This window comes from Lithobates pipiens, unplaced genomic scaffold (assembly GCF_037356315.1).
Source record: "Lithobates pipiens isolate NorthernLeopardFrog02 unplaced genomic scaffold, aLitPip1_a1.2 Scaffold_22, whole genome shotgun sequence".
Lineage (NCBI taxonomy): Eukaryota > Metazoa > Chordata > Amphibia > Anura > Ranidae > Lithobates > Lithobates pipiens.
The window spans coordinates 100,105,970-100,394,327 of record NW_027507784.1 but is presented as its reverse complement, the minus strand read 5'-3'; the positions used below and the strand labels follow the sequence as shown (position 1 = coordinate 100,394,327).

Sequence of the window (288,358 nt, the reverse complement as noted above, 5' to 3'; positions counted from 1 at the left end):
CGTGTACAACATTGCATCGTGCACCCCAAACACCCTCCGTGCACAACACTGCACCGTGCATCCCATATACCCTCCGTGTACAACCATGCACCCTCCGTGTACAACAATGCATCGTGCACCCCATGCACCCTCTATGTACAACACTGCACCGTGCATCCCATATACCCTCCATGTACAACCCTGCATCCCATACACCCTCTGCAGGGATAAGCTCAGGCGTTTTCGCATGGAACACGTGCAGAGCCCGCCAGGAAGTCGGCGCAGCACTGCGCTAATCACAGGCAGTGAGACATTGCCCAGATGTGCGTCTGCAGAGATCGGGCAATGCCTCACTGCCTGTGATTAGCGCAGCGCTGCGCCGACTTCCTGGCAGGCTCTGCACGTGTTTCATGCGAACACGCCTGAGCTCATCCTTAACCCTCTGTGTACAACACTACACCGTGCGTCCCATACACCCTCTGTTTAGAACATTGTACCATGCCTCCCATAGACCCTCTGTATAGAACATTGTACCATGCCTCCCATACACCCTCTGTATAGAACATTGTACCATGCCTCCCATACACCCTCTGTATACAACACTGTACCGTGCATCCCATAACCCTCCGTGTAAAAAACGGTACCGTGCGTCCCATACACCCTCTGTGTACAACACTGTACATCCCATACACCCTCTGTATACAACACTGTACTGTGTATCCCATACACCCTCTGTGTACAACACTGCACCGTGCATCCCATACGCCTTCTGTGTACAACTCTGGCTGAACTGACAACACAACACTGATTGGCAGTGTGACCCTATACATGTACTGACACAGTGAAGGGCACTTACTAAGACTGCAGCAACTGTTCATGGCAACCAATCAGCGTACTTCTTTTATTTTCAAAGCTTGACTAAACAAGCTGGTTAGAAGCTGATTGATTATTATACACAGCTGCCCCAGATTTTGTCTGCTCCAGTTTTAGTAAAGCCCCCCAGTATATGTGATGGGGGATCAGACTGGGGTGTTCAGAGTATTTTCACCCCCGGCTCCTCCATACTACACCACAATGTCCTCCTTGCTGTTGGTTTCCACACATACCTACATGGCTGAGTGTCTAGAACACTTCCTTGACAGCACTGCATTGTTTTCCCTTCTGGGGGACATGAGCAGCATGGAGTTTGTCTGTGTCCCCTGTGTTTGTGTGACCTGCCTGGTGCTCCCAATAAGCTTGGCTCAACCATCTAAGGCCTTAGAGCTTGTTCACACGAGTGGGCTGAGTAGGGTTGCCACCTCATTCCTTTTAACCCGAACACGTATTAACCACAAAATGACATTGGCAAAGTGGTTGTGATATCCCGACCAGATGTCATATGATGTCTTTCAGGATAGGAAGCCGGTGGGCGCCACCAGGGGCGTGCACCGCGGCGATCGATGTTGCGGCGTGTCAGTCTGACACACTGCAACTCCGATCTAGGTAAAGAGTCTCTGACAGAGACTCTTTACCACATGATCAGCCATGTCCAATCAGGACTGATCACAATGTAAAAAGGAAGAGCCCTTGATCGGCTTTTCCTCACTCACGACTGACAGACATGAGTAGAGGAGAGCCAATCGGCTGCTCTCCTGATGGGGGGGGGGGCATGTGCTGATTGTTTCAGCGCTGAAAGCTGAAAATTGGCCTGGGCAGGAAGGTGTGAAAGTGCGCTGTATTGAAGTGGTTAATTACACAGGTTCTGTGGCTGATTAAGGTGGTAATTAAACTTACTTGGTGCATTATCTGCATTAAATTAGCCTCAAAACCTGTGTAATTAATATGTGTTTGAGCTTAACGGGATGAGGTGGCAACCATTGAGTAGAAAGTTAAGCAGTGGTGTTACCACCCACCTGAACAAGGAGATGCAGCTAGAGGTGACATATTTGGAGCTCCACACAGCCCTGCTGATTTTAAAATGTAAAAAGCGACTTCAGGGGAGAGGCCTCTGTCCGCTGTTATGGGGGAGGGTGCGTTATATACCCTAAATACAGGTGTGTAGGCAGGTGCCGTCAATTTGCTGCACTGTAGGCGGCACTTGACTGCAGCAGCATTGCAGTTGGAGACTGAAGGTCTCAGCAAACCAGTCTATGGTCACATCAAGTCAAGCAGTGGCTACTCTTGTGAATGGACAAAAGATCCCTTGCCTGATTGACACAGGTTCCGAGGTCACGGTAATGGAGTATGACTTCCACACCCAGCAGATTGGGACACAAGACCTGCTGGATCCCTCCTGTCTATCCCTCAAGGTGGAGAACAACTTGACCATCCTGGTAGAAGGTGTCACCAGGGTGAGAATCCAGATTGATGATCAAGGGGTGGTGGTGACTTTCAGCCCAGTAATCTCAGCTCTTCTATTGTTCAAAGGCATGAACATGTTAAAAGATCTGGGCTAGCCCCACTTTCTGGCCAAGTTCAAACATTGCAGCCAGCACATACGGGGCTGCGGTCTGTGTGGCTCAACATTAAACAGGCCTATGAAGCTTAACAGAGAGCAGCAAGGAAACAGTCCGGTCAGGTGGTAGTCCTCAATATGCCCTCCAAACAAAAACTACTCCAGTCCTGGCATCTCTCCAAGACATAGTCTAGTCTCTTTCCACTAGCGGCCCACAAAAAGCTTCAAGGGATCACAGTAATGGTGGAAGTGGCTAATCGCACGCATCTTGTCCAAGAGGAAAGGTTCTGGTGCAGCTCATCAACCTGAAGACATGCTCGGTTTCACTCCCCAACCATGCCACCTTAGCAGACCTGTACATAGTGCCCCATCACTCTGTCCGGCAGGCTCAACCTGGGGTAGGGGCCATTTGTGCTCCACTACACCATCCATGTTCTTGTTGTATGACACACAATAGACGTTACTGTTGGAACAACTGGAATTCCCCTTCCAGGACCAAAGGTTGTTTCACCAAGTTCTTGAAAAGCACCTACAGTTTTTTGGTGCCAGAAGACTACAGGTACACATTGGTCATCGACCACCCCCATCCACACGGGGGATGATCCACCCATTCTGGAACAACACCTTTATATTCTACAGCCTTGTGCCAGGAGATCAAGGACTTGTTCCGCAACATGCTATAGAGCGGGGTTATTTGAGAAAGTCGTTGTCTATGTGCTGCTCTCATGGTTTTGGTGCAAAAGAAAGACGGGAGTCTGCAGTTTTGTGTAGACTACTACAAGCTAAATGTCTACACCTACCAGGATGCCTACCCTTTACCCCAGGTAGAGGAATCACTTATGGCATTGGGTCAAGCCACATACTTTTCCACTATTGATTTGGCAAGCATAAGGAGCAGGGGTCGTGGGGGGTAGTCACATCCTCTATACTTCCCTCCTTCCGTCCAAGCAAGGATCACACGAGAGGCCTGCTCCGGGGTGGGTTCTTCTGGGCTACACTCGGCACCTGTTGCAGGATCACTTTACTACACATGGGATACCTTTACTTCTGTGCTACTCTCATCAATTCCCTGAACCTTAAGGCAGGACTCTGCTTTTAAAGATGAATGTACACCATGCTCACTTATACCATAACTGTTCCCCAGTTAACTTTTGGGTGCCTGTGATAATGTACACCTTCTCTGAACTTGGATTAAGGAGGGACACACTGAGCCTTGTCCACATCTACCTGTCTAGCATATCATTGTTACCTAACTCCCAGGTTAAGAGGGTATGGAGGATCTGGTTGCTCTCAACCCACCTGTGGCCCCGGAATCACAACCAGAAGATGATTACTTGCAACATGACTCCCCAGAGGACACTGTTACTCATCGCCCCTTTGCAGTCTAACCATGTATAACTTCCTGCAGTCTATTTGCTCTACTGTAGGTAGTGCTTGACCACAGCGGCATTACAGTTGGAGGGGAAGTCAAGAGGAAACATGGTTCCTCTATGCTTTCCTGGGTCACTGGAGAAATTATCCAATTGGATTTTGCCACCCCATGTTACTCTGGCAGCCATCTTGGATCAGGCAGAACCTTTTAAGGTGCTGGCTTCCAGGCTTGGCTCGCTTTTTCCTTGTGGGTAGTGTAGGAACAGGTCACCAATCTGTCATGGACAGTGATTAGCAGCAGGGAGAGGTAGGGAAAGTATGGGGAAGCACAATCCTTTCCTAGACACCTCCTTATTTGAGCACGGAGTGGCCAGAGCACATTCTGCCCCTTAACCACTTGCCGACCGCCGCACGCCGATGTACGTCGGCAGAATGGCACGGGCAGGCATAAGGGATTACATGTACGTCCTTGCCTGCCCGCCGGTCGGGGGCCCGATCGGGCCCCCGCCCGGTGCCTGCGGCGGTCGGTATTCGTTCGGGAGCGATCCCGGACGAGGGGACGGCCATTCATTCATGGCCACCCCCTCGCGATCGCTCCCGGCGAATGGAAATGTCCGGTGACATCACTTCCTCTCCTGTAATGTAAACACAGGAGAGGCAGTGATGTATTCTCTCCTCCGTGTCGGTAGTTTTCGTTCCGGCACCGAGGAGAGAGCATCGGTGAGTTGCACAAGCACTACACTACACAGTAGAACATGCCAGGCACACTCACACCCCCCCTTTACCCCCCGATCACCCCCCAATTACCCCTGCCCCCCCAGTCACAGTGACACCAATTGCTTTTTTTTTTTTTTTTTTGCATTGGTTTCATTTGTGACTGTAATAACTGTTAGGGCAGTTAGGGTTAGCCCCCTTTAGTTCTAATGTGCCCCCCTAACCCCCCCAATAAAGGTTTAACCCCGTGATCACCCCCTGTCGCCAGTGTCACTAAGGCTGGGTTCACATTGCAGCGGTTTATGAGAACGAATGTGATTCGCACCGCACTGCAGTGCAAATCACATCCGATCTCTGTGCGATTCGAGTTCAGCCATTCGCCGCACCCGCCGCAAATTCGCACGGGACCCTTTTTTTGGCCCGCAGCAGAATCGCACTGCGATATGCGAACTGATCTGGGGGTGTCAGTAACATTTCACTGACACTCCCAGCAGTTCGCATAGGGCAGTGTGAACTGCCGCCGGGAGGCATGCGATGCGGGAACCCGCCGCGGATTCGTGGCGTTTCCGCATCGCTCCAGTGTGAACCCAGCCTAATAAGCGATCATTTTTCTGATCGCCGTATTAGTGTCACAGGTGACGCTAGTTAGGCAGGTAGGTATTTAGGTTCGCCGCAGCTTTTTATAGCGCCAGGGACCCCCATATACTACCGCATAAAGCCCCCTGATTGCCCCCTAGTTAACCCTTTCACCAGTGATCACCATATAACTGTTACAGGTGACGCTGGTTGGTTAGTTATTTTTTTATAGTTTCAGGGCACCCGCCATTTATTACCTAATAAAGGTTTAACCCCCTGATCACCCGGCGGGTGTCATTTGTGACTGTAATAACTGTTAGGGCAGTTAGGGTTAGCCCCCTTTAGTTCTAAGGTACCCCCCTAACCCCCCCAATAAAGGTTTAACCCCGTGATCACCCCCCGTCGCCAGTGTCACTAAGGCTGGGTTCACATTGCAGCGGTTTATGAGAACGGATGTGATTCGCACCGCACTGCAGTGCAAATCACATCCGATCTCTGTGCGATTCGAGTTCAGCCATACAGATAGTATGGCTGAATTCGTGTCGCACCCGCCGCACCCGCCGCAAACTCGCACGGGACCCTTTTTTTGTTCCGCAGCAGAATCGGATCGCATGGGTGTTCACACCATGCGATCCGAGTTTGCAGATCGCACTGCGATATGCGAACTGATCTGGGGGTGTCATTAACATTTCACTGACACTCCCAGCAGTTCGCATAGGGCAGTGTGAACTGCCGCCGGGAGGCATGCGATGCGGGAACCCGCCGCGGATTCGTGGCGTTCCCGCATCGCTCCAGTGTGAACCCAGCCTAATAAGCAATCGTTTTTCTGATCGCTGTATTAGTGTCACAGGTGACGCTAGTTAGGCAGGTAGGTATTTAGGTTCGCCGCAGCTTTTTATAGCGCCAGGGACCCCCATATACTACCGCATAAAGCCCCCTGATTGCCCCCTAGTTAACCCTTTCACCAGTGATCACCATATAACTGTTACAGGTGACGCTGATTGGTTAGTTATTTTTTTTATAGTTTCAGGGCACCCGCCATTTATTACCTAGTCTCACTAGTGTACCCCTAAATTTAGGGGTGTCTACTTTCCAAAATGGGGTCATTTGGGGGGGGGTTTGTGCCATCTTGGCATTTTATGGCCTTCAAAACTGTAACGCCCTTAGAAAGCCTGAAGGCGGTGCTTGGTTTTCGGGGCCCCGTACGCGGCTAGGCTCCCAAAAAGTCCCACATATGTGGTATCCCCGTACTCAGGAGAAGCAGCAGAATTTATTTTGGGGTGTCATTTCACATATGCCCATGGCATGCGTGAGCAATATATCATTTAGTGACAACTTTGTGAAAAAAAAAAAAAAAAGTTTGTAATTTTCCCGCAACTTGTGGCAAAATATAAAATATTCCATGGACTCAACATGCCTCTCAGCAAATAGCTTGGGGTGTCTACTTTCTAAAATGGGCTAATTTGTGGGGGTTTTGTGCCATCTTGGCATTTTATGGCCTTCAAAACTGTAATAGGTAGTGAGGAGTGAAGTCAAATATTTACGCCCTTAGAAAACCTGAAGGCGGTTCTTGGCTTTCGGGGCCCCGTACGCGGCTAGGCTCCCAAAAAGTCCCACATATGTGGTATCCCCGTACTCAGGAGAAGCAGCAGAATTTATTTTGGGGTGTCATTTCACATATGCCCATAGCATGTGTGAGCAATATATCATTTAGTGACAACTTTGTGAAAAAAAAATAAAAAAAAATTAAAGTTTGTAATTTTCCCGCAACTTGTGGCAAAATATAAAATATTCCATGGACTCAAAATGCCTCTCAGCAAATAGCTTGGGGTGTCTACTTTCTAAAATGGGGTCATTTGTGGGGGTTTTGTGCCATCTTGGCATTTTATGGCCTTCAAAACTGTAATAGGTAGTGAGGCGTGAAATCAAAAATTTACGCCCTTAGAAAGCCTGAAGGCGGTGCTTGGTTTTCGGGGCCCCGTACGCGGCTAGGCTCCCAAAAAGTCCCACATATGTGGTATCCCCATACTCAGGAGAAGCAGCAGAATTTATTTTGGGGTGTCATTTCACATATGCCCATAGCATGTGTGAGCAATATATCATTTAGTGACAACTTTGTGTAAAAAAAAAAAAAAAAAATTTTTTTGTCATTATTCAATCGCTTGAGGCAAAAAAATAAAATATTCAATGGGCTCAACATGCCACTTAACAATTTCCTTAGGGGGTCTACTTTCCAAAATGGGGTCATTTGGGGGGGTTTTGTACTGCCCTGCCATTTTAGCACCTCAAGAAATGAGATAGGCAGTCGTAAACTAAAAGCTGCGTAAATTCCAGAAAACGTACCTTAGTTTGTAGATGTGACAACTTTTGCGCAAACCAATAAATATACAATTATTGACTTTTTTTTTACCAAAGACATGTGGCTGAATACATTTTGGCCTAAATGTATGACTAAAATTGAGTTTATTGGATTTTTCTAATAACAAAAAGTAGAAAATATCATTTTTTTTCAAAATTTGCGGTCTTTTTATGTTTATATCGCAAAAAATAAAAATCGCAGAGGCAATCAAATACCATCAAAAGAAAGCTCTATTTGTGGGAAGAAAAGGACGCAAATTTTGTTTGGGTACAACATTGCATGACCGCGCAATTACCAGTTAAAGCAGCGCAGTGCCAAATTGTAAAAAGACCTCTGGTCATTTACCAGCAAAATGGTCCGGTCTGAAAGTGGTTAAGACTGACGCTTGCATTCTGTGAGCCTTCCCGCCGGGCTTGTTGTGTATCTCTGAACTTAACAGTAATACAAGTTCTGTTCTCTGCAGCTGGACTCTGACTGTTTACTGCTGCCACACTATGCTGCACCTCTCCACAGGTGTAATGTTACTAAAGCTGAACCTTTGGGGAGTACCTCACCAAAACTAACATTCCTATTACAGAGGATGCCTAAAATCTACAATTGTATCAATTCTGGGAAAAAAAATGAGCCAATCACACAGGCAGGAAGTGACATTTTTGGGGGCATTCTATTTACCAACAATGGAGAGAACACCTCCCGGTTTCCATACAGAAAATTACAGTGACTGCAGATTAAAGTGGAAAGGTAATTTTTAATAACATTCAATTACAATGCGCACAGAAGTACTGCCATGTAGTACAGTATGTGCCTAGGGCAACTGCCAGGAGTGCAAGCAGTCTGTGTTCAGGGCTTTCTTCCCTGGGTGTATAAAGCTCTAAAAGTAAGTACCATTTGTTATAGATGCTGCCAGGCTGCGGAGCTGGACGGTGCACTTGTAACATTCATCTGCATCTACACACCATAGCCTCGTTCATCAGGGCTATATGCCTGGTATGCATGAGGTCTCATGATTATAAATTGGTTTTGATGGTTTGTTTTTCTATATAACAATTTATATGTTCCAATATACTGCAGGAATGCAGCCTTTCTATATAACTAGCTGTATAGGAAATGATCAATTGTCATAGCATGTATATCACATATTAGGGATATGGTGGATAATATTTTACATTTCTTTTAAGGTTTTTACCTTAGCTTAACCCTTTCATGACTAAGCCTATTTTTGGAATTTGGTGTTTACAAGTTAAAATCCATATTTTCTACTAGAAAATTACTTGGAACCCCCAAACATTATATATATTTTTTTAACAGAGACTCTAGAGAATAAAACGGCGATTGTTGCAATATTTTATGTCACACAGTATTTGCGCAGCGGTGTTTTAAATGCAACTTTTTGGGAAAAGGGACACTTTCATGAATAAAAAAAAAACAAAACAGTAAAATTATCCCATTTTTTTTGCATAATGTGAAAGATAATGTTACGCCGAGTAAATAGATACCAAACATGTCACACTTTATAATTGCACGCACTTGTGGATTGACGACAAAGTACGGTACCTAAAAATCTCAATAGGCGACGCTTTAAACATTTTTTACGGTTACCAGGTTAGCGTTACAGAGGAGGTCTAGTGCTAGAATTATTGCTCTCGCTCTGACGATCGCGGCGATACCTCACATGTGTGATTTGAACACCGTTTACATACGCGGGCGCGACTTCCGTATGCGTTTTCTTTGCTTTGCGAGCTCGCGGGGACGGCGGGCGCTTTAAAAAAAAAATTTTTATTTATTTTAAAATGACTAAATTGTTTAAAATAAAAAAAAAAAATTTGATCACTTTTATTGCTGTCACAAGGAATGTAAACATCCCTTGTGACAGTAATAGGCGGTGACAGGTACTCTTTATGGAGGGATCGGGGGTCTAAAAGACCCCCCACCCCTCCTTTACACTTCAGTGTATTCAGATCGCCGAAAATGGCGATTCTGAATACCGGATATTCTTTTAAAAACGGCGCCATTGGCAGCCGAGTAAACGGGAAGTGACGTCATGACGTCGCTTCCGTGTTTACTATGAGGAGACTGGATCGAAGCCGATTACGGCTTCGTTACAGTTCCTCCCCAGCGGCCGGAGGCATCGCAACAGGAATCGGTGCTCCCGATCGAGCGGGAGCACCGGTAACAGCGGCGGGAGGGGGGACGTCCCCCCCTCCCGCTCCTCCGGCATAACAGCCGAGCGGCTTTTAGCCACATCGGTTGTTATGGCTGGATAGCCAATCGCCCGCTGAACAAAACGGTACCGGGATGATGCCTGCAGGTGCGGGCATCATCCCGGTATACCCCCCGGAAGCCGAGTACGCAGATCTGCATACGCTCGGCGGGAAAGGGTTAAAGAGGAAGTAAACCCTGATGGGTTTAGTTCCTCTTTCATTCCCTGCAAAGGTAAAGCATAATGGACTACTATGCATTGCATAGTAGCCCATTATGTGTCACTTACCTGACACAGGAGCCAGCGAAGTCACCGCTGTCCCCTGTAGTCCGGAGCATCGATCTTCTCGGTGGGTCCTGCCGCTCCGCCGCTGTCATTCGGCGAAGACGCAATAACGTCATTCCTGCGCATGCGCACAGAAGCCACCACGTGCGGCATATTCGCCGCTGACGGTGCCGCGCTCAGTGCGCCGGCGCATACGCTGTAGACAGCGGTGCTTGTCTTTTGGCAAATATCTCCTAAACTGTGTAGGTTTAGGAGATATTTCTTGGACCTACAGGTATGCCTTAATCTAGGCTTACCTGTAGGTCAAAGTGTGTTGTAAGGGTTTACAACCACTTTAAGGTATAGGGGTATAGCTATTTCAATACATTTTTGTTGCTATTTTAGTAAAAATTTATGATATATAGTTTTATATATATATATATATATATATATATATATATATATATATATATGTGCGTGTGTGTGTATATATATATATATATATATATATATATATATGTGTGTGTGTGTGTGTTTTGCTTTTGTGCTTAAAGTGGGGTACCCCCTAAAAAAAAAAAATTAAAAGTCAGCAGCTACAAATACTGCAGCTGCTGGCTTTTAATAATCGGACACTTACCTGCCCCAGGGTCCAGCGATGCGGGGGAACGAAGCCCCCCCTCGCTCCCCGCTCCGCTCGTGGCGCCGTCATGCATACTGTGGGCACTCGGCTGTGGCTTCACAGCCGGGCACCCACTGCGCATGCGCGAGCGGGCAGGGCGCCGTGATACGCCGTACAGTCACCTGGGACACATGACAGGTCCCAGGTGAATGTGCGGCGCGAGGGGAAGTGATGTCACCAGCCCGGGCAATGAAGAAGGCAGACTACGAGGGACCCCCTAGCAACCGGTATTTAGAGGTGAGTAAAAATTTTTTTTTTTGCCAATTATTTTTTTTTGATTTTTTTAACGAATTTTAAGTAGTTTTATTTTTTTGGTGGCAACACCACTTTAATACTGCTTTAACCGATTGCTGACCGCTGCGCGCTGATTTACGTCGGCAGAATGGTACGGGCAGGCAAATGGGAGTACCTGTACATCCCTATGAATTTGCCGCCTAGCGGGCGTACGCCATGGGAGAGTGCTTGCTGGTCCCGCAAACTCGATGTTCGTCGGTGGCCCACGATTGAGGCGAGAAGAGGCAGGACGGGGAGACAAGGCATTTCCCTGTTCTGCCTATTGACATGACAGGGATCTACTGCTCCCAGTGATCGGGAGCAGTGATCTCTATCATGTTGTAGTGAGCCCACCCCCTCTACAGTTAGAATACATCCAGGGAACACACTTAATTCCTTGATTGCCCTCTAGTGTTTAACCCCTTTTCTGCCAGTGTCATTTATACAGTAATCAGTGGCCATTTGTAGCTCTGATCGCTGTATAAATATCAATAGTCCCAAAATAGTGTCCAAAGTGTCCGCCATAATGTCGCAGTCCCAATAAAAATCGCAAATCACTGCCAATACTAGTAAAAAAAATAATAGTAATAATAATAAAAATGCCATAAATCTATTTTGTAGATGCTATAATGTTTGCGCTAACCAATCAATATACACTTATTGCAATTTTGTTTTTTTAACCAAAAATATCTAGAATACATATCGGCCTAAACTGTGGAAGAAATTATTTTTTATATATATTTTTTGGAGATATGTATTATAGCAAAAAGTAAAAAATATTACTTTTTTAAAAAAGATTGTCGGTCTTTTTTGTTTATAGCACAAAAATAAAAATAAAATACCACCAAAAGAAATCTCTATTTGTGGGGGAAAAGGATGTAAATTTTGTTTGGGTACAACGTTGCACAACCGCGTAATTGTCAGCTAAAGTGACGCAGTGCCGATTCACAAAAAATGGTCTGGTCAGGAAGTGGGTAAATCATTCCGGGGTGAAGTGGTCAATTTGTTGAGAATTAAAGTGATATTGAACATTTTTTTTTTAAATAACAAACATGTTCTACTTAGCTGCTGTGTGCAGTGTATTTGCACAGAGCAGCCCCAATCCTCCTCTTCTCAAGTCCCCCGCTGGTGCTCCTGGCCCCTCCCTCCTGCCTAGTGCCCCCATAACAAGCAGATTGCAATGGGAGCACCCAGGCAGGCTTGCTCCTGAGCCATGGCTCTGTGTGTCTATTCACACGGGGCCCCGTACCCTTTCCCCTCATTGGCTCACTGGCTGTGATTGACAGCAGTGGGAGCCAATGAGGAGGGAGAGTCCCCGGTGAGCCGAGGCTCTTGTGCACATCGCTGGAGGAAGATTGGGCTCAAATAAGTATTGGGGGGGCTGCTACACTGAGAAGGTTTTTTTTACCTTCATGCATAGAAGGTAAAAAAAACCTTCAGCCTTTACAAACACTTTAACCACCTCAATACAGGGCACTTTCACCCCCTTCCTGCCCAGGCCAATTTTCAGCTTTCGGCGCTGTAAAGCTTTGAATGACAATTGCACATTCATGCAACACTGTATCCAAATAATTTTTTTTTTCATTTTTTTCCCTACAAATAGAGCTTTCTTTTAGTGGCATTTAACCACTGCTGGGCTTTTTATTTTTTGCTATAAAAAAAAAACTAAAAAAAATGTAAATGTTGAAAAAACTTTTTTTCTTTGTTTCTGTCATAAATTTTTTTTAAATAAGTAATTTTTCTCCTTCACGGATGTGCACTGATGGGCCATCTGTGTCCCATTGAGATTTCCCTTCACTTCCTATTCCATAGCCAAAGCAGGAAGTGAATGGAAATCCCTCCAAAGTGAGCAAATACTGGTATGTCACCAGGGTCCTCATTGGAAGATTTCCCCTCTATTACTTTTCTGATGTCAACCCAAAATTTGGTATTTTCATTTACTTTCACTTTTATTGATAATGTAAACAGAACATTAGAGAGGGTGAATCTCTCTAAAAGGGCAGAGTCAGCCATACAAATTGACAGGTGTTTTATTTTAATCTATCTCCACTCTATCCAAAACGACCTGAATTTTTCAATGGCCAGATCCTGGAGGTAGTATTATGCTGCGTACACACGACCAGACTTTTTGAGGAACTAGGTCCGACAGTCTTTCCTACAGACTTTCGGCGGAGTTCCGACTGACTTTTCGAATGAACGGACTTGGCCACACACAATCACATCAAAGTCTGACGGATTCTAACGTGATGACGTACGACCGGACTAGAATAAGGAAGTTCATAGCCAGTAGCCAATAGCTGCCCTAGCATCGTTTTTTGTCCGTCGGACTAGCATACACACAAACGGATTTCTTGGTCCGGCGGAGTTCGTGGTGGAAAAATTTTAAACATGTTCTATTTCTAAAGTCCGCCGGATTTTTGGCAAGCAAAAGTCCGATGGAGCCCACATACGATTGAATTGTCCGACTGACTCGTTCTGTCGGACCTTTGCTGTCAAAAAGTCCGGTCGTGTGTACGTGGCATTAGTTGCATGGCGGGCACTTAGCTGTACACAGTAGTGCAAAGATCTGCTCAGTTTCAGAACTTGCCATTGTTAATTTTGAAGTCAAATTTAAAGTTAGTTTTAGTCTTATGCCCTGTACACACGGTCAGACTTTCCGACGGAAAATGTGCGATCGGATCTTGTTGTCAGAAAATGCAATTGTGTGTCGGCTCCATCTGACTATTTCCGTCGGAATTTCCGACACACAAAGTTTGAGAGCCGGATCTAAAATTTTCCGACAACAAAATCCAATCATTTCAATTCCAATCGTATGTAGACAATTCCGACAGACAAAGTGACACGCATGCTCAGAATAAATTACAAGATGAAAGCTATTGGCTACTGCCCACTTTATAGTCCCATCTTACGTGTTGTACGTCACCGCGTTCTGAACGATTGGATTTTCCGACAACTTTGTGCGGCCGTATGCAAGAGAAGTTTCGGGCGAAAATCCGTCTGAAAAAATCTGACGGATTTTGTCATCGGAATGTCCGACCGTTTATACAGGGTAGTCTTTTGACTAAAATGGCATTTTCGTTTTAGTCCCATTTTAGTCTTTTGACTAAAGTGCCATTTTAGTTTTAGTCGTATTTTAGTCATCTCAATTGTTTTAGTTTTAGTCGTATATTAGTTCACTAAAATAGTATTCATTTAGTCAAATAAAATGTTTTAGGCAACAAAATTAACACTGCTGTGAACAAGGCTGTATGCTAAAACACGTCAGCTGTTTTTAATCTTGACCTTCATGTAGCTAATAAAGATTTTCATGGGATTCTGGAGTTGTCGGATGCATCTTTCTTGGAGATGCAGGAAGGAAGGTGCACTTATCTGAGAAAACCACAAAGTCTCTTTGGATGTATGACATAATTTGCCTAGGCCTGGAAGGCAGGAAGTAACTGAAGAAATGTAGACATAAAAGATTAAAACGGGTAAATATGATATATTTTTTCTATCTATTTTAGCAGGATAAGGATTACAAATAGTTATTGTTGATTACGGCACAACTGAGAAAATAGGTGGACATTGGCTAATTTCCAATATGATCACAGAAACCATAAACTGTTGGTTTGGTCGTTCAACAGTTGCAAAGATTAATGTTAACATTTCTACGTGCAAATTGCACATGATTTGATACACAACTGCGTAAAAACTGCCCCCGTGTATTTCAGAAATTCAGCTATATGTACAATGTATACTTTTAAGTCATAAAGATAGTTAATATAAAACAGATTTTTATTTTTCTAAAATATTGTGTTTTCTTTATAATCTCCCATTGAAAAAGACAGTAATAGACGATGGGCCCGTGTGTGAATTGGTATTATGAAGTGTTTCATATTTTATTCTCAATGTGGATGAAAGGTCCTATAGCGTCTTGAAGGTGAAACCTACAGAAACCTCAAGAGTTGATTCTGCTCGGAGCAGGGGTTCTTCATACTCCATGAGTTGAACACAATCCACTTGTTCAGTGAGGTTCCTATGATTAATGTAACTAACCTGATTGAAATAATATAGATTTGCGAGATTGGCTAAGACACATGTGGGCATCAGCACAAATTACTGAGATAGCTGTGAGTGACTAGTCCCTTTCAAGGACATGCTTTTCAAGCCTGCCAAGTAGATTGCATCTGCTGTAGTCATTAAGAGGAGCATACAATCAGTACTGCAGTGCCGTATGCCTTTATTTTGGAAAGAAAATATTTCAGCAGAATTTGAAGTGATATAAAAAAAAATGAAAAAAGAATATATTTTTTTAAATTTAGTTATCCTTTGCAAAAATAAATAAATATAGCACTTTAAAAAGCGCGTGTGTGTGTGTGTGTATATATGTGTGTGTGTGTATATATATATATATATATATATATATATATATATATATATATATATATATATATACAGTTGTGGCTCAAGGTTTGCATACCCTGGCAGAATTTATGATTTCTTGGCCATTTTTCTGAGAACATGAATGATAACACAAAAACTTTTCTTTCACTCATGGTTAGTGTTTGGCTGAAGCCATTTATTATCATTCAGCTGTGTTTACTTGTTTTAAATCATAATGAGAACCGAAACAAAACAAATAACCCTGATCAAAATTTTACCCCAGTTCTTAATACTGTGTATTGCCCCCTTAACATCAATGACAGTTTGAAGTCTTTTGTGGTATTTGTAGATGAGGCTCTTTATCTTCTCAGATGGTAAAGCTTCCCAATCCACTTGGCAAATAGCTTCCGGTTCCTGCAAATTCTTGGACTGTGTTGCATAAACTGCACATTTGAGATCTCCCCAGAGTGGCTCAATGATATTGAGGTCAGGAGACTGAGATGGCCACTCCAGAACCTTCACTTTATTCTGCTGTAGCCAATGACAGGTCGACTTGGCCTCTTGTTTTAGATCATTGTCATGTTGGACTGTCCAAATACGTCCCATGCACAGCTTCCTGGTTGATGAATGCAAATGTTCCTTCAGTATTTTTTGATAACATACTGCATTCATCTTGCCATCAATTTTGACCAAATTTCCTGTGCCTTTATAGCTCACACATCACCAAAACATCAGAGATCCACCTCCGTGTTTCACAGTAGGAATGGTGTACCTTTCATCATAGGCCTTGTTGACTCCTCTCCAAATGTAGCGTTTATGGGTGTGGCCAAAAAGCTAACTTTGTGACAGAAGGTTTGAGGCTTATCTCTGTGCTGTTTGGCGTATTGTAAGTGGGATACTTTGTGGCATTTGCGTAGTAATGTCTTTCTTCTGGGGACTCGACCATGCAACCCATCTTTCTTCAAGTGCCTCCTTATTTTGCATCTTGAAACAGCCACACCACATGTTTTCAGAGAGTCCTGTATTTCACCTGAAGTTATTTGTAGGTTTTTCTTTGCATCCTGAACAATTTTCCTGGCAGTTGTGGCTGAAATTTTAGATGGTCTACCTTACCGTGGTTTGGTTTCAACAGAACCCGTAATTTTCCACTTGTTGGTTAGAGTTTATACACTGCTGATTGACATTCTAAATTCCTTGGATATCTTTTTATATCCCTTTTCTGTTTTATACAGTTCAACTACCTTTTCCCACAGATCCTTTGACAATTATTTTGCTTTCCCCATGACTCAAAATCCAGAAATGTCAGTGCAGCACTGAATGAAAGATGCAAGGGTCTGTCAGGAGTCCAGAAACCATTATACCTTTTATACACACACTAATTACAACAGATCACAGGTGAGGATGGGTAACTTTAATAACCATTCAAACCCCTTTGTGTCAACTTGTGTGCATGTTATCAGGTCAAAATCACCTGGGTGTGTAAACTTTTGATCAGGGTCATTTGGGTAGTTTTTGTTGTCATTATGATTTAGAAAGTGTAAATACAGTTGATTGATAATAAATGGCCTCAGCCGGACACTAACCATGAGTGTAAGAAAAATGTTTATGTTATCATTCATATTCTCTGAAAAATGGCCACGCAAACATAAATTCTGCCAGGGTATGTAAACCTATGAGCACAACTGTGTATGTATAAATGTATGTGTGTGCGTGTGTATGTGTGTGTGTGTGTGTGTATATATATATATATATATATATATATATATATAATTCAGAGTTCTTTTTTTTTTACAGAATAGCCAGAAAAAAAGAAAAATTGGTTTAAATTAAACTGAAATTTTAACTTTTTTTTTTTTAACATTTAAGCATTTGGTGCCTGGGCGCAATTCATATTCTCTTTTTCTGTCGGCATTGGTTTTCTCTCGTTCTTGGGCTTCCTCCCACAATTCCAAGCATACAGTATGTAAATCCAAAACATTGTTTTCTGTTTAGCCCCTTTCTGTTGACAGATTTGGAAGTGGGGGAAATCAGACAGTTTCACTGTCCTCACTCAGGTCGCATGCACAGAATAAATTGTTGTTCTGGCCGAATTTACAAGTGTCAAGCCATTTTTCTGCCATAACTCAGCTGCCAGGAGTAAAGGAGTCTAGATAAGTTAGCTTGAGGTCTTAAAGATTTTGACTCCATTCCTGTTCTAGTTACAATTTTACATTTTGTATTGTTTCTTAATATACAGTAATTATCCCTTAAAGGGATAATAAAGGCTGATTTTATTTTTTAAATAACAAACATGTTATACTTACCTGCCGTAAGCAGTGGTTTAGCACAGAACAGCCCCAATCCACCTCTTCTCAGGAACCCGCCGGCACTCCTGGCCCCTCCTTTTCTGCCGAGTGCCCCCATAGTAAGCAGTTTGCTATGGGGCACCTGAACAGGCTCACTCCTGAGCTGCTGCTCTGTCTGTTCATTCAGACACAGTGTCAGTGAACTGCCAGGAATGGGGGTACGTGCATGCCAGCATGCACACGCGCCTTCCTGGTCAGCTTGGACAGCAGCGCCTGCATGCTCGTGTGCGCCGGCATGCACCTCAGGTGCATGTGCGTGCGCAGCGGGTGCGCGCTAAATGCTGCTTGGCACCAACAGGCTTTCAAAAGAACAGAAGCAGCATTAGTGCAGTGCTGTTTGATCTGCAGCTCTGTGGCTTGTACCCTGTATCCTGCCAGCTGATCATCTGTACCGACCCGGCTCTGTTGACCCTATCTCCAATTCTGACCTCGGCTTGTCTGACCCTGCTCATACCTCCTGCTTGTTTACCTGCTGCTGATCTCTGCCTGTTTATCTGACCCTACTTCAGCCTGCCGCATTAACCTGCCTGATTGCCTATTCTGACCTGGCCTGTCTGACCCTGCTACTGCCTGCTGCCTTGCTCTGTGTATTTTCTGTGTTCATCAGGCTTGTCTCACCCAGCTCCAGCTTGCTGCTGATACTGCACTTATCAGCTCATCAGGTAGCTGACCTGCTCCTGCCTCTGCTGTTGTCTGCAGTTCCAGCCATTCCTGGGGGGTCATCATCCTACTACTGTGCCAGCTGCTACAACCTCCACAGGCACTCCTACCTCCCTGCGCTCACCAGACCGCTGTCCCACTCCAGTGGCTCCTGAACCAGGGCTGTAAGGGAGGTCTCCTCCTACAAATCAGTCTCTACTATGAGGTACGTAACACACAGAGCGTGGCTGGGCCCTGCCACTGCTCTCTCCTCGTTGGCTTAGTGACTGTAAACAGTAGCGGGAGCCAATGAGGAGGCAGGAACCCCAGAGAGCCACTGCCCTCATTGCACATTGCTGGATCAAGATGGAACTCAGGTAAGTATTGAAGGGGCTGCTGTGCACAGAAGTTTTTTTTACCTTCATGAACAGAATGTATGCAGCGAAAAAATCTTGAGAATTTACAGCCACTTTTAAAAAATATGTGCTACAGCACCTGCTTATATCTGCATCTGCCCTTACAGTTTTCTCTTCGCCCCCCCTGCAGTCCCACAAATACCCGTGGATCCTGCCAGTAAAGTCAACCTAAAGCTAGCCATAGATGGGTAGTTCTTTTTTGTTCAGGAGAACAACAAAAAGGACAGATTTCTCCATCCATATAAACAGGGTGGATGGAGGTTGCCCCCCGTCCAGACATTGTATTTTGACAGCACGACAGCGCTGTCTAAATACTCTGATCAGTGGCTGCAACCTTTGAGAACTTTTTCCAACTTTCTGATCCATTGTACAGAAGTTGACCTAACAATCATATTTTGTCAAACGAGGACAGCTACACTGATTGAAATTTGTTTGGTCCCTGATGAACCACTCAAATTTTAATAAATCCATGGCCAGCTTAATGCAGCTTCCTGTGATGGTGTGGCAACAGTTCTGCACTGCTCCTGAATTCAGAGCAGAGTTGTCACTCTCACGTAGGCTGTGCCTGCTTGCACTACAGTAGGATGAGAAGGTATTGCAGGGGGCATGGTTATAAGCATTGTCATTGTCATTGCTGATTCACAAACCAGTTGCTTGTCAATGAGCACCTGGCCTAGTCCTGTGCACTGTTTTATGGATTGACAGCTGTGCCTCAGTTGCTAAACTGCTCCCACTGCAACATTCAGTGTCTGGGAGGGGGAGAGAGTGAGGAGCCTTTAGTTATACTTCATGCTGCTGACAATGGCACAAATAGAAAGCAATAAAAAAAATAAACAAACAGCATACAGAGGTTCTAACCCCTCATAACTCTATTCAAAAAAAGTTAACATTACATACAGTAGACTTGTGCTTACATGGCTGCAGGGCCGTCTTTAAGGCAGGCCAAAAGGGGCAGCTGTCCTGGGCCCTGTCATTGATGTGGGGCCCAAAGTAGCTGCCTCATACTTGGCAACTAACCCAGTTTAAATTCCCTTGTCCTTTGACGTTTTAGTCCTGTGCTGTGTCCCGATATCTCAGTATGAAATGCTGGTACTAATGCTGCCCAGCTCTGCCCTATTGTTGTGTACAGATGACTCACCTGCAGACCCCGTGTTTACATGTAAATATCGGCATTCTTATGTAAATAGCAGCAGTATTCATAATTAAATAGTTGTGGCCAGCGGCATTAATATGTGAAAAAGGCGGCATTCATATGTATATCATACCTCCCTGCAATGAGGCGATGATGTGCTGTAACCTCTAGCAACCAATCAGTGAACAGTATTACTGTACAGTAATCTCTAGCAACCAATTAACAGGCGGAAATCATTTGCTGTAACCACTAGCAACTAAACAGTGAGCCATAATGTGTGCTGTAACCTCCATCAACCATTCAGTAAGCTGAATTTTATGCTGTAACCTCTGGCAACCAATCGAAATTGCTGCCTGATCTGTCTAGCTGCTATTTACTGTATGTCTCAGAGCAGAAATTGCACTAAGGGGGCCTGAGAAATTTTTTGCCCGGTCCAATCACTATTAAAGACGGCCCTGCATGGCTGATAAGAACATCAGGCTGTAAACCCCAGTACATGAGTGTGTTATGTGAAGGTCTTTATATACTTGATAAAGCACTGCACATTGTTGCAAATATAAAAATAACATAAATATATAAACTGTAGGGGCATGCAAATACATATCAAGCTATGGATAATTTGAAATAAATTAATCTCTTCAACAGATATTTTTATGGACCCATTCACATGGGGCGATTAGCTGCGTGCCCTGTGCAGGGCCATCTTTTATTGACATGGGGATACACGGGTGTTGCCCGCATCCCTTTGTGGGGTACAATTGTTGTCATTTGGGACACATGGCTGCCCAGGCACAGCCACTGTGTCCCAATATAAAATGAAGGTGCATGTGGGTGTGGGTCCCTGACCTCACCCTGTGTGCTATTGGAGACCTGCATGCACCCGCATGTTATATAGTGACACAGCGGCTGTGCCCATGCAGCTGTGTGTCCCAATAGACAACAATGGTACACCCGCACAAGGATGCATGCAACACCTGTGCATCCCCATTCTTGTAAAAAAACAGCCCTGCATGGGGGATGCAGCTAATCTCCCCATGTGAACGGGGCCTATATTATCACATGTACATGATACCAAAATACGTGCAGTAATTACACTTTTCTAAAATGTAAAGTAAGAGAATTTTTACTATAATTTATTTATAAGGCTTCTTTAAAATGGCAATGCTTTGTGAAGCACAGCAACATATAGGCTCTAATCAGGTTTCATCTTATATCAGTTTTGAAGAGTCAAAAACTTCTTTATTTATTTAAATAAAAATTTACTTGCAAATGGATACCTTTTTGAAGCCAGGAAAAAAAAAAAAAAAAAAAAAAACTTTCGTTATTTATAAATCGCAGGCATCTTGAGGTGCAGTGGCCTTCCAACATTATGTCCAGATTTAAGCCTGTTTTGACAGCCAAATCTCCAAGACTTCCGTGTAGTATCAAATCTTGTCCAATGCCTCCTGGAGCTTCCTATTTACCCATCAAAATTACTTCTTGCCTCACCGGGCCATTGGAATATGTGGAAGGTGGGGGGGAATGCTTTGACATCAACTGGAAGTGCCATAGCTTTGCCCATCAGAATAGCTCAGTGATCCGGCACTTGGAGGGTGCAGCAGGTATTTATACCTGACAACATTTTTATATTACTGACATAGTTTCTTTAAAGAGTCCCCATAAAAGTAGCCCATCTATACTTAACAATTCAGTGGCTTGCCTTCCAGGTTGGTTAAATACCTGTTCACCCAGCCACAAACAGTGGTTCCCCCTGCCAGCTCTTATATCCTGTAGCTGGCAGGAAGAACCACTGCGTGCCTCAGGAGAAGCGGTTATCTACACACCCAGAACTGTGGAATACCTGCAGAGGCCATCAAGGTGGTGTTTCCTTTTGGAAAGGCAAGTATAGAAAGACTTTTTATTTTATTTTACAGGTCTTGTGTTTTTTATAAGTTACCCTGTGGTGGCAGGGTCACTTTAACCACTTCAGCTCCGGACCAATAAATACCTTAAGGACCAGAGGTCTTTTTGCAATTTCGCACTGCGCTGCTTTAACTGGTAATTGCGCGGTCATGCAATATTGCACCCAAACGAAATTTGCGTCCTTTTCTTCCCACAAATAGAGCTTTCTTTTGATGGTATTTGATTGCCTCTGCGATTTTTTTTTTTTGCGATATAAATGGAAAAAGAGCGAAAATTTTGAAAAAAAAAGATATTTTCTTCTTTTTGTTATAAGAAAAATCGAATAAACTAAATTTTAGTCATACATTGAGGGCAAAATTTATTCAGCCACATGTCTTTAGTAAAAAAAATGTCAATAAGCGTATATTTTTTGGTTTGCGCAAAAGTTATAGCGTCTACAAACTAGAGTACATTTTCTGGAATTTACACAGCTTTTAATTTATGACTGCCGATCTCATTTCTTGAGGTGCTAAAATGGCAGGGCAGTACAAATCCCCCCCCAAATGACCCCATTTTGGAAAGTAGACACCCCAAGGAAATTGCTGATGGGTATGTTGAGCCCATTGAATATTTATTTTTTTTGTCCTAAGGGATTGAATAATGACAAAAAAAAAAAAAAAAATTTTTTTTTACAAAAAGTTGTCACTAAATGATATATTGCTCACACATGCCATGGTTATATGTGGAATTGCACCCCAAAATATATTCCGCTACTTCTCCCGAGTATGGGGATACCACATGTGTGGGACTTTTTGGGAGTCTAGTCGCGCACGGCACCCCGAAAACCAATCACCACCTTCAAGATTTCTAAGGGTGCAAATTTTTGATTTAACTCCTCACTACCTATCACAGTTTCGAAGGCCATAAAATGCCAAAATAGCACAAAACCCCCCAAAATGACCCCATTTTGGAAAGTAGACACCCCAAGCTATTTACTGAGAGGCATGTTGAGTCCATGGAATATTTTATATTTTGCCACAAGTTGCGGGAATATTACAAACTTTTTTTTTTTTGCACCAAGTTGTCACTAAATGATATATTGCTCACACATGCTATGGGCATATGTGAAATGACACCCCAAAATACATTCTGCTGCTTCTCCTGAGTACGGGGATACCACATGTGTGGGACTTTTTGGGAGTCTAGTCGCGCACGGCACCCCGAAAACCAATCACCACCTTCAAGATTTCTAAGGGTGCAAATTTTTGATTTAACTCCTCACTACCTATCACAGTTTCGAAGGCCATAAAATGCCAAAATAGCACAAAACCCCCCAAAATGACCCCATTTTGGAAAGTAGACACCCCAAGCTATTTACTGAGAGGCATGTTGAGTCCATGGAATATTTTATATTTTGCCAAAAGTTGCGGGAATATTACAAACTTTTTTTTTTTTTGCACAAAGTTGTCACTAAATGATATATTGCTCACACATGCTATGGGCAGAAGTCAAATTACACCCCAAAATAAATTCTGCTGCTTCTCCCGAGTACGGGGATACCACATGTGGGGGACTTTTTGGGAGCCTAGCCACGTACGGGACCCCGAAAACCAAGCACTGCCTTCCGGATTTGAATATAAAATGCTACCAAAAAACCTGTTAGCGATGGCAGGGATCAGGCCTGACTCTGCGATCGCTGCAGTTATGTGTTTAGTGTTTTGTAAGTGACAGTGATCGATCGATACTGCACTTGGGTGGGCTGGGCAGAGGGGCAAAACGCAGGTGCCAGCAGGTATTTGGGCTGATCCCGCTAACAATGCGTTTTTTTGGAACCCTAAACTGCTGGGGACGCTAGTATAGATCTGATCAGATCAGATATTGATCTGTTCAGATTCTATACCACTACGGGAGGTGTATGCTTTGCGTGTGGGTGTTAGCGGTACTGGCACTAACCTAGCGCTGCCTGGGGCGACGCAGACCCTGACCCTAAAACCTAATTGATATCACCCGCCGGGTGATCAGGGGGTTAAACCTTTATTGGGTAATAAATGGTGGGTGCCCTGATGCTATAAAAAACAAACTAACCAGAGTCACCCGTAACACTTATACGGTGATCAGTGGTGAAAGGGTTAACTAGGAGCAATCAGGGGGTTCAAATTTTTATTAGGTAGTATATGGGGGTCCCTGGCGCTATATAAAAACCTGACGGGGAACCTAAATAACTAACTGGCTAACCAGCGTCACCAGTGACACTTATACTGTGATCGCTGGTGAAAGGGGGTGAAAGGGTTAACTAGCAGCAATCAGGGGGTTAAAACCATTATTGGGTAGTATATCGGGGTACCTAGCGCTATAAAAACCTGGCGGTGAACCTAAAAAAATAACTAGCTACCTAGCGACACTAGCGACACTGATGCAGCGTTCAGAAAAATTATCGCTTAGTGACACTGGCAAAAGGGGGTGAAAGGGTTAACTAGCGGAAATCAGGGGGTTAAAACCATTATTGGGTAGTATATCGGGGTACCTAGCGCTATAAAAACCTGGCGGTGAACCTAAAAAAATAACTAGCTACCTAGCGACTGTAGCGACACTAATGCAGCGATCAGAAAAACGATCGCTTAGTGACACTGGCAAAAGGGGGTGAAAGGGTTAACTAGCGGCAATCAGGGGGTTAAACCCATTATTGGGTAGTATATCGGGGTACCTAGCGATATAAAAACCTGGCGGTGAACCTAAAAAAATAACTAGCTACCTAGCGACACATGCAGCGATCAGAAAAATGATCGCTTAGTGACACTGGCAAAAGGGGGTGAAAGGGTTAACTCTAGGGGCAATCAGGGGGTTAAATCTTTATTGGGGGGTGATAGGGGGCTACCCTGGACCTAACACTAACTGTCCTGACAGTTTTTACTGTCACAACTGACACTGAATGCATTGATCAGTAAAGAAATGATCAATGCAATCAGTGACACTGTGACTGGGGGGGGAGGGGGGGCGGGGGGGGATCGGGGGGCGATCGGGGGGGGGATCGGGGGGGGGTTTGTGTGCCTGTGTGTACCTACATGTCAGTGTAGTGTTGGTGCACACTTACTTTTACTCTTCTCCTCGTAGTCCGGTCAAAAAGACCGCCCCGAGGAGAATGACATCACTTCCTCCTTCCTGTGTAAACAATACACAGGGGAGGAAGCTTCTCATTGGCCAGGAGCGATCCAGAGGGGGTGGCCGAAAACCAACGGCCATCCCCTCATCACGGAGCGCTCCTGGACCGAATCGGACCGCCGTAACCAGCGGGAGGGGGTCCGATCGGACCCCCCACCCGCTGGAAGGCAATCACGTAGATGTACGTGATTGTGCCTGCCTGTGCCATTGTGCTGACGTACATTGGCAATACGGCGGTCCTGAAGTGGATAAACATCTACATACCCGATTGGTTGTCTTTGGTGGAAATTTCCCTTCAGTTTCTGTCCTGGTCACCATATAGGAAATGGTGCCTAACACTATGTGCCTGAATTTAGCCAAATGGTGATTGCACATTGCAGCATCAGGCTGTACCAGGGGTTATAAATGGCATTCACCCCAAAATTGAAACATTCGTTATGTATGATTGCTGTCAAGGTCTATCAGAGTTTGGAGCATTTTGTTTTCGAGAACTCCTGTGGTAAAATACTCCCACCAGATTTTGCAGCTCTAATTGCCTAACACTGAAACACTAAATGATGTCAATCTGTCCCTATGGATTCTTCATAATGAATAATAATTAATTAAATATGTAATCCAGCTATGAGAAGATGGCATCTAAAATATGGCCTTGTGGAAAGGGGCAGAGCTGTAAACCTCTAGGGAAAAATCTATAGTAGAAGATAGATGTTGAATGATGATTTCTCCCGCTGGCAAAAATTGAAATGCTACATTTGGAGAAGAACCTAAGGCTATGTCTGTAGAGATGCATCCTTTCACTTGTTTCAATGACAATTACACTGCATAATTGCAGTTGATGATATATTTTAAATAAGGCTCTAATGTGCATATACAAAATGCATAAGTAACGTTCAAGGGCTGTACCGAAAGTAATGCAAATTTGGGCATAACCTTTTTTATTAACTTACATAGGTTGTTCAAATTTGACATGTTGGTAGAGTAAAGCCCCATACACACTATCAGATTTTCTGCTGATTTTTTTCCTTCAGATTTACCAAAACCATATAAAATTAGGTCAAACCTTAAGAGTTTCAATTTGTATGCAATCAGGCAGGCCATTGCACTACATAGTCTTGGTAAGTCTGAAGGAGAAAATCTGATAGTGTGTATGGGGCTTAACTCTTCCTCTAATGCTTCTTTTTACTGCAGGTAAATAATGCATTCCCAGCAGAAGCAATGTGCAATCACTTAGCTCTTACCGAAGGAGAGGTGCCGGCTAACCAATGTCCAGAAAAGGCTACAGAATGTTTACAAAGATGACACAATAACAAGAGCTATGTGCAAAGATGGGTAAAGAAGGGGAAACCAGTCATGAAGACAAACCACATAGTGAGAGACCATCAATGTCTACCTGCACCCATCCTTTATTAATAACTCAATAACGGGATGTTGCTTCTTCTTGGAATCCATGAAAATGCAATGAAAAAGAAGAAGAGTTACTAGAGGAAGGGCTACTCTACCACCTATGAAATGTATCCAATTCAATAATGAGTATTTTTACTCCTTTCCTGCCCAGGCCAATTTTCAGCTTTTAGTGCTGTCACACTTTGAATGACAAAGATGGTGGTATTTACTTAGTTTTTTATTTTTTGCAAAATAAACTAAAAAATACTGAAAATTTTTGTGGAAAAAAAAAAGTTTTGTTTAGTTTCTGTTTGCAAATCAATAATCATCTTCATAAATTTAGGTCAAAATGCATTCTGCTACATTTCCTTGCTGAAAATAACCCAAATCATTGTTTATTATTTAGTATGTAGGAAAGTTATAGAGTCCACAAACTATGTCATATACGGTATATCTGAAAATTGATCTATCCTGATTCACTGACACCCTATCTCACGTCTTGAGGTCCGAAAATGTCAGGACAGTACAAATTTCCCCCCAAACTTTTGGAAAGTAGACAGTCCATGGTATTTAGTAAAAAGCATGGTAAGTTTTTTAAAGTTGTAATTTTTTTGTCACAATTTTTTTTGAGATATAGCATAGTAACACTGTACTACTCTGGGGAAGTGATTGGGAATTTTTATTTTTTTTACACATTATGATTGGCCAATGCTAATCACATGGTATAGATGGGCTGTGATTGGCCCTGTCTATACCATGTAATCACTGTGACCAATCACAACTAGCAGCACAAGCGTACACAATGGATGGCATGAAAGGAAGACATCTATTGTTTACAATTGTCATTTGATCTGATGTGATTGGTTATAAAGGTCACATGGTACTGGCAGTGGGCTGGTATATAAACAAACGATTTGTCGCGCTTAATAGAAAGAAACATACATAGCAAGCTGTTCACACAGTATTGCTGGATACAATATACATGATATGGGTTGAAAATGATGTGCTCAAAAATAAATGATATAAAACGATAAAATAAGTATTCTAAAACAATTCATCCAAGTGGGTGAAAATGGATAAAAATAAAGCTGAATTGTGAACAGTCCAAGAGAGAAAAATTCCACCCAACAGGAACAAATCACCATCCACCATGTCATACAGGAAAGATGTAAGAGGATCCTGTCACCTTCACCCAATAAGACTGACCCTTACCGTCAGTGCATGGGTTATGCACATGTGATAACAATAGATAATGGCTCGAGAAGTGGTTCCTCCAAAACAGCACAATGGTGAAAACTTCTTCTCAGCATGGGGCAGAACCAAACACTTCTAAGCATGGCTCGGTAATCATAAAAATATAAGATAGAGAAACACCGCTCATTGCGCAAGTATCTTAAATGATTTCTGTGTTTATTAGAAGTAATAAAAAACACACTCATATTCTGTAGGATTAGGTATGCAAGATAGGAAGCAACCAGTGATTCTAACCAACGAGGTAGCCACTATACTGTTGTCCGTTTGCGTCCCGCGTCAGTGGGCTGGTATAGTGATTAGTCATCGGCTGTGTCTGGTGGACACAAGTGGTGACAGATCGCACCGCTGCGTGGTCCCGCAAGAGGCGCATTCTGGGAGGATGTCATATGATGTCTACTCAGAAAGATAAAAGGCCTGCCCAGCCATCAATCTGCTTTAGGCTGGTGGGGAAGGTGTTAATAATCGAAGTTAATAAAAAAATTATGGCCATTTTTGCATTACTTTCAGTACAGCCCTCGTAGGTTCCTTTAGTGCAAATAAAATAGCAAAGCCCAAAGAAAGTGTTGAAACATATTTCTTTATAATCCAGAATCATTTATCAGAGCATTAAAAAATTTATTGGGCACTAGGGATTTCAGAATGCTGAATTCTATTGCTTTTTATAGAGTATTGTGCGATAGAAGAAGGGTGTGTAAATGAGGAAAAAAGTTCGTAGTAAATCATGGCTCGATCGTTGGGATTACCCAGGGAAGTATATGGATACCTGGGACAAGATAGAGGGAGAGGCAACAAGACTAAATGATGTATGTGTGACAGCAAGGATCTGAAGTTTGATTTGAGAGGAAATGAGAAGCAGAAAAGGATTTGCATAGTGAAGTAGCAGATGAAATATTGAGAGATAAGTGAAGGAGTTTGGCAGCCGTGTTTGGTAAAGGATGAAGTGGGTAATAACTGTCAGGGAAAAACCACCCGGAGTTTGCACAATTCATAGTATTCACCATGGGAGACATTCAGAAAACTTTAAAGAATCCTTTAACAGACCATTTCCTGAACATACAAAAAATGTGGGAAGTCATTTTCTCCGCACCTGGCCACTGTACAATCTGCCCCTTCCACGTATCATTCTGTATTTCTAGGTTTCCAAATCAATAAACTGGAAAGTGTAAACTTTAGGTTTCTTAGAACACTGAACTCAGATTTAAACTTCCAATTTCCAACTGTCATTTACCTGTACAGCTCTGAATCTAGTTGGTGCTTATGGGACAAGATAACTGTTTCTAAACCTCAGACAAAAGTCAGTTTAAAAATATATACAGTACATGCCAATAGTTTTCTTTCTTTTCAAATGTTTTTATTGAGATTTTTAGCAGAGTTAGTTACAACAAGGGTTACAAAACAAAAAAAAATAATATATAGTAATAAAAGTAACATAACACAGTATAATGTAGTGACAGGGTTTTCTCAGCACAATATAGCATATAAACAAATAATCCACAATAAAGAATAAAGTAGTATTCCCAAGTATCTAATATTCATAGTCATAAAGGGACTCGAACAAGAGTAAGTCTCTTAGAATTTGTATAATAAAGTCCGTAATATAATTATTGTATGATTTATAAATAGCGATATGGATAATGGCCACTTCTGGACCCCAAGACACCCCTCACAGGGATCTATCTGTGTCTTGGAGTACCTAGTCCAACATCCTAAAGGAAATTCAAACACAGTAGTTATCTTTTATGAAGGAAAATAAAGATCTATTCTTACTCCGCAGCACAATTCAGATAAACAGACATGTGATATATTTGTCACTTTGTTATGAAATTATTTTTAAAGCCATCCAAAAAAAAATATTAAAACGCACAGGAGTTATTTCTTCTATATGATTAAAGAATCAGCATTATCTAAATTGTGGAAGTATAATTTTTGTACCATGTACTCCAAGGTTCCCATAGTTGTTGTTCCTTAATATATAGGGATTTGTCATTAGGAAATAACAATTCGTAGGAGTGGTGGAGTTGGGTTAATTCTATAACTTCTGTCATAGTAGGAAGAGAGTCAGTTTTCCATTTTCTAGTTATGGATAGTCTCGCAGCTAAAAGTATATGTGTTACTACTTTACGATATTGTTTGGGAATCGTATGTAAATTCATATTCAGAATGGCTAGTTCTGGTGAAAGTTGAAGGACAATACCTGTTACGGAAGTGAGTAAATGGGAGATTGCCTGCCAGTAGTTATGTAAGCTTGGGCAGTCCCACATAATATGAAATAGGGTCCCCAATTGGGTACAATTTCTCCAGCAATTAGGTGACGAGTTCCCCTTGAATTTTGCTAGGATATGTGGAGTCAGGTATTGTCTTTGAACAATTTTTTGTGCCAGTTCCCATAGTGTAACACATGCAGTGGCCCTATATATGCTTCGTAGGGAAGCCATCCATTGTTTAATTGAAAAGTCTTGCCCCAAATCTTGTTCCCATTTAAGGAAGGAAGGTAGTTTGCTGGGTATGTTTTTTTCCCCTAGAATTGGTTATATTGTAGCTACTCCTTTCTGTGAGGTGGCATGGTTATTGAGGAAAGACCATATTTTAACCGGGATTGAAGCTCTGAGTTGTGGATTGTGTAGCAGACACTTTTCTATTTGAATATATGTAGATCGCTCAGAATTCGGAAGCTGTAATTCATTACTTAACTGAGAAAAAGACTTTAATGAGCCCTGTTGGAAGAAGGAACCAAGTTTGATATCCCGACCCAAATTCCAGTCGTGTATTTGTACGCCAGGAATTAATGTTGGTATAATTGTTAGAGGAGGGTTTAACACCGTGATTGGAGTTTTATCCCATTTGTATGTGATGATTCTCTGCCAAGAGTGTAGCGTCGCTTTCACCGTTGGTGGGTATTGAGCTGTAATTGTGGACTTAATTTTCCTACTAAGTAACCAGAATTGCATATTAGGCTGTCGTGTGATGTCTTTCTCAATTTGTCCCCATAAAGTTTTAGGAGTAGGCAAGAACCATTCTTGCAATTGGGTCAAAAGAGTTGCGTCATAATAATCCTGTAGATCAGGTACGGTCGCACCACCTATATTTCTATGTTTAATTAGTATATGGTATGCGCAACGGGATTTTTTGCCATTCCATAGATATTTTCCCAAACTGCTTTGTAAGGATTTAAAGTAGTATTTAGGGATACATATTGGAAGGGACCTGAGTTGATATAATAATTTTGGTAAGGTCATCATTTTGAAAGCTGTCAGGCGACCAGCCCATGTAAATTCGAATTTAATAAGTGTTGTCAGATCTGTTTCAAAATGTTTCTTAAATGGTAAAAAGTTTGTTTTAAATAACTGTTTTGTTTTGTTAGTGAGAGTGATTCCTAAGTAAGAAATCCCCTCGTCTTTCCAGTGGTAGGGGTATTTATTAGACAATAACTGCCTGGTTGTGTTATCTAATCCTAGGTCTAAAATATTGGACTTAGTTTCATTGATTTTATAATATGATGCTGCTCCAAATGTCGTTAGTATATTTTGGAGATTCGGGAGAGATGAAATAGGATCAGACACTATAAGCACTATGTCATCTGTGAACAGACTTATTTTTTTATCTATTTGCCCAATTTTTATACCAGATAGTTTTGTGTCAGATCGTATACGTTCTGCTAGAGGTTCGATGGCTAAATTAAATATTACAGGAGATAAGGGGCAACCTTGTCGTGTTCCATTCGAGATGCCAAAGGGCCTAGACATCATATCATTTGTGTATACTCTCGCTGAGGGGCCCTTATACAGTGCAAAAATTGCCGATAAAATATTTCCATGAAAGCCGAATTTTAAAAGCACTGACTGTAAATAGTCCCAATGGACCCTATCAAACGCCTTCTCTGCATCCAAAGAAAGGAGCAGAGAAGGCGTTTGATGTCTCTCAGTGAAGTGTATAATATCAATCAGACGTCTTGTTGCATCTGAAGATTGTCGACCTTTAGTAAAGCCAGATTGATCTTTGTGAATGAGGTCTGGTATGTAGTTCATCAGTCGATTCGCTATTGCTTTGGCGTATATTTTGATGTCAATGTTCAATAATGAAATCGGTCTGAAATTTTGGGGAGCGTTGGGATCTTTGCCTGGTTTCGGCAGTGTTATGATCAAGGCCTGAAGCATCTCAGCCGGAAATTCTGATTTGGATGCCGCTTCGTTAAAAAGTGAGCATAAGTGGGGAGCCAGTATATCTCTAAGTAATTTATAGTATTCTCCTATCATTCCGTCTGGGCCCGGAGATTTATTGTTGGGCAGGGAGTCTATAGTTCTAGCAATTTCCACTTCCACTGAAAATGGGACGTTAAGATCAGAGATTTGATCAGTAGTTAATGATGGGAGACTAATAGTATCTAAGAAATCACTTATTATCTTTGGGGTAGGTGTGGGAGTTTGAGAATCATCTTTAAGATTGTAAAGGGAGCTATAATAACAGCTAAATGCATTCGTTATGTCTTGGGGGTCTTGCAATTTTTCTCTAGTAATAGGGTGGTATAGATATGGAATCTTTGATTTGGAATATCTGCCTTTGATCCGAAGTGCCATGTTTTTTCCTGCTTTGTTGCTAGTATGGTAATATTTAGCTTTAAGTTTTCTAGTATGTTTTTCAAATGTATCCAATAAAGTCGTTCTGAGTTCCTGTCGTAATATTTGTAGTTTAGTTTTCAGTTGTTGTGATGGGTGAGATTGGTTTTGGGAATCTAATGTTTTAATGTCAGCAGTAAGTTTCTCAATGAGTTTCGTTTTATTTTTCCTGAATTGAGCATTCAGTTGCATTAGGATTCCCCTACTAAATGCTTTATGAGCACCCCATAGGGTGGCGGAGTCTGATACCGATCCCACATTATATTTAAAGAATTCAGTTATCTGGTTTTGTATAGCTGTAGCATAGGTAGGCATTTTGATAAGATATGCATTTGTTCTCCATAGAAAATGGGTAGTTTGAGAGTGTTTAGGTAGAATAGTCATACTAATTGGGGCATGATCAGTCCAAGTGATGGGTGCAATGTCAGACTCCCTCACCCGCTGCAATAACCACTTATCCGTAAAAATATAATCGATACGAGTATAGGTATTATGTACCAGGGAATGATATGTGTATTCACGATCATGCCAATAGTTTACTATCTGCTGAGGATGGTGCCGTCTAAAGCCTCGTACACGGGAAACTATCAAACTTCAAAATCAACCAAACAAAATCTGAAATCCTCAATATAAATGTAGGTGAGATGGAAGTACAACTAATCCAAGAACAAAGTAAATTTAAATGGAAAAAAGATTTGAAATACCTGGGAGTAAAACTAGCAAATACGGGCGGCACAGTGGTGTAGTGGTTAGCACTCTTGCCTAGCAGTAAGAAGGGTCACTGGTTCAAATCCAAACCATGACTCTACCTGCCTGGAGTTTGCATGTTCTCCCTGTGCCTGCGTGGGTTTCCTCCGGGTACTCCGGTTTCCTCCCACAAACCAAAGACATGCAGGTAGGTTAATTGGCTTCTGTCCAAAAATTGGCCCTAGTATATGAATGGGGACCTTGGATTGTTGGCTCCTTGAGGGTAGGGACCGATGTGGGTGTGTAATGTACAGGGATAGGGACAATTGTAGACACTCAGGTTGAGCTGGATGGACTGGTGTCTTTATTCAACCTTACTAACTATGAAACTATGAAACTATGAAACTCTGGATAAGATATACCGCTTAAATTTTATCCCTTTATTAAATGAAATAAAAACTGAACTCAGAAGAGCAAGTAATAGACCGATCTCGTGGATAGGCAGAATAAATGTGTTTAAAATGTTTATTCTTCCAAAAATTGTATATAAATTCCAGATGTTACCGGTTGAAATTCCACCCAGCTATTTCAAAAAATTAAATTCAATAATGAGTAAATATATATGGAACAATAAAAAACCTAGGATCTCCCAGGGAGTATTAAAACAAGAAAAAGGGAGGGGAGGATTAGCGGTCCCCGATTTACAGTATTACTATCAGGCGGTAGCCTTATCAAGAATTGTCGAATGGGTAAAAGGGAAAAAAAAGAGGAAAAAAGATGGGTTAATTTAGAATATATATATAGTAAAGCATAATTAAATAAGATAATATGGAATCCCCCAAAATACAGGGCACTAGATATAGACACAAATAAAATAACACAGATTGCACTGAAGATATGGGATAAGGAGTATAAAAAATTAAATGGACACTATAATTCACCACTGATAACTTTAAAAGACAATGAATACTTCCCACCGGGTAGAGGGGTGATAGGAGGGAACTGGATAAGACTAGAGGGGTCACAAATAAAAGATATAATTAAAAAAGGGAAACTCCTTTCACATGAAGAGTTAGTGCACATGGGATTTATGAGAAGGGATAGGTGGCGATATCTCCAGCTGACCCGTTTCATAGAAAAACTACCCCAGCCGATTAGATCTGAAGAGGATTTGACAGGAGTGGAACAACTTTGTACGGCTGACAGAGCAAAGGGTATAATATCAAAGCTATATGGGCTATTGATGCGGACCAGCTGGAAAGATACGCCGCCATATATAAACAAATGGGAAAGGGAATTGGGGTCACAAAAAGGTAAAGAAACAATAAATAAAATATTTAAAATGACACACTGCTCGGCAAGGGATAATAAAACAGCTGAGATGAACTACAAACTTATCTCCCGTTGGTATAACACCCCGGATAAGGTATCTAAATACCAGCAAGGCGGGACCGCCGAGTGCTGGCGGGGCTGTGGAAAAACAGGTACCATGACACACATTTGGTGGGAGTGTGCAAAAATTAAGCTATATTGGGAAATGATCCTCCAAATGACCAAGGAAATAACTCAAACAGCATTGAAACCAGACCCCTGGATAGTACTCTTTCATGGCACGGAGGGTGGGGTTAAACAATATCAGGACACAATCATCCCGCATCTATTAAACGCTGCGAAAAAACTGATCCCTAAAAAATGGCGAGAGGTAGAGTGCCCAACAACATGGGAGTGGGTAGATGCGGTAGAAGAAATATATAATATGGAAAGCCTGAGTCTGAGAGAAGAAGAGGAAAGGGCAATATTTCTAAAAAAATGGAGAGGTTGGAAACAATTTAAGCGAGATTGGAGTTTCTCCGAACAATTAAGACCATAAAGACCAGGATATTAGGAGCAGGGACACTACTGACAAGGGGATAGGGGAGGGGGGGGGGTAATATAACTTTAATATAATTTTAGTGAAATAATGGGAGTAAGATACAAAAATAGTTTTAAGAACATGAAATAAAAGCTGTATAAACATTTTACATTTAATTATATAAGTAAGTAACAAGAAAATAGCCACAATGATGTGAAGATTAATCCCAAGAGACAACAATGAACGTCAAGTTGATTTATAGTCTCAGGTAAAGTTTCGCTGATGTGGAAAAAAAAAATAAAAATAAAATAAAGCCTCGTACACAGGATACAATTGTTGGCCAACCGATTGTCTGATTTTTGTCAAAAGGGCATGTGCCAAGATCTTGTCTTGCATACTAACGGTACACAATTGTTGTGCCACAAACACAAACGTGGTGACGTACTATGAGGAATTTCAGCTCTTGAGCGCCACCCTTTGGGCCCCTTCTGCTAATTTTGTGTTTGGTGTGCGTTGATTCCAAGAATGCGTCTTTGTACTTTTGACTTTTGTGTGGCGGATTTGTGTACTGACCTTATGAAAATCGGATGTCATACCTTTGTCCGTTGAAAATTTACTAGCCGGTCATCCAACATTTATTGGCCGAAAATTGGACAGCAATTGTCAAAAGGAGCGTACTAACGGTAAGATTTTAGGACAACAGTCTGTCAACAGACAATCTCCTGCCAACAATCAAACCGTCTGTATGAGGCTTTAGCCTCTGTTTAGATGTGTAGTTGCCCTGGTTGAGAGCTGGCATATTGGAAATAGTGACAGTTATCACCAGAACTGAATGTAGCATTCACTGCACATGAGCTCATTGACAAAAATGTAAATTAAAACCAGCAGAAAATAACATTGGTATGTTGGATTAAAACCCAAATCTGAAAAGCTTAAAATCCTCCCTTGCAGTGGGGCTGTGCTTGCACTGTATGGGTTGACTGCTTATTTAGTCTGGGGAGAGTTTTTGTACTTTAACCCCTTCACACCTAGGGGTAAAACTAATCTAAATGCCTAAGCACAATTTTGCAACTTTCACATGTGTTAGTAAAACCATAAATATCCTCACAAATCCAGGGTGATTATACCTTGTTTTATTGAGGACTCATTAGGCTTTCATTTTGTAGTAAATGGTTATGGATGTCTCCTGATTTATTTTTTTTACTATCAAAGGAAAACTGGCCAAAAATTGTAAAAGAAATTATTTTTTTTTAAATGTAGCTGTATATTTCTTGTTACTACTATAACCTACCAACAAAGAACAACCCAAAATAAATTCTCCTGCTCCTGACGAACGCATCGATACCACATATGCTTTTGTTATTGGTTGTTTGTACCAATAGTAGAGCCCAGAGCAATAGTGCGCATTTTGCTTTTCTTTTCTTTGTTCTACTTAAAACACACTTAGGCTGGGTTCACATATAAGCACGCAGCGGCTCACAGCAAGAGTCCGGTGCGTTCCCGTTCACCATTTTAGCCCGAATTTTGGCTGAATACAGACCAAAAGAAGCACAGGAAATCGCACCGGAGCCGCTGCCGAGATATGTGAACCAATTTGCACTAGTGGGAACCCAGCCTGACAATGATGCTAATTTTAAAAGATTGAAAACTTACCCTGACCTTTGACCCTAACATTGACCATTGACCCTTGCTTGACCCAAACAGTAACCCTGTCACTAACCTAGATCAAACCTTGATCTAGGTACTTTTTTCTTTTATATTTTATTATTATTATTTTCACACACACACACACACACTTTTTTCCCCTCCCTGCAAGGAAAGAGAAAGATACATTGTATCTTTCCTCTCCATTCACAGAGAGAGAAACACAGGGGCACGCTTCACAGTGACTGACCACTGTGGTAGCCAATTAGAGGCTTTCACAGTGATCAGGTGACCCGAAATTGGGCGTTCCGGGTCCCAATTGTTAGTACAGGGCCTGGGGCTCTCTGTGAGATCCTGATCTCTGTGCTGGGAGCGATCTGTGAGTTGCGCTTCTAGCACAAAGGGAGATACACATCTATGCCACCCACGGAAAAAAAGACCACTTCTGTTAGGCCGCATATATGTGTTACATCAACGGGAAGGGATCTGATCCTGATCCTCCTCTCCCCTGGGGAGTGTACTGTCCCTTGGTGTGTGTCATAATATCTAATGCAGGGCTATGTACCCTGCATTGATCTTGATGATATTAGGACCCCTGGAGCATGAGGGTAATGATGCTGCAGCAACTGTTCTAGCACAGGGGATCGGGTAAGTAGATCTTTTTTTCTATGTCTCCTAGACCTAAACGAGCAATTAACCCTTGCAATGCAGGCACAGCCGCACTGCAAGGGATCATTTTGAAAGTAGAACAGAAGGCAAAACTTTTCTTTTTCATTTTGGATAGAGTTAGGGAGGGTTATAAGGGCCGTCATTTTTTTTACTGCATCTGGAGAGATTTACCTTCAATTCCTGTCCAATAGCCAAATCAGGAAGTGAGAGGAAATCCCTGAAAATTAAGGGAATTCCTCGAGACTTCCCATATCACCAGAACTAGTGTCACCAAAAAAAGTTTTGACTTTAGTTATAATTTAAGTTTCCTGGAGTTGGGCTGTAAAGCTGAACTCTGGACACAAATACTTTAAATTTTTTCCTCATCAGCCACAAAGAATTTAAATCCAATTTGCATGCACCAAATGCCATTGCAAACTGATATATAACTTTTGCAACAGTAGCAGTAACGGTGCCATTACTTCTTTTTCTCAAGCAGTAACTTCAACACTGTGCAGAGACCAGCGCAGTAGGAAGGACCAGCAGCTCCAGACAAAACCTTAATTAACCTGAATTAAAATGGGCTGCCTTATGGTGATTAGCCTCTTGGTGCGATGCCTCCCAGGCCTTTAAGAGGTTTATGATGCTGAGAGGTGGGGTGCTGCTTAAGATCATGTGACCTCCGTAATTGGCTGAACAGCAGTCACGTGGCCCGAAAACTACCGGTCGCAAGGAACGATTGTTAGCTTTTGGTTAGGCGATGGTAACTGTGCAGGGAGCTCGCTATCTGCACAAGTGTATTGAGGACTATTCACGCAAATATGTGGCCCCTCGGTGCTAAGGACCAGACACCGAGAGGCTGCATATTTGCACATGGCCGGTGTCAAGGGGTTAAAGGCAAAAGATTAAAAAAATAAATAACAACTGTCATACTTACAGTGCATTGCGAAAGTATTCGGCCCCATTGAACTTTTCAACCTTTTGCCACATTTCAGGCTTCAAACATAAAGATATAAAATTTTTATTTTTTGTGAAGAATCACCAACAAGTGGGACCCAATTGTGAAGTGGAACGAAATCTATTGGATTTTTTAAACTTTTTTAACTAATAAAAAAATGAAAAGTGGGGCGTGCAAAATTATTCGGCCCCCTTGCGTTAATACTTTGTAGAGCCGCAAGTCGCTTGGGGTATGTCTCTATCAGTTTTGCACATCGAGAGACTGAAATTCTTGCCCATTCTTCCTTGCAAAAAAGCTTGGGCTCAGTGAGGTTGGATGGAGAGCGTTTGTGAACAGCAGTTTTCAGCTCTTTCCACAGATTCTCGATTGGATTCAGGTCTGGACTTTGACTTGGCCATTCTAACACCTGGATACATTTATTTGTGAACCATTCCTTTGTAGATTTTGCTGTATGTTTGGGATCATTGTCTTGTTGGAAGATAAATCTCCGTCCCAGTTTCAGGTCTTTTGCAGACTCCAACAGGTTTTAATCCAGAATGGTCCTGTATTTGGCTGCATCCATCTTCCCCTCAATTTTAACCATCTTCCCTGTCCCTGCTGAAGAAAAGCAGGCCCAAACCAGGATGCTGCCACCACCATGTTTGACAGTGGGGATGGTGTGTTGAGGGTGATGAGCTGTGTTGCGTTTATAAGCCAAACATATAGTTTTGCATTGTGTGCAAAAAGTTCGATTTTGGTTTCATCTGACCAGAGCACCTAATTCCACATGTTTGGTGTGTCTCCCAGGTAGCTTGTGGCAAACTTTAGACGAGACTTTTTATGGATATCTTTGAGAAATGGCTTTCTTCTTGCCACTCTTCCATAAAGGCCAGATTTGTGCAGTGTACGACTGATTGTTGTCCTATGGACAGACTCTCCCACCTCAGCTGTAGTTCTCTGCAGTTCATCCAGAGTGATCATGGGACTCTTGGCTGCATCTCTGATCAGTCTTCTCATTGTCTGAGCTGAAATTTTAGAGGGATGGCCAGGTCTTGGTAGATTTGCAGTGGTCTGATACTCCTTCCATTTCAAAATGATCGCTTGCACAGTGCTCCTTGGGATGTTTAAAGCTTGGGAAATCTTTTTGTATCCAAATCCGGCTTTAAACTTCTCCACAACAGTATTACGGACCTGCCTGGTGTGTTCCTTGGTCTTCATGATGCTCTCTGCGCTTTCAACAGAACCCTGAGACTATCACAGAGCAGGTGCATTTATACAGAGACTTGATTACACACAGGTGGATTCTATCATTTCAGTCATTTAGGACAACATTGGATCATTCAGAGATCCTCGCTGAACTTCTGGAGTGAGTTTGCTGCACTGAAAGTAAAGGGGCCGAATAATTTTCCACGCACCACATTTCAGTTTTTTATTTGCTAAAAAAGTTTAAATTATCCAATAGATTTCGTTCCACTTCACAATTGTGTCCCACTTGTTGGTGATTCTTCACAAAAAATTAAAATTTTATATCTTTATGTTTGAAGCCTGAAATGTGGCAAAAGGTTGAAAAGTTCAAGTGGGCCGAATACTTTCGCAAGGCACTGTACCTGCTATGTGCAGTATTTTGCACACAGCAGCCCCAATCCTCCTCTAGTTGGCCCCCCTGCTGGCGCTCCTGGCCCCTACTCCTATCGAGTGCCCCCATAGCGAGCAGCTTGCAATGGGGGCACCCAAGCAGGGGTGCTCCTGAGCTGATGTCTGCATGGCCATTCAGACACAGAGCTGTGGCTTGACCCCACCCCTCTCCCTCCTCATTGGTTGCCTGGCTGTGGCTTCCGCTGCTGTTTCAGCCAATGAGATTAGAGAGTCCCTGGAGAGCCAATGCAGATAAGTATTAGGAGGGCCTGGGGGAACTGCTGCACACGGAAGGTTTTTTACCTTCATGCATAGAATGAACCACTTTAATGCAACCAATGCACCAAAACATCAACTGTGTGAATGGATAAAGGGATTAATGGGTTATTAAAGTCTTGTTTTTTTTTTCTTTGTTCAAAAATAACAAATATTGCATACTTACCTGCTTTGTGTGTCCATTCAGACACAGTCGCGACTCGCCCCCTCTTCTCATTGGTTTATTGTGGGAGCCAATGGCGCTTTCTGCTGTGTCCCAGACAATCAGGGGGGAGAGTCCCAGACAGTCGAGGCTCTCATGCAACATCAATGGATCGAGATGGGGCTCAGGTAAGTATTATAGGTTTTTTATCTTAATAAATAGAATGCATTAAGATTAAAAAAACCTTCTGCTTTTAGAACCATTTTAAACTACCATAAACAGTACAAGAGGTGGGCAGGAGTGGCGCACTGTGGTATCATGTGAGCTGGGGGGGAGGGGTTTGTGTTGACTGGGGGATTTGGGGAGCGGCAGGAGGTAAGTCTTGTTCTAGGAGGGGCAATTTGGGGGGGGTAGTGCTAACAGTGGTGATTTAGGAGGGTTCGTGTTGGGAGGGGGAAGAAGATTTGTGCTAGGAGAGGGATTTGGGGGGAATGTGTGCTGGGAGGGGGAAATTTGAAGTGGGGGATATGTGTACTAGTTGGAGAAATTTTAAGGGTAGAGGATTTGTGCTAGGAAGGGTGAATTTTTTTTTTTTTGCAGGAGGGAGGGGGGATTTAAGGGATGGGGTCAAAGATTTGTGCTGAGAGGGGGAATTTCAGCAGGGGGTGGATTTGTGCTTGGGTAAACGGGCAAGGGGGATTTATGCTTAGGGGATAAGCATACAGATTAGTGCTCAGTGTTTTTCTGGGGGGATTTTTGCTGACACATAATGGCCATACATCTTGGGGGGGGGGGGTTCACCCTGGACTCTAGAGGACCTTGTCCAGGTACTGGCCATAGGGCTCCAAGGGAGAGTCCCAGGAATTATATTGTAGCTAGAAAGCACAGCTGGTCTATAAAGAACACTTGTGAGTACAAAAATGTACTATATTTCCATAAAGGCTATATGACAGTGTCTGCCCGTCTATTAGGGGAGACGGATGCATGGACTCCAGTGTTTTTTTTTGTTTTGTTTTTTAGAAGCACATGATTAGAGTCAGAGGCTGTGTGACATTAGCAAATTAATATTTGCTAATTTCTTCCTGTTTCTCCTCCCAGCCAATCAGGAAGCAGGTCCTGAGTCCCGATTGGCTGGGAGTCCTAAGACCTGATTGGCCATGAATCCTAACTCCTGATTGGCCGGGAGGAAAATCGACCGGGACTGGGGAGGAGAAGCAGGGGGAAGCTACCACCTGGATGGGGTAAGTGCAGGGGACCTGGCAGGTGACTGTAGATCGATCGATCAAGCAGGTGGGGGGTGGGTTATGCGGTTAGGTGGTGTCACACAATGCTTGTGCATTTTCCGTTTTTTCCTATAGCTTTTTATAAAGATTTCCAGTCTGGAGGAAGCAGTGAAGCCATGGATACTGTGTATTAGGAAGTAACAAAGCTGTGGTTGTAGTTTGACACTACTGCGCTATGGAGTCTTACCTGGAAAGGATATATTTCCACAACTTCCCTGCAGCAACACTGCATCCTTTTTCAACTTGAATGCTGCTTTTTGTATCTAATTGAATTTATACTGAGATAAAGTAACAGTAGAGTTTTAAGAGTCTATGCATGCTGGGCTTAAAAAAACATCAGTTCCCTTTGCAGAAAAAAACAAACACTCATATAGAGCGTTTTTGTACACATTTAGGAGCATTTAGTGTTTTTATTTTCTGCCAGAAAATGTGTTTTTTTCTAGGGGTGAGGAGAGCTGAGATATAGTTACCTAATCCGCTAATCCTCCGAGCGCAAGACCGGTCCCCGTTGCTCCTGCATGCTAGCATCTTTCGGCTATAGTGTGGTAAGGAAGTGGTAAACCCCTTTTAGGTTTGTGATCCATTTAGTGATGAGCCAAACTGTCCTGGGTTCGGCTCGGCCAAGGTATAGAGAACTCCTTTTAAACCACTGGAGGCCAAATTTGTCAACAAAAAATGGCAATTGTCTGGACGGTTGTATTACATGCCATCAGCATCCATTGATACCAGGTATGGTGGGACTGCATTGTGTGGCCAATTTCACAATGCACCGCGCTGCAAGACAAGGCAACTGACGTTTCTGGATTCTGAGTCATGGGGAAAGCAAAATAATTGTCAAAGGATCTACGGAAAAAGATAGTTGAACTGTATAAAACAGGAAAGGGATATAAAAAGATATCCAAGGATTTGAGAATGCCAATCAGCAGTGTTCAAACTCTAATCAAGAAGTGGAAAATGAGGGGTTCTGTTGAAACGGGCCAGTAGACCAACTATAATTTCAGCCACAACTGCCAGGAAAATTGTTCTGGATGCAAAGGAAAACCCACAAATAACTTCAGGTGAAATACAGAACTCTCTGAAAACATGTGGTGTGGCTGTTTCAAGATGCACAATAAGGAGGCACTTGAAGAAAGATGGGCTGCGTGGTAAAGTCGCCAGAAGAAAGCCATTACTACACAAATGCCACAAAGTATGCCGCTTGCAATACACCAAACAGCACAGAGACAAGCTTCAAACCTTCTGCCACAAAGTCATTTGGAGTGATGAGCTCAAAATGTAGCTTTTTGACCACAACCATAAATGCTACATTTGTCAAAAAATACTGGAGAAACATTTGCATTCATCAGCCAGGAAGCTGTGCATGGGACGTACTTGGACATTCCAACATGACAATAAACCAAATCACAAGGCCAAGTCGACCTGTCATTGGCTACAGCAGAATAAATTGAAAGTTCTGGAGTGGCCATCTCAGTCTCCTGATCTCAATATCATTGAGCCACTCTGGGAAGATCTTAAACGTGCAGTTCATGCAAGACAGCCCAAGAATTTACAGAAACTGGAAGCTTTTTGCCAAGAGAAATGGGCAGCTTTACCATCTGAGAAGATAAAGAGCCTCATCCACAAATACCACAAAAGACTTCAAGTTGTCATTGATGTTAAAGGGAGCAATACACAGTATTAAGAACTGGGGGAAGGAAACTTTTGATCAGGGTCATTTGGGCAGCTTCTGTTGTCATTATGATTTAAAAAAGAGTAAATACAGTTGATTGATAATAAAGGGTTTCAGCCAAACACTAATCATGAGTGAAAGAAAAGTTTTTGTGTTATCATTCATATCTCTGAAAATAGCCAAGAAAACGGAAAATTCCTATCAAAATACTTACCGTAATTTTCCTTTCCTGATGGACTCCATGGCAGCAACGTGTGGGTTAAGTCCCGCCTCCACTACCCTATAGGACACTACTCCCATAAATCTTTGCTCCCTGCCCATGGCCGTGTTCGATAACTAGCCTACTCCAGCCATTTTGGGAGGGAACTCCTGCTGCCATGGAGTCCATCAGGAAAGGAAAATTACGGTAAGTATTTTGATAGGAATTTTCCGTTTTCCTGACAGACTCCATGGCAGCAACGTGTGGGAAATAACTCGCCAAACACACTCGGGTGGGCAAAAAATGCTGAACAAAAATTTATTTAACACTGTCAACTGACAGCACCTTTAAACCAAAATCAACGGAAGATAAACTGGCAGGTTCGACACAATAGTGAGCCATAAATGTATGAATGGATGACCAAGAGGCAGCTTTGCAGATAACCTCAGGAGCCACATGACGTGAAGCTGCCCAAGAAGTAGAGAGACTTCTCGTGGAATGTGCCGTAACCGACCTCAGGAGGAGCCAAGCCCTTCTCTTTATAAGCCCACTGGATCGCCTGAACCACCCACGTGGAGATGGATCTGACCGAAGCCCTAAGGCCTTTGCTTTTGCCATGAAAAAGAACAAAAAGATAATCCAACTGCCGGAAAGAAGCTGTCGCCTCCAGGTATCGTTTCAGAATAATTCCCATGTCGAGAGGATGAAGATCCTGACTCCCAGCAGAATTAAAGGTAGGAAGAGTAATGTCCTGATTTTCGTGGAAGACTGAGGTAACCTTTGGGTTCGAACCCAGCATTGGCACTAGGACCACTCTGTCAGGGAAGAATGTGAGGAAAAGTTCCTTTGATCCTAAAGACTGGATCTCAGAGACTCTTTTTGCTGAGGATATGGCTACCAAAAAAGATGTCATTAGGGACAATTCTTTGACTGAAAGTGTTCTGTCCAGTTGAGAGAAGAAGTCGAGAACTAAGGGTAAATCCCACTTGGGGAATCTAGGTTTCCTCTGTGGTCTAAGTCTAATTGCTCCTTTAAAAAATTGCTGAACCAAAGGATGTTTAGCCCAAGATACTCCAGAAAAGGCCGAAATTGCCGAGACTTGCACACGAAGAGCGCTGACAGATAGGGGAATGTCTAGTCCGGACTGTAAAAAACTCAAAACATCCTGAACCGTCAAATTACCATTGGAGCAAGACCTGGAAGATAAGTGACTTGTGAATCTAGACCAAATCCTCTCATACACCTGGTTGGTACTTTTCCTTCTTGCACTCATGAGAGTAGGGATGGCCTCCTTTGGACAACCCAGAGCCTCTAACCTTCCCCTCTCAAAAACCAGACCCTCAGACATAGATGGGCCGGGCAGGGATGGAGCTTCGAGCCCTGGGATAGAAGATCGGGTCTGAGAGGTAAGGGAATCGGATCTCTGACACTGAGGAGCATTAGAAGCGGAAACCATGGCCTGTTGGGCCAATAAGGTATTACAGCTATCACCTCTACTGCTTCTGATTTGAGTCTCCGCAGGAACTGTAGAATAATAGGAGTTGGAGGAAAGGCGTAAGCTTTGTTGAACCACCATCGATCCGTCAGAGCATCCACTCCGTAGGCCTGAGGATCCCGAAACCTGGAATAGTACCTTGCCAGTTTCTTGTTGCAAGGGGAGGCAAATAGGTCGACCTCTGGGAAGAACCACAATGTTAGAATCCACCTGAAAACTTCTTCGTGAAGGGACCATTCGTTGTTGTCCAGACTGACTCGAGACAGAAAGTCCGCCTGGACGTTCTGCGTTCCTGGAACATAAGTTGCTGTAATGTTGACCAGGTTCTTCTGAGCCCAAGACATGATTGGCTCTACCTCCTGAAGAAGGGACAGACTCCGAGTACCTCCTTGTCTCCTTATATATGCCACTGCTGTTGTGTTGTCTAGTCTGAGTAGGACCGAGGTTCCTGAGACCAGATGACGAAAGGCCAGGAGCGCCTGGAAGGCTGCCCTCAATTCTAGAATATTCGACACCATCCTCCTGGAAGGGAAGTCCCGGGTGCCTTGTGCTACTTCCGCCAAACAGTGGGCGCCCCAGCCCCTGTTGCTGGCATCCGAAGTTATTGTTACCCATGAGATGGGGAGAATGGAATGACAATTGAATAGGTTCTCCTTCTGAAGCCACCAGGGCAGAGAGATTCTCATTGAAGATGTGATCCGGATAGGTTGAGTCTTGTCGCCTAGCCATTGGTGAAGAAAACCTTTTTGGAACGGTCTCATCTTCCATTGGGCCCACTTCACCATTGGAATCGTGGCCACCATGGTGCCAATAATTCTCAGGCACTGAAGAGCCGGAAGATGGGAGGCTGAGAGGGCCGGACGAATTCTGTCCCGAATTACCACTACTTTCTCTTCGGGTAATGAGATGGTACATTTCACTGTGTTGAAGAGTGCGCCTAGGAATACAAGAGACTGGGAAGGAATTAACTGACTCTTCTCTAGATTCAGGATCCAACCGAATTCTTGAAGAGTGGAGATGACCTGCTCCTTGTGCAATAACAGACGGTCTCTGTCCTGGGCTAGCAGCAGAAGATCGTCCAAATAGTGGTGAAGACGAATTCCCTTGGTTCTCAATAGAGCCACTACGGCCAACAACACTTTGAAAACACTCAGGGGGACGTTGAAAGTCCGAACGGGAGACATACGAACTGGAGATGTAGTTTTCCTACTGAAAATCGCAGAAACTGCTGAAAATCTTCTGCCACAGGGACATGAAAGTACGCGTCCTTTAGGTCTATTGAAATCATCCAGTCGTCTGACTGGACTGACCGTTGTATTGTTGACAAGGTTTCCATCTTGAATCTTTCCTTTCTGATAAAATGATTCAGATGTGTAAGGTCTATGACTGGTCTCCAAGAACCGTTTTTCTTTTGGACCATAAAAAGAGGAGAATAAATTCCTCTCCCTCGTTGAGCGTCTGGCACGGGTACGGCAGCGCCTTGAGCCAATAAAGATTTCACGTAGGCCAACAAGATCTGCCTTTTTTCTACTGAGGCTGGAAGGGAGGTGGGAACAAACTTTAGTCTTGGGGACCTGCTGAAGGTCCAAAAATGGCCTGAAGAGACCGTTCTGACGGTCCAGAAGTCCTTGATTGAGGCCGCCCAGACATGCCGAAAATGTAGAAGACGAGCCCCCTAAGAAAAAATCTCTTCTGGCTTTTTAGACGTCTGTCCTGAGGAAGAAACCCCGATTTACCACCAGTGGCCCGGGTTATGGCGTTATCCAATTTATTCCCAAAAAGGGAAGAACCCTCGAAAGGGATACGGCACCACACCTGTTTAGATGCTGGATCAGCCAGCCAGGGACGGAGCCAGAGGGCCCGTTTTGCGGTTACAGCCGAAAGCATAACCCGGGACACTAGGCGGATGATGTCAATCGAAGCCTCCCCCAGAAAAGGCGAAGCAAGCCGTAACTCCTGGATAGGAGAGTTTTTAGCGACTTCCTCCGAAATGTTTCTGAGGGTATCATCCACACTGTCCGTCCAGACTTCCATGGCTTTGGACATTGCCGCTAAAGCCAATGCTGGCTTGCATGCCATACCGGCAGTGAGGTAGACTCTCTTTAAATCGGAATCAATCCGCCTATCTAAGGCATCCTTGAATGAAACTGTATCCTCCAAAGGAAGAGTCACATGTTTTACCAATCTCATCACCGCTGCATCCACGAGAGGAGCTGATTCCAGATACTTGACCTCATCCTCCTTTAAAGGGATATAACCTTAGGACTTTTGAGAGCATACTATTCTTTTTCTCCACTTTACTCCATTCATCCGTGATGACCTCACCAAGTTCAGACAGGAATGGAAAGTTAAGACGCTCCCTTTTAAGTTGCTTAAAATACTTCCTTTGCTTGGAAGGATTAGCCACCTCATCTTCCCAGTTCAAAGCCTCTCTGATGGCCTTCACCAAGGGGGAAAGTAAGGCAAAATCAAACCCCACACAGGGACTATCTTCCTCAGATTCACTGTCTGAAGCAGCAGCTGAATGATGGCTGGTTAAAGAGGATTCCCAGAGCTCTTGAGCATGCGACTCCCTGACTGGTGACTGAGGTGATTCTGACTGAGGCACAGGGGTCTGACTGGCCCCGATCCCCTTGAGGGACTCCTTCACCACTTTTTCCACAAGGGACCTTAGTTGCTGGTCCGTACCCCCTCTCTCACTAGAGGCTTTGGAAAAGCAGAGGTCACACAGGGATTTTCCAATAGGAACTTGTGATCTGCATCCCGAGCAAGTGTTAATAACTGAGTGGCTGGAATGAGCCCTGGAGGAGCGAGATCGATCCTCGCTACGGCGCCCAGATCTTGAGGGTGAGCCGTGATGCTTAGACTTAGAATATGAGTGCCGGTGGTAAGACTTAGAAGAATCGCTTCCTCTGTGCGTTGAGCTGCGTTGCTGTTCTGATCTAGATGGGCTAAGACAGAGATAGAAGAGACATACAGATAAGGAAAGATAACACCCTGACTAATACCGGACCCCTCCCCCCCCCCTTACTTCCCCCCCAGACAGTACCTATTATGAGAGGGCTGGCCACATACAGGCGGAGGAGAGTCCATATCTCTAGGGGTTTCCATAAATGCTGCAAAGACATATAAGTAAGGCTGAGGATGCCATACACACACACACATGCCCACCCCCTTCTTCCCAGAAGGCCACCTACCTCCACAGCAGAAAACCTGGACAAGGGGAAGTCACGAAATAACCTGCAAGCATTCCCAAAGCTTGCAGGCTATTTCCTATGTTTAAATAAGGCGCCTTAATGACGTCATCACCGCGTCCCGTGCACCGCTACTGCGCATGCGCGAATAGCGTCACTTTGCCGCTATCGCGCATGCGCGAACCAAGCCTCGATCCTGTGTCCTACTCGCGCATGCGCAGAACGAACGTATCAACGAAAACCAGGAAGTGAGCGGCGGCTGGAACGCAGGCTAATCCGACCACAATGTCTATACCCATATACCTAGACACAGAAAAAACGAACGGAAAAAGAAGGGGAAAAGGCAAGGAACAAACACAAACTGCTGCCATGAAAAAGAGGAACAATCTTACCGCTCCCACACGATCGTCTCCAGGCCGAAGGTAAACACAATACATACCGGACTTCTTAGGGCACAATAGGTCACCTGCTATTTAGCTGGGCTATCCGACCGAATGCGCAGCCTGCCTGCCAGTGGCTAGGCTCCTGGCTTTCCTCCAGCGCTTATATCCAAATGCCCACTCCATACCCCGCTAGTAGCTAGGGCTTAACGGAGATATGCGACAATTCCATCCACAGTCGCTTTTCGGCCAAACCAACAACGGAATCATGTGGGAGCAATCTTCAGGTAGAAAGACCGTAATGGGTCCTACGGAGGAGGACAAAAAAAAGAACACGCCATGGGAGCAAAGATTTATGGGAGTAGTGTCCTATAGGGTAGTGGAGGCGGGACTTAACCCACACGTTGCTGCCATGGAGTCTGTCAGGAAATCATAAATTCTGACAGGGTATGTAAACTTATAAGCACAACTGTAAATACAGAATTATGCCTGTATGTGGATGATGTAATTCTATCCTATCCCTGTATGTGGGTGATGTCATTCTATACTATCCCTGTATGTGGATGATATCATTATATGTAATCCCTGATTGTGGATGATGTCATTATGAGGTTGATTTACTAAAATTGGGGAGTGCAAAATCTGTTGCACACTACAGTTTTAGTAAATCAACCCCAATATGTCATCCCTGAATGTGGATGATGTCATTATAGATCATCCCTGTATGTGGATGATGTCATTATACAGTATCCCACAAAAGTGAGTACACCCCTCACATTTTTGTAAATATTTTATTATATCTTTTCATGTGACAACACTGAAGAAATTACACTTTGCTACAATGTAAAGTAGTGAGTGTACAACTTGTATAACAGTGTAAATTTGCTGTCCCCTCAAAATAATTCAACACACAGCCATTAATGTCTAACCCGCTGGCAACAAAAGTGAGCACACCCCTAAGTGAAAATGTCCAAATTGGACATCTAGGTCTCCTTGGACTTCTATAGGTAAAGAGGGCATTTGGGGTGATAGTATGTATTCGTCTATGTCTGTTTGGGGTGGGTCTCTGTTTGGTAAATTGTATAGAGTGATAAAATTCTCTGAATTCCTGTGAAATTTGTTTTGGTAATGTGGCTTTTCGACAGTCTGTACGTATAATTTGGGGGATGTAAGTTGCTGATTTTTGTTCCCTAATTGATTTGGCTAGTAACCGCCCGCATTTATTTCCGGATTCGTAATTCAGCTTTCAGTAGACATGCAGTGCTGCCTTAGCTTTGTAGTGTGGAAGGTCCATGATTTGTTTACATAGGGCTCCTAGTTCCCTTTCTACTTCTGGTGTGGGGTTGTGTTTATGTTGGGATTTTGCTGAGGCGAGAGTGTCAAGTAGTTTGGATAACTGTGCGTTACGCTCTCTAGATGTGCCATGTTTAATGAGTATCCCTCTGAAGACTGTTTTATGAGCATCCCAAAGGGATTCAGGGATTTTCCTGGAAATATAAGGTTAGACCTTTCATCACGTCAGCTAGAGCCTCAGGAGTCTGTAGAAGACTCTCGTTTAGTCGCCAGAATTTGGGTCTAATCGAATCTCCCCCATCTAGTGTATATATCAGGGAAATGGGGCCATGGTCTGACCAAGTGATGTAGCCGAGTCACGGACCGCATGTAATTGGCTATGTGGGATTAAGAAAAGTATATCCTAGTGTATAGTTTGTGTGGTGAGGAGTAAAAGGTATAATTCCGTTCTCCTGAGTGTTGTAGTCTCCATATTGATCAATTGGGCTTTGTGTAGAGCATTAGCTAACTGTTTCCTCTGGGATGGGAGGATTATAGAGTGTCCTGAGGAGGTATTTATTGATGGCAGTGGGGGGACATTGAAATCTCCCCCCAGAATTAGCTGGCCTTCCATGAACTCCGTCAGTTTGTTTAGGGTCTGTGAGTTAAATTTGTCTTGATGGTCATATATCGTCACTAGAGTGAGTTGTGTGCTCACCTATGAGGACATTCAAAAATACGAAACATCCCCCTGGGTCCTTAACTTCTGCCTGAAACTTCCGTGGTAGTTTGCCCGAAAGCAATATGGATGGAAACCCCTTTGGACTTAGTTGTCGGGTTAGTGGAGTAGTATGTCAAGGGGAAAAATCTGCTTTTAAGAATGGGTAGTTTGTCATGTTTGAAGTGGGTTTCCTGGATAAAGGCTACGTCTGCATTTGAGCTCTTTAAATTGTTCAAGAGCATTCGCTTCTTTTCAGGAATGTTTAGGCCTCTTGCATTCCGAGATACTATTTTTATAGATTCCATCACTCTGTCTTGGGAGGAGGATACAGACTAAGGAATAAAAGGTATGTGGGGGCGGGGGTAAAGGAAGGGAAGTGGGGAGGGTGGAGAAAGGGTAGGTAGGCACAAGGGGGAAAGGGTAAATGAAAAGGAAGAGAGAGAGGGTACTCCTTAACTATGGAATATGTCACAGTAATAGAACATTAAGGTAGAGGGTGAGGTGAACTAAACTAAATATTAAGGCACAAAAGTGCTGGTACACTCACCAGAACAGAACTGGTTATCGAGCGCCAGCCTATCTAGGAAGGTGGGAAGGAACAACCAGTGAGGGTTGTCACTGGTCGCTCCTGGCCACCCCGGCTTCTGGTTTGCAACAAAAAAAAAAAACATATATTGATGACCTTTGACAGTAATAAACATGTACACCTTTAGATTAGAGCACATATGTAATACAGTGAACAACTGGGCAAATGCCCAAACTAGTGCATATAAATTTCAACAAGCATAAAACACATTAATTGGGTGAGGTAAAATAAAATAAAGCAACCACCTGCTCCAACTGCTGAACATGGGTAGTCAGAGGTGTTCGTTCTACCCCGTGTCTGGAGTCTAAGTAAGTGATAATGGTTCACCCCTAGGTATGACATGTCTCAGTGTCATCGGAGTCCCCAACTTACTGGGGGGGTCCACCTGTCCCCAAGAGTAGACTTTCACATCTAGTTTATTGCAAGAGTGTGTTACACCTCCAGACCTTTTCAGGCACATTAGTGTTAGGGTATTCCTTATTGATTGCATTCCAGGGGAGGTGCAGTCCCTGGTGGGATATTAATATTAGTTGTTGTTCCAGCGTCTTAATGTCCACCCCAGTGGAGATTAGCATCTATGTGGGAATGTTGCCTAGAACTTGTTATGGAAATAATAAAGTCAGGTCCCATACAGGGTAGAAACCCTGATCACTTTAGGGCATCCCCAATATAAAATGCATCCCAAGAAGATCGCAAAGTTGTTTCCCGCTGATCCCCGTGTTGAACCCACAGTCACGTATGCTTCAGGAAACATTGTGAAGGTAGAGTGGGAGCCCCCCACCAGGCATGTCTACATTGCCCCAAAGAGGAGAGAGAAATCCCTAGAAGAATGTATTGATGAGAGTGCACCGACAGTGATTCCTACACTTTGCTTGAGGTGGGGTGTGCCTGATGCATGGTTACTTCATAGAAACTCTATAGGGGGGATACGAGGGCCGCTCAGACCCCCCCCCCACGCTCCGGCAGGCACCGTGTATATCATGCCCAACCTCATGTTTGTCTTGGTAAGTAGGTATTAGGTGTTGGAACATTGGTGTCTGCTGTCAAGTCTTACTCCCAAACAGGGGGGGGGGGGCAGTATCCTTAAAAAACGTAGGCATAGTGGGGTGGTTCAGTGGTTTCCTCTGGTAGTGGGTAGTGTGTGATCTGTAACCACTGGGGGGGGGTGGAGGTAGGCAGTGTGACTGGGGGAATCCATTGCTATGCAGTGGAGAGGGCTAACGTAACCGCCTTCAATGCGGCCGTTAAAGGCAGCAAGGGCATGGTGCTGGAGGGGGTTAGCAGTAGTCAATGTGAGTCAGTGTAAAAACCTGGTAGCTTAGGACTCACACGACCCATCTGCGGATGGCGCCCTCAATCTCCTGCTGGTTCTCTGCGAGTAGGGAGGTTGGTAGTTTCAGTGGAGCGCAGTCCCTGAACGACCCATCTGGTGCAGAAGGATAGCAAGCCAGTCTGCGACCTGTACTGGATCCAACTCCAGAAAGGTGAAGAGAGCTGGTCAGTATGCTGGGGTACGCAGAATGAAAGAGGCCATTGCTTTGCGGAAGGTCACTGCTAAAGGGTATCCCCAGCGTTATGTGCATCTTTTTCACCTGGTTAAATCCAAGGATCGGTCTCAGGAGGGCTCTTTGCTGTAAGGTGGGCCTGGATAGGTCCGGCAGTATTTTGATTGTAGCTCTGTCAAAGTTAACATCCCCATGCTTTGCGTAGTATTTCATTGTGGGTGTATTGGTGAAGACGGCTTAGTACATCTCGGGGGCGGTCTGGGTCTGATGGCTTGGGGCCTAGGGTTCTGTGGACCCGATCCAACTCCATTGGGGAGGGGGGGGTGCAGAACATCACGGAAGATGGCCAGCACTGTCTCCACTAGGTCCTCTGTGCCTGTGGCATCCAGGAGTCCCCGCAGCCGCAAATTATTGCACTGGCTGCGGCCCTACAAATGGAGTTGGCAGCCTGAGTCTCTTGAGTACACTCCAGGGTCAACACAGCCTGAGTCTCTTGAGTAAGCTCCAGGGTCAACACAGCCTGAGTCTCTTGAGTAAGCTCCAGGGTCAACACAGCCTGAGTCTCTTGAGTAAGCTCCAGGGTCAACACAGCCCGAGTCTCTTGAGTAAGCTCCAGGGTCAACACTTGGTGCTCAAGGGAGGTAACAGAAGTATCCACAGGCGCAGAGAGTGAATGTACCTCTGCCCTAACTTCCTGTATATCACGACCGTGGGCCTCCTCAGTACGGCTCACAAGAGCCTCGATGTCTGCCTTTGTAGGTAAGGCCTGCAGCATGGAGAGGAGGTCCTCTGGTAGGCTCGTCTGCTGGGAAGAGCTTGCCATCTCTAATCAGAAGACAGCTGGGGTACCTTGAGACAAGTCCTGATCAGCGAGCGGTGATAAGGCGGCAGGCAAGGGAGAAGCTGCTTTCCATGTAATGGACACGTGGGGTTCCGTAATGGCACCCAGGGAGGCCCTCTGCATGTCACAAAAGAATCTCTGGATTCCACTTCTGATTTCTGCAGGAAGTTGACCTGATTCTGGGTATTTTGTTGGTTTGCGTGCTGTTTTAGCTATGCTCAGTAGTCATTTAATCGCGGAGGTAAGCCGGGGGAAGCCAGGAGCACACAGAAAAGACGCCCCCCCCCGGCCATTGCTAAGCCACGCCCCCCGACACACTTGTCTTTGTACTCCTCACCTGGTTGCCGCCACACATGCTTGACACCATCTGAACCAAATAAGTTCATCTTTATCTCATCGGACCACATGACATGGATCCAGTAATCCATGTCCTTAGTCTGCTTGTCTTCAGCAAACTGTCTGCGGGCTTTCTTGTGCATCATCTTTATTAGAGGCTTCCTTCTGGGATGACAGCCATGCAGACCAATTTGATGCAGTGTGAGGCGTATGGTCTGACCACAGACAGGCCGACCCCCAACCGCTTCAACCTCTGCAGCAATGCTGGCAGCACTCATACGTCTGTTTCCCAAAGACAACCTCTGGATATGAGGCTGAGCATATGCACTCAACTTCTTTGGTCGACCATGGCGAGGCCTGTTCTGAGTGGAACCTGTCCTGTTAAACCGCTGTATGGTTTTAGCCACCATGCTGCAGATCAGTTTCAGGGTCTGGGCAATCTTCTTATAGCCTAGGCCATCTTTATGTAGAGCAACAATTATTTTTTTCAGATCCTCTAAGAGTTCTTTGCCATGAGGTGCCATGTTGAACTTTCAGTGACCAGATAAGTGCGATAACACCAAATTTAACACACCTGCTCCCCATTCACACCTGAGACCTTGTAACATTAATGGATCACATGACACCGGGGAGGGAAACTGGCTAAATGGGTCCAATTTGGACATTTTTACTTGGGGTGTGCTCACTTTTGTTGCCATCGGTTTAGACATTAAAGCGGAGGTCCACCCTAAAATGGACCTCCGCTCATCGGAATCCCCCCCCCCTCCGGCGCCACAATCGGCACCTTTCAGGGGGAGGGGGGTGCAGTTACCTGGATAATCCAGGTAACTGCACCCACTTCCGGGCTAGCTCTCTGCGGAAAGGGGCATACGTTACGCCCCTTTCCGCAAGCGCCCGCCCCCTTCAGCAAGTGCCCCGCTGCCTGCTGGGAAACACACAGCTCCCAGAGGCAGCGGGGACCGTCCGGATTGCGCCGCGGGGCTCGCGCATGCGCAGTAGGGAACCGGGAAATGAAGCCGAAAGGCTCCATTTCCTGATTCCCATACCCAAGATGGCGGCGGCAGGACCCGCCAGACGAGCGAGCGATCGGCTTCGGGTGCCGACATCGCGGGCGCGCTGGACAGGTAAGTGTCACTATTTAAAAGTCAGCAGCTGCAGTATTTGTAGCTGCTGGCTTTTAAAAAAAAAAAAAAAACGCGGAGTCCCGGTGGACTCCCGCTTTAATGGCTCTGTGTTGAGTTATTTTGAAGGGACGATAAATTTACACAGCTATACAGTCAGTACTTTACATTGTAGCAGTGTCATTTCTTCAGTGTTGTCACATGGAAAGGTGTAATAAAATATTTACAAAAATGTGAGGGGTGTACTCTCTTTTTAGATATATTGTGTGTGGATGATGTCATGTGTGGATGGTGTGATGTCATGCCCAGTGAAGTTGGTCAGATGTGGGTGGTGAGGTCAGGAGCTCCATGCTGTCCATGAGTGGGCGTGTCTGAGTTGTGTGTGTGCTCTGTGATTGGCTCCAGCTGTCTTACAGTACAGCTGACCCGTCTCCATAGAATGTAATGGAGACCCTCTGTAGTGTGGCCCTCTCCTCACACACACCACGTGACCCAGGAACATGACACCCGAGTGCGGGTCACCCTGAGTTGTCATATAGATAAAACTGCCTATTCTGGCTGTGCGGGGAGGGGGAGTCTATGGCAGTCCCACCTTCCCCCGAGCACAGTCCTGGAGCCGCTCCACCGAGGTGACACTGACAGCGCCGGGCGGCAGACAGCCAACATCCCGCCACCACCTCCGCCTCTGAGATTACCCGACCGTGCGCGTCCCCGCCCGGGAGCGCGCCTCTGCCAGCTCTGACATCACACAGCCTCAGCATGGCGGTCAAGGTGACTCTGATCTCTCTGCTGTTCCCGCATAATCCCCGCTCCGTGCTTTGCAGCCGCTTGTCCCTAACCGTCAGAGAGAGACCCCCACCCTCCCCGACCTGAAGTGCAATGCATGCCACGATCAGACTAATCATGTGTCTGTGCGGGGATACAGAGGGCGGGGTGTCACCCCTGGCTGTGCCTTCTATAATGCTTGTGTGTTGTCACCGGTGACGTCATGAGCCATGTGTGGGAATGTCATCCATGCCATTGTTGTGTACACACAGGTGATGGCTGGAGGAGGAGGGGAGGGGGGCACTCCTCTATCAGGGATCCAGCCTGATCAGGAGGGGGGGGGGACACTTCTCTATCAGGGATCTAACCTGATGGGGGGGGGGGCAGTTCTCTATCAGGGATCCAGCCTGGGGGGGGGGGGGCAGTTCTCTATCAGGGATCCAGCCTGGGGGGGGGGGGCAGTTCTCTATCAGGGATCCAGCCTGATCAGGGGGGACGACACTTCTCTATCAGAGATCCAGCCTGATCAGGGGGGGGGGGGGGCACTTCTCTATCAGGAAACCAGCCTGACCAGGAGGGGGGGGGGACACTTCTCTATCAGGGATCCAGCCTGATCAGGAGGGGGAGGGGGCACTGCTCTATAAGGGATACAGCCTGATCAGACAGAGAGGAGGGGGGCACTTCTCTATGAGGGATCCATCCTAAACGGGGGGGGGGGGGGGACACTTCTCTATCAGGGATCCAGCCTGATCGGGGGGGGACACTTCTCTACCAGGGATCCAGCCTGATGGGGGGGGGGGGCACTTCTCTATCAGGGATCCAGCCTGATCAGGAGAGGGGGGACACATTTCTATCAGGGATCCAGCCTTATGAGGGGGGGGGGAAACTTCTCTATCAGGGATCCAGCCTGATTGGGGGGGGGCGACATTTCTCTATCGGGGATCCAGCCTGATTGGGGGGGGGGCGACATTTCTCTATCGGGGATCCAGCCTGATGGGGGGGGACACTTCTCTATCAGGGATCCAGCCTGATCAGGGAGGAGGAGGACACTTCTATCAGGGATCCAGCCTTATGGGGGGGGGGGCACACTCCTCTGTCAGGGATCCAGCCTGATCAGGAGGGGGGGGCACACTTCTCTATCAGGGATCCAGCCTGATGGGGGGGACACTTCCCTATCAGGGATCCAGCCTGATCAGGGAGGGAGGGGGGCAATTCTCTATCAGGGATCCAGCCTGATCGGGGGAGGAGAGGGACACTTCTCTATCAGGGTTCCAGACTGATCGGGGGGGGGGGGGGGGGGGATTGCTGGGCATTCCATTCATTTTGTGTTGGTGAACTTGCTGTCAGTTCACTGTGTGTGTGTGTGCTTCTTGCCTGGCAGTCATATGAAGTGCCACATGTACATGGCAGACCCCCAGTGACCCTTTCATTATTGATTCTGATTACAGTTCACCAAAAGAGCCGATCCCAATGAGCTGAAGAATATATTCCTGCAGGTAAGGGGAAGATGGCCTCCATTTTTGCATTGTATTCTCCGTGTGTGCTGACAGGTTTGTCATTCAAGCCAACAAATAAAATTTCATCTATCGCAGCTCATTGATCCGCAGATGTGGCAGCTGCATTCCTTTTCTTCTTTTTGTTTAGGGATTCTCCACTATAGTTGATATGTAGCAAGAAAGGGTGGAGACCGGGACAAGGGGGTGGGCAGGAGGGACGGCTGCCCTGGACGCAATGGTTTATTGCAGGGATGGGGGTGCCCTGACCCTAACCCTAAGGGACTGGGGGGGGGGGGGGGGCGGCTCAGTTTGGCACCTCTTCCCTGGGCACTGGATGACCTTGCCCTCTCATTACTTTATGTAGGAAAAAAGAAATGGACTATAATGGTGCTCAAGGAACAGGTAAGTCATCATTATAACTTGTAGAATTTTTATTTAACAATCATGAGTAACCAAAAAAAAAAAAAAATAATAATCAATAAGACCATAAAATGCCTCTTGGCCCTCGTTCACATTGGAGAGAACTGTCAAATCGCATGACAAGTTGCACCCTATTGCTTTCAGTTGCACTGTTCAGATCAGTGTGATGCCGACTTTGCAGTGCCACATTGATTTGAAAAAGTAGTTCCTGCACTACTTTTGGTGATTTTTGGGTGCAACTTGTATAAACATCTGTGCATGAAGCCACACAGATGTCTTTCAAGTCACACTGACATGCGGCTTGTAAATCGTGTGACTTCAGACGAAGTCACACAATTTCAAAGCTGCAGTCAATGTAAACAAGGGCTTCTAGGTCTAAGTAGACTCTACATCATGGGTCTTCAAACTATGGCCCTCCAGTTCAGGAACTACAATTCCCATCATGCCTAGTCATGTCTGTGAATGTCAGAGTTTTACAATGCCTCATGAGATGTGTAGTTTTGCAACAGCTGGAGGGCCGTAGTTTGAGGATCCCTGCTCTACATGTTACTCCCTCTAATAGATAATATACGAATATATATACCCTGTAGAGTCTATTTAGACCTATTGGAGGGATTTTATTGTCGTATTGAGTTTTTTTATTTTTCTTTTATTATGATTGTTAAATAACAATTTTACAAGTTTCAATGATGACTTACCTGTTCCTTGAGTACCCTTAAAGTCGTTCACGCTAGGGTTAGTCTTTGAAGAGTGTTCCACTTTTGAGTCACTTTTCAGAAAGCATTTGACAGTTTTTAAGGCTATGTTTCCACTATTGCGTTCCCAAAGTCGTGCGATTTTTGCAGTGATTTTTACTGCAATTTTTTTTATATTGCCGCGACTTGAAGTAATGGCTTTGTATTCTTGAGGTCTATGGACCTCAAGTCGCATCAAAGTGGGACCAAAGTAGTGCAAGGACTACTATGAAGTCATTGCTTCTTGAAGTCCCACAGATATGAATGGTACTCATTGGAAATCATGGGGTATGACTTGTCCTGTGACTTTTCAGTCCCAAATCGCATGACAAGTCGTACTAATGGAAACCTAGCCTAAGGAAGCTTTGTATTGCTTCCTCACCACCTGCTTTAACCCCTTGAACCCCATACTACTTAACTACAACACTGTGGAGCGCTTGCAGAGTGGCCCTATTCACTCTAATGAGGCACCAGCGATGTCACCTCTGTCCCCTGTAGTCCGGAGCGTCCATCTTCTCGGTGGGTCTCGCGGCTCCACCGCTGTCATTCGGTAAAACCGTCACTCCCGCGCATGCGCACGGGAGCCGCCACTCGTGGCATATCGCCGTAACAGCGGCCCGCTCAATGCGCCTGTGCACCACTGTCTATGGCGCATGCGCCGTAGACAGCGGTGCCTGTCTTTCGGCAAATATCTCCTAAACCGTGTAGGTTTAGGAGATATTTCTTGGACCTACAGGTAAGCCTTAATTTAGGCTTACCTGTAGGTCAAAGTTGGTTGTAAGGGTTTACAACCACTTTAAGGAAAGGGCAGTAAAACCGCAGATCAACCGCTTGTTCTTTACTGCCCCCAACCGCAACTGTAGACATAGCCCAAGGCCCTGTTCACATAGGTATTAACAAATAGGCAGTTGGCTTACATTTTCTATTGCTTTCCAATGACCTCTCAATGCTACTTAAAAGATAAATTCACCTTTTAAAAAAAAATAAATGTACTTCTTTTTGTAGGTACAAAAAATGTGCCTTTTTTTTTTTTTTTTTTTTGTAGGAACATGTGAAGCATTGCACCCACAATCAGCAGATCACAGGTGCAATGCAAGGCTCCTGTAGTGTATCTGTCTGCTTGTACCTCGTACAGGCATGCAGATTCACAATGACGGGAAGAATCCATGAACTAACAGAGTGCTCAACGGCTCTCGGTACTTGTAGTTCATTCATCCACAGAACTCTGTGAATGAATAACGCAGCTGTGTGAGCGGAGACCCGCAAGGTCATGCTCTTTTCAAATCGTTACCATAGGAAGAAGATCCCTGACTCACTGTAATTGGTGGGGGGTGTATTGCATGAGCTGCTGCAGGGGTGGGAACATGTTCCACCCTGGAGCAGAGGCACGGGGAGGCAGAACCTGAATGTTGTCTCGTCACCGCAACGACATGTTGCAAGCTTTGTATGCAGCCGATGGAGCAATAGGCGCATGCGCACAGAAGAAACGGCCACCCGGGCCGATTCTTCAGAATCCTGTGCCGCAAATGGCAGCTTCGTGGGAATGACGTCATCACGGCTCTGGCCAGACACACAGCTGGAGTCCACGGACCTCTAAGGAATATGGGTGAAGATGGAAGCGGAATGCTTAGTTTTCAGGCAAGTTTTACGTAATGTACTAGTAGGCGATGCATACTAGCACATTATGTCTTTACCTTGCAGGCTTGAAAAAAAGAAAAAATGCACCCAGCGGTTTACAACCGCTTTAAGCAGCAAAAACAGGAGCTGGGAGTGAGCACATGCCATGACTGCCATGCTCTACTTCACAGAAAACCAATCAATTCAAGTGAATGGAGCTGCACTGCAACCGTGTGCAATGCATTTTAGTTTTGGTAGAGTGAAGAGGAATTAGAACACCTGTCAGGTTTGTTTTGCTGTCTGTGCCCCTGTTGGGGAGAGTCACCCTCTCTATTAGTCCTGTTTACTTTTATCACTGAGAGTGAAATAAAAACCCCAATTCTGAGTAGTCACTTTAACAGGGGAAGAGGGGAAATCTTCCAATGGGAATTAAGTGCTCAAATCTGGTTTATTTAGTTATTTCGGTTTAGTCGTGTTTAACACTGTGCTGTCAGTTAGTTCACGTTTTTAGTGTCTGCTTGAAAAGAAATTAGCTTCTGATTATTTCTTGTTTGTCATGCACACATTCACTCTGTATTAGAACGTTTGCATGTTATAACTTGTTATTAAACTGGTTTCGCTGCTTTGATTTTAAGCTTTGATATTGGCCAGCATATGAAGTCTTATGCAATATGATTCCTTCCCAGAGACTGACCTCTCTTGAATGATGGCAGACCAAGGATCCTGTTATTAAAAGGAAATTGCTTCCCTTACAACCCTTAAGTCCCAGGAGCCATGTACCAATGCACTTTGTAAATACAGGATGGTGTTATATATAATATTATGTTATTATTATTTTAACTTTTTTTTTACTTTTTTAATCTGCTTGTTTGTTACAAGTATGTGACACAAAAAGTATTGAACCCAGAAGGTTCCAAATTACAATTAAGTGACCAATAGTTTGGCAATGACTCCTACAGTTGGGTGCTGGGTGATCTTTTGTATTACAGGGGCAGAATTTCAGAAGAATGTTCTCCCAGCAAGCTATGTAGAATCAATGGCCAGGTATAACCTGAATGTTTCATGCAACGACTTGTCTGACATGAATTGAAGGCACCCATGGTGCATATGGACACGTGTCCTAGGCAGTTTGGCTCACTACAGTGTATGGTACACTTGACAGAAATGGAATTGTGTGCTGAGTGCCAAGTGCTTCTTGTGTTAGTATATGCCCTAAAATGTCCTTGCTCCTAGCTGGACCCACCAGCATGCCCAGCCCTATGCTATTGTGTCCCCCTTGATCATATGTGTCTCTCTTTATTGAATGGTTAATAGTTTCCAGATCAGCTGTAACATGAAAAAAAAATGTTTTCTAGTTGTTTTAAAAATGCCCAAAGTCAGCTCCACTTAAAATTAAAATTCCCCTTTTACATGATGGCTCTAAGGTCTTCAATGAGGTATTTTCAGCAAAATTTCCAGTTCCATCTAGCAATAATGGCAATTATATTATGAATTTGATGATTTGCTTTTGGTCTCTTCAGAATGTACAATAGACAAAAATTTAAAAGTCCACTGGTAAGACTAGTTGAAGGTGTTGGAGATTATGTGCTATAAGAAACCAACAGTGGATAAAACCTACTAGTAAAACCAACAATACTAAGACAGGGATTCAGCTGACCTTGATTTTCCACATGAAGCAACCTTCTGTCTGCCTGTATTGTTCCAGAAATGTATCACCACTTTTTTAGGCTGGATTCACACCTAGGCATTTTTAGTGCTTTTTGCATTTTGCAGATTTGTACTACAGAACGTGTTCTATAGCAAATCATGTTAAATGGACTGCAGTGCAAATCTGCAAAAAGCACTAAAAATGCATAGGTGTGAATCCAGCCTGAGAGCCCTGATTGGAGTGTTTGGGGGGCCGTCCTCCTGTCAGAACACAACAGCTCAGTGTAGGGAGATCAATGTACTAAACAACGGATCATTAGTACAGCGGTTCCAACCGGAGCGGACTTTTTTTTTTCTGTTCCACCCACTGGGGTGTTCCCGCTGAGTGTGTACCAGGCTTTAGTATGAACAGAGACTATGCGATGGAAGGGGGCTAGGAGGGACGGGATACTACATACAATTAGGTTTTCATGGATTACTGGAGTTCTGCTACAATGGCTTATAAAAGTATTCATACCCCCTTGAAGTTTTCCACGTTTTGTCATGTTACAACCAAAAACTTAAATACATTTTATTGGGATTTTATGTGATGGACCCTTGCAAATTAGCACATAATTGTGAAGTAGAAGGAAAAAGATAAATGGTTTTCCAATTTTTTTACAAATAATTATCCGAAAAGTGTCACGTGCATTTGTATTCAGCCCCCTTTACTCTGATACTCCTAACTAAAATCTAGTGGAACCAATTGCCTTCAGAAGTCGCCTAATTAGTAAATAGCGTCCACCTGTGTGTAATTTAATCTCAGTATAAATACAGCTGTTCTGTGAAGCTCTTAGCCCTTGTACACACGGTCGGAGAATCTGTCGGAATGAGTCTTATCGGACCGTGTCGTCAGATAATCCGACTGTGTGTGGTATGCATCGGACTGATTCCATCCGAATCTCCGTCCGACCCAATTTTCCAACATGTTGGAAATATTTCCCGACCAACTGGGCCGGTCGGACCTAATCCGATCATGTGTATAGCATTTTGATCGGACCAAGTGCCACGCATGCTCAGATCAAATTCCTACATCAAAGCTATTGGCTACTAGCCTGAATGTAGTCCCATCGTAACGAAATTACGTCATTACGTTCTGAAAGATCGGATTTTTCGCCAACTTGGCCCGACCGTGTGTATGCAACAGTTTCGGACACAATCCGTCGGACTAAATCCGACGGGCAAAATCTGACGGATTTGGTTGGCAAAATCTCCGACCGTGTGTACGTGGGCTTAGAGGTTTGTAAGAGAACCTTAGTGAATAAACAGCATCATGAAGGCCAATGAACACACCAGACAGGTCTGGAATAATAAAGTTGTGGAGTGGTTTAAAGTAGGGTTATGTTCTAAAAAAATATTCCAAACTTTGAACATCTCACGGAGCACCATTCAGTCATCTGAAAATGGAAAGAGTATGGCACAACTGCAAACCTACCAAGACATGGATATCCACCTAAACTGACAGGCCAGGCAAGGAGAGCATTAATCAGAGAAGCAGCCAAGAGGTCCATGGTGACTCTGGAGGAGCTGCATAGGTCCACAGTTCAGGTGGAAGAATCTGTCCACAGGACAACTATTAGTTGTGCACTCCACAAATCTGGCCTTTATGGAAGTGTGGGAAAAAGAAAGCCATAGGAAGTTTCGTTTGTGAGAAGCCATATGAGGGACACAGCAAACACGTGTTAGAACATTTTGGCCTAAAAGCAAAACGCTATGTGTGGCAGAAAACTAACACTACCCATCACTCTGAACACACCATCCCCACTGTGAAACATGGTGGTGGCATCATGTTCTGGGGATGCTTTCTTCATCAGGGACAGGTAAGCTGGTCAGAGTTAATGGGAGTTAATAGGACAATCAAATTTGATGGAAAGCATCTGTGAAAAGCAATCTGACAGAGCTTGAGCTATATTGCAAAAAAGAATGGGCAAACAATTCATTCTCCTAGATGTGTAAAGCTGGTAGAGACATCCCCAAAAGACTTGCAGCTGTAATTGCAGTGAAAGTTGGTTCTACAAAGTATTGACTTGGGGGGGCTGAATAAAAATTTGTGCCACGCATTTCAGATATTTATTTGTAAAAAATGTTGAAAACCATTTATCATTTTCCTTCCGCTTCACAATTATGTGCTACTTTGTGTTGGTCTATCACATAAAATCCCAATAAAATACATTTTTGGTTGTAACATAACAAAATGTGGAAAATTCCAAGGCATATGAATACTTTTTCACAGTATATGGAGAGGTTTGGGGAACACTGGTATAGACAGACATGAACAGCATATGCAGCCTTTAGTCAAATTAGACATGTTAATGTATTCTGCACCTGTATTTGCAACTGAGATTATTTCTTAAATGATGAGTGCACTTATCGTGCACTTATTCTTAGTAAATCCCCTCTGTGTACTTTTTTTTTAAGTAGGCTATGCTTACCTGTACACTTCCCAAGGAAGATATTTGCTGTGAAGCCTAACTGGTACCATACAGCTTTTCTTCCACAGTCCTCCCAGCTTTCCCTTAAGCCTACTGTTCATGCAGAGCCTGAACTTCATTGGAGTGAATGGACAGATGCACTGGCTGACTGGGAAGAAAAGCTGAGTGGTGTTGGTCAGGCCACTTAGTGAAGACCTCCACAGAGAAGTGCTAAAGGTTCTATCTAGGATTTTTTTTTTTTTTTAGCCCGTGGTGTGGTAAAAACAACCAGACTCCACCCGGTGCAAAAAAAGAAGTGCACACCAAAAAGTGAAACCCAAAACATGTACAGGGTGAACACATAGTCGTCGTCCTCCAAGGAGGAAGGACCCTAGCCCTGATTCCCCCAGGGCGTTGGGCTCCAGACGGGGACTGGGGTACGCCACTGGTCCATCTGGCCGAAATTAAATGGACCCTGTTCTCTGGGAGGTCTGCCAAAACAGACCCACCCAAGTACTAGGTAGGGCTCCCCTAAAGGTAGACCCCATGAGAGAGGGCGAACTAAGCCAGAAGGCCATGCCCCCCCCCGAAACGAACCCTCCAGGTTAACATCACACCAGTGGATTAGCATAGCCACCGCCACTGGTTGCATTTTTGCTCAACTGTTCTGAAATGAGGAATAATCCCCTTGTTTTTTTTTGGGATGAGTGATGCGATGAGATGTGTAAATACCTTCCATTTTTAAAGAGTAATTCTAGGCATCAGAATGTTATACATAGCTACACTGGTCCATATCCTGCATACCATATGTGGACGATGCCTCTGGAACAGTGTTAATTTTGGTGTAAAATTTTCGATTGCATTTCAGTCATAGTCTTTTGACTAAAATTCCGTTTTAGTCATCTGAATTGTTAAAGATTTAGTTGACTAAAATCAAATGGGTTTAGTTAAATTGTAATGCATTATTTAAGCATTTCTCTAGAATTTCCAAACTCCTACCCCTAGAGCAGGGATATGCAATGAGCGGACCTCCAGCTGTTGCAAAACTACAAGTCCTATCATGAGTCTTGCTATGCCTCATGGGACTTGTAGTTCTGCAACAGCTGGAGGTCCACTAATTTCATATCCCTGCCCTAGAGTAAAAAAAATTGAATATGTTAATTATGGTACTAAGGTTTGAACAAACTACACAGATACTCTGGATGGTGGTCTGAGGAGGTAATCTCCTCGAGCGGCTGGCCCAATGCCTTGTGAATACAGGAGGTCAGACACTCAGCATAGACACCATTCAGAGACAGTTTCCTAATTTAATTCAAAGCGTTAGTTTATTGCACAAGGTGGATATTGTGATCTCAATGCTCCACCTCGTTCAATCAGAGAGTGTTTTGCATTCATTGAAGTGCAAAGCATTCTCTGAATGGTGCCAGTGTAAAGTGACTGTCCTCCTGTATTCACAATGCATAAGGCCGGTCGCTCAGCACAGGACCCAAAAACAAGTTCACTGGGATAACACCATCTATAGTGATATCCAGCCTCCAGCGGTATCATCTAGGTATGTCATATACATACAGTGATAATATTGGTCCAAGCTGGACCAATGTACAGTATCTATGTATAACATACTAATGCCTGGGATTATTCTTTAAGAAGTCTTTAGTGTGCTAATTCTTAAAGAGGAAGTAAACCCTGATGGGTTTACTTCCTCTTTGTCTCCCTGCAAAGGTAAAGCATAATGGGCTACTATGCATTACATAGTAGCCCATTATGGGTCACTTACCTGACACAGGAGCCAGCGATGTCACCGATAGCCCCTGTAGCACGAAGAGTCCATCTTCTTTTGGGTAACGCTGCTCCTGCCACTCACAGAGCCGGAGCAGCAATGACATCACTCCCGCGGATGCGCACGGGAGCCGCCACTAACGGCATATTGCCCTTAGCAGCGGCAAGCTTGTTGAGACTGCACGCCGCTGTCTACGGCGCATGCGCCGTAGACATCAGTGCCTGTCTTTTTGCAAATATCTCCTAAACCGTGTAGGTTTAGGGGATATTTCATGGACCTACAGGTAAGCCTTAATCTAGGCTTACCTGTAGGTCAAAGTGGTCTGTAAGGGTTTACAACCAGTTTAAAGTGGTTGTAAACCCTTACAACACACTTTGACCTACAGGTAAGCCTAGATTAAGGCTTACCTGTAGGTCCCAGAAGTATCTCCTAAACCTACACGGTTTAGGAGATATTTGCGGAAAGACAGGCACCGCTGTCTACGGCGCATGCACCGTAGACAGCGGCGCACAGGCGCACTGAGCGTGCCGCCATCAACGGCGATATGCCATGTGCACAAAGTGACATCATCGCGGCTTCGCCGAATGACAGCGGCGGAGCAGCGAGACCCACCGAGAAGATGGATGCGCTGGACTACAGGGGACAGTGGTGTCAGGTAAGTGACACATAATGGACTACTATGTGATGCATAGTAGTCCATTATGCTTTACCTTTGCAGGGAATGAAAGAGGAAGTAAACTCATCAGGGTTTACTTCCCCTTTAAGGCGAGGAGTGAGGATACAAACCACTGTACACATAACCTTAGGACACTAAGTTTCTAATGATGTATGATACAGAAGCTTTATCAAATGTTAAATTTTTCTAGGAAACCCAACAGATATTATCTATTTTCAGTCATCTAGGTCATGGGATATCTAGTGGTTGTAATTCTGATTCAGGCTGATTATTTTTTAACATTTAACTTACCCAATTGGAAAGGGGTCTTTTATTTCAAATTATTATTATACAGGATTTATATAGCGCCAACAGTTTGTGCAGTGCTTTACAATGTTGGGGCATACAGTACAGTTACAGTACAAATCAATACAGGAGGAATCAGAGGGCCCAACAACCCTTACAAGGCCTTCCTAATGCATTTAATTGTGCAATCCACGCCAGTCATGGGAATATAGCTCTCATCCTAAAGGAGTCGCTGAGTATATGCCCAGGTCTTCCTTTCTAGTACAGTGGTTGCCTGCCGCAGACCCCATTCCAAGCACACTGACCATACAGGCTCAGTCTAAAGCATCTAATTCCGAAATAAAAAAAATCATTACTAAGAATTTTCGTTCAAATTTTGCACCATTAGTGGGTCGCAGCAATGGGCGATTTTTATGCGGCCATCAAATTTGGGTGATCGGGCATGTTGGAATTTTTTTTTTTTAAATTAACGATTTTCTAATCAATGATGAGAGAATTGTGCAAGAAATATAAACGAAAAAGAAATGTACATGAGCGCAAAATAAGAAAATTTCCAGAACGAAAAGATTTCTGGCCACAAAAATTATTTTCTGTGGCAACACAAGGTGAAATTGAAGGCATGGTTGGTCGAATTTTGAAATCGATGGTGGCACCATCGGATTGCAAAATGCACAACATTTGTTTTTTAAAAGAAAATTTGTTCAGAATTGACATGCGTATGCCCTGTATAAGGCTTATCTTTTCAGAATCTATTGCTTGAAATAGGAGAGGGGTTCGGGATACACCAAAACAATCAACATGAGTACAAACTTCTAGCACAAATCCTTTTAGCTGCAGAAACACAGTCCTGCAGTAGGTCTTACTCACCATATCCCAGGAGCTGACTGCCACCCCACATCCTCAGATAGTTTCTCAGCGAGGGAGATAAAAAGTTCCTTCTCCAGACCAGGACCTCAGAACAGTGCCCTCCAGCAAAATCCTTTTAGCAATCTTCTGCTGAGGCACAAACGCCAACATTTGTCTCATTAACTGCCTTCCAGGGGCAGCAGCCCCAGGAGAATAGGAACCCTCCCAGAAAAGGAACAAATGCTCTGCCCATGCCTCATAGACATTTATCACCTCCCCAGCCACCTTCTGGGCACCCCTGTCCAGGGATTGGCTGAGGTATGATTAATATTCATAAGTGAGTGTTTGATGCTCCTGCTCTATCTTTTGGAAGCTTCATCCAGAAACTGTCAGGGACAATCACTCACCCAGCTTAGGAAACAACGGTACAGGTAAGAGTGAAGCCAGAACCTAAACAGACCTTGGATTACAGATATCAACTAAGACAGACAGCACCAGCTCAAGGGACACTTCTTTCTTTTTAAAAAAAATGTACTGACAACTTGGGATTTAACTGTCTTCTTTTGCAAGGTGTTGGTTACAAATGAAAAAAATGGCAGTTCCCTGGACATTGCTGAGTAAAGTCGCATCTTCTGTGAGCTCCTGGCCTCCCACTACCTACCCCGGCCTTCTCAGCTTACTATCACCGGTATGCTATCGGTAAAAAGGCAAAAAACCAGAGCAACAACTTGGGCGACTTGCTCCAGCATTTTCGAAAGGCGATATCCAGCACTTCAGAGGCTCTCCCCGGGCGCTACAGTGGCAGCTCCACCTGGCCCTCAGGAGGCCCAGGCACCCCACATGCAACCCCACTCTCCCAGTCCTTCTGCCACCTCGGACTGCTTCACGGGGACCCCGGCAGCCTTTTCGGGCCAGAGATGTCTGCCTCCTTGCTCCTGCTGAGCGACGGTCAGCTAGACCAGGACATTTGTTACTTGCTGCAAGCCCTCCCTACCAAAATGGCCTGGAGGAGACCCACCACCAAGACATTCAGGTGGTGAGGGATGAGGTGCATGTGCTCTCAGACAGGATAACCATGGGAGAGACATCTCACTCCACTCTGGGGAAGTGGATGACAGCCCTGGAACGCTCCCAAGACTTCCACGTAGACATGGCCATTGAGTTGCAGCTACACTTGGAAGACATTGAGGACTGGAGCCGCTGGAACAACCTGAGGCTCCACGGCCTCCCGGAGACCATGGGCTCCGAAAACCTGGGGGCCACTGTTACGTCCATCTTCCACAAGATCTTGGATACCCTTCCAACTTCACTGGAACTAGACAGGGTTCACAGGGCCCTGGGCCCAAGATCAAGATGGGATGTGGTATGCAGACTCCACCGCTACACACAGAAAGAGTAGATTCTGCGCAGAGTCTGATGTTGCCCTAATTAAGATCTCTAATTAAGCAGATCTTTCCAAAGTGACGCTGGGACACAGAGCACTCCTCTGCCTGGTCCTGGAATTGGCAAAACACCATGGCTCCACCTATCGCTGGGGCTATCTGTTGGTGGTCATATTCAGAAATGATTCATCTTCAGTCACTCTTTATGCACTAGCGGACCTACCGGCTCTAGTCTCCTTTCTCGACACAGATCCCATACAGGTTCCCAACTGGCTCCAGTACCTCCCATGACCCCCTGGCAGATCAGGCGTCTCCCGCCCACAGAGAACACAGAGAAGATCCCAGACACCCTCCCTGGAGAATTCACGAGTCCTGATTGTGCTGATATTTTTTGTGCCCCCCCCGCAACCTCTCACCTCTGTCACCAGTATGACCTATGAATGGTCAGCTGCTTGTCTGTTGCAGGAGAACTGTTACGGGATCCCCGCCAGCCCTCATCATTCTAAACTGACTTTCGCAGGACCCCCCCGGATTACATCTGTGTGACCGAACCAAATTGTCCTGCACACCACTCTCTCTCCAAACTACCTGCTGACCCCCGGACATATCTCAATTACTGATACTGACTGATGAACGCTCGGCCGAGGGGCTTTGCTCCCTAATGTTTTACCCCTGTCTCTGCTGAGGTGGTACCTCCCTGCCCACTACAGGGGTCCTGGACTTGTAAGTTATTTCTAGGTCTCATTTTATTGGAAGCCTATGTGATGTGCTCATGCTATGGGATGTGCTCATGCTGCTATCTGAATGTACAATATTATTATTCTTGCTTTGGTAGGTATAGATGTTTCATGCCCTGTACACACGGTCGGACTTTCCGACGGAAAATGTGCGATCGGATCTTGTTGTCAGGAAATCCGATCATGTGTGGGCTCCATCTGACTTTTTCCGTCTGAATTTTCGACAGACAAAGTTTAACAGCAGGTTCTAAATTTTTCTGACTGCAAAATCTGATTGTTTAAATTCCGATCGTGTCTAGACAATTCCAACGGACAAAGTGAATGAATGAATGAATGAAATACTTGTATAGCGCACAATGTGAACTGAATCGCCTCTAGGCGCTGTGGCGAGCTTTGATCATCTGCTAAAAGAGGAAGGTCTTGAGTTTTTTCCTAAAAGCCAGGTGATTTTCTTCCAGGCGGATGTTGATTGGTAGAGCATTCCATAGCCGAGGCCCTTGGACAGCGAATCTCCGATCACCCTTGGATTTATACCGGGCTTTGGGCACGAGGAGGAGGTTTTTGTTGGCTGATCGAAGACTGCGGTTTGGTGTGTAATGATTTATTTTCTCCATTAGGTATTGCGGAGCTTCTCTATGCACGCATTTGTGGGTGAGGCAAAGGGTCTTGAACGTTATCTGATTTTTTACGGTTAGCCAATGTAAGCTCCTCAGTGAAGGAGAAATGGATTCCCTTTTTTTTTTTTCCTGTTATCAGCCTTGCCGCCGTGTTTTGGATCAGTTGTAATCGCGCAAGTTGATATTGTGGTAATCCTATGTAAAGCGAGTTTGCGTAGTCCAGTCGTGAATTAATGATTGTTCCAACTACCACTGCTTTGTCATTCTTTGGGATAAAAGGGATGAGTCTGCGAAGCATGCGCAGCAGATGGTGAGATCGACTGACTACAGATCCTATTTGCGCATCCATTGACATTTGTGCGTCTAAAATAACCCCGAGACTCTTCGCTTTGGTCTTTGGGGAGATAGTCTGCCCAAAGACGGTTGGTGGAGACCAGGAGGTTTTGGTTGCGGGCTTATGATTTGGGTGTAAGATAAGAAGCTCTGTCTTTGATTGGTTCAGCTGGAGGGAGTTGGTGGTCATCCAGTCCTCTATTGATTTGAGGCAGTTTTCAAGTTGTTGTTGGTGATCTTTTTTTCCATTGATCCGGAAATAAAGTTGCGTGTCGTCAGCGTAAGAGTGGAAGCAGAGATCTGAGCATCTGATGATTTGAAGGAGTGGGCGAATGTAAATGTTGAAGAGAACGGGTGACAACGGAGAGCCTTGAGGGACTCCGCAGGTGACTGCCCGAGTTTCGGAGAGGAATTTTCCTAGTTTCACTGTCTGTGACCGATTTCCTAGGAAGGACGCGAACCATTGGAGATCTATGTCTTGGACTCCGGCTACACATGCTCAGAATAAATTACGAGACTAGCTGTTGGCTACTGCCCTCTTTATAGTCCCATCGTACGTGTTGTACATCACCACATTCTGAACGATCAGATTTTCTTTGTGCGACCGTGTGTATGCAAGACAAGTTTGGGCCAAAATCCGTCTGAAAAAATCAGATGGATTTTGTCATCGGAATGTCCGACTGTGTGTACAGGGCATTACTGTTTGACTTATCTGGCAGAGTGAGCAGAATGTCTACCCGGAGGACTCCTGGGTGGGAGGGATCTGCTACCTTAATATATATGTGTATAGAGTTTTTATACCTCTTTCAGGCCTTGCCCAACTCTTTTCCCGCAAGTTATTTTACACTGATGTACTCACTGTTCATTGAATTCATTTGGGCTAACAAACGACCACGTCTAAACAGGAATCACGCAACACACTTAAGTAGACTTGTGGATTGGTGCTGCCATCGTGACACCAAACTATGGCCTGATTGTAACAAGCCCAGAGTGGCATGCCCCTCAGACAGGCACCCTGGTGTTATGCATCGCTCCCTTCCAACCTCAAGAGACACCCCCTTATTGGCCGCACTACGCACATATGCACCCAACTATTCACCAAAGCCTCTTTCATCCCAGAACTCCCCTTTATTCCCCATACTGGGGAACCCACTGTTCACGCCAGGACTCCACGATGTTGTCTTCCAGAATTTGATCAGTTCAGACCACTTGCAAACCTCCCATTTCAGGACTGCACAGAGATGGATGTCCATGCTGGATGTCCATGGGTCCTTTCCGGCTGGATTCTTGGAGAGCATTTCAGCTACGCCATTTCTTATAATCGATATTGTCTCCCGGCAAGCCTGACCAACCTCTCACAACCAGCGTTCTGCCTCACCCACTGTCCCTCACAAATAACCTGCTGATCACACCCCCAGCGGACTATCAACCACCAGGCTTGCTCGGCTGGGAAGGGGGTTTAAAATTCCAATTTAGCCTAACCAACGCCACCAAATTCTTTGGTTCACACACAAATCCTCCATTGTTACGAGACTAGCTTTAAACTAATGTCACGGCGGTATCGTACCTCATCACAATTACACAAATTCTTTCCCTCAATGTCAGATCTATGCTGGAGATGCCAGGAGAACACACCTACATATTTTCTGGTCCTGCCCTAAAATCGTAGACTTTTGGAAAACGGTTTGTCAAATCATACATAAGTTCATGGAACGTCCTATCCCAGATGACCCAGCTTTTTTTTTTTATCCTTCATGCCTCCGCCACTCTGAAGAAAACAAACGAAATCTGTGGTGCGCCACCTCTTTGACACTGCCAAAGCATGCACCCCCCTTCATTGGAAATCCCCCACATTCACCGACCATCGACTTCTGGCTGAGAAAAGTTGAGGACATAAACAAAATGGAAGACCTCATCCTCACAGCTAGACACTGAAAGGACCAATATTCCAAGACCTGGACCTTATGGAACATGTTTGTCTTCTCTGAGGGATAGGCTCTATTGAGAAACAATACTGTTGACTAAAAATGTTCTCTTTTGACTCTCTAATATGTGACAAATTCACTGGACACTATACTCTTTAACCACTCTATGAATCCATGTGCATTGACACCCCCCTCCCTTCTTACCCCCCTCCCTTCTTACCCCCCCCACTTCTTTCTTCTCTTCTATTCTTTCAATTTCTTTTCCTCCACCTTTTTACTTTTACTCTTTTTCTATTTTTCTATCTCTTTCAGTTTCTATTGTTTAAGATAAAAAAAAAAGAGATGGGATCCACGGCCTAATTCAGGCATCCCATATTCCGCTATGTCTGCAAGGGAGATAATATAGTCCATATGTTGCGACTAGTGTAATTATACACCGAACATACACAATGTGATACAGTCGCTAATGATATATGTCTGATTTTTTTCGTCATCCTCTTTACCTCTGTAACACTACAGACTGATGCACTGTGCTATATTATATGCCTGTGTGTAATATGTTTTTTTGTGATTTTTCATTAAGTTGGCCCTCTGGATTTTGTCTTTTGAATAAATAAAAGATTTGAAAAAAAAAAAAAGTTTCTTTAAGCATTTGTAAATTGTATTGGATTCAGTGCACTTTTTGTTATAATGGACCATTGCGTAGGAAAATCCACTGGCTCTCCATTTGTACCCCTAATTTTGCAGGATATATATTGTTAAGTACATCTTCTTCCTTACTACGCATCTCAATTCGATTTATTGTCTGTTAGAAAGTGAGACCTCAATACAGATAACTGTATTAGGGTTTTGCTTTTTTTTTTGAAATGCAGCTAACAAGACTACCTCAACAAGTACCGTATGTTAAAATGCAAAAATTTCTTCCCTGATCCACTTGGCATCAATCCTGCAATACTTTAAGTGCTTTCTCCGTAGATGACGTTATGTTCTATGTGGGCTTAGCGATATTCCGTCTTTGTCCAAGAGTGTGTATGTATTGTTCAATTTTGAAAATGCGCGGCGTGTGGGCTTTGGTAATCTTATTTATGGATGGCCTCTGCTGGGATTTGTTCAGAACTCTATTGCTTTATTGTTTTCTGCCTGTAGTTGCACTCAGACAATTGGATTCAGTAATCAGCAAGTGGTCCCGAACATGCATATAAGAAAGACAACACAAAAGAAAGATGCAGCTGAACCTGTACATTCTATACAATGTGACCGCTGCTGTTCTTTTACAGACGTGGAACAAAAGGAGATGCTTTAAAAATATGAGCATATTGCTTATTGACTGTGTGCCATGTCGTAAAATCTGAGCGTCACGTTCTTCCATTGCCAGGAACAGAATATTCCTTAACTTCACATTGCAGAAGGGTCTTGTTTAACAATATGAGAGATTAATAAATATGAATTCCAGTCATATATGAAATTATCTGCCTTAATGAACTCCAGGCAAGCTGCTAATTACCGTATCATTTATATAGTGCTTTATCTGCTGTGCAGGCAGATGATGAGGCAGCCATTTTGGGCGTGTTCAGTTGAATATACTGTGGTCCATTTCAGATGGGAGCCAATTAACCTACCGGCATATCTTTGAAGTGTGGCTGGAAACCAAAAGGACACTCATGCTAACATAAGGAGAACATGCTACTGTGCTGCCGTAAATTCATATTTTACATCTTTGTGTGCCAAAGGATTTAGAATTTTGTTCAATTACTGTTTTGGCTCAGTCACTCCAGCCTACCAACACAGCCAGGTCCTCTACTTCTATTGCAATAACACAGCTTGCTCGAGAACACACCCCCAACCTGCTGGTGCGCCAGGGAAGGAGCAGCAGAACAGACAAGGATATAATTCTGCTTTATATTGCTTGCCAACATGTTCCCTGCCTGCACATGTTAACCATGGCAGAGCCTGATTTGCTTCTGACATGAGGCCTCCCTTTCCCAGTCTGTTTTCTGTGCAGGGGTTGCAAGATACTAACATTAGGATGCATTCAAAATTTTACAGTAGCAATGTTACTAATATTAAATTATAATAACCATATTTACTTGTGTTTTGGGTGTTTTTTTCTTTGCATTTCTGTTAAGAGTTTAAAGTAGAACTATAGGCAAAAAAAATTGTTTTCATTTTGGATAGATGAAGGCCCTCTTCACACCGGCTGTGCAATCGAGTCCGCCTGTCAGTTTTTCAGGCGGACCTGATCGAACCCTGCATTGTCCTCCTATAGAGTGGTGGATGTCAAAGCACACATGATGTCTGTGGACACATGTCCGCTGACACTTGCCGCTGATCCGATGCTGTCCGCCAAAAACAGACAGATGGTGGTGGTGGGGGGGGGGGGGGGTTTGTTATCCCCATCCATCTGGTCGATCGAATAGAAAGTGATTGGCGCTCCGTTTCCATCTGATTGCCCCATACAGGAGAGCTGGACTGTATCCATGTCTGCTCTGCACAGGGGAGCAGACACGGATCTGTCATCTGCCTGCTCAGCAGGTATCAGCGGAGAGATCCCCCACTGAGCAAGCTGATTCCTCTTAGCAGAGGCACTCGGGTGAAATGGGCCTAAGGGAGGGTTATAACCCCTGTTAGTTTATTTTTTCCCATCTGTGCTGTTGGGGAGATTTACCTGCACATCCTGACCCATTTTCAAAACAGGAAGTGAGAGGAAATCCCTTGGGGACCCCCAGGCCACCAGGAATAGTGTCCCCAGTTTAAGATTTCCCCTCTATTACTTTTCTGGGGACAACCCAAAATTTGGGATTTTCTTACTGTATGCTTTCACTGTCAATGCTAATGGGAAATGGGACAAATAGAGATGGTGAATCTCCCTAATGGGGGAACAGGCAGCAATAAAACCTGTCAGGTGTTCTAATCCCTCTCCGCTCTATCCAAAACAAAAAAGAGTTTTGTCCATAGTTCTACTTTAACTATAAGTCCTCTTGCACACTGGACATTTTCAAAGCTGCTCCTAGGAGTGTCTAGGGTGTTTTTTTTTTCTGCCTCTAAACTCCCCCGCATTAACATGTATGTTCCTATGTATCCGTGCGCACATCGGCTTTTGGCAGCATTTAGTGGCAGGAAAAAAACCCAGTGCTAGTGCATCCAGGAGCAGCAGAGTTTTGACAGAAAAAATGCTAAAAGCTCCTAAATGGTAGGTGTGTTTAGCTCTTCAGCTTTTATTCATTTAAATAGCCAGAAATTCTGGCCAATAAAATAAATGACCAAACGCTGCTAAACAGGTTTGGTAAAAGCGCAGCATAGGTGAGGTTTTTAATGCTGATTTTCTCCTGTCAGAGGAAACTGTGTTTTATAATAAACCAGTGTGCATGAGGCCTAAAGTGGACCTTTGCTCAAACTTTAACAGAATGCTATCCTTTGTTACTACTTCCCATCATGCCTATAGCAGATTGACGCCCGGGCCGTGGTTCTGTTATCCTGACTGGGCGTCACATGACGTCCAGCGGGATAACATGCCGGCGCTCAGCACGATTGTGGTAAGGAGTCTCTGACAGAGGCTTCTTACCATGTGGTCAGCTGTGACCAATCACAGCTGATCATCGTGTGAACCAGGAAGTGCGGATAATTCCTCGGTTCACGCTGATGGGAAGAGCCGATAGGCGGCTCTCCCTGTCGGGGGGGGGGGGGTCTGTGCAGATAATAGATAATCAGCACATTGATTATCAGCACAGCCCCTATCAGGTGTGCCCATCAGCTGCCAGTCAGTGTCCCCTTAATAAAGTCTTTCAGTGCCCACCACAGTGCCAATCAGTGCCCAGTAGCACAGTGTGCAGTAACACTTGGCAGTACCTCATCATTAGTGCTGCCCATCAGTGCCATCTATTAATGTCCATAAATGCCACCTGTCAGTGCCCATCAATGCCGCATATCAGTTCCACCTATCAGTGCCTGTCGGGGAGAAAACAAAATGTTATGACAAACTAAGAAAAATCTTAATTTTTTTTTGAATTTGTCTTTTTTAGTTTGTTTAACAAAAAAGAAAAACCACCAAAAGAAAGCTCTATTTGTGGGTAGAAATTGATAAAAATGTAGTTTGTGTATAGTGTTGCATGACCGCGCAATTTGTCATTCAACGTGCGACAGCACTGAAAATTGTCCTGGGCAGGAAGGGGCGAAAGTGCTTCTTGCCAAAAAAAGTGGTACCCGTATGCTAGCTTTTCCCCCCTGCACAGTGTCTGGGTACACCTAAAACCTGCCCCTTTCTGCTTCTCCTGCATTACTTTTGGCCCATTACTGTGCTGTGCAGCTTTACCTACCTGTAGGAAGGTAGAAGAGGGAGCGGGCCAGTCAGTGCAGTGACCACAATAGCCAGTCACCAGCGGCATGGCTGGGACAAGAGTTGAGCAGCAGAGGCAGCTGCCCTGGTATCATGTGAGGGGGGGGGGGGGGCACAAGGAGGTTAGGGGAGGGAGGTTTGTGTTGGAAGGAGAAATTTGGGGGGCGGCAGGGTGTAAGTATTGTTCTAGAAGGGTAAATTTTAAGGGGGGGTGCTAAGAGTGGTGATTTAGGAGGATTTGGTTTGGGAGGGGAATGTGTGGGGGGGGGGGGGGGGAATTTTAGCTGTAGATTTGTGCTAGGGGGTGATTTTTTTTTTTTTTTGGGGGGGGGGCAAAGATTTGTGCAGAGAGGGGGGCAGATTTGTATTTGGAGCAGGGGAATATATGCTTAGGGGGTAAGCATACAGATCAGTACTCAGTGTTTCTGTGAGGAGATTTTTGTTGACAAATAATGCTCATACATCCTGAGGGGTGGGGGGGGGGGGTGCAGTTTGGCATGTTCACCCCCTAGGCTCTAAATGACCTGGAAACTTACCAGCAGCATTACAGGATGGCTTGTGATTTTGAGGAGCAAATGTGATCTACAATGAAACAAAACTGTTGTGCAAGTAGATGGAGGTGCCCATTCTTTTTTATTTTGTAACTATATGATGTAATTTAACCCAAGTGTTAAAAGCTTACCAGTCTTCAGATGTGGAGGCTGCATTCGTTTTTTTTTCTTCAGACTGTTTTCCCTTTATTTTCACCTTGGAGATCGTGCCAGTATTACCATTAGGTCCAATAGTGACGACACTCGCCCACCATACTGAGGGAGGGAGTAGTGTTGTCACCCTATGCAGTTTTCATGTGTTTATGTGTTCCCATTGCAGTCTAGGGCACCAAACAAGACAACTGTGTTTTTTTCCAAGATGCGTGGAAGAGAAATGCTGGTATAAATGGGCCCCATGAAAAATAATGGTAATACCCTTGTGTTTTGTTGCACGTCGGCCAACACAATTGAATAGGGATTTAAGGAATGACCTCCCGACAGAACAGTTACAAGTAAGCAGGAAAAATAATCAAAGTTTTTTTTTGGATTAGTATAGTCCTGACTAAAGATCCAATTCACCAGCGTATCGCTGATCGTTAAATCACTTTTGTGTAAATAAACTGCTGAGCTCCTTCCCTTATTGATCCTCTCACTCCGGGTGTATTGACAGAGAATGCTACATCCGCCTACAGTGGGCATTGTATTTTAACAAGCCAAATGCCAATTTTTATATCAAAGTCTCGATCTTGTGTATCCCCTCCATCCCAATTTAAAGAGTGTCCTTGTTCAATGACATGGAAATGTCTATAGTGGGAAAGGCCCGGTTGTCCTATTCACAGTGCGGTAGGTCACAAGGCTTCGAGGTCAGCACCTGGCAAAGGTTAATGACTCTGTTCTAAGTTTAGTTGCAGGGCGTTCTGAAGAGAAACACTTAACAATAACTGCATGTGGAAAACCGAGTGTTCTGTTTCATTACAAATGGTTCAAGTCTGACAAAGTGATGTTGACGATTTGTGTAATCTACAGCACAAAGCCGTCTTTGATTTTCAAAGGTTCGGTGTAGGATAATGTGCTTGCAGTAGTTTTCACTCATAACTGTATTATTTTCTTATTTTTTTTATTTTTTCCTTTTTAATTAGATTTTTATTTACAGATAAAATTTTATTAAAACATATGCAGGGATGTACATGTGAGATAGTATAGGAATCATACAAAGTAGTACAAGCTCACGCATTCTGTCAAATTACAGTTTGTAGGCAAACATATAGGAAATAATCCATATTCCCATCGCACACGTTCCTGGGGAAAGATCTAGGATACTGGGTGCTGTAGGGACCACCAGCTGGAGACTGGATTATGAAAGCCACAATGAATATAGCACACACCTTGGATCTTGGGTCCTAACATTTTTTTGTTAAAGCGTGATCACATCACAAGCAAGAGCATGCAAAGTTTCATAGTCACGCAGGACCCCTTCGTCAGGCATGTGCAAGATCTGTGTTGTGCTGGCAAATACAGACATCTCAAGTCTCCCAGAAGGTGTGGGAGACTCTGCTATTTCTGCGGTGGCTCCCGCACACCCTCAAGCGCCTCCTGATCTCCCAGGAATGATTGGTGTGGCGGGGATCAGCTGTGATCACCGATCTCTTTTGTATATATTTTTAGCTGACAGACGCTTCTCCTTCTCCCTCCCCTCGGCTGTCGGCTAAATAGCTATACAGGGAGATCGGTTATCACAGCTGTCCCTCCAGCCGCACTGATCATCCCCAGCTGCTCTGTGTGCTCCTCCCAAGCCACCTCCATGTCCTCCTCTGCCCCCCGTTCTCCTCCGGCCTCCTCCATGTCCTTCTCTGCCCCCCATTCTCCTCCGGCCTCCTCCATGTCCTTCTCTGCCCCCCGTTCTCCTCCGGCCTCCTCCATGTCCTTCTCTGCCCCCTTTCTCCTCCGACCTCCTCCATGTCCTTCTCTGCCCCCGTTCTCCTCCAGCCTCTTCCGTGTCCTTCTCTGCTCCCGTTCTCCTCCGGCCTCCTCCATGTCCTTCTCCGCTCCCATTCTCCTCCGGCCCTCTCTATGTCCTTCTCCGCTCCCGTTCTCCTCCGGCCCTCTCAATGTCCTTCTCCGCTCCCGTTCTCCTCCGGCCCTCTCAATGTACTTCTCCGCTCCCGTTCTCCTCCGGCCCTCTCCATGTCCTTCTCCGCTCCCATTCTCCTCCGGTCCTCTCCATGTCCTTCTCTGCCCCCGTTCTCCTCCGGCCTCCTCCCATGTCCTTCTCCGCTCCTGTTCTCCTCAGGCCCTATCCATGTCCTTCTCCGCTCCTGTTCTCCTCCGGCCCTCTCCATGTCCTTCTCCACTCCCGTTCTCCTCCGTCCCTCTCCATGTCCTTCTCCGCCCCCCCCCGTTCTCCACCCCCACCATTCTCCTCCGGCCTCCCTCATCTTCCACAGCCAGCTCCCCTCCTCCCCTTTCCCGCCGGCTGTGGGGGGAGCTAGTTAATGGACACAGTGAGCGAGATCACTCCTGCGTCCTGTGATAAATGAGCAGAGTAAACTGTGTTTACTCTGTTCAGTTTATGAATGTTCATGTTCATTCATCTTTAGTGCCGAGAAAGTGACTGGGGAATGTGTGTCCTCAGTCCCTTTGTCTCAAAGGGAAGATGTCGAGGGTCTGTTTAGACCCCTGACATCTCACCAAAGCTCCACAAAAAAATCAAAAAAAAAATTGGAAAAAAAACAAAACTACTGACCCCTGCCCTACCAACACTGTCCACTGCTCCAACCCCCTCCCCCAAAAAAGCATTAAAAAAAATTAAAAACAAATTAGGTTGTAAAAAAAAATTATTAAAAAATAAATAAAATTACTTACACCATCCACATACCACCCACCCCCACCCCCTTCCCCAGAAGCACTGCAAAATAATATTGAAAAGGTGATTCAAATAATATTTTGCCGGGGGGGGGGGGTGGCGTTTGCGGACGCGAAGCGCCACCTCCCTGAAATTAGATTGCCACCTCACTGAAATGAGTTTCTGCAGGTTGGGATGTCTGCAAATATATTTGTTGAAACATAGGAAAGTCACAGAGATGGTTATACAAAATAAACAACCAAGGACAGAGGTAGAACCGTGTACAATTTCCTCACCATATTCTACAGCATTGTTTTATTTAGCATTTTTCAAACTCAACTTCTTGACTAAAAATCAAGATAAATAAATGTTATAACCCATCCATCCCCATGAAAAACATTTAAAATGTTTTTTTTAAACCTCAACTGACTGACCTTTAGTTTGCTAAAGCACCACCTGTTTATTTTATTTATTACAGGTACCTCGCATACATACATACACATACTAAGGCCAATTTTGACAGGAGACAATTTACCTACCAGCGTGTTTCTGGAGTGTGGGAGGAAATTTTCAGAGATGCACACCAACGACCGTGGGCAGCACGGCGGCGGATGATGTTACACAACACAGAGAAGTGCACAGGGGATGACAGCAGTGAGGAGGCTGTTAGGAGGGTCTTAAAGAGGGATTCCACCTACAAAAAAAATATTAAAAGCCAGAAGCTATAAATACTACAGCTACTGACTTTTAATAAATGGACACTCACCTGTCCCGGGTTCCAGCGATGCCGGCAGCCGAGGCCGATCGATCGATCGGCTCTCGGCTGCTGCCGCCACCATTCTAGGTGAGGGAATCAGGAAGTGAAGCGAATCGGCTTCACTTCCCGGTTCCCTACTGCGCATGCGCGAGTCGCGCAGCGCAATAGGAATTGTCCGCGCTGTCTCTGAGACCCGTGTGTGTCCCAGCAGACAGCGCGGCAGGACAGGAAATGGCGTATCGATCGGCTCTCGGCTGCTGCCGCCACCATTCTAGGTGAGGGAATCAGGAAGTGAAGCGAATCGGCTTCACTTCCCGGTTCCCTACTGCGCATGCGCGAGTCGCGCAGCGCAATAGGAATTGTCCGCGCTGTCTCTGAGACCCGTGTGTGTCCCAGCAGACAGCGCGGCAGGACAGGAAATGGCGTAGACTCCCACGGGAGTCTATGCCCGGAAGTGGGTATAAATACCTGTCTTTGACAGGTATCTCCACCCCCCTCCCCCCTGAAAGGTGCCAATTGTGACACCGGAGGGGGGGAGGGTTCCGATCAGCGGAAGTTCCACTTTAGGGTGGAACCCAGCTTTAATGTTTTTTTTTTTTTTTTTTTTGTTTTTTTTTTTTAGGTGTGAAGGTGGAGATACCCTTTAAAATCTAAAAACAAAGAAAAAAAAACTTTAGCTCTGCTGCTTACCTTTTTTTTTCTTCTTCACATAACAGCATTCCGGTGGGGATTTGTGTAGAGTAGGGCTGCAGCTAACGATTATTTTCATAATCGATTAGTTGGCAGATTTATTGTTTCGATTAATTGGTTAATAACCTTATAAAAAGTGTGCTGTATAATTTAGTTAATATGTAAAGTTTAAAAAAAAAAGGCAATTTATTCTTAAATATCTCTATATGCAGTGGTAAATATAAATAACCAACTGTATGGTTAGGGAGTAAAATAGGGAGGTTGAATCTAGTAAGTATCATCAGATGCGGAGAGCAATTTATTTTTTTATTTAAGTTAAAGACTGTTTTGCAGATTTTCAAACAGAACTGTAATATATTATATACTGGCCATGCAAAAACAATGTCTTCCTTTGTTCATTTTAAGAACGTTCGTTCCATTTTCTAATTGTTAGTGGGGTCAAATCGACGTTTGTTTTCAACCACAGTGACGGGAAAATTTAGACATGATAGAAAACTTCTTGGTGAAAGGAATTATCAGACAGGGTATGTAGTTTTTGTTCAGAATTACATTCATTTTAAAACAGAATGTTTAAAAGCAAGTGAAAATTTCAAACAACATTCTTTCATTCAGCGAACGTACAAAGATTTTTCATATAAATATACTTGTCTGAAAATTGATCTATGTGGCCAGCATAAGGCTCGGTACAAACCTATGCAGTTTGCTTTTGATCTTTTTCTGCAGTGCATTTTTATTTTTTTTTTTTTTTTTGCCAATTTGTTTTTGGGCAGATTGAAAAAAAAACACAAATTGCTGCAAAAACGTATTACATGCTTTTCTGCAGCTTCTCCGTTGAAGTATATTGAACCAAAAAAGCACAGTTTTTGCGTTTGAAAAAAGTCCCTGACCCTTTCCAAATATGCAGCAGATGAAAAAAGCATAGGATGTGAATATTAAATGAAGTGTAGTGCATTTTTGCAAAAAGCACCAAAAAACACATAGGTGTGAACCAGGCCTAAGAAGTTTAGTAACATAATGGGGTTAAAAAAAAAAAAAAATTAGCCCTTTTAGGGCTCTTTCACACGGGGCGGATCCGCGCTGATCTGCCCCGTGGACATCCGCTTGCTCAGCAGGGATCGCTCCATCGATCCCCGCTGAGCAGGAAGATGACAGGTCCGTCTCTGAAAACTGCGCAGGGACGGACCTGTCAGAGTGCTGCTCTCCACTATGGGAGATCGGATGACAACGGACCGTAGAGTCCATCGTCACCCAATCCGATGATGGATGGAAAAGTAGGTTTGTCAAGCCCTATGGTAAGGCGTGTTAAATATGTTGATTATATCAATTGTGAATTAATATTTGTGAATCACAATGGTATTCAGGTTTAGGTCTTATTTGACTATTTAAATGTAACCCTTGTAACACTCTAGGAATTATGAGGTAGATCTTCCTGAGTAAAGTTTGGAATAGATCCATATTCTTTCGTATTCTAAGGGAGTGGAGATATTAAAGGCCTGAATTATTTTTATGCACATATGGTGTGAAGGAGGCCTAAATGTGAAATATCTCATAGTTCCATAGTACGGATTTAAAGTGGGAATACCCCTTTCATTCAGTGTTGGTCTTGAGATGTATTTGACATGTGGAGCTGTGCCAAATTTGTATTGCTTTGACTTTTGTGATTTCTTCTATAGCCAGTAATCGCCTTTTAGACAGAATTTATTGTTGAAGACGTGTCTGCAGCTGAATTGACAATTCTATCATAACAAAACAGGTCTGAGGAACAGGCATCATGGAAGGTCACACGAGTTAGTGTGTAGAACATTTCGTCTTGAGGCTCATAAAGGCCACACATACCGGCCTAAATTTGGCTCTCCTTCCTGAAGGATTTCTGTATAGTTGCCTTCCTTTAACTGGCACACTTTGTTCTTATACAGCTGCCATTCTGTTTTAAAATACATTTTGGCTTGTCATCATGATAAACCTGCATGTGAAAATACAGATTTAGTAAAACGAGGATTTTCGGAATGACTTGTCTCAAGTTTCTCCTCAGGTTTAATGTCTGCGTGCTTACACTTCTGTCATTATGACGTCTTGTACACACCACATAACAGAGGGCAAATGGTTACATCTTACTGTATATGTGTGGCTTTATTTAAACATTGGATATGAGATACATCGACCCTTGCTGACCTGTCCCTGCTGACCTTCACTGGCAAAGTGTGGGAGAATGTCTAGAGACTTTACACTCAATTTGTAAATCTCAACTGCAAATGTTAAATTACTCAATCATAAGGATATTTATTTTCTACAATGTGACTGTTATTTTTAAATCTTTAAATAATCTTTTAAATATTTTTAAATCTTTTTGAAATCGGATAAAAATTACTTTTTAAAAAATAAGATGTAATAAGCTTTTTAAGGTCTACCACACATGTTACTATCTTGCTGTACAATCTCCTTTAGATTAGTTTACTAACTATGTAGTGCAAGGGTCTGCTTGATTGAATGCAGATTGATTGGAAATAAGAAGGAAATTAGGAACTAGACATGTGCAGAGATGAAAAATGTGTGTTGTTTCAGATAGTATCGTTATGTTGCTAATTTCATTTGGTTCATTAATTTCAGAATTCAAATTTGTTTGGTTTTGTTTCATTTAATCATTTTCTAACCAATTCCAAATTTTCGGAACGACTCAATTCGGATCTGTTGAAAAATGATCGACCAATTTGAATTATGTGTGAAGAATAGCTGGTTGTTAAGGAGCAGGCAGAGAAGCCGGCTGCTACATCCTTAACGACCAGTGACTCCTCTACTGTCAGCGGGCTTCCCCACTGACAGCTAAAATATAAACAAAAGAATGCCGGTGTCTTGTAAAATAGTGTCCTCCATCAGATGGTGTCCCCTGCGTACTGCGCATGCGCAGTACACAGGGACACAGATTCCGAAAATTGCCGAGGATGAACGGCGCCTGCGCCGTGAGTCCAGGTTCTATCCCCACTATCCAAGTGGACATAGAGTTAGAATAAAAAAGAGCCGAGCACAGCGAGGCCGAGCCCGAATCGTGGCGAGCGAAGCTCGCCCGCGAGGGGCACTCTAAAATTCTCAACCCTATGTCCGCAAGGATAGTGGGGCTACCTCCTCCACTCACGGCGCAGGCGCCGTTCAGCTTCGGAGTTTTTCCGAAGCTTCGTCTGCTCCGTACTGCGCATGCGCAGTACGGAGCGGACAGCATTTGATAGGCGGACTCTATTAGGCAGAACACCGGCAAAGAAAAATTCTGAAAAAATAAAACCAAAAAAAAACAGAGTTGAATTGTCAAAACTTTTACCATGTACCCCATACTCATTCATATGGGGGACAGGATCTGGGTCCCCTTGTTAAAGGGGGCTTTTAAATTCCGATAAGCCCCGCACAATCACCGGTGCTTTGGGCGGGCAGAGCCCCTCCTGGCCCAAACCACCCCCCATGTTGAGGGCATGTAGCTTGGTGTGGTTCAGGAGGGGGGTTCTCACCCCCCCCCCATACTTTCCTGAGCTGCATGCTCAGTTCTGGTATAGATTTGGCGTGGAGTTTCCCTTAAAAATTGATTTGGGGGGACCCCACACCATTTGTGCATGGTTTTTATTTTTTTATTTTTTTACACATCTCGGCAATGTGGGCTTCCCCACTGTCATCGGTTGTTAAAGATGCAGCAACCGGCTTCCTGGTCCACTCCTTAACAACCAGCTATTCTTCACACAGAATTCGAATTGGTTGATCATTTTTTGACTGATCTGAATTTGAATTGTTTTGAAAATTTGGAATTCGTTAGAAAACTAATATACAACACGAAATTAAACAAATTTCAACAAACCAAATATTTGTCTAATTTTAGATTCAGACCGAAACGATTTGCGCGTCTATTAGGAACCCTGGATGTCTAGGGATATCTTGGTGCCCTGACCTACAGTATATTAGTTTAGAGATTAGTAATTTCTGCACCTGTGGTTACTATGCCCAGGTAACTCAAATAGGATCAATTTACAAAGCTATATACAAGAATTAGAATCTTTATTTTTAACCATGCAATCATAATATTCAGAATTTTGTTGGACAAGGCTGAAAATAACTGTCACTTTTTGTAAACATAAATCTGCTTATCCTGGTGTGTTAGCTTTTGTGATTTGAGCCTAATGATTTTTTGTATATATTTGTGGATTTGTATATTTTTTGTTAATATGTGTAGCCCTATATCATTTTGCTGCAATGTGTGCATATGTGTGAATCAGTCCTTTACATACTTATGAGTATAAGTGATTTGTAAATGATGGGCCCATTCAGATTGGTATGTTAGGGTAATGCCCTTGGTAAAATGTGCCAGGCACCAGACCACACACTGCTCTGTATTGTAAAAACAAAAAGTTAATGTTTGACTTTCTAGTTTTTCAGGTTAGCTTCAGCCTCGTTTACACCATAAAGAAAACCACTAGGAAGAAATGTCTATTAGTGAAATGCTGTCTAGTTAATAGAAAATGTTGTAAATTATGTTTTTTACCAGTTGCCAGTACTATTTTCACCAGTATCAGCTTGCATGGTTACATGCTTGGATTTGGGGCCAATCTAAAAACAAGGCTGTGAGTTTTATAAGGAGTTGGCTATACAAAACTAATGCCAGGATGAAAATTAGAGGTGGAAGAGAGGGGCCAAACACAAATCCTTGGATGGTACGTAAGAGGTCTTTGAGCCAGTAGCCTAGGTTTAGTAGCACACCACAATGTGGGGGTCCCCCCCAGGAATTGGGGGTCAAGTAGCTTAAGAAGTCTATGTAAAGTTGGGCCAGAAGGACCACCAAGCAAACCAGAGTCCAAAAATGTATTTTATTACTTTCACAAGTGACAGCAGAAAATTTCTTGGATGGCCAAACTAACTCTCTTGATCAAGGCTTTAACAGTATAACAATATTTAATGAATACAAACCTGAATGTATCAATGAGAACCAGGAGGGGGAACATTTAGTGATTGGCAGTATTGAGTGGCAGAACAGCAGCAGATGGATCTATCCATTAGATACCGTTCAAGTCCCTGATCAAGGGGGACTTCTTGGCCACCTAAGTGCATTGTCTACCATATGTTACCCTGTTGTCATCTGTGAAACTAGTAAAATAAAAATTTTGGAAATTTTGAACATTTAGTCATTAGTTGAGCCCCCGCCCCCAAAACCTAGTGCGCTTTGCCCCACTACCTGTTCCTGTAGATTGCATAGATTGGTGGATAGGGATGGCTACCTCTCTGGCACATTGATAAACCAAGGCACAGGAGAGAGATATGAGAGGTTTAAAGAACTACAGCCAAACTTTTTTTAATTTGGATAAAGTAAAGGTGGGTTATAACCCCTGTCCAGGTTATTATGCCATTTGTGTCACTTTGTGTTGATTTTCTTTTCTCTTCCTGTCCCAAAGCCAAAACACAAAGTGAAAGGAAATACCCCCAAAATGGTAGGACCCTTAGTTGTCACCAGAACTAGTGTCCTCTTTGAAAGATTTCCCCTCTATTACTGTTTTGGGGACGACAAAACAGTAATAGGGATTTACTTTTACTTTCATTTTGGGCGATTGCAGTAAACGGGACAAATTAAGATGGTGAATCTCCCTAACGGGTACAGACAACAATGAAAATCTGACAGGTGTTCTAATTACTCTCCACTCTGTTCAAATCTAACTGGTTTACCTTTCATTATACTTTAAGCATTTACTTCTGATAGGTCTACCCTTTTTGCATATTTCTGTACCACAGGGTACCAAGGCACCATTGGGTAGCACTTCACAAGGAGTGCAGTGGGACCTTAACGTGATACTAAACGCACACTGTTTCATTTAGTGTGGCCCCCTCCTCCCTCCCCGCCGCCGGGCCGTTCAGAAAGTGCACCGCACTTCTGTGGGGGGCTGGAGCACCGCTCTAATTAAAATAAATAAATATCTACCTTTTTCCTAATTGATATACAACTGTCGCATGACCCAGATCTTTCCCAGCCTGTCTGCAGGGAGACATAAGCAGAAGGAGATTCTAGTCCTTTGCTGCTGGTCACGTTTTTAAAATAATAATAATAATAATAATAATAATTTTAAAAAAACGGCCTTTGGAATATGGAGTATAAATAAATAATATTAATAAGCTGATTTAAATTGTTGTATAAATATATATTTGAAATCAAATCTTTTATTGTTTTGTGGAAATAACATGGGGGGGGGGGGGGATTTTCAGTCAGTCACAGGCTGTGTCACGCCCCTGAAGCCTATGTCTTAAAATAAAAGGGAGGTGAAGCCTCAATTAATCTACATGTAATATCTGGCCCCTATTGTGTTTAGCTGGTTAGTGGGCATGGAGGAGGAGGGAGGGAGTGGGCTGTCATTTACCACTGTGTATAGGCCCACGTGGGTGACTCTATAGTCACATGGGCTGCTCAGATGTGATGGGCAGGAAATGCTCAGCATAGGAACTGAGCATGTTCAGAGTTGCCACCATAGCTGAAAATCCCTAGCTGAATTGGGGACATGAACAGAAGGTGGAGATCGAGAGCAGCAGGATCAACCAGGTTTTGTGCAGAATACAGAAAACAAATCTCATAATGACTGAGTATGAACAGCATGTAATATTCTATTTATTGATAGTTTTTATTGATGTTGGATTAGTGACACTTTAAGTGCAGTAGCACATATCCAAAATGCGTAAATGGACCCCTTTATTTCTGTCACCTCCTTTCCTGCCTTTTAAATGTTTATTTTGTTTTAATAATCTGTAGGCGTTTCGCATTTCATACAATTCCTGATATTTCTAAAACGTATTCTGTGATAGAATACAAAACCCTTTTGACATTGAATCTGTCACTTTCATGATCGCCTTGTAAAACGAGAGGCAAAATATTTTTGTTTGAAATTAACGTCTAACTTGAGGTTCCCCTGTGCATTGTGAGCGTGCTGAAAACCGCCAGTCTAATGGGGAGGAGTTCATCTCCAACAACTGGCTATGGCAGCAACAGAGCCCCATTGCTAGGATCTCGCAAAGATTCAGTTCTGAGAGGTGGAAGAGTCCCTGCCCCGAGATATGAGTTATGAGTTATTTATGTCGAGGTTTACAGCCGGTGTTACATAAACATCCACCGGATTGTTACTTTTCTGACTGCGTTTGTCAAAATTCAATCTTTAGAATATGATGAAATTAGGAAGATTTTATTGTGAACATTCTTGTCATTCAACGTGACTTGTAAATTCTGTACATTTTCAATGTACGTAAACAGCTTTTATAGCAACAAAAAGCACTTTTCTATAATTACCATTATTTCATGCGTTCTTAAATGGATGTTCTGAGTACATGTTGGGATGTTTGTGCTTTTATAAATCATTTTTTATTCCATTGCAACTCAAAACAAACTTTTTTTGATAATATGATGCAAAAAAAGCTATATAAGACATTTGAAATCATTCTATAGGCCACGTTTTAGACTAGCGGTTGAAGGGCGTTAAAAATGCGCAATTGAGCTGCGTTTTTGGGGCCCCTCCAACTGCCCCCCATTAAGCTGTGACTGAGGTGTTCACATGCCGCTGTCATGATGCTTGATTTCCGCAGCAAGAATAAGGATCCATTCACTCTTGTGCGACTTGTGCAACTTCGGACATCAAAGTTGCAAGATAAGTCATTCCCCATGTTTTCCAATGATACCCATTTATATATGCACAGCTTAAAGTTGCAGCAACTTCAAAGTAGTTTATGCACTACTTTGGTCCGACTTGCATGCAACTAATGCCGCGTACACACGGTCGAACTGTTTGACGTACTTAGTCGGTTGAAACACATTTCAGCGGACAATCCGCTCGTGTGTGGGCTTCAGCTGACTTTTTCAGCGTGCAGTCCGGAGTACTAAGAATTTCGGTTTTTCCAAAAATCTGTCCGTCGTACTTTGATTTCAGCGGACAATACGGTCGTCAGTATGCTAGTTCGACGGACTAAGAATGGCGCATGCCCAGAAAGAATTTACACGGCGGAAGGGTGCTTTGCTGTGTCTTGGACTTCCTATTTCTAGTCCCGTTGTACGTGCTGTACACGTCATCGCGCAAGCTTTCGACGGACTGTTTGTGTATCCGTGTGTGGTCAAGTCCGTACAGTGGAAACTACGACGGATTGTCCGTCGGATTGTATGACGGACTAAGTACGCCATACAATCCGCTCGTGTGTACGCGACATTAGACTTCAATGTTAACCCGCAGACGTTGCATGAAAGTCGTACCTGAATGTTGTACAATGGAACTTGTGTGCAACAGTTGTCCATTATTACTGGTCAAAACTAGGGCTGTTACTGATTAAAATTTTCCTGTTCGATTAATCGTTTTAAAAAAAAAAAAAAATTTAATCTACTAATTTCGATTAATTAACGCACATACAGATCCAACTACTTTTAGCTGATCTCCTTGCATTGCAACTCTGTATTAATCAGTGGTAAATGTGGTTAGAGGTCGACCGATATATCGGCCGGCCGATATATCGGCCGATATTTGCCGTTTTTTAAATAATCGGCATCGGCCGATTGTGCTGATAAAAAGCCGATTTAGAACTACAGCGGGACTTTGAAATGACTTCTGTATAGAAGTCAGTGCAAGTTGACTGAGTCGTCATAGAAACCCTTTCCTCCTCTCTGGGCAGACTGCCAAGAAAAGAACAAAATGATACAATGTTTACACTTCTGAATGAATGAAGTCATCTCTGTGTGTAGAAGTTCTCAGTTTAACCATTTAAAGACTAAATCTTTTCTGACACTTGTTGCTTACAAGTAAAAATCCTGTATTTTCTGCCAGAAAATCACTTAGACCCCCCAAAAATGATATATATATTTTTAGCAGAGATCCTAGGGAATAAAATAGCGGTTGTTGCAATATTTTATGTCACACGGCATTTGCACAGAGGTCTTTCAAATGCATTTTTTTGGGAAAAAAATACACCATTTAAAAAATAAAAATAAAATAAAAACAGTAAAGTTAGCCCATTTTTTTTTTTTTTTTTTTGTCCAAAAGTTTTGACTACCTGTTTTTATTTAATATATAGTTTTTTTTTTTTTTTTTATCTAAATCATACATACAAGTAAACTGATTGGAGGTTTGTTTTGTTTAATAAATGTTTAAGTGTAAGAAATTTTCTGTATCACTTATGAAGGCTGCTTTCACACTGGAGCGTTGATGGTAAAACGCAAGTTTTAGCAGCTCTTTACCATCATTTTAGCGGTGCTATTTGGCTGCTAGTGGGGCACATATAACCCAGCTAGCGGCCAAGGAAGAGGTTAAATGCGCCCATGAAGCACCGCTGCCAAATCGCATTGCATGCACTTCGGCAGTGGTGCTCATTCATATCAATGGGCAGGAGTGGTGGAGGAGCGGTATACACCACTCCAAACGTGCTGCTTGCAGGACTTTTTTAAGATCCTGCCAGCGCATCGCCTCAGTGTGAAAGCACTCTGTCTTTCACGCAGACTGCAGGGGAGCAATTTTGCAGGCACTTTACAGGCGCTATTTTTAGCCCAAAAGCGCCTTAAAAAACGCCCCAATGGGAAAGGTGTGTTAGATCAAGGGGGATTAAAAATAAATAAATAAAATAAAATAAAATCGGCCTAACATATCGGCCCAAAAAAATCGGCATCATATATCGGCTATCGGCCGCCATGATTTCTAAATATCGGCATCGGCATCGGCCAGAGAAAAACCCATATCGGTCGACCTCTAAATGTGGTATACACTATATACAATCACCTGACACTAGTTAGTTACCACAATCCATGACTTAACTTCACAGTTCACACAAATACGTTTTAAATTCAAACTGTAGCACTGACACAAGTAATTTTTTTTTTCCACAGTAGCGTGACAATCCCTTCACCTCTGGTCTAACTAATCACTCTCACCTTATGGCATGGACCCCTGTGCAAACAGGTGGTCATGCACGCGGGTATCAAAAGGTTTAACATGGACCATAAACTTCTCTTACGTTTCCTTAGATCTCAGCAAGGACGCCAGGTCATGGGTAGAAAGAAAGATCTAAGGGCTCATCGCTTGAGTATAAGATTACATTTTTTTGTTCAAACACAAACTACTCACATAAAGATGATAAAAACACAGCTTGTAAAGGCGACAATCATTTTAGTTCCATAGGGCAGCAGCGGGTGACGTCATGCATAGCTACTCCCCCGTATGCATTACGTTCAATCAGAACTTCAACGTCACCGGACTCCTCCCCCCTTCCCTTCATTGGCAGACAGAGGCACTTGGGGAAGGGGGGTGGAGGAGTCAAAATAATTTTTGATTGATCAAAAAAATTAATCGATGAATCGAATAATTAATCTTTAATTTCCACAGCCCTAGTCAAAACCCAAATCGAATCGAAGTTCCAATCATCTAAAGTTGCGTCAAAGTTACACCCCAAAATCTGCGCCACTTTGAAGTCGTACAAGTGTGAATGGAGCCTTAACAAACATGTTGCATGTTACTTTTAAAACTAATCTACCCCACATTTACCCTGAAGAAGGAAATTATCATCTGAAACATGTTGGGATCTGCTTGAGAATTACACCCAAACTGAACAAGCTACATGACTGTTGGCAGTTTTTTGGTGTACTTATTGATCGGCAGGGTATATACAATATTTGTATGTAATGTGGCTGCAGCATGTTTCTTTGGCAATATTGTAAATAGCACCCTAACATGCCTTTTGAATGCTTTTGCGCTGCAGTTCATCAAAGCACAGTCTCCTGTGTGTTGTGTTGTATTGCGAAAAAAGCGCAGTCTGTGTTGCGATACATAGCAGCCCATTGAAGTGGCTGTAAACCCTTACATGTGATCATCCTCAGGTGATGTATAAAGATGAAACAAATCCTCTAACATAAGTTGTACTAGTTTATCTCCAGTGTTATCTTCTCTACAGCCATTGAAAGTCCAGAATTTAGAAAGCTTTTCTGAAATCTTAGAAAAAAGGGGGTGGAGAGCTGAAATTACACTCTGTAGGGCTCGGTGCGGAGAGCTCTGAGAGCTGATTGGAGAGAAGAGACACACCCCCTTCCACACATTAACAGATCTGAGGATATCAATCAGCTGGAGATCCCTCTCATCACCATTTTTATCTTGGTGTCAGGAAAAGTTGTCAGAAGTGATTCATGCTGATAGCAATGGAACGAAACAGCAGACATAAATGAGACAATTAATTGAGACAAGTATACACTATAAAGGGATATGCTTTGTTTGTATTTCATGTCTGAGTTTTACAACCACTTTAAGCTTGAATGGGCTGCCTAAAGTAGTGTGCATAAACGCACAAAAAATATGCACTGTGGCACACTGCATTCTGGTGTGAATAGGCTCTTATCTGCATGCCAGATACTTTTTCTAGACTACACTCTCCTATTTAAAATAGATCTCCACTGAAACTGCTAAGCCTAATAGATGTTGCTAGAAGTCGCATAAAAGCAAGTGGTCCATCAATCCTGCTTGTTTTTTTTTTTCTTCCTGTGGTTAGACCTATGTTTATTCTAGGATTGTTTAAAACTGAACTCTAGCCACAAAAATCTTTATGTAAATATATTCCTCAATAACCACAAAGGATAAAAAATTACCTAAAGCCCAAGTATGGGAAACTTGGGCTGCACCCAAACTGCAAGGGTTAACTATTTGTCTTTAGTCTACGGGAGAGTTTTTTCACTTTAATACCTGATCCTGCCTTCCATCACACTCTGGTGGTGGGCTGCCCCTCTGCAAGATCATGTCCTCTGCAGGGCTATGTACTCTGCATTGGTCTTGATAACCTGAAGACCATAGACCATTGGAGCGTGGGGGAGAAGACGCTGTGGGGACCAGTCTAGCAGCACAGAGGATTGCATAGGAATATCTTCTTTTCTATGTCCCCCTAGACCTATACAAGCAATTAAATGAGTTGTAAAGGCACAAGGTGTGTTTTTTTTTTTTTTTTTTTTATTGTAAATTCGTAATGCATTCTATGCTTTAAAGTGGTTGTAAATCTTTACACACCACTCTTACCTACAGGTAAGCCTATAATAAGGGCTACCTGTAGGTACTGGAAATATTAATTAAGATTAATTACCATATACGCTTGAATAGACTTCATTCTATAGGGCCTGTGCCATGACCACCGGCTCCTGCGCACATGCGTGGGAGTGATGTCATGCAACTCTGACCAGTAACAGAGCTGTAGTCCACGGCTCCGGAAAGGAAGAGGGGTGAAGATGGACGCAGCCACTAGCGGGGACATCACAGGCCACTGGCTCCCTTGGCAGTCAATTTTAAAGTCAGTTAGTCAATCGGGAGAGTGAGGGGGTGGGGCCAAACGGCAGGGAGCTGTGACTCTGCTTGGGTGCCCTCATAGCAAGCTGCTTGCTGTGGGGGCACTCAACAGGAGGGATGAGCAGGGAAGAGGGACATGAGAAGAGGAGGATACGGGCAGTGGATTTGCACAGAGCAGGTAAGTATAACATGTTTGTTATTTAAAAATAAAAAAAAATCTTTACAATCACTTTAATCCATGCAGTGTGGGTGCAGCTCTACTGTAAAGAATTATTTTTGAGTTTCCTGGAGTTGGACTTTAAGATTTTACCTTGTAGACCTACTGGTGACATCATCACTGTACTGCACATTGTGCAGAGAGAAGAGCTGTGGGAGGGGCACAGCAGGCTCCACCCTTTACAGACTTCCTGCAGAAAGCTTTAGAAAGGGGTGGAGACCAGACCACTCAAGGAGAAAGAGTAGCAGTGACCGGTCTTTATAACAGGAAGCTCCTGCACAGAGGCAATGTTACTTATCTTGGAGCTTGCTTCCTGTTGAGTGAGTTACTCCCTCTCCATGTCCAAAATGTAAAAAAAGTTTTGTAATTAGTTATACTTTAAACCTCTAGTCACACATAGGAGTCTATTTATAAAAATTTGCATAGCCATTCATCCAGTGAATCTGCATTCATACATTTGTTCTGTGCAAATTGGGCAAAAACACATTTTCTTTAGGCCTTGTTCACACGGACATGTCCATGTTTTGGAAGGGCACCCAGGCTCCTACTGCCAGAAAAGCACACACTGCTTAGACTCATTAAGACAAGTTTATACTGTATATGTTGCATTTCATGCATTTATCTGTGTTTAGACTCCTTTATATCCATGGCACTTAAGTGTGCTTAGACACGTTTACATGTGCATAAAGCGGCGGTCCAGCCCCCCCCCCCCCCCAAAAAAAAAAAATAAAAATAAAAAATAAGTCAGCAGCTAGAAATACTGTAGTGGCTGACGTTTAATGTTAGGGCATTTACCTGTCCAGGAATCCAGCGGTGTCCTCACCCGAGCAGATTCTGTAGATTCGGATGTTGGTGCTGCCACCTTGCGGCTTCACAGCTGGTTTTCTACTGTGCATGTACGAAGCGTGCTGTGCTTTGGAAATGGGTCGCAGTCTTATGGGACCCATGAAGTATCCTAGAAAGCTGCAGTGGGAGGAGGAGGGGGGGCCCGAACCAAAAACCAGGTACCCGCCCCCAAAAGGTACCAAATGTGGCAGTGGAGGGGGGAGCAGGCAGACAAGCAGAGCTTCCCCTCTTGGGTGGAGTGACTCTTTAAGTGCATTTACATGTGTTTGCTCACTTTTGCGCACATACGTGCATTAAAACCTTGGAATCTGTGCGGCCCTGATTTTTTATTTTTTTTTAATACATGCTGCTAAACACAGCTCTACATAGCCCCCAGCACACCTGTCTGAATGGCCCAATTCATTCTAATTATGCTGCATATAGATGCATGCAGAACTAGACCCCGCACGCATCTGTACTCTACTGTATTTGACGCCCCACGTCAATGAGTCTTTAGGCTATTTTCTCTTTTGAGCAAACGTTCTTTTAGTATAGACAGGACAGTGGTAAAAATAGCTCATTATGGCCGCTTAATGGCACTGGGGAGCATTGGAAATACAGTATGTGCGTCTTTTATAACAAGAGATAGCATGTAGCAATTCTATAGAGCACAAGTGTGCGAACAGATTTCAGTTTCAGCTGAAATTTGTGGGTAGTGTGATGCACAGCACACAGTTTTTATTATTATTTTTTTGGTAACTTTCCTCAAAGTTCACAAAGTGACACTTCATTCATGCCTCTGCACAGCAGTGCAGTGTATTGCAATGCTGTGCACTCACATGTGGTGAGCTGTGCTAAAATACAGTATGTTTGTATTTTACCACAAGTCACCGCACCATTATTTTATATGTGCCCTAGTGGTGACTAGCATCCATCCAGTGCAGAACAATACCAGTAACCGCATACTGTGTGAACGAACCCTAAAGGGAGTTGGCAAATAAATGTAACCAATTGGCCAACCTGCTGTAAAATAGAATGGCCCAGCTCTGCTGTAAAGTGGAATCCCTCTTGTTCCTCAGAAATGATTCATTGTATTTATTGTTACAAAGATGTATTTCCTGTGCTCCTTATCGCCATCTAGTGGCCATAATTGGATATTTTACTAATGCTCACAATAAAAGAACATTTGCTCAGAAGAGAAAATAGCCTAAATAACATTTGTTTTTTTGCCAATTCACTGTATGTATATGCAGATTTGGGTTTACATTAATTTTTTTATATGTAAATCGACCCCTTAGTGTGAACATAGCTGGTTTATTTAGAGGTGTGTTTTTTACACATTTTTATACACTGTATATTATACACATTTTATACACTACTTATTTTTATAAACTTGTAGTACAGGAGTATCCTAGGGGCAGAATTGCATGTAAGGCAAAGTTAACATCTATGTGCTTTTTAAGTGCATTTGCAGATCTATAGAAACACACTACAATCCATTCAAAATTTATTTTTTACGGGTCCCATTCATATCTGTGCAGTTTCCTGCAATGCGTTTTTTTTTTTTTTAATAAAGGTGCAGGGACTTTATTCTACATGCAGCACAGTGCATTTTTAGCTCCATAGAGTACAATGGAATCTAGATAGATAGATAGAGATAGAGTGTGTATATATATATATATATATATATATATATATATATATATTAGTAACATTGGGGTTGTTTTAGCTTAAGGGTAGAGCTTACCAGTGAGCTGAGTCGGCCAGATATGCAGTTTTTAAGGGCATGTAGGCCCACTTTTATTAAAGAAAGAAAATGTCCGTTGACAGAAGAGTTGCCCACACAGGGGTTTCAGCTTTCCACAGCAACAATGTAAGTAAAACGAAACATACCAAGCCACCTGGCTCTCTTTAGCAGCACTGCGGCTCAGACTTATGCTTCAGCCCTCTCGGCTCTATAACAGAGTTCCTGTACATCCAGTACCTCAGCACTCTTTTCCAGCCCACAAGCTTGGACCCTCTGTCTGCTCTGACAGGCAGACCAGTTTCCTCCCAAATAAGCAAATAAACTGGAGCCCCTCAACCTGCCTGGTTGAGAATCCTCCATCCAAACACCCACATTTTTATATATATATATATATATATATATATATATATATATATATATATATATATATATATATACATTTTTCTGTTTGACAATAGACACCTCCTCTTGGCAACATCAACACGTAGCTTGCTATTGGCCCAAAAAAAAGCACGCTTCAAAATGCATTAAATGTTTGTTTGTTAAAAATAGCAAAACGTGTTGCAGAAACACACCAACCTCATATGCATAGATGTGAACCTAGACTTTAGTGGCTAGACTTCGGGGGTTATTTACGAAAGGCAAATCCACTTTACACTACAAGTGCAATCACTGTAGGTTCGAGGGGGACATGCAAGAAAAATAAAAAACAGCATTTTAGCTTGCACATGATTGGATGATAAAATCAGCAGAGCTTCCCCTCATTTCAGATCTACCCCTCAAATTTAAAGCAACTGAACTTCCAAGTGCACTTTAGTGCACTTGTAGTGCAAAGTGGAGTTGCTTTTCGTAAATAACCCCCCTTTGTGTTTTTAAGGCGCTCCTATTCGTGTTTAAGGGGTTTCTGCCCCAAAGAAGCTCATGTACTTTTTTTAAGCTTCAGGCGACAAACAATACATCACGCAGGTGTAAATCGAGGCCCATTGAAAACAATGGAATTCTTTATGTTGAGCATTCTTTCTCTTTGGGAATTGTGCTCAGGTGTGAATGGGGGCAAATATATTTAAAGGTTTTAGTTGTGTTCTTTCATTCCTCAAAGGTTTTACAGAATACGTTTCTCCAGTCTCTCCTGATATGTTTTATCCTCCAGACCTTGCAGCATTTTTGTTGCCTGGACTCGCTGTATCTTATCAATATCCCATCTGTCCTGATATGCCCCAACATGTTCGTGCTTTCTGAATACATTGTGCAGTCTGTCAGGACATTCGCACGCCATGCAGCATACCTCAAAGCACATGGTCCCTTTGTTTTGACAGAAAGTGAATGGGCATAAACCTTGCAGCATCTAAATTTCTGCCATTCACACAAAGGACACTCCTCACTGTATGACGGCATAGAGATCTGCTACAAAGTGAACAGCACAGATCAGCATCCAAAAAATCTGGATCACACTTATTGGCAGCAAAGCGAGTTCTGTCAATGACACATTGACCCTGGAGGGTAATTCTGGCAATAGGTTCCAGGCTCTTATATTCGGCACCTGCTTTTTTACTGTAATGAGCATATCAGCATTAACAGACTACACATAACAGCGAAGGGAGCTCAATCACTTTTATTAATGTCTGGTGATAATTCCATATAAAATTGCTGGAGACTCTTCTCCTGACACATCATTTCATTATCAAGGCCACAGATTTTGGTGCATCTGTTTCAGCTTCAGTAATTATTGTAAATAAGCTTTTATTACAACGTTCTCAATATAACCATTTTTGCAACTTTTGCGCCATGATAGTATATACTGACGCAGAAATATAATTTCACTATATACTGGTCCAGCTTGGTACAATGGGTGACATCCTGGCTCCTGGAATTCTCAGCCGTTGTTGAATGGACTCCCAGCCTCTGTAATGGACTCCTAGAACGACACCGTAGGTGAAGAAACCGAGGCCCAGTTAAACAAGAGTTCTTTCTTGCCACAATAAAACAAATAAGAGATTCATCTTTCATATGGTGCAATCTTTGGTCATTGTCATGAATACCCAGAAGGGCAAGTTCTGGGTTCACTGGAAGGCTTAGATGAAGAGGCTTCTATTTTTTAGTTTAATTGATCATTGACATTGGAAACCTTTCAAAATGCAGCTACAGTGTGATAGTTAGATGCCTCCAGAAGACGCCTGTCCTTCCACTTTGCTATGTAAGATGTATTCAAACTGATGTATACGGGAGTGCACTATAACTGCGCAATGCATTTACAGCAGGGATGCACCCTGTAGTGTTGTCTAAGGGATAGAGCATTGCTCCCGGTTTACAAACGGTTTGTGGGTTCGGTAATCTACACTGTAGTCGAAATGAGCCCTAAAAGATAGTTGGGTTACTATGGACAACTGACACTGTACACATGAGATATCTTTGGTCTGATTGTTTAGACTGCTTTTGCACTTAAATCGCAGTAAAGTGGTCACTTGAGCTGTGTGATCCCATGTGATATAATGACTAGAGAGGCCACTGTATAGCCTAATTTATCAGGACCCTTGTTCCATAAAAGTGATCACTTCTTACAGGTATCAGAATATATTTCTAGATACAGTTACATTTGTCTCATAAATGTAAGATGTACAGAAAGCCAAGACTTACATAAAGCCATACAGAATACTTTATTCATATTTTAATAGAGATTGAAACTTTTTTTTTTTTTTTAATAATGGTTCTTTTTTCAAGCAAGTGCATTATGAAATTATCTAAATGTTCTTTTGCAGTGTTCCTTTTCTTAATGTCTACATAAGGATTTCAGAGCTTGTAATGTATCCTTTGTATTCCTGTCCATTAACATGCTCATTCCTTCTTTTTGTGCTTTTCTTAGTATGCCAGCATTAGGAAAGATGGGGAAGATTACATGACACCATCTGACTTTGTGCAGAGATACCTCGGGCTGCACACAGATCCTCACCACAATCCCAAGACTGTAGAGCTACTAGGAGGGGTTGCTGACCAGACCAAAGATGGGTAAGACTAATTCCACAACTTGTAGGAACGGCTTCTGTATGACAGTCGAAACAAATACCAAATCAAGTTATTGTGTGATGCACGAGCCTCATAAAATAGGCAAAAAGCTTCCTTCACCTCCCTTGACTGAGCCAAATCCTCCTTTATTTGTGTCTCACGTGCTACCCCTCCCAGACACTGCAGATCACAGTGGGAGTGTTTCAACAACAGACAGTGTTGTACATCCACAAAACAGTGAGCAGGTCTAGGTGTGTCCATCTATTTATTTACAAGCAACAGGCTTGTCTGTCAGCATTGATGATGCTCATAGCCGAGCCTTCAGAATCCCATTGTTTGTAATTGTGCCTGCTCAGATTTCAAAGCTCAGTTGATTGTACTCTCAATGCCTAATGCTCAAAGAAGTATATGAGTGTTTTTTTTTTTTGTTTTTTTTTACCATAATCAGGCATTTTTGATCCTAGAGACTTCAGCGGGAACACCTGTAAAGTGACCCACATGTTTTCACAAATTTCTTTTGCTGCCTTCCCCTTTCCCAGGTTGGGAAACAAACAGCAAAATCGTACACGTTCAAAAACGCTTGTGCAAAGCTTGTAAAGTGTAAAAGGTGTCCTGGAAGAAGTGTGAAAATCACCGCGAATATGCTGGTGTGAATGCAGAGTAGACATGTGCAATGTGCAAATGTAAATTCGGACCTATTTTTGGTGGTTCGGATGTGTCGGAATCTCTGAATAAAATCTATTTCATTTAACCTCAGATCATTTAACCTCTTGCCGACCAGCCGCCGTCATTATACTGCGGCAAGTCGGCACTATCCCTTGAGCCGTCGTAGCTGTACATGGGGCTCCATTAAGTGGGATAGCCGCGCCCGCTTTACTCTGCAGGTGCCGATGCGCGTGGCCTGCGGTCACGCGCAATCGCGTGCACGAGAGCCAGAACAGGGACGTGTGTGTGTGTGTGTGTGTGTGTGTGTGTGTGTGTGTGTGTAAACACACAAATCCCTGTTCTATGAGCTGAGGAGAGACAGATCGCAAGTTCCTACTAGCTAGGAACAGGGATCTGTCATCTCCTATAGTCAGTCCCCTCCCCCCACAGTTAGAACACACACTAGGGAACACAGTTAACCCCTTGATTGCCCCCTAGTGTTAACCCCTTCCCTGCCAGTGACATTTACACAGTAATCAGTGCATATTATAGCACTGAATGCTGTATAATTGTCAGTAGTCCCAAAAATGTGTCAAGTGTCCGCCATAATGTCGCAGTCCCGATAAAAATCACAGATCACCGCCATTACTAGTTAAAAATAATAATAATAATAATAAAAGTGCCATAAACCTATCCCCTATTTTGTAGATGCTATAACTATTTGCGCAAACCAATCAATATACACTTACTGCGATTTTATTTTTATTTTTTTTGGATTATTACCAAAGATATGTAGAAGTGTACATATCGGCCTAATCTGAAGAAAAAATTTGCTTTTTTTTTTAAATAAAATATTGGGGATATTTATTATAGCAAAAAATATTGTGTTTTTTTTTTCAAAACTGTTGCTCTTTTTTTGTTTATAGCGCAAAAAATAAAAACTGCAGAGATGATCAAGTACCACCAAAAGAAAGCTCTATTTGTGGGAAAAAAAGGACATCAATTTTGTTTGGGTACAATATTGCATGACCGCACAATTGTCAGTTAAAGCGACGCAGTGCCGTATCGCAAAAAAGTGGCCTGTCATTGAGCAGCCAAATCTGGGCTGAAGTGGTTAATTATGTATCGTTTATCTGGTTTCTAACAAATTCCAAATTTGCAGAATGAATCGACTTCAGATCAGTTGAAAAATAATCGACCGATTCCAATTCCGTGTGAAGAATAGCTGGTTGTTAAGGAGCAGGCTGAGAAGCCGGACGCTGCGCCCTTAACAACTGATGGCTTCCCTGCTGAGAACTGAAATGTAAACAAAAGAGTGCCTGTTTTTTTCAAATTTTTCTATTTCTGGCATTCTTTTGTTTACATTTCAGCTCTCAGCGAGGAAGTCATCGGTTGTTAAGGGCGTATATGAATTTTTCTGTGCTACACATGTCTAATGCAGACTTTATTTTTGAATTTGATGTGGCTGTGCCTGCACAGCCACGGCATCCATTCACCGGAGTCCACCAGAGGGACTTGTAGATGTCAATGGATGACAAGTGTGTTGATCTCGGCGCACTTGTAGGCAAATGATTTCTTCCTCCAGCCTCATAACAGAAGGTCTATTCCTCCATCATTGAGGAGCAGTTGTTGCTGGCGAGCTGATCACTTACATGAAACGCTTTTCAAACACTGAGGAACCGAGCTTCAAATTGCCGTAAAATGGACGTGTTCGTGATGTCATAAAAAATAACTGTGATCTGCTTAGTAAGAATTTACTCTTTTTTATTTTTTATTTTTATTTTTTTAATAAAATCACTGCATGGCCCTTACATGTCTTAGGTACTCCAGTAGGAACTACCACCGACTTAGCCACTTAGCTCACCGCAATGACTTTTTGTCCAAGAAGAACCTGCTCTCCTGGCTGTGTTTACCACGACATTTCCCAGGTCATGTAGTCATTCATACATACATCTTTTCATGCATATACATAAAATATTTGTACAGAAACAAAAACTGTTATGTCCAGTATCTATTTTATTGAAGGAAGAGAATTCAACATATCCCAGACCTTACCTAACTATTCCTGTGCTCCTCTCTGCCTTTACTTATTTGTACAATGGTAAGCATGATTTCATATTTTTTTTGTAAAAGCCCAGTTGCAGTTTGAAATTTTAAATTATGTCATTAAACTTCAGTTACTTCCACACCGTACATTTTCAGTTTCTTCATTATTTGTTTTAAAAGCTGCCCAAGCAGAAAAGTCTGTTCCCATCCAGAGGTGCTGCACTCTATTTGGGAGCAGTGGGCTCTCTACAGAATTCTCATATGGCCTTTGTTGAGTCCCCACTATAACACTGCAACAAGCAACTCTCACACTTATGCCACGTACACATGACCGTTTTTACTGTTGATATAAACTGACGGTATTTCCAACGGAGTTCCGCCAAAACGGATTTGCCTACACATGATCACACCAAACTCCGATCGTTTAGAACGTGGTGACGTACAACGGGACTAGAAAAAGAAAGTTTAATAGCCAGTAGCCAATAGCTGCCCTTGTATTGTTTTTGGACCGTAGGAACAGCATACAGACGAATGGTTTTCCCGATAGAAATTGATTCCGTTGGAAAGATTAAATTTTTTTTCTATTTCTAGATCTCAACAAAATTTCAGGAATGTATACAATATAAAATATTACATCAAAACCTGAACCCAGTGCTCCTGTATGAAAGTAAACTGTTGTCACTAAGTCTTATGAGATATTCTCTCCTCTTTAGTGTTTAGCAGCTGTTATATCTTAAAAAAACAATACTACACAATGTGGTTGACCCTATGCATCAAACACTAACAGCGCTCTACTAAATAATCTAAATGATTTCTCCTACCATTATCAAAAATGCAAATCTATTGTTTTTGTTAAACCACACTTATAACAACCATGCTTAACCGACAATAAAAATCAAGATCGACCAAAATAAAACACATATGAGAGAGAGCCCTTCCAGTGGAGACACATCAAGGTAAGGTGATATCTTTCCCCGTGAAGATGTGTTCCATGAGTATTGGGTGTCTGTCCTACACCGTCACCGTTTCCACCAACGTGTGTACCCACATAAATGGCTGCTTACCAGAGCACCACTGCAACAGAGCCTATATGTGTTGGATCTTTCAGTGTGGCCACCTCTTCAATCCTCCTTTCTCCACCGCTCTCTAACGTGCTCTCCTCATTATACGTAAGCATGTAAAAATACAAGGGGACTGGTATAGTGTTATACCCTTTAATAAAAATGCCCTCTCCCCACCTTTTTACATAATGTGCTTACTTCAAATAATAATCAGATAGCATAAAATACTGTCAACAATGCACCACGAACGTCTCAACGCCAGGCCGATCTGTTCCTTTAAACTGCCTGCTAGTAGAGTCCTGGGTGTTCGTCTGCTATTGCCGACCAAACAATTCGTGTGACCACGCCCTTACGCGTTTCGTAATTCCGTCTTCAGAGTGCGCACCATGACCCCAATATGGATGAACCCAGACTTCCCCCTGGGTATGTCTAATGACTTTCTTCGACAGTTCTGGCCACATCCCCAAATACGAACACACCAATTTTTTGAACAAGGAAAAGTATGCCGAAGCTCACGAATAGCTACATTGCTAGATAGACCCCCAATCCCAGCATGGACATACTTACAAATCACACATTTCCTCAAATCGCTGGACAAAAATTACCCCTGCTCTAGAGATCTGACTCCCTTTGAAAGAATGTGTACACAAGCATCACCCCAAACTCGCCTCATATCTACAACCCACTCCCTCCTCTTTATGGACCACCAACCCAACCATTCAACAATGTGCAAAGCCTGGGAAAAAGATCTCTCTATCTTACTGTCCCCAGAAGATTGGGGAAAGATATACATGAATATACACAAGGGCTCCATTAATGTGTCCACGCAAGAGAACGGCTATAAAATACAAACACGCTGGTACCGCACCCATACCCTCCTGCACAAATTCAAGTCCATCATACCAGAGACATGCTGGAGATGTCTTGAAGAACGAGGCACACTCCTGCACATATGGTGGACATGTCTACGTATCCAGGACTTTTGGAAAGATGTTCATCGCATCACATCGCACGTTACATCTCTTGACCTACAAATGACCCCGACACAATTCCTTCTACACCATACGCATCTACCTCATTCATCCTACCACAAATCGTTAGCGATGCATATGATCAATGCAGGTAAACAATGCATCCCTGTTCATTGGAAGACCCAAACCAGCCCATCAATTAAGCAATGGTTTAGAAGAATCAAAAAAATAGCAGAAATGGAGGAACTCATTCAGAGCCCATGGGACACCCCAGAAAAATTTGGAACAAAATGGGCCTGTTGGACTCATTTTCAAGCAATGACAGAATTCTCCCAACTAAACACACAACCACCTTAAAGACAGACGAGAGAACACACTGGAAAATAACTCAGAAAAGACGCACCTCCTCTATGGAAACTCTCTGCAGATCTACTGGAGCCCTACTACTAGATAGGCCGCCCCACCCCCACGAAGCAGTAAACCAAACGGTAATTTCAAAGAATGCAAGCACCTGGGGAGAGAGTCAAGAGTCAGCTGGTAAGGTCAACCACAAAGACCTACACCCCTGCCCCCTCCCACATACCCCCCTTGACCCCTCCCCCACTCCACAACAAATCGACAACCCCCCACTTACTCACCCCCTTTTCTTCTACACTCCCCACCAGCTGTTTCCCCCTCACCCTCAATCCGATATCCTAGGTATCATCGAACAATCAATGACAAATGTAACCCACATACCACACATAAGTTCCTAACAAGGCACATCAAACAGACCCAAAAGAAACAACATAACCCCCGCCCACCAAGAAAAACCACAGATCATACCTGAGCACTCAACCACAAAACACTCCTACTGGGTGGCACTTCCTAATAAGCCCCCTAAACACAATATGCTCAGCAAGAGCCAACATCAAAACAATCCTCCACATCACACATCTATCTGAAAGCCGACGTAAGACATACTCTGCTACAAAACAAGAGATTTGATCCCACATGCCAAGGAAAATGTTGGGACTTCTGTTTCAGAAACCACAAGACCTTTATACAATATTCTTAGTTGATGTTAACAATTTAACTATGTTGACGCAATCTGTACAATGTGTAATGTACCATGTCATTTTGTTTGATCTTACCAATAAAAACATTTGGAAAAAATATATATATATTATCCCAAGCTTTTAACATCTCACGAAGCACCGCTCAATCCATCATCCGAAAATGGAAAGAGTATGTCACAACTGCAAACCTTTCAATGTTTTTTACAAATAAATAATATGTGAAAAGTGTGGTGTGCATTTTTATTCAACCCCTGAGTCAATACTTTGTAGAACCACATTTTGCTTCAATTACAGCTTCAAGTCTTTTTGGGTATGTCTCTACCAACTACCAACTCAGTTCCTACACTGAGTATATCTTTCTCATAGAGACCTGGCAGATTTAGAAAAAACAATGGGTGATTAACTACACCATTGTCTAACCATATACTAAATAAAGCCCCATTTATTTTAGGAACACAGCAGTAGAAGACGTGTGTCTGTGTGTGTGTGGGGGGGGGCGGCTCAGACCTGGCAAATGTACTGGATATTGCCATTAAGAATTCAAATGAGTTGACTGCAGGGGTGAACAAAATGGCTTGTGCATACTCTGCTCCTTCACTGGGGCAAAAAAATTTAAAGACTGCCCATCAAAAGTTGTGGATGAAGCCACAAAGAGAAATGTGGTTGGGATGGAACAGGTCAGTTTATAGCTCTGATGATCACCTTAATGTTTTAAAAAAAACTTCGTTGGAAAGCAGATGTTTTGGCTGCAGGCAATTGGGTCTGTTTGCATGAGTTACCACACCAAAATTGATACTACTGAAGGCAGAAGTAACCTTTGTCCAGGAAGGTCTAGAACAAGGGTGTCAAACTCGATTTCATCAAGGGCCACATCAGCAGTGTGGTTGCCCTCAAAAGGCTGGTTGTATCTGGGTCACACTACGTACAGAGTTCAGGATTATGCTACGTGCAGGGTTCAGCAGTGTGCTATGTAGAGAGAGCAGGGTTCAGGAATGTGCTATGTAAGAAGTGCAGGATTGAGGGGCGTGCCACATACAGAGGGCAGGGTTTCAGGGGTGCGCTATGTACAGAGGGCAGGGTTTTAGGGGTGCGCTATGTACAGAGGGCAGGGATTCAGGGGTGCGCTATGTACAGAGGGCAGGGTTTCAGGGGTGCGCTATGTACAGAGGGCAGGGAGTGAGGAGTGCGCTACGTACAGAGTGCAGGGAGTGAAGGGTGCACTTCGTACAGAGTGCAGGGAGTGAGAGGTGTGCGTCATACAGGGTGCAGGGAGTTGGGGTGTGCTTCGTACAGAGTGCAGGAATTCAGGGGTGCGCTTCATACAGAGTGAAGAGAGTGAGGGGTGCGCTACGTGCAGAGTGCAGGGAGTGAGGGGTGTGCTACATACAGAGTGCAGGGAGTGAGGGGTGCGCTACGTACAGAGGGCAGGGATTCAGGGGTGTGTAACGCACAGAGGGCAGGGATTCAGGGGTGTGCAACGTACAGAGGGCAGGGATTCAGGGGTGTGCAACGTACAGAGGGCAGGGTTGATGGATGCGCTGTGCCCATGTGCGATATCTCACTTCCACCTCTCGTCCTGGTTTCTGACCCCTGCACCCAGCACTCTGCCTCCATCCCCCCACCTCTAAACACATCTTTCTACACAACTCCACAGTGCCCCCCGTCCCCCCTAACCTTCCAAAGCAAATCTCCCATCTGTACTCTTCCCTATGTGGTGAAAGATGACATTTACAAGAATGCTTTCATGGCCAGTACTGCTACAAGGAATTCAGGGGTGCGCTTCATACAGAGTGAAGAGAGTGAGGGGTGCGCTACGTGCAGAGTGCAGGGAGTGAGGGGTGTGCTACATACAGAGTGCAGGGAGTGAGGGGTGCGCTACGTACAGAGGGCAGGGATTCAGGGGTGTGCAACGCACAGAGGGCAGGGATTCAGGGGTGTGCAACGTACAGAGGGCAGGGATTCAGGGGTGTGCAACGTACAGAGGGCAGGGTTGATGGATGCGCTGTGCCCATGTGCGATATCTCACTTCCACCTCTCGTCCTGGTTTCTGACCCCTGCACCCAGCACTCTGCCTCCATCCCCCCACCTCTAAACACATCTTTCTACACAACTCCACAGTGCCCCCCGTCCCCCCTAACCTTCCAAAGCAAATCTCCCATCTGTACTCTTCCCTACGTGGTGAAAGATGACATTTACAAGAATGCTTTCATGGCCAGTACTGCTACAAGTCCTCAAAACCCCTCACTCAAGATGCATCCACTGGATGTAGATTAGAACACACAGCCAAGCCGCCGGAGCCATCAGGTACTTCTGCCAATGACAGGCTATGCCGGACCGACCGAGCATGAGCGCAGCTACACACACACACACCCGATGCCGCTGGGGAGCCTGATGAGGAGAGCAGAGGAAGTGTTTACTCTGGTTGCCAAGGAGGCCTGTTCGTGACAGCGGAAAGCGGCTGGTGAGAACAGGAGGTGGAGGCTGGCGGCCATGACAAGGCCTGGCAGGCCTTGTGTTTACCACCTGTGATCTAGAACAATCCATGTAAATGTAAAAACAATGGTGGTCATCAAAGGGAAACCCAAACCATTTCTTTGAATGGGGCCCTTTACTGTCAGTGCCCATATCTACTCATCTACTTAAAACATATATATATACCAACACAACTGTTCATGCTGAATTCTTCTTTTTTTTTCCTCTACGTGGGGATTGTTGTCTCACACGGTACCAACCAAGTATAGATGTCCTGTAGTCCTATCACATGCCCAAATATCATGATTTTAAAATGTAAATCTTCAGGATTGATGTAACTAGTAACAGTTCACATTTTGGAAACCTCCTCAGAAAGCATTGGTGTTTCATTACAATCCAATTCCATTAGATCGACTTACTACCAAAATGTAAATCGGAAATGGCAAGACTGTGTTACCTGAGCAGTACATTAGTCTTTTTGCTTCCCATGCTGGAATTCCATCTGTTTAAATCTCTGTCAACACATGTGGGCTCTGACATAAGATAACACGCTACAATAATGCATTAGGTAAAAGGCGAACAAGTGCACAGATTGGCGGCTAGATAACAGTACAGAAAATGTTTACAGAATGTACCACTTTGTTAACTTGAGCCCTCCGCTGCCTAGCTCCTCTTTTACCCTGCCTGACAAAGTGTATTTATTGTATTTATTTTGTTATCCGCAGGTTGATCTCCTTCCAGGAGTTCCTGGCATTCGAGTCGGTGTTGTGTGCCCCAGATGCTATGTTCATTGTGGCTTACCAGTTATTTGATAAGAACGCCTTGGGGGAGGTCACTTTCGGTAAGTGTCGATAAATGGCATGCACGGACATCATTAAATTAGATTTCAGGTGGGAAGTTAATGTATCCTGCAAAGGCCACTACTACCTAAATAAATCAAATAAGAACAGTTTGTAGATCACAGGGTCACTTTTCAGTTTCTGCTTGCCCGATTAAAAGCTCAAGTGAACCCCAAGCTTTTATAGCTTAGGCAAGTTCAGGGAACATAAATGTTTAAATGACTATAATTTTTCCTTTAATAGTGTTCGCTATTCAAAACTTCCCTTTTCCCAACAGCTGAAGATGGTAGTTTACATGTGCTGTGAGTCTGCAACAAAACAACACAAAAATGTAAATTGTAAATGACAAAATATAAACGTCTGTTTTGCACCTATTAGCCATTTTCTTTCCTTCATTGACTCTTCTCCTCCTCCTTCTCCTTTTTCTTCTTCTTCATCTCCCTCTCCTTCTTCTTCTCCTTCTCCTTCTCCTCCTTCTTCTTCTCCTTCTCCTTCTCCTCCTCCTTCTTCTTCTCCTTCTCCTCCTTTTTCTTCTCCTTCTCCTTACTCTTCTCCTTCTTTATCTCCTTCTTCATCTCCTTTTCCTTCTCCTTCTTCATCTCCTTCTTCTCCTCCTTCTTCTCCTTCTTCTTCTCCTCCTCTTCTTCTCCTTCTCCTCCTTTTTCTTCTCCTTTTCCTTACTCTTCTCCTTCTTTATCTCCTTCTTCATCTCATTTTCCTTCTCCTTCTCCTTCTTCATCTCCTTATTCTCCTCCTTCTTCTTCTCCTTCTCCTTCTTCTTCTATTCTCTTCTTTTTATTTCTCTAGTTGGGGTTAATTTACTAAAGACAAATAGGCTATTCACTGTGCAAGGGAATTTAGCTTAGTGAATGACATAAAGCACTGTTGACTTTTTTATTTTATTTTCTTTGCACATGTTTGGGTATCCACCATTTTCCTTCACCTCATTCACTAAGGGAAAAATCTCTCTCGCAAAGTAGAAATTCCATTGCAAAGTAAAGTATTTGATTTTAGTAAATCAACTCAGTTAGCACAGGAAAGGGTTAGAACCTACATCAAGACACAAAGTTGGGACAAATATAGGGACATATATTTGATGGGGAAACTATAATTTTTATACGTTTTTAACGTAAACTTCTCTTTGGAGTTTACAAGAGATGTTTTTTTCTTTCAGATACTTTGATTCAATAAATCCTGTGAGAAATATAACATGTATTTGTGAACTTTTTTTTTTTTTGAGGCGGCAGTATGTCGTGAAGCAATGTTAATGGATTTGGTAAATATTTCTTACTGCATTCTCACATTTTACCTTTTTTTTTTGGTTAAGATACCCTGAATTGTGCGTCTGAGCTCAAAAACTGAAACTTTTATCCAATCGCCTATGATTATGAATGTGACCTTCACTGACAGTGGGAGGCAATATTAAAGGGGTAACACACAGATATCATTCTGTTCTATTACAGGGTTAATTGCCTTACTAATTGACTTCTAATTCTGTACAGATGAAGTTATTCTTTTCTGTGTAATAATTACATAATTGAATGTATACAGAATCTGATATTTATGGGATATTACGTTTTCTAATTTTTTTTCTATGAAGTGTACAATTATACACACAGCATTGCACCTTTTTTTTTATTTGTGGGGCAACTGTTCTTACCATACTGTACATCTTAGCCCTTCTACACATGGTCGGACATTCCGACAGAAAATGTCCTATCGGACCGCGCTGGCGCTGGCCAGATCACCTGATAAATATAAAAGAGAAAAGCCTAAAAAAAGAAAAATAATGCAGCTATCACAAGCTGCAAATAGAATACTTTCAGGTTTAGTACCACTTTAGGCATTTTTTTAAATCCTACATTGAAGGACACATGATCTTAGACTTGGATGGATGCAGCTACTTTCGAGTGATAGGAGTGGCAAATAAAACTGTAAGGAAAACTCCATCACAACCCCCTCCCACTCCCAGCAATCCTCAGTTTTCTGCTAGTCATCTTAGGTGTATAGATGTATTTTCTCTCTCCTCTTAGTGACTGTGGAACCTATCCGGGATATCACATTGTCTTCTCTTACTTTGTGTCAGAATTATCTTTTTTGGTATTACACAAATATTAAGTTGTCTTGTGACCTAAGGCCTTTCTTTCCTCTGTGGTTTCCTCCTTAACTAGGAAATTGTGCTTCCATCCTTATGTCTTGCTCCAAATCATTCAAAACATTATTTTTAATAGTTTTTTATTGGGTTTTGTACAAAAAACAAACCAAAATGAACATTTGTTTTACATAGTGCCCACATTGCTGCACATTCTAATCCATATACAGGATGTACAGATGAGGCACGCAAGTTCAGGGTATAGCAGGATATATTAAAATAGCTCAGATGGTAAACACGCAGAAATTCTCTGGGATAACCAACCTCGAGAGTCCAGGCTTGTAGAGCTGGTATACAGAGGCGGCTCTCTAATTAGGCAAATTAGGCGATTGCCTAAGGCCCCGCAGTCTCAAGGGCCTCGCAATCGACTAATTTGCCTGTGATCAATGCGGTGGCAGCAAGTGCGGGGAGCGGGACAGTAGAGTCCTCTAGGTGGCGCAGTGGCTGGATGACAGACGGCATGAGGGCGGCATGTCCATGTGGGACCCTCACCTGAGCTTCTCTCTTGTGCCGCTCACCAGACCTCTCCTCCGCACCTGCCTCCTATTTGGTTCTGGAGTGGGGGGGGGTTGCTGAAAAACCACCCAGCTGGATAGTCCCACCATGAGTGTGAAGAGGGAGGAACTCTTATGCTGCTGACCAGAGGAAAGGGGAGTGCCCATGCCATGCAGCCTTCCCTGTGTGCCTGAATAGGAGGAGCGGTGGGGAGACTGCACATAGATAGTGGAATTGATTTTTCCATATTACTCCATACAGCCGCTGAATGTCTGCAGGGAGGAGAGGTGATCATTCAGCGGTTGCATGGAGGAATATGGAAAAATCAATTCCACTATCTATGTGCAGTCTCTCCACCACTCCTATCTAACTTTTTCTGCATCCCCCATACTCTCTGTGTACTCCCTGGCTCCGCCCCTCTGTGTTCTCCCTGGCTCCGCCCCTCCGTGCGCTCCCTGGCCCCGCCCCTCCTGCTCTCCAGCCCCTCCGTGTGCTCACTGGCTGCACCCCTCCTGCTCTCCAGCCCCTCCTTGTGCTCCCTGGCTCCGCCCCTTCTTGTACTCCCTTTCTCCACGCATCCTGCTCTTCACCCCCTCCCTTTGCTCCCTGGCTCCGCCCCTCCTGCACTCCAGCCCCTCCTTGTGCTCACTGGCTCCGCCCCTTCTTGTGCTCCCTTTCTCCATGCCTCCTGCTCTTCAGCCCCTCCCTTTGCTCCCTGGCTCCTCCCCTCCTGCTCTCCAGCCCATTCTTGTCCTCGCTGGCTCCACCCCCATTTCGCTAGCACCCCCTGCTCTCCAATTCTTTCTGCCTCCCCTCTCAAGTCCCCCCCCCCAGCACTCTTCACCCCCCACCCTTAGCACTATCTGGCCCCCAGCACTCTCCACCCTACACCCCCTGCGGCTCTCTCTGGCCCCCAGCACTCTCCACCCTCCACCCCCAGCACTCTCCACCCTCCACCCCCAGCACTCTCCGGCCCCCACCCCCCAGCACTCTCTGGCCCCCAGCACTCTCCCCCCCCCACCCCCCAGTACTCTCTGGCCCCCAGCACTCCCTGCCCCCCACTCCCCAGCAATCTCTGGCCCCCACCCCCCAGCACTCTCTGGCCCCCAGCACTCTCTGCCCCCACCCCCAGTAATCTCTGGCCCCCACCCCCAGCACTCTCTGGCCCCAGCACTCCCCGCCCCCCACCCCCCAGCAATCTCTGGCCCCCACCCCCCAGCACTCTCTGGCCCCCAGCACTCTCTGGCCCCCAGCACTCTCTGGCCCCCAGCACTCTCTGCCCCCAGCACTCTCTGCCCCCACCCCCAGTAATCTCTGGCCCCCACCCCCAGCACTCTCTGGCCCCCAGCACTCTCTGCCCCCCACCCCCCAGTACTCTCTGGCCCCCAGCACTCTCCGCCCCCCACCCCGAGCATTCTCTGGCCCCCAGCACTCTCCGCCCCCCACCCCGAGCATTCTCTGGCCCCCAGCACTCTCTGGCCCCCAGCACCCTCCAGCCCCCACCCCCCAGCACTCTCCGGTCCCCACCCCCCAGCACTCTCCGGTCCCCACCCCCCAGCACTCTCCGGTCCCCACCCCCCAGCACTCTACAGCTTCTCCCTGCTCTTTGCCCCCCCAGGGGCTACAGACAGGGACAGATCTCTAGATCTCTCTCACCCCCTTTCCCTCACCCCCCTCTTTCTCACTTCCCCCTCTCTCTCTTACCCCCTCTCTCCCCCTCTATCTTTCACTCCCTCCCCCCTCTCTCTTACCCCTCTCCCCCTCTCCCTCCCTCCCTCCCCCCTCTTTCTCTTACCCCCCTCTCCCTCCCCCTCTCTCACCACACTCCTCTCCCCTACCCCTTCCCACCCCTCTCTCTCTCCTTTCCCTCCCTCTCTCCCTTCTCTCCCTTCCCTCCCTTCTCTCCCATCCCTCCCTTCTCTCCCATCCCTCGCTCTCTCCCTTCCCTCACTCTCTCCCATCCCTCGCTCTCTCCCTTCCCTCACTCTCTCCCCTCCCTCACTCTCTCCCCTCCCTCACTCTCTCCCCTCCCTCACTCTCTCCCTCCCTCGCTCCCTTCCCTCCCTCACTCCCTTCCCTCGCTCTCTCCCCTCCCTCACTCCCTTCCCTCGCTCTCTCCCCTCCCTCACTCCCTTCCCTCGCTCTCTCCCCTCCCTCACTCCCTTCCCTCCCTCTCTCCCTTCCTTCCCTCCCTCTCTCCCCTCCCTTCCTTCCCTCCCTCTCTCTCTCCCTTCCTTCCCTCTCTCTCTCCCTTCCTTCCCTCTCTCTCTCCCTTCCTTCCCTCTCTCCCTTCCTTCCCTCTCTCTCTCCCTTCCTTCCCTCCCTCTCTCCCTTCCTTCCCTCCCTCTCTCCCTTCCTTCCTTCCCTCCCTCTCTCCCTTCCTTCCTTCCCTCCCTCTCTCCCTTCCTTCCCTCCCTCTCTCCCTTCCTTCCCTCCCTCTCTCCCCTCCATTCCTTCCCTCTCTCCCCTCCATTCCTTCCCTCTCTCCCCTCCATTCCTTCCCTCTCTCCCCTCCCTTCCTTCCCTCTCTCCCCTCCCTTCCTTCCCTCTCTCCCCTCCCTTCCTTTCCTCTCCCCTCCCTTCCCTCTCTCTGTCCCTTCCCTTCCTTCCCTCTCTCTGTCCCTCTCTCTGTCCCTTCCCTTCCTTCCTTCCCTCTCTCCCTCCCCCCTCCCTTCCTCTCTCCCCCCTCCCTTCCTCTCTCCCCCCTCCCTTCCTCTCTCCCTCCCCCCTCCCTCTCTCCCTCCCTTCCTCTCTCCTCCCTTCCTCTCTCCTCCCTTCCTCTCTCCTCCCTTCCCTCCCTCTCTTCCCCCTTCCCTCGCTCTCTCCTTCCCTCTTCCTTCCCTCTCTTCCCCCTCCCTTTCCTCCCTCTCTCCTCCTCCCTTTCCTCCATCTCTCCTCCCTCCCTTCTCTTTCTCCTCCCTTCCCTCTCTCCTTCCTTTCCTCTCTCCCCCTCCCTCCCTCCCTTCCCTCCCTCCCCTTTCCTTCCCTCCCTCCCCTTTCCTTCCCTCCCTCCCTTCCTTCCTTCCTCCCTTCCTTCCTTCCTCCCTTTTCTCCCTTCCTCCCTTCCCTTCCTTCCTCCCTCCCCTCCTTCCCTCTCTCCTCCTCCCCTCCTTCCCTCTCTCCTCCTCCCCTCCTTCTATCCCCCCTTCCCTCCCTCTCCATCCCTCTGTCTCTCCTCCCCACCCTCTCTCCTCCCTTCCCTCCCTCCCTCTCTCCTCTCTTTCCTCCCTCTCTCCTCTCTTTCCTCCCTCTCTCCTCTCTTCCCTCCCTCTCTCCTCTCTTCCCTCCCTCTCTCCTCTCTTCCCTCCCTCTCTCCTCTCTTCCCTCCCCCTCTCCTCTCTTCCCTCCCTCCCTCTCTCCCTTCCCTCTTCCCCCTCTTGCCCACCCTTTCTCTCCTCCCCCTCTCGCTCTCTCTCCTCCCTCTCTCTCCCCCTCCCCTCCTCTCCTCTTTCCTTCACTCTCTCCCCCTTTTGTGCACCCTTTATCTACCCCTCTCTCACCCCCCTCCCCCCCTCTCACTCACAATGTCTTGCTCCCCTCCCCCTCTCTCTCTTTCCCACCCCCTATCTCTCACAATCTCTCTCTTCCCCTCCCCTCTCTCTCCTCTCCTCTCTGTCTCCCCTCCCCACTCTTGCTCCCCCTGCACTGTGCTGGGATCCCCCCGCTCTACTTCCTCTGCGGATATGGAATGGCTCAGTGACATCTCCTCCCCATTCTCCCAAGACACAGGAAATTCTTAGAGGGGTTGCCACCTTGGTGGGCCCCAGATGTTTTAATGGCTGCATATGTCTGATGGGTGAGGAGGGTGCCCTGGAAGTGGTGCAGATGAACTGTTTGCTAGATCTGTGCATCTTTTTGCAGCCATTTTTATTGCTTGAATTTTTTTCCCCATTATGGGCGTTATTGGGGCCTCATGTGTAAGTTTTGCCTAAGGCCTCACAAATCCTAGAGCCGCCTCTGCTGGTATATTCCTATACATACACCATATTGTCAAAAGTATTGGGACACCTGCCTTTACACGCACATGAACTTTAATGGCATCCCAGTCTTGGTCCGTAGGGTTCAATATTGAGTTGGCCCAGGAGCTACAACTCTTCTGGGAAGGCTTTCTAAAAGGTTTAGGAGTGTGTCTATGGGAATGTTTGACCATTATTCTAGAAGCGCATTGGCACTGATGTTGGACAAGAAGGCCTGGCTTGCAGTCTCTGTTGGTGTTCTATTGGATTGAGGTCAGGCAAGTCAAGTTCCTCCACCCCAAACTTGCTCATCCATGTCTTTTTTTTTTTTACCTTGTTTTGTGCACTGGTGCGCAGTCATGTTGGACCAGGAAGGGGCCATCCCCAAACTGTTCCCACAAAGTTGGGATCATGAAATTGTCCAAAATGTCTTGGAAGGCTGATGCCTTAAGAGTTCCCTTCACTGGAACTAAGGGGCCAAGCTCAACCCCTGAAAATCAACCCCACACTATAATCCACCCTCCAGCAAATGATTTGGACCAGTGCACAAAGCAAGGGATGAATAAGAACGGAGACTGCAAGCCAGACCTTCTTGTCCAACATCAGTGCCTGACCTTACAAATGTGCTTCTGGAAGAATGATCAAACATTCCCATTGACACACTCCTAAACCTTGTGAACAGCCTTCCTAAATGAGTGGAAGCTGTTATAGCTGCAAAGGGTGGGCCAATTCAATATTGAACCTTACGGACTAGGACTGGGATGCCAATACTTTTGACAATATAGCGCAGTACATATTCAGCAACAGGAAACAAAGAAAGGTGGCAAAAGGAAGAGACTACTATCCTTCCTTCCATAAGGTCAATCGCCCATGTACTGAGCATGCTGAAGTTAACAACAAGGAGCATGGCAAACGTTTTCTTGCATTCATATCCTTTTTGATATAATATAATAAAGGAAAGGGGAAAGAATACCTGACCAAAATCACACACTTGCCCCACACCAACTGGCATATGTTAAGATGGCCATTGTAAGTGGCATAACCAGGGATCCCAAACAAATTTGGCTTGTTTATCCTAAAGGATACTAACCAATTTTTAATTTAACATGGTCCATAACAGTTATGTCAACTGTAGGTGTTTTCCAAGTAGCGGAGATAGATAACTTGGGTGCTAAAAACATATAGAAGATTGCTCTGAAACATTCTGTGAAGATTTCATTCTAATGTCTGGAAGTGGTACACATTGTGTGAGATTACCCCAAAGCTACAGCTTCTTTTACACACTTGGATTTACTCTTTGTCATTGTTAAGGGTCCAGGTAGAGAAAATCCTGTCTCTTGTTCCACCATTGCAAGGTAGATTAGACAAGTCATCATCTGAGCCTACAATCTGAAGGATAAGTTTCCTCCGTTTCCTGTTAAGGTGCACTCTATCAGGTTTTGTAAGTGCTCCTTGGGCTTTTCAACATCAGGCATTTATTTCAAAAATTTGGAAGGCTGGTCTTCTGTTCACATTTTAAGTTTTACCAGATTGATGTTAAGGCCTCTTCTGATGCTAGTTTTTGGCATAAGGGGCTTCATGCTGCTCTTTAGGTTTTTAAACCCTCTGTTTGCCTGTTTTTGTGGTCTTTGCATTTGTTGCTGTGTTGCTCACACTTCAGTTGCATTGCTTCCAGACATCCCAGTCGCCTAAGACTAAGATCTATACTGTAATGTACGATTTAATAAAATGGTTTTTGACTTACCTGTACAGGTTCAATCTTTCTGTTCTTATGATTCACTCCTTAATGCTTACTAATAAACTGAGATTTGCTGAGAGTAGATTTATTTTGGGACTGTGCTTCCAGATTTGTTTGCAAGTGTCACCTGAAGGCAGCCGCATAACCCAAATCATCCAAGATCCTTTATTAAATACAGACCTTAATGTTCAGTATCTAAAGGATTGAAGTCATGCCATGCTGATTTTGTATCATTGAAACTGTTGGCTTTGGTCTCTATTATTACGGAGATTCTATTTAATACTTTCAGTGTATCAGGTTGGTCCTTTCAACTATATTTAAACAATATGATTTTCTGTATTCATTTTCCTCCTAAGAAAATGTTAAGGAAATATTTGGACAGACTATCATTCACCATCATATCCCTTTCAACTGGGACTGTGAGTTTATTCGACTACATTTCGGCCACAACCGGAAGAAACATCTTACCTACTTGGAGTTTACAGAGTTTTTACAGGTGAATTATTTATATATACAATGTAGAATCAAGAAAAAGGGCTGTTGCGGCTCATTCATGAAAACTGGAAAAAGATTATTATCTTAAAATTAGTTTTACTTATTGAGTTTTACTCGTTGCAACCAATCCGAATTCTTGTTTAACGTAAGATGAAAAAAATCATTTTCAGTGTGACAATGCATAATTAGAAGAATCAAATACTCCAGAAGACGTAAATAAGTATATTTGGTGATCAACTCGTATCACTTTATGATACTAGGTTTATTTTTTCCCTAAATCTGGAAATTTTCAGAATTTACAGTAGTGTATATACTACTATAGTTTTTCATTGCGTAGTAAATAGACTGTAAAGTCTTTGCTGTCTGTGCCCGCTAGGGAGATTCATTCCTCTACATATCCTAGTGACCACTGAAGTAAAAGGCAGAAAGTGAGGGGAAATACAACAATTGTATTTGTCACCAAAGCAATAGGCGAGGGAACATCCTTTAATAGGGAAACCTGTTCTTGTAACAGCTCTCTAAGATGGGAAATCCATTCAATTTGGAGAGATTTCTTTTTCTTTCTTGTTTTGTCTATAGGACTGTAAGTAAAGAGAAATCCCTGGTACAGGCAGAAAAAAAAAATTATCTGATAAGGGTTTGAACCCTGCCCTACACATTTTGGCTTTACATAACCCTTCCTAAACATTTTCCAGGCATTAGGTAGTAGTAAAATGTTGTACCATGTTGGCCATTGATCAATGCACATTTAGCATAGAAGTAATGTCATATCTTGAGGATAATTCTGTCAGAGACATCAGAAAAATATGAGGTTGTGAAAATAATTGTGTTAGTGTAAACTCTAGTGTATATCACATAAATCATTGAAAATATGTTGTACATAAATATTTAATTGCACCCTAAAAAAATCTGTATTGCTTGGAATCTAGGAGCTGCAACTGGAACATGCTCGACAAGCCTTTGCCCAGAAGGACAAGAGTAAGACTGGCATGATCACGGCCTTGGACTTTAGCGATATTATGTCTACTATACGCTCTCACATGCTAACGCCATTTGTAGAAGAAAACCTTGTCTCTGTAAGTAACAGCTGGGATCAATATCTGTGTTTGTGTGTAAAATGTCATAACAATGCTCATCCAAAGCAGCGTTAGTTTGCAAAGTGTGGAACAGTGGTAAATTAATATGTAACACAACGCAAAATGAAAGTGAGCAGAAAAGGTTTCAGAGCTCTGTAACATGCAAATGTATTCTATTTTTGTTATATCTAAAACAGATTTGATGATCCAATACCATAACATACTTGTCTGTTGCCTCACCTCAGCTGGCTCTTTCTTGCATTACCATTTCTGTTTTTCATTTTAACAAACCCAGCTCCTTCTCCCTTGTCTGTCCCTCACGTGAATGCCATTTCTCCTGGCTTACTTATGCTTCACTTACAATCATTGTATCACTATTAAGTCTCTGGGTTTCCCATCTACCATTCTGGCCTCTGCACCTCTCATTATGTCTACAGCTCTACTTCTTTCACCTCCTCTTAAAGTGTGTGTATAAGGCAGGGGTCTCCAAACTTTCTAAACAAAGGGCCAAGTTTACAGTTGTTAAGACTGTGGGTGGGTTGGAGTGTGGCCAGTGGAAGTAGAGAATGTCCTGGTATCATTTTCAGTTAGAGAACTAGTGCCCCATTGTTGGTGTCAGTGGGAGAAATAGTGCCCCAAGGGCCAGATAAAGGGTAGTAAAGGGCTGCATCTGGCCCCCAGCCACAGTTTGGAGAACACTGCTCTAAGGCAACTTAAAGGGAAAGTTTTGGAGAAGAACAGGTGAACAACTTGTCAGTTTTTCTTGACATGTGTGGCTAGTTTAGATTAGAAGCTTGCTCTTCTTTTTCTGTCTTATAGACAAAACAGTACAAAGTGAAAGGAAATCTATCTGAAATAAGAGAGCTCTCTTCTTGAAAAGTTGTCACTGGAATGTATGTCCTGATTGGATTTTTCTGTACTTTCAGTCCTGGTGACAATGTTGGGACAAGTTGAAATGTTGGATCTCCCCGCTGGGAAAAGAGGTGTTTCTTGCCTTCCTCTATCCAAAACTAAAAAAAAAAAAGCTTAGACTTTACATACATTGTAACATATCACCCTGTCAAGGGCAGTAAAGTGGTGGTGGTGACCCCATTGTTTGGTTTTGCAAGGTCCATAGCAATTGATTGAACCTGGGATTTGTAGAGGGGGTGACTTACTACTGGATTTCCCAAGGGTTATAGGCTAGCATGTGATTTGGTATTTCTGCAACCACCAGCTGAAAACAGAGGGTATGTGATAAAAAATAAAAGTATTTATAATGTCTTTTATATCTATGCACAAATATGTAGCCTTTCATTTATATTTTAAACTGGATGGGTTGTTTTACAAGGTGATCGTTTGAAATCACTTTAACTAGGAAAAAAAATATTCTGTAGAACTCTCTTTAAGTTATTAAATTGTCATTTTTTTTAAGACCATCATTGTAAACAACAACAAAAAAAAAAACAACCTTAGAAATGTTTATTTTTTTAAATTGAGCAATCATAACACATTTCACCAAGTACTTTAAGTCCCCCAAGCGTCCTGAGTATCTGTATTGGTTATACCCAACTCTCACTCATCAGATGCTGTTTTCTTTAGGCTGCAGGAGGAACCATCTCACACCAAGTCAGCTTCTCTTACTTCAATGCCTTTAATTCCTTGCTGAACAACATGGAGTTGATACGGAAGATATACAGTACATTAGCAGGCACAAAAAGAGACTTGGAGGTCACTAAAGGTAATTTCTTTATTGTGCTTTCATAGTTTTCCATGTTCAAATCTTTTACTTCAAGCTTAATTCGAGACAAACCTTCATTTAATTATATTTCTCAAAAGCCACAAAGGATAAAAAAAAATCCTTTAATTGCACTAAATACAATTGAAAACCTGGATATAACGTAGCCTGTAAAGAAAAATGATCTGTGGGTGGGACCCAGCACATCCACTGAATGTAGGCTGAAAATTACAGATGGGCGGGTACATGACCAGCCTTCTGCACAAGGAGAGAGAGTAGCACCAACCAGTCTTTATTACAGGAAATTCCTACACATAGGCAAAATCCAGAAGCTGTTTTATAATGGGTTGCCGCACAGACCTGAAACAAATACACAACTAGTACAGTACTTAAGTAAGAATAACTCATCTCTTGTATTTAAACAATGTTTATATAGCTTGGATTTCAGGATTAAAGTTTACTGTATTATGAGACTTCAGAGTTGTTGATACTTTGGTGATTTTCTTACAGAGGAATTTACTAATTCTGCAAACAAATTCGGACAGATTAGCCCACTAGAAATTGACATCTTGTTCCAGCTTTCAGATTTGTTTAATGCTACTGGGTAAGTATAGTTGTGTGCTGAATAAAAAGCTACCTCCAACTTTGGCTTGAGTCGGGTATGTGATGGAACCTCTTCCCACACTCTGCTTTCGTCAGTATATCGCTTCCTAAGCTCTGGAACAGGAGATCACGAGAACACGAGATCAGTGAATCTGGCAATAATTACCCAAAGAACTAGGCAACACAAGTTTTGGAGTAAACTAGAATAAGAACGGTTTATATGAACAAGAATGCAGGCTTTTATACACCCCAGGAGGACATACCCCCTCCTGATTATATTACCCTAACAATACAAACTGCACACAGGAATATAATTACAACAACCAAGATATACTATAAAGATTACAATAATTAGCCACCGGTTCCAAGCTCAGAAGGTGCAATACACATTAACATAAGAATAAACACAGAATACCTTCAGAGAGTAGCAGGAGACCTACTTCCAATAAACGCATTATGGCCAGGGGCCCCGGACAGGTGGCTTGCTGATGTCATCAACTATGAGATCCAAGTGGGCAGAGACCATTATGGCCTTCTTAATAATATCCTTTTGCATTACATAACAGAACATCTTCCTAAATGCTTCTAGCTCCCTCAAATGCCAGGGCCCATAGTCGGTAGGCGAGAGGCTAGCATTCAGTTCCCTCCAAAAGCCTCTGTACCGGGTGAGTCTATCACAGGGCACAATTCACAGAAGGTTATCGCATGCATTACGATGGTAATGTATGTGATAATGAAAAGTAAATTCACTATTGCTTGTATGTGGTATTTAGCGCAAACACCAAAAATGATAGTTAAATACTGCATAAAAAGGCATTAAAGTAAATTCACAGAAGAAAATAAAATAATTGCATGTGTTAATTAAGTAGTGGCCCAAGCTTGCGATAACTATGCTATAAGTATGGCAATGGTCAGACCCAGGGTTGGAGGTAAGTGATTTGTTTAAAAAAAATAGGCAGTGCAAGCTGGAGCAGGTGGCAGTTAGAATCCATTCAGGAGATGTCTCTGGAGGCTGACAGATGGCATATCATAGACGATGGAGCTCTTTGAATCCAGTCTTCTGGAATTTAAAGTAATGAAGAGGAGGGGGAGAAGATCTAGAGTTGTCCTTTAAAAGGAAAGATGCTTTAAGGAGCGCATATTGCTGGATAAATACACAGATGCTGATACCCTGCAGAAGTTCTGGTTGTCTAAGGCACTACATATAGAGCTGTTTACCCATCCCATAGGGTACCTTGAGCCCTCGACCCAGAGAAGCCATGTTATACCAACCATGACTAAAATGTTGGCTGCATTAGAGTGCCCTAGCAGTTTTTGTTTGCATTGGGAGTGACCCCCCTTCCTCACGATCTACTAAAACATTTGATCCCCTTCTCTCAGATGTCATGGAATGCTGATGCTTGGCCTTCTTGGGGTTGGCATGTTTTTTGAAGACTCCAGCACTCCTTCTGCCATTTGAAAACAAGGCATGCGCTGAGCTGAAGCAGGATCAGGTCATAGAGAACAAAAGCAGCCTGCCCAGTTTGTGAACAGAGATGAAACGAGGACTTCATCTCTGTGCACACATCAGTATTCATTATAGCCATAACCAGCCTCAGCTGGATGCCGTATTTATTCATGAGTTATAAGATGTATAGTTCCTAAATTCTGTTCCAGCCCTGAGCATTAGGTAGCAGCGTCTCATGAAAATTGGAGTTTAGGGTCCGGTTGACTTCATTTGTGCAAAGGGCAGGGGTGGGAAATGTTATTTTATATGAAGGTACATTCATCCTTTAATCCTTGGTCATTTTTATGAATGAGTGATGTTTGTGATGATGGGCAGCATGCAGTTTTTTTTATTTTTTGTGTATGTATATTTGGTTGTATGTGATAATGTGTCTATTTTTTTTATTTTTATTTGTTTAGGCGTCTCACTCTGACAGATATTGAGAGAATTGCACCATTAGAAGAAGGAGCTTTGCCTTACAACTTGGCTGAAATCCAGAGACTGGTAAGTTCAGCGAACAAAGGCTAATCGCTTGCTAAAAAAAATGCTTCCTAAACTATAGATGGTTATCAGTAAAGGTACATAGTTTCACTGTTGGTACTGTATGGCAGTCCTCAGCATCCAAAAAAAGGGCTGGATGAAGTTATTTAAAAAAAAAAATTTCTTGAACATGCTACCACTTATGTGTCCTTTTGTCTAATCACAAACTCAAAGCTTTATTCAGAAATCACATTGTTATGGCAAAAGCAACATTTTGGAGCCTTGCAAGACCCCTTCATTAAGCATGTAAGGGGTCCTGCAACACTCCAAAACATTGCTTTTGCTATAAGAATGTGATTGCTGAATAAAGCTTTGGACCCACCTTGGAGATCCCCGATGTGCTGGTGGCATTCTTCTGTCTTGACTATCTTCGGTTCCAGCCGATGGTCGCTACAGCACCTGTCTATATGCACAGCCATTATCCAGGAACGTGTGCGTTGGAATTGTGCATTGGTAATCACAGGCTCATGTACTTCCTATGGATTTCTAGTGCATTGCCAAGAAATCCCTATCAATTTGCACTCTGGGCCTACTCTGAAGGCCTAAGGTTATTGTGGATTTTGGTGCATGAATTGAACCTGCTCCTTGCCAATAAGATAAAGCAATCTTATTGGCAAAAACTTTAATGCTCCACCAACCCTTTTCCTCTGCTGCTTACTCTTATTTTACATTTCATTTTTTGCCACTTCATTCATTTATGGGAATGAGTACTAGAAGCACAGGAAAAGGGAAGCTATTAGATAACTTGCTGCATTTGAAAACTAAAACCTTGACGTCTCGTTATATGAAGCACACAGCTAAAATGAACAACCCAATGAATATATGATAATGATTGTTTATTGCATATGAGCATACATGCATATAAAGACAGTAGAATAAATATATATACATATAATAGGTCTCAATAAATATCATCATCTAAATAATTCATAGGTATGTACACAATTATTCCAAGAAGATACACATTGTAATGAGCCTAAAGACTGTATACCCAGAGTAAACAAACATGATAACATTTAAACATGATAATAGTAATGGGAAAAATTCATTATAGTAAAATGATAAAATTCAAATATTGCACATGGTTACTGTGATGTAGCATTGTAGGAAAGTGCTACGCATTTCGTGGACGTGCAATATTTGAATTTTATAATTTTTTACAATAATGAATTATTCCCATTACTATTATCATGTCAACATGTTATCACGTTTGTTTACTCTGGGTATAAATACTTTAGGCTCATTACAATGTGTATCATGTAATAATTGTGTACATATGAATTATCTAGATGATATTTATTGAGACCTATTATATAATAGATCTATCTACTCTTTTTATGTGTATGTATGCTCATATGCAATAAACAATCCTTATCATATATCCATTGGGTTGTTCATTTAAGCTGTGTGCTTCATATAAAGTCCCACCCCCCCCCCCTTCTTTTAATATGTACTAAAGGATGAAGGTATATGAATTTAATTGTCTTGGCCTCACATAAAGTCCCAAACCTTTCCCTCTTCTGTCTCAACTCATCCACTTTTTTTGATTTAACTTTTGGTAAAAAATTAAGTCTCACTCTGGTGGACTGAACAGGGGGAAGGTTGAAGCTTAGACCTTAAGCTAGAATTCTTGCAAGATGCATTTATACAGTAGATTTTTGTAACTAATTCTGTTTGTAAGCTATGCAGCATTTCACTAGTAATATGACAGATCTGACAGCTAACTGTGATGAAAACAGTACCTCGCTCACAGCCGCATGGTTTAATGTAAAACACACTGTTTTTGAGAATGGACATTTTTAGATTGTTTCTTGTCAGTTACAGAGCTGGAAAATGTTTGTTTGTGTAACTGTCTGGTAGGCTGAATGCATTTTTTTTATATCTCTGCATTGTTTATTCAGAAATCTGAAGCTGTAATTATATCCTCTGATTTTACTCACCTCCATGCATACTGCCTGTTTTGCACTCTCGTCAGGTCACACCCATAATACTATAGCTTATATAGTTGCAATAAGGTCATATCACTGAGTTACTGGACCGTGAGTGATCATATGTAGAAAAGATAAACCGGGATCTGGGAGGAGGTAAATGGCTAATATTTCCCTATAACCCAAGAAAAAGATTTTTGTAAAATGATTAGTTCTAAAATAAGGTTTACAAAGAGAACATATAGTGGGTGCCACTGACTTTAAAGGGAACATTACGGGGTTTAGTCATGCAACTGGGCAGATCCTCTGTTTGATAGGGGGGACCCTCTGTTTGATATAGAAAGCTCCCCAGGATCTCAGGCATTGCTGTCTGACCCTGTCTCCTACCTAACCCCCCCCCCCCCCCCCGACTCCCACTGGACTGAGCACCTTCTAACAGTCATAGAGTGAATTTGAAACATTCATCACAGGCTATACCCCTATATGTGATTTGCAACTATATCTATGGGTGTGGTCTCTTAGCTGTCCCTGAGGAAGAGCTTCAGTCTTGGAACGCATTGGATACTTGGACCAAACTCGTTGGATAAAGATATATTGTATCTACTGGTTTTTATGGGGTCATCACATAATCATATATAGTCAGTGGGCCTGTGTTGGCTATCTGTTCTCCAGATAATGTTTTAGTTTGTATTTTTAATGTGCTCAGTAAAGGGGTATTGTAGTTTTTATATCTCTCTGTGTATTGTGTCCTTTAAAATCCATGCCACCAACTATATGTTGACTTTGGTTCTATATATTTTGGGACGGGTACTTCAGGTTCAAAGCTGACAGCAGACATAAGATGCTAGGGGAACATGGTGCTTCCTCAGTAAAGTCTGTAAGGAACAAAGCTTATTGGGTTAACAATATTCTAAGATTTAGGGCTTGTTAACACTTGTGGTCGGGGTAGTAAAAACAGGTGGTTTACCTGCCCCCCCCCCAGAGGTTTTCCACATGCCCAGCCGTGATGATTTGCTTTACAGGTACAACAAAATGTATACCCTTCTGTTGCATTCAGAGGGCAGAACCACCACAGAATGCGATCTATTCAAGTGAATGGCAGTGCACTGCAACTGCCATGCAGCTGTGTGGCAGTTGCAGGGTGTGCTTTGTGGTGTGGCATTTACAGGGTTAAAACAGGTGGTGAAGAGGCAACCTATTGACCATAAGTTGTTTTTCAGAGGGACACCAAGGGCTGCAGCACATCTAAAGCTTTGCCTTATGCCATGTACACACGACCGGACTTTCCAGCAGACTAGGTCCGACGGTCTTCCCGATGGACTTTTCAGCGAAGTTCCGACTGACTTTCCGAACGAACGGACTTGGCCACACACAATCACACCAAAGTCTGATGGATTAGAACGTGATGATGTACAACCAGACTAGAATAAGGAAGTTCATAGCCAGTAGCCAATAGCTGCTCTGGTGTCGGTTTTCGTCCATCGGACTAGCAAACAGACAAACAGATTTTTCGACCGGACTCGAGTCCGTTGGAAAGATTTCAAACATGTTCTAAATCTAAAGTCAGTCTGATTTTTAGACAGCAAAGGTCCGATAAAGCCACACACAAATTGTCTGGCAGATTCGTTCTGTTGGACCTTTGCTGTCGAAAAGTCCGGTCGTGTGTACACTGCATTATAGTCATTACTGAATTCTGGCTTTCACAATCTGTAGTTCACTAACTGCCAGATAATTTTGAATCAAACTTCTAATCATTAATGACCATACAAATATAATGAGAAGTTTACATTTCCATCAAGGTCTTCTGATAATTAAAATAAAATGTGCCCTATATCTTGCTGCAGGGTATGTGGTAGGGTATGCAGTGGATAGGCATATAGAAGTTGCATTGAATGTGAATTTATGGATCCTGTAGCAAAGCCTTGTGAATACATGCCAGGCCTGCTTAGTGCTACAGAAGTGTCATGAACAGATGTTCAGGAAACCGGGCTTTTACTTGTTTTGAAATTGCTCACAACCTGTCGCTCTGGGATGGTGAATGTCACAATAGTGAACCTTGTTGGCCCACCAACAGAGACAAATGAGGCAAGGAAGACATTTTATTCACCCAATATGTTTCTCCTGACATTCCCCAACGGCCGTACTAAAGAACAAACAACATACAGAAATATTCTAAATCAAAAATTATACAATGTTTGCTGTGTACAAAACAATTTTGTCAGTTTGGAATATTGGCTCTAGCATAAAAGTAGAGAAGGTTCATTTTCATTGAACATTTTACATATTGCATGTTCTACCTGGATAAATACATGATGTCAACCTGTGTTGGCTTATAACTGGAAACTAATAGTCAACATTCAACAGTGAGTTTTTATTTCCCTAGAATAAATAATATACAAAATAACAAAAAATTATTTGTGCAATTTGAGGTGATTTGCTTATTTTATACCGATGCTCCATAGAAGACCCCTGGAAAAGTTCTAGTTTAGAGCGAGATCAGTTCTAAAGGCATGATGTTTTTTTTCCTTAATGCATTCTCTAAGGTAAAAAAAAAAAAAACCTTCCATGATCAGCTCCCTCTCTCCCTCCTTAAAATACTTAACTGGCTTCTCTTTCAATGCAGCGCAGTGCCCGCCTGCAGCGACGCTTGTCTTCTCTCCCTCTCTCTTACAGGTACAGAGAGCAGTAGGACCCATTGGCTCCCACTGCTGTCAATCAAATCCTGTGAGAAGGTAAGGGGGGATGGGCAGGGCTGTGCTGTGTGTGTCTATGGATGCACACAGCCTGGCTTGGAATTGCGCCTACATGAGTGCCCTCAGAGAAGACTCACTCAGAGAAGATTAAGACCCCCTGGGGAATGAGGCATGTACGCTGCTCGTTTTCTGGATTTTGTACCTCCTCAGATTTTATGCTGTGAAGGATGAAAATGAAAATCACTGATTGCATTTGTCTTAAATCGTTCAGAGAAGAGGAGGAGCAGAGAGCGCTCACGGTGGACCTTGGATAAGGTAAGGGACTGCTCTGTACAGTACTGTTACACAGAGCAGGTAAGTATAACATGTTTATTATTTTAAGAAAATATTAATTACATCTTTACAACCCTTTAAGACCTTGTAGAAACAGGCTTCAGATCGCAGCTTGTACAGGAAGATTTTATACAGAATTTGTAGCGATTTAGCAGGCTTCAGTTATTCTTGAAGCTTTTAACCTCCCTGGCGGTATGATTATGTCAGATTTTTGATGCTCAAAGTGGTACATTGTTTTGCATGGAAATTTGGCATTTTTATATTGTAGGCCTGTATTTCTTAGGAATAACTTACTTAAATTCCGTCCATACAAGAGTCTAGTAGACATCCCAGGTATGATAAAGTTTGAAACACGAAATTATAAGATAATAAATAACTATAAATAATTAAAACAAATAATAATCTAATACTAATGAAATGTATCCAATAATGTAATCAAATCAAAAACACAGAAATTTGCTCAGCTGCTGAATTGTATCACCACAAATCACTATCGTTCAATTCTGAAAGTGATTCTTATTTATTATCTCAGTTTTCTAGCTGGTCTAAAACAACTTTTGACATAAAGGGACAATTTTTGGTTGCTATGGACAATCTCCAGTTTCCAGGTAGAAAGAACAGTATATATCATTTAAAACCGCATGCAGGGACAAAGGAAGACAAAACATTAGGGACAAAAGGAATGTGAAATAATTTGATACAGTAATGTAAACTGTAAGATTACAGTGTACTGTATGTGTTTTTCACTTTTTGAATTTGGCGCTGGGCTCTGTCCCCGTGCGTTGCGACGCTCGCAGGGAACTGAGCCCGGCACTGTGATAGATCGAGTGGAAACATGGCTCGCATACACAGCGGGGGGACATTGCAGAATTCTGGGGACAAGGTAAGTAAGCTGTACATGGATCCTGCGATGCAATCTCGAGTGTGGCTCGCGGTTACCGCTTTTGGAAATGAAAATTCACCCTGGGCCACACTCGGGAATACCGCTAGGGATGTTAAAACACCCTCTAGCTCTAGTTAGGATATGTTAAAACTGAACTAAACGTAACATTTTAAAAACTTTGAGCAGACAAGTATTTATTGCAGAAGAGGCATGCTATGTCTCTTCTGCAATAAGATACACTTACCTGCCTATTTGCAGTCTTCTAATGAATGTATACTGAGTTGCACATGCGTAGCTCAGCATGCATTCTGAGCACACACTGGCTGTGCCAAAACGACTGACTCCTGTGCACATGTGCGGAATGATGTCATCCCCAGCTGGCTAATCGAGAAGCCAAAAGCCTGGCATCCAGAAGTAGCCCATGGAGAAGATGACAGAGGCTGCTGAGGCATGTTATCATTGAATTGCTGAAAGTTGGAGGTGAGAATCTTGCAAAGCTTGGTTCCGCTTTAATTACAGACCTTATTGGGAGCATTGGCTTTAACTTAAAACAAGCTTCAAGGAAGCATCAGCACTAAAGGGTGTATTTAAAAGTAGTGCATGTGCCATTCACCAAACTTTCACTGTAAAATCATTCACTGTATATTACAACATATTCATAAGAAAAACTTACATCTGATTAATATTTTGTGTATGTTATATTCACTGCTTTGTAAATATGCTTGTGTGATAAAGCACAAAATATCCAAGCACATAGGCATGCTATGCTGTAGCAGTTGACTCAATTTAATTATAAAACATAAAAAGATATCTGTTAAAAACTGTTAATGATAGCGATGGATCATTACATCATGTTAACCACTTATACTCCATAAGATTTTACCCCCTTCATGACCAGGTAATTTTTTGCTACTCGGCACTGTGTTACTTTAACTGGCATCATGTAACACTGTAATGACATTTATATAGTTTTTTCACACAAATAGAGCTTTCTTTTGATGGTATTTAATCACCACTGGGTTTTTTATTTTTTATTATATAAACAAAAAAAGATCAAACATTTTGGGGAAAAAAAATACATATTGTTTTTTCTTTCTGTATAACTCAAATGTAAAAAACCTGATATAGATCAAACGTCTCCAAAATTAATAAATTAATATATACAGCTCACTGTTCATATCAATTAGAAAAATGTATTATATTTATTATATCAAACGTAAGGTGAAATAAAGCTACATATAGAAAAACACATAAACAAGACCTGTACAATGTTAAAATACATGACCACCTCGGTAGCTGTATGAATCAGACCATTAAGTGTGCATGGATGTCCTATAGATCCAGAGGGCTCCTATAGATGTAGTGGAATGGCAAGGTTTACTGCAAAAAGGACTGGATATGAAAGATCCTGGATGCGTAATAGACGAGGATTAAGTCCCAAATTCCAAGTTCATGTGCAAAATTGTCCAGAAAGGGGGGGGGGGTGGGGGGACACCCCAGAGAAACAACGATACTTGGCTCAGTGTTAGAGATTGACAACAGTGGTCCAGAGGGGGTTCAGATATCGGGAGCAGGGTCAAATATCACAGGTACATGAATCCACATATTCAATTGTGAAGGACACTCTGTAGCCTAGACTCCTCTTGTACTGTATGGTAGACCCAAAGTCTATAGTGGAAAGACAGTGCTGCCAACAATGAGCTTTTGGGGTCCCTCTCATTTTGTAAACCCGGGTATGTATTCTAGTGCAATGTCACAGTTCCAATGTGATAAAATGCAAAAGTACTTATCCAATCCTAGAATGTTCCGTCATTGTCAAGATGCCTTTACATTGCAAGTTTTGCCATACCTTCAGTCCACAAGATGTAGCTTGTTAGGGTCACAACATAATAGGTGGCCAAGGGATTCGCCTGACCAGTTTCACCGGGCTGTGTCGGCTGCTTCAAAGGCTCTATCGGAGACTGATATGGTCTGATTCATACAACTACCGAGGTGGTCATGTATTTTAACACTGTACATGACTTGTTTATGTGTTTTTTTAATTTATTTTTTATGTAGCTTTATTTCACCTTTTGATATAATAAATATAATACATTTTTCTAACTGATATGAACAATGAGATGTATACATTCATTTAATAATTTTGGAGACGTTTGAGAGCTATATCAGGTTTTTTACATTTGAGTTATACATACAGTATATGTTCATTGCCGGAAGCTCTTGCCTCATTCCCTTTTTCCCCTTTCAACTTTTTTGTAAGGATATTCGTTTTTATATTCACATTAGGCGCAACCTTGAGGGTTCTTCATTTTTAGTGTTACATTTGTTACTTTCTGCTATAAATCATATCCATTATAGAAAACAAATTTCTTCATAGGTTTAGACCAAAATGTATTCTGCTACATGTCTTTGGTAAAAATAAAAATCCCAATAAGTGTATATTGATTGGTTTGCATGAAAGTTATACTGTCCACAAATGATGTGTATATACTGTATTTTTTTTATACTAGTAATGGCAGTGATCAGCGACTTACAGTGGGACTGTGATAGTGCAGCGGAAATCTGACACTGAGTGGGAATTGATCAGCGCTAATACTATACACTGTTACTGTACTAATCACACTGGCTGGGAAGGGCTTAATCTCTAGGGGCAATCAAAAGGTTATCCATGTGCCAAACAATCTGTTATGTGTGCTGCTTTTTATGTTGGGTTCACACTGCTCCGAACAGAAGTTGCGTGACTTTGTTTTTTTTTGTTTTTTACGTAGGGTTGTCACTCAAAATCCATACTAAACCAAATGCTCTGGTATGGTCTTGAGGAGGGACCCCATGCTATTTTTTATTTTGGCGTGGGATTCCCCCTCCAGAACCATACCAGACTCAGAGCACAAGTCGCATGCCACAAGTCGGATGAGTTAAGATGGGGATCTGACTTGGAAGCGACTTACAAGTGGTTCGCAAGTGGTTAACTTATTTGGGTTTTTTGGGGGAATTTTTTTTGTCCCTTCCCTTTACCCACCTTGTCATCTGGTTTAGTAGCAATATTTCAGTCCTAAATATACAGAAATATTTACATTTAATCAAAAATACCAAAAAGAGGGGTTATTGCTTGTTTTAGGATAGTGGGTGGAGCCATTTAGATCCCTCCTTTTTTGTCCCTGGTTCCTTGTCCAGCTGTTAATCTAGGATCGCTGATTTAAAGCACAGATACAGTCTAATATTGTAGAACCATTTGTTCCAAACTGCATACATTTTGTTCTACAAAGGCATTCTAGGATATTGCACTGGTTCAATGTTGAGAGGGGGGGGGGGGATTCCCTTTTTCGGCCAGCCTCGCCAATACCTGTGTGGTTGTAAATTTTTGGCTAGTCTTGTTTCCTATACAAATAAGGACAGGAGTGCCTGCAGGTTAGCCTAATGAGCTCTACATGTGTGATTGCCATATCTTGCCGCCTGTGTGGCAGGGCACATGTCAATAAGCTGTTTTGACATGTTAAGGGAGACTGACAGAACTGCGTTGCCGCTGACTGTCTGAACCTTTCTATATATTGCCTCTCTGAAAGCCATTTATGAGACACCTGTTGGGGCAGCAAAATTAGGTGTCTGAGCAAAGCCTGAGAGAGAATTCAGACTGATTAATGTCACAGCGGTGATTAATCAAAACTAATTACTGTATTCAAGCAGCAGAATCCTAACTTCATTTTGTTGATTCTGGGAGGCGGGAGAGAGATGTGCTCTGGGTGCTTCTTGGTAATGGTCTAGTTAGATTAAAGCTATTGATGACAAGGGAAAAAGACTCGTTGCATTTGGCATTCCAGTCAAAACATTGTTTAGAGCTCATTTATTAAAAAATAAGAAAAATACTGCAATGAAAAGTGGGTGTCATGGGTAACATGACACTGAACAAACAAGTAGTGCTTTTGCTCATGCACATCAAGCGATTAAAAACAGACCCGCTGGGCAGACTTTGTTTAGACTGCTGCCCTTCTTGACATTGCTGATGCAGTATATCACTTTGTAGCACCAAATTTCCCAACACCTATAACAATATGAATACATGTAACTGAAAGATAATTTCAGAAATTGTCAACAGAAAATACCCAGAGCATACCGGAATAGTCCTCCCCATGCCTGCCATGCAACTTATCTAATAAAGCATGACGTATAGACTTAGTTCATCTTTACCAGACAACAACAAACCGCAGTTATGTCTAAAGTTGGATGATGTTCTTGCTATAGGTAAAGGACATTTATGAATTTATAAAAACTCGCGGTAAGGTGAAAATATAATGTGAAAAGAAACTTGCAGTACCTGTACACAAAGTGCTAAACACTTGGAATTCTATAAATGTACATTACAGCGCTCGCAACCCTGCAAAATTACCTCATTAAAATAACGTGCAATTGTGTCACAGAAATATTCTCTTATAGCGCTCTTAGGCTACAAATTACCACATAACATTTGCAACAGTGTACAAGTTAATACCAATGGTATATGTAAACAAATCAACGTGCTTCAATTTCCACTGTGTGGAAACAGCGCAGCAGTTTATACATGGAAAGAAAGGGCACGAATAATGAAGTATTGTAAAATAGGTGTTTGTTGCACAAACATTGAGTCCTACTTACACTCCAAGATCAAATAGGCATATTTATTAATCCAAGAATACCATCAGGAACGCCACATCAACCGTGCGTTCCACCAAAACCGGACGTTACGTTGTATGGACTCGGTACCAGAATTTACGTCAATGTGTTTCACCCTCCCACAAGGTGTCATCAAGGGCCTAATTTCCTAATTTCCAGTTGAACAGACCAAGCGTTTATATACAAGGGAAGTCACCTCCCTCTTTTCTATCCAATAGATTTTTTGCTAGCGGACTTTTTTTGTGGACTGAAGACCACATTACTACCTTCAACAGTAGCAGCGGCCCTTTTCCCATAGAAAAAGAAAATATATATCTTTATACTACTATCCAAAAGACCTCAATTCCACACATATACATACTAAAAAGCATAAAAAACATCCTATTATGTAAAAACTATTGTAATGAACACCCTTTATTAGAAAAGAAATATGCATACTGAAAAACAATTGAAATAAAATGAAAATCTAAAAATTTAAATAAACATAAAAATAAACGGAAAAAAAAATTATATTAAAAATAAAATGGCATATGAATATTAACCACTTGCCGACCGCCACACGACGATATACGTAGACAGAATGGCACGGGCAGGCATATGGGCGTATATATACGTCCCTGTCTTCCCGCGGGTGGGGAGCCCGATCGGGCCCCCTCCCCCGGTGCCTGCGGCGGTCGGTATTCGTTCGGGAGCGATCCGGGATGAGGGGGCGGCCATTCATTCATGGCCACCCCCTCGCGATCTCTCCTGACGAATGGAAATGCTCCGTGACATCACTTCCTCTCCTGTAATGTAAACACAGGAGAGGAAGTGATGTAATCTCTCCTCCGTGTCGGTATTTTTCGTTCCGGCACCGAGGAGAGAGGATCGGTGAGTTGCACCAACACGACACTACACAGTAGAACATGCCAGGCACACTCACACCCCCCCTTCACCCCCCGATCACCCCCCCAATTACCCCTGCCCCCCCAGTCACAGTGACACCAATTGCATATTTTTATTTTTTATTTTGCATTGGTGTCATTTGTGACTGTAATAACTGTTAGGGCAGTTAGGGTTAGCCCCCTTTAGTTCTAATGTACCCCCCTAACCCCCCCAATAAAGGTTTAACCCCGTGATCACCCCCCGTCGCCAGTGTCACTAAGGCTGGGTTCACATTGCAGCGGTTTATGAGAACGGATGTGATTCGCACCGCACTGCAGTGCAAATCACATCCGATCTCTGTGCGATTCGAGTTCAGCCATACAGATAGTATGGCTGAATTTGCGACGCACCCGCCGCAAATTCGCACGGGACCCTTTTTTTGGTCCGCAGCAGAATCGGATCGCATGGGTGTTCACACCATGCGATCCGAGTTTGCAGATCGCACTGCGATATGCGAACTGATCTGGGGGTGTCATTAACATTTCACTGACACTCCCAGCAGTTCGCATAGGGCAGTGTGAACTGCCGCTGGGAGGCATGCGATGCGGGAACCCGCCGCGGATTCGTGGCGTTCCCGCATCGCTCCAGTGTGAACCCAGCCTAATAAGCGATCATTTTTCTGATCGCTGTATTAGTGTCACAGGTGACGCTAGTTAGGCAGGTAGGTATTTAGGTTCGCCGCAGCTTTTTATAGCGCCAGGGACCCCCATATACTACCGCATAAAGCCCCCTGATTGCCCCCTAGTTAACCGTTTCACCAGTGATCACCATATAACTGTTACAGGTGAAGCTGGTTGGTTAGTTAGTTATTTTTTTATAGTTTCAGGGCACGCGCCATTTATTACCTAGTCTCACTAGTGTACCCCTAAATTTAGGGGTGTCTACTTTCCAAAATGGGGTCATTTGGGGGGGGTTTGTGCCATCTTGGCATTTTATGGCCTTCAAAACTGTAATAGGTAGTGAGGAGTGAAGTCAAATATTTACGCCCTTAGAAAACCTGAAGGCGGTTCTTGGCTTTCGGGGCCCCGTACGCGGCTAGGCTCCCAAAAAATCCCACACATGTGGTATCCCCGTACTCAGAAGAAGCAGCAGAATTTATTTTGGGGTGTCATTTCACATATGCCCATGGCATGTGTGAGCAATATATCATTTAGTGACAACTTTGTGAAAAAAAAAAAAAAAAAATTAAAGTTTGTAATTTTCCCGCAACTTTTGGCAAAATATAAAATATTTCATGGACTCAACATGCTTCTCAGCAAATAGCTTGGGGTGTCTACTTTCTAAAATGGGGTCATTTGTGGGGGTTTTGTGCCATCTTGGCATTTTATGGCCTTCAAAACTGTAATAGGTAGTGAGAAGTGAAATCAAAAATTTACGCCCTTAGAAAGCCTGAAGGCGGTGCTTGGTTTTCGGGGCCCCGTACGCGGCTAGGCTCCCAAAAAGTCCCACATATGTGGTATCCCCGTACTCAGGAGAAGCAGCAGAATTTATTTTGGGGTGTCATTTCACATATGCCCATAGCATGTGTGAGCAATATATCATTTAGTGACAACTTTGTGTAAAAAAAAAAAAAAAAATGGGCTCAACATGCCACTTATCAATTTCCTTAGGGGGTCTACTTTCCAAAATGGGGTCATTTGGGGGGGTTTTGTACTGCCCTGCCATTTTAGCACCTCAAGAAATGAGATAGGCAGTCGTAAACTAAAAGCTGTGTAAATTCCAGAAAACGTACCTTAGTTTGTAGATGTGACAACTTTTGCGCAAACCAATAAATATACAGTTATTGACTTTTTTTTTACCAAAGACATGTGGCTGAATACATTTTGGCCTAAATGTATGACTAAAATTGAGTTTATTGGTTTTTTCTAATAACAAAAAGTAGAAAATATCATTTTTCTTCAAAATTTGCGGTCTTTTTACGTTTATATCGCAAAAAATAAAAATCACAGAGGCAATCAAATACCATCAAAAGAAAGCTCTATTTGTGGGAAGAAAAGGACGCAAATTTTGTTTGGGTACAACATTGCATGACCGCGCAATTACCAGTTAAAGCAGCGCAGTGCCAAATTGTAAAAAGACCTCTGGTCATTGACCAGCAAAATGGTCCGGTCTGAAAGTGGTTAAACACGAGATACAATGAAATAAATTTGAAAAAATTACCAATTTGAGAGAAAACAATTCAAGTCAACTCAATATGCAAACCAAAAGGACTCAGAGTATCCAAACGATGGATCCACGGCGTTTCATTTTGGGAAACGTTTTTTTTTTGGTTTCCTCCTCTCCAATGGGCCTCTACTTTGTCTATACTACAGAACGTCAAACTACTCAGATCCCTTGCATGATGAAGTCTAAAGTGGTTAGACAGACTGTGGTGCTTATAGCCTTTCTTTATATTGTTCACATGTTCTCAGAGTCTGACTCCCAACTTTCTAGTGGTTCTACCCACATACTGAAGCCCACATGGGCAGGCTAAAGTAACATGTGTGGTCCCACAGGTGATAAACCTTTTTATCTTATGGGACTCACCTTGTGAGTAAGATGTAAAATGTGAAGTCCTCCTCGATCTAAATTTGGAAGTCCTACAAATCACACATCTTCCACAACTGAAAAAACCCAAATGGCAGGAATTAATTGAGGATGAAGAATTGGTATAGAGTGCCTACATATAATAGATATGAACTGCTCTATCAGGTGAAATATTATTCTTCCCCAATAGGATCCTATCAACAAGAAGGCTATGATGGTGGGAGAGATAAAACGTATGTCAAGGGCGCTCAGAATGTCAGGACCAGGCAGATAGTGTGTTTATTGGATGGATGAAGTGGTCTCCAAACACTTAGGGCAGCACTCAAAGAGAGAAGCAATCTCTAATAGAAAACAGATGAAAGAAAAAAGGAGCCTGTAAGTGCAGAATTAAAACTTTTAATATCCCCAAACAAGATTAAAAACACTTACAGAATCAAGGATAAGAAGAGGCATAACATGGATGTATGAAGCAGGTCATCCAGCATCAGGAGGTCCCAGTGTATCATCACAGCTTTCCAGGGGTAACGATATGCAGCAGAAGGTCCCAGGATAACCAGCAGGTGAACACCCTAGGCTCTGGGAACACTGGTGAAGCAATCGCGCCGTCTGAGTCAGCGTGGAGCATGAATCCCGGAAATGGCGTCGGCGGGAGGGGACGACAACCAGCATGGACCGCAAACAGGAAATATGTCATCAAAATGGGACGCGTTTCGGGATCTACTGATTGGTTGGTGAGGGTGGAAAGATCCCCATTGGACTTCCAATCATTCAAGAGGGGCCCCCAGCCACAAGGGGACAAGGTCACCCAGGATATAACAACTATAGGGGGGATTTTCAGAGGAGGGGATATGGAGGTCCCCTGGGAAAGGGGAGGAGGAGGGCCCCCTTTCAGAGGGAGAGGTCAATATCCCCAGGAGATAAAGGGGAAATGAGACCTTGGTACCTCATGCTGCCACCCCAATCTTGTGGAGAACAAATAAGAAGAGGACAAGAGGGTGTAGAGGAGGAAAAGGGAAAAAGAAAAACGAGAGACCTAATGCAAGGAATTTTTAATTTGAGTGACGTCACTTACAATAGAGGAATTAAAAGTATTGGCATTGGGCCTTAAATATGCCTCAGATAGAACCTTAATAAGTTTGAAGTTTTTATTGATTTTCAAAAATTTAGGAGGAAGATTAATATTAAGAAACATTTTAATAAAAGAAATCGGTCATCCAGTATTAGAGGATCCATATTACCAACAGACCGATTTGAGAAACCAATCAATTTTTACTCCTAAAATTACCAGGAATAATTTTTCTGAAGGAAAAGAAGGAAAGGAGACATAGAATAAGGTCTAGAATCACTGGAAAAAAACAAACAGATTGTCATCAGAGGGGCAGATAATGGGGGCTGGTGATTTTGAATAAATCAGACAACTTAGCTGAACTAAATAGATTGGTAGGGGATCAAGAACCCTATTCAAAATTAAAGGAGAATCCAACAGTCAAATATAAGGCTAAACCTAAAAATCTAGTTAAGAGAGCTCAGGATGAAGGAGTTTTGAACAAAAGGGAGGCTAGTGTCATGGTTATACAATAGAGTTAGTCTGCTTAGCTGTTTCCATGTGTTCATCTCTAGAGACCAGCCGACCCTCACCTGACTGCTTTTGTAATCCATCCTCTGGCATGACTCCACCCTAGCTCCTATCAGAGAACTCTATATTAACCTGTGCACTGCAGGCTAACCCTGCTGATCAACCATTGTGTATTCCTTTGTGTGTTTAGCTTCCTGTTACATGCCGTGTGCGCTTCTGTTGTTCCGTTACCGACTTTGGCGTGTCCTTGACTATCCCTGTTTGCCTGTGATCCTGACCTATTGGCGTGTCCCTGACTATTCCTGTCTGCTTGTGGCCCCGACCTTGGCTTTATCCCTCACTATCACTATCCTCCTGTTGCCTACTGTGGGTGTGAGCTGGGGGACCCTGGGGGTCGCGACCTGGAGCCACTTGCAGCCAAGTCCATCCTCACCACTAGAGGCGCTGGTGTACACCTGCTGGCTCTTATACTCCGCGCCCCAGGGAATCTTACGCTCTAACCCCAGTGGGATCTGTCTCCCGTCCGCAGCAGTCAGCCGTAGGGTCCACAACCTTGCGGTGCACTCATGATCCCTACGCCTCAAGGTGACCTGACAGCTAGTTATTTAGTACCAGATGCCACAGTGTTCCCGACACCTATCACTTGCCTAAAGTACCCCTCAAAGCCTCCTGGGAGGCCAATTGAGAGTGGGGTAGATTCTTTATTTGCTAGAATAGGAGAATATTTGGTTTGTTTTTTTACAGCCTTTGGCACAAAAATGTCCAGCATATTTAAGAGATTGTAAAAACCTGATGGAACTTTTAAGAGGGATTGAGGTAGATAATGAGAGCAGTTAAGTGGGCCTTGGATAGTACCAATATCAAAAGGAAGCAAAAATACTTTTTGATTCAGTCGTTAGATTTGGCTATGAGCCACAATTTCTTCTGGCACGAGAAGGACTCTTTCAGACAGAGGAAAGGTGTGGCCATGGGGGCCAAATATGCCCCCTCAGTGGCTAATCTGTTTATGAGCCATTGGGAGAAGTAAGCCATTTCCAAAAATGACATACCACGACTAAAATGTTATAAGATATATAAATGACATTGTCATTATTTGGGCAGGATCGCAAGATAAATTTTTAGAATTCCTTGATAGGATTGGCAACAATCAATATGGTATTTCTTTTTCAGCAACATTTAATTAGCAATGCATATATTTTTTTGGGGATCTAGTAGTATTCAAGGACAATCACCAGTTACTTACTAAAACCTATTTCAAAGAAGTTGACCGGAGTGGGTATATCCCACTGGGAAGGGGCCATCATCCTAGATGGTTGGGTACCATTCCTAAAAGTCAACTAATGAGAGTTATGCTGTGTACATGCGACCGGTTTTCCCGTCGGAATAAACTCTGAGGGTTTTTCCGACAGACTTCCGCTGTGGCATGTAATTTTTTTTGTGAGGGGGCTAGCCTAGTTTTTACAGGTACCCAGCTCCCACTTTCGCTCAGGCCACATATGGGCGGCCCCTCCCTCCCTGCAATCTTCTTGGACACGTCACAGGTCCCAGAAGATTGCCCGGCCATTCAGAATGTGCAGCACGACTCGCGAATGCGCAGTGGGCATCCGGCTGTGAAGCCCACAGTAGTGATACTGGCACAGCGAGAAGGCTGGTCCATTGGACAGGTGAGTGTGTGTTTATTAAAAGTGTAGCTGCTGACTTTTAATGAACACAGAAACGGCTGGAACTTCGCTTTAAGTAGATGTTTAATATACTTATTGCATACATATTGTACATGCTTATTTGCTAGGAAGATAGTCAGTTTGTGCATCTTGTAGACATATTTTGTTATAATTTGCATTCTATGGATTGTGTATCCTGCAGTTGGATGTGCCATTTTTCCTGTTTAGTAAAAGTTTTAATACACAGCAGAGGTCTAAGCTTCCTTGGCTTTCTTGCAACATAACCTTACTAGACGTATGGCAAAACAGTTTGTTTGTGGAAGGGTTGGAGAGCGGTACAATGAAGAATGTCTCCAGGCAAAAATGAATCATGGTGGAGGTTCCTTGCAAGTTTGGGGCTGCATTTCTGCAAATAAAGTTGGAGATTTGGACAGGATCAATGGTGTCCTCAATGCTCAGAAATACAGGCAGATACTTATCCATCATTCCATACCATCAAAGTGGCATGCGATTGACCCCAAATGTATTCTTCAGCAAGACAACGACCCCAAACATACAGCCAGTGTCATTAGGAACTATCTTCAGCGTAAAGAAGAACAAGGAGTCCTGGAAGTGATGGTTTGGCCCCCACAGAGCCCTGATCTCAACATCATCAAGTCTGTCTTGGATTACAAGAAGAGACAGAATGATTTGAGGCAGCCTATATCTACAGAAGATCTGTGGTTAGTGTTCCGAGATGTTGGAACAATGGTGGTCCTACCAAATATTGATTTGGATTTCTCTTCTGTTCATTTACTTTCCATTTTTTTAATTGATAAAAATAAACTATTAACACTTCTATTTCTGAAACCATTCTTCATTTACAGCATTTTTTACACCTGCCTAAAGCATTTGCATAATAGTGTAAGGCCTCATGCTCACAGGGCTTAAACGCTACTTTTACAGGAGTTTCACTTTTTTTTTCTGCCTGTAAATGCACCTCTGTGTTAGCCTATTTGTCAATGCACACATAGGCGTTTACAGGCATATTAGAAGAGGAGTGTTTATAGCTGCACTAATAAATTTTATATGAAGGATAAAAAAATCATTCACACTTGGTATCAGCCCTTTCGACAGGCTAAAACTTCAACTTACTTGGCTGTAAAGGATAAGAGGGCTAACGCTTTAAAGTGTACAGTGGTGTGAAAAAGTGTTTGCCCCCTTCCTCATTTCCTGTTCCTTTGCATGTTTGTCACACTTAAGTGTTTCGGAACATCAAACCAATTTAAACAATAGTCAAGGACAACACAAGTAAACACAAAATGCAATTTGTAAATGAAGGTGTTTATTATTAAAGGTGAAAAAAAATCCAAACCATCATGGCCCTGTGTGAAAAAGTGATTGCCCCCCTTGTTAAAACATACTATAACTGTGGTTGTCCACACCTGAGTTCAATTTCTCTAGCCACACCCAGGCTTGATTATTGCCACACCTGTTCACAATCAAGGCATCACTTAAATAGGAGCTGCTTGACACAGTAAGGTCCACCAGAAGATCCTTAAAAGCTACACATCATGCCGAGACCCAAAGAAATTCAGGAACAATTGAGAAAGAAAGTAATTGAGATCTATCAGTCTGGAAAGGGTTATAAAGCCATTTCCAAAGCTTTGGGAATCCAGCGAACCACGGTGAGAGCCATTATCCACAAATGGCGAAGACATGGAACAGTGGTGAACCTTCCCAGGAGTGGCCGGCCGCCCAAAATTACCCCAAGAGAGCAGCGACGACTCATCCAAGAGGTCACAAAAGACCCCACAACAACGTCCAAGGAACTGCAGGCCTCACTTGCCTCAGTTAAAGTCAGCGTTCATGCCTCCACCATCAGGAAAAGACTGAGCAAAAATGGCCTGCATGGCAGAGTTCCAAGGAGAAAACCACTGCTGAGCAAAAAGAACATCAAAGCTCGTCTCAATTTCTCCACAACACATCTTGATGATCCCCAAGACTTTTGGGACAACATTCTGTGGACCGATGAGACAAAATTGGAACTCTTTGGAAGGTGTGTGTCCAATTATATCTGGCGTAGAAGGAACACTGCATTTCATAAAAAGAACATTATACCAACAGTAAAATATGGTGGTGGTAGTGTGATGGTCTGGGGCTGTTTTGCTGCTTCAGGACCTGGAAGACTTGCCGTGATAAAAGGAACTATCAATTCTGCTGTCTACCAAGAAATCCTGAAGGAGAATGTCCGACCATCTGTTCGTGTACTCAAGCTAAAACGAACTTGGGTTCTGCAGCAGGACAATGATCCTAAACACACTAGCAAGTCCACCACCGAATGGCTGAAGAAAAACAAAATGAAGACTTTGGAGTGGCCTAGCCAAAGTCCTGACCTGAATCCTATTGAGATGTTGTGGTATGACCTTAAAAAGGCCGTTCATGCTCGAAAACCCTCTAATGTAACTGAATTAGGACAATTCTGCAAAGATGAGTGGGCCAAAATTCCTCCAGGACGCTGTAAAAGCCTCATTGCACGTTATCGCAAACGCTTGGTTGCAGTTTTTGCTGCTAAGGGTGGCCCAACCAGTTATTAGGTTTAGGGGGCAATCACTTTTTCACACAGGGCCATGGTGGTTTGGATTTTTTTTTCACCTTTAATAATAAACACCTTCATTTACAAATTGCATTTTGTGTTTACTTGTGTTGTCCTTGACTATTGTTTAAATTGGTTTGATGTTCCGAAACACTTAAGTGTGACAAACATGCAAAGGAACAGGAAATGAGGAAGGGGGCAAACACTTTTTCACACCACTGTATGTCCAACCAAATCCTTTTTAGTTTTGGAGTGGGGAAGGATTTAGTATCCATGTCAATTCTTTTTTTTTTAATCACTGCCTGGACTTCATTTTACTTTTACCTCCTGTTCCACTGAGATAGTTACAGTATTTTTGTCAGTATTGCCACTAAAGAATGGTCCTCTCTTGCTGTCTGGTAAGGTTCCACAGCGGTTCAAATCCTTTATCCCCCATATTTAATCAAAGCACACCATATTTGCCACTTTTAAACCCTTCAGTTTTCATCACAGCCATTTCCTCTATTTGTTTGCAGAGTGCTCCATGTGGCACCGTTAGTCCTTCCCCTTGCCCTTACCCCAGTTTCAGGCTCACCAACACATACTAATGATTCCTTTATAGCAGGGATATGCAATTAGTGAACCTCCAGCTGTTGCAAAACTCCAATTCCCATCATGCCTCTGCCTCTGGGTGTCATGCTTGTGGCTGTCAGAGTCTTGCTATGCCTCATGGAACTTGTAGTTCTGCAACAGCTGGAGGTCCGCTAATTGCATATCCCTGCTTTATAGCAATCTATTAACCAGTACCATGTGGTATTACATTACTGGTATTACTCTGTCTCTTTGTTGGAGATGGTAGGAACATTAGACATACATTTTATGTTTAATCTGTTTACTAAAGTGATTGTAAAGGGTTTTTATTTTTTTGTGTTTATTAAATAACAAATATGTCATACTAACCTGCTCTGTGCAAGGGTTTTGCACAGACCGGCCCCGATTCTCCTTTTCTGGGGTCCCCCGGTGGCGCTCCTAGCTCCTCCCCTTCATTGAGTGCCCCCATGGAGAGTCGCATTCCATGGGGGCACCCGCCGCCGACTCCAATGTCACTGTATTTGATTGACAGCAGCAGCAGCCAAAGGCAAAGGCTGCTGCTGCTATCAATCTGTCCAATGAAGACCCGAGACAGCGGCTGGAGCTGCTTGACTCGTGCTCAGGTAAGAATAAGGGGGGCTCTGGGGGGCATCTGCAGCACAGAAGGTTTTTCACCTTAATGCATAGAATGCATTAAGGTGAAAAACCACATGACTTTACAACTCCTTTAAGGTTTCCGAACATACAGGTCAAAGACAATATTCGTATACAATACAACGAAGTATACAGTGCAACAGAATGGTCAAGAAAATGTAAAAGTAGTACAGCAATAATATCAGTAATTCCAAACAGCACATTAGAATCATGAGAATGAGAAGGATATTCAAGATTATACATGTAAGAAACCACAAAGTTTTAACCAATATGCGGTAGCCCAGCAAAACAAGTGTAATTGGGTGGAGACCCCCCACAAATCAATTTCTCTTGAGTAGTGTGGGCATCATGGGCAGTCATACAGTGACCGATTAGAGGGAAAAATCATGGATAGTTATGAAAGGCAAGGGGAAGGAAAGAAGAAGGGGAAAAAAAAGAGAGGGAGGAAAGAAAGGAAAAAGAGGGACACAAACATGGAGATCCAGGAAGTCGCCAAACACAAGTCCCACCTGATATGAAGGATGTAAGATTACAGGAATTGGGAAAATGGGACCATACTGTCCATGTGAGCCAGTATGACTCTGTTCTGCCTTTTTCCCCAAGCTTTTTTTGTGTTAGACAGAAATTTTAAACTAACCCAGGTAGGTTTTGGACTCCTGGGCAATTATTCACAGCCATATGCCATGAGATTGATGCCTGATCAGCCAAAATATGCAATGTTATCTTCCGGTGTATGCCTACCATACTGACATGACCATAGCCACCTTCAAGAAAATACAGTTTTAGCAGCTTTCCTTCTTGTAAAGTGTGGTATCTACTGCTCCTATTAAATCCCTTAATGTAACCCCAGAAGATAAATTTCATTTCGATCCATGTGGTTCTAAGAGAGTGCAGACTGCTGTAATTACTGATATACAGCAAAATTCGGGTAACCAGACATTGTGTGTTATCTGCTACTATTTAATTGAGTGACGGAGACCTATCCTTCAAAGAAAATTACAGTATTTACAGACATACAAGTTTTAGCCAAGAAAGCGATTTCAGACAATGGGTAGTGTAATCCTTGGGTTTCTCTGTGACTTGGGGAAGCTTATGAGGAAGGGAATTGCCTTTGAAAGGGATAAAGATAAACAGGTGTTCCTAAGACGGGGAATCCATGTCAGAGAAGAAGGTACCAGCATGTCTGCCTTCTCAGATCATTCTTTATGGCTGCCATAATTCAAACTTCAAGAAGCAGACCTATTTATTGTGGGATATTTGGCTACAGTAAGTCTACATGTTTTAATCCACATTGTTTTTATTCCACAACAACTGCTATTAGTAAAGAATGCAGGAACACAGCATGAAACAATCAAGGAAAAGTTACTGTTGAGGAGATCAGTTTAGGGGGTGATATACGCTATGTTACCCTACACTGACTTTTTAATTATTGGTGGATTATGATGAACTAAATCAGCCACCAACCCCTTAAAAAAAAAAAAAAGTTGAAGAGGGGGAGAGAAAGTTAGCCCTCTAAATTTTCTGTCATGGTGTATCCATATACTATATTTTGTCATAAATATCTCTTCCAGCCTGTCAGCGTTAATGTAATCTGAGCTGTGTATGCGCAGCTCAGACTACATTGACGGCACCTGCCTTATGCCATCCTGTAGTGACCCCATAGGCATCACAGCTTGGCCATTCAAGCAGCCAGGGAGAGCGAGTCCTGCGGGAAGACCTGGAATCGGGGAAGTCTTGATACCTAATCATATCACAGCATAGAGCAGAGTGCAGAATGTGACATCAGATTCCTCTGCCTTCTGGAGCTGAGAAATACTGTGTACTTTCTGTATTTTGAAAGGCTATAGAGGACAGAGGGCTTCAGATAAACAGGTACAACTTATGTTGGAGGAATTTTTCCATTTCTGTGTATCACCTGAGGCTAGTCACTAAATGTTCCCACAAATACTTTTCTCATCTAACCTGTTGTTTCAGTGTGTATTGTTTTGATTTTGTGTATCACCATTATAACAAAACCAAAAATTTAATTGTAACAATAAATTAAAATTGGCGTAAAGATGAGAACTGTAGCATTTTAAAAATCTAGCTGTACATTTTATTATTGCTCCAACCACAAGAATAGTGTACACTTATCATGATTTGCTATGCTAAGTATAGGGGTTTTTAATATTGATGATGGAATTTAGAACTGGTGAATGAAATCTAGAGATGTGGGTGGTATTTTTGGTGGTATTTTTGGCAGGTGTCCCTGGGCATATACTGGAGAAGTAAAACATACTGAGAGAAAACAGGCAACAAAAAGCTAATGACATGGCAGTGCCGCAGCTATCATCAGCAGAGAGAGTTTTAATCCCTCTCTGAAAACATAATTATAGCTGGCCTTTTGAACTTTTGCAGTGATCTTTGTTAGTTAGCAAGTGCTGGAGTAGACTTTGCTGGGATAGAGCTGCTCCGATGGCAGCCGGCCTCTATTGAGTGAATTCCCTTACAGTGAAACTCCCTCAAGCTTGACACAGCCTGATAAAACTAGCGGGGCATAAGCAAAGGTGCTGTCATCACCCAGATCACAATGATTTAAAGAGCAGCCAGTGAGAGCAATTGTGTTAAGCCTCAGCCATCCATGCTACAGATTTAATGTGAGTTTTACAGAGTTGGCGGCATTATAAAATAAAATCTGGGGTATTCTGCTGCTGATCCAGAATATCCGAGCTTATCACTCACGAAGCGATCGCACAAGAAAACATATTTGCCATTAAAATATTTATTACACTTGCAGTAAAATACTTTTTTTTATTACATGTTGTCACTTAGTCTTTTGTCTACCCTCTTTCTCCTGGGATTCCTGGGATGCAATGCATGACTTTTTTTATTGGCTCAGAGGTAAAGGTTTCCTGTGTCACTTGCTTTTAGGACGTGTTTTTTTTGTTTTGTTTTTGACGGGATTTCATCATAAAGCAAGCAATTAAGTGAAAAGACTGATAAAAACAGCGATTTCCTATCTTATATGTGATATTTAAATTCTAAGTGTATTGACTCCGTGAATAAGTTTAACTTTACTGACCAAGGAATAGCCAGTTGCGTACAAGTTGATGAAGACCTGCCTTCATCAAAGCCATCTTATGCAGGTATATTGCTCTGTGACCGGTTCTCTTTACAAGAAACCCTTGCTGAGAGGAACATGTAGGGCCCACGTCAATGAGCTTTGGGCTAGTGTTGATGGCACCAGTTTTAGACACTTCTGAGATCATTTGGAATTACTTGACAAGTGCATTTGACCTGCAGTTAAGCTTCTTATCTGCATCTGACCTGCTTCAAGCAGGTTTTGTGTTCCCATAAACGTGTATAGGAATTCCAAATCTGCGTAAAGACATGATCCAAACACTACTTATGGTAGTTGTAACAGAAAACTGTTAAGCTATTCAAAGGGATGCCAGTACTGAAATACAGATCCTGCTTGTTCCTGACTTAATTTTGAAGGTACAGGCTCCAGGATGGTCATCCTTTTTTCCTTACATAAGAAGGGAATGTGGGACTTTAAATGAGGCAATTGACTTGTGGAGGTAGAGTATTTAGTAAACATTTTTTATTTGTAACACTAGTAAAAAAGTATTTTCATATATAAATACATGCACACATGGTATAAACATAATGGATACAAATATGTCAGCTTGGCAGCACATAAGAGATAGTAAACATTTATGAATGTAATACAAGGTATTTCATATTAGCAGGCATTGGTACACCATGTGCAAAAGAGCTGCTATAAGATGAGTACACATACACATTAATAGTTACATAGTACAGAGAAACCCATGGAAACTCGACATGTTTCATGGCTATATGCCATTCATTAGGAGTTGGGTACAGAAGTAAACTGTAAATATAAATAGATGTAAAGTATTAGTAAATATGTTCTACCCCTTTTAAAGGGAGAAAAGACCTCATGGGGGAAAAAAAGGAGATCTATACTCACAGGTTGGCTAGAGCACTGTGCTTGGTTAACATCAAGGAAGATGGAACCCCAAATGGTTGTCTGTTCTGGAGCTGAGGCAAGGAACCCCACCCCAGCCAAGAAAAACTCCACATTGCATGCCCGATTGCCACAACACATTCCACATGTGTGGGGATGATTACACGTGTGGTGTTCTGGAATTTTTTTTATAAAAAATTGAAAAATATGTATGAAAAAGGTGAAAAAAGAAAAGTAACAAAATGTAAAAAGTGAAAAACATGATGAGTGTTTGAGAAGAAAGGAAAAAAAAAAAAAAAATATATATATATATATATATATATATATATATATATATATATATATATATATATATAATATATATAATATATTTTAATGAGTGTCGTGTATGTATAAAAATACACACATACACAATAGTAAGTGGGTATGTTGCATGAGTCAAAGGGAAAGGGCTGAAAAATGTGCATAACTTGCGTGTGTGTGTATCCAATGAATAGGTCTTACCTCCCTGGTGTCAAACACATAGTGAAATGGTAAGGTAATCAAGCTCACCTGCTTATGTAATCCAGGTATGGGGCAGGTCCCCGACCAGCATCATGTACATCGTCGAATAAGAGTGGGAGTTGGTAGTAAAATCCACCATCAGCATAGGCACCAAAGTGGAGCCACGCCAACCCCATCTCCGACGTGAGATGGTCCAAAGATGTCTCTGGATTGCGGCGTCAAAAAAGCAATTCACATAAGTGTCAACCCAGCCTTAACGTTTAGTGTAAGTGTGGACCAGCGGAGTGTAGGGAAGGGGACAAGTGAATTCGGGCATGGTTCCCTTAAACCATTCTCAGTTTGAGCGTACCCTAAGTTTATCATGGCCGGAAAAAACTTGGAATGCAAACTGTGCTTGAGCACAGAACTCCCCATGGGTGACTGAGCACAAAAGTAGGGATCACTGTGGTTTGGTTGATGATGTAAGTGTGCCCAGGAGGACCTGCTTTTAGACCAGTGTGAGTACAGACCAGTGGGGAAGGGAAAACATTAAACTCAGGCATTGTTCAGTTAATGTTTTGTCAGTGTGAGTTCACCTTTCTTTCCATCCTAACAAATTCTTTAAATAAAAGTAAAGGCCCATTTTTTTTTTTTTTTTTTTTAGTTTATAATTTTGGATAGAGTGGGAATAGGATTAAAACCCCTGTCAGTTTTTATAGCTATCTGTGTGCCCCTTGCACCCTCTCTAATTGTTCTGTTTACCATTATCATTGAAAGTGAGCATAGAGAAAATCCCAAATGTTGTGTTACTCCCAGAAACGTAATCAAGGGGACATCTTCCAATGAGAAGACTAATACAGGTGACCTGGGGGTCCCCAAGGGATTCCGTTAATTTGCAGGGATTTGCTCTCACTTCCTGTTTGGTTGGAGACAAGGCAGTAAGGGGAAATCTCCAAAATGGGACACAGATGGTGAAAAAAAAAAATCTGACGGGTTATAAACTTCCCTTGCTCCTCACAAAATAAAAATAAAAAAGTTTTTCCTATAGTTCTACAGTAAGCTCATTGTTAGTAATGTGACTTTCGTGGTTGTACCAAGATGAATAGGTGTCTTTTCTGTATGAGAAGGTGTTAAATGTTGCTAGTAGCCCTTTACGTTTGTCACATTTATACATATTTATATACATCCTACACTTGGTATGTCTCAAAAAGCTTTATATGACTTGCTTTGTATGTCAGTTTTTTTCCACTTATACTGTAATACATATAATATTTCAAAAATGTAGCACTGGTAGAAACTTCATGCTACATATCTACAAGACCACCTTGTCTTTTCCTTTAGTTCCCATGAACTTTTTCATTATTTTTTTTTGTTTCCTTCTATAGCAATCCTACAGCGACAGGGGTAGGCCTATCTGGCTCCAGGCTGCAGAGTCTGCCTACAGATTCATGTTGGGTTCAATTGCTGGAGGTGAGTGATATGTCTGTATGCTTGGCTTAATGTAATACTAGCTGTGTCGAGCGGTACAGATCAGCTAAGGTGCACTGCATTGTTCACCAGAGTACGAACCGGAGGCCTATTTTTTGGCTGTGATCACAGGGACCCGTCAGATCGGCTGTGCCACCTCTGGCTCCAGACAGTCTTGAGGACAGAACTTCCATAATAATACAGTATTTCCGCATACTGCGCTCTCTGCGGAGATTAATTATGTGTGGTGGCACCGGTACAAGCAACAGAGAGCCTAAGATGAAAGAAGAGAGAAAAATGCGGAATCTGTAAAATTAAAAGGAAGCAGAAATGATATCAGTGGAGCAAGAAAATACCTTTACTTTAGCTGGACATTTAAAAGACAAGTTTACTTTGTTAGAGAGCAAATTTTCCTTAGGAAAAGTTGACTTGCTGAAAGTTGAAAAGCTATATTGTGGGAAAAACATTGTTCAGTCCTTAAAATGCTTTAAGGGTAATTTTTGATACACATATTGGAATTTATTCATATACTATTCTAAATGCTAGGCAGCTATAAATAGCACAAATTAACGCAGCTCTGTAATCATTATTACATTGCAACATTTATTTTTAATGCAAGCGTTGTAAGTACGTGAATTTGACTTGGTATTATTCTATAGCAGAGCTTTCAGAGGGGAGGGAGAAGCAGCACAAGGAGCCAGTCCAGTGCTGCAGTGCAAGAGCATGTTGATGGGAGGATAGAGCCAATGCTGCTGCTTTTTGTACCATCCAGTCATGTGAGATGAAGGGGGGGGGGGGTGCTGTAAGTGAAAGTGAAACTTCAACAGGGAAATATCAAGTTGTCTCCCCTGTTAGACATGTTTGTGCTGTGTAAATCTCAGGTCTGGATGGGCAGGAGTACAGAACCCTTGACAGGTAGAACAGCTGCCATATGTGTATTCTCTGTATTTAGCTATTTGTCTGGCATTCTGCTGTAAGAATGTTCAAGATGAGGTATTAAAGTCACAACTGGTGTCAAGCATTCGCAGAGAAGAGCAGTGTGTGTGTGTGTGTGTGTGTGTGTGTGTGTGTGTGTGTATATATATATATATATATATATATATATATATAAGTATATCCCTCACATTTTTGTAAATATGTTATTATATCTTTTCATATGACAACACTGAAGAAATGACACTTTGCTACAATGTAAAGTAATGAGTGTACAGCTTGTATAACAGTGTCAATTTGTTGTCCCCTCAAAATAACACAACACAGAGCCATTAATGTCTAAACCGCTGGCAACAAAAGTGAGTACACCCCTAAGGCCGCGTACACACGCGCGGACTGTTCGCCCAACTTTGTCCGTCAAACAGTTTCGGCAAACAGTCCGCTCAAACTTAGCATGGACGGACATGGCCACACACGACGGACGAACAGTTTGCTGAAACCGTGCGCGATGACGTGAACGGCACGTACGACGGGACGAAAAATACGACGTCCTATACACTGCATTATAGCTTTCGCCGTGAAAATCCTTTCTGAGCATGCGCGCAACTTTGTTTGACGAACAAGCCTACACACGAGCGGACTGTTCGCTGAAACAAGGTTTCAGCGGACAGTTTTTCGGAAATTCCGAAAAACCTTGTCCGTCAAACTGTCCGCTGAAACTGTCCGCTGAAAGCCCACACACGAGCGGACTGTCCGCCCAAACACTGTTCAGCGGACAAAGTTGGGCGAACAGTCCGCCCGTGTGTACGCGGCCTAAGTGAAAATGTCCAAAGAGGGCCCAATTAGCCATGTCCCCTTCCCAGTGCTATGTGACTTGTTAGTGTTACGAGGTCTCGGGTGTGAATGGGGAGCAGGTGTGTTAAATTTGGTATTGTCGCTCTCACTTACTGGAAGTTCAACATGGCACCTCATGGTAAAGAACTCTCTGAGGATCTGAATAAAAGAACTGTTGCTCTACATAAAGAAGGCCTAGGCTTTAAGAACATTGTCAAGATTGCCAAGACCCTGAAACTGAGCTGCAGCACGATGGTCATGAACCTGTCAGGGCTGGGCTCAGCCCTTCTGTCTCTGGGCTGGCCGCTCAGCTAATTGCCAGCTCCTATCTCTCCATAGTGACTCACCTGTTGATATCCTGCTCATCACTCCTGCCTACTTAAGCCGTCCAGTCCAGATGATCTCTGCCTCTGCCTTGGTCACATCTCTAGAAACACTCTCCTGATTTCCTGTTAAAGATTTGCTTGGCTGACATGCCTTCTGGCTCCAGACCCTGCTAGCTGTTCTAGTACTCTGCTCTCTGGCTCCCTGACGTTTTGGCTTGTCTGACTATTCGTTCCGGTTCCTGAACTCTGGCTATGTTTTCACTATGTTTACTCTGTTTACTTTTTTTTTATTATTATCAAACAAGTGTGATTTACCTGTACTTCTGTCTCAGTCTGATTCATGGTTTTTGACAGAACCATACATTGGTTTAACAGGACAGGTTCCACTCAGAACAGACCTTGCCATGGTCGACCAAAGAATGTGCAGGTGCTCAGCTTCATATCCAGAGGTTGTCTTTGGGAAATAGACATATGAGTGCTGCCAGCATTGCTGTAGAGGTTCAAGGGATGGAGGGTCAGCCTGTCAGTGCTCAGACCATACGTCGCACACTGCATCAAATTGGTCTGCATGGCTGTCATCCCAGAAGGAAGCCTCCTCTAAAGATGATACACAAGAAAGCCCACAAACAGTTTGCTGAAGACAAACAGACTAAGGACATGGATTACTGGAACCATGTTCTGTGGTCTGATGAGACCAAGATAAACTTATTTAGTTCAGATGGTGTCAAGCATATGTGAGGAGTACAAAGACAAGTGTGTCTTGCCCACAGTCAAGCATGGTGATGGAAGTGTCATGGTCTGGGGCTGCATGAGTGCTGCCGGGACTTGGGAGCTACTGTTCATTGCGGGAACTATGAATGCCAACATGTTCTGTGACATACTGTAGCAGACCATGATCCCCTCCCTTCAGAGACTGGGCCGCAGGGCAGTATTCCAACATAACTACCCCACACACACACACCTGTAAGATGACCACTGCCTTGCTATAGAAGCTGAGGGCAAAGGTGATGGACTGGCCAAGCATGTCTCCAGACCTAAACCCTATTGAGCATATGTGGGGCATCCTCAAATGGAGGGTGGAGGAGAGTAAGGTCTCTAAAATCCGCCAGCTCTGTGATGTCGTTATAGAGGAGTGGAAGAGGGCTACGTTGGCAACCTGTGAAGCTCTGGTGAACTCCATGCCCAAGAGGGTTAAGGCAGTCCTGGAAAGTAATAGTGGTCACACAAAATATTGACACTTTGGGCCCAGTTTGGACATTTTCAGTTAGGTAGGGGTGTACTCACTTTTGTTGCCAGCGATTTAGACATTAATCGCTGTGTGTGTTATTTTAAGGGGACAGCAAATTTACACTGCTGTACACGCTGTACACTCACTACTTTACATTGTAGAAAAGTGTAATTTCTTCAGTGTTGTCACATGAAAAGGTATAATAAAACATTTACAAAAATGTATACTGTATATCGATATATCATATGCCTCTTGCCCTTCTTCCATGTTTTGTGTATGGTAGTGTTGTAGCAGTTGTAACAACCATAAGTCAACAACTGGCTACAGACCTGCTTGGGGCCATCCGCTGGACATCTTGTTTTGTTGTGTGACTGGCTTAAAAAACGGTCTGGGACCAGTGGCCCTGTGGTATTTCACCAGTTACGACTAGGTGATACTCAGCTGTCCTGCAGTATTTTTCTTCCTTATAAAATTATTGCCAATTGCTACATTACTGTTTCCAAGTGCATATCCTTTCACTATTTTGTTTTCAGTACGTCTAACTACTACAAATGTAATACAAATAACAAATGTGATTGTGTGTTAAATACTGCTACTGTAATGATATAAAATATAAATTTTATTATCTCCCTACAATCCTCTGCACAGCAGAAATAATGGCCTGTTCACACCACAATGAGGAACGGGTAACCCGCGTTCCGTGCACGTTTACCACACTGCATTCAAAATGCACTGCAGTTGCGATCTGCAGTGGGTGTCAATATTAGGCTAATGACACCCCAAATGCAGTGCATTTGTCCGCACCAGATCACATGGTACAGAAGTACCATGCAATCCGGTTGCAGTGAGTTTCCAAAAGTAGTGCATGCACTACTTTTGGTACAATGTGGTGCAATTTTAGCCCTTTCAGAATGGGCTGAAATCTCACCGCACGGAAGCGCATGCGAATCACACAGGAAAACACTACACATCTCTGTGTGATTCCCAGTGTGAATCGACCCTAAGGGGAGCCCAGAAAAAGTCCTCAGTGTGATGATGAACTTTCGAAGTCCAGTGAGCAGACAGGTAACACTGGAGGCTATATTGTGTCAAGAGGAAATAGTGGTGTTTTAGTGATGGTATCCATCCCAGTTTAAGGGAAAATTTGATCCATATTACAGGGTAAAAAGATGGTAGACTTACAGTATTAACTGTACATTTACACTGTCTTCTCAGCTGTCGGAGCTACGGCCGTTTACCCCATTGACCTTGTGAAAACTCGCATGCAGAACCAGCGATCCTCCTTTGTTGGAGAGTTGGTGTATAAAAACAGTTTTGACTGTTTTAAGAAAGTGTTGCGCTATGAAGGTTTCTTTGGACTTTACAGAGGTAAGTGACTCAATGACTTCTGTAGATAGTCTTGTTTCATTGCTTATATACCTAGAGTAAGCAATAAGAAAATACACTTTCCTTGAGACTTAATGTTTTATATCACACTAGTTTTATATTTCCTAATTAAAGTGTATTTAAAATCAAACACTCAAACTAAATACCTTGTTGCACATGGTTCTGTAATTTCAAAAATTATTATTATTTTATTTTTTTTGTTCATATGTACTGCTTTTAATTAAATTGTACCAGCAAGGTGTATCCCCAGACACTTCCTTTACTAGGTTGACAATCAGGGCCGCTGATAGGGCAGTACAACCAGCCCTGTTGTTCCGGGCCCGGCCAGCAGGGGGGGCCCGAGCAGCTTTTAACTTCTAGCTAAAAAAAAAAAAAAAAAAAAAAAACGAAATAACTATATTAACCTGCACCCACTTGATTACTAACATATATAAGGAATATATATTCATTTCCTGGGCCCCATCAGGTTACCAGAGGGGCCCAGGAGGTGAAAGCAGAAGAGGGACTTTTTTTCTATTTTCGGGTGCAGGGATACAATGCTGTGCCGCATGCTGTTCTCAGTATACCTGCACAAACTAAAGTTCTTCCTGCTCACTGTATGCCTCTCCGGCGGATGGATATTACTGTTATACGGCTCCCTTCATCCAGTAAGTGCTGCAGCTTGAGGGACTTATCACTGGGACGGCTGAGACAGACAGAGCAGCAGGAGTAATCTGGACAATGGCAGTGGTGCACAGGCAAGCAGTCCCCTGCACACACACACACACACTGACAGGTCACACTATTGTAGCATGTGCAGTCCCTAGACTCTGTGTGCTCATGGTTATTATCATTATGATGATCAGGGCACAGTAGGTGCTGTATGGCTCTGTCAGTGTAACATGACTGTGTGGTGCTGACTTTCCTGATATATGACTGTACTGTGTGTTACAGACTATAACTCAGCACAGCCATAACAAAGTCAGCATCACACAGTCATGTTACACTGACAGAGCCACACAGCACCTGCTGTGCTCTGATCATCATAATGATAATGACCATGAGCACATAGTGAGATGCTACTTTTACACATGTGATGGGGGAAGGGACAGTAAAAATACATAGCCAAGCTGCATTTTTACCACCCCCAAACCACTCTCCTTTCATAACCTTTCACCCAAGCTTTGCAATTAGGTCCTTTTTCATGCAGACCTGATTGAAAGCTCCGTATGAAGACACAAACTGAATGGGCACAGATGTCAAAACACTGACATCTCTCCCATTCAGATGCAGTTATGATTGGTGGGGCGCTGTAAATGTTAAATGTTCCAGCTCCTGCCTCCTGCCCTGACAGCGTGGAGGCAGGGGAGGGGTTATGGGCGGAGCCAGGATGGGTTGTGGGCGGGGTCAATGGGGCCCCGTCAGGTAGGCTGTATGGGGCCCCATGATTTCTAACAGCGGCCCTGTTGACAATGCTTAGTGTTGTAACCCTTTCCTCCACATTCCTGAGTATGACTGCAAGTTGAACTCAAATTTCACAACAGGCACAAAAATCTCAGTTATTTTCTATTAAGACCAGATAGGGCACCCTGCCAACCTTCTAATGTAAATTGTTAGAAACCAGCTGAAACCGACTTTAGTCTATGTTGGGATCTTTGATAATCCTTAAGAATGAATTACTTCATAGTACATGCAAGTAGAGAGGTGTGTGAGGATTTGAGTTTATTTGTGCTCTTTTACTGCTTGTTAAGAATGTCCCCCAAAGTCTCTACAGACACCAACAGTTCCTGTGTTGATCTCCTGTTTCCCCTGCTGCCCTCAGGGGTTCCCTTCATCACTACATGTGACTTCAGTGGTACTCACAGAATCTCTATTAGGACTTTGAATAGTACTCGCAGAATCCCTGCCAGGACCTCCAATAGTACTAGCAAAGTCCCTACCATGACCTCCATAGATCCCAGTAACAACACTGGGCATGTCCTCCAACTGGGAAGGGTATTTAAGCACCAAACTTTTAACTGGTTGGTGCCATGTCTTATTCCAAGTGATCTCATGCAAATACCTAGAATACTTCCCTGGGAAGTATTCTAGGTATTTTCTTGACTATTTCTGACCTGTATTGACCTGATTATGCTCTTGCTTGCTTTCTGCCCAGACCTCTTCTTAAACCTGACCACATTCTCACTTGCCGCCTGCCTCAGCTCTTGCCTGGACCTGACTACTTTCTCTTCCAAAGCCCTGTGAACAGACTTCATTTTGTAGACTTTCCATTCCACTCACCTCATTGGTGTGGCAATCCTGAGGACCATGACATGGTGACAGTTTGCGGCAAAGTAAAATGGGGCTACTAAAGCCTCAAGCCCATCTCCACCTCTGGGGGCTCTGTGAAGACAAACTGTTGCTTGGATGCCATGCTTCAGGTGAGAGAGTATTCCGGTTCTTAGCAAAGACGGAGGTAGGTAACAAATGAAAATGTGGCCAGGTCTAAGCAGAGGTCTAGGCAGGCAGCAAGCAAGAGCATAACAGGTGGTTTCTTTTGTTCCTCGTGATGCAAGGTCTGAATTAAATATCAACAGGTGTCCCCATCTGAGGATTTTCTTTTTTACCTCTTGCTGTGATGACCACTCAAATTTTTTGGGCTTCTCCTCACTTTCTAGGTGACAATGGTCAGCAGGAAAAATAGAGAAATGAATCTCCCCAGCAGGGACAGACCTCAATAAAAACTTGACAAAATACATACACTTTAAACATCTTAGGAAAAGACATATCAGGGGAAGCAATGTCCTTTTTGATTATGGAAAATTTTTTTAGCCAGCAACCTCCTTTTAGAGTTTCTTGCTCAGCTAATTTATGTAGGCTAGGTTTTTTGCTGGAGCATGAAAAATGCAATTCTGTACATGGATAAAGAAAACTGGTCTGATCAATGAACCCTTAGCTACACAGGTGGCAATCTGACTATACTTTACATTTACCAACAACTATGTAAGGCAGTTTCCTGCCTGATTGGACACCAGCTCAATGGACTGTTTAGGTCATAGTTTTGGTGATGCTTTTACAGTACATGCAGACAGTGTTACATGGTGTAGTTTTTTTGTACTAGTGTGTGTGTGTGTGTGTGTGTGTGTGTGTGTGTATGTATGTGTTTTTTTTCAGCACATTCCTGTTTTGTAAAACAATTAAATGCAGCATTGACCCGTGTTTTTGCTCTAGTGCAGTGATTGTCAACTTCTGAGCTAAACGGGGCTCAAAAAGGGCCCCGACATCACCAAAGGGCCGCACATACTGTTCAGTATACAGTATGTAATGCTTGAGAGGACTGTCATATACTGCAGACCTAATAAAATGACTGTCAGAGAGTGTGGACATGCTACATTTTCGGCTGAGGATATGCTGCAGAAGACAATACGAAGCTGGGAACGTGTTACATGAGGCTAGTAGTATATCTGAAATATTTGCATTGTCCAGTGGCACTCGCCTTTATTGTATGCCCTGGCCGGGAAACCTCTGGCCATTGGTATCAGAACCCATCCCTCATCAAAGGTCTCCGCGTGGGCTAGATGACAAAGACTCTCAGCCTATAAGCGGACGATATGCTCCTATACCTTCAAGACCTATACCTTCAAGACTCAGGCCCATCCCTAGAGGCAGCTTTGCGGTTGATAAAACAGTTTGGAGAATACTCTGGCCTTCAAATTAATTGGTCCAAGTCCCAGGTTCTCCCTCTGGACTTAGATGTCCCATCCGATGCCCAGGCAGCGCTCCCTCTTGTCAGAGCCAACCAAATCAAATATCTTGGAGTACAGTGTTCAAGAGACCTTGCAGACTATATAGGATTGAATTTGGAACCACTATTTGCCCATCTTAAAACCAAAACACAAGTCTGGTCCCGACTTACTCTTGGGGTTATGGAACGTTTAAATCTAGTGAAGATGATTCTCCCCCCCAAACTACTCTATCTGTTCTGGCATGCTCCCCTCCACATACCCCCTCACATTTTTAAGTCTATGGAAGCCATCCTCAACACCTTCGTATGGGGCTCCTCCAGACACAAGCTCTCCTGGCAAACTCTGAAGTGCCCAACGCATCTGGGAGGCACCTCTCACCACGACTTAGCTCTATATTATGTAGCTTCCCAACTATCTTCTTTTTACTACTTTAACCAGTTAGACAAGGACCGTTACTTGGCTCTTCTTTGCTCCTCCTGCCTGGGCCTAGTTGCCCACCCGCTTCAGATCCTCCTACGTGGCACTCATGTGCCCCCAGACACTAGAAACGGCATGCTGTTCCATCATTGTAAAATTTGGTGATATGCCAGGAACACGACTAAAGCCTCCATGCTCCACACGTTTACGCATCTATGGGATAACCCCCAACTCCCTGAACTACAAACTGTTCCTGACCAAAATCTCTGGATAGCTAAGGGTATCCTTTTCCTCTCACATGTCCTGAGCAAAGGAGTAATCAGGTAATTCCAGGCCATTAAGGATGACTTCAAACTACCTAACCGAATGCTCTTTTTCGTTATTTACAGCTCCAACATGCTCTTAATTCCCAATTTGGAGACTCCATCCCCCAACTCGAGATGCTGCCCCTGGTGAATGTGATTCGCGGGCAGGACCCTAAGGGACTGATTTCTTTTTTTTACAACTGTGTCATACTCCCCGCGACCACCTCACAGGCGCAACAGCTAAAGATCCAATGGGAGGTGGACTTGGGAGCAATGGAGGATGAGGAATGGGAGGATGCATTGATCCCCTCCAAGGCAGTATCCCCTAAACTATCAGATAGACTCACGCACCTATATATCCTCCATAGATCCTACCTCACCCCAACTCGTCTGTCTAAGTTCAAACCCAATTACAGCTTGGCATGTCCCAAGTGCGGAGACCCTAAGGGTACATTCTATCACTTGCTATGGTCATGCCAGAAACTCCAAGACTACTGGTCCCAGGTGGTCAGATTTCTCCACGACCGCATGGGCTCTCCCCTATCCTTATGTCCCCACCAGTGCCTACTCGGTATCCTCTCTCTCCCTGAAGAGGAGAAATATCTCTGCATATTTCTACAAGAAATGCTATTTTTAGCCAGAATGCAAATCGCCCGCACCTGGATTAAAACAACTCTTCCGACTATTCAGCAGTGGATGGGAGCGGTTAACTCTACACTCACCTATAAAAAGGTGCTTTATACACATAGAGGGTGCCCAGCCAAGTTTAACAAAATATGGGACAGGTGGATGGAGGATGCATCCACATGCACAGACCAGTCCCTAACAACAGCTGAAACATGATAATAGTGTCCAGTATAAACTAAAGGCCTGATGTTAACCTCTAGTTCTAAGGCCCGTAAGCTACAATGTATATTACCTGTCATCTGCTGCATTCCACATATACATGCAGGAAAGTGTCGGAATATCACTCCTTCAGGTGGCCTAATTGCTACAGGTACCTGACTATCTGAGATACCCTGTTTGCTTAGTATAGAAATACAAAATACCCAATGGTAACTAATGTCAAATGTGATTTCTTTTTGTTTAGTGTACGTTGCATTTATGTATCATATTATTCTTCTCTGATGCTTAATAAACATCTTTTTTGATCAAAAAAAAACAAAAACATGAGACTAGTAGTGATCAATTGCTATTACCCCTAATCAACGTTCCCACTACAGACTGCTGAAGTCTTATGCCGCATACACACAATCGCATTTTCCAACAGGAAATGTTGGATGTCAAGCTGTTGGTGGAAAATCCGACCGTGTGTATGCTTCATCGGACATTTGTTGTCGGACTTTCTGCTAACAAATGTTGGCTAGCATGTGCTCAAAGTTTCTGCCAACAAATGTGTCGTATTTTCCGAGCGTGTGTACACAAGTCCGTCGGACAAAAGTCCAAAGTACAAACACGCATGCTTGGAAGCAGCAGCAGTCGGTCTTGTAAACTAGCATTCATAACGGAAAATTAACAATCGTGACGTGGAAAATTATGAAATCTCTAAATGCAGCGCATAATTCTCTTCTTTAATAGGATAATAATGAAGCTGCTTTGCTGGTGATACTGATGGAGTTATTGCAAAAAAAAATTCAAAGGCTTTTTTTTTTCTAGTGATATCAAGTATAATATAATTGTTTTTGTTTTGTTTTTGATTTGTGCAAGTTACCACAACACAATTATCCCCTAGTTTATAAGATCAAATATACTGTTGGTGTCCCTTGTCAATTTTACATTGTATTTTTTTAAATGTAACTGCCTACTCCCAAACTGTCATTTGAAGTAAAACACATAGCCAACTATTATTCTCCACAATTTTTTTTTATTGTGCATTAAAAATAAATAAATAAATTAGACATGCTATCTGCCAATAGAACTTAACCAAAAAGTGCATTCTATGCATCTAAAAATATAGAAAATATACCAAATCATGTCAAAGCAATAATAACACAATAATGTCAAAGCAATAACTCCAAGGCCAATAATATATAACACGTTATCTCCTCTGATTCCGCAACTTGTCTGGTTGACGAACTGAAAAGCGCAAAATTAAAAACGCCAAAAGAAGAGTGTGAATTAACACTCATCAAACTTCTACTAACACAAAATTAGCAGAAGGAGCCCAAAAAGGCGGCATGATTTGGACAGGGCTTGTATGTGGGCCTGAAAGGACAGTTCGGAGTCTAAGGTTACCCCTAGCACCCTGACATGTGGGGATGGACTGATAGATGTGCCATTAATCTTGACAGAGAAGTCAGGCAAAGGGGCACATGGGGGAGGAAATATTAAGAGCTCAGTTTTAGATAGATTAAGTTTGAGGAAGTGGTGTGACATCCAGGCTGATATGTCTGTTAGTATATCAGTGATGCGTGAGGAGATTGATGGGGTGAGCTGAGGGGTAGAGAGATAGATTTGGGTGTCATCAGCATATAAATGGTGATAATGAAAGCCATGGGAAGCTATCAGCTGACCCAGGAAGGACGTGTAGATCGAGAATAGTAGAGGTCCAAGGACAGAACCTTGGGGGACCCCAACGGAAAGGGGAATTGGAGAAGAGGAAGTGGAGTTGTAAGTGACACTGAAGGTGCGATGAGATAGGTAAGATTCAAACCAACGGAGAGTGCACTCATGGAGACCAAGCAAATTGAGTTTTTTGAGGAGGAGGGGGTGGTCAACTGTATCAAAGGTAGCAGAAAGGTCCAAGAGTAAGAGTATAGAATAATGACCGTTGGTTTTGGCTGTTAGTAAGTTGTTAGTGAGTTTTAGGAGGGCAGTTTCTGTGGAGTGCTGTGGGCGAAATCCAGACTGAAGAGGATCGAGAAGGTTATTTTCAATGAGGCGGTTGCTCAGTCGGTTGTAGACTAAACGTTCAAGGAGTTTGGAGGCAAAAAGGAGTAAAGAGATGGGTCTTAAGTTGTTAAGATTGGTGGGGTCAGAGGCAGGGGTCAAGTCCTGGGGAAAAAGTGTGGGAACTCCCACCCAAGGTCCACTACCCCACCCAAAAAATATTTTTCATCCAATTTTTGTATTGTGTGTATGAAGCTTAACTGTTAGTACATAAAAAAAAACAATCCTCAATAAACATAAATACGGTAATTCTCTGAATAATCAGCATTCATTCAATTGTGCTTCCATGCAAATGTGAACATCACATTCTGATCTTTATTGGGGAATGTTATTTTGTATATAGAGTGTTTATGTGGTGAGTTTACACTTTTCATTGAACAGAGTTTGGATAACACAGGGTTAAACTGAAAGGTCATAAATGAACTGCACATTATCTGGACAGAATGCTTGGGGATATAGTGATGTGTTCCTGCTTAGGAGATGTATGTTAGCTTGGAGGGCTGCAAACTCTGCAGGGCTCCAACACACACACTCGCTGCTATTCCAACCCTTCACATATTTCCACATAAACTTCCCTCCTGGCATTAAACTTTGCCAGGTATTGTGCTCAGCTTACCACCCCAAACTGATGTTCCTCTTTCAGCTCACCTCTCTCCCTGCATGTCCTGTGAGCAGAATAGCTATGCTCCTCCTCTGGGTTCTCTCATCATATGGCACTGAAGATAGAGGGCCGGCGGGGAGGAGAGCATCATGAGAGGGCTGACTAAATACAATCTCTTAGCAGCAGGGACCTGATCTACCCGTCAGCTAGCTGTGATTGACAGGTAGATCGAAGAGGAAGCTGTCATGGGGCCCCCTACTGGCAAAGCCTGAATGGTCAGTCCACCCCTGGTATGCAGCACTTACTATTGCGAGCTGTGTCGGTGGCTGCTGGTGTAGCACCTGCCACACAGCTCACATACTTCAAAGTCTTGCAGGACGCGGCTGCTAACGGGAACTGAGTTCCTGTTGTGAAAAAAGTACAGGAACTCCGTTCCCATGTGTTCCCGCAGGACTTGAGCCCTGGTCTGAGGCCTTTTTTGGTATGGGAGTGACTAGTGCATGTTTTAGAGGGTTGGGGAAGATGCCAGTAGAGAGTGAGAGGTTGAAGATATGCGTTAAGGCGTGTAAGATTGAGTCAGATGGTGACCGTAGTATTTGAGAAGGAACAGGGTCCAGGGGGCAGGAGGTTAAGTGGGCATTAGAAAAAAGTTTAGTGACTTCCTCTATAGTAGCTGGTTCAAAAGAGGAAAGTATTGATTGTGCAGGAGGACAGGGAGTGTAAGGTGAGGGAGATCTCAAGACTAATCGTCTCAATCTTATTTTTGAAGTGATAAGCAATCTCCTGGGCAGTGAGTAAGTTAGTGGGTGGGGGTAGTGGAAGACGAAGTAGAGTGATAAAGGTAGAAAAGAGTTGACGGGGACTGCGTGAGAGGGTGTTAATGAGAGTGATAAAGTAGGTCTGTTTGGCAGCGTGCAGGCAGGAATGGTATTTTTGGAGGGCAGATTTATACTGGCTGAAGTCTTGCTGTGACTTAGTTTTACGCCACAGACGCTCGAGAGCATGGCTACGTTTTTTGAGGCTTCTGGTATTGTCTGTCTGCCAGGATTGTAGAGGTGGGGGCCTGATTCTGTGCGTAGTAAGGGGGGCCAAGGTATCCAGGGTGGATGACAGCGAACTGTTGTAGACAGAAGTAGCCAAGTTGAGGCAGGACAAGGATGAGATTTTGTTGTAGAGACAATCTGTAGCAGAGAAAAGAAGAGAAGGGTTAAGATGGTGAAGGTTTCTACGGGTAATAGTTTGGTAGTTGGAAGGTAAGATGGAGGCAGACAAGGAGAGAGTGAAACTAATAAGGTGGTGATCAGATAGAGGCAAAGGAATATTGGAGAGGGTGTGCGGAGTGCATAGGTAGGAGAAGATGAGGTCAAGGCAGTTGCCAACAGAGTGAGTGGAAGCACTTGTCCATTGTTTTAGATCAAAAGAGGAGGTTAGGCTCAGCAGCTTAGAAGTAGCAGGAGTGTTAAGATTAACAGGGATGTTGAAGTCACCAAGAAAGAGTGTTGGAATTTCAGAGGAGAGAAAGTAGGGTAGCCAGGCAGAGAAGTCGTCAAGGAAGTTTGATACCGGTCCAGGGGGCCGATAGATCACAGCAATTCTCAATGAAACCGGAGAAAATAAGCGAATACAGTGAGCTTCAAATGAAGAGAGGGACAGAGAGGGGGGTGGATGAAGAACCTGAAAAGTGCTTTGAGGGGATAGGAGGATTCCAACACCACCTCCTTTCCATCCACTAGGCCTGTGAGAGTGAGTCCACAGGAGGCCACCATAGGAGAGAGAAGCAGGAGAAGGAAGGTCAGATTCTTGAATCCAGGTCTCAGTAATTGCAAGTAGGTTCAGGGAGTTAGTGATAAATAGGTCATGGACGGTGGTGAGTTTGTTACAAACAGAGCGGGCATTCCAAAGGGCACAGGAGAAGGGGAGGCTGGCTCTAGGCTTAAAAGGAATAGAAATGAGATTGTGTGGATTGCGGCTGCTAGCAGAGGATGGGTTGTGCCGGGTATGTTGGCGGAAGGTAAATGATTGTGGTCCAGGATTTGGGGAAATATCTCCAGAAGTTAGGAGAAGAAGAAGGGTGAGAGAGGTGATATGGGAGTGCGACTTATGTGGGAGGACACGCCCCAGTGGCCTGCAGGTTTTTTATGGTATATGGATTTAGAGTTAGCAGGAGCTGATGAGTGCAGTAATAAGGTGAAGACAGGAGTGAGGGTGATATATGTAAGCTGTGGGGGGGAGAAGGTGGGTGAAGGAGTGAGAATTTAAGCAGAGAGGATGCAACTGTGAGAAGGAAAAATAAAGAGTGCATTATACAGAGTGGTGAGATCGAGAGGAAGCATGAATAAGAGAAGAAAAAGTTTGAAGAATCAGGTCACCTGTAGTCTGTTTAATGTTCTGCAGAAGTCTGCTGTGTATTTTCGCTTTGTGCAATGGCTGAAGTGCTGAGCAGAAGGGCAATACTTAATCCAATATGAATACTTTATCCAAGATAAATGGCCAATGCAACCCCTGCCTGTGCAAACCCCTGCCTGGGCATCCCCTAAGTAAGGCCTGGATTTAAACTGAATGTGGGTGGGGGTATTGCCAATTAATTAGTCAGGATTGCATAGGAGGAACACATGGCTAACAGAATGAACTTCTCACACCAAGGCTCGCTACTCGACACAGCAAGAGAGCAGAAAAGGTCAGTGCCATAAAGATAAGAGCAGCTCCTAAATTTTAGGTATAGTGAGACAATAAGAAAGTTAAATAAACATCATTCTGATATGGACAGAGGTAAATGTCATGTTTTAGTCCTGAAGTATAATAATGAGGAAGGTGTGTGTGTGTGTGTGGGTATGTATACAATATATATATATATATATATATATATATATATATATATATATATATAAAACCTTTTAAGTTGGCCGCACATGTTGCAGTCTGATTGTACAATTTTTGTAAATTAGCTAGCAACTTTGTATAGTGTGGTGGACACATCTAAACCATTCAGTCTGCATCCACTCAGATAGGCCATGACATTGTTGGGAAATGTAAAGGGAATTCTACAATAACACTGTAAAATGTGTTCCCTTCAGTTTTAGCAGGACATAATGCGTGGTGACTGCATGGAAGTTATATTGAAGAACCTTTCACTCTTGGTTTTACTTTAAAGCAGGTCTCTGAAGCCGTTCACAGTTCTGTATCACTAACATATTCCTGTCTTAAATAATATTGCACCACAGTAGAAGTTTCTGCATTTTCAAAATGATTTTAACGATTTAAAGTACCTTTTAAAATAAGGAATCATTCATTGTTCTGCCCTGCGTCATTGGCTGTTGTGATGATGACAAAAGACTTAAGACTACATGGGCTGTATTCTACTGAGCAGTATTAATGGATGGCGTGGGAGGACTTGAAAAGCTGCCTAGCTGCTAGCACTGCACACTGCACCTTCCCTGGTGAATTAGATTGGAGGGTAGAGGTGAAAAAGAATAGAAGGTCTTGTATTTTTTTTGGAAAGCTTTAGTGCGGTAGGAAAATGTGCTAAAACTAAATCTGTTATATTGAAGGGAAAAAAATGACTTTTCAACTCTGAGGTAGATTTATAAAGCTATTTATTAAGGCAAAGTGTAGTATGCAGAGCCAGAATTCACCTGTCATTCTCTGGACCGATGAAAAGGAAAGAAAGTGTTTTTGGACGGCAGGAGGAAACTAGAGTGACTAAAATAAATACAGGGAAAAAGAAAAACTCCTCGTTGATGGTGCCCTTGATGGATGTTGAGCCAAGAAACACAGCTCTGAAAGGCTAATACCTGGTACACTTCTTTTAGTCCCATTATTGGGAGTAGTCTCTTTGTTGCTTATACGTTTTTGGGTATGTTGGCAACAATTTAATATTTTTTATTTATTTTTTTCTGGTGGATTTACAATAAGCCTAGTACACACGGGCCAAAAAATGGGCAGTATTGACCAGTTCAACAGAAAGTGGCCAACATTCGGCCTGTGTGTACAGCAACCTGTCCGACAGAAGCCAGCTGAATGTCGAATGGGCATGCCTAGTACACGCAATGAAAATATTTTGGAAGTAATGTATTGTGTTATGTATTTTTTTGTTTCTAAGCATGCATGGCCTTGGTTACTCCATTTTTTTTCATACAAATACTATACTAAATTCTTAAAAATCATTCGTTCTGATATATTACAAAAAATTTGTGCTTATTCCTTCTGATAATTTCGCATAAACTATCGTGAGCGTCTCTCGAAAGCTATGTACTAACAAATATATTATCAGACAATCGCTCCAAAGGCGTGTTTTTTTTTTTCTGTCTTTTTCTTTTTTCTTTTTTTTAATCTGTGTACCAGGCTTAAGTGCCAGCCCTTTGGCTATGGTGCTGACCACTTTGCACATCACAGCTTGTGGCCCTGCCTTGTTAAAGGGAGGCTGTGATGATAAACAAACATAAAGGTCACCTCTTCTGACAACATTTGCTTCATGTTTGTTTTGGTTGCTCAATATGCAGAGAAGGATGGGAGTCTGGTAGGTTGTATGATGATGTTGTGAGTAGAGGTTTGTTTAAAAGTATAATAGATTGAAATGTGTAGTTGAAGATTTAGGGTACAGATGTGGACTGAGTTTTGGGCACTAGGCTGCTGCCTCTCTGATCACCGTAGTCCACTTTCTTTGCAGATGAACAATTTGTCGGTGTATGGTTTGGAGCACCTATCAAAAACGTCACCTCTCTTGAAATTTGCTTTAAATCTTTTTGTTAAGAACACTCCTTTCTTCTTAGAAAGGACACCCTTCTTCAGGGGTTGGACAAAGGACAACCCCTTCTTCAGGGGTTGGACAAAGGACACCCCCTTCTTCAGGGGTTGGACAAAGTACACCCCCTTCTTCAGGGGTTGGACAAAGGACATCCCCTTCTTCAGGGGTTGGACAAAGGAAACCCCCTTCTTTAAGGGTTGGACAAAGGACACCCCCTTCTTTAGGGTTTGGACAAAGGACACCCCCTTCTTTAGGGTTTGGACAAAGGACGCCCCCTTCTTTAGGGGTTGGACAAAGGACACCCCCTTCTTTAGGGGTTGGACAAAGCACACACCCTTCTTCAGCGGTTGGACAAAGGACACTCCCTTCTTCAGGGGTTGGACAAAGGACACACCCTTCTACAGGGGCTGGACAAAGGTTACCCCTTCTTCAGGTGTTGGACAAAGGACAACCGTTCTTCAGAGCTTGGACAAACAGCTGGGTATTCATATATAGTTAGGACACACTAGCCAGTTTGTATCCAGTCTCAATTTCAGGCTCTTTATATCATCCATCTTGTCCCCCGCAATGTGGAAAACAAATAAGGATTTTAAACCAATTTCATGTGAGATGGAAATGTTTACTAGGCACTTTTAATGGTATATCCATAGAGTTAGAGTCAAAGAAAAAAAAAGTTTGCAGTGACAGTGCCCATATCATCACTGTGATGATATTTCTTTCATCTCAGTCTCACTTTACCAAGGCAGCTCAGAAGCTGCACTATATGGTCATTCAGCAATAAATTGATTCACTAGATCCATTGTTGGCTAGAGCCGTGGCTTATTAGATTTATGACTTATTTTATTGACAGAACTGTTGGGACTTCTGATGTGCCTGACAGCCTGTATGAGCAGCTCAAGTGTGTTTGAGTTTTAGCCTACATCTGTTTCTGTTGCATATTTTATATAAATTGATTATTTATGGATATTCTTTTAGAAAACACATTATTAAAATGCACTCCGAAAAGAACACAATCATACAGACATCACTGTCAGCATTTCTTTGTCATTAGATTCTGAAAATTCAGTTTTAATTTGGTTCCCTACTTTTGCAGGGCCGTGCTGGATATAATGATTTGTTAAGTTTATATTGTATTTGGACTATTTAAAAGGTTTCTACTGTATAGTCAATGCTGTTTTTTTTTTTTTGATATCTGGGTAAAAGGGGTCAGCTTGGTGTAACTCCATGGATTATTGTATAAAAGCATTTGAGATATTTATTGCACTTACTGTATGTTTCTGTATGCATAATTGTTTAATGGACTTTATTTGCATGTTTGAACAAAATTTGTATGCACTTTTGTATGTTTGCACTTTATTTGCATGTTGAATAATTTGGGAGTATATGCAGCTGATGCAAGTATATACAGTGGTGTGAAAAAGTGTTTGCCCCCTTCCTCATTTCCTGTTCCTTTGCATGTTTGTCACACTTAAGTGTTTCGGAACATCAAACCAATTTAAACAATAGTCAAGGACAACACAAGTAAACACAAAATGCAATTTGTAAATGAAGGTGTTTATTATTAAAGGTGAAAAAAAATCCAAACCATCATGGCCCTGTGTGAAAAAGTGATTGTTAAAACATACTATAACTGTGGTTGTCCACACCTGAGTTCAATTTCTCTAGCCACACCCAGGCCTGATTATTGCCACACCTGTTCACAATCAAGGCATCACTTAAATAGGAGCTGCTTGACACAGTAAGGTCCACTAGAAGATCCTTAAAAGCTACACATCATGCCGAGACCCAAAGAAATTCAGGAACAATTGAGAAAGAAAGTAATTGAGATCTATCAGTCTGGAAAGGGTTATAAAGCCATTTCCAAAGCTTTGGGAATCCAGCGAACCACAGTGAGAGCCATTATCCACAAATGGCGAAGACATGGAACAGTGGTGAACCTTCCCAGGAGTGGCCGGCCGCCCAAAATTACCCCAAGAGCGCAGCGACGACTCATCCAAGAGGTCACAAAAGACCCCACAACAACGTCCAAGGAACTGCAGGCCTCACTTGCCTCAGTTAAGGTCAGCGTTCATGCCTCCACCATCAGGAAAAGACTGGGCAAAAATGGCCTGCATGGCAGAGTTCCAAGGAGAAAACCACTGCTGAGCAAAAAGAACATCAAAGCTCGTCTCAATTTCTCCACAACACATCTTGATGATTGCCCAAGACTTTTGGGACAACATTCTGTGGACCAATGATACAAAAGTGGAACTCTTTGGAAGGTGTGTGTCCAAGTATATCTGGCGTAGAAGGAACACTGCATTTCATAAAAAGAACATTATACCAACAGTAAAATATGGTGGTGGTAGTGTGATGGTCTGGGGCTGTTTTGCTGCTTCAGGACCTGGAAGACTTGCCGTGATAAAAGGAACTATGAATTCTGCTGTCTACCAAGAGATCCTGAAGGAGAATGTCCGACCATCTGTTCGTGTACTCAAGCTGAAACGAACTTGGGTTCTGCAGCAGGACAATGATCCTAAACACACCAGCAAGTCCACCACCGAATGGCTGAAGAAAAACAAAATGAAGACTTTGGAGTGGCCTAGCCAAAGTCCTGACCTGAATCCTATTGAGATGTTGTGGTATGACCTTAAAAAGGCCGTTCATGCTCGAAAACCCTCTAATGTAACTGAATTAGGACAATTCTGCAAAGATGAGTGGGCCAAAATTCCTCCAGGACTCTGTAAAAGCCTCATTGCATGTTATCGCAAACGCTTGGTTGCAGTTGTTGCTGCTAAGGGTGGCCCAACCAGTTATTAGGTTTAGGGGGCAATCACTTTTTCACACAGGGCCATGATGGTTTGGATTTTTTTTCACCTTTAATAATAAACACCTTCATTTACAAATTGCATTTTGTGTTTACTTGTGTTGTCCTTGACTATTGTTTAAATTGGTTTGATGTTCCGAAACACTTAAGTGTGACAAACATGCAAAGGAACAGGAAATGAGGAAGGGGGCAAACACTTTTTCACACCACTGTATATTACAAGGATTGTGTATAGAGTTTGGTGTGAGGACCTGCGCTACTCTACCTATCATATTATAATGGGAGGAATAGTGCCCCATCATTGGTGTCAGTGGGAGGAATAGTGGCCCACCATTGGTGTCAGTGGGAGGAATAGTGGCCCACCATTGGTGTCAGTGGGAGGAATAGTGGCCCACCATTGGTGTCAGTGGGAGGAATAGTGGCCCACCATTGGTGTCAGTGGGAGGAATAGTGGCCCACCATTGGTGTCAGTGGGAGGAATAGTGGCCCATCATTGGTGTCAGTGGAAGGAATAGTGTCCCATTCTTGGTGTCAGTAAGAGGAATAGTGTCCCATCATTGGTGTCAGTGGAAGGAATAGTGCCCCATCTTTGGTGTCAGTGGGAGGAATAGTGGACCGTCATTGGTGTCAGTGGGAGGAATAGTGCCCCATCATTGGCATTGGTGTCAGTGGGAGGAATAGTGCCCCATCATTGGTGTCAGTGGGAGGAATAGTGGCCCACCATTGGTGTCAGTGGGAGGAATAGTGCCCCATCATTGGTGTCAGTGGGAGGAACTCTGCTCCACTGCTGCTGACTGTGGGGAATAATGCCCTGGGGCCATATAAAAGCAATCCAAAGGTCACATCTGGCCCCCGGGCCACAGTATGGAGACCACTGCATTAGACCAAAAAAAGGGACAGGAAAGTTAATCTTACATTAGGGATGTTGCCAATGACCATAGCAGAAAAAGATGTAGAATAACAAGTACACTATATTTAGTCAACAAGCGAAAAAAAAAAATATATTTGTAATATTTCAGCTGCTGACTTATCCCACTTATAAATTACAATCACTTCAAACGTTGTGCCTCCTAGACCCAAATTTGTGTTGGACAATGCCTGGAGCTCCCTGATAAAAAAGAGAATACACAAATAACACCTAAACGAAATCAAGGTGAAAAAATGCATCATAAAACATATCTTGTTATACAACTATATATGATCAAATTTAAAAATAACACTGTCCAGGTAGCATACCTCTGATATATAAAATATGATATTGTGCATATAAGGAGGAACTCCTCTCATATTAGCTGAATATTGCATATCATCCAAGCAATCCAAAATGAAGTGTTTTACAAGGATGTGTGTCCCTTCCTCTGGATCAATGGAGGGACACACATGCTATGGAGGTTTTCAGTGTATTTATTCACTTTCTCTATTGGTTGAACTAGATAAACTTGTGTCTTCTATCAACCTAAATATGTAACAAGGGGCACAGCAGCTCCACGTTGTGGTTTCAGGGTTTGTGTATTGACGCCTATGAATTACCCATATAGATTTCACATAAATAATCTACATATATTTATTTTTCCTCTGAAGACCCAAGTTTGTTCTCCTAGTAGTGAAAACTTGGTTTCTTGTTAGTGAAGAGCTCTGCTGTAATACAGGAGATGAAAGGGGTGTGCTAGCACTTTGTGACTTGTCTCCTTCATAATATTCAGTGGGTGTTCTCTTACAACGGTTCACAGACCATGGAGGGAGGATCGCTTTCTTTGTGTTCTCTTCAACTCCCCTTGCAACTAATAACTACCTTTCTGCAGCATAGAAGCCTTTTAAATTACTGACATGGGGAAGAAAATTGAGGCAGTTTCATTATCTATTGGCTGGATTCCTCTTGGTAAATGTTAAAAGAAAGGGATCATCCCTCTTCTGTCTTGTCCTTAGTACGTCAGTGATTTGTTATTTATATGCTCTATGAGGGGGAACGAGAAATCACTATCCTGCAATGAATAATGTCAAATCACTTTCCCTTTTCATTGTGGATACTTGATGTGGCTCCTTTAGATGAGAGACTTCCCGTGTGGTTACTGTTGCAGGCAGATCTATTTGTTTTTCAACAAAAAGAAGCATTTTACATTTTTTTTTTATTATTATTAACATAGCACTCGCATTTCACTCATCTGAAGAACCACTCTAAGCAACATTTGTACTTAAAGCCTTTTTACTTTAGTGCATTCTCTTCATCAAGGTAAAAAATCCTTCCATATTCAGGTCCCCTCCAGCCCCCACCTGATAAGTACTTACCTAAACCTCATCTCGATCCAGCGCTGTACTCAAGAGCAGTGGTGCTGCTCTCTCTCTGTCCTCACATTGGCTCCTGCTTCTGTCAATCAAATGCCCTGAAGAGGGAGTAGGGGGTGGGCTCAAGCCGGGTTGTGTGTGTCAGACACACACTGCCCATCCTGGAATCAAACCCGCATGTGTGCCCCCATAGTAAGTCAGAGGTTTGCTATGGGAACACTCATAAGTGAGAAGGAGCCAGGATTACTGACAGGGAACCCTAGGAAAGGAAGTTCAGGACAGCTCCCCCATCCATGGTAAACAGCGTAGATGGACAAATCTTCCTTTGTGGGCTATTGTATCCTGACAACCAGCACTCACTACTGTCAGAATATCCAAAGAGTGATTGCATTTGATTAGATGCAGTGACTGTTTGACTGACTTTTTTCCACCCGGTTCCTTCAATTTCAGTTATTGAAAAGACAAATGGCTACTCACATTGCAACAATTAAAATCAGGCTTATCACATAGTAAGGGCTTCTGATGGACAGTCTAACAAAAAAAGGGAACCTCAGACCAAGATGGAAGTACTGGGTGGATGGATATAAGTGCAGCATTAATAGTACTGAGAATTATATGTAAATTACTAACTCACATGGGAAGAAGAAATTGCACTTTCTTTTCATACATTATGGGGCATCAGGCTAATATTCATTACCTACTGGGTTATACTCCATCATTAGGTGAATGGACACTGGTAGACCAAAGGTCTTCAGACAGAAAGTGATCCCCTATATAACCCCTCCCATACAGGAAGTACTTTTGTTTTTTACCAGTGTCTGCAAGGTGGATGGCACGGTTTTTGTTTGAGCTCTCTGAGCTCCAGGTCTCTCGTCTCACAAACAGTTCCAAAAATGAATTAAGGGATTGACTGATCAGATCCATTTGACACAGGCTTTTATATTTAGATAAATGGTACCCAAGCCTCGCAAAGAAGATTCAAGATCCTGCAAGGTTTTGCCTGTAACGTGGTTTCCGGGTGCTGGACCCTGCAGAGTCCTGCGGAACTCCTGGACACTACAGCGCTAAGGAATTTCCTACAGGGTGCTGTACAGGTCCAAGGGAATGGACCCTAAACATGAAAGGGTACCCAGCCCTTGAAGGTCCAAGTGACAGGAACCCGCCGTGAAGGGTGAAGATTGGGCCCTTAGCTTAGCAGATGCTTTGATGGTTCCATGGAGCCATTCCTCCCTGGTTGATGCTTTCCCTCTGATCCCTCTCCTTCCACATTTGTTGCGCAGGATTCAGAGAGAGGGTGTTCCAGTCATTCTGCTGGCACCAGCCTGGCCCAGAAGGCTCTGGCTCACGGAGATTGTGAGACTGACGATAGACGGGCCATGGACGCTTCCACATCGCCCCGATCTACCGTCTCAAGGTCCTATATTCCACCCCAATTTACAAATTTCTCTAAATTTGATGGCATGGCTATTGAAGCCAGAGTGTTAAAGGACCATGGCATCTCGGGACCAGTGGTGTCTACTCTAGTGAATGCTAGAAAAGTTGTCACTAGGAAGAGTTATCATAAGGTCTGGAAGACTTATATTGCTTGGTGTGAAGCCAAAAAATGGCATCCTCTGAAATATGTGATTGGGAGAATTCTCTCTTTTCTACAGTCAGCTGCGGAAATCAAATTGGCTTTGATTACAATCAGAGGTCAAGTTTCAGCCCTATCAGTATTCTTCCAAAGCCTTTAGCCTCCCATTCACTGATCCAAACCTTTATGCAAGGGGCAACTCACTTGCTTCCCTCCATTAGGTCACCTATGTGTCCTTGTGACTTGAACTTGGTGCTGTCTGTGTTACAGAAACAACCATTTGAACCTATAAAGGAAATTCCATTAGACTTGCTGTCACCCTAGCTAGCCTTCCTGATGGCTATCACCTAGGCTAGAAGGGTGTCGGAGTTGGCAGCCCTTTCATGCATGGAACCGTACTTGATCCTTCACCATGACAGAGTCGTGTTAAGACCTGTTCCATCCTTTTTGCCAAAGGTGGTGTCGGCCTTTCATTTAAATAAGAACATTATTTTGCCTTTTTTTTTTCTCTGCCTCATTCGGCGTAAGAGAGACGACTGCATTCTTTGGACGTTGCTCGGGGCAGTCAAGGTTTACCTGTCTAGATCTGCGGAGATCCGAAAATCCGACTCTTTTTTTTGTTTTACCAGTGGAAGTGAATGCCCCTCCGGTCTCATTCTTCTATTTTCCCCATTTTTCTAATTTCCACTAGATTTTTATTTTCCCAAACTGGGAAAAATTCTGAATATCCGCTATATCCCAACATAGCCTTTACCGACTCCAAGCATTTTACCATCAATTGCACTGTTGGACATCTGGACCTAAACGAATCGGCCTCCACCGCCTCCACAACTGTATTATGCGGGGTATCATTCAGTAGAAGCTTATTTCCTACCTGCCCTTCTACCATTAAATTACTTCCTTTCATATACTGTAATTGAGCTGCCAAAAAATAATATCTCATATTTGGTAGCGCCAAGCCTCCCAGTTCCCTTGATCTTTGCAGCGTCTGTAAGCGAATTCTTGCCACCCCATTCTTCCATATTACTTCTCTAAACATACTTTCTCTCTCCGCTCTATTTCCTTCATTTTCTGATGGAATCTGCATATTTAAATATGTTCATCTTACATTCGTACTTGTAGATATATCTGGGATAAAGCCCGTCTGGTCTAAATGTACCAATTTGGCAATTATTTTATTTACTCTTGTTGCTAATACTTTTGCCAAGATTTTTACATCTGAGCACAGTAGTGAAATAGGCCTATATGACGCGGTCTCCAGCTGATTTTTCCCTTCTTTTGCCAAAACCACTATTGTGGCCTCAGTCATTGATAACGGTAACTTCCCATCTTCCAAGGCTCCATTGAACACTTGCAGGAGGTTAGGTAATATTTGTCCAAATTTTTTATCTCTATTGTCAGACCGTCCGGTCCTGGAGCTTTCTGATTTGCCATTTCTGCTGTTAATTTTTGCAGCTCCTCTAGTGGAGCCTCCAATCCTTCCCTATCTTCCTCCAATAATTTGGGTACTGTTATTTTCCCCAAAAATTCCCACATTTCTCCTTCTACATTGGGATTTGAGACTTTATATAGTTCCTCATAATATATTTTAAATTCTTTCGCTATCTCAGAGGTTGATTTCCTTATACTACCTTCCCTATCTAGGATCGCCAATATAATAGGAGATAAACTATTTACCTCAGCTATTAATGATAGGATTCTCCCCACCTGTTCCCCCTCTCCAAAAAAGGTCTGCCTCTGAAATAGCCTTTTCTTCTCCTCTTTCTCCCATATAAGTCTCTTATATTCTGCTTGATTTTCCACCCACTCCCTATAACTGTCCCCAGGATGGTGCCCTCGAGTACCTTTCTTCTGCCCACCTTACGTTCTCTTTCACTATTTCTTTGGCTATCGACTTTCTCCTAACCTGAGATATTTTTTTAATCAGTACCCCCCTAAGAAAGGCTTTCAAGGTATCCCACATTATTGCCGATGACGTGGATCCTACATTTATGCTCAAAAATTCATTCAGACTAACTTTTACCTCCTCTACATTCTCCATTAACTCTAACCAGGAAGGATTTACCTTCCACTCATTTCTACTGCAACTTCTCCCCATTTTTATTGAAAAAGTTACTGGTGAGTGGTCTGAGATTCCCCTCGGTTCATACTCCACCTTCTCAATTATCTCCAATTCCTCCTCATTACATAGCACCAGGTCAATCCTGGACAAGGAGGAGTGTGTCCTAGAGTGACAAGAATACTGTGGGATTCCACCTCCTCCATATATCTACAAATCCTGTTTCCTCGCAAAATTGAAATAATGGCCCACTGGGTCCCTCCCTTCTAACTACCTTTTGTGGAAACCTATCTATGTTTTGATCCATTGTCATATTAAAGTCCCCTGCCATTATGACTGGGACCCCTGGCTTATCCATAATAAACCTCATCAGCTCACATAATATTTCTGCATTAAATGGTGGAGGAATATACACATTAGCAATCACACATAGTTTATCATCCATCCCACAAAAAAGAAAAACATATCTACCTTTATCATTTACCATGCTTTGTCTGCAGGATAAACCCATCCCAGGATCTATCAGGATACTCACCCCTCTTGAATAAGGGGTATACATAGAGTGATATTGTATCCTATATTTCCTATGTTTTAAGACACTAGTTGTTGTCTTTTTCAAGATGGGTTTCCTGCAGGCAAAGCATCCCATATCCACCCGTGCTACCCATGGAAAAAATTGCCCGTCTCTTCACTTGGTCTTTCACTCCCGTACGTTCCATGAACAAATTTTTACTCTTTTAGTGAAATTTACCACTTTACTTCTCAGTTCCATATTTCGTGTCAATTTATCAATATCCATTTATTAACAACAAATTTAATTCTTGTTTCTATTCCATGCATCATCTGTGTGTACTATAGTGTTCTCTCCCCCCTTCTATTTTCCTGTGCTTCCTATCAGGTTTGTTTAATATTTTAACCTTCTGTGTATCCTGCAAACCTTTACCATGCATTCCTTTACCTACCCTAATCCTTTCAACCCCCTCCTCCACCTTTCTCTCACTTTCATTCTTACATTCATCCTCCCTTTCACCCCTACATTCACCCCCGCCCCTTTTTTCTTTCCCTTCACCCCACCCCCACTCCACTTGAGGCTCATCTAGGGAGCTTCCAAAGTGACCGTTTTTTCCTCCCAGGGTGATATATCCTTCCCACCTGCCCTCCCTCCCCTCCCACTCCCATTACTTCATAAACATATCATTCATTTTCCACTTGCGGCGAGAAAAAAAAAAGGGGGGAAAGGAGTAAGGAAAAGCTATACTCAAAAAACCCTCATCATAGTCCCTTCTCTAAACCAGGATTTCTTAAGAAATCCACCGTCTATATCCAATTTCAGCTTCCTTCCTATCTTCTTCATATCTTCTTCATATCTCCCCCCCCCCCCCCCCTGTTGAATCTGACATTCATTTTTTTCCAACCATGATGACACTTCTTCTGGGTTATTAAAGTACCTGGTTTCCCCCCATGCTATTACTCTCAAACGCGTCGGATAAAGTAATGCATAATTCACTTTAAGGTGTTGTAGTCTACGTTTACATTCTATAAGTTTAGCTCTCTGTCTTTGCAGCTCAGGGGAAAAATCTGAATATAGTGAAACCTTTACACCTTTATATTCTAAATTACTCAGTTTTCTTGCTTTCTGAAGGATGACTGTCTTGTCCCTATAGCACAGGAGTTTGATAATTTGAGGTCTTGGCTGGTTTCTTCTGGCCGTAATCCTAAAGGGGATTCTGTGTGCTCTTTCAAAAAATCTCGATAATATCTCTCCCCCAAATTTGTCTTTTATCCAATTTTCCATAAATTCTATGGGATTATTTCCTTCACTTTTCTCGGGGAGGCCTAGTACCCTAATATTTTTCCTGCGTATCCTATTTTCCATATTGTCCATTTTATCCATGCACATATTCAATTGTCCCCTCATCACATGCATCTCCTGTTTCAACGGGTATAAATCATCCTCCGCCTGACTGACTCTCCCCTCAAGAACTGTAGTGCGGGTAGCAACTTTTTGTATATCACTTTTCAAATATAGCACATCTTCCCTTATCTGCTTTAATTGGTCTGATGAATCATTCAAAGATAACTTGCAGGTATTAATGGCAGATAAAATGTCTTAAGGATGGTTCTCTTACAATGAAACCGGCCTCTGCACCCATAATTAGATCTTGTCCACTTTCCATTTCTGTGGGTGACCTTATCACTGGTTCCTGTGCCTCCACAATTTCTCTTACTGCCGCTGTAGGGGCTATTGGTGCTACTATTTTTGTTGTTTTGGTTGTAGATTTCCCAGGTATTTCTGTCACCAGGCCCTGACTTTTCCTCCCCGTCATTTGTACTACCGTTGTGACCTGCTGCTGCCTTTCTCCCATTTGAGCACATTTTTTTGGTGTCTGGTTTGGTGTATGAGCATACCGCTCTAACTTGGAGGAAGCAGCAGCAGCAGCCTGCCCGGATACCTGGCCTGTCTTCTCCTTAGAGCTGCACAGCATCTGCATTCCATTTTATGTAACAGCCTCCACAGCCCCCCTTTTCCTGGTCATACCTGGAATCTGAAGTCTCTTTAACCAGGGGGGTACAGCTCTATCCCGCCTTCGCCGCCGGTCCCTCTCTTACCGGGCTGCCTGTATGGCGTTCGATGGTTCCACTGGTGACTCCACAATAGGGATAAAACTTTTTCACAGAAGGGAGTTTAACAAGACACGTGGCCACTCATTAAAATTAGAAGAAAAGAGGTTTAACCTTAAACTACGTAGAGGGTTCTTTACTGTAAGAGTGGGAAAGATGTGGAATTCCCTTCCACAGGCGGTGGTCTCAGCAGGGAGCATCGATAGTTTAAAAAAACTATTAGATAAGCACTTGAACTACTGCAACATACAGGCATATACAATGCAACACTGACATATAATCACACACATAGGTTGGACTTGATGGACTTGTGTCTTTTTTCAACCTCACCTACTATGTAACTATGTTACTATGTAAATCTTTGAGGCACTGACTTGGAGCATTAATGTTGACCAGGAGTTTTGAGCAGACTGACTTTCTAATCTGTATACATAGGCTGGGTTAAGTTGGCCATATATGGCTTGAATTTTTGCTGCCATGTATACAGATTAGAAAGTCAGTGTGCTCAAAAGCCGTGGTCTACATTAATTGAGGTTCCCTGTTGATGTGAGCCTATTTATCGTAAGCCTTTACTATGTGATGAGCCTGATTTTAACTGTCACAATGTGAGCTGCCATTTGTCTTTTTAGCACAATAAATCTGTTAATATACTACACTATTGCACACTGCTGTTCTTCTTATCTGTTTGCCTAGAGATACGTCAGTCTCTTCAGAGGTGCTACATCTGGTTCATTGAGATCAGCAGAATTTACCCTCAACACTCCAATTGGACTCTATGAATTTTTTGCTGTTCTGCATAGACATTTATTTACACACAATGCTTATTAAGCCATATACTCCATTACTACTGATATGACATGGCTTGCTTGGTAAAACTTCCCTTATGTTAGGTGAGCTATGTCTTATTTTCCTGTGGGAAGTCACACCATGAAGCAGTAGCCCTGTAAACTTTGGGAATAAAAGTGAAAAGATCACCAATACTGACATCTGATATTGAACAAAATGTATTTTTACTGATTGTATAAGATTTTAGATGAACTCTTCAGCTGTAAGAGTCACTTAATCCTTCTCTTTCTTCTCCATCTAAAATGACATGTAGCATCTTACTCAAACTCAGTTGATGGGCAGTTGACGTTGGGATTGGGAGGGTGGTATAATTACCTGGTAATCAGACTGTCATCATACACATAATTTGTACTGGGGATACTACTGGTAAATTTATCCAGAATACATAAATATCTTAAGACCACGGTCGTGTCCAAAGTCGGTGATTCATATCAACTGGATCCCAAACAGATTGCATTTTAATGTTACAAGATCAGTGAAAAATGAATTGTAAAGCACAGCCACAGTTTGAACAATTCAAGTGATACATGAGTGATTGCTATCACTTGTGACAACTGGGCCTTGAATCAAGTGGACACAGCTAGATCTGTTCATTTCTGGTTACCCGGAGCCTGATAGAGACATAGGCCTTTCAGAAAATTGACTGCTCTATTTTTTAGTAGAATTGTGATTTATTTCACTATAGGGAGCATACAAAGAAACATAATTTGAACTGGCACATACTTAAAGAACAAGCCTTGTGTGCGTTCTGTATATATTTTATTTTAACAGAGTTTTGATGTTAAGGCTTTAAATTTGTTTCTGTGCAAGTACACTCCTTTAACATAGGTCTTTGGTGACTTCTCACTGCAAGTGTGTGGCTCTGAACATAAGTGATTTATCCAGTACAGCTAAAATACATCTGCAGAGCAGCTGTGCGATGATGCCTATTAGCCATTTTTTGAATTATGATGCTTTAAATCTTATCCCAACAGTGGTAAAGTGAGCAGGATGTAGTTTGAGGATTATTGTTATCTACTACTGCAAAGTTTGAAAAAGGACAGACATCCAGGATTTGGCCAATGTGAGCAGAAGTTATGGGGGATCATTACACATAGAAGAAAATGCAAATTGAAAAATATGCAACAGAAAACCACTGAGCTAGAAGAGAATTTCTCCTCATATGGACTCAGCAAAGTATAAGGATAGATGAAATAAATTGCATGAAGCAGTTTCCAAACTAGAAAATGATACCAAAACAAAAAAAGCTAAAGAAATATATGAGGAATAAGTAAGATTATGCCACAAAACAAAAAAAATCTATAAATGACAGGATAACAATATGAATATTGAGGACAACCCAATTGAAACTGCAAACATACAGGGTCATTAGAGATTAGTTTTTCTAGACCCTAAATAACTAATTCACATACTCCAAAACAGAGACCAGGACCACCACCTATGGAACAGGTTAAATCGCCCAAATATCCCATTCCCACCTACAGTAGGTTCCAACCCCTACAAGATGCATATCATCAGGCACACAGTCCACGGAGAGGTCCACGACAGTATACTAGACCATGAAAAGGAAGAGGTAGAGGGTGGAATAGATCTAACAACTATATTAGGGTACTACAATAGGGGTGGGGGTGGAGGCAATGGTAAGAGCCCTACGAACCCCACCCCCAAGCCCCCAACCTACAAACTTCTTGGGAATCCATGAACCCGAAACACACCAAGAAACGGAAACGAATGTGTGGAGGGGGAAAGTTAAACAAAAAGGGAAAACTTAGCAATGTTTCAAAGGTTTCTGTAGATGTGGGAGATGTGGTCCCTGTTAAAGCACTAAACCTTTGTCTTGGAAAAGAACCACATTTCTGTCTCATCAAACATGCAAACAATACAACATAAACCTTATCACAGGTGGAACTAGGAATGTAACATATGTTCTAGAATGTACCAGTGGGTACCAATATGTTGAAAGAACTTCCAGGACACTAACAAAACGTGTGAGTGAACATATTATGAACATACATAAAGGATTCCCAAAACGTAGCATATGATAAAAAAAAAACAAATGAAACTAAATGGATATTTGAACTTCAAACTCTGACCCCCAGGGGTTAAACGTCAGCGCATGCGCACTGAAGAAATGGCCTGCTCATGCCATTTCTTGAGGACCCGTGTTGTGACTGGTAGCACATGCGCGGAAGGGACATCATCACGGCTTCGGACACTTACAGCGCCGGAGCCTGTGAACTCCGGTAAAGATGACGGTCGTGGGAGTGGTGTGCGGGCGGCACTGCAGGGCATTGTCCTAAGGTAAGTATTTAATAATGAGCTAATATGCCACGAATACTAGCTCATTATGCCTTTTTCTTGCAGTTGTTTTTTTTTGGGGGGGGGGGGGTTTCAGAGGATTACAACCTCTTTAAATATACATTTATTAGTGTCTGTTTATTTAACTTTTAGATGTCATTTTCCAAATAGGCCACTAGATGGTCGAATCCAATCGGGTTGCATAACCACTTAATTATATTAATGTATTAAAAATACATGCTGAACACACCAGGTGCCAGGTTTAATAGGCGCTAGAATATGTGAGTGTACCTATGCTTGTTTTTGCAACTTTTAACCAATAAATTACTGTTTTACGCTATGGGCTCCTCCCTCTGTCATTTCTCTCCCCACCTATGGAGTAATTGCAGTGTGACCAGCCATTAAAGACATCACCCAGCGCTTTGTTTCCCCACAAAGCGCAAGTGACCACACTTGAGATAGGTGGTCAACATCCAGGGTGATTGTACATCCACGTGGAGCACCTGATCTGAACACCTACTGTAGCAGTGGACCACATATTTGTCAATTTTGGAATTGAGCATGAGCATTTTCTCTTCATGTTTGTGGGACTTTATATACATTTAAGTTGATGTATTATTTTTTGATTTATTAAGCCAAGTGCGCTGTCCGTTTATATTTTAAGCAGTGTTGCTGTTAAACCACTTTGATACTGCTGCTGGTCATTCATTTTGATGTTTTGTCACTGATTGTTGCCTTGGCGCTAAGTTATTTGTTTTGTATTAGACACCTGGGAATGTTGGAACACCAAAGATAGGGATAGCAATAAAAAAAACACCCCCATTTAACCAAACCATGGCAATCACAACACCCTATGTCTTATGCATTCACTTGATATTACTAAAAACCTTCCCTTGGCAAGTAGGTTAAATGCAATGAGGCTTACAGAAAAAGCTGTTCAAGTAATTGTTGACCTTTATGATCCGCCCAGTCCAGCTTTCGAGTGTTTGCTTTTCTGTCTTGGTGGTGGTTACATGAACACTGAACTATATTAAGAAGATGAATGAGAACACCGACATCAATAAGAACATAATAGAGGTTCTAACCTATTGGCCTGAGCTTCCTTAACAAAATAAATGCATTTTGTGTCAAGGGGGGTTGCTATAAATAGATTAGCAGAAAGCTTGCCTTGTCACAGCACAGCTCTGCAAGTCTCTGCCTATGTGTAATGGGGGGGGGGGGGGTTGTGCCTTTCTCCTCCAATCAGCTGTTACACAGTGTATGCCAAGAACCTACTCCCAGTGTTGAACAGGAAGAGAAAATCTCTAACACAATGTGCACTTTCTAAAGCATATATAAAACTAAAGACCCCCAGCTATACACGTAATACTTATCTAGGGAGATTTGTTTTCATCCCTGTGTATCATCTGAGGCTGTTCACTTCACTTGGTATATGTGAGGGTTTACATCCACTTTAAGTTTTCTGCAGAAAATGAAAGTATCACTGATCTAGTAAAAAATGATTTACTGGATATTGATGTAAATGCACAGGCTAGTCGGGCAGTAGGGAAGAGTGGATTATGTTTTGATATAGGTTTACTTGAAAACTTTTGTCAGCTAGAGTACCTCTTTAGGATTTTACCTAGCGATTTGCCAAAGAAATCCCAGCTAAATACAGCAGGCACAGGGCTTGTTCATATGAGCCCTAAAAGATATATCCTTAATATAAGTGCCCTTTGAAGAATGTCTATATGTCAGCACAATCAGCAATCAGGAGAATTGGACAAAGTATAACTGAATAATATATGTGCTAAGACATCAGGAATCGTCTTATTTCACAAACATCTGCAATGGAGTTCAGGCTGAGGTTAGAACACACATGCTATGAAATCAAACTGGGTCCCCGAGCACTCAGCCCTGACCCTATTTTTCAAATTTGATAAATAAAACTGTTTTGAAGTTTTTTTGTTCTACCATGTGTTCTTCTGATAGTAATGGTAATAAATGATGGGCATTTTTAATCAATAAATGAATGTATATCTCTGTAATTTATAAGCATACACGTTTTCTATATTTCGTTATAACATATGTGATGAATATAACAAGCAGAGAAGACTGAAATTACTCCGTGATGCACCTTTTATCATTATGAAGTGCGATTCTCAGTTTAAAAAAAGAAGAGGATTTCAACTGAAAAAGTCACTTATGATTTGCCAAAAATGTGGCCTTTTCTCAGTGTGCAGATTCATTTTATCAATCATTCAATTGTGTGCATATTTTAAAAATGTTATTTCTATGTACAGCTTTTAAATATGTTTGCACATAGGGGTGGCCATGCTTAGTCATTACATATGAAGGTGCTGCTTTTTTCTTGGTAGTCCTGCACAGTGATTGAGCCTCACTGATGATCTCATAGCAAGTCTATCAAAGGGTGACTCAAAACAATCTGAAGTCTGTAATAAAGAAAAATGAACTTCCTCCCACTAGCGCGCTCCATCGCCGAGGATTTTCGCAGATGGAATAAGCCCCATTTTTCCTGGTTCGGCCGCGCTTCTATCCTCAAGATGAATGTGCTCCCAAGGGTCCTTTATCTCTTGCAAGCGATCCCCATTCAACTCCCGGCCTCTTTTTTCTCACATATCAAACGCTTATCCACCCTATTCTTGTGGAACCAGAAGCTCCGAGGATTAGCTATGTATAATTAACGAGCCCCAAAACCACAGGGGGGATTGGTCTCCCAGATCTCAAAAAATACTCTTTAGCCTGTCATTTGGTCAGAATCACAGACTGGTCAACCCATGGACTGACAAAGACTGGGTCACACTAGAAGACCCATTCTCTGCAGTACCAATTAAGCACACACCTTGGATCCCCTTCTCTTCTAGACCCAAGGCCCTGAAAGAACATCCCTTAGTAAACGCAACACTAAATAATTTAAAAGAAGCATGCAGACATTATGACATTTCCTCTAACCCGGGACCTCTCACACCCATCCGTCTCAACCCATCTTTCCCCCCTGGTATGTCTACAAATTTTCTCAAAGACGTTTGGCCACATGGAGATTTGTTGGCACACCAGTTCTACAAGAACGGCATACTCCTAGACTATACGAGCCTTCCCAGCAATGCTGACAGCCACCCCTTCCCCAAGTGGACTTATTTTCAAATACGCCACTTTCTCAGAGGGGAGCACAAGAGGGGAATAATATCCAGGCAACTTACACCATTTGAGACTCTCTGCTCCCAGGGCACACCCCAGAGGCATTTAATCTCTTCTATACACTCACTGCTCTCTCAGTCCAACTCCCCAAAGGACTGGAAGGCATGTCGAGCCTGGGAGAGAGAGTTACAAATGGAGGTCTCTGAGGAGGATTGGGAAAAAAATGTCTTAATCACGCACAAAGGTATACTGAACGTAAATACCCAAGAGAACAATTATAAACTCATCTCCAGATGGTACCGACCTCTGGAAGTAGTTAGCAAATTTAACCCGGAAATCCCTAACAAATGCTGGAGATGCCTAAACGATGAGGGCTCACTCCTACATTTCTACATATCTGGTGGTCAGAATACAGACCTTTTGGACCCAAGTCAACAGAATATCCAGCATCATTACCGGTAGCCCAATAGATTACACACCAGCCCGCATGATCCTCCATCACACACCCGTTTCGCCCCACACATATGTGAAATCACTGAGCTTACACCTACTTAATGCCGCTAAGCTTTGTATCCCGACCCACTGGGGTTCTCCGGATGTTCCTTCCACAAACTAATGGTTAAACAGAGTAACGAAGATAGCTGAGATGGAAGAACTCATTCATATCGCTCGAGATTCCCCACATAAATTTGCTCAGACCTGGGACAAATGGACACACTTTCGAGATTACAATACTCTCTGCCCGGGACCAGTCCAAATGGCCATTCAGACCCCACGCGGGGCCCTGTTTGACCCGGTAATTGATCATGCGTAGACAAGAACTGTCCTTACTAAAACAGACAAAATAAGCTAACATGATGGGCTGCTCGCCCGTCTACACATGTGCCTGTGCAGCTGGGGGAGCCCGGAGAGAGGATCCCCCTCCTTCCTTCCCAACCAACCCACCTCCTGCCTTTCCCCCTTTTCCCTGCTTATTTACTTGTCTGCTAACACCGATGCTCCATCTCTGCGAACATTTGACCGCTACTTCTCAGCTGGGCAAGTACCTTTCCTGCCCTCTATTTACTGCTCACACCCTCTGACATCTCTCCCTTTCCCCTGTACTCCACATGGAGCCTTAGGAAGACGGACTGTAACCTTTGACTGACTGGACTTCCCCGAGACACGAGTCTTCACCCCTGGACTATGTAATCCCCCAATGTACGCAAAAATGTCCCCTCAGGGATTTGACACGAGCATTTTGTGGAGTATGGGGACAACTAGTTCGGATCAAGTTGGAGGTATGGGAATAAGAGTACCTCACATCTTACTGCTATGTTCAAGTATTCTCTTTGTCTTCTTAGATGATTGCGGTTATATTATGTACTGTACTCTTTTAGTACAATAATTGTTGCATGTTTTTTCTTGTACTGTTCAAAAACCCAATAAATACCTTATGGAAGAAAAAAAAAGAAAAATGCTTCCTACACTCACCCCATCCTGTTTTTTTTTTTTTTTTCATATTCCCTTTAGTTAATGCATCTACAGTCAATTATAATTAAGTCAGTTAGGGCTACTTACAGGTCACCCCTAAGATGGCCATACATGGATCGAAATCTGTACAGTTTAGCAGGAACCAGCTGAATTTTGGTCCAAGTATGACCGTTCCCAGTTGAGAGAAGTTGATCTAGTGATTGACACCTTCTGAATGAAACCACGGCAAGTTGGCTGGAATTCTGATCAGTGTATTCTGGCAGCGGAGGAGTTCCTCTGCCAGAATAAAATAGCACAACGGGGGGATTCCCCATCCCTCTTGAATGGGGGAATAGGTTTGTTATTTTTGATCAGCCAGCCAAACCAAAAAAAGATTTATCTATGACCAGCTTATGTCCTGCTTTGTTGAGTACGGAAAGCAGTTTCCAGTTCTAGATAAGCATATATTACAGCTCTATTGATTGGAATGACACTAGATATACGCCATTCATCCATATTTCCGGTCTGTATCATTTTATAAAGGTCATACAGTACTTTGATGCTTCATAATTGCTCAGTGGACCTTATATTGACATTGCACTGTTGAACTGAGTGTGTATATGTTTACCTTCCATACCTTTATAGCTTATTAAAACCTTATTACAAATGTATTAAACAAGAAAATTAAGTAAAATGATCATTATAACATTCTGGACTCCTAGGCATTCCAATTTACCAGACTGAAACATGCAGCTCATACTCAGTTTGGGACTGAACCAGTATACCTTGAAAACTATACTCCAGAAAAACACCTTGCCCCGTGATCACACTAAATTGATATCCACCCATTATAGTGTACCCATTAACAAAGAACACCCAAAAGAAAAGAAAATTAGAGATAGGTGGACCGCTGTTATACCAGAACTAACGGAGGAACAATGGGGGGAAGTGTTGACCTCATATACGCCCACAGTTATCTCTGCCAAGGACAAAATGATACAACTCCAGTATTTACACCAAATGTAATAAACTCCATTTAGACTGTATAAAATGGGAAGGAGAGACAACTCCACGTGTAATATATGTTTAGCAGCAGAAGGATCCTTTATCCATATGGTATGGGACTGTAATAGGATACGGCAGTTATGGTTGCAGGTGACTTAGTTTATTGCTGATAAATTTGATCTGAATATTTGTAGCCCACTACTCAGACTTCTAGGTATTATTGAGGATGAAGTTATGAGTAACAATATGAGAATATTATTACGATTACTATTGTATGTTAGAAAGCTGATTGTTCTCAACTGGATTAAGAGGGACTATCTCACGTTATCCACCAGGAAGGGCCTGGACAATGTAACATTATAAATTACTTATGAAGCAAGGGGATGTGCAAAAAAATTCAATAAAGTTTAGAGTTAATGGATAAAATCTAGTGAAACCGTACAAACTGACATTTTTAAGATGATTTCTTTACAATGAATAAGATATGACTTATATATATCACAATTACCAATACAAAATAGAAAATAGCTATTTGTACAGAAGAATATACCGTATTCAGTTATAGAGATCATCAAGACTTGTTTACACAAATGATATGCTGTTTTACACACTGATGACTGTACCCTGCTATCAGTTTTTCCTGACGTGTGTATGTACACTTGGCAAATAAAAACCTTTTAATAAATGCTCATTGTAATCCGTAATCATGCTGGTAGCCAGGAAAGAAAGAGGAATTTTACTCACAGTAATAATGTGGTTTGGTAATCCTGACATGATTTATATGGAGTGTAAATTTTAATGATTTGTCTGTAAAGTAAAATCCAATCGGGACAAAAACCATAAGCAGTTTAATATTGATTTATGTAAATATTGTTTAAGCTTCAGAAGTAATTTACTGAACCAAAGAGTCTTAGGCCGCGTACACACGGGCGGACTGTTCGCCCAACCTTGTCCGCTGAACAGTGTTTGGGCGGACAGTCCGCTCGTGTGTGGGCTTTCAGCGGACAGTTTCAGCGGACAGTTGGACGGACAAAGTCTTTCGGAAATTCCGAAAAACTGTCCGCTGAAACTGTGTTTGAGCGAACAGTCCGCCCGTGTGTGGGCCTGTCCGCTGTACTTTCGAAATGAGCGGACTGTTCCCGCTCGGAAAGTCCGCCCATTTCGAGCGCGTGTACAGGTAGGCGGGGCCCGCGAAGGAGACGTCGCGGGCTCCGCCGCCTGGAATGGGCTTAAAGGGGAACCCCAACGCCGAAAAAAATCGGCGTGGGGGTTCCCCCAAAGTCCACACCAGACCCTTGTCCGAGCACGCTACCCGGCCGGCCAGGAAAGGGGGGCGAGCGAGCGCGCCCCCCCTCCTGAGCCGTACCAGGCCGCGTGCCCTCAACATGGGGGGGTGCCTTGGGGAAGGGGGGGCCGCGCGGCCCCCCCACCCCAAAGCACCTTGTCCCCATGTTGATGAGGACAAGGGCCTCTTCCCGACAACCCTGGCCGTTGGTTGTCGGGGTCTGCGGGCGGGGGGCTTATCGGAATCCGGGAGCCCCCTTTAAGAAGGGGGCCCCCGGATACCGGCCCCCCACCCTATGTGAATGAGTATGGGGTACAATGTACCCCTACCCATTCACCTGTGAAATAAAGTACAAAAAAAAACACAACACAGGGGAAAAAATATTTTATTGCACAGCTCCGGGGGTCTTCCGTCTTCGGGGGTCTTCTCGCCGGACTCCTCCGCTATGTGTGTGTAGCTCTTTTACTAGCGGAGGAGTCCGGCTTTCTTCCTCCCCGCCGCCGGCCTCTTCTCCCGACTTCGGGGGTCTTGTCCCCCTCTTCGGTTCTTCTGCCGGGCCACCGCGCCTTCTTGTAGCTCTTTTACAGGCGGTGGCCCGGTCTTCTGTCGCCGCTGCCTTCCGTTCTTCTGTCGCCGCCTTCGGTTCTTCTGCCGGGCCACCGCGCCTTCTTGTAGCTCTTTTACAGGCGGTGGCCCGGTCTTCTGTCGCCGCTGTCGTCGCCGCCGCCGCCGCCGCCTTCCGTTCTTGTTCTTCTTCTTGTTCTTCTGCTTCTTCTCCTGGAGATGTTGACTCGACGAGCTCTCCGGCCGGAATGCCAGAGCCGCGCTGTGCGGTCACTTATATAGTGACAATGGGGCGGTGTCACATGGTATATGTCACATGGGTTGGTCACATGGGTTGATGTCACATGGAGACTATGACATCGTAAGGGGGCGGGGTCACCATGTGACCAACCCATGTGACATATACCATGTGACACCGCCCCATTGTCACTATATAAGTGACCGCACAGCGCGGCTCTGGCATTCCGGCCGGAGAGCTCGTCGAGTCAACATCTCCAGGAGAAGAAGCAGAAGAACAAGAAGAAGAACAAGAACGGAAGGCGGCGGCGGCGGCGGCGACGACAGCGGCGACAGAAGACCGGACCACCGCCTGTAAAAGAGCTACAAGAAGGCGCGGTGGCCCGGCAGAAGAACCGAAGGCGGCGACAGAAGAACGGAAGGCAGCGGCGACAGAAGACCGGGCCACCGCCTGTAAAAGAGCTACAAGAAGGCGCGGTGGCCCGGCAGAAGAACCGAAGAGGGGGACAAGACCCCCGAAGTCGGGAGAAGAGGCCGGCGGCGGGGAGGAAGAAAGCCGGACTCCTCCGCTAGTAAAAGAGCTACACACACATAGCGGAGGAGTCCGGCGAGAAGACCCCCGAAGACGGAAGACCCCCGGAGCTGTGCAATAAAATATTTTTTCCCCTGTGTTGTGTTTTTTTTTGTACTTTATTTCACAGGTGAATGGGTAGGGGTACATTGTACCCCATACTCATTCACATAGGGTGGGGGGCCGGTATCCGGGGGCCCCCTTCTTAAAGGGGGCTCCCGGATTCCGATAAGCCCCCCGCCCGCAGACCCCGACAACCAACGGCCAGGGTTGTCGGGAAGAGGCCCTTGTCCTCATCAACATGGGGACAAGGTGCTTTGGGGTGGGGGGGCCGCGCGCCCCCCCCTTCCCCAAGGCACCCCCCCATGTTGAGGGCACGCGGCCTGGTACGGCTCAGGAGGGGGGGCGCGCACGCTCGCCCCCCTTTCCTGGCCGGCCGGGTAGCGTGCTCGGACAAGGGTCTGGTGTGGACTTTGGGGGAACCCCCACGCCGATTTTTTTCGGCGTTGGGGTTCCCCTTTAAGCCCATTCCAGGCGGCGGAGCCCGCGACGTCTCCTTCGCGGGCCCCGCCTACCTGTACACGCGCTCGAAATGGGCGGATTTGCCTCCGCCTTACGTGGGCGAGTCCGTTCATTTCAAAAGTTGAGCGGACTGTTTGGCAAACAGTTCGCTCAAACAGTCCGCTCGTGTGTGGGCAAGTCCGCTCATGCAAATTTTGAGCGGACTGTTTGCCGAAACTGTTTGACGAACAAGGTTGGGCAAACAGTCCGCGCGTGTGTACGCGGCCTTACAGTCATAATGGAAATCAATAGTAAAACTAAATAATGTTAAGATCTTTTCACTTTTTGTGTAATTGTAAACAGTCCATGCATATTGAATTTTACAATGTACAATTTTAGATCCTCCACAGCTGGTGAGAACTGCATTGTGTACAATGGCTAGTTTATATGCAACTTCCAGAAGCATGATATTGTTTTTGCAGTCTTTATTTCCTGCTACGAGCCCTCAAAACATTGTTCTTGTTTACTTTCCTGAACATGTCTTAATGTGTATGTAAAGTCAAAACTTGGGCGGTGGGCCGTAGTATATATGTAAGATACCTATGCGGCTGTTTCCTGATGCGGAGTGGTCTATGAGAGAACGATACTTTTGTTCTTACTTTTGGTTCCTTTTTTCTTTTTCTCTACCTCCTTTCTTCTTTATTTTTTGGTTTTATTGATATTTTCCATGTCTCAACAGTTTTCAAACCGAACCTATTTGTATTTCTATATTCTCTGTATACTTTTGGATGTAAAAACCAATGCTACTGTAAGACTGTACTTTACTCCTATGTTGGGTTTGTACCATAAGTGTTTTACAATAAAAACTTATTTGATTTACAAAAAAAAAAGTCAAAACTTTTTTTTCCCCCATTTTCAACACTTTGGATAGTCAGGGGAAGTTTTAAAATCCCTATCAGCTTGTCATTACTGTCTGCAGAGGGAATTTACCTTTCTATTTGTCCTCTGATTATTATCTCTGGTACATTAAGAGACGGGAAACCCAACATTTTAGAGCTACCACAGGAACAGGAAGTGATGGTAAATCTTCAAGTAAAACACCAGTTCCAAAACTGTTTTTTTTTTTTTGCTTTGAAGAGATTCCCTCTTATGTCCTCTTGTGTGTTTGAGACAGGATGTAAAGGGAAATATCCCCAATGGGATACAACCACCTAAAAAATAACAGATAGGGATTATACACTCTCCCACTCTGTCCACTTAAAATTTTGGTTTTACATAAACTTTAAGGTCCTGTCCATTTTACATGTTTATGGTTTATTTGCCTGCATTAGGATGAATTCACAAAGCTTTAACACAAGGATAACGCTCTCTAAGTGACTGTAACTCCCAAATATCACCTGGCTCAGCTGAAAATAACTAACGTTATGGAAAATAAATATACCTATCCTGGTATGTTGCTTTGTGGAATGAGCTTATTGTCTGATGGTTTGCTACAGTTATCCATGCGTTCCACAGAATATATACAGTATGTGTAATACCTCCTCTGTGTTCTACACTTTCTGCTGTTCAACTCATTCATCTTACTTCTTGCTGCTAACTTGTCTCTTTCTGTTAGGCCCTTCAGAGCCGGTTCACACAGGGAACCTGGGATCCGACTTCAAGTTGCCCGAAGTCGAGTGGTTGAGAAAATCAATGGAAGTGAATGGAGCCGTCTTAATGTACACTACTGAAGTCGCTCCGACTTCAGAAAAGGTTCCTGTACGACTTCAATCTGACTTCTAAGTGACTTGTACCCATTTCAATGGAAGTTGCCTCCAAGTCGAATCCCCTGTCTTAACTGAAGCAACTTTCCAGGAAGTAAAAATAGTTTTCTAGGCAAACCCCTCCCTCCCACAGAGCTGATTATTATGTGATTGGCCACTGGCAAAGTCCCTGTCCTTGAGGCAACTTCAAGTTGCCTTGTAAGTTGCCTCAAATCACGCTGTGATTCATACTCAAGTCGCGTCCAAGTTGCCTCCTAAAGTTGCGCTGGAAATCGTGTTGCCGGTTCTCACTGGCTCCCAGTATCACAGATATATCTGTCTGAACTTCTAATACTATCCCACAAAGCTCTCTGCTGTCTGTCTTTTCCATACATTTCCCATCTAGTTTCAAGAAACCATTCTTCTTCTTTTTTTTTTTTTTTATTCAAACATTTTTATTAATATTAAAAAGGCATCTGAAAAATACACAGAAAAAATGAGCAGTATAAGTCAAACAGTAAAGATAAACAGAATTTTCTTGTTAAAAAAAAAAAAGATATAAAGAATACAATAGTTAATCTGTGCAATCGGTGCTAGGGAAAATAATAGAAAATAAAAAAGGAGAAAGGTAAAACAACATTTACCTATAATTAATTAAATAATCTAATCTAAAGAATGAAATACCCTTTTGTTGCCACATTGAGAAACCTGTCAATTTGCAAAGTTCAGGAAAATTTAGGCTTATGCTTTAGCAGGGTAAAATCCAAAGGACCAGCAATATGTAATGCCTCTTTTAAGGCCTTTCAAAGAAGAGCTGCTATAAGGGAGGAAGAGGGAAGGCTCTGTAGATCCATCTCTAGAGGAGAGCTAGCAGGCAAGTTAGGGTTTAACAGGCTTATCAGTTTAGCTATAGGGTCTGAGGTGTCACACTGGCCCCAGCCAGCAATTTGTTGCGTCTGAGATGCTATAGAATACATATTGGCGTGCAGGACCGCTAAGCCTCCTCTATCTTTGCTATACTACAAAGTGGTTAGGCTAATATGGGCCTTTTTCTTTTTCCATATAAAATCTTGGAATTGAGAATCTATGCGTTTTAACCACTTGTTAGAGATCCACATAGGGGATTTATGGAAGATGTACAGAAGTTGCGGGCCCAAACCATCTTTATTAAATTGACTCAGCCCACTACTGACAAGGGGAGCTTACATCAATGTAGGCTGGCCATACATGGTCGAATTTCAAAAGAATTTTTTCTTTTGAAAATCTGAAAATTTTGTACGTTTTGTGATCCAATGGTGCCGTTTTGAAATTTGACCAACCCAGCCTTTATTTTAACCTCCTGTTGCTACGAAAATAATTTTTGTGGCTGGGAGTCTTTTCTTTCTGAGGAATTTTTTTTCTTGCACATGCGCATTTCTTTTTCGATTTACATTTCTCACATGATTCTCCCAGCATTGATTAGAAAATAATTTGTTTTTCAAAACTTTTCCAACATGCCCAATTACACAAATTCCATTGGCCTGCTTGAAAATCGGCTGTTGCTGCAGCCCAATAATAAGAAATTTGAATGAAAATTCTAAGATAAGAGTTTCAAAAGAAAATTCTTTCGAAATTTGACCTTTATTAGGTACATGGGTATGTCTTAGGCTTCTTAGTTTTTGTCTGTCCAACAAAGGGCTAAGATTCAATCTGAGATAGAGTGAAGGCTCAGGAGAGACCACCAGGTATTTAAAAGAATTGGATACAGTGATTTGGTTGGCATGAGTCGGGAGGGGTGCTCCTAGTGGGTCAAGGAGCATAAGAATAGATTTAGACCAATTTATAGTGAAACCAGAGAATTCACTGAATTAGGAAATAGTTGTCAGAGTCTGCAAAAAGTCAGCTGTGTTGCCTAGATAAAGCGAAATGTCATCTGCATAGTGGAAATTTTTTTCGAGAAAAGATCCTCGACAAAATTCCACTATGTCCGTGTCCTTGCGGATTAAGATGGCCAACGTTTCTACTGCGAGGGCTTCAGTGTAGAGGAGGGAAAGCTGACAATGACACCCCACAGTAAGCCTATGGGTGACATCGTAGCATAGACATTTACAGCCATTGGCGGCAATTTCTCAACACAGAAGTTGCCACTGGGGAGATCACATGACTGGACCAGAGCCACTTCAGAATAGATAAGTAGACATGCCTTTTCTTTACAGGGTTATATAGAATAGGCTTAGCCTTAGTTAGATTTTGACTAAACTTCCACTTTAACACAGATATTATTTTTAACACCAGCTTTCTCTATTTAAAATAAATAATTAAAATTGCACAGATTTACCTATAAAAAAAGCAGACCGTGAAAACTGTAATGTCCCTTGTCATTGGTAGTCCGTATTCATCACTAGCCACCAATGTCAGTGGTGATTTATGATTTTCACTGTCTGTGTCCCCTTACTTGGTGGTCAGTTGGGGAAGGGCCTCTTTACCTTGGTGTTGGGTAGAATGGCCTCCTTTAGTTGGTGTTTAGTCCCAGAAGAACCCCTTATATTGATGATCAGTGAAAGGAATGCATCTTACATTGGTGGGCTGTAGGAAGAATTTTGGACCCTATTTGAGAAAGGCTGCTCTAGATACTAAGCTTGCACGATCAGGGCTGGCTGTCTTTTTCCTTGTTATCATACAATATATGAAATATATCTATGTCATTGAAAGCATTTTATGTCCATAGTATCTGTTATGCCGCGTACACACGATCGGAATTTTGGTCGGAAAAAGCTATGATGGTCTCTCCCGACGGAATTCTGCTCAAGCTTGTCTTGCATACACATGGTCACACCAAATTCTGGCCATCAAGTACGCGGTGATGTACAACACGTACGCTGGGATTAGAAAAAGGAAGTTCAATAGCCACTGCGCCACCCTTTGGGCTCCTTCTGCTAATCTCGTGTTAGTAGAAGTTTGGTGAGAGACGATTCGTGCTTTTCAGACTTGTGCTTTTTCAGATTGTTTCACTGCTGTTCAGTTTGTGCTTGTGGGTTTGTATCTGGTTTTCAGTACGTGTAGTCAGTTCGTATCTGTTTTTCAGTGTGTTCTTGTCTGCTCGTTACTGATTTTCAGCTCGCTCTTCACAGGCCTTGCTGTTTTTCAGTGCATTCTATTTTGTTCGTTCTGACCAGCCGGCCATTTTGAAGCCATGTTGTGGTTACATACTTGTCGTACAGTTCGTGCTGTGTGGGAGCTTGGTGTTGGGGTTCTTACTTTGACCCAAGCCCAGTCCATGAACAGGGTGAGGAGGAGTTCATGGGCCAAGAATTGGTTATGCCAGCCTGACCAATTTTCTCATATGCCTTTGCTGCGTGAGAGCCAGGAGAATAACCCTGATGATTTCAGGAATTATCTCTGAATGACGGAACCCGTTTTTCACTTTTTGTTGGCTTTGCTGTCCCCTTATATTAGCAGGCAGGACACCTGCATGCTGCAAGCCATCACTCCCGAGCAGAGGCTAGTCGCCACGTTGCGGTACTTGGCAACTGTGAGAAGTCTGCAGGACCTCAAGTTCTCGACAGGCATCTCCCCCCCCAGGCTCTGGGGATCATTATTCCAGAGACCTGTTCTGCCATCATTCAGGTCCTGCAGAAGGACTATATTAGGGTAAGTTTTATCCTTTATTAACATCCCATTCTATGTATTTAATGTTTGCTATTGTATTGTATTTCTTTCATCATTCCCTAATTACCATGACTGGAATATGCTGTGAATGTCCCCTTTATCCTCATGCATTCTGGATTTTCTTAATGCTCCTTTTTTGGCCTACATGCATATTTGCCTTCACTAACCTCCCAGCATGCCATCCTGGGCCCTACACACCTATAGCCTAGTCACTTAACAATGTATTTTGTCAGCTTCATTGTAGTGCTTTACCCTAAACACCCCCTAAAATGTGTACAAATGTTGTGTGTGCTTAAATTCATGCAGAGTGCCAGAGGCTTTGTTTTGGGGCCCCAAAATCATTTGGAACCTCCCCAACCGGTAAGTCAACCGATACCAATACTCTATCTACTGACTTTGCCAAGCCCATACACACTATACCTACCTCTTTTGTGGTCAGATTTATGGATGAATTCCCCAAAGCTTATAGTGCAAGGGCCTGCCTGAATACTTTCAAATTTTTCTATTATGACACTTCTTACCTGTCCAGTGGGCTGCCAATAGTGTAAGTAAGGAGGGGCTGGCCAAAGTAACACACATTATGCATTCAGCTTTCAATGAAGTGGAGAGGGTTACCTGGCCAAAATATCCCCTCCACCTAAAATTTTTACAATGGGCCACCCCACCCCGGGGGGGGGGGGGGGGGGTGGATCTCATAAGTGGACCTTATATTTTTGTCTTTAAAGAGTTCTTCAAATACAATGTTACGCTGATGTTGGCCAAGAATGTTTGTGTCTAATCTGCTTGCAATGTTATGTGCAAAATGACTAATGCCTTTTTTCTGTTTTGACTCCACAGTTTCCTTCAACACCACAGGAATGGCAGAGTGTGGCATCCCACTTTGCCAACTGTTGGGACTTTCCCAACTGTGGAAGGGCAATTGATGTCCACATAGTCCCACCACCCCATTTGGTGTCATACTATTTTAACTATAAGTGGTTTCATAGTATTGTGTTGATGGCAAGAGCTGTCGGCAACATATGAGTTTCTCTATGTGGACGTGGGGAAGATAGGCTGGATGTCGGAAGGTGGGGTCTTTGCCCAGAACGAGTTCTACTGATGTCTCCAGAATGGTGGCTTGGGATTGCCACCTGTGGAAGAGAATGTCGAAGGACTCCCGTTTGTTTTTATTGCTGATGAAGCATTTGGTCTGGGTGATCATATGATGAGGCCATTCCTCCAGAGGACCCTCACCCCGGAGAAGAGGGTTTTTAATTCCCGGCTGGCCAGAGCCTGAAGAGTCGAGAAGAATACCTGTGGGATAATGGGCAGCCGGTTCTGCCTATTTCTGACACCAATAAATCTTGCAGTGTACAAACTAAACCACATTGTATTATGCAATAGAAAGGGGCTCTCAGTGAATCAGAAAATTCTGGTGCGGTGGTCCCATCCCTAATATACTTTGAGAAAGAAAAGAGGTACCCCTATTGGAGTGGGATTTTAAATGACCACCGACAACATATAACAGTTAAAACATATACATTCTTTATTAACAATTACAAAACAAATACAGAATCCAGCCAGAGAGACTGATGGTGTCTCTATGACAATCTACAGATATAGACATACATGGATAAATATAAAAAGCCAACCAATGAATAAAAAATACTCTTTTCTTATGACCCACACCCGACGCATTTCTAGTTGCTGGTATCACAGAACTTTCATCAGGGGTGAAGAGCAAAGTTTAGATGGCATAGTAGTATTTCTGGAATAATTGAATATCAGAATTGAATATGCTTGAAAAGCTACATAGAGTGTATTTTGCTAATATGCATGGGTGTGTCCTAAATCGGTATAACGCTGCGTAGATAATAGGGTACGGATCGGCGTTATCCTAAATAGGAGGTATCGAACGACTACTTCCTCCAGATCCACCTTGCCTAAAGGGCTGAATAGAGGAAGGGAGGATTAGTGCATGTATATGCAATTCACTCTCTTCTTCCGTATCATAACAAACCATAGTTAAAATAACTGATGGTTATGAGAAATAATATTATGGAGATCACTAGAAAAAAAATGCAGATCTTGATAAAAAAATAAATATATAAAAACAAAACAAAAAAACAAACATTATTATGGAGATGTGACGAAAAAAAAAATTATATTATTCTTGAGATCACAAGAAATAATAAAGAAGTTTGTGAGAACTCTGAATATGAGCAGCAAAACAAATTCATTCTTCTAGCATCCTAAAGAAGAAGAGAATGCACTGCATTAAACTATTTAAAAAATTTCAGTGTGAACGGTATTTTTTACCAGACCGAGCGCTTCCATTTCATACTTGAATCTGGGCATGCGTGAGTTTTTGCTCGTTGGAATTGCATGAATGGATTTTCGGATAGGAACTTTTTCCGACCGAAAAAATTGAGAACATGCTTTCAATCTTTTGCTGGCCGAAATTCAGCCAGCAAAGGTCAGATGGAGCATACACACGATCACATTTACCGACCAAAAGCTCTCATTGGACTTTTGCTGGCGTAATTTCCGATCGTGTGTACGGGGCTTTATACTAACCTTTTGTATGATATACAGTGCCATGGGAGACTATGATGATACACAAATTATTTATATTGTACGTTAAATTTGCACAAAGATGTCAAAATACACAATAGCGATTCTGTGGAACTTTTTTTCTGAAAGTAGGAGGTTCAGTCCTTTAGGATAAACCACCCCTTTAACTTAACCCCACCCATTACTACTATACCTGTGCTTATATACATTTTGGGCTGTTTGCTAGTGCTTTATTACATACCTTAACTTGCCACATCTTATTCAAAGCCAAAAAGCAGGCGCAGGTATAAAAATATTGGACTAATATAAACTTATATGTGATTTTTTTTCTCTTAACTGGAGTTTTCTTTTTAATCTAAAATGTTAGAATTGAATTTCTAATTTAAAAACACTTTTGGATTTCTTTTCATTGGAGCTTATTTCTGCAGTTTTAGATGTTTGTTTAGTATAAAGTGAAGGGAACAAAGAAACTGCAATTTTCAATTATTGCTTTTATTAAATGCAAAATTGCATAATTCTATTGAGTTATGATTGAATATTATTCGACTTAATTGAAGTGTATGGGGTTGTCGCCTTCTGCAAAACGTGAAGTACAAAAACTTATTTTTCAGCTGTTTGAATAAGCCTTTTGTACTTAATTGTGTTTCCCTTTTCTATCAGCAATACAAATGTATTTAAAATGTGTGAATGTGAATATCTGTGTTGTAGGAGAAAACAGCATGGTAGCAATTTGATTGGGTTAATTATACGTTTGTGTCAACACAGATTTACCACATTGGGTATCAAAACCGAAGCATAGCTCAATAAAACCTGAACACAACAAAACAGTTTTTTAGTATGTATTTTTGATTATTGGAAGAGTGAAGATTTACAGCTGCCTAAGTCTTGCTTTGGCCACACATGTTACTAGGGTATTGCTAAACGGTTTGGTTATGAGCCACATGCCATCCCAAGCAACTGCAAGAGAATAGTAACCTACAGAGAAAAGCTAGAGCAGGAAAGTACTTTCCAAGTTACCAACTGACAACCTTTGCTCTAAAAGCCCCTTTAAAGCCAAACGCTGTGCCCCCCCACTACAGTTTTGTAACTCATTATCTAGCTTAAGGGGGCTTACTAAGCATTTGCCTCTACTAACTACTAACTTAAAGAGGAAGTAAACCCTGATGAGTTTACTTCCTCTTTCATTCCCTGCAAAGGCAAAGCATAATGGACTACTATGCATTATGTGTCACTTAGGTGACACAGGAGCCAGCGAAGTCACCGCTGTCCCCTGTAGTCCGGCGCATCCATCTTCTTGGTGGGGTCTCGCAGCTCCGCCGCTGTCATTCGGCGAAGCCGCGATGACGTCACTCCCGCGCATGCGCACGGGAGCCAACACGCGCAGCAGCTCCGTCGTTGAGAATGCCGAGCTCAGTGCGCCTGCGTGCCTGTCTTCGGGCAAATATCTCCTAAACCGTATAGGTTTAGGAGATATTTCTTGGACCTACAGGTAAGCCTTAATCTAGGCTTACCTGTAGTTCAAAGTGTGTTGTAAGGGTTTACAACCACTTTAATGTTAGCCTTCTTCAAACAGTTATTTTTGCTTTTGCTGGATAGTTCAGCTCCTGCTGCACTTCAGCTTTCTGCCAACATCTCCACTTGACCATTTACGAAAATGCACGGCTGCAGTGCCATTATCCAACCATGGGTGGGCGGTGAGACAACACTATACTGGTGTCTGTAGTGTTGATGGGAGGAAAGAAATACAGCATGCAAAACTGTACAGTCTGGCAAAGCTAAAACAGGAAACTCTGATGAACTTCTCTTTAATCTAAGAAAATTATTATGTTTGCAATGGGCTAGTTTAGGTATGATCTGGGGGAACAATTGATTTGGACGGGTTAGAAAACTGTCCTGATGACTACTGAGGTCCCCTGAAATGGGAGGCACTGACAACATCTATCTGTGCTGCGTACCTCCTCTCTTCTCTACCAATCTACCCTGAATCATTCCACAAGACAAAATAAACCTGTTCACAAAGTGCTTAGCCTACTTTGAAAGTGGCTTCCCTAGAACTATCACCTGTTTTTAGGCTTTTTTTTACTTTTTTTTTTTTGGTAAGTTGTCTTTCTGTAGCATTATCTCTGTTCCCTTCAGATGCTCATTTCTGTTGACAACTTGCTCTCTCTCATCACAGTTTCCAAGAACTGCCATTATAGCATATATAAGGACCAACTAAAATACCTTAAAATTAAGACCTAGAAAGCCCGATGCCTTTTTTTCCCACATTCACAACAAATTGAGCCTGATTTATGCAAATAACACCATCTTGAAAAAAGGACTTCAGGGTAATACTATCTTTAGAGTGGCAACCCTGCATCTGAATGCCAAACTGACTAGATGTCTAAAGCAATCAAGCAACCTTTAAAGAACCACAATACTGAGCCTTGGACATTGTTGTTTTGATCTAGTGGGCCACCTCGGCACTGGTCTGGTATGTCTGCTCATTATTGCAAGTGTCAGTGCTTCTAAGCCCATGTGGCCCATTAGGCTGAATCAGTATCCAGTGGGCATGGCTTTAACCTACCGATTTGCCTTGCAAAGCATTACCTTTCCTAGAATGTCTTTTTATATTTGTAGGGAGTTATTTGCACATTTTAGTAAAGTAAATTCTGGGAGTTATAAAAGCTGGAGCAACATTGTGAGTGTAGCACAATACACACTCACATGATGGTTGTGCAGACTATTCAGTCTACTCTTGCAACCCAAAGTCAGAAAGACTAGAAGGGTCCCATACCAGCGACCTTTTAAGTAACCTTTCAGTCCTCATGATGAGTTTTCAACAGTATAAAGGAATTATCCCCTCCTATAACATACAAAATATTTTTTGTCTTTCTTTTTCCCCCTCTCTCCCTCCCCCTGCCCTCCTGCACCTTCCTGAACCCTACCCTCACTCTCTCAAACGAAGCACCTTATACCCTTCCCTTCACTATAATGGAATTCCCAGTTAGCCACAAGGTTAACACTGGAGAAATGACTGGATATATAGGAGAAATCATTGATTCTATATGCACCCTTACACACAAGTAGACATACTTCCTTGGAGAATGAACACCTCCCACTTACTTTACATGACCAACTGCCTGCTACACATCATCTAGGCATATGCTCAATCCCATGCTTGAAAACCTACCATTTAGACATACTACAAGTGGGGTAATTAAAAAAATGAAAACAAAATGTATTGTGTATGGTACCTCTGCGCTAGCCAAACGGAAACAGTACAAGGGGAGATGGGATACTGCTGCATGCACTGAAGAAAGGGTAAACTCCTGCCCTCATAAAATAAATGTGTGTATGTGGTAGTGCTGCGCCGTATAAGGGTATGGGTAGTGGGGGGGGGGGAGAAGGGGGGTAATAAAAATAGATAATTACTATAGGTGGGGTTAATTAGTGATAAGTGGTGGGGAATAAGTTAACAATATGTAACTGTTGGTTGCTGTTCACTATGTAAGACGTGCTTGCTCAATTACAGTGATAACACAACAAAATTATAAAGCACAAAGAAATTCCAAAAAAATGTTCAAATAAATAAAAAACCAAAGTGCACATGTGCTAAAGTGTAAGCTGCACTATATTCAATACATAAAGTGCCAAGTGCCGAAACTTAAATGAAAACAAAATGTGTTTATATATTTTTCTGTATAATGTTTTTATTTAATTTTATATTGTGCTTACTATATGTTGAATGCTTATGCTTAAGATGTGTTACAGCTCTTTGTAGAAAGTAGAAACCACCTAAACTGTTCTATAATATACTTTTTTTAGCAGCTCGGAGCTAATGCTGTTAATGAAGATGAAGAAAACATTAAACAATTGCAGCACATTCCTATGAATTACATTATGAAACCCTAATTTATTTTTGTACCTTCTGTGCAGGTCTTCTACCACAGCTTGTAGGCGTTGCACCTGAAAAAGCTATTAAACTGACGGTAAGTTGCACAAAGACTGCAATATTTGACCTAGAGATTCACATAAACGTTGCTTCATGAATATTGTTTGTTCATTTAAAATTCAAAAATCACATTAGGCCTATCAAAAGGGATGGTGTCTGAACTGGGCTAGGTAGCCATGAATAAATTCATAGTACCCAAATCTTGGGGCTTCTCTTACCACGGATCATAATCATGCAGAGGTGTTGAAGCATGGGAGGTTTCAGAAGCTTTTTGCAGTATTCTATTTATAGGTGCCATATATTCATGTGTAGATATTACCAAGGATGTTTCCAAATTAAATGTGTTGAGGAGCTATGTAAACTGCTAACTCCTGCTGTATTTGCTATTGGCCATCCTATGCATAATGTGTTTTTAAATTGAAATGTGCTACCCTGTGAAAGAGGAGCAAAGGATTGCTTTGATCTAAGGTTTCTTTGTTATATAATTATGGAGCGGTGATGATGCAGAACAGCTTAGTTTTTAGTTTTCTAATGAAAAGCCTGATTTATTCAAAAGAATTGTACTTACTCAATATTTCAGTAATGCAATATATATAATCATAACTCATGATAGAAAACTTCATACACACTATACATCAAAATATGTGGTAAAGTGTCCGTGACAGAAGAGCTGTGGAAAAAATCCTGATACTTGGGTATTAAACTATAAGAGGACAACAACAAGGTGATTCAACTTACTGATGTCTTTATTGATTGATTAGCGCTAAGTGATATTGGGTGGTTCTGACCTATACAGGGTTTTTAACCCAAAGAATTGTGCAATTAGTGCAAAAGGATGATTCTGCACATATATATTCCGGACACAAGGAAAATCTAAAAATAACTACTTCAAAAGTGCTCAAATCCAAAAAATCAATGTGACGGAACCGTCCAGCACTCAGCATGGGTGCTTCCGTCAGTATACAGCTTCCTCCGCTCTGGGCCTAGTAACCAGGTAATATAGCAGAATATTGCATAGCAGCCAAGAATAGCTTAGGTGCGCTGAAACTGTAACTCACTTTATTGAAAACTCACACAGAATTTATATACCACACAACTTCAGGTAGGGCCTGATCACATTACTCTAACAAGACAAACTGTAAACAGGAATATAATTAACATGGCTAAGTGCCAGCCAATATACACATCAACAATAATCAAATTAAATCATAAGCAAATCAACATATACATAGCATCCCACAATGGTTCGATAACAAGGTAATGTGGACACAATATTATTCTCATCTCCAAGATAAGCAGACAGATAGAAACAATAGGTGACTCAATTAACAATGGTAATGCACACCTAGGAGACACACAATGGGAGAAAGACACTTAGCACAAAAAACCTTAAACTGATTTTATTAGGAGACCCCATAATCAGGTTGCTTTGAACTCATGATATTAACCTCCCTGGCGGTGATCCCGAGTCTGGCTCGGGTTGGGATTTTAGTTCCACGAGCGGTAACCCAGAGCCAGACTCGGGATCGCATCGCTGGATACAGGGAGGACACAGGGAGAGTTACTTACCTTGTCCCCTGGATCCAGCGATGTCCTCCGCGCTGTGTGATCGAGCTGTCCTCCGCTCGATTCACACAGTGCCCGAGTGCCGCCGAGCTCCGTTCCCTGCGACGTTACGGCGCACGGGAGCGAAGATCGGTGCCAAATTCAAAAAAGTGAAAGTACACAAAACACACACAGTACTGTAATCTTACAGATTACAGTACTGTATAAAAAAAATTACACACCCCCTTTGTCCCTAGTGGTCTGTGCATTGCCCTGCATGCACTTTTATATTATAAATACTGTTTTTTCTGCCTGGAATTTGGAGATTGTCCATAGCAACCAGAAAGTGTCCCTTTTTCAGTGTTTTAGGATTTGATTACATTATTGAATAATTTGTATTATTATTTATTATATTATTAACTTTATCATACCCGGGATGTCTACCAGACTCTTGTTTGAACAGGTTTAAGAGAGTTATTCCTAAGAATTACAGGACTACAATATAAAACGCCAAGTTTCCATGCAAAATAATTGTACCGCTTTCAGCACCTAAAACCAGAACTAATCATACCGCCAGGGAGGTTAAAGAGGAAGTAAACTCTCCCACTCTGATGCTTCTTTTCATTTAGTCCATTATAATAAGTAATTATCAAACTATAGCCACTGTAATCCAGCCTTAATCGCATATTACTTACTGTTTAAAGAAACTTTAAAAAACTTGTTTGCAGGGGTTAGGCAGCACCATCTTAAGTATTGTTTTCTGAGTCCACAGTGGAGTGTATTTCCACCCTTACATTGAGCCCTTCCTGTACTGTTAACTAAGCCTCCTTCTCAATACAGCGTTTCTATGGCAACCCTGCTTCCCTGTTCATAGCTGACTTGTTTTATTTCATAGTATTTACTTGTGCTGATTACCTAGTGTTTGCCTGTGTGAGTCCTATCAGCTTCAGCTAATAAGACAGCAGTGATGCTGTCCCATGCCCTGCTTTACATTGCATGTGATGTCACATGGTGTGTAGGAGGAAGCTCTGAGTGATTATGCAGCCTCCTGGGAGTTCAGTTTGGTGTGCCGTAGGAATTCCTGATAGCAGATAGATAAGCACATAGAGGGTGTGTCGTAAATCAGGGGAGATCTGGGCATGCTCAGTGACGTCATTCTAAAGAACAAAAAGGATTACAACAATACTAAGCAAGTAAGGAGATATCTACAAGCAGTGTTCATTAGGGGTTTTTATGCTGATTTACATGGGACAAAGTTGTGAGGGAGAGTTTACAACCACTTTAACATCTACTTTGAGTCTCTCAGTCTAAAGCAGTCATTGCTGATTTTGCGCATAGAGGCCCTAAATATGTATATGTGTTCTTCAGTTTCCAGAGTCTGCGTGTTTTGGGGAGCCACCCTGCAGTTCTCTTCAAAGCCCCGTTCTGGCCTGTCTGTTACAATCAATAAATCAGTAATACATTATATATTATCATTAATCATAATTGAAAACTTTGTGCAAAATATACATGGTTAAGTGACCATTACAGAACATAGAATTGAAACTTATGCATGATAACTGAGAAAGCTTTAAAAAAAAAAAAAAACATTTTCAAGTCCACTTGTAAAATCTTGAAAATAATGAAAATTCACGTGCAAGCGTTCCAAACCACCTTAAAAATAAGTGTGCCAATTCCCCTAACGAATTCTAATGATCTCTAAAAAACACTCTGTACCATTACATACAGTGAATGCAGGGGGCTGGCCCATGACACCATGTACTCGCAGTTAATATCTCAAGCCTGACAGGTTGAGTCATGCTGGGCATCATTCATCTAAAAAGACTGAGGACACCTAGTAGCAGAAATGAGTAGTACAGAGGCATCTACAAGTTGAAGATGAGTATTGCAGATTTGGGTTATTTCTTTTAAAAAAGTGAGCTTGGAGTTGGACTTTAACTTATTCAGATCTGTTCCATAGTCAAATGACAGCTACAGCGTGAATCTGTTTTGCTGGGAGTACGTCTATTGACGTCCTCTCCTTTCAGAGCTGGCCACGCCCCCTGAATGGGGGCATGCGACACGCGCTGTGATCACCCGAGTCAATGAAACTCAGCTGATCACAGATCCAAGTAAAGGGCCAATCCTGGCTCCTTACCATGTGATCAGCTGAGAAAAAAAAGCCGATCACGGCTTCTGTTTGAAGGGACATCAGTCCCAAAGAGGCCTCTGTGCCCACCAGTACCACCTGCCAATGCCAGCAATCAGTGCCCACAGTACATCAGTGCCACCTATCAATGCCCACAGTGGTGCCAATCAGTGCCTCATCAGTGCTGCCTATCAGTGTCACCTACCAGTGCCCATCACTGCCACCCATCAGTGCCAGCTATCAGTGCCACCCATCAGTGCCCTTCAGTGCCACCCATCAGTGCAGCCTTTCAGTGCCCATCAGCATAGCCTCATCAGCGTACATCAATGAAGGAGAAAAATGACCTGTTTGTAAAATGTATTTACAAAATATAAAATGGTTTTGTATTTTTTTTTTTTTTTTTATCTGTCTTTTTAAAAAAAAAAATAAAATGAAAAACCCAGAGGTGATCACATACCACTCTATTTGTGAGAAAAAATTATAAAAATGTCATTTGGGTACAGTGTTGTATGATCGCACAATTGTTGTTTAAAGAGTGACAGTGCTAAAAGCTGAAAATTGGTCTGGGTAGGAGGGGGGTTTAGGTGCCTAGTAAGCAAGTGGTACCCGCTGCATTTTTTTGTTAGACTGAGTAAGCTAATACACCCAAGGCTGTTGGAGTACATCTGAGGAGCCCATTATATAGGAATTTAATCGCATCGCTAGTATGCCTTGGTTATAGAATGCATTATATATTTATTTTGTGTGTGCTAAAAAAGAGCAACAGCAGTACAGAAAATAGTAAGACATTTTTTTTGTTTTGTTTTGTTTATTCCTATGTTACAATGTTCTCTTTTTTTTTTTTTTTCATGTAGGTGAATGATTTTATTAGAGACAAGTTTACTCAGCGAGATGGCTCAATTCCATTACTGGCTGAAATCATGGCTGGCGGCTGTGTGAGTAACTTGTTCATAGAGTAATTTACAATTTACTTTAATTTGTGCGGAAGGCCATGGTTGTTTACTTTTTTAACATAAAGAGGATCTGAACTGTGGAAGCTGTGCCCAAAAAAATGCACGCAGAGGGCAAAGGAATAGTCGGTGCCTGTGATTTCCTTGCAGCTGATTTTTACAATGATTGGCTTACCAAGCCTTATTCTGTGCCGTCTCTGTGTGAAGGCAGCCATCTTGGTAAAGCAGCAGGGCTTGACCTTTTCTTTTAGGAACTGTCCTTCTGATAACTGGTAATCTGTTGGCTGTTGGGTGAATAAATCAGAAGAGGTGGAGGAAGCACAGGTCCACATGAAGCAGAAGAAAGAAGATCCTTACATCTGACTCTTATATTTAAGAGTGAAAACTGAAGCTACATTCTATTTTGTATTTATTGACCACAATTCTTATGCTTTACAACTTTGCTGTCTTTTTATTACTTTGAATATTGGGGCACACACAGGGCCAATTTGGGCATAATAATAGCTGCAGGACAGGAATATAAAGGAAATCAAACACTTTTATGGAAAGCTTTTTCCACCGGAATCCACCACAATTGCGAACAAGCTTAAAAGTATATATATAAATAAAATATATGTGCATATACAGTGGGTATAGAAAAGAATCACCCCCCTTTGCAATAATCACAATGCGTTGCTTTGAAGCCTGAAATGAAGACAGACTCAGTTTTTGTTTAATCCAGCTGTATTTACTAGTGCAACTTATAACATCCAAGTGAAAGATAGAACACCAACATGTCAGAATAAACAAATTCAAAAACAGAATCACTGAGTTGGAAAAAGCATCAGTCCCTTATGTCGGTATTTTGTTGTATCACATTTTGCTTTAATTACAGCCTTTGGTCTGCTGGGATATGTCTCTACTAACTTTGCACATCTAGACATTGCAATATTTGCCCACTCTTCTCTGCAGAACAGCTCAAGTTCAGCTAAATTTGTTGGTGACCGTTTGTGGACTGCAGTCTTCAAGTCATTCCACAGATTTTAAATGGGGTTTAAGTCTGGACTCTGACTAGGCCATGCAAGGACATTCATCTTTTTCTCCTTCAACTACTTTGTGGTAATTTTTGCTGTGTGCCTAAGGTTGGAAGGTAAACCCTGTTCCCCAACCTTAACCTAACTCCATGCTTTACTGTAGGAATGGTGTTATTTGGATGGTGAGCTGTATTGGATTCGGTGTTGAGGCCAAATGATACAATTTTAGTTTCATCTGACCACCTTAAGGCTCTGTTCACATCTCCACATTTCGAATCGCAGACATAATATTCCTGGTGTATTCCTGGTGCGTTGCCTGTCGACTTCAATAGCACCCCAAACACAGCACGATTTTCCTGTGATTCGTCGGGCAGAATTGTAGGGCGCCTGTCGCCCAAAAGAAGTATGTGAGCTTCTTTTGAGCGATGGAACCCATGATTCGAATTTTACGATTGTTGCCCCTATACACCTAGATGTGAACAGAGCCTAAATGCACCTTTAAAGATTCTGAGGCCACATGGAAAATTGTGTTATGGTCAGCTGGATAAAATAAAAACTGTGTCTGTCTTCATTTCAGGCTGCAAAGCAACAAAATGTGATTATTTTAAAGGTGGTGATTCCTTTCTATACCCACTGTAGTTTGGGGGGGAGGGGGCACTTTGAAGCCCTTAGTTAGAGTTTCACATTAGGGCTTCATTTAGACATGCAATTGAGGGGCAGCAAATATGTGTGGTTGAGTTATGTTTTTTCCCACCTGCCAACCACCCCCTCTTGAGCTGCAATAGGCAGTGGACATGGGGTGTTTACATGCCCCAGTCATTATGCTTTTACAGTAAAGTTTATCCGACATGTAGCAATTGGCAGGCAGCAAAGCAAACACTATACACTTGAGCAATTGGGGAACCACTGCCGTTGTGGCAGCACATTTTTTGGCAAAAATGGCGTTAAAACAGGCAGTGAGGAGGCATCATGGTTCTTCCTTAAAGTCTGTAGCTTCCGATGCGGATCGAGCTTCAGAGGAAAGAGAGATTTAGATGCATGTCTACATCTACCTTTAAACCTAATCTTTAACCAAACGTTTAAATGTATTTTGAATAGCAGTAGAAAGGATTAGAGCTACCTCTATTGGGTCACAGACAGAATTTAAAACTGGACAGAATTTTTAACTCTTCCTTAGCCTAACACATCCCCCCCCCCCCCCACCCACCTCAAACAATATGACACGTCCCAGAGGCATGATGGGACTTGTAGTTCTGCAACATCTGGAGGGCCCCAGGTTGCCTACCTCTACTTTAAAGAGTATTTTTAATACTAGTATTATAACATTTTATATATAAGCTAAAATTATACTATATTCATTATATTATAATATAAAAAAAAATATATATTTTTTATACATTTTTATACTGTACACATGAATGAAATGTCGATAATCTTATGTGTTCATGATTTAATAACCTTGTCTCGGTTACCCAATGACGTGTTTGGATAAAGCTACAACAGAATGGCAGCTTTCAATGTGTAGAAATATGTTTTAAAGGACCAGCAAACCATTTAAAGCTTCCACATCTGCAACAGAAATATTACTTGACATTATGTATAAAAGAACAAGGAAAGCTGGACTTTATATGAAGTACGTGAGGGGCAAGGTTATATATTTATTGTAATGAAATATTTATTTTATATGGTATATTATTTTATTTTGTGGCACATTATTAAATCATTAGTTTTATATATATATATATATACAGTGCCTTGCGAAAGTATTCGACCCCCCTTGAACTTTTCAACCTTTTGCCACATTTCAGGCTTCAAACATAAAGATATAAAATTTAAATTTTTTGTGAAGAATCACCAACAAGTGGGACACAATTGTGAAGTGGAATGAAATCTATTGGCCTCAAATGTGGCAAAAGGTTGAAAAGTTCAAGGGGGCCGAATACTTTCGCAAGGCACTATATATATATATATATATATATATATATATATATATATATATATATATATATATATACATATATACATACATAAATAAGTACCTGCATAGGTGGACATTGCTCTAATGCCTAACATTGAAGTGGGATGAGAAAATATACTAAATTAAAATAAATATAAAGACTTTATTTTACATGGATAAATGCAAAATTCGGAACAGTCCAGTCAAACATATGATGAGTAATGGAACCCAAGATCTATAAACTAGAAACGATACAGTAGAAAATATGCTGGTATGACACATGATTGGAACACAACATCTGTTGGCTCAACTTGGCATTAGGGATGAGCCCAGGCGTGTTTGCATGGTCCACGTGCAGAGCCCGCCAGGAAGTTTGGCGCAGCGCTGCACTAATCACAGGCAGTGGGACATTGCCCAATCTCTGCAGCCGCGCATCGGGGCAATGTCTCACTGCCTGTGATTGGCACAGCGCTGCGCCGACTTCCTGGCGGGCTCTGCACGTGGACCATGCGACCACGTCTGAGCTCATCCTTACTTGGCATTATATTTTACTTTGCTGTATAGCTGTTTTTGCCCTGTTAACAGCTATTTTAGGATTATGAAGGCTTACAGGTGACAACTGACATATACAATCCTGGGATGTTCTCACACCTCTGCATTGTCATCCAGCGATGTAACCAACTCAATACACTTCTAACCTGCGTGGCTCATTTCTGTTCTCTAGTTCTTTCAGCAATTCCTATTTTCTATGCTATTTGTGCTTATTCTGTAAATCAGAGGTCTCAAACTGGCGGCCCTTCAGCTGTTTGCGAAACTTCAAGTCCCATAAGGTATTGCAAGGCTGACTGTTACAAGCACGACTCCCACATGCAGAAGCATGATGGGACTTGTAGTTTTACAACAGCTGGAAAGCTGCCAGTTTGAGACCCCTGTTTGGCTCCCAGTTTGGAACCCATTTCATAACAGTCTGCCCAAAACAGGTTTGTTGGAAGAGTAAGGCTCGGTTCACACTGTGCCGACTTGGGATCTGACTGTAATTCAAAAAAGTGTATTTTTTCCTCAAAAAAGTGCACTTGTAAGACCGCTGCGCAAATACAGTGTGACAGAAAGTATTGCAACAACTGCCATTTTATTCTCTATGGTGTTATAAAATATATATATATATATAATGTTTGGGGGTTCTTAATAATTTTCTAGCAAAACAAAACAAAACAGTTTTTAACTTGTAAACAACAAATCTCAGAAAGAGGCTCAGTCCTTAAGTGGTTAAGAGTTTCAATTTGTATGCAATCAGGCAGGCCCCTGCACTACACGGTTTTGGTAAATCTAAAGGAAATCAGACAACAAAAGTTGTATAGTGTGTATGGGGTCCTCTTGCTCTTTGAGTCTTCTGGTAGTGATCTGTTCTCAGTGATGCAGATAGCAGTGCTGACGTGATGACAATGCTGCTTTCTTTAATATTACACTGTGAGTGCAGGGCACCATGGTGATTACCCCTAAAGGGGTGAATCCCTGCACTCACTGTATGTTGTTAGTCTACTCAACCTGGGTGAAAAGGAAATTATTTCTAAGAGGACCTTTGAAAAAGAAATGTATGGAGCTGGGCTATTTACTACTTACAACTCCATTTAAGTCAGACATTGGGGGTTATTTACTAAAGGAAAATCCACTTTGCACTGCAAGTGCACTTGAAATTGCACTTGGAATTAAAGTCATTGTAGATCCGAGTGGGACATGCAAGGAAAAAAAAAAAAAAAGCATTTTAGCTTGCACATGATTGGATGATAAAATCAGCAGAGCTTCCACTAATTTCACATCTATCCCTTAGATTTAGAGCAACTGAACTTCCAAGTGCACTTGCAGTGTAAAGTGGATTTGCCTTTCGTAAATAACCCCCATTGTTCTGATTAGTGTTGGTCCTAATAATAAGAACCAGGATCATCGCTCCTTTGGGCTATAACGCTAACCATGCAAATTCAGATCAGGGAAGGATCTAATTGGTCAGTATAGATTAGTGCAGTCCACATTTTGTTCTTTATACATAATGATGATAATAATAAAATACTAATAACGAGGACTCTCAATATATTATGCTAAAATGCAGCACTTTACAGGGCACTTATTACATGAAGATTGTTATTAATATTATTATTTTCACTTACATAAATCCAACTCTGCCCACAACACATAATAATACTAAAATAATATATAAATCCACAGATTATAAAAGGCTACAATTTATTTTGACAATTTATAAATGAAGAGAAATAAAGAAAAATAATACATAACTATTATAGAAAGCATATAATTTAAACATTTGCCAGACATGGGTATACAGTAGGAATGAGAACAGTTTCTTTGGAAAGCTTCCAAACCATAATAACTGTAAATGTAGTGTTTTGGTTAGGAAGTCCACGGTGCAGTCAATAAAGTCTAAAATGTGTTTATATACTAAGCTGCATGCCTCATTTTTTTTTTCTTTAATTACACAATCAGAATTGCCCATAAGCATTCCATGAACTGAAAGGCAAACCCCTGGATTCCATAAAAAGATTATATAGTGTTGACTGCCACAGGCGTTTGGTGTGTAGGCAGATTATACAAATGTGTACCTGTGATAAGAAAAAAATGATTCTTTCAAGGGCCAGAGTAGGTCCAGATAGCATTCTCTAATAAGATACAATAGTTTCCAGAAAAAAAGAGAGAAAATTAAGGTGGTGGTGTAGGGTACCCCAGGGTCAGGGGCAGGACCTAACTCAAGATAATCAGTGGCATTTGGTACGTCTTAGGCCTCTTTTACACTTGTACAACTTGTCCCATGATTTGGGACTGCAAAGTAGCATGACAAGTCATTCCCCATGATCTCCAATGGCAACCATTCATATTAGTACGACTTCAAGTCATTCCGACTTTAAAGTAGTCCCACAGGCATTCCCTGAAATTGCTGCAGAATCATGGTAGAATCGCGTGACTTTGAAGTCGCAGTAGTGTGAAAGGGGCCTAAGTTTCCAGCAACTGCTGGTCAGAATTGTTTGGCAAGTACCTGGTGAACCAGGGCTCCCAATACTTTTAAACATAGGCACATTGTATCTAATAATTTAGTGGGGAGTTTCTAATTTGTAAATGTCCAGTAAATCCTGGACTTCATAATTTTAAGCCTTGATATGTTTTGGTATCCTTTTTACTCAACGCAACCCCATTCTCCCATTGGGTATAATGTTATGTTTGTTCGCATAAAGTTGTGTTTTTTTTTTTGTTTTTTTTTTATTATTATCAGAAGAGCAAAAGATTTATTTTAGTGTATTTCTTCTGAAAATATCTGCTTTATAAACATCTACGCAAATATTATGTGACACTTAATATTCTACAGGACCACTGCTTTCAGAATACGGTATATATCTATATATAATTGTTTGGAGGTTTAAAGAAATTTCTAGCACACAATTGCAGATGTGTGTGAATATCCTAAATATGATCCTGGTATAAAAGGGGTTATAGCTAACTGGTACAAAAACTACTCAAAATATATGCTAACTGAAAATACTCTATAATTTTCTTTTATAAAAATGAGAGATGTCTTATTAACAAAGTGCACAATCATCCCCTATACAAATGTGGGCCTTTAGCTTGTTTCAACTTGTTTAGTATTGAAGTGATTGTAAAGACGGAAAGCTAATATTAATGCATCCGATGCATTAAGATAAAAAGCCTTCTGTGTGCAGCAGCCACCCTCAGCCCCCTAATACTTACCTGAGCTCACTCTAGATCCAGCAATGTTGCAGAAGTGTCTCGGCTGCCCATTACTCCCCTCATTATTGGCTGAGACATTATTGGCTCCCGTTGCTGTCAAAGTCAGTCAGCCAATGAGGAGAGAAATAGGGGAGGGGCCGGGAGAGATGAACAGGGACCAGAGAATAGGAGGATCCGGACTGCTCTGTGCAAAAACTCCTACACAGAACAGGTAAGTATAACGTTTGTTATTTAAAAAAAAAAAAAAAAAAGCAAGACTTTACAATCACTGTAAACCCAAAAGCAAATCTTTATTATATTGAAGTTTACCAATTCATAGAAGTGATGACCATATTATTTTCCATTTTTAGGCTTTCTATGGGCCCTTTCACACGGGTTGTCTGATCAGGTCCACCTGTCAGTTTTTCAGGCGGACCTGATTGAACCCTCCATTTACCCCTATGGTGTGGCAAATGTCAGCGTGACATGTCCGCTGACACCCGCTGCTATCAAGTCCGGTCTGCCAAGTCCAGATGGATAGTGGTCCTATTTTCTATCTTTCAATTGGATCGGATCAGATGAAAATGTGTCTCCCGATAGAGGAGAGAAGGACTCTGTCCACCTATGCTCTGCAGAGTGAGCAGAGACAGACCTGCCATCCGCCTGCTCAGTAGGGATCAGCGGAGCAATCCTCCGCTGAGCAAGTGAAGTCTGTCAGATGTTTTCATCTGGTCATCCAGCCAGCAAGACTGTGTTGTTTTTCACAGCACAAACTCTCCAGCTTAACGTATCAGTTGGCATGGATGAGACAAACCACTTAACACTGGCAGGGGCAATTAAAATGATCCGCTTAATTTATTAATGTAAAATCTTTAGTCTGAGCTGGAGATAGACTTCAATTTGTTAGTGGTTCTAAAAAGGCTTATACATTTAACACTCCCCCAGACTGACAATGCTGCTGTCTGCTGTGCCCCCTCTCATTCCTCCAGAGTGGGGACACGCTAATACAGGAGATGTGTTACTGGCCAGATCACCAGGTGAAAACAGAGGAGAAAAAGCCATTGAAAACTAAACTATAGCAGCCACCACATCTAATGATTGGTAAACTGCAATATAATACATTTTTGTTTTTGGGTTTAATAGCGCTTTAATTGTCAGTTGTTGCTTGTGCACTTCATCGGAAAATGGACAGTGTGGATTGGTATATTTTGGACTGAGGACTGCCTAAAGCCAAGGTTTAAAAGTAAACAATCACATCTTCTTGTAACAAAGTACTATTGGATGTTTGCATCTATTTGCACAAAAAGCGGTCATCTGCTGACCAATCGCTTTCGGTTTTCTGTTACATGAAAGAGAGAAGCTGTTTCTTGTATGTCACTTCCTTTGTTGGAATCATATGAGGGATGTGTCCTTTCTTACGATATGATCTTTAATGACTTCCAGTTGAGTGAAGCTGACATGTTGGGATTTAAAAAAGAAAAAAAAAAAGTCTCTCCACACTTGGCACAGAGTTCGGGGCAGGGAGGTTAATGACCCCTGCTGGCTTCTAATTCTGAGACAAATCCCCAGATGGCCTCCGAAGGAGGCTGTTTGTAGTCTCCTATGATTGGATCTGGCAGCCCAGTGCATACCTAGGCCTTCACCTGTCACTACACAAAGTTTGCTTTCAGTTCTATGTGAGAAACGCTGTTGTGAAGAAGTTGGAGCAATCAGTAAGAATAACATGTATCATAGACAGATATAGCAAGGGTTGTGTTCCTGCAGGACAGCGAGGTGCATCTCTGCCATGTTTGTACAAATCTGCCCATATACAGTGTAACAAATTCTGCACAGATCTTCTACATCAAGCAGCCGCATCATTTCTTACCATTTACTATTCTTTATTACACTTTTAAATATATTGGGTATACAATACATATTAAAATACTCATGCTGGTTCTCCAAAAAAGGTTTAATATCAGGGCTTGAATTAAGATATTTGAATCAGAATTTTGTATAAGTAACATCAGTTACCAATATGTGATCAGGCTGATTTTGAAGAAGTGAAAAATGAAATGATCAGAAATCACATCATAGCTGATCTAACTAAACTCATGTTGGTTACACTTACACTGTGTATTAACTGTATGTGTTTACATTGTTTTGTTGAATAGTAATGTCCATATAAATGCTCCTGGGATAAAAAAAAAGTAATAGTTTGAGGACCATGGCCGCCATATGATCACTCCGGTGTGGCGCCTCTCACACTGTGTTTGTCTGAAGCTGTGTGTGTGTGTGTGTGTGTGTGTGTATATATATATATATATATATATATATCTATATATATATATATATATATATCATTTAATTCATAAGGTTGTTGTGTATCTTTGTATTTGTTCAGTGATATTCTCCCCCACCCCAGGTTTCAGGTCCTGGTAGAGCCCTGTTACACATCTAAGTTTCTGTGCATATGCAAAGATTTGCAGATATGGAAGTTCCAAACCTTGCCATTTCTACATGTACTTTAGTGTCAACTACACGTCATTGTTCTGAACTAGCTTTCTGAAAATGGTGGACCATGCTTGCACAATGTGTGTTGTCACTGCTGCTTGTCACCTCCCCCAGCAATGATGACAGGGTGACAACGCAGGAGAAAAATTGGGAAACAGTTGACACTTCAACAAGCAGTGCCTGAACGTGGTCATTCAATACAAAACTACCTGGTAGCTTTAGAAAAGAGAAAAAAAGTCACACAAGTGGCAGTGTCTGTACTTATTTCTTGAATTAAACGTATGGAGTATTTTGTGCTGGTGGTTTTCTCTCAAAAAAAAAAAAATTGTGCTATAGTTTTTACCTGTACCAAAGGATAGAAAACTTCTAGCAAAGTTCAACGTCAAAGCTGTGAAACAATCAATTGATGAAGGACCGAGCAGAGCAGACACTTAATTTGCACTGACAAAGTCCCATCACTGAGACAGAGGATGCTAATTCATCGCTGGAAGTGATGGTGATTGAGTCTTACAGATTTGATCAACTCTTTGTTCTTGAGATTGTCACGGCGACATCTGTCCTGATATTATTAGCAGAGAATCTATATGAAATAAGTGCCAGCCTCTAATCGGATTTCTTGTGCTTGGGGAAAAAGGTCCAATTCAATTATGGGATGAGAACACTGTACAGACATGCCCCATAAGCGATGTGCAGGTTGTAGCTCTTCGATCACCCAGCATGTCTCACTCCTGTTGTTCTAGTGAATAGAGTTTACTGAAATGCTTTTTTTTTCCTACTGTGACTGGTGCTGTGCCGTTACTTTGGTGATATGGGAACTTCAAAATGTCTAGTATAAGGTCCTGTTCACACATACTTCAGTGACCTGTGTTTTACTGCACTGGATGAGCGCAGGTCACCTCTAGGACACAGCAAAAACAATTGTTTTCTATGTGTCTTGCTCACACTGCAATGCAGCCCAGAGGTGAGGTGCACCGGGCTGCGATAAAATGCAGGTATGCTGTTGAAATGCGCATTACATCACCCCCTACTGCCAGCTTGCCATAGCTGGAATAGACAGCTGCCCGCGCACTAAACCATTGTGGTTTAGTGTGAGGGCAGTGTGAACAGACCCCAAGAAGGAGGCTTTTTATGAAGAACACATCAACAGGGATTCAGTGACAATTTACATGTAAAGACAAAACATGGGGGGGGGGGTGGTTACTAAAACTAGACACTGTAAAATCTGGTGCAGCTCTGCAGAGAAACCAATCAGCTTCCAGGTTTTCTTCTCAAAACTTAATTGACAAGCTGAAGTTAGAAGCCGATTGGCTACCATGTACAGTTTCTCCAGATTCTGAGTGCTCCAGTTTCAGTAAATCACCCTCATTTTCTTTTAGTATGAATAGACTCAGTAAAAGTTTGAATCCCAGTCTGGCTTTTATTGCTATCTGGGGCTCCTTTTACACCATTGTGCTGCACTAACATGTATGTCCCCTGCCACCGGATGTGCACTGCAGCTCACAACAAAGCATAGTTCCACACTACCGTATATAATAGTGTGCTGCATTAACAACAATTGAATCCTTGCACAATTTAACCCTTGCATCCTTGCAAATGTACTATGTGCATTTTGGTGCTTTAGACCTGGGATGTCCAAACTATGACCCTCCAGCTGTTGCGGAACTACATGTCCCATGAGGCATTGTAAAACGCTGCCATTCACAGACATGACTAGGCACAATGGGAATTTTAGTTCCTGAACAGCTGGAGGGCCATAGTTTGGAGACCCCTGCTTTAGACAAATAAATGGGCTGCCCTATTGCAACACACGTTAACACTGCGTAAAAATGTGAACCCTGCCTTAGAGATTTTTTTCCTCACTTTCTGTACCTGTGAAAACTATTTTACTACACAGGAAGTGAAGGAACGTCCCAACAGCAACCCAGACAGTAATGAAAAGCCAACAGAGGTTCTAGCCTTCCTCTACTCTACAAATAATAAAAAAGGTATATATTTAGTATTTTATATTTCCTTTCTGGTATAACAATGTTAGCAGGACAGGAAATGAGCAAAGATCTCTCACTCTATTTTTTTTTTGTGTTTAAAATACAAAAAATAAAAAGAAATAATAAGAAACAAAACTGTATGTTCCATAGCTCATCAATGCCTTTAAGATAATTTAACAAATGGGGTTGATTTACTAAAACAAAAGAGTGCAAAATCAGGTGCAGCTGTGCATAGAACAAAGATCAGCTTCCGCCTAGGTTCACATTGCAGCGATTTGGCATGTGATTTGACATGCCAAATCGGTGGCAATTGCTGGCAATGGCACCATCCGAATTGATGACACCGCACCGGTGCCAAAAAGTAGTTTGTGTACTACTTTTGGCAACTTCGGGGTGCGAATTGTATAGACATCTGTGCATAGATGTCTCTGAAATCGCCCCGAAGTCATGACTGACATGCGGCAATGAAATTGTGTGAGTTCAGCGGAACTCACACGATTTCAATCCCCCTGACAGTGTGAACCTGGGCTCCAGGTTATTTTGTTAACGCTTAATTGAACAAGCTGAAGTTAGAAGCTGATTAGCTACCAGGCACAGCTACACCAGATTTTGTACTCTCCAGTTTTAGTAAATCAACCGTAAAGTATATCAGTTCAGCTCCAAATGCCAGTACCCAAAAAATAAGAATAAAAAAGAGCAAAAACGGAGCGCCCAGGATTCCTAATCTAATCTAATCTATACCGAAAACAGAAAACAAAAAGTTTTAGTTGGACATACACTTTAAACGAAACCTTTACTTGAAGAATATGCTACAATTGCTGTCTTCTTTTGAAAATTCTAGTTGGCTGTAATGCTGACAGTTCACATTTTGGGAATCATGCCAAATTTGACTCATCAGTGGCCAGCACCATCCAGGCCGAAAAAAACTTTGATTCAGAATTTAAAGGGGACAGGCTGGAAAAAGTCAGCTGAACAGTGTCTGCAGCCAATCAGTTGCAGTAGCTGTTCGGGTATGTTGACAGCTGTGGCTCAGAACACTATATTTTTGAGAATACAATAGTTGGCAGCAGGATATCCGCGTATCCTGCTTCAGGCTCATACAAATGCTTTAATACCTTTAGAACTTTCAGACCTGCAACATTCACTTAGGGTTTTTGAGTATTCTTGCTTTATTCTTGCTTTGGCTCATCTTCATGGGGTTAATTTACTAAAACTGTAGAGTTCAAAATCAGGTGCAGCTGTGCATGGTAGCCCGTCAAAGCCTAAAGCTGGTCATACACCTATACATTATCTGCAGATTTTCTATGGTTAGCTGGAAAAAGTGGGAGATTCCTCCATCTACACATTTAGCGAACATGGAGAAATCTGTTGTACTTTTTCCATCTAACCATAGAAAATCTGCAGATAATCTATAGGTGTATGGCCAGCTTTACTTTCAGCTTGTTCAATTAAGCTTTGACAAAAAAAAATGGACGCTAAGCTGCACCACATTTTGCACTCTCCAGTTTTAGTAAATCAACCCCAATGGTTCCTAATAAAATAATTCTCTTAATATTGTCTAGGAAATGTTAGGACACAAGATAGACTTTCCTTCAGCTTGTATGTTTGTTTTTGCACCTTTTTTGCGGAAGTATTTACTATTGGGCACCATAGGATTTTTCCTATACCCTGCATAGTTCTTGTTAACATATTTTCACATATTTTCCCCACAATAATTAGGAATACAGTTATCATTTATATGCTTATTTCAGAACTGGCACAATGTGTTCCTTGCCAGGTTAGAAGCAGTGACACAAATTGCAATGTGTATATGGGACAATCCTAGTATGTCGAATTGATTTATGTGTCAAAGGTTGTGTGCCTACAGGCAGAAATCCCGTCCTCCACCTGATTTGTGTCGAAGGTTGTGTGCCTACAGGCAGAAATCCCGTCCTCCACTTGAAAGAATATTTTTCAACATGTTCATGTTAAGTAAATACATCTGGTTCCTCCTGGAGAACTCACCAAAGAGTTTACATTCAACAAGGATTCTATAAGGAATTCTAGATTGTTACTGAATTACAAATTTCTCAAGATAGCAAAGAATAGAAAATTAGTATTTTACATTTTGTGTTTAAAGCACTGTGTACCTTTACCTATATATACTTATCTTTTTTTTTTAAATAGGAACACTTGGTTTTTGGAAACCATTTCAAAATATAACACCTGTTTGCAGAGGCTGCCTTGTATGGATCTAGGAAACTGATTGAAGGAAATCCTCTGGTACTTTACAGATGGAACAGAAACTTAGACGCTAAGGTGACGATTGGATGGTACTAGTCTATTATTCCACATGAGTCCAGAACAAACTGGGCTCCCCTCCCCCCCCCCCACCTCTTCTTCATCCAAACATCCCTCCATTCTGAGAGTACCAGAGGAATTCCTCCACCATCAGCCTGTATACAGACTGGCCTGTACAAAGGGTGTTTCTTCTGTGGCATGCCATAGCACTACTAGTATTAGTAACATGTAAATACAAGCCTATGTTAACAAAATATAGAGCGATTTGGCCAAGAAGGATCACAGTAAGAAACTTAGATCTACAGAAATAAATTGGCAAATCTATTTAGGGTCCAGTCACATTGCTCTTGAACTTTTCAGTGTGATATGATGCACGTTAACATGCATTGGGTTAAGGTGGCTTATGCATTTGAATGGGCTGCCAGTGGACTTATGCAGCATTTTGTGTAATCCACTGCACCACAACACAGAATAGTGTGCTAGTGTGTGTGTGTTATGGTGTAACGCAGTGCATTCCATTAGTGTAATGAGGTGTTAATGGTGGTGTACTATGTGTGTTGCAGTAACTGCAATGCATTGGTGTGAGTAGGCCCACTTGTGATATAGAAGAAATACTGGTAGAGGACAGCAGCCAATAGTAAGGAATGGTGTTAGAGACAGGGCTCTGTGTTATGAATATTGGCTTGCAAAACAGGCTAAAAGTGGGCTTATCCATTGCTAACTTCTCTGAGCTGTCTTCAAAATACTTTAAACCCCCAAAATTTTTGTGATATTAGTATTCGGTCATGATCTAAACAACCCTGACATTGGTTTCATTAGGACCACCTTGGTTACATATAGCTTGATTTTTTTTTATTTATATTTTGGTACAGTTGTATATTGCTTTCTTGGTTCATTTAAAGGGTGTATATGTTATGCATAGGTTGTTGCAAGAAGCTATGTATGATACTAAACCTATATGCATACATACAGTATATCCCAGTAAAGAAAGGGTATACTTCTTTTTTATGAAAATACTATCTTGGATTTTTAGGTGGCGTATGTATTGCCCTTAAGTCCTTTTGGAGGTTTTTAGATGTGTTGACAAATAATAAATAATACATTGATTAGGATTATGATACTTGCAGCTTTCTCTTTGGAGGATATACATATTTGTTTCATTGGCAATATGTATTCTGTTTTTCTGTAGTAGTCTCATAAAGTGCATACAAGGGTTTTTTGGTATCTACTCTTGTACAGTCCATCACAGAATAGTAACTGTTCACAATGTGCTCACCTACGTGTGTACATTGAGCTATGTCTTATACAGCACCTGTCTCTGGATCCATGTTCTTGATAATTCAGCCCGTCATGTCTCCAGTAAAGTACTTTGACGGTTAGTCAGTAAATGCCTGGATGATGTTGCTGGTTCCCAGACAATTGATAGCTGCACCTAAAGGCAGGAAATGAGCGTATTTGCAGACGAAAGTTGTTCACTTCCTGAAATCATTTGTCAAATGCTGTATTTTAGAAGACTGTCTTTCACACAAGGACATCTGTTCACAGCCTTAACTCTTAAAGCATACCTCTAAAAAATACACAACATTCAGTCTTAGAAAGAGAAATACAGAGGCTACCATTGCTGACCCATCCTGATAATACTAGTTGCTTGGAGGATGTGCTAATCCCCTGACTTCAGTGCCTTTTGAGTCACTGACCCAGAACCAAGTGCACATACGAGGAAAGTCAAAGCCAGAACGCCTTCTCATACTTCTTCCAAATCAGTGACTTAAACAGGACAGAGCAAAGAATTTGTCTCATTATGCCAACTCTAAACTACTTATACCATACTTACAGTACCTTTGCTACATTGCTCTGCCACGCTGTTCCTCCTTTGGAGTGGCTGGGGAATGCCTGGAGCATGGAATGGACATGGGTATGGAATAACATGTGGGGTCCTCCCATGATGAAGACAGTCATGTGACAAGAGACTAAAGTGCGTTGTGGCTAATCTAGTTGCAGTATACTTTTGTAAACCTGAGTTGAGTGGCCGATGTGAGCTTTTTTAGTTCATTACAGTTGCAGTGTTTCCTGGATAGCATTGGGTAGCTTTAGCACTAATTGATTTTGCATGTGTACATATTCTACTTTCTATTGAAAGCACAACTACCCCCCCAACTAATCAGTGAGTTAGTTAAAAAAAAAAAAAGCATGGTCTTATGGCATGCCAGGTTTTGAGTCTTTTATCTATTTTCCTGCAGAGAAGGAGATTCCTTCTTCAGATTATGAGCTGCTACAGCCAAACTGAAAGCATCGGAATGGCGCTAACATCATAAAGCCTTTTTAATCCACATTTACTGCGTGTTTTAAAGTGGTAGTAAACTCCCATGTTTCGTTTTTCCTTTAGGTAAGCCTATAATAAGGCTTGCCTATAGGCAATGTAAATATCTGCTTAACGTGCACCGTTTAGGAGATATTTACTTTAGAGGCAGCCGGTGATGTCACTGGTTCAAGCGCTCTGAAGGAACGGGATGCCTATGCCATTCCTTCAGAGCTGTGCAACAAACAGCAACTCCAGCCGCATGTGCGGGATTGACTTTGTCACTGGCTTAGTCAATCAGATCAGCCTGCGAACCCTAAAAGAAGACCGGGTGAAAGTGGAAGCACCTTTAGCAGTGACAGCGCACCAGTGGAGGGCTTCGTTTTCAGGCAAGTCTGTTTTGGAGTGTGGGAAGATACTGAAGTACCCAGAGGAAACACACGCAAGCACAGGAAGAGCATGCAAACTCCATGCAGATAGTGTTCTGAGCAAGACTTGAATTGATGACTCCAACGCTGCATGCCAGAAGTGCTGACCACTAAGTCACTGTTCTGTCTGGGAACCATGTTGACAATAAGTTAGAGCCACTTACAAAATAGGCTATTAACTGTTTTTCTCTGAAAACCCAACTATATTAGTTCAGTTTTCTTTTTTTTTTTTATTGTGCTAAAAACTTGACAGCATTATATACATGTGAATGAAAAATAGAAAGAATGACTGTTGTTCATCAGTCAGCATATATGCCTTTTTGGCTGTTCTATGCATCCAGATCATTGTAAGAATGAAGTAAGACTGCCTCCACAGGCAAGATCTGGAAGGACAGGTCTTTTACTAACAAACATTTAGCTGGCTCAGGAGTGTGTAGGTTGCAAGTAGGAAACTCTGCTTGAGTCTTCACTGGGGCATCCTAATGTTTGGAGGATTTGCCTTGGGTGGAATTGGAAAGGGCAATAGGTCTAATGTGCAGGGTCACATGTTTATGCCCTGCAGCAGGAAAGTGGCACGGGGTGCTGTCTGCCGGATGTCAGTGTGCGTATTTTTTCTGTGCCCAGTTCGGTCAGTTTTCCTCTGCTTAATTGTTCTTTGTGGGATTTTTCCCCCGTTTGCTTGACACAGAGGTTAAACAGATGACTTGTACTATTCACATTGATGCTCTGGATAATGAGTATTTGCAGTGTAATTTGTCAACAGGTCTGTAGGTGTTAGCTCCTGAGCTTTGCAGAAACTGGTGGGATATTAACGTTGTTTTCTCTGCTCTAGCAGCCTTCGTACATCTACCAGAACTGAAAATGTTTTAATATCATTAATAACATTATAAAATCCGAATTCACAACAACTTTAGCAAGACTTGGTCAGACATTTAAAGGAATACTCCAACTGTCCCATTTGCATCAAATGATTAAAAGAATATTGAGTAATCCTAATTATGATGAATTATTATTATTTCAAATGTTAACCCATATATGACACCATAGACATAGTGGGGTGGATAGTCTTAAGGCTAGGTTCACACCTATTTTTTTTCTAGTGTATTTTTAAGTTTGCAAAAATGCACTACAGTCCATTTAACATTGTTTCCTATGGTACACATTAAAATCTATGTGTTTTTTAGCCGCTGCGTTTTTGCAGGGACTTTTTTTCCCACAGCAGATTGCATTTTCAATGGACATGCACCAAAAACGCCTTTTTTACATTCGTTTTGCATTTTTTTTTTCCATAACAAATTTTGAATAGCCGGTTGTCAAGGAGCAGATGGCTTCTGCATCCTTAACAACACATGAGTCATCAGCTGTCAGCAGAATGTAAAAAAAATTGGGAAAAAAACAGCGTGTGGTCTACCCCCCCTCCACCCATACCAGGCCCAGGTGGCTTCTGCGGCCTTAACAACCGATGAGTCATCAGCTGTCAGCGGAAGGTAAAAAAAAAAGAGCTGTCGGCAATAAAATCAGGAAAAAACCTCATGGGGTCCCGCCTAAAAATCAATACCAGACCCTTATCAGAGCATAGAGCTCGGCAGGTCAGGAATGGGAGGGGGATGAGTGAGCGCCCCCCCCCCACTCCTGAACCACACCTCAACATGGGGGCTCTGCCCCCTCCACACCCAAAGCACCTTGTCCCCATGTTGATGGGGACAAGGGCCTCTTGCCCACAACTTGGGCCAGTAGTTGTGAGGGTTTGCGGTTGGGGGACTTATTAACATCCCCCAGATTCCGGCCTTCCCCCCACGTGAATGAGTTTTGGGTACATAGTACCCCTACGCATTCACCAAAAAATAAAAAGGTGTAGTGTAAAATTCACAGTCGGCAGTTTTTGACTATTCCTTTATTAAAAAAAAAACATTATCTCCCAACAGTGCCCGTCAGCACTGTTTGCCCAAAAAAACTAAATATTGTCCGTCTGCCACCTCCGCCGCCTGAAAGTTGTTAAATAACTAAGGGGCATGGCCTCTTGTGATGTAACTGGGTGACCCTGCTCCCTTGTGACATTGTTGACACAGCATGCCCCTGGCTGAGCATGTCACCAGGGAGCAGGATCACCCAGTTAAGTCACCCAGGTGGCCCTGCCCCTTAATTATTTAAGAGCTGTCAGACGGCAGAGCTGGCAGATGGTGGGAGTGGACTTTTTTTTTTCTTTTCTTTTTTACTTTCATTTTTCGGGTTGGCGGTGGCAGTGGGCATCGTGATTGACAATGAATTTAGTTACTTTACCCCCCTGCCCCAGAGGGGGTTCGTTCAACCACCTCCTTTCCTAAACTACCAGGCTGCATGCTCAGATAAGGGTCTGGTATAGACTAGACCAGTAGTTCTCAACCTCAGTCCTCAAGCACCCCCAACAGGCCATGTTTTCTCTTATGCCGCGTACACACGATCAAACAATCGGGTGGAAAAGTCCGGCAAACTGAAGTCCGCCAGACAATCCCACCGTGTGTAGCCTCCGGCATACTTTTTTGACCCGAAAGTACGGTGGACTTAGAAAGTAGTTTTGCACTCCAATCTTCCCGCCGGACTCGCATTTCGGCGGACAATCCGGCCGTGTGTGTGCCAGTCCGCCGTACTTTTGAAATGAGCGGACTTTTCCCGCCCGGAGAAAAGTCCGGATAGTACGCCGTATTAGTCCGCTGAAAAAGTGCCGTGTGTGGGCAAGTAGCCCGTTCGGAAAGTCCGATGGACAGTCTGGCGGGAAGTCCGCCAGACTAAGTACGTCGGATAGACGGCTCTAAGTCAGTCGGATAGACAGCTACGTGTGTACGCGGCATTAGATAAAATAGCTGTCCAAAATACCAAGCCATTGACTATGATTTAAAGCACCTGTGCAAGATAAAGGAGAACCCGCAAACATGGCCTATTGAGGGAACTTGAGGACTGAGGTTGAGAACCACTAGACTATTAAAAAACGTTTTCATTAAATTGGTGCAGCACCAAAATGCTAAATTTTATTAACTGAGTAAATGTCTTATTAGAAAATGAATGTTTATTTTGCTTGAACTTTGGCATTACTATAGATTTCAGTGAATTCTTTTTCATTGTTTCCTTCCTATTGCTTTGGAAATGTATTTATGTAGTATGGTAGCAGAATTGTATTGATTAAATATCATTCGTAATCCTCTATATACCCTTAAAATGAACTGTAAGCCCCACCCAAGTGGTCTGAACTGGGATATACTGTAATTTGTTGACCATAGGCGACATGGTATTTTGGTAGATACAATGAAAATAAATGCTTGTGTATGCAGATTACTTACAAAACTCTCTAGCATCAGTCAAAGGGAAAGAATGTGGAGCTAGAGACCTCTGGGATTGTATAAAGAGCACCCAGGGTAGTAAAAATGTATCTATCTGTAGATTTGTATGACATCTAGGCCTTGTCTGGAACACATTGTAATGAAAACTTAACAGAGATAGACAAATGTTTGTGTAAACAACGTACTGCAGGAACAAAGAAAAAATCATTCTTTGTCTTTTGCGTGTGTGTGTATGTATGTATGTATGTATGTGTGTGTGTGTGTGTATAGATATATATATATATATATTTATACAGTATTTCACAAAAGTGAGTACACCCCTCACATTTTTGTAAATATTTTATTATATCTTTTCATGTGACAACACTGAAGAAATAAAATTTTGTACCTTCTCCCCATTCACACCTGAGACCTTGTAACACATAGACCCCTTTCACACCAGGGCTTTTGCAGGAGCTATAGCGTTAGAAATAGCGCCTGCAATCCGCCCTAAAAAAGCTGCACCATTGTTTGTAGTGTGAAAGCCCGAGGGCTTTCACACTACAGCGGTACGCTGGCAGGACGTCAGGGAAAAGTCCTGCCAGCAGCTTCTTTGGAGCGGTGAAGGAGCGGTGTGTTTACCGCTCCTCCACCGCTGCTCCCCTTTGAAATCAATGGGGCAGCGCTGTAATACCGCCGTCAAAACGCCGCTATTGCGGCGTATTGCTGGCGGTTTTAACCCTTTCTTGCCCGCTAGCGGGGGGTAAAAGCGCCCCACTAGCGGCCGAAATGCGCCGCAAATCCGCCGCTAAAATGCTGCTAAAAATAGCGGTGTTTTACCGCCCACGCTATGGGCGGTGTGGTGTGAAAGGGGTCTAAAGAGTCACATGACACAAAGGAGGGAAAATAGCTAACTGGGCCAAATTTGGACATTTTCACTTAGGCTTTTGTTTTGTTGCCAGCGGTTTAGACATTAATGGCTGTGTGTTGAGTTATTTTAGGGGACAGAAAATTTACACTGTTATACAAGCTGTACACTCACTAATTTACATTCTAGCAAAGTGTCATTTCTTCAGTGTTGTCACATAAAAAGATATAATAAAATATTTACAAAAATGTGAGGGGTGTACTCACTTTTGTGAGATACTGTGTGCGTGTGTATGTATGTGCGAGTGTGTGTGTGTATATATATATATATATATATATATATATGTGTGTGTGTATGTATGTGTGTATAGTTGGCCCCCAGGTTTGCACACATCTCAGGAGGGATTTTGTCCCACTCCTCTTTGCAGGTCCTCGCCAAGTCATTAAGGTTTCAAGGCTGTCATTTGGTACCTTGAACCTTCAGCTCCCTCCACATATTTTCTATTTAGGGTCTAGAGACTGGCTAGGCCATTCCCGGACCTTAATGGGTTTCTTCTTGAGGCACTCTTTTGTTGCCTTGACCATGTGTTTTGGGTCATTGTCATGCTGGAATACCCATCCACGACCCATTTTTAATGCCCATTTGACGATACATGACCCAGTCCATCGTCCCTTTGAAGCGGTGAAGTTGTCCTGTCCCCTTAGCAGAAACCCCCCCCCCCCCCCAAAAAGCATAATGTTTCCACCTCCATGTTTGTTCTTGGGGTCATAGACAGCATTCCTCCTCCTTCAAACACAGAGTGTTGAGTTGAGGCCAAAGAGCTAAATTTTGGTCTCATCTCACCACAACCAACACTTTCACCCAGATCTCCTCTGAATCATTCAGATGTTCATTCAGATGTTCATTAGCAAACTTCAGATGGGACTGTACATGTGCTTTCTTGAGCAGGGGGGACCTTGCGGGCGCTGCAGTATTTCAGTCCTTCGCACCTTAGTGGGTTGCCAATTGTTTTCTTGGTGACTATAGTCCCAGCTGCCTTGGGATCATTGACAAGATTCTCCTGTGTAGTTCTGGTCCGATTCCTCACCGTTTTCATGATCATTGAAACTCCACGAGGTGAGAGCTTGCATGGAGCTCCAGACCGAGAGACGGAGATTGATGTTTTTTTTTTCCATAAGAGGTATTTTGTGTTTCTTCCATTTGCGAATAATCACACCAACTGTTGTCACCCGCTCACCTAGCTGCTTGGCGATGATCTTGTAGCCCATTCCAGCCTTGTGTAGGTCTACAATCTTGTCCCCCCGACATCCTTGGACAGCTGTTTGATCTTGATGGCCAGATTGGAATCTGATTGATTGCTTCTGTGGACAGGTGTCTTAACTTTTTTGAAATGTGTTTTTCTGGATTGTTTTGTTGTTATCCTGTCTCTCAGTTTTAAAATAAAACTACCATTAAAATTATAGGCTTATAATTTCTTTGTCAGTGGGCAAACTTACAAAATCAGCAGGGGATCAAATACTTTTTTCCCTCGCTGTATGTGTGTGGCCCAGTTGTGTTTTTTTTTTTTTTTTTTTGCCGTCACTCTTCTATGTTTCTTTGTCTCGATCAACCATTGCATCATCCATGACTCTTTTTAATTGGAATGATGTCATACAAACACATCCTTCTTGAAGTTTGTTCAAGCCTTCTCAGCCCTTTAATCTCACGCACACTGGAGACTTTGGAGAATTAGGTAGATGGCAGATAGGAAAATTGCTCCAAAAAAAAAAGAAGTATTTTCTGAGTGCAGTGAAAGTTCCTTTGTCCGAAGCTCTAGAGATGATATTGGATTTCTAATAACATGGGAAAAGTGCCAATGTGATTGAATCTGCCACTTTTGTCCAAAGAGACTGTGTAGAAAGTTTTAATATAGGTTGTGCTGAATTAAAATGTACATAGATAAACAAAGCACAAAAGCCCATTTGTATATTAGACATAGCTTGAGGACAATATATTGACCTCAAAGGTCACAAATGTGTGTACTCCTCTCCAGCTCTAATGACTGATAAATCGACTTTTTGTACCTTCTACCAACCTGGGAGGACACTTATTTTAGCATTTTCATTCATTCCATTTTTTATTATCTATCTGTAACTGCAGTGCATCAGGGTTAGCTATAATCTTGCTTTTCTGTGAAGTCTCTATTCCAGGCCTGGAACTACTGAACATCAAATAAACTTCAAAAAGCACAAAGTCATTAATTTAATTTGCTTCTTTCTCTGTAGTAATGACTGCAGCATCCAAAGGTCCTTGAGATTAATTGAACTTTTGAACCACGCTGATTTGTAAAAACTAATTTTCTATCCCCATGTGCAACAATGTCGTTGATGTACTAAGTCCAGATATCCTTTCTGTTCTGGGAGTTAGAAATATCCAAGAATACTTTGGATCACAATTCATAAAGTTTGTATGTTGCAGTCACTTGTAATTTCCCAGTAATCAAATAGAAACAGAATTTTGAAAACTAGTAAAAACAAGATTTAGTATTGTGTGCCTTTTATGTTAGTGAATGTTCCAGTACTGTTATTGAGCATGCTTCATGTATTATATCGTGCTGTGTATAGGTGTAGTGTTTTAATAGAATGAGTGCACAGCACATCATTTGTAGGTAGCTTAGTATTACACTTTATTTCTGTAAAAGTATACAACAGCCTATTTTAGATTTTCATATTTTTTAACAATTAACATAATTTACATTCTGTTGCCTATTTAACCAATAGAAAAGCATACATGCCTTTGTTTTGTTTTACATTTACATTTACATTTCATCCAATATTTTTATAATATCTTTGCTCATATTAAAGCGGAGCTCCACCCTAAAGTGGAGCTTCCGCTCATTGGAACCCTCCCCCCCTCCGGCGCCACAATTGGCACCTTTCAGGGGGGAGGGGGGTGCAGGTACCTGTACAGTACAGGTATCTGCACCCACTTCCGGCATAGATATCCGCAGAATCGACGCCCCTTTCCGCAGAATCTACGCTCCTTTCGGCAGGCCCCCCACTGTCTGCTGGGAAACACATGGATCCCAGAGACAACAGGGACCATCCTTACGGGTGCCGACATCGCGGGCGCACTGGGTGGGTAAGTGTCCTTATTTTAACCTCCCTGGTGGTACGATTATTTCGGATTTTAGGTGCTAAAAGCGGTACCATTATTTTGCATGAAAATTTGGCGTTTTATATTGTAGTCCTGCAATTCTTAGGAATAACTCTCTTAAATCTGTCCAAACCAGAGTCTAGCAGACATCCCGGGTATGATAAAGTTTGAAAAATGAAATCATAAATTATAATATAATAAATAATTATAAATAATTGTACCAAATAATAATATAACAATAATAAAAATTATTCAATAATGTAATCAAATCAAAAACACTGAAATTTGCTCAGTTGCAGAATTGTCACTGTCATTACTTTTCAGTATTTGATGACGGATCTCCCCACAAATCGCTATCGCTCAATTCTGCGAGTGATTCTAATTTATTATCGCTGTTTTCTAGCTGGTCTAAAATCATTTTTGATGTACAGTGACAGTTTTGGTTGCTATGGACAATCTCCAGTTTCCAGGCATAAAGAACAGTTTTTATTATATAAAACTGCATGCAGGACACTGGGCAGACCACTAGGGACAACGGGGATGTGAAATATTTACATACAGCAATGTAATCTGTAAGATTACATTATACTGTATGTTTACTGTTTGTTTCACTTTTTGAATTTGGCGCCGATCTCCGTGCCCGTGCGTCGCAACGCTCGCAGGGCACGGAGATCGGCGATGTGATGCATCGAGCGAGACACGGCTCGCTCGTACAGCGGGGAGACAACGCTGGATCCGAAGGAGAAGGTAAGTAAACCTCCTCCTGGATCCAGCGACGCTGTCCCGAGTCTGACTCGGGGATACCGTTCTTGGTATGAAAAATCCACCCCGAGTCAGACTCGGGAATACCGCCAGGGGGGTTAAAAGTCAGCAGCTGCAGTATTTGAAGCTGCTGGCTTTTAAAAAAAAAAAAAACGGCGGAACTCCCGCTTTAAAGTGGAACTTCACTCTCTCTATCAACATTGACCATATTTAGTCCTTATGCTGCTTACATTTCGTTTACTTTGAATATTAAAAGTGAATTAAATAGAATTTTTGGTTTGCCAGTACTCCTGTTACAGGGCTAGCCCATCAGTGCAGGCACGGTGGGGGGCCCAAGATCTGTCAATGAAGAGATGCCCAGGGTCTTTAACAAGTTAAAGTATATAAGTGTTTCTTTTTCAACCACAGTCCTTCTTTAGGTCCAGTCATGCATTATTTATACATATTTAAATGTAATCATATTACAATATGGTTGTCAGGTAAGTTCACCAGCCGTCTAGTTGGGGGGTTGGTTTCAAAAATATGGGATCTACAAGCATTATATGGTAAGGAGAACCCTATAACTATTGTTAATAATCACAAAGATTAACCCAAACAAGGGAAAACTAAATCTGAAACCACCACAACCCCCCCCCCCAAGAAGAAATCATTCACTCTGCTTATGTAAAACATATATAATTTCTAAAAAATTTACCGTATAAGAAAACATAACATCCTAACCCCTAAAACGTAGTCACCCCTAAAAATCCAATATAATGTATGCAAGAGCCATCAGAAATGTAAATACCAGTTGAAATTGGTGTATAATCCATACAAATAAGAAGATTTGTTAGCACAGCTGTAGTAAAATTATAAATTGAATATATAACTGTTAATAACCCCCCAATTGTTGAGTAATTTATCCATAAAGGTAACACTATTTTTGCTTAATTTCCCCAAAAATATTAGATATGTATCTAAAATGTGAAAATTGTATATCACAAATGAGAGATAACATATGTAACAAAGTGTGCGGTAAAAATAGCCAAAGCTTTTTTTTCTTCAGTTTTGGTTAGATTAAGGATTTGGTTAGGTAAGAATTAAAACCTCTTTAAATTAATGTTTTGCTTTCTGTGTCCTATTGGGGAGATTGCCATATACATGCCCTGTCCCGGAGAAACAACAGGAAGTGAGAGGAAATCTTTATAAATTGATAGGAATCCCCTTTACTAGACAGTTGTCATCAGAACAGGTGTCCCCATTGGAAGTCCCAAAATTTCCCCATTGGAGAACTTACCCTTAACCTCCCTAGCAGTGATCCCGAGTCTGGCTCGGGCTGCAATTTCAGTACCACGAGCGGTAACCCCGAGCCAGACTGCCCAGCCATACAGGGAGAAGTTACTTACCTTGTCCCCTGGATCCAGCGATGTCCTCTGTGTGTGTGAGCCGTCCTCCGCTCGATTCACACAGTGCCCGAGTGCCGCCGAGCTCCGTTCTCTGCGACATTACGACGCACGGGAGCAGAGATCGGCGCCAAATTCAAAAAATTAAAAACACACAAAACACACACAGTACTGTAATCTTACAGATTACAGTATTGTATAAAAAAAATACACACCCCCTTTGTCCCTAGTGGTCTTTCCATGTAGTTTTATATTATAAATACTGTTTTTTTCTGCCTGGAATTTGGAGATTGTCCATAGCAACCAAAAACTGTCCCTTTATGTCAAAAGTGATTTTAGACCAACTAGAAAACAGTGATAATAAATTAGAATCACTTGCAGAATTGAGCGATAGCGATTTGTGGGGAAATTCGTCATCAAACACTAAATCTAATGACAGCGACAATTCTGCAAATGAGCAAATTTCAGTGTTTTTGGATTTGATTACATTATTGAATAATTTTTATTATTATTTATTATCATTATTTATTATATTATAAATTTTATCATACTAGACTCTGGTTTGAACAGATTTAAGAGAGCTATTCCTAAGATTTGCAGCCTACAATATAAAACGCCAAATTTCCATGCAAAATAATTGTACCGTTTTCAACACCTAAAATCAGAACTAATCATACCGCCAGGGAGGTTAAATCTTGTTCTGTATAATGTTGGTTGCCCATCACTTACTGTACTGATGATTGTCTGTGTAGACTGTATACAGACAATTGTCACCAGAAGAGGTACCCCGTTTGAAGATTTCTTTCTTTCTATTTGCTGACCACGGTAAAATTTTAGATATCTCATAATTTTCTGTTTTGGGTCAGATCAGTGTCACCACAACAACTAGAGAGGTTGTATGACCACAACAGGTTCTAACCCTTGCTTCATCTCTCCAAAACATAACGTTTTTGGCTATAACTAATTTGCAAGAGTTACAGAGAAATGGTTTGCTTGTTATACAGTCATTGCATTCACTCAGTCCAGTAAAAACTGATGACATTGTCTATTTGTGTGCAGGCAGGAGGCTCCCAAGTCATTTTCACAAACCCGCTGGAGATTGTCAAGATTCGCTTGCAGGTCGCAGGAGAAATTACAACAGGCCCTAAAGTCCGTGCGCTCACTGTGCTCAGAGATTTGGGTTTCTTTGGTCTTTATAAGGTGAGTAATGATGATATGCGCCTAAAGTGAAGCTCCAGTTAAACAGCTGAAAACAAAGCTGAAATTCAAGCAACTAATGAACGCTTTGTGAAGATGTGTAATCTGCATTCTACTGTGTTTCAAAAACCCAATATATTTATGTGTATGTTTCTATATACTGTGTCTGTGTATACACTGTGTGTGTGTGTGTGTGTGTGTATATATATATATACACACACACACACACACACACACACACATACACTCCTTAGCCACTTTATTAGGTAGACCTTGCTAGTGCCGGGTTGGACCCCCTTTTGCCTTTAGAACTGCCTTAAAGTGGAAGTAAACCCTTCTATCGTTTTCAGTCAAGGAAGCTGCCATCTTGGCCTCTAATAATTCTTCAACTGCCATAATGCTGCACATGTGATCAGTTATGACACCAGCCATTGGATGGTTTGAAAGTTTGGTTGAGAGCACAATCAATGTGAACATTACATTCCCGGCATGCCGGAAATGCTAAGTGTTTTTTGAAACTGGGTTTACTCCCGCTTTAATTCTTTGTGGCACAGATTCAACAAGGTGTTGGAAACATTCCTTAGAGAGTTTGGTCCATAGTGACATGATAGCATCACACAGTTGCTGCAGATTTGTCGGCTGCACATCCATGATGTGCATCTCATGTTCCTCCATATCCCAAAGGTGTACTATTTGATTGAGTTGAGTTGACTATTTTATTGAACTCATTGTCATGTTCAAGAAACCAGTGGTGAGGTGATTTGAATTTTGTGACATGGTGCATTATCCTGCTGGAAGTAGCCACCAGAAGATAGGTACACTGTAGTCATAAAGGGATGGACATGGTCAGAAACAATACTCAGGTGGGCCGTGGTGTTTAAATGATGCTCAATTTGTACTAAAGGGCTTAGAAGTGTGCCAAGAAAATATCTCCCACACAATTACACCACCACCAGCCTGAACCGTTGATACAAGGCAGGATGGATCCATGCTTTCATGTTGTTTTTTTACGTCAAATTCTGACCCTACCATCTGAGTGTCGTAACTGAGACTCATCAGACCAAGCAATGTTTTTCCAATTTTCTATTGTCCAATTTTAGCCTCCATTTCCTGTTCTTAGCTGACAGGAGTGGCACCCGGTGTGGTCTTCTGCTGCTGTAGCCCATCTGCTTCAAGGTTCGATGTGTTGGGCGTTCAGAGATGGTATTCTGCAAACCTTAGTTGGAAAGAGTGGTTGTTTGATTTACTGTTGCCTTTCTATCCTCTCAAACCAGTCTGTCTATTCTCCTCTGACCTCAACAAGGCATTTTCGTCCACACAACTGCTGCTCACCGATTGATGGTTGTGTGTGTGTGAAAATCCCAGTAGATTAGCAGTTCTTGAAATGCTCAGACCAACCTGTCTGACACCAACGACTATGCCACGTTCAAAGTCACTTAAATCCCCTTTCTTCTTCATTCTAATGCTTGGGTTGAACTTCAGCATGTCATCTTCATCGTGTCTAGATGCCTAAATGGATTGAGTTGCTGCCACGTGATTAGCTAATTAGCAATTTGTGTTACCAAGCAATTTAGGTGTACCTAATAAAGTGGCCAACGAGTGTATAACGAGAATGTATCACTAATAATTAAATATGCAGCTTCATGTGTGTTTTCCCACCTCTATCCTGCTTATGGGACTACTAGTGAGCACCAGTCACCCAACTAGTTAAGTCTTCCCTGTGTTTTCACAATCTTCCTGTCAATTTACAGAAACTGGAATCAATTACAGCCTCTAGGGCATTAAATAAGGGGTCTCTAGCACTCTTCTTTCTATGGAAATATGATCACTGAGTTGCCAGGCATTGCACAGCACCTTCTGCATCGGACAGTGAATTTTATTATGCTAATAGAACAAAGAGGCCCTGATAACCATGGTGCCATCTTTGAAGAATTATGTAACTTTGCCATGTCCGTTACCATGTTAGGCACCAAAGTGACAACTAACATTTTTCTTCAATGGGAAATTCTAGACAGAAAGTCAGACGTGTATCTTCTCTCATTACAGTCTTTTATTTAAGTATATTTTAGTTCAATCCTTAGTTAAAGCTGGAGTTCCACAGTTTTTTTTTTTTTTTAAGTCAGCAGCTAGAAATACTGCAGCTGCTGACTTTTATATGCACACTTGTCCAGCGTGCCCGCGATGTCGGCACCCAAAGCCGATCTGTGCCTCGGCTCTCGCTATGGGAATCAGGAAGTGAAGCCTTGCGGCTTCACTTCCCGGTTCCCTACTGCGCATGCACGAGTCGCGCTGCGCAATATGGATGATCCCTGCGGTCTCTGGGACCCATGCGTTTCCCAGCAGACAGCGGGGAAGGGACAGGTAGTGGCGTAAATATCCACAGATTCTGTGGCTATCTAGGCCTGGAAGTGGGTGCAAATGCCTGTATTATACAGGTATCTGCACCCCCCTCCCTCCTGAAAGGTGCCAATTGGGGCACCGGAGGGGGGGAGGGTTCGGATGAGCAGAAGTTCCACTTTAGGGTTGAGCTCCACTTTAAGTTTCCCAAGAGCAGTTAGTACAAATCACAGCAAAGCAAATATTCACAAGTTACTGAGCGTGGGAAGAATAGTGTTACATACTTACCCTAAGAGAAAACATGAGAACGTCACAATGTGCTTAACAAAAAAGGGTTCAGCGAGCAGGTATGCTACAAATCACATCAAACTTAATTAATCAACATAAGAAGTGGATAACAGTCTGGTTAGGGCATAAAAATCACTATGAACACAGTAAACAGTGGAAGCATAGATAAGAACTGAGAATAAGTGCTACTTGAGATGTACAATCAGAATAATCCATACTAATAAAGAGGACAAGTTGGGTGGAATAGAAGGTGAAGAATAGAAATAAAGATGGATATATGAAGAGTAAAGTAATAGTAAAAAGGAGGATGGTGAAGGAGGAAAGATTGGTAGGAAAACAGCAAATCTCCATCATCACTTAGGTTTGATCAGGAGCCTTTATTCAGAAATCCAAACCTGCCAGCTCCACTACCACATATCTTTCAATTTCAATGGGCTGGGGAACATGCAGGAATGGACAAAATGTACAGAAGGCACAATTTTAAAATCATGCTTGCACCATGTGATTTTATGACAGCGAAAGCACTTGCATTTGCTAGATGCATGGAGGTGCCATTGACAAATAATGGAACTCATGCAAGTCTGCAGACTGCGCCGCATTGCTGTGCATGTTGGAAAACACACACACTTCCACTTCTGTTCCCACACCGTGATTGGTGTGAAGCATTCCTGAATGCAGGAAAGAGTCGAAACACCGACCAAGAGACACAGTTTTGCTAGGAGCTATCACTTTCCCGGGATAACATATGTTTCAGGTCCCTGATAGAATCCAACTTTGCTTCCCATTGTGCCAGGGAAGGTATAGACATTGGAGGTTATTTACGAAAGGCAAATACACTTTGCACTACATGTGCACTTGGAAGTGCAGTCTCTGTAGATCTAAGAGGGACATGCAAGGAAATTAAAAAACAGCATTTTAGCTTGCACATGATTGGATGATAAAATCAGCAGAGCTTCCACTCATTTCAGATCTTCCCCTCAGATCTACAGTGACTGAACTTCCAAGTGCACTTGTAGTGCAAAGTGTATCTGCCTTTCGTCAATAACCCCCAGAATGTTACCACCTTAGCAGCAGAAAATACATTTTAAAATATATTTTGTCCTGATAGTGTCTAGAATAGACACTTATACTTATTCATAAACTTTATAATTTTTTATTGTTAACCAATTCATAAATGGTTTAGTAGCCATTTAAATACATACATATAGATATGTGATTATCAAATTCTTCTAATATGTATAATGCATTACAGGTTGAAAAAATCTAAATTTGTTTTCAAAGGAAGTAAAAAAAAAAAAAACTTGAGATACATGATGATGATGTATGTCCCCCTGACACCTGCATGGACCAAATTGGCCTCTATTAATCCTGATAGCTTTCATGTGTCCCGGGGTAGACAGCCGATTCTGCCTTATTATTTCAGCTGCTGCCTGCATGACCATCCCATATATGTCATATGTGTCTGCATGCTGTCAAACATACACACTACATGCGTTATGTATTGGAACATGGGTTGAAAGAATTATAGAGGAAATGTAGTGTAAACAAAAACTTTTATATAGTTTCTACAGGAGAACAGTTAAGACCTCCAAATATAACCTGTTAAACACTTTTTCTTTTGTCTCTGAAGCTGGGAGTTTAGGTAAATTGCAGCTAATGGCATTATTCAGATTGCTACAGTTATTTTTTTTGGGCTTTCCAAGGCCTGCTTCAAGAACATTGGTTTCAGTGGGAGTCGTACTGTGTCAGTGCCTGCCATCCCGCCATTGGGTCACCATGACTGGCACGGGAAAGAAGGCTCCTGCTGATTCATGGAATCAAATCTTTTTTTTTCCTGCCACACATTGAGAAGCAAAATAATATTCTTCCTTGAATAAAATAGTAAACAGAAACAGGTTCTGTTCTGACTTGTTTTGCACTAGGCACAGCGCTAGGAATGAGAAAGCGCTGTTCTTAGCACAAAACATGTCAGATTAGAAGCTGTTCATAAATGGCTGTTTTAATAAAAAAATATTATTATATTGCATCTCAATGTGTGCCATTCCTGTAGCTGGTACAATTGACAGTTTTAGTTGAGATGAACGAGCCAGATTGTGGAGACTGATCCCACCTTTTGCCGCATGTGAAATATAATTATATAGGATTTATATAGCGCCAGCATTTTGCCCAGCACTTTACAATGTAAGGAGTAGCAGAATGGTTGCAATACAAGTGGGTTATGCCCTGTACACATAGGCTGAATGTCAAGCGGCATTGGCTGGTTCAATAGAAACCAGCCAACATTCGACCCGTCTGAACTGCATAAGCGAAAAAAGTCTGCCAACCATTTCAGGATTGTTCTGGCGGGGGGGGGGGGGGGTGGTCGGAACACAATAGAACAGCAGTGGAAATTGTACTAACATCAGAATGGAGGGCTCTGCTCAAAAGAGTTTACAATCTAATAGGGAGGGGCAAGTGGTATAAAAGGTAACAACTGTTAAGGATCCGCTGATGGAAGAATTAAAAATTCAGTTGTTATGTATAGTTGACTGAACTTCAATTGCCTTATGTTGTAGGTAATCTGGCTACTTTTTACCTTTTTACCTTTTTTGTTACCTCTTCATTTTACAATTGTGTTAATAGTGGGGTGGGCGCAGTAAAAGCCCATGGTTGAGCCTCGCTTTTACTGCCCCTTTCAACCACTACTTCCTTTAGCTGCAGAGGCAGCGGCCAGAAGTGTACACATGCCACGGCTGTGATGCTTTGCTTTGTGCCCACTGCAGAAATTATACCCCCTGTCACTTTTACCAGACGCTACTGCCTGCGAAATGCAACCAATTCAAGTTAATAGGGCCACATTGCAAGCCCCTGCAACAGTGTGCAGCGCATGTGATTGTGGTATGCTAGTGTAGGCTTCAGGGGGTTAAAGCAAGTAGTGAGGAAGTAATACAACCAATCTGCGCATAGATCGCTCTTTTAGGCTTGATTCACATCTATGCATCTTGCTTTTAAGCGTTTCTGCATTGCTTTTCGCTGTGCTAACCGTGTTTTTACCGTAATTTGCGTTTGTACATTTTTTTGGGTTTTTTTTAATCTTTTTTTACATTCACTGTATATAACTGGTTGCTATGGAGCGGGTCGGGAAGCCAGCCGCCACATCCTTAGTAACGGATGAGTCATTACATAGTCATTTACATTCAGCTGACAGCTGAATGTAAAAAAAAAAAATTGCTGGCTAAAAAAATTCACAAAAAATGGCGTGGGGTCCCCCCAGTCCATACAGGGCCTTTGGTCCATTATAGATTGGGAGGGGACACCCCTACGCCAATTATTTTTTTTTAAATGGCGTGGGGTCCCCCTCAAAATCCATACCAGACTCTTATCCCAGCTTGCAGAACGGCAGGTCAGGAAAGGGAGGGGACAAGTGAGCGCATCCCCACCTGAACCATACCAGACCGCATACCTGTGTGTGCATTCCCGCCGGCTCGCTCCTGCTATGATTCTATACAGCGGACACAATGTCTGCCGGCACCCGCTGATCGGTACACAGGCAGAATGGTAGTCTGGCTATGTAAACGAGGCAGATTGACGATCTGTCAGTAAGGATGGCATAGATCAGCTATTTTCAACCCGTGGGGCGTGACCCTCTGGGGGGTCGATTGCTGATTTGCCAGGGGTCAAGAACGCTGTTCCAATCCGGAAAGACCCGAATCCGCACACATAGTAATGTCGGTCCGTCTCGGCCAGTGAGACATCACTTTCGGGAGAGGAGAGACCACACAGAAGTGACGTTCTTCCGCAGTTAGACAGATGTCGGCAAGTGGATATCTTATACACCCACCGAAGTCTTACATTTTACACTTATTTTTACCAGTAAACTGAACTTATATACTATATAAGGCTTATATAGTATATAAGCTCAGTTTACTGGTAAAAACAAGTGTAAAATGCAATACTTCGGTGGGTATAAAAAGATGTCCGCTTGCTGACTTCTAACTGTAGCCTTACTGCGGACGAGTGTACCAAGATGGCGGAGACTGAATGTCACTTCCCTTTCCACATTAGACGGGTTGCTGATTCTGATAAAAAAAACACCTGAGTAACTGGTAAGTCAGAGACAAATTAATAAAAACATATTAGTACTGTGTGCCACCAGCCCAATCAATCAATAGATTGTATAGTACCCAAACACCCGTGATGCGCCACCACCTTCCGAATTGTGCACTCACCAGAATACGGTATAATAAGGGCCTGATCAGAAAATGGATCTTTCAGTCATTTGTACTGGTTACTCCAAAGATGCCTCAGCAGGTCCAGCGGTATGTATTCTCCACCCATATATTTATGCAAGATAAAGATCCATCATTGCGCAATATTCCAAAAAAGATCATATATTTAGCTTAAAACATGAACAGATGTACACTCACATGATAGGTTGTTGTCAGCATCACTCCACTAGCCTCAACGTGTTTCGCATGAAATATGCATCATCAGGATGCATTGAGGCTAGTGGAGCAACGCTGACGTCACATCCGGCCCCTGACCCGCACCAAAAATGAGGCTTGGAACACATGCTGGCTTCTAAGCAAGGAGCGGTGTATACAAACTATAAGTCTGATTGCTGGATAGACTTAGTGCCGGTCTAATAATCTATCATGTGAGTGTACATCTCTTTATGTTTTACGCTAAATAAATTATGTTTTTTAGAATATTGCGCAATGATGGCTCCTGCAAATCAGATATTTATATTTGCAAAATGACAGCAATGAAGGAGCAAAGAAAATTATTTTACTGTTAGGGGTCCCCACAACTTGGAAAATTTTATCAAGGGGTCACGGCACTAGGAAAGTTGAGAACCACTAGCATAGATCCTGTGTTCCTGCAAAGCAGGGACATAGATCCAGGCCTTCCCCTAGTAAAAGCACCTCCCACGCTAAATTAAAACATTGTGTCATTAGTACCGTAACAGTGCATATTTTTAACACTGATCACTGTATCCGTGTCATTGGTTCCCACAAAACCGTAAAAAGTGTAAGGCCGCGTACACACGCGCGGACTGTTCGCCCAACTTTGTCCGTCCAACAGTTTCGGCAAACAGTCCGCTCAAACTTAGCATGGACGGACATGGCCACACACGACGGACGAACAGTTTGCTGAAACCGTGCGCGATGACGTGAAGGGCACGTACGACGGGACGAAAAATACGACGTCCTATACACTGCATTATAGCTTTCGGCGTGAAAATCCTTTCTGAGCATGCGCGCAACTTTGTTTGACGAACAAGCCTACACACGAGCGGACTGTTCGCTGAAACAAGGTTTCAGCGGACAGTTTTACGGAATTTCCGAAAAACCTTGTCCGTCCAACTGTCCGCTGAAACTGTCCGCTGAAAGCCCACACACGAGCGGACTGTCCGCCCAAACACTGTTCAGCGGACAAAGTTGGACGAACAGTCCGCCCGTGTGTACGCGGCCTAAGTGTCCAATATGTCCGCTGCAATATCGTAATCCCTCTAATAAGTAACTGATAGCCATTATTACTTGTGAAAACAATAAACACAAATTCCATATCTATATCCTGTAGTTTGTACACGCTACTGTATAACTTTTGTGCAAACCAATCAATATACGCTTATTTGGTTTTTCTTACCAAAAACATGTAGCAGAATACATATTGGTTTAAATTGATGAAGAAATTCGTTTTTTTTTTATTTCTTTATTGGATATGTTTCATAATAGAAAGTAAAAAATATTGATCTTGAATTGTGATCAAATACCACCAAAAAAAAATATTTGTGGGAAAGAAAGGACAAGAAAGAAGGGGGGTAAATCTTGCATAGCTGAAGTGGTAAGTTTGATTTCTAATTTCTGATTGACCTCAGGGACATCCAAAGGACCAGTTAAGGCAGGCGGGCTGTAAATAGCCCAGGTTTGCTGTATAGTGTGCCTCAGATGCCCAATTGTAGTCTCCATCACAGAGTGACAACACAGGAGCACAATTAGGAGACATGGATAGAGCTTTGTCACCCTTTAACTGTAAGTGAGCAAGGACCCTCCTCGCAGGATCACTGGGTATTACTTTATTGAAAGCTTCATTTTTCAATATGACCTTTGAAATTTCATGAACATGTTAAAACTTATATGAGATTTTAGTGATTGAGTGTATATATCATTTAACATTGTGATCATTGTCATAGGGTGCCAAAGCTTGTTTTCTACGAGACATCCCCTTCTCAGCCATCTACTTCCCTGTCTATGCGCATTTCAAATCTGCCTTTGCTGATGAACATGGCCACATAGGAGCCTTACAACTGCTCACAGCTGGAGCCATTGCAGGTAAGGCCTTATTATTGGATGTATTTGCCCCATCCCCATGCCAGACAACTCTGTTGTTGTTATTTTTATAGAACATGAAAATTGTCCTCATCAACCCGTTTATACAAAAGCAGTATCAGTCACCGGTGAGGAGCAGTAAACATATGCTCGCGGTGGGTGATATCGTTGTTTTAATGAGCTACTAATTGCATTAGCATAACTGGTGTAAACAGCTTAATGTCGTTCAATGACTTAGCACAGCATTATAGGTGTCCATCTGTGGAAGGTTTCTGTCAAGTGCTGGCACTGGGATGGCGAGGTCGGAGGGAAATATTTTGATGGAGAAAAATGTTCTGATTATCTTAAACACTCCTACTACTTCCCTCAGTTAACATTTCTTTATTACCTCATATCATTATGGTTATTTCTCCCCAGGTCAATCAGCTGGCATAATTTTGTTTTTATAAATATGGTTTAGTTATGTGGTACATATTGAGGCATTCCAAATTCACCAATTCCTCTTCATCTTTTCTGGCCCTCAGCGCGTTGCTACCTCCATTTTCAGCTCCTGTTATCTACCTCAGTTTTACTTTCACTGTCATTCTAGGTAGAGAACAAGCAGATATGGATCCTGTAATGGATAATGCGAATGGGTGTAATTTAAAGCAGTATTAAACCCAAAAGCAAAAATGAAATACAGGTGCATCTCAAAAAATTAGAATATCATCAAAAAGTTCATTTATTTCAGTATTTTAATTTAAAAAGTGAAACTTGTCTTGCATACAAACGGCACAAATTGTCAGCCAACAAACACGAATGTAGCGACGTACTGCCGATAAAGAGGAAGTTCAAATGTCATGCTCCACCGTTTGGCCTCCTTCTCCTAATTTCCTGTTAGTAGAAGTTTGGTGAGTGTTGATTCGCGCTTTTCAGTTTGTTTCTGAATGGCCGTTCGTCAACCAGCCATGTTGTGAAATCGGAGGAGATAACGTGTTATTTATTATTGGGCTTAGAGTTATTGCTTTGACCCAAGTCCAGTCCAGTCCAGGAACAGGAGGAGGAGGATTTCTTGGACCAAAAATTGGTTGCTTTATTAATTGTGACCAATTATGTCATATGCGTTTGCTGCGAGAGCTCCAAGAGAATAATCTATGGATGACGGACCCCTGCTTTCACCAACTCTTGGCATTGTTGACCCCATATATTAAGAAGCAGGACACATGCATGAGGCTTTTATTTTATTTTTTGGTTGAAAAATTATTTGATATATTTTCTATATTTGTGGAAGCATAGAATGCACTTTTTGGTTAAGTTCTATTGGCAGATAGCATGTCTATTTTTCTTTTTTTTTCACTTTTTTTTAATGCATAATAAAAAAAATTGTGGAGAATAAAACTATGTGTTTTACTTCAAAGGGACACCAACATAGTTGTATCTTTGATAAAAAAAAAACTACGGGATAATAATGTTGTGGTAACTTGACCAAAAAGAATAAAAAACATAATAATATTATTCTTGATATTACAAGAAAAAAAAATCCTTTTTAAATACATTTGGCAGAACTCAGTCAGTATCACCAGCAAAGAAGCTCCATTATTATCCCATTAAAGAAGAAGAGAATGTGCGCTGCATTTCGAGATTTCTTAATTTGCCTCGTCACGAAAGTGAAATCTCCATTACGAACGCTAGTTTTACAAGACCAACCACTTCCGACTCGTCCTTGCTTCTGAGCATGCTTGTTTGTACTTTGGACTTTTGTCCGACGGACTTGTGTACGCACGCTCAGAAAATCCGACAACAGACCATTGTCCACCGAAAATTTATAAACCTGCCATCCAACATTTGTCCATGGAAAGTTGGCCAACAATTGTCTGATGGAGCGTACAAACGGATTTTCCGCCAACAGCCTGTCATCACACAATTCCAGTCATAAGATCTGATAGTGTGTACGAGGCTTAATAGTCCAGGGGTTTTAATGATAACATTGATTCACAGTAGAAAAAAATCCAATGCGTTTTGGGGAAGTGCATTTGACCCCAAGACTTTTACTTTGAATCTTGGATGTTTGTTTGGTGCTCTCATTTATTGTATTTTAATGATAAGGGGTGTCAAGCATAAGATAATTCACATTACTATTTCCTACTCTCATGACGATTAGTTTGGTTTGATCCAAAGAATGACGGTAATCCGTATGCTGCTAACATTACCAAACAGGAAACTATATCATATTTTGTTTTTACATTTCTTCAGTTACTTCCTGGCTTCCAGGCCTAGGCAAATTATGTCGTACATCCCAGGAGTCTTCAAAAGGGGATGAGGGGTTTTCTTAGCTAAGCACACCCTCCTTCCAGCATGCCTGAGCTAAGGGCAAATGGATTCCAGAAAGTAAATGGCCCTTACTCAAAATGGCTGCAACCAGAAATTCTAGGAGATGTATTTTTCAAAGTGAATCCTCAGCAAAATAAAGCATGAAGGCATGTATTGAATATTAAAAATGAATTAAAGAGTATTTATGGTTTGTGGTGCTCAGGTGCTGTGTAGTTCTGCTTTAATATATTTTATTTACCTTGTGCAGATTTCAGATTATCTGCTTCCTGCGAACCGTCATAGCTATACGTCGGCTTGTGAGATCAGGATAGCAGGCGCGCGTGCCCACTGCACAGCGGGGGTGCCGATGCTCGTGGCCGACGGACGCGATGACCGATGGCCACGAGTGATCGTGAGCAGGAGACACAGAACAGGGACGCGTGTGTGTAAACACAAACTTCCCTGTTCTGTTCTGAGAGGAGTGACAGATTGTGTGTTTCTATTCGCTAGGAACCACGATCCGTCACTTTCTCTAGTCAGTCCCCTCCCCCTTCAGTTAGAAACACATAATAGGGAACACAGTTAACCCCTTGATCACCCCCCAGTGTTAACCCCTTCCCTGCCAGTGACATTTTTACAGTAATCAGTGCATTTTAATAGCACTGATCGCGGTATAAATGCCAATGGTCCCAAAAATGTGTCAAAAGTGTCCAATGTGTCCGCCATAATGTCGCAGTGTCAATAAAAATTGCAGATCACCATTACTAAAAAAATACAAATAAAAATGCTATAAATCTATCCCCTATTTTGTAGTTGCTATAACTTTTGCGCAAACCAATCAATATACGCTTATTGCAATTTTCTTTTTACCAAAAATATGTAGAAGAATAAATTTCGACCTAAACTGAGGAAAAAAAAAGGGGGATATTTATTATAACAAAAAGTACAAAATATTGTGGGTTTTTTTTTTCAAAATTGTAGCTCTTTTTTTTGTTTATAGAGCAAAAAATAAAAACCGCAGAGGTGATCAAATACCACCAAAAGAACGCTCTATTTGTGGGGAAAAAAAGGACATAAATTTGTTTGGGTGCAGCGTCACACGACCGCTCATTTGTCATTTAAAGCGGCGCAGTGCCGAATCGCAAAAAATGGCCCGGTCATTGAGCAGCGAAATCTTGCTGGGTTGAAGTGGTTAAGTTATGAGTGGGACAAAGTCCTTGCAGAAGAAGCAAACTGAACATTTTTATAATTTTATTTAATGCATACATTGCATAAGAATGTAGAATAGTCCCTATACTTAAGGCTTGCCTATACAGTGCCTTGAAAACGTATTCATACCCCTTGAAATTTTCCACATTTTGTCATGTTACAACCAAAAATGCAAATGTATTTTATTTGGATTTTATGTGATAGACCAACCCAAAGTGGCACATAATCGTGAAGTGGAAGGAAAATGATAAATCGTTTTCAACATTTTGAAAAAAAAAAAGACAAAATAACAAATGACAAGATATGGATTTTTTTTTAAAGGGGTGTGAATACTTTTTCAAGGCACTGTATGTGTGTTCTGTTCTAAATGTATTGGCGTCCCCTTTCGTCTCTGATATAAAAGAATCTCCTTCATGGCTTATGGAAAATGAAATTATTTTATGTGTCATCCTCCTGCCATATGTCAGGCAATGTTTTCCAGGAATCTAAGTGACATATATGAGGAGGCTGAAGGGAAATAGGTGGTGCAGACGACAGTCTGTCCTCTCATATAAACCACATTGTGCTCGTGTCCTGAAACATCCTGACTCCTGGGCACAGCAGGGCAAAAGCCACCTCATGCTCGGGGCCACGCTCTTGGCAGGATGCTGCAACTCTGCTTCCTGTTGACTGGTCATAGAGGTGGCATTGTAATTCTCCTCTGCAAAGTCATTTATTCATATGCCCTCCAGCAGTACAAAACTAAGGATTCTTCAGCTCTAGTTAAAGTGTAACTCCATGCAATTACACATGCAGTCTGCTATCCTGGAAGATCTGTAACTGTGCTACAATCTGCCTATTTCATTTCAATGTAAACTACGTTTTTAATAAGCTATGAAAGCTTTTTCTTGGGGCTTCTAGGTTGGACCTAGAAGCCTTATCTTAAACCACTTGACAACAAGCCCACAGTAAAAATACGTCATTACTTTGACGTTTAATACCGGTGTTATGGCAGCAGCTAGATGCCATAGCCCCAGTATCATTTTTTACTATGACTGGTTCTCTTTCAGGTAAAAGTGATCCGCCGCAGTATCACTTTTAGACACAGTGGGAGAAGTGCCCCCCTCTTGCCACTTTGCGGTCATCCCTGGGCTTACCTGACTCATCGGTAAAGCCCGGGAGTGATCCGATGCAGCCGTTTTCTGGGCAGGAAGTCGAGTGAGGCCAAGATGGCCACCACCCCTCTCTATGTCCTCGGGGGACCAGAGCGATGTCCGACGTCACTTCCATTTCTCGGGTCCAAATTAATATATATATATATATATATATATATATATATATATATATATATATATTTTTTTTTTTTTTTGCTTTTAAAGGTAAATGAGAGATGTGGGGTCTTTTTGACCCAAGATCTCTTAATAAAGAGGACCTGTCATCCTTATTTCTATTACAAGGGATATTTACATTCCTTGTAATAGGAATAAAAGTGATCTAAAAAAAATAAAAATAAAATAAAGGGACAGTGTAAAAATAAAAAGTAAAATATATAAGAAAAGAAAACATGTAAATGCTTGCGCACAGAAGCGAACGCATACGCAAGTCGTCGCCACAAATTTAAATGGTGTTCAAACCACACATGCGAGGTATTGCCATGATCGTTAAAGTGAGAGTGAAATTTCCAGCACAAGATCTCCCCTGTAACTCGAAACGTGTAACCTGTAAAAAAAAATGTTATAGCCTATAGAGATTTTTAAGTACCCTAGTTTGTCGCCATTCCACGAGCATACACAATTTTAAAGCATGGCATGTTAGGTATCTATTTATTCAGCGCATCATCTTTCACAATTTACAGAAATTTTTTCTTTTTAAATCCATTAAAGTGTTATTAAAATTTAAAAAAAATGCGTTTGAAAGATCTCTGTGCGAATATTGTGTGACTTAAAATATTGCAACAATCCCATTTTTTTTCTCTAGGGTCTCTGCTAATATATATATATATATATATATATATATATGTACTGTATTTATCGACGTATAACACACACTCCAAGTTTAGGAAGGAAGTTTAAGGAAAAAAACTTACATTTAAATGCTCATCAATTCAGCCTTGTCAGTGTCATTTGTAGCCTTGCATTGCAGCCCTGTCAAGTCATTTGCAGCCTTGTCAGTGTCGTTGCAGGCTTGCTGTTTAAAAATGGCGCCGCCGATATACAGAGCGTATGTGCTGTGTATCTCAGCGGCTCTCAGCCGTTCTCAACGGCTTTTGGCTATTTTCGGCTGAGAGCAGCCGAAAGCCGCCGAGAATGGCGGAAAGATACAGAGAAGCTCACAATCGGCGGGGGATTGGCGTATAACACACACCCACAATTTTCCTTTGACTTTAAGGGGGGGAAAAGTGCATGTTATACGCCGATAAATACGGTGTATATAATGTTTGGGTGTTCTAAGTAATTTTCTAGCGAAAAATACTAGTTTAAACTTTCAACTAATTTAGGCCAGAAAAGGCCTGGTCTATAGATGGTTAAAGTTGCTCTAAAGGTAAAAGGTTTTTTTTTTTTGTTTTTTTTATTTACTTTAATGCATTCTCTATTAAAAACAACAATTCTATTCCTTCCTCATTCTATACAAGAAAAAAAAAGAAAAACAGAAATAAACTTTTATTCTGGACTTACAGTTTAAGGAACTAAAATTTCCAGCATGCCCTGCTAGCATCTGGATGCAAGGCATGGTGGCATCTAAAATCCTTCAACAACTGTAGGATACGGATATGCATGAGTTACTTAACAGGATCCGTCATCATAAATCTCTCCTTACGGATTGACCGTAGATAAGCTATTCACAGCTCCTATGAATGTGAATGATACAAGCGTGCTAATCAATTTATGTCTTCATTATGCACACTTTGCTTAATGCCTGGTGTGTGTGTGTAACTATTGTAACAAGCGTGTCATTGGTGTCCCAGAACTATATCTACCGACACATGGATTGTGTCACCGAAGAGCGTGCCAGATTAGTACATTTGTCAGCAGCTGAGGGTTAAAACTTTGTAAAAATAAACCCTTTTCTCAGTACTGATTGAACCATAAACTATTGTGATTATTCTTCTTTTTTTTTTTTTTTAAATGACATTCAAGCTGTGGCCTTTTATTTGAGCTTTTTTATTCTTATTTTAAGCGAAAAGATTTATTGGCAGCTCAGATTTTTATTTTTTTATTTTTATGATTGAGGGTGTTGCTTTTTATGTGTACTCTATTACATTAAGAAGTATCTCTACAATTTTTTTATATTTTGACCTAATGATGAAAAAGATACTCTTATAGTTACATAGTTACTTACATAGTTAGGTTGACACAAGCCCATCTAGTTCAACCAATAGAAAAAATAAAACAACAAATAAATACAAACCCTCCTATATACCCACAGTTAATCCAGAGGAAAGCAAAAAAAAAATCTCCTGTAAAGCATGGTCCGATTTGCTCTAGCAGGAGAAAACTAAATTCTTCCCTAATCCTCGAGAAGGCAATCAAATACTCCCTGGTTCAACAATCTCAGGTGTTATTACCTATAAAAGTTCATAAACAGTTATATTTTGTTCATTTAGGAATGCATCCAGCTCTTTTTTGAAATCTAGTGAGCTGAATAGAACTTGAGGGAGTCCATATTTTCACAGCTTTTACTGTGAAGAAGCCTTTCCATCTGATGAAGTTAAATCTCTTTTCCTCCAGACATAAAGAGTGCTCTCTGCCCAGGCCAATTTTCAGCTTCCAGTGCTGTCACACTTTGAACGAAAATTGCACGGTCATGCAAAACTGTACCCAAATGAATTTTTTATCATTTTCCTCACACAAATAGAGCTTTGTTTTGGTGGTATTTAACCACTTCCCACCCGGCCAATGCATATATACGGCCGGGTGGGAGCCGTCTACTCCTGATAGGACGTTCCTGAATGTCATTCAGAAGTAGCGGGATCGCGCGTGCCCGCGCAGCGGCGCGATCCCGATGTGCTCGTGTCACCCAGACACGGCACATCTGAGATCGGCAGGAGGGCTCTGTGATTGGCCCTCCTGATCACATGACGGCCGTGTCCAATCACGGCCGTCATGTGATGTAAACAAACAGCCGGTTGCTAGGCAATCGGCTCTCCTCTCCTCACACGGAAGTCATCGCTGAGGAGAGGAGAGCAGAACGCTGCAGCCGGCTGATGATCAGTGAGTATGGGCTGCTTTTTACAGCTTTTTACTCACTGATCATCAGTCTAGTGTCAACACACAACACACCACACAGTACAAACACAGTCCCCACATATGTCCCCAAACCACACATGTCCCCAAAACATACATGTCCCCAAATAATAAAAACATATGTCCCTAATAATAAAAACATGTCCCCCACATATGTCCCACTAAAATCACATGTCCCAATGATTATCTGCACACATATGTACGTGATCACCTGCACACATATGTACATGATCATTTGCGTACATATGTCCGTGATCACACAAACCAATTATTATACAGTTAACGGAATTTTTTTTACCAAAAACATGTAGCAGAATACATTTTGGCTTAAATTTATGACAAAATTTGATTTTTTTGGATTGCTTTTCAAATAGAAAAAAGAAAATATTGTTTTTTTTCCAAATTTCCGCTTTTTTTGCGCTTATATCGCAAAAAATAAAAAAACGGAGTCGTGAATAAATAACACCAAAATAAAGCTCTATTTGTGCGAACAAAATGATAACAATTTCATTTGGGTACAGTGTAGCATGACCGCGCAATTGTCACTGAAAGCGCGAGAGCGATGAAAGCTGAAAATTGGGCTGGGAAGGAAGGGGGTGAAAGTGCCCTGTATTGTAGTGGTTAATCACTGCTGTTTTTTTAGTAAAAAAAATAAATAAAAAAAAAGAAAAAATGCCAAATTGTAAAAAAAAAAAAAAGGTTTTTCTTAGTTTCTTTCAGTCATTTTTCTACTTCACTGATGTGTGCTGATGAGGCTGCACTGATGACGAGGCATTAATATGTGGCACTGATAGGGGGCACTGAAGAGCAGGCACTGGTAGGCAGCATTGATTGTTGTCACTGCTGGACACTGATTGGTGGCACTGCTGGGGCTACATTCCTAATCAAGGCACTGATGATCAGTGCCATTATTACCTCTACGCACCCTGCTGCGAGGCGATGCCGCTGTTTCGCTCTCACGCTGACAGAATGTAAAGCAAGGAGAGCCAAAATACAGCACTTCCGTGTTTACATGTGATCGGCTGTGATTGGACACAGCCGATCACAGGGTTAAAAGGCCAAGTCATCGTCGTGTCCTAGGAACACGGAGCGACCATGATCTCCATGCTGCGCACCCCCCTCCCCCCGTGGAGCGGTGACACTGGGGCGAAGTCATATGATGTCGCCACAGAACAAGATTGGAACCCACCCGCTGTCATTTTACTATACAGTGGGCGAGAGGTAGTCATAGTTCACCTTAAGGTTTCATTCACACTTGTACAACTCCAAACTTGCGCTGACTTTTGAGTGCAACTTTGACACACCTTTGATGCAAGTGACCAGTGATAATGGACAACTGTTGCATTGTATAACATGCAGGTAGGGTTTTCATGCAACTTTTGAGAGTTAACATTGAAGTCTATGGCCCTCAAGTTGCATGAAAGTCAGACTAAAGTAGTGTCTGAACTACTATGAAGTTGCTGCAACTTTAGGTCACACGTATATGAGAGGTTATCAGTGGAAAACGCAGGGAATGACTTGTCATGCGACTTTGATGTCCAAAGTTGCAAGACAAGTTGCACAAGTGTGAATGGAGCCTTACCAAAAAACTGCCTGTGCATCTGTAGATAAAACAAACCGTGCAGCTTGGACTAAAGTTAAGTTATAGCCTCGCTATAGGTGTAGGCCATTTACACTATATTGTCAAAAGTATTGAGTCGCCTGCCTTTACAAACACATGAACTTTAATGGAATCCCAGTCTTATGCCGCATACACGCGGTCAGATTTTCCGATGGATAAAAATAGCATACTAGCTCATTATGAATTACTTACCTGAGATCGAAGCCCCCGCATCGGCCCTCCTTCACCTCCTCCGCCATCTATCCCGGAGTGACTGTCCGGGTATCGCGGTTCCAGTGCTGTGACTGTCCGGAGCCACGATGACGTCACTCCTGCGCATGCTCGCTGGTGCTGCCACTAACTGCATGATCGCCGTTAGAAACGATACGCTCAGTGCGCCTGTGCCCGATGTCTACGGCATTGTAGACATCGGTGCCGCTATTTCTGCAAATATCTCCTAAACCTTTTAGGTTTGGGAGATATTTCTTGCACCTACAGTTAAGCCTTAATCTAGGCTTACCTGTAGGTTAAAGTGTTTGTAATGGGTTTACAACCACTTTAACAGCTACATTTAAAATAATTATTTATTTATTTATTTTTACTGTTTAACCACTTCAATACCAGGCACTTAGACACCTTCCTGCCCAAGCCAATTTTCAGCTTTCAGGGCTGTAGCAATTTGAATGACAATTGCGTGGTCATACAACACTGTACCCTAACTAATTTTTTATCATTTGTTTTTGCGCAACAAATAAAAAATTTTTTGGGAAAAAAAACAAGTTTTTCTTTGTTTCTGTTAAAATTTTTAGTAAATAAGTATGTTTTCTTCTTCAATGGCAGGCACTGATATGGCTGCACTGATGGACACTGATAAGGCGGCACTGATGGGCACTGAAGAGGTGGCACTGATGGGCAAAGATAGGTGGCACTGATGAGCACTCATAGGTGTCACTGATGGGTACTTATGGGTGGCACTGATAGGTGGGCACTGATGGGCACTGCTGGACACTGATGGGTGGCATTGCTGGGCATCGCTGATTTCATTTTTTTCATGATGGTGCCAGTCAGTGCCCATTTGTGGGCACTGATTGGCACAGATTGGGCTGTCATTTGTACATGTGGATGGCCATGGGGTACATACCTGGCCATCCACATGTTGCACCCCTTCCTGGTGGTCTTAGTGGCTTCCCTGGTGATCTAGTCTGGGCATCCGAGGGGGGCTGCACTGATAAACAATCAGCGCAGACGCCCTCTATCAGGTGAGCCGCCGATCGGTTCTCCTCTACTCGCGTCTGTCAGGCAGCTTTTCCTATTTACATCGTGATCAGCCATGATTGGACACGACTGATCACATGGTAAAGAGCCTCCGCCAGAGCCTCTTTACCGAGAGTGGTGTGTCAGATTGACACACCGCAACAATTGCCGCGATGCACACCCCCCATGGGCGCGCAGTGTCTGTTATCCTGAAGGATGTCATATGATGCCCAGTCAGGATAACAGAACCACTTCCCAGATGTCAATCTGCTATTGAGCGGGCGGGAAGTGGTTAAGCCAGCTTTCCTTTGATAATAGAAAAAAAAAATCTGAAAATATTCATTACCATTTACCACCAAAAGAAAGCCCTTTTTATCCTGAAAAAAACGCAGTATAATCCATCTGTATGCACAAAATATCTGTGGTGATATACATTGTGTGTAGGCATTTAGATTTGTTTTACCCTTAGGCACAAAGGGGTTAAAGTGGATATTTAGCCAGAAATTGTAGTCCTGCTAGATCACTTCAGGCTGGTCACTTTGCAGGTATAGCTATGTAAAACATTACAAATAAGTGCCTATAATGTTTAAAATCAAGTAATACACTGTCTCATCTGCTCTGAACATGCTCAGTTGCTCTCCACTTTTGAGCATTGCACCAAATATGTAGAGGCCGATCTGGTCAAAGCCTAAAAATTTACTGCTGTTCATGGGCTCTGGGCTTCAACAAAATGGCAGCCTCCAGCAAAATGAAACAGTAACAGTGCTGGAGGTAATTGACAGCATACGCTAATTTTGGTAGCATAATTATTAATATGAAATGTATGTTCCTTATAAAGAAGATTATTTTTTATCAAGTTGTTATGGGTAAAGTTCCACTTGAAGGATAAATGGCACCTAAACATATGTTGCGCATTTTGTCTCAATTTTAGTGTGATTTGGAATTGTGGGTGAAGACTGATTCTGTTAGCGATTCCAAATCGCTTACTGTGAACGAGACCTTACTAATGATTTGTGATAGTTGTAACATTTATGCTAACAGTAACAAGGGGAACTCTGTACCGTAAGTAGAACATAATTAGGAAAAGTGCTTTATAAATGAATTTCTATTGGGTATACTGTGAGGCAGCATGGTCTAGGCTTTTGGTGCTTCTTTTGCCTTTCAATATCAGGGCCCTGAATTCATGTCCCATTGAGAACACAATCTCCATGAGTTGGTATGTCCTTTGCGTTGTACACGTGGTCGCACATTCCGACAACAAAGTCCGTCTGATTTTTTTCCCGACAGATTTTGTCCTAAACTGGTGTTGCATACACACGGTCGGACAAAGTTGTCAGAAAATACGATCGTTCGGAACATGGTGACTTTCATTAGTTATGACGGGACTACGTTTAGGCTACTAGCCAATAGCTTTGGTCTCGTAATTCGATCTGAGCATGCGTGGCACTTTGTCTGATCGGAATTCTCTACAAACGATTGGAAAAAGTCCGATTGGATTTTTTTGACGGATAATTTGAGATCATGCTTTTCATGAATTTCCGACAGAAAAAGCCCAATAGAACCCACACACGATTGGATTTTCTGACAATATAATCCGATCGGACCTTTTCCGTCTGAATTTCCGGCCGTGTGTACAAGGCACTTTCCTCCCACAGTTTAAAACATACTGAAAACATACTAGCCCCGGGGTTTCCTGGATTAGGTTGGCATCCATTCAAACAAAATGTTAAAATATTGACTAATTAATATTGTAAATTCACTTTATTGTACTTGGCGACATTTTTAGAGCTGTAAGAAAACACATTTTAAACTGTTCATCTTTACAATAAAGAAAACGTTATTGAAATGTTGACTATTGTAAGACGCATACAGAGCGCAAGAGTCCTTCTTAGATTTTTTTTTAAACGCAGATGTCATACAGCAACTTTTTACTGCAAAGTTTCGATTCTCATTGTTTCTGTTGAAAGTAAACGCAAAATAATTAATAGAGACAAACAATTGTATGGTGCGGTTTGTTCTGTTTGTTCATTCAACATTAAGTATACAAGCCAATATAAGTGTAAGAAAACCACGAAATAGGTTTGCTTTGGTCGATAAATTGCTGTCTTCTGAAAGTGCTATGTTATTTAAAAGAAGTGAAAGCATAAACCTGCATTGTAGCTATAATTAAGGCAATGAAAAAAAAAGTACAACTGAATGATAGAAAAGGGAGGTATGAGGAAAAAAAGTCTGGGTAGAAAAGAAAGATGGAGAATGAGAGAGGTGAAGAGGTTGGCTGATAAGTCCTTTTTCTTGAGATCTTTAATATGTCTGATTGGAGCAAGGATCCATATTTGGGAAGGTCCTCATACATTTTTGTAATTGTTGTTTGTTTTATTATATCTTTTCATGTGACAACACTGAAGAAATTACACTTTGCTACAATGTAAAGTAGTGAGTGTACAGCTTGTATAACAGTGTAAATTTGCTGTCCCCCCCAAAATGACTCAACACACAGCCATTAAAGTCTAAACCGCTGGCAACAAAAGTGAGTACACCCCTAAGTGAAAATGTCCAAATTGGTCCCAATTAGCCATTTTCCCTCCCCGGTGTAATGTGACTCATTAGTGTTACAAGGTCTCAGGTGTGAATGGGGAGCAGGTGTGTTACATTTGGTGTTATCACTCTCACCCTCTCATACTGGTCACTGGAAGTTCAACATGGCACCTCATGGCAAAGAACTCTCAGACAATCTGAAAAAAAGAATTATTGCTCTACATAAAGATGGCATAGGCTATAAGAAGATTGCCAAGCCCCCTAAACTGAACTGCAGCATGGTGGCCAAGACCATACAACAGTTTAAAATTTCAGGTTCTACTCAGAACAGGCCTAGCCATGGTCGACCAAAGACATTGAGTGCACGTGCTCAGCTTCATATCCAGAGATTGTATTTGGAAAATAGACGTATGAGTGATGCCAGCATTGCTGCAGAGGTTGAAGGGGTGGGGGGACAGCCTGTCAGTGTTATACGCCACACACTGCATCAAATTGGTCTGCATGGCTGTCGTCCCAGAAGGAAGCCTCTTCTAAAGATGATGCACAAGAAAGCCTAAAAACAGTTTGCTGAAGATAAGCAGACTAAGGACATGGATTACTGGAACCATGTCCTGTGGTCTGATGAGACCAAGTTAAACTTATTTGGTTCAGATGGTGTCAAATATGTGTGGCGGCAACCAGGTGAGGAGTACAAAGACAAGTGTGTCTTACCTACAGTCAAGCATGGTGGTGGGAGTGTCATGTTCTGGGGCTGCATGAGTGCTGCCAGCAATGGGGAACCATAATTGCCAACATGTCCAGTGACATGCTGAAGCAGATCATGATCCCCCTCCCTTTGGAGACTGGGCCGCAGGGAAGTATTCCAACATGATAATGACCCCAAACACACCTCCAGGATAACCACTGCCTTGCTAAAGAAGTTGAGGGTAAATGTGATGGACTGGCCAAGCATGTCTCCAGACCTAAACCCTATTGAGCATTTGTGGGGCATCCGCAAACAGAAGTAGCAAAGTGTAATTTCTTCAGTGTTGTCACATGAAAGGGTATAATAAAATATTTACAAAAATGTGAGGGGTGTACTCACTTTTGTGAGATATTGTATAAACATATAACGGTACACAAAACGTACTCTACATCAAAACAACCTGTCACAGTTCCAGCCAGTATCAGGCTTGTTTAACTGAGGAATACAAAATGTAATACAGTGGAACCTTGGTTTACTAGTAACGGAGTTAACAAGCATTTTGAAAGACAAGCAACTTTTTTTTTTTTAAATCCTGACTCGGTTTGCGAGTGTTGTCTCGCAAAACGAGCAGGATTCAAGCCAATGGGGTGTGCAGTACCACATTTGGCCAGAGGTTTGGGGGCACTGGTGACACTTGGAATGGTTCAGAGGCATTCATAAATACTTGGAATCACTTGGAAATACTCAGAAACATTCGGAAATACTCAGTTCCCGAGTGTTTTTGAGCCTTTCAGAGTTCAGCCGAGCTGTCCCCGAGGCTCTCCGGCGCGCCCCCCAACTCTGGCCACATGCCATATAGCATGCAATAGAAGTCAATGCGGAACAAATTATCTTTATTTCCATTGACTTCTATGGGGAAACTCGCTTTGATATGCGAGTGCTTTGGATTACAAGCATTCTCCTGGAATGGATTATGCTCATAATCCAAGGTTCCACTGTACATTTTCTAATGTTCACAGAGAAGCAATACATTTTTACTGCATGAAATGCAGGCCAGCAGCCCATTCAAATGAATAGGCTCCTGTTCCTTCACAAACCTGGCCCACAGACCTGCAATATTGTGAACCAGGCCTTAGGCCTAAATGTTCCTAGGGACATGCAGACAGGGCCGCTGATAGGAGGGGACCACTGGTCCTCTTGTAAGGGGCCAGAGCACACAGGAGGGCCCACACAGGGAGAGGGATTTGTGACAGTCCACAGTTGTGTCTCTCTTCCTCCAGCAGATGAAAGTTGGTCTCTCCCCCTGCTGCCAGCTTTCAGTTGCTGGAGGAAAAGAGACAACGTTGTCATCCATCACTTGTCCCCCTCCGCTGGCTTTAATGTTGGCTCTGCTAGGTGAGTTTGTTATGTCTGTAACTTTGTTAGTTCTTCCTTTACTCCTTATTCCAGCCTGTATATATTTTTTCCTGCTCTCTTCCTTGTTGCTCTGTCTCCCTGACAGAGTCACAGCTGATCAGCTGCAGTCCCACAAGGGTTCCATAACTGCCTGTTATCTTGTCCCAGTGCTTAGTGTGCTTTATGTAGCTGGGCTTCCCACTCCTCTCCCCCAGGCTTCCTGACCTATGCAACTTTGCTTCTTCTCCCCTAGACTTTCGGTTCCTTCTGCAAATCCATGTATCAGCTCCTTCTATTTAACCATTCACTAACTGATCTGGCAGTAGTAAACTCCTTTTTTTGATCTGGTATCTACAGGTTAGCCTATAATAGGGCTTACCTGAAGTTACAGTGAACATCTCCTAAACGTAGCAGCCAGTGATAGCTCTGGCGCATGTGAACTGTGCTCTCAATAGATGGCATACCATCCATTGAGAGAGCTGTGCTGTGACCATGACGTGCATGCGTGGGAGTTACATCATCACAGTTTTAACAAATAACTGGAGCCCAAGAACCCAGAGAGAAGACCAGATGAAGATGGAAACCCTCTCAGTAGTGACAGCACGCTGCTGGAGAGATCTTTTTTTTTTAGTAAGTCATGTCATAATAATATTTCTCCAAAGGCCCCCCTCCCCCTTTCCCAACAGGGTTGTTAAAAAAAATATTGTTAGAATAATATAATTAAGGGCTTATTCACACAGGTACTCTGGCTGTGTAAAGGAGGGGTTTGGGCTGTAGCCACTTGTCATTCTATGGGGATGCAGCACCTGTACGAGCACAGCCACCTAATTTGACAGGTGTGTAGGTGAGTGGCCTTCAAATGCACACGGTGTGGGGGCTGTACACCTGCATCCCCACACCTGTCAATTAGGACCTGCAGCTGTGTTCGTTCAGCTCCAGGTGGCTCAAGCACATAAATGAACCCCTGATTCACACTGTACAGACAACAGCACCCATGTGAATGAGCCCCAATTCTCTGAGGGGGGAGCCCTGTCCTGGTAGTCTGTATGGGGCCCCTCGATTTGTATCAGCAGCCCTGCAGGCAGAAGTAGTGTGGTGAAGACCAAACTAAAATGGCTAATTTTGATCACCAACAATAGTATAGCATTGCTTCTTCTTTTCATCCCCAAAAGAAATTTGGCTATACAGAAGAGGTCAATATTGAAGTTTTAAGATCATATCCCACCAATAAGTATTTTGTCCCACCTTCATAAGATCAGTATTGGTATAAGTTCTAACCACAATGTTCCAGACTTTGTTCCAATGTCCTTGGGTTAAATAGATTTTAGGTTCCCTTTTGATTCTCCATGACACAGAAAATTGATCTACTGTAAAATTGTATTGGCATAGCTTCTAGTCCAGTGATTCTCAAACTGTGCCGTGTGAGAATTGCAGGTGTGCCATGGGAGTTTTAAAAAAATATTTTAAATTTCTAGCATTTTGAAACCTTGAACATATCAAAAAATGTATTGGTAAATCAATCTGGCAAAAGTAAAAAAGGTAACCTATATAAAAACGCAATCTCTGCAAGTCTGTCATTCATTGATTCCTTTCATAACGCGAGACTTGTACAAGATCTCTGGAGAAATCGATCGCTCTAATTATATTATAATAATGGAGACCGTTTCATTCCAACTTAGATGCTTATAAATAAAGTTTGTTCATTGTTTTTCATTGTTTAGCAATCGAGAAATACTTAATCAAGTCTGGATCTCTGAAAGAGAAAATGTTAAATGAAAAGCAAGGAAGCAAGCTAAAGTACAAAGATTATAATCGCTTGAATCTGATTTGGTCTTGAAAGCAGGCACATCCTTTACATTAAATTTAAAATTAAAGTGGTGTTGCACATAAAAAAACAACAAAAAAACAAATTCACCAAATTTCCTAAAAAAAAATAATAAAAAAAATATTTGGATTTTTTTTTAACTCACCTCTAAATGCCTGTTTCTAGCGCAGGAAGGGCTCAGCTCTGTCCCCTCCCTCCTGTCAGTCATCTGGGACACGTGACAGGTCCCAGATGACTGCGCGGCCAATCATGGCATGCGACGCCGCTCGCCTTCACAGCCGGGTGCCCACAATTAGAATGCCGGGGCCTGGACCCTGGGACAGGTAAGTGTCAGATTATTAAAAGTCAGCAGCTGCAGTATTTGTAGCTGCTTACTTTTAATACATTTTTTCCTCTTTAAATATATATGTAAAAAGTTCTTCACCACAAAAATTGTAAAAATCTTTTTAGATCTTTTTGGTGCTCTGCAAGACAAAAAACTTTGAGAAGCACTGTTCTAGTCAAACATCTAAACCATCAACAGAATCAAAGAAATAATGAGTGAAACCAACTAATATTATGATGGGCTACTTCATCATCCAGTTGGAAATGCTTTAAAAAGACACTGTCATTCTTGCAAAAAAGTTAATACATACAGCAATATAGTATGTATATTATGGCAGTTCCCATTGTGACGGTTGTTTGCCCAATGTGCTCCCCTAGCCACTATAATACTAGTGTGTCCCTGCAGAGATAGTGACTTAGCAGCAAGGAGGGGACCAAAGTGGGCAACTGTGAGAGTCTGGCACTTCCCCTAGCTCTGCAAGAAAGCAAAAGTTGGAGTCAACCTTTTTTCTAATGGTAAGCATTCTTAATGCGCTACGTTGTCCAGTCGGAATATTTTTCTTTCTTTTTCAAGTAGGTTTAAAGTTAAAATAAAATAAAAGTTTTCTCATTCTATAACATAAATCAGTTTGGGACAGAGCCGTCCTAACCTTCTAAAAGGTTATCTAACATTGATACTGTCCTCTGATCTGTGTTGGGCTACTAGGTGCACATCTAAATCTGTTGTGTAAAATGCCAAAATGTTGGATTTGGGGATTGTGGATTTTTCTGACTTTGTATGTCGTAAGTAGACTGCAGATAGGTAAACATAAAATGCTACTGAGTTTGACGCAATGCTACAGTAAATGCTGTTCTGTTACTTGTTTATCCAGCTACTAAATTCTAAGGTAAGGTTGTAACATGTAACAAAATAATGAATGATGAAAATTTGGACTTAGCATTACGTTGGATGTGGTACTCCCAAGACTTCTGGAATGATGCAAGGTTTCTGAAAAGGTTTTTCTACCAGGTAAAGGGCCAAATTTTAGCTTGAAAGTTGTTTAGGTACAATTGGTATAGGATTTGGGCAAAATAGCTACATAATTCCTGTAAGTAGATTTATTTTAATGGTGTTACGATGTCTATGCTGAGAACCTTTTTTATGTTCTCAGTTTCCCATGATAAGGAGATACAAGTTGGCTTTGTAGTTGGCTTTGTAGTTGGCTTTGTAAAGTAGTGTTGTGTATTTCAGAAAAGTATATTTGAATATTTTAGGTTCTTTGTCCACTGCAGCTGATTATATACTTATGGATTTTTTTTTTTTATGTAAAAGTCTTAACCCAAGCCTTTAAACCTTTTATATAACTTGCACTATACTGGTTCCATTATACTTCTTCTCAGACATATTCCTACATGAGCAGAACTCGGAAAACTGATGAATTGGTGGTGGACAGTTTTTCTGATTATTATCAACTAGAATGACGTGTGGGTTTTCAAGAACAAAATTGTTCTGCTTTTGTAAAATATACAAAGTTTTGTAAATGGTCATCGGTTGTTGAGTATTTTTTGCCTTTTGAATTAAACAGATCTCTCTTGGTTCAGTCACCCATTCTTGTATTAAGTGTTTCTATACAACAAAAACTCAAGAAACATTAAATGAACTTTAGGCATGTTTTTCAAAATAGCACATTCTACTCTAGAACATTTCTATTGAATTCTGAGAAGAGTTACCACAGTCTGAACAATTTAATTATCTGATGCATTTTTTTTCCTGTGAAGATAAGTATGATTCCATATATGTGTATATCACTTGTCTTTATACAGGTGTACCCGCAGCGTCCTTAGTAACCCCTGCTGATGTCATCAAGACAAGACTGCAAGTGGCAGCACGAGCTGGCCAAACTACGTATTCTGGCGTTACTGACTGCTTTAAGAAAATCCTTAAAGAAGAAGGAGCAAGAGCTTTCTGGAAAGGAGCTGGAGGTATTTGTTGTTAGCATTATTGTCTTAGTTATTGGATGAGGAGATTTCATAAAAAAAAAAAGATAACACTCATTCTCTGGCAAAAATAATAAGAAGGTGCATAAGATAATGTTAAAAGCGCAATAATCTGGTGAAACCAATCTCAAATTATCTTTTAAGGATGGACTATATGAAGCAGTATTTATTAGAGTATTATGTTTCATAGCTTCCCAACTTCAGCATTTTGCCAGTTATACACTTATACAGGTCTTACTTTTGAGCCATTTTTCTCAGTTTAATATTTTGGTTCAGCTGGAATAGGGAGCCTTTCCCTATGCTTGTTATGGTCCAACATGGTACTCATGAATAGAGTCTGGCAGGAAATGAGACATACAGTATTTGAGGAAACAGGGATTACTAAGAACTATGCAAACTGGAGGGGTTCGGGGGGTTGGAGTTCTCAAGGGCTTCAATATATGGCCCAGCTTTATCCACAGGAAGGTCTTCAGTCCTTTCAGAATCTGCAAGAGTCTTATCAACAGTCTCATCACAATTCTATGGCATGCAGCACAGTCTCAGTCTAAGCACGTTAAGATAGTTATAAGACCGATGCCACTCTTAAAGAGGAAGAAAATCCTGATGGGGTTTTCACTTTTTTTTTCCCCTGCAAAGTAAACGTATAATGGGCCCACTACTAGCTCATTATGTGCCACTTACCTGCAAATGGGGCCGTGGACTCTGTGACTGGCCGGAGTCGTGTGACGTCACTACCACACATGCACTCGGGAGCCGCCAGTCACGACACGAATCCCTTAGGCCGTGTACACACGCGGGGACTGTTCGCCCAACTTTGTCCGTCAAACAGTTTCGGCAAACAGTCCGCTCAAAATTAGCATGGACGGACATGGCCACACACGACGGACGAACAGTTTGCTGAAACCGTGTGCGATGACGTGAATGGCACGTACGACGGGACGAAAAATACGACGTCCTATACACTGCATTATAACTTTCGGCGTGAAAATCCTTTCTGAGCATGCGCGCAACTTTGTTTGACGAACAAGCCTACACACGAGCGGACTGTTCGCTGAAACAAGGTTTCAGCGGACAGTTTTTCGGAAATTCCGAAAAACCTTGTTCGTCAAACTGTCCGCTGAAACTGTCCGTTGAAAGCCCACACACGAGCGGACTGTCTGCCCAAACACTGTTCAGCGGACAAAGTTGGGCGAACAGTCCGCCCGTGTGTACGCGGCCTTAGAATCGTCACAATTGTGCTCTTTCTTCAGTGAGCATTCGCCTAAGAGATTGGCGCACCAGTCTCTGACATCAAACATTTTAACCACTTTTCCATGCAAAATTCCTTCAGTTGACAGATGTCTGTGGGTTCCCATGCATGAATCTTTTTTGAGCCATTGATCAGAAATTGAATATATTGTTGCCTATCAGTTATTAGAAATGGTAGCTGCATTTATTAGATTTTTCAGGCGAAGAACATTTTTAGAAATGACAAAAAACACCTATTGTTCTTGGCAGAAATGCAATGTCCTGCCCACTTCCTGTGAGATGAACTAGAGGCAAAAACAATGTTATCTTATGTGTATACTACTAATCTCATCCTTGCCCTGTAACGGAGATGAGCCAGACATGTTGAAGTCCATCCCAGGTGGCGTCCTTGGCTCGTTTCATAGATACATTGAAGGGACTATAGCCATCCTAGGGCAGAAAGTGTGTTGTTATCAGGATTACCAGGTAAAAATAAAAAGGGTAAGGCCTCATGTACACTCCTGCTTGTAAACGGATGTTCAGAGGCAGTTGGATGTCTTTGTCAGCTGTCCCTGAACTCATCCAATGTTATCTTATGTGTACATGTACACAGGTTTGTTTAATGTCGTTTTTAGACAGTTGTGTTTAGAGGCTTTCCTTTGAAGGAAAAAAAAAGTTCAGACGCCAAAGTTTCTGACGTTTCAGACGCCAAACACGTCTAAACGCGGTAACTCACGTTTTATTTACAGGCATTTTTCATTTTTGCCTATTTTGAAAAAAATATATATTTTTTTTACAAACGCCTCTAAATGCAAACGCAGCAAAATACCACTAAACGCGGCATGTAAATGCAGCAAAACAGACATTTTAAATGTGGGTTATTATCTGTCAGGTTAAATCGTTCAGGAGAGGTTGTAAAAATGTCAGTGTAATTAAGCCTTAAGCTCTTCTTTTTTAGGTTTGGATACCCTTTTATTTGGAACTAATGGGAGTTTTTTTTTTTTTTTGATGCGCTAGATACTTTTTTTGCAAGCAAACGACTTGTAAATATACTAATTATTTACATACATAAGCTAATGAAATATAAAAGAGAATTGTAGAGTGCACATGCATTTGAAAGACTACTTTTTCAGAATTATAGAATGGTTATTAAATTTACCATCTTTTAATCCTTTTATTTTAGAGATAGATAATCGTAAGGAAGCAATGCCTTTTTGTATGACTGGCTTAAAGGGAGAGAACCTTTTTAAATTCTTTAGATTTACCACATATGTATTCAGCCAGCTTAATGTAGACAATCTTTTCAATGCATGTCAATGTTAAAATAATATAGGTAATATATTTGTACAAGCCATATATGTTTATTACATATGAAGGCTTCACTTCCTCCTGGTAATGCTGTGCAGGGATGGTGCAGCTATTTCCCTCTCACTGTGCAAGTCTATCTGCTCAGATTGATTAAAATAAATAAAATCTATATGTAGAAAAAATGATCAAAGAGGTGATGTGACTTTGTATGTGTTCATACTAAGTAGTGAGAGGGCAAAAACATTTGAAGAGTTCACTATCTCAAGTTAGGCTGCTGACAACATGACAGAACTACCCTCCAGCGGGTACCCTAGCAGGTTACCAGATTAAAAAACATGCACAAATAAAAGGAGCACCAGACCAAAGGATAAGAGTCCACATTTGTTGATTATGTTGTACTAAAAGTCAGCCAAGACATTTTGGGGGGTCAAAGAAACTCCCTGTTCATCAGGGCTTCAATTAAAATAAGAACCTTGAATAAAAGCAAAATAGAGCTTTCCTGTGTGAATCTGCAGGGAAGCGAATTGCTGGATCAGGAGAAATAAGCTGTGTGAGCTCATGCAGGTACTACTGGCCAGTAACTCTCTTGATCCAGCAATCAGCTTCCCTACTCAGATTCACACAGGAAGACTCTATTCTGCATTCATTCGAGGTTCTTATTTTAACTGAAGCCCAGATGAAAGGGGAGTTTCACTGACCCCCAAAACACATTCGCCATTTTTTAGTATAAACTAAATAGGACTCTTATCTGTTGGTCTGGCACTCTTTCCATTTGGGTATGTTTGTTTTTTTTCTACTATAATCTGTGTGTGGCATATCCTCAGTTGATTTGCAGGAATGGCAAGTAACGTCTGGGGTGTGATGGTAGATCGCGGACCAAAGGAGCTGGCCAGAGGTTTCTGGTAAAGCTCAGATTTTCCACCAAAAAAGAAAAGAGAGGGATGTGGGAGAGCCCTTATAGTGCAGCAGATTAATTTAAAAACAAGAATGCAGTGCTTCCACAATAAAAGAAAAAAATATCAAAATAGACTTACAACTGTTAAGGCTTCAGTCACCCAGCCAATGGGGAACATGTGGCCTTCATAGTGCGCGGGTGGAGAAAACCTGCTTCCACGCAGCGTCAGTGTGGTTGATATCTATGCCTTGGGCATTCCCATCTTTGGGGCTTCTCAAGTGGGTGAATGCAGCGGTAGAAAGCATCAGCACAAAAAGGGCCCTTAGGTAGTTTGATTGGCAGAGGTGCCCAATGTGGTTGTGTCATTTGCTTTAGTAAAACATCAAATTACTTCACCAAATAAAACACGTTTTGTGGCTTTAAATTGCACATGTGATCCACCTAGATGACATCACAGCCACAAACTCTACACTCCACCTAGTGGCCAATAAAGAGTGTTTCCCAAGTGGGTCTCACTACCAATTTTATTACCTTGAACTGAGGAAATGGTCAATTTTTTTTTGGTGAAATAAAATAATTGAATATTTTACTTAAGCAGACAACTTGTGCCTACCCTTTGAACAACTACAGCGGTCGCCTTTGCCAATCAAACTACCTAAGGGCCCTTTTTGCACTAACTTTTTCTACCAGGAATGCGAAGTGCACAGTTTTTACAAAGGAGGAACTCCGGGGAGTTGCTACATGTAACAAAATGTCCCACACCCCGCTTGAGTGCTTTCATCATATACCGCTTCCGCCCAGTCTGAATATAGACTATAGATATCAGATATTCCAAACCATTGACAAACAATAACTGGATAGTACTTGTTTGGTTACTAAACATGAAACACAGAGGTAACACTTGGCACAATCCCCCCACCCTTGCATTCAGGGAGGGGTAGACTGGCCAGCAGGGAGAACTGTAGAGGAATTCCCCCCTCTTCCCTTCTCACAGCTAATCTACATATACATCCCATAATACCCAAGGCAGACAAACACAATAAAACAATGGAATACAGCCACACCCCAAACGACCCAACATAGAGCACACCATAGTATGAGACTATATATATATATATATATATATATATATATATATACACATACATACATACATATACACACACACACACACAACATTCCATTGTGGTTGTACTGTGAGTCCGATTAGTACAGCTCAGACTGGGGGTTCTCGTCACCCTGTGCCCCTATCATAGAGGTGCATGGGGAGCTGAAACAAGGGTTTTCCTAACCTCTCCAGGGGATTCTGGGTTCTACAGCCCCCCCCCCCCCCCTGCTCAAGTGACTCCCATTACACTACAGATCTGCATGTAGGATATCATCATCAAAATTTAAAACGGCCAATATGTAAAAATAAAAAAATCACAACAAACATTAGGGAAACATGTTGAGTGAAATATGGGGGCTGCTATGGGTGACCTTCTCTATGTTTTTATTGAAAGATGCACATAACCTAAAACATTCAATTTGATATTTGGACATGATAGGTGTTCTAAAGGTCATCTAGTTTGTTGAGTGGTGGCTGACCATACCTCTCGTCTACATGGGGTAGAGTTGACCTTTTTTTTAAAAAAAAATACTTACCTGGCTGTCTTTAGCATCAATAATTTCTCAGTGAATTTGAGAGTAAAGTCATAACTCCCGAGCTTTATACTTGTTCCATGTCTGTACTTCAGAAAGTTTTGGAGACAAAAAAACAGCATGGCAGGCAGGCATGAGTTGGTTCTGGCCATCAATGGAATTGTACATATTTTATTTCACATAGATTTTATCTTAACAATGTCTACCTACTGAAAATATGTTATGGATTCATTTTAATCCACACATTTCTGCTTTTAGAAATGTAAAAGTAAATACGTGCAGTAAAACCTTGGATTGCGAGCATAATTCGTTCCAGAAACATGCTTGTTATCCAAAGCACTCATATATCAAAGCAAATGTCCCCATAAAAAATTATGGAAACTCAGATGATTCGTTCCACAACCATTTATTCATAGGGCCTTCAGTTTATAATCCATATAAAAAGATTATAGCAATGTGATAGGTTGTGTAACCATAAAATGTCCATCCACAAATAGCAGCCTCTACAAGGGGATTAAAAGCAAAATCCAGCAGGAGCTACAGAGTATAAAAGAGAAGAGAGGCACCTCTAAGTGTAGCAATATGGTTACATTTAGACCCATTTCACACTGAGGTGTTTTCAGGCGCTAAGGGCTAAAAATAGCACCTGTAAAGCGTCTGAAAAATGCCTCCCCTGCAAAACCCCCTTTGTGAAAGCCTGAGTGCTTTCACACTGAAGTGGTGCACTTGCAGGACGTTAGTAAAAGTCCTGCAAGCAGCATCTTTGGAGCGGTTTAGGAGTGGCTCCTCCACCGCCCCTGCCCATTGAAATGAATGGGTGCCACTGCCGAATCGCTTTTCAGGTGCATTTAACCCTTTCTTCCGCCTTTAGCGGTTGTTAAAATCGCCCCGCTAATGGCCAAAAAGCACCGCTAAAATGATGGTACAGCGCCGCTAAAACTAGCGGTGCTCTACTGCTAATGCAGCTCGCTGGCAGTGTGAAAGGGGGTCTTAATGAAGGTACAACATTTAGCAACTCGCATGGTTGATGATTAAAAGAGGCATATTTTAAGTATCCCGGATGCCTGCATACTTAAATGTTCCTGTTTTAATCATCAACCATGTGAGTTGCTAAATGTTGTACCTTTATTAAATGTAACAGTATTGCTACACTTGGAGGCACCTCTCTTCTCTTTTATACTCAGTTATGACGTGATGCTACTTGTATATGAAGACATCGCTTGTCAATGTATATGAAGTCAAAATTTATAAAAAATGTTGCTTGTCTTGCAAAACACATGCAAGCCAAGTTACTCTCAATCCAAGGTTTTACTGTATGTCTTATCCTTTAAGACGAAACTATAGCTATCTATGGTAAATATATTTAATAACGGCATTTGATGTTCCCACAGCTCGAGTGTTCCGATCTTCCCCCCAGTTTGGTGTTACACTGGTTACCTATGAGCTGCTGCAGAGATGGTTGTATGTTGATTTTGGAGGAATGTAAGTATTTTATTCTCTGTAAGTATATATGTTGTTTTTATACAAAGCAGCATGGGGATCTGGTGAAATTCTAGTCAGCCTGGTGTTGCAGCCCGTCTGAGCTTATTATAGAACAAATTCTCTCTTTCCGGTCCTCTGGTGATTTCATTCTAGACATTTGACACAGGAGGCATGTCTGTGAAAGTCTGGATTCTTCTGCAGAATGATATCAATTCACAAGCAGAGAAAAAACGATATCATTTAGCTGAACACATCTTAAATTGAAACTCAGTTCTTTAACTAAATCCATTTTTTTTTGTATGCTCTCTGCTCCATACAAATGAACATAGAGCTCAAACAGTAAAGTGTTCATTACAACCAAAGTAGGAGAGCTGCAAAAAGCCATGTAACCCAGTGGGATCTGTACTTGTTAATGGGAAAAGCAGTCATCGTCAATAAATGTTTTCTTACAGATTAGAGCAGTCAGTCAGATTTTTCCTTTGATGCATCCAATTCTTCCTAAACACGCTTATGCACCAACCTCATCAGATGAAGTTGGCAGAAAAACATAAAACATAGGTCTTCAGTTTGTGAGTGTGTTCACTGTGTTCGTTTAGAAAAGGAAGGGTCCAGTAAATGACATATTTACCAGCCCCTTTCCCCTATCTCCATTCTGAAACTACCCCTGCAGAAGCCGGTGGGAGAGGAGGGAAGCCAGCAGCACTGTGGGGGGCACAACGCGGGGGGAAGCCCAGGCAATAGGGGGAATCGGCAACACACGCAGTGATTAGGGTGTGCCAAGTCATGCCTATGACATAAACTTTTAAAAGAGCGTTTATACAAAGTTTAATTCCTTTAAAATGATTTCCAGGAAAACATACCTTTTGTATTGTGACCTCTCCTTGTAGTAATATCTACATTAATCACACTGTGCTGACCTTTTGCCTTACATACTTACCAGTAGCTCAGCTGCCTGGCAAATCTTGGCACTACTTTAAAGGCCTGTGCTTGCAGTCACACTGAAAAAAAACTTTAAAGGTCAAGTTAACTTCTAGTCTATTCACTTTGTTTTCAATCAAGCCCTGATGAAGGGAGCACCCTTGGACCTCTGAAGCACATTGGCTGGTTCTTTAGTTGTCCACCTGGCTTTTATTGGAATAAAGATGTATCTGGACCTCTTAGCAGTGGTGTGATGCTTCAGTTTTTTTTTCTGTTACACAACACTACAAGCAAAGGAGATTGTGGAGATCCTCTGAGGTGTAGAAGATGCCTGCCTGGGAACCAAATCATTTACTTCAACATCAGTACGTTAATCAATACCAATAAGATAACCCTACAGGTCCAGTGCTATATTTCCACTTTTCACCACTTTAAAAACAATGTTATTTTTTCCCAGGACCCCCATATACTCTCCTTACCTGAGTCCTATTAAGTTCCTTGTTCCTCTTCAGGCAGTGATGGCTCTTTTAGGTATGGAGGGACATGTGATATGCTCCCCTGTGGGTGGTACCCAAGCCTATAACAGCCAGTCGCTAGACCAGAGCATGTCACATGACTGGGGGACTGACATCACCGCTCCCCCATGTTGACAACCCAGCCACTCTCAGCACTGGCTGCAGAGGAGTAAGGAACCACATGGGATTGCAGGTAAAATACGAGAGACACTGTGGGTAAGAGACAGTGGCAAGGCAACAGCATCTCTTTAAAGTATATTTAAAATGTTGTGTTTAGTTTTAGATGTAATGCTGAGGGGTTAGAACTACTCTCAGGCTTTTACTTCTATCTGTGTCGCCATTAGGAGCAGTGGCAGCCCGTCCATACTGTGGCCCTGCTCCCTAATCCATGCGTCCGGTCCCTAATCTACATACAGGATTTCATACGCATGGATTCCAATAGGGTTTTTTTTTTGTTTTTTAGAAGTACGTGATTAGAGCTTCAGGCTGAGAGCCCACCCAGTTGTGTGACAGTAGTGAATATTAATATTCGCTATGCTCTTCCTGATTCTCCTCCCGGTCAATCAGGAAGTGGGTCCTGAGACCTGATTGACCAAGAGGAGAAGCGATCCTATTGGCCGCCTAGGGGGAGGAGACGTGCAGCGGAAGTCCTGCCCGTGACCTAGATGGGGTAAGTGCGGGGGTGGTGACACCAACTGGGGGAGGTCTTGGTGGGGTGCGGGTTACATGGTGGCTGTGGGTGCATTGTTTGCCCTCCCACCAAAAAAATACCACCAGCCTCCACTGAGTAGGAGAAGAGACATTTTCCAATAGGAAACATGAGTCTAACATCCATTTTCCTAATTTTCAAAGATTTCCCTTTCATTACTTGTTCTGTCAACGGGAGAGGAAGTGAACAAAAATCTCCCCAGGGGACACAGATGACAAATACAAAAAACTGACAGGGGTCATTTCCCACTGTATCCAAAAAAAAAGTTCCGTCTTTAGATACTCTGTGGGGCCCTGCTGCTGTTCACAAGGCTGGCTGTGTTTTGTAGGGTATGCTTTTTTGTTACTATATAGTTGAGACTCAAGCTGATTTTTGTTAACTTTTTACCAGCAAATCCTTCTTTCTTCTTATTTATTCAGCAGCCCCACACAGACATATTGCAGTGTGTAAATGTAGAAGGATAAATAGCGTATTTTACCCAACTGCTTGATATTCTAGCCTCCTGTTCACAAAATCCTTAAAAACTGTCTGAACCAATCAGCTCTCCTCTGTTCTAAATCTTCCATGCAGGAGCTGCTGTGAAAGTCACATAAAGGACTCTGTGAGCTTAGCCCGTTCAAAAAAATAAACAGCTTTGTAACCTGTAGCTAACTGATTGGTTTATGTTTTGAGCCTCGCGTTGTAATCAGATGGCACAATGTGAGCCTGTTCATTGATGAAGACTTGTATTTTTCACCTTGCAGCAAGCCTTTGGGGTCAGAGCCTTCACCAAAGACCAGAATCTCCAACCTTCCTCCGGCACATCCAGAGCATATAGGAGGATACAGACTGGCCACTGCTACATTCGCAGGGATAGAAAACAAGTTTGGTCTCTATCTGCCAAAGTTTAGGTCTCCCGAGGCGGCGTCTCAGGTCAAAACTGCAGCTTCAGTATAATGGAGACCCGGCGGCCTCGATACATATAGTATGTAAAGACGCAGCAAAGTAATGTAACTCTCTGGTCAATTGCATGTAGGCTTATCTGCTGCTCGTCCCATTTTAATATAATTATTTGTTAAAAGACAAATCACCTGTTTGCACAGAAGAGGTTTATTTGCTTAATTCAGCACATAGAATGTATCCTTGTTTCCTAAAGAGAGCATGTGCGTGTTTTTTTTCTCCTTTTATTAGACTGCTTTACACAGCTTTGCACTTACTGTACATATTGTACATCTGTACAGAGACATCACGGCACATAGGACGTCTTGCGTCGAGGGGTGGAGGAAAATGTACAGGACATATGGGAGGTGTTACCGTGACATTATATAATGTATTATGATTTCGGTTTCTCATTTACTCATTTTGATGTATTTTATGGAAATAAAATATTATTGTTTGTCTTTGTGGCTTTTCTGTTGGTACAGTAAAAATGGAAAGACTCCCCTTAAGTTAAACCGTTTTGACTTTTGTTTATGAATATTTAAGATGGCTTTACAGTGGCAAAGAATACCACACAGTATAAATACATTTGGGGCACTATTCTCCCATTGAGTGTAGTAGGAAAGATTGTATCCGCAGACCACAGGAGTACCAACATTACTAGCTAGCTTGTTGAAATGCTAACTCAAGATTTCAAGATAACCAGATGCTACCTTCACAAAGAAACATCCATAAAGACATGGATGAGCGAGTTTGGGGTGGAGGAATTTGACTGGCCTGCAAAGAGTCCTGACCTCAACCCGATGGAACACTTTTGGGATGAATTGGAGCGGAGACTGCGAGCCAGGCCTTCTCATACATATCAGTGCCTGACCTCACAAATGTAGTTCTGGAAGAATGGTCAAACATTCCCATAGACGCACTCCTACACCTTGTGTATAGCCTTCCCAGAAGAGTTGAAGGTGTTATAGCTACAAAGGGTGGGCTAACGCAATATTGAACCCTACTTACTAAGACTGGGATGCCATTAAAGTTCATGTAAAGGCAGGTGTCCCAATACTTTTGGTAATATAGTGTATGTGACACCCATTTCTGTTCAGAGCCATTTATTATGGGATCCGATTCCCCACTTATGCCGCGTACACACGGTCGGAGAATCTGTCGGAATGCGTCTTATCGGACCGTGTCGTCAGATAATCCGACTGTGTGTGGTATGCATCGGACTGATTCCGTCCAAATCTCTGTCGGACCCAATTTTCCAACATGTTGGAAATATTTCCCGATCAACTGGGCCGGTCGGACGTAATCCAATCATGTGTAGAGAATTTTGATCGGACCAAGTGCCACGCATGCTCAGATCAAATTCCTACATCAAAGCTATTGGCTACTAGCCTGAATCTAGTCCCATCGTAACGAAATTACATCATCACATTCTGAAAGATCGGATTTTTCGACAACTTAGTCCGACCGTGTGTATGCAACAGTTTCGGACACAATCCGTCAGACTAAATCTGACGGACAAAATCCGACGGATTTGGTTGTGGAAATCTCCGACCGTGTGTACAGGGGCTAAGACTGGCCGGATTGGATGCCTAGTGAATGGGGCGTAAAAGTGGATTTGTTTGTGATTCTCGTCAGAGCCTAACATCACAAATGCCCTTCTGGAAAAACGATCAAACATTCCCATAGACACACTCCTAAACCTAAACCCAGAAGAGTTGAAGCCATTATAGCTGCGAAAACTCAATATTAAACCCTACAGACTAAGATGGGATGCCATTAAAGTTCATGTGCTTGTAAAGTCAAGTTTCCTAAAACTTTTGGTAATACAGTGTATATATTTTGAGGACAATAGTCCTGTTTTTCGTTTGATATAAAAAAAATTTAACCAGAATTGCAAAAATGGAAATGGAGAATATGGCTGTTTGGTTCCCTGGTGTGAGGCCAGATAATGGAAGAGGATGAATAGCTGATTGAGCCTAGGTTTACACGACTACTGCAAATTTGATCCATTTTTTTGTCCTGTGTAAGGTGCGAATTTGCCTTGCCTTTTGAGGTGAAAAGGTGTGAATTTACCACGATTTTACAGTGAATTTACCGCACATTTCAGGAGACAGACATTGAGCAACTTGCAGAGATGTGAACTGTGCCTCTGCGAGTTTACTGCAAGGTCAATTGAAGCCTATGAAGATAGAATTCGCACTGTACCATAGACCATAGGAAGTCGCATCGCACCCGCAGTCAACACGCACAGGACCCTTTTTTTTTTTTCTCACACCACGTTCGCAACGCATAGATGTGAACCAAAGCCATGGAATACTATGCTTTTTACATTACCTGGGAATCTGTGTGTTCCTAAACGCATCAAACCCGATTTAAATTCGCATCAGTGTGAACCCAGGCTAAAACAGACCTTGCACATTAAAAAAATAACCAGCTAAATCATAAAGAAAATACATTTCAGTATAAAGTACAACATACCCTGCACAAGGAAATAAACAATCCCTTTGCAACCTATAGTAGAGCTGGATACAATGCAGAAAAAATTATGTGATATTTGACAAACATTAACTACAGTTAAATCGATCAATGTATATAAAATACATTTCCTGGGAAGATGCACCTGCAGTAAATGCTTGGTGAATGTCACATTCAATGCTTTATAAATATGCCCACCATTAAACATTACAAGTCATATGAAGAATCGCAGCCAAGCCAACATTGCTCATAGCCAGGCACTTATGTGCTGCAGGTTTCTCCGGTTTTAACAGTACAATATGTTACTAGGCAGCGCATAAGCCAAGACCCTGATTGAATTGCCTGTAACTTCATACATACTGAAAAAGAAGGGCCACGGAGAGAGATTTGTAATATGCTGGTGAGCCATTGCAAACTAACCAGGAACACGGTCAACTAGAATGCAAATGACAAAGGCAGGAACACCAAGATTAATTCTTGCTGCTGCTGCCAAGAGACTGAAAGCAGTGCCAGGAAGGCTCATTAAGACTACACTTACAGGAGAAATGGGCATTATGTGCCCGTGCAATTAGGACCCCTTTTACTACCTTGTTTTAAAATATTAGTCATTCAAGAATTCTGCTTGAAAGTGCAGATTTAAAATAGGACCCATCGCCCAATAACATGTCCTATTAAATCATTTTGATTGGCAATGGGAAGGCTCCTGTCAACAGTGATGAACCAACTGCTGTTGGTCCATCACTGAGACATGAAGACTGTCACTCATCAGTCTGGCCAAAAATGGTCATCATATGACTGTATATTCCAATGAAGAAAAAAAGCACCCAAGAGGAGCCGGGCTTTGATGTGAGTTCATACGAAGCAGCGAGAGAAAAAACATTTTTAGAGCTCACTGGCTCAGGTTAGGCTTCTCACAACAGACAAGGCCATCGTCCAGTGTGTACACCAATAGGTTACCAGAAAAAAAAAAACATGCTCCTCCAGACCAAAGGATAAAAGAGTCCACGTTAATTTATTCGTTTATACTAAAAAAACAGCCAACATGTCTCGGGGTCAGAAAAAACTCATTCTTCATCAGGCTAAGGCAAAACACAATATATTGTAAATGTAGATTTGACTGATATAATAATAAGTCCAACAATCATAGAAAATCATGGGTCTGCTATAATGATGTATGATGCATATCTGTTATCCATGATTTTCTATCATTGTTTCACTTATGATTATATCAGTAGCATTTACATTATATTGTGTCTTGTTGTAACCCTGATGAAGGGGGAGTTTTTACTGACCCCCGAAAAGAGCTGGCTGTCTTCTTATTATAAATTATTAAATCAATTTATACTCCTTTATCCTTTGATCTGATTCTCCTTCCATTATTGCATGTTTTTTTCTGGTAATAATAAATGGCGTGAGTGACCTCACATGGCCATTTTTCATTGTTATATAAAATGATATACCAGAGGTGAGAAAATTACTACCTATCTAAAATCATTGGCCATGTGAGGTCACTCATACCATTTATTATTAATATAGGTACAATGCCTTGAAAAAGTATTCATATCCTTTGAAATTTTCCACATTTTGTCACGTTAGAACCAAAAATTTAAATGCGTTTTATTGGGATTTTATGTGATAGACAACACAAAGTGGCACATAATTCTTAAGTGGAAGGAAAATAATAAATGTTTTTTCATTTGTTTTACAAATAAATGTCTGAAAAGTGTGGCGTGTATTTGTGTTCAGCCTCCTTTTACTCCGATACCCCTAAAATCTAGTGGAACCAATTGACTTCAGAAATCACCTAATTAGTAAACAGAGTCCACATGTGTGTAATTTAATCTGAGTATAAGTACAGCTGTTCTTTGAACCCCTTGGAGGTTTGCTAGAGAACCTAAGTGAACACACGGCATCATGAAGGCCAGGGAACACACCAGACAGGTCAGGGATAAAGTTGTGATGTTTAAAGCAGGGTTAGGTAATAACAAAAAATATCGCAAGCTTTGAACATCTCATGGAGCACTGTTCAATCCATCATCCGAAAATGGAAAGAGTATGGCACAACTGCAAACCTACCAAGACAGAACATTAATCGGAGAAGCAGCCAAGAGGCCCATGGTAACTGGAGGAGCTACAGAGATCCACAGCTCAGGTGGGAGAATCTGTCCACAGGACAACTATTAGTTGTGCTCTCCACAAATCTGGCCTTTATGGAAGAATGACAAGAAGAAAGCCATTGTTGAAAGAAAGCTATAAGAAGTCCCTTTGCAGTTTGTGAGAAGCCATGTGGGGGACACAGCAAATGTGTAAGAAGGTGCTCTGCTCAGATGAGATCAAAATTGAGCTTTTTGGCCTATAAGGAAAACATTATGTGTGGCAGAAAACTAACCTTTTCTAAATTCCAGCTCCCTATGCACCAATATAGCATTCACGTACTTTTTTATGCAAAAATATCAAAGCTTTTCATGAAATCTACAGTCACTCTTATCCTAATCCATGTTTCCAGACATTTCCATTAGTATTGTCTTTCTTCCCAATCAGACTTTAGGTCATGACACAGGAAGGAGTAGACCATCTGACCTCATTAGCACACACCCTGCATCATCCACCCTCCCATTCCCAGGTGCACATTTTTTTAAATTAAATGCAATCAGTGATCACCCTTCTCACTAAATACACAATCAGATTGCATAGTGTATGGCCATCTTTATACAAGTACATAGAAGGGAGTGGACAGAAACCCTCAGCTGTCAAGCCCGTTCACAACTCTGCATCGTGGGAACTGACATTCCCACATGTGTTTTGTTTTTTAGTGAGGGGGAAGGGGGCGTTTTGGAGCATCTTCATTCATCAATCATTGAATTGGCTGCCCTACACACAGCAATCGCCCCAAAGAAGCTTCAGAACAATTTTTTTTAGAGACTGTGATTTTTGGTGCAGCACATTTCTGAAATGTAAGGAAACGCACAGCTGTGAATGGAGCCTCATTGTTCTTGTGTTACTGCACCAATTTCACTTTCAGGCCCCATTCACATCTAGCATAGTGGGAGCGCACATTTTGTGTCTCGTTGTTTCTGTGACATGCATAGGGCAGCCTGTTGATTTCAATTGGCTGCACTACATGTGGTTAATGGGACATTTTGCCGTTTTATGGGTTATGTGTTTTTTACTGTGCGTTTTGCAGCATTTGCCCCTCATTTTTTTCACATGGCAAAATGTGTGTTTGTTTCTGTGTTTGGTGTGCTGTTAACAATTAATGGCACTGAAAGCGCAACTAGTAATTTTAGGTGTACAAACATAGCCATACATTATGCAATCTGATTGTATATTGTGTCTTTAGTGAGAAGAGTGATTACTGATTGATTGCATTTGCAAAGAAGAATTGGGCGGCACAGTGGCATAGTGGGTAGCACTCTCGTCTAGCAGAAAGAAGGGTCGCTGGTTCGACTGTACTATGTACCTATTTCATTTAAAAAACATGCACCTGGGAATGGGAGGGTGGATGATGCAGGGTGTGTGCTAATGAGGTCAGCTGGTCAACTCCTTCCTGTGTCATGACCTAAAGTCTCAGGAAGAAGTACATTACAAATGGAAATGTCTGTAAACCTGGATTAGGACAAGAAAAATAAGTGACTGTAGATTTAATGGAAAGCTTTGATATTTTTGCAAAAACAGTACATAGTTACATAGTAGGTGAGGTTGAAAAAAGACACAAGTCCATCAAGTCCAACCTATGTGTGTCCAACATGAATGCTACACAAAAAAGTGTACAAAGGTGAACTTACCATTTAATGAGAAGATGGATGGAGCCAAATACAGAGCAATCTTAGAAGAAAACCTGTTTGAGTCTGTAAAACACTTGAGACTGGGGTGGAGGTTCACCTTCCAGCAGGACAACGACCCTAAACATACAGCCAGAGCTACAATGGAATGGTTTAGATCAGTGTTCATCAACCCTGTCCTCCGGGCCCACTAACAGGCCAGGTTTTATATATTACCTTGGGGAGAGTCAGACTAGAATACTGCAATCACTGAGCAGCAAATGATATCTCCTGTGATGTATTTCAGTTATTTTGCAAACCTGGCCTGTTAGTGGGCCCTGAGGACAGGGTTGATGACCACTGGTTTAGATCAAAGCATATTCATGTGTTAGAATGGCCCAGTCAAAGTCCAGACCTAAATCCAATTGAGAATCTGTGGTAAGACTTAAAAATTGCTGTTCTCCATCCAATCTGACAGAACTTGAGCTATTTTGCAAAGAAGAATGGGAAAAAATGTCACTATCTAGATGTGCAAAGCTGGTAGAGACATCCACAAAAAGAATTGCAGCTGTAATTGCAGTGAAAGGCGGTTCTACAAAGTATTGACTCAGGGGGGCTGAATACAAATGCACACCACACTTTTCAGATATTTATTTGTAAAAAATTTGGAAAACCATTTATCATTTTCCTTCCACTTCACAATTATGTGCCACTTTTTTTTTTTTTTTACGTTTTTGGGTGTAACATGACAAAATGTGGAAAATGTCAAGGGGTATGAATACTTTTTCAAGGCACTATATGTGTAGCCTTTGGTTTTTCCACCTTATAAAATGTAATAATTTATCCTTTGATTACAAATTTGCACAATCCTTTTACGTCTTTATCCTCAACTTTACCAGACCCAGTCACCTGCTTTTCATTCATGCACCCCTATATCCGCCCTCCTTTGAAGGTCCCCTGGAGGCTACTGTTCAGTTGTTTGCCTTGCCTCAGTGTTGTATAAAAAAAAACTGTTTTTGCCTGTAGTAACCATACAAGCTAGTCATTTTCTTTTTTCTGTACTTCTGTTAGCTCCAGGAGTGTGTTTAAACACAAAACTAGTCTTCTGAATAGCTGAAAAACCACATCAACACAATTTTTTAACTAGCTCTATTAACCCCTGTTTTTATTATTATAGAGTTGTATCCATTCAGATCATTATATGTATTATCTCATTAGGGTATTGGTATATATAGGTTTCCTCTTGGCCCCCCAGCCGAGGCTATTGAGTCCATTGGGCTAGTGTGTGGTCACTGAGACATCAACTTTTAGTCAACTTCACAGATTTTTATATGTTGTCTTTTCATTAATAAAAAATGTAAATCCTTTTTTAAATATGCCTATAAAGTCCATTCGTTCCCATTCCTAATGGTTTTGAATATATAATAGGACATGGAATAGAATACTTTTTTTGTGCTGTCCACAGTGCCACCTTATGGTGATAGCCTTCTTACATATTTATCCCATTTAGACACAGTGACAGGATAGCCATTTTAAAAGCATCACCTGCCACTTTATTATAGTAGGTACACCTGTTTAATTGCTTGGTAACACAAATTCTAATCAGCCAATCACATGGCAGCAACTAATTGCATTTAGGCATCTAGACATGGTGAAGACAACTTGCTGAAGTTGAAATCAAGCATTAGAATGGGCAAGAAAGGGGATTTAAGTGACTTCGAACGTGACAGACGGGCTCGTTTGAGTATTTCAAAAGCTGCTGATCTACTGGGATTTTCACGCACAACCATCTCTAGGGTTTACAGAGAATGGTCTGAAAAAGAGAAAACATCCAGTTGTGTGGAGGAAAATGCCTTGTTGAGATCAGAGGAGAATGGGCAGACTGGTTTGAGATAATAGAAAGGCAACAGTAACTCAAATAACCACTCGTTACAACCAAGGTATGCAGAATACCATGTCTGAACACACAACACACCGAACCTTGAAGCAGATGGGCTACAGCAGCAGAAGACCACACCGAGTGCCACTGTCAGTTAAGAACAGGAAACGGAGGCTTCAATAAGCACAGGCTCACCAAAATTGGACAATAGAAGATTGGAAAAACGTTGCCTGGTCTGATGAGACTCAGTTGCGACATTCAGATGGTAGGGTCAGAATTTGGCGTAAACAACATACAAGCATCGATCCATCCTGCCCTGTATTTGCAATATGGCACTGCATTTGTTTAACTGACAATAGTGCAGGTGTGGCATTTTACCCAAATAGAATGTATGTCTTATTTTTCCCCACAAATAGAGCTTTGTTTTGGTGGTATTTGATCACCTCTGCGCTTTTTATTTTTTGCGCTATAAACAAAAAAAGAGAGACAATTTTGAAAAAAAAAATGTTTTTACTTTCTTATATAATTAATACAGATCCCAAATAGTTTTTTCTAAAAAACTAATTTCTTCATCAATTTAGGCCAATATGTATTCTGCTACATATTTTTGGTTAAAAAAATCCCAATAAGTGTATATTGATTGCTTTGTGCAAAAGTTATAGTGTCTACAAACTATGAGATAGATTTATGGACTTTATTTTCTTTTAATTGTAATTGCTAATGGTGGCAATCAGCAATTTTTAGTGGGACTGCGACATTGCAGCTGACAAATCTGACCCTAAGTGACACTTTTTGGGGACCAGTGACACCAATGCAGTGATCGGTGCTAAAAAAAAATGCACTGTCACCGTATAAATGACACTGGCAGGGAAGGGGTTAACATCAGGGGCGATCAAAGGGTCAAGTGTGTTCCCTGCAAGTGTTTTCTAACTGTGTGGGGGATGGACTGATGGGAAGAACACAGAGATTACTGTTCCTGATTACTAGGAACAGAAGATCTCTGTGTACTTCCCTGTCAGAACAGGGATCTGCCTTGTTTACATAAGCAGATCCCCATTCTGCCTCTCTGTGGAGCGATTGCAGGTTTTCATTGTGCACCATTACGACCTTCTAGCCGCAGACATCCTAACAACCTTCCCTGCCCCTCTCTCTTAGTGCTGGGGTCACATTAGCTGAGTGAGGGAGAAGAGAAACATTGCAATACTAGTCAGTATCTTTGTGCAAAAGTGTATTGAATTTGGAAGAATAAATCACCTCTAACTTTGCGTGTCCTACGTGTGTGGATGTTTATTATGTTGTTATGTAAAACTATTCTGCCGCATACACACGACCAGACTTTTTGACAGACTAGGTCCGACGGTCTTCCTGACGGACTTTCGATGGAGGTCCAACGGACCTTCTGAACGAACAGACTTGGCCACACATGACCAGACTAAGTCAGTTCGAAAGTCTGTTTGTTTTGAACGTGATGACGTAAACGGGACTAAACAAGGAAGTTCAATAGCCAGTAGCCAATAGCTGCCCTTGCGTCGTATTTGGTCCATCGGACTAGCACACAGACGAACGGTTTTCTTGATTTTTAGTCCGTCGGACAGATTTGAAACAGGTTTTATTTCTAGGTCCGTCTGACTTTTGGGAAAAAAAAGTCCGCTGGAGCCCACACATGATCGAATTGTCAGACGGATTCCGGTTCACAGGACCAAATTTTCCCGGAAAGCCTGATCATGTGTATGCCACATAAGAATCGTTTTTTACATTTTAGAATAGGGTGCCTCGAGAATGTCCATAGTTTTAGAGGGTGCCTTGAGATTTCCATAATTTTAAAGGGTGCCTTGACCGAAAAAAGGTTGAGAAACACTGCTCTATAGTGTGTACTTGTCTCAATTCAGGGCACTAAGTGTAATTTCTCTCTGCTGCCTTGTTCCTCTGTTATCTGCATGAGTCGCTTCCTGACACCAAGAGAAAAAAAAAATGACACAAGGGAGTTCCAGCACACAGCCTGTGAATGACAACCTTGGCTCTGTTCCTGTGTGCTATGTGAAGGGGATGTGTCCCTTTCCTCCAATCAGCTCTCACTGTGCTCTGCATTGTGTAACCAGCTCCCCATCCCCTGCTTTCTGAAATCTCAAACAAGCTGTATAAATTCTGTATTTTGAATGGCTGTACAGGACAGATGGTTGCAGATAAGCAGGTACAACTTTTGTAGGAGGATTTGTTTAATCTCTGTGCCACCTGAGGCCAGTCACTTCACTGGGTATATGTAAGGGTTTACAACCACTTTAAGTTATCTCACTTTACATTATTCTTCAAGCCTCAGTAGAAATATCTTGCTTAAACATTGGGACAATATTGAAAGGTAGGTGAGGATCAGTAAGCCTAGAGTATGTTTTGTGTAATAGAGGTGAGTATTTCTTTGGGGGGACCAACGCTTTGTACTTACATGCTGCAGTGATGGAAACACTAGCAATCCTGTTGCTGGTGACAATTCGCCAGTATTAGGATCAGTAGACAAGAAAGGACTCCACTTCTTTTGTGGCATTACTCCTGACCCGATAAGGAAGATTTGGCAGTGTTTCAGTCTTTAAGGGAGTACTCTTTTTAGAGATGCCATTGCTGGCAACAGGATCAGCAGCCTGACATTGCCCTATGGAAGGTGTGATTTGCTGGGCCAAAGATGCAGCAAGCAGCATTATTATTAATGCACTAAAACACAAACATGCCATTGTAGCCTAACTGTATAATGTACATCTTTCACTTCAGAAGCAAACTAAATAATACATAAAATGGTGATATTCTTCATTTAACAAATTACGTTTTTTTTTGGGTTTTTTGTTTTTTTTAACAAGGCAGTAACAGAGATGTTCATCTATTACGTAAGCTCCATTTGCACTAAGACATGTCATGCTGGGTCCTTTAGCTGAAAGTAATTATTTCTGACATATTTAAAAATGTAACGAACACACACACACACACACACACACACACACACACACACACACACACACACAAAGGCAGTCTGCAAATTCTGCACAATATAATGTTCTTTGTACATTTTTCCTTCCTTAGCTATGGCAGCTTCGACGAGGCTCGTTCTGTGATTGGCAGGCCAAAGAGGAGTGTGCAGATTACCAGGGTTAACTTTTCAGCTTCCAGTGACCAATTTCATCCAGCTGGTGTGATGTTACAAGCATTGTGCTCCATGTCAACACCAGCAACAAATGAATTCTTGCTGGGATGCCAGTACTAGCAGAAGTAATATAATAACTTGTGTCTCTGTAGTGCCTTTCAGTTACACAGTACATTCTATTTCTGCTTCAGAGGGATTCACTCACCCGTCTCTGGGCTGCTGTATTGTGATAGCCCCTTCTAGAAACTGGATATGGCAATCGGCATTCAACAACTTGGCCATTTGCAGATTGTTTCATTCCTAGGGCAGAGTTTGGCAAACTGTGGTTTTCTAAGCCCCTGTACACACGGTCGGAGATTTCGACAACCAAATCCGTCGGATTTTGCCCGTCGGATCTTGTCCGAAACTGTTGCATACACACGGTAGGACTAAGTTGTCGAAAAATCCAATCATTCAGAACGTGATGACGTAATTTCGTTACGATAGGACTACGTTCAGGCTAGTAGCCAATAGCTTTGATGTAGGAATTTGATCTGAGCATGCGTGGCACTTGGTCCAATTAAAATTCTCTACACATGATCGGAGTATGTCCGATCGAACCAGTTGGTTGGGAAATATTTCCAACAAGTTGGAAAATTGGGTCCGACGGATATTCCGACGGAATCAGTCCGATGCATACCACACATAGTCGGATTATCCGACAACGCGGTCCGATAGGACACATTCCGACGGATTCTCCGACCGTGTGTACAAGGGCTTACAGTTGTTGAACTGCAAGTCACAGCAGGTCCAGACACAACTGAGACTGAAGAAGGAAGAATCGCACACTGGCTTCATTACCTTTTGAGGTGGTCCAGGGGTGAGCGATCCCCACCAGAAATCTCAGATATTCTCCATCACGAAAAAGCAATAGCGTCTTTAGCCTGCAAGGTAAATAACTAGGGAATACACTAAAAAGTGACAACTGGCCACAAGGGCAATGTTACCTCTGGAATTGGAGATACTGGATTCACCCTACAGTGCCCACTTAAATTGTTAATATTGGGTGGAGTTGTCCAATCCTCAAAATTCTACATTAATTCCACATTAATCTGCCTGCAGTCTGTGATAATATTGTGTAAACATGTAGTTTTGCCTATTCTATAATTATGTGACAAATCCATATATAACATTATATCAGAGCAGTAAAATAACATAGATAAAAATAGTAACCCTGCTAAAGAATTGTGTCCATCTGTATCAACTGTGTAACAGATTACCCAGTAGTAGCCAGGGTCAAATTTCCCATAGGGCACAACAAACAACACATTTTTCTCCACCATTGGTAGAAATGCTCATCTGATGTTAGATTATTTAAATTGACACAATATTCTAATCTGGGCAAGGACAAGGAAATATTCTATCCAAAAAAATTCATCCTCGCAGACTGGCTGCTAAAGGTTGTGTGCCTACAGCCCCCAGACTTGGAAATTTGTCTCTGCCAGAAGCTTTTTCTTTTTTTTTTAATTAACAATTTTTATTATAAAATTAAAGTTTTCAGTAAGGATAAACCTTAAGGCAATAAGCAGCATATATTACATCAGTTGGAAAACCTCATACAGAAAGTATGTAATGTATAGTTACATTAGCATAGAACAACAGTCAAATTCATCCCCTTGTATGGTAGCCTTCTACGTATATCGTTTAATGGTGAATGACAATGGGTCCATCTAAAGAACCAAACAGGTTGGCTCAAATTGAAAGTAGAGTATATGATAACTCAATGTAAAGTTATCTCAAGAGGCTAACCACAACTGGAACATTACTGCCGAACAATGCCAAAATGGTATGAATATTCAAACAATTAGTAGTGAAATAAAAACAAAAAACAAGGTATAATATCCACTAGAAGTATAGACTTACGTGGAACCAAGTGGAACACTGAAATAGTCAGAAAGGAAAAAAAAACAAGACCAAGAAAGAGATACAGAGCCCTGGTCCAGCATAGCCGGAATCTAGCAGTTGCCCAACTAATTATAAAATTGAAAATCGAAATCTAAAGTGCCACGCCATGAAGATGCCATACTTCCCAGATAGCATTATGTTTTTCCACAGTATTGTTAAGTCTAGCCATAAGCAGATCCATTAATTCCACATCCTTGATTCTCACATTTAAGGTGGCCTGAGGCGGAGGTTCTCTCTTCTTCCAGTTAACGGCAATCGGGCACCTCGCTGCCATAATAACATGTCAGATGACAGATTTTTCTGAAGTTTAGAAAGTTTTGAGGATGGTAATCTCAGTAGAAATAATTTAGGTGTAAACAGAAACCCAGAATCGAACAGTGTTTGTAAAAGCTTGTGTACCATCTTCCAGTTTGGTTCAATTCATGACTAAAATATATATATAAAGTGCCGCAAGCTCATTGGCAATGCCAACAACAATAGCTCATGGTTGTTTGGCAGAAGCTTAAAGACTGACCTATTTAATTATTTAAAAAAAAAGTATGATTGTTATTGCCAGGCAGGCTGGTTTCAAGGTCGCCAAGGTTTTTGAGGCAGCATTCTTGAATGTGTCCAATAAATTGACCAGAACAGTTAACCAACTCATCTAACTATTCATTCATCGAAATGTGTGGGAGGTGGTCTTTTCTGGATGAAAAATATAACATAGAATCATATATGGGGGTATCTATGGTACTTAAACAGGGTTTTTTTATTTTTAATCCTTTAGAAAGATACCTCTGATGCCTGTGGTTCTGGGAACACCAAATCCTAGATTGATTCTGCCAGCCAAGAACTCAGCCCTCAAAAGACTCTTTACAGTCTATGTATGCATCTTCCTGCTCCAGTGCTCCAAAGCTACAGTAAACCCCCCTCCATCGCGGTGGTTACGTTCCGGACCCACCCGCGAAAAGTGAAAAACCACAAACTAGAAAGACCCTATTTAATTACACCCTAGGCATGTTACCGCCCCCTCTAACATCACCACGCTTGGTGCGGTCCATAAGCGAGGCATGCGTTCAACCGCAGCCTCGCTCTGATTCACTGCTACATAACTGCGAAATACTACCACGATATCAGAATAATAGGTCCTAATGAAAATAGCGCGATATACCGGGACCACAAAAACTAAACTGTGATAGAGCGGGGGTTTACTGTACTGCAGTCTACAGAGAGTTTGAAAGGATGTTTCACTACTGAAAGTCTTCCTAAAAGTTATACTTAGGCTAGAATCGGGAACATTATATAAAACAAAATTAACTTTCCGACATTATTATGGATGCTTATCTGGAGTTACTCTTTTAATTAATGCAGTACTATGTTACTACACAACTAGGGGTTGTAAAGGTTTTTTGGAGCTTATCAGAAGCCACCACCCCCCTCAGTCATGCTGGCCTGCATTTTTGCATTTCTGCATTACTTTACAACACTAAACAAGAGTTCAATTTCTTCTAAACCAACCAAGCAGTCATAGCAGTATCACCAGGAATTATTTTAATTAAAGCTATAGTTGTAAAAAGATTGAAAATGACTATTGAAGTTACACACATTCATGCTTATATGTGATTTTAGTGATTGGGGTAAAATCTAAACAGACCATCTTCAACCACTTTCCACCATAGCACTGCATCCCACCTCTTTACTCACAATTTCTGATAATTCTTTTTTTTTTGTGAAAGCCTTTTATAATTTGCCCAACCTTGCATCTTCAACTTTCCAGCCTAGGTGCCCAAAGACTCCTGGTATACGTGCGTCACGGATCCCAGGAGGCTTCAGGACAACCTACACCACACTGCACATGTGCCACACCAGTGGGCCTGCTGCAAGAACCAGGAAAAGACAGCCAGCCCCCCCCCCCCCTGATAACTTAGGAAGAGAAGATATTGACACAGGACCTGGTGTGCTGCAGTTGCAGTAGGGCAAAGCTGGATTTGTTGGGTGTGTGAGTATGTTTATAAGGAAGAACTCAGCAAAACAAGGTAAGAGCAGAAAAAAAAAAAAAAAAAGTTTATTATCGAAACAGTCAATTTAAATGTAAAATAATAAAACAGTGGGAATAGAACAGCAGCATAACCCCACCAATAAAAAAAACAATATCCATCTGTAATGCTCTTTGCTACTGAGCAAAGGGTTAAACTGTCTCTCAGCTGGACAGCAATTATATGCAAATTACAGGGTCAAAGGGGGCATGAAACAGTCTGTCTTTTCCAAGTGACTGACTTCTAGACCTGTCAGAGAGGAAAAAAATCCAGCAAGGTGATGAAAACACACAGGGCAAATGTCAAATTGAACAGCAGTGGTTTTGGATTGGAAATAGAGGGGAGAGTTATGATGAGGTAACCTGTTGGAAAGCCTGGTGCTAGGCCTCTTCAAACCTATTCAGGAAGGCTAACCACCTGAAGACAGAGCTCTGATTGCCGGAGAAGACTCCGCATGAGCTTCTTTTAATGGAATTTTAGAGTTCCTTTTTTCTTTTTTAGTGTTTTTATCCCTTGTAGGGTATTTTCTTGTTGAATTGGTAGGCAAAGAAAGCCAAGAGTCCAACAGGCTTGTTATTAATGGGAGCAATGAAAACTGTCATCATGTTTAGATTGAATAGGACCTAAAGGGGAACTCTGCTAAGCACTATTTCCATCTCAGCTTTATATATGGCATTCCCCAAATCCTATTTCACACAATAACCTTTGTAAAAAAAAAGTTATTTAACATCTAACAGTCAAACAGATGGAGAAGAATTCCAAATATTAGAAATCACTTGTCCTCCTCCGAATGGCTACAATGAGGGTGGGCACAAAGACAGCAAGCCTACCAGTGATCTTAAAGTGAACCTATAGCTAGGTTAATGGACATTTAAAGTGTATCTATACTCACATCTCTTTTTAGTTTTGGATATAATGGGTATGAATTAGAACCCCTGTCAGGTTTTACTGCTTTTATCCTGGGCTCCATTGGAGAGAGATTTTCCCTCACTTCTTGTTGTGGGAACAACCTTTTACCAAACAGGAATTGAGGGGATATATGCACCAGGACTTTATGAAGTTGTAAAAAGTGGGGAACTACCAAGGTATAAACATTATTAACATGATAACCTGTGGTATCGTCCAATATGATTTAAACAAAGGAGAAAATGCATGAAGGACTTTATTGACACCCACTGGGGATATATCCAATTAAACAATTATATAAAACACTCTTTTATTATAATGTATAAAATATTGTGAAATATTCATGAACACAATATATATAACATTTATAGGTAAAGTTGAATAAGGGAATATCTGATTGCCTCTCGGGATCAGGAAGAAATTTTTTTCCCCTGCTGGAACAAATTCGATCATGCCTTGCTGCGTTTTCTTTTACCTCTGGATCAACAGTGGGTATAGGATTGTGTATATAGGATCACATGATTTTTTATTTTTTTTCCTTTTATTGGTTGAACTAAATGGACTGGTCTTTTTTTCAACCAGACAAATTCTGTAACTATGGCATAAAAGGATGACACAGCAACACTCTGAAAACTACTAGGATCATCTGAAATTATATGAAAGTTTTGGGTTTACGCATTCCGTAAAACAACTCCACTTCTTCTTGGACACTGAGAATTATGTTCACCATGTTCAACTTCTTAGCTTTCAAGGTCCTAACGAAGCTGAGTTGAGATGAGGAGTTGTTCACAAATTGTGTAGACCCAAACTTTCTTATA

General features: G+C 42.3%; 1 protein-coding gene across 1 annotated transcript; it reads left to right on the top strand.

Moving 5' to 3' along the window:
* The first annotated feature begins 55,025 nt into the window (after window positions 1-55,025).
* Window positions 55,026-271,891, top strand: SLC25A12 (solute carrier family 25 member 12). The gene is made up of 18 exons (XM_077447999.1): window positions 55,026-55,227; window positions 56,670-56,717; window positions 99,258-99,400; window positions 108,376-108,491; window positions 117,187-117,326; window positions 118,255-118,401; window positions 119,983-120,121; window positions 120,629-120,722; window positions 122,627-122,711; window positions 149,556-149,640; window positions 154,174-154,326; window positions 202,106-202,158; window positions 206,649-206,729; window positions 233,428-233,568; window positions 242,366-242,504; window positions 261,644-261,802; window positions 268,280-268,370; window positions 271,256-271,891. The coding sequence occupies exons 1-18, from the start codon at window positions 55,216-55,218 to the stop codon at window positions 271,446-271,448; spliced, it is 2,019 nt and encodes a 672-aa protein (XP_077304125.1). The 5' UTR covers window positions 55,026-55,215; the 3' UTR covers window positions 271,449-271,891.
* The last annotated feature ends 16,467 nt before the right edge of the window (window positions 271,892-288,358 follow it).

What these genes read in the sequence shown, in the direction of transcription:
- SLC25A12 (XM_077447999.1), top strand. An exon ending in AGACTTGGAGGTCACTAAAG is followed by an intron (nt 120,122 to 120,628) that starts GTAATTTCTTTA and finishes ATTTTCTTACAG; the next exon opens with AGGAATTTACTAATTCTGCA. An exon ending in AAAAAGCTATTAAACTGACG is followed by an intron (nt 202,159 to 206,648) that starts GTAAGTTGCACA and finishes TTTTTCATGTAG; the next exon opens with GTGAATGATTTTATTAGAGA.